The 260,807-nt window shown below is 44.2% G+C and overlaps 2 protein-coding genes across 2 annotated transcripts; both read right to left on the bottom strand.

Annotated features, from left to right (window-relative positions):
* Positions 1 to 57,191: 57,191 nt before the first annotated feature.
* CHRNA1 (cholinergic receptor nicotinic alpha 1 subunit) lies at positions 57,192 to 75,519 on the bottom strand. The gene is made up of 9 exons (XM_056861062.1): positions 75,477 to 75,519; positions 71,723 to 71,868; positions 71,406 to 71,450; positions 70,358 to 70,467; positions 68,647 to 68,842; positions 66,901 to 67,138; positions 63,045 to 63,268; positions 61,022 to 61,261; positions 57,192 to 57,323 (listed from the first exon to the last, which is right to left on the bottom strand). Exons 1-9 carry the CDS (start codon positions 75,517 to 75,519, stop codon positions 57,192 to 57,194), a joined length of 1,374 nt encoding a protein of 457 aa, XP_056717040.1.
* Positions 75,520 to 93,312: 17,793 nt separating this feature from the next.
* On the bottom strand, positions 93,313 to 236,778 carry CHN1 (chimerin 1). Its single transcript, XM_056861362.1, has 13 exons — positions 236,756 to 236,778; positions 205,021 to 205,059; positions 195,230 to 195,285; positions 187,661 to 187,692; positions 183,222 to 183,335; positions 161,863 to 162,151; positions 144,428 to 144,505; positions 119,278 to 119,362; positions 103,353 to 103,526; positions 102,542 to 102,619; positions 100,891 to 101,028; positions 100,180 to 100,285; positions 93,313 to 94,237 (listed from the first exon to the last, which is right to left on the bottom strand). The coding sequence occupies exons 1-13, from the start codon at positions 236,772 to 236,774 to the stop codon at positions 94,066 to 94,068; spliced, it is 1,380 nt and encodes a 459-aa protein (XP_056717340.1). The 5' UTR covers positions 236,775 to 236,778; the 3' UTR covers positions 93,313 to 94,065.
* Between the last annotated feature and the right edge of the window lie 24,029 nt (positions 236,779 to 260,807).

Raw genomic sequence — 260,807 nt, forward strand, 5'->3', positions numbered from 1 at the left:
AACAGCTACACTTAAAAAAAAATTATTCAGAGTTCATCCAAACATGAAGGATAACTGTTATGAAAAAAATGCATAAGAGAACTATCAACCAAGTGGTGAATCTGCTTCTAGCAGCTTATGAAAGATTTTGAGTGTCAAGCTGTGTCCTCAGCTGACCCTAAAGTTTTTGCAGACTTTTGGCAGGAAGGGCATTATCCAAGTTTCAGTACTCAATTAAAAAAATATATATAAATACTAAATGGGAGAAGTAAAGGAGTCAAATTTCACCTTCAGTGTCCATCTCTCGACAGGAGTTCTGGAAATACATATAACTGAAACACATTTTTTTTCCATTTTGGATACATTTCCCCCCCACCTGCAACAACAGGCAATGAGACATTCAAGTCTTATTCTCAGCAATGTTAAAAAGCTTTGTGGCAGCAAAAAACATTTTCCTGTGAGTTTTCACATCTAAAAATGTTGGATTTGCCTCTTTTCCCTCTCCCTCACTTACTAAAACTTCCACCTAAGCAATATGTGTTGGGGAGTTTTTTAAAATAGATTTAAAAGGTGGTGGTGGGGGAGAAAACAGTGATATAATTGGAATGCAGTTGATTGTTATTTCCAAAACTAGGTAGATTTACCATACCCTTTAAAGTAAACACCTGACCAAACCATCTCAACAAATACTAGGAGAATTTGGGAGAAATCCTAAGCAGGTCTACTCAAAAGTAAGTCTAATTTTATTCAATGGAGCTTACTCCCAAGAAAACTTTTGTAGGATTGAAGCCTTCAATTTTTTTTAAAGGGGGGGAAGGGCGTGTTCTAAGCAAAGATTTGTGTTAAAAACAGAGAAAACGTAATTTAACGAGACACTTTAGAGTGGAAAATCAGCTGTAAGCCTCCAATACATGGCTTCCTAACACAGGAGTGGACCAATGTAACACTCAATATTCTCTTATGGAGAGTTCTATGAATGAAGCTGTCTCAGTGAAGAGCCTGGGAACAGCTTCTAGGACCAAAAGATCATAGTTCCTCCTCCACACACACATATGTGTGGTGAAGTGATGTGTGTTTTCTAAAATATACATTGTCACTTTTATTTTTTTTTAAATAATGTTTTGCACATGGAATGGTTAGCAGCTAGGGCGATCAGCAGACAAATGCCAAACACAAAAGTCATGTTATGCTTTAGCTTATCCTAATAAAGGGCATCACAGAACAACATGCAAACTTTCAAGTTCTCCGGAACTCTTCCTCAGGCTGCATCCAGTACCACCCAGGACTGTATCTTCCAATAGTACATTCTTTTTTCCATTTGTAAGACTATAACTTCACATCTGGGCTTTGCCACAAGTGCTTAAAACAGCTTATTTCTCTCTCTCTGCCCCCCATCTTTTCCTTTCATCCACTCTGATGAAAGAGTTTCTAGGGAACCTGAAAGCTTTCACACTATTTGAAATTTCTGTTGGTCCTAATAAAAGGCATGGCATGACTTTTATTTTCTTGTTTGGTATTTGAACAAGCAATTTATGGACGGTTTTGCTCCAATTCTTCTCTTTCTAGGTCCAGGGCTGATTATCTGGCCACGCCTCCGCCTTGTTTAGAGCATTTAGACAAGGATCTGGGAAATCCAAGTTCAAATCCCTACTCTGCCGTGAAAGCATTTTAGGTGTCCCTGGGCAAGTCACACACTTACCCTAACTTGCCTCGCAGGGTTGTTGTGAGAATAAAATGGAGGAGGGGAGGAAGATGGAAACCGCTTTGGGTCTCCCCTGACGAGAAAGGCAGGGTAGCAATGAATAAGTAAATAAAATTATTCCTAAGGGTAGCGCATGAGGATTTGTTCTCTCCTGGCCATTGGCACCATAGGTATCAACAAGCATCAGTCTCTTGGACCTGTGCCTTCGGTGATACCCTGACGTACAACCAGAAGGGCTCAGCTCAAAATGGGTGCTGGAAGCTTCAAAGGAAGCAAGGGGTTTACCTTGCTTGTGGCAATAAGGCAGGTTGAACAGATTCCCTCCTCCCCAAAAAGTAGGCTCTCTGTTGTTATGGTGACAATCATCCCTTTCACAATAAGGATAAAAAAACCATAATCAACGTTTTTTTTCAATCTGGCAGGTCTATATGACTTGTGCAGAAACTTGCTCACCCATCAAGGACAATAGAACAAGCCCTGTTTAGATACGCTAGGGTGGTCAGGTTGGTGGATAGCGGAAAAACAAAGCCTTTCTGTATTAAGACCCACCCCATACCCTTTATTAAGGCCCACCTTACTACCGGAGCAATGCTGCAGTAGAGCTTTCCTGTAAACAGCAGAAAGACGTTTTAAAGATCTTTAAGGGTTCCCAAGTTGCTTAGTTAGTGAGTATTACCCGTTTATGGGATATTTTGGATTTTATAGGGCTTGACTGATTTTGTGTGACTTTTGGCAAGTGTTTTAGTCATTTAATCCCAAACTGTGTGTCAGGCCACCTTAGTATTACAAGACATACGCCAAAGGCTCCTTTGAGCCCCCTAAGTTCATACCCCACAGAGCTTTTGACTCTACAAGAGGTATGACTCTGTTCAGCCAGCCTCCACAGTGGTGACTCACACTAACCTTCCACAAACAACATTATGAGCACTGAAATCAACATGTGTAAAGGGAACACAAAAGAACCCCCCCCACACACACACACACAAAATCTGGCTTATGAGCATGGAGTCTATGTGCACACAAAGTGTACGGACAGAGACACTGTGATCAGAAATGCTGCTATTTCAAACCAGCAGTCTGGCAACCAGCAGCAGACGGGGTGGGGGGGAGACATGGGGAGACATAGCCATCAGCAATCGCATGACATCACTTCTGGGCCTCTCTAGGAATCTCTGGAAAGTTTCTGGCAATTCCTAGAGTGATGTAATTTCCAGGTTTTCCCCGGAAGTTATGTTACACCATTGGGCACCAGCATGGTGTAGTGGTTAAAAGGGGTGGACTCTAATCTGGAGAACCGGGTTCGATTCCTCACTCCTCCACATGAAGCCTGCTGGGTGACCTTAAGCTAGTCACATTTCTCTCAGAACTCTCCCAGTCCACGCAGAAGCAGGCAATGGCAAACCAGGCTAGCCTGATCTTTTCAGATCTCAGAAGCTAAGCAGGGTCAACCCTGGCAAGTATTTGGATGGGAGACCTCCAAGGAATACCAGGGTCATGACACAGAGGTAGGCAATGGCAAACCACCTCTGAACATCTCTTGCCTACAAGGTTATCATAAATCAGCTGTGACTTGACGACACACAAACACGTTACACCATAGGCCCAATATTTAAACACATGAAGTTGCCTTATACTGAATCAAACCCTTGGTCCATCAAAGTCAGTATTGTCTACTCAGACCAGCAGCGGCTCTCCAGGGCCTCAGGCAGGGGTCTTTCACATTACCTACTTGCTTAGTCCCTTTAACTGGAGATGCCAGGGACTGAACCTGGGACCTTCTGCATGCCAAGCAGATGCTCTACCACTGAGCCACAGCCACAAAATTTCCCACACTACAGCTCCGAGCAGAAGCAGGAAATGAGAGGCAGGGTCAGAGGATCCCCCTGAGTCTGTGGGAGACCGGCAACTCTAGGGAGAGATCCTACGCCTGTAGCCTCCATGCTTATGAGCTGGCAAGCGCATGGAGGTGGGAGTCAGCGATGCTGCTGCTTCTGCTTGCTCCCGTCTCCCCTACACATGTGTTGATTTCATCACATGTCACACCTGTAGGGGGCTGCTCTCTGCACTGATGTGATCCTATCCATTGCCGGTGCAGAGAAACAGGAAGATTTCTTGCCCGTTGGGGGTGGCATGCCTAAAAACAGCAAACAGGTGCAGGCAAATGACCATCATCATAATGGCGATAAGAGTCAGTTTAGCACCATACGAGAACAAGGGAAATAACGGTTAACAACAACTACTGCCATTGTGAATTATCTTCGCATCGTCTTTGTTATCTTCACATTTTACATAATTACAGTTTACTTCCTTTATTTTGCAGCCCCTTGATCCCGCTGTTTAGAACTTCTACCTTCATTACCTTCTCTCCTTCCCACCCCCCTCCTAGAGGATCAAAAAACCCACTACAGGCATCAGAAAAAGCGAGTGGATTCCAGTCCACAAAAGCTTATGCTTGTTATGTTAAGATACTTGATATCTGTGGTGATTAAGAAATACATCAACTCTGTTAAAAGTTCTGGTTAACCTGGTTATACCTACTCCTAAATTTTAATTCGGCAACTGCTCACTATATAGGGTTGCCAACCTCAAGGGGGTGGCTGGAGATCTCCTGCTATTACAACTGATCTCCAGCCAATAGAGATCTGTTCACCTGGAGAAAATGGCCACTTTGGCAATTGGACTCTATGGTTTTGAAGACCCTCCCCTCTTCAAAGCCCACCCTCTTCAGGCTCCACCCCCAAAAGGCATTTCCCAACCCTATCACTGAGGTCTCTCCTAGAAGTTACTTTGCTGAAGAATGGTGGCCGTTCACGTTGCTCTGAAACGTTCTGCTCACAATGTTCCCCTCCCCTTTGTGTGTATGTACAGACTATCTATTGACTACAGATTCACTTCACACATCTGAAGCCTATGAAAACTTTTGCAAGTTTTCAAAGGTGCCCCAAAGTCTCCTTGTTATTATTATTATTATTTGTTACAATGGACTAACCCAGTACCTTTGGGGGTGTAAAAGACAAGAGTGCCTCCAATTTCAATTCAGAAAATAGAAAGACATACCTTTGCTATCTGACGTTTTTGGCAAGTCTGGCTTAGTGCCTTGCAAAATAAGTTATACAGAAATATTTTAATAAGAACAACCGTTTAACCTGTTTCCTGTTTAACTTAAGCACCTGCTAAAACCACAAGCACACTATATCGAAAGGTCTCCCTTCCCTACAGAGTTTTAAAAGTTTTATTTAAAGCGTCAGAGAATCCGCTTGCTCTTGTTATACGGCTGTGCGATGCTGCCAGTAGGGATAAATATTTTGCCTGTACCAGGAAAGGAAGAAACGGTTTAAGTTTTGTCTCTGCATACTTTATTGAGGTTCAGCCCTCAATAAATGGAAAGTTGATTTTCCAAAGATCTTGGAAAAAGCCCTCTCCTGCCAGTATAAAACAAAGTCAATTGGAGTTTCTGATTCTCTGTAAGCCTTGTGCCCGTACATCTGTGCAAGGTTTGTGTATTCAGTTTCAGATTTATTTGCTCAGGACAATATTTCATAAGCAGGGCAATCTCAAGATTAGTGCCATTGTTTGGTTTGCATATTATCCATCATCACTATTAGTTATGCATTACATGGCAGAGATTTCTGAACTCCTGTAGACTGATGGGGAGGGGCCCTACAAAAATTTGGAAAACATGTTGCTATAGTTTGCAGACAGCTGAGAAAATGAATGGGTAATAAATGTACACAGAACAAGTCAAAATTTGAGCCAAGGATTTATGAGATTTCCATTATCTAACTCCATACAGAAACTCCTTTTGAAGGGGACACTACATTTTTGTAGCAAAAACCTCTCAGAGATCAGCAAAAGCAAGAAAGAGAAGGCAGAAGGAGATAAGATAGGTTTCCAATAAAGCAACTTAGAACTCTTTTTTAGGAAACGGTGTATGGTAAGGATCAAACTCATACAACAACGGATAAGTGGTTCTGGAGACTTCTGCTTGGCATGCAAAAGGTCCCAGGTTCAATCCCCGGCATCTCCAGTTAAAGGGACTAGGCAAGTAGGTGATGTGAAAGACCTCTGCCTGAGACCCTGGAGAGCTGCTGCCGGTCTGAGTAGACAATGCTGACTTGGATGGACAGAGGGTCTGATTCAGTATAAGGCAGCTTCATGTGTTCACATGTGTGTAGGGCTTGATCCAGCAAGAGAAGAAGAGTTGGTTTTTATATGCTGACTTTCTCTACCACTTAAAGAAGACTCAAACCAGTTTACAATCACCTTCCCTTCCCCTCCCCACAACAGACACCCTGTGAGGTAGGTGGGGCTGAGAGAGCTCTAAGAGAGCTGTGACTAGCCCAAAGTCACCCTGCTGGCTTCATGTGTAGGAGTAGGGAAACAAATCCAGTGCACCAGATTAGCGTCCGCCACTCATGTGGAGGAGTGGGGAAATCAAACCCGGTTGTCCAAATCAGAGTCAACCGCTCTAAACCATCACTCTAACCACTACACCACGCTGGCTCTCAAGAGCCAAGAGTGATCAGCATATTTTGTTTCTAGAAGTCTTTTACAAGTTGTTGAAATGTGATAAGAAACCATCGACCCACACAGTAGCCCCACATGGTGGAGAGAGCTGATAGTGGTGAACCGGGTTGGCTTCCCCACTCCTACACACAAAGCCAGCTGGGTGACCTTGGGCCAGTCAACAGTTCTCTTAGAGCTCTCTCAGCCTCACCTACCTCACAGGGTGTCTGTTGTGGGGAGGGGAAGGGAAAGTGATTGTAAACTGGCTTGATTCTTCCTTAAGTGGCAGAGAAAGTCGGCATATAAAAACTAATTCTTCCTCCTCTGCTCCTCCTCCTCTTCTTCTTCTTCTTCATCTTCATCTAAGTACAGGACTGCCACCTTGGTCTCCATTGAAGTGTGATTCTCTTCCCCCCCATTCAATTCAGTTTCTCTTTCATTTAGCCTGCATGATTTATCCATTCTTGTATGTTTACAGAATTATGTTGATGTATATTCTTGCTCTTCCTCCTCCTCTCAGCTCAGCAGGAAAATTAACTTCCCCACTTCCTGTCCCCCCCCAAAAAAATCAACTTACCCAGTATGCCTCTTACACAATCCTCATATTATCTCTCTCTTTGTCTCTGCCTCAGCACTTGGACTCCCCCACTTCCTCTTATTTAACTTCTCTCAGATTCTCTCATCAAGCAAAATTATTCACTTATATAAATACCTTATAAAACGGAGGATAGCATTTTCTGCTCTGTTTTTCTGCACACAAATAAAAAGGTTTTCTGTTCCTTTTGCAGTCCGTACAAGCTCCGATATGTAACATGCTAGAAGCCTACAGCCAAAAGAACCTCAATTCAATACATATGAAATTCAGCCCTCTTTCACACAACGCACTACTTCTTGGCCTTTGCTTCTTCTTTGGGGTGACAGCAGAAGCCACAGTTAAGTTCCTCTCCTACGCAACAGCCTGCCCACATATCATGCATCCCCTCCTGCTGTAAAATGGCTTCTGTACCACCTTGCTTATGAGCCTCTTTTCCATTTCAGTTCCCTGTCTCCTCTGCTGCTTGCTACTCCATCTACTCCTTCCTCATTCTCAGTCCGACTATTCTGTGTCCTCTGTTCAGCCACATGTTCCCTGGACATCCTGCTTCTTGGGACCACTTCCCAGTCTTCAGTCTGCCTAATAAGCTCTCGTGAGGGTCTGGAGGTTAGTTTTACATCCAGCCAAACCAACAGCTTTCTTTTCCCTCATAGAAGTTGGGCTGAATATATCCTAAGAGTGCTGTTCTCCATGAAGTTGGAATGTTTGCAAACATTCAGCACCATTTCACTAACTCAAACCAATCTGTATCGGACACCTTCACCACCAAGAGCAGCGCAATATAGCTATCTGTATTCTTCCTGCACGCGTTCAGCATTTTATAGGTCTGCAAGTCCCATGAAACAACTCACATAACTGTTACACTATACCTATCCGGGCTGCTGCGATTTCGTATCAGAGCAGAAAATTCTGATATGAATTTCTGGTTTTTTACGTATGCGAAAACTCTGATAGAGCGTGCCGGGCTTTTAAAGGGTGGTGGTATTAGTTTCTTCTACCAGTTTGGATAAAGCTATGAAAGCAGAGAGGGGATTAGTCAAGTTTTAATGCCAAGAAATGGATCTTCAATATTCTGAAGCCAAACAGTTTTCACATATGGGGTAGACCCCTATGCATTCCAATTCCTCAACAAACCAGTGTGTGTGTGTGTGTGTGTGTGTGTGTGTGTGTGTGTGTGTGTGTGTAAAGTGCCGTCAAGTCGCAGTCGATTTATGGCGACCCCTTTTTGGGGTTTTCATGGCAAGAGACCAACAGAGGTGGTTTGTCAGTGCCTTCCTCTGCACAGCAACCCTGGTATTCCTTGGTGGTCTCCCATCCAAATACTAACCAGGGCAGACCCTTATGCTTTTTATATTAGGTGCTGTGGAACACAGGCAGGATAATGCTAATGCAGTTGTCTTGCTTGTGGGCTTCCTAGAGACACCTAGTTGGCCACTGTGTGAACAGACTGCTGGATTTGATGGACCTTGGTCTGATCCAGCAGGGCCTTTCTTATGTTCTTATGACCCTGCTTAGCTTCTGAGATCTGACGAGATCAGGCTAGCCTGGGCCATCCAGGTGAGGGGCCAACAAACCAGACAACCATCCAATTCTAAAAGCTCTTTGTCGGTGCTTCAACTCCGACAGACTTATCACAGACTTGGAAGAGCCAACGTGGTGTAGTGGTTCAGAGCGGTGGACTTTAATCTGGAGAACTGAATTTGATCCCCCACTCCTCCACATGAAGCCAGCTGGGTGACCCTGGCCTAGTCACAGTTCTCTCAGAACTCTCTCAGCCTCACCTACCTTACAGGGTGTCTGTTGTGAGGAGAGGAAGGGAAGGCGATTGTAAGCTGGTTTGATTCTCCTTAAAGGTAGAAAAAATCAGCATATAAAAACCAACTTTTCTTCTTCTTTTGCAGATCTCCTTGGTACTAGTTTAGGCTACACCACTACATTTGCAGAAGAGCATGTGGGTTATTTAGAGTTCAGAATCCAAAGAAGCATGCATCTAGCCCTGTAAGTCCAAACAAGCTTTAAACATGCTCCCCTGAAATATCATCACTTCCTCCCTCCCCACCCCCACACACAGAGCATGGCAAACAGTGGAGGCACTGGTGTGGGTACACATGCATGCCCGCACCACTTCAAATAAAAAGAAATCAAACTTCACTGGTCATGCTGAACCCTTCTTGGGTCTCTAAGCTGTTGTTAAGAAATCTGGTCAGGATTCACTTGTACACTAGGGATGACGTTCTTTTGAATAAAAGGCAGCCCAGGAAAAGATGAAAGGGAAGGAGAAAGGGAAATATTAGATGCATGTTGGGGAACAAAGAACATCAGAGAGGGGAAAGAGAGAGGACTGAGAATGATCCAAAGAAATAACTCAATTTATTCTCTTACATTAGCCAGTCACTCTGACGGTGTAGGTGTTTACCTCCAGCACAGCACTGAGAATCGTTGCTAGCAATGCTTTCCTCGTGAATGAGTAAAGTTCTTCATCTTTTACACTGGGCAACGATAAAACATCACACCAAACTGGAAAGCTAATTCTACTGTAAAAGACCTGCATGCATATCTATTTTCTCCTAATGCACTTGGGTTCAGAAGCCCTGTGCAAACCACCGCTGTACCGTGCGAGTCTCACGCTACAGTCTTTCCACCTGAAAGTAACATCCTCATAAATGCACCAAGCTCATCCTGAGAAAAGATAAAAGAATTTCTGCAGAAGCACAGACCTGCCTTGTCTTCATCGGCAGGGGCTCTGTCAGCTCTGAAGTCCCTTTCACCTTAGAGGCTCGTTTCCTGAGAAAGCAGCATGTGACACCACACTTCCGCAAAGGCACCTTGGTAAACCCGCCACACTACTTTGCTTCACTTAGTCTGTGTGGGCGTGGGGGGAGTCTACACATTACGCTGCGTCCCACTTCTCTGCATAGTATCATCCACTACGGTTTGTGGACTGAGCCTCCTTTGGGTTCACTGGAGTAACATAGAAATAGTTTGTGGGTCGTTATATCAGGCATGGGGGGTGTACGTGAGATGCCAAACCCTTTTCCCCACGCTGCTGACTCGTACCACCATGCTGTCCCCTTGGCCAACGTTAAGACACAAAGAGGACCACACACACAAATGCATTCGTTTCTCCTATTCACTCCACCAGGGAAGCCCCTGAAGCTTCCCTACAGCAGAAAATGAACTTCTGCTCCTTCGTGCTGATTAGGCTAACCATCTAAAGATTTGCCTATTACGGTACAAGTACAACCACTGCTCCCTTGTGATTTGGAAACATCGCGTGTGGAGTGAGCTACAGGAAGTCTGAGAAGGCCAAAGCAACGGGCTCAGCAAGTTTTTCAAACGGGATCACTTCTACATCAAGAAGGTCCCTTGCCCATGGCTGACAAAGCAGAACCATTAATCCAGTTTTGGATATTTGAAAGAAAGAGCTTAGGCAGGGATGAAGTGTTGGAGTGAACGACTCAGCTTGCCTGAACAGTGGGGGCGCTACATCAGTCTAAGTGTGTATAAGTGTTAACTCCTTGAATTAGATGTCTCTCTCTTTGTTTTAATCTGGGAGCTGACCCCTGCTCTCTCTGTCTGTTCTTTCCATTCTCCAAATGGGTTTTCACAGAGCCCCACATCTCTACGGGTCTCTCCTGTAGAAACAATGTCTTCATACTTCCATATGCATGATGCTAGATTTAGCTGGCCACTTCTGATAGGGAAACTTTTCAGATTAGGCTTCTCTGTCTCTTTTCCACTGCAGCCTGAATGGGAACTGAATCTACTTGAATAAATTTAAGTTTTACTTTTTGCAATATACTTCTTGGGAGATTTATTTACTGCACTCAATATCGCACTTCTATGACGGGGCAAACATTGCTATATTTACCAAATATCCCAATATAAAGTAATTTTTTTCATGGCAGATGGAGGTAGAATGGAGATTCTCATTTTACTGTAGCCAATGCTATTCTTTTTGTGTTCAAAACTTGTGCAATAAGGGCCTCCAGTCCACCAGCATTGTCTTGGCAAACTGAATTTGCAATAATATCATCATTCAAAATCCCATCTGTAGGTAGTGCCGTGATTTACACACAAAGCCACCGAATTTCAAGAAGAATTACAAATCACCACGGAAATGTGAAACTAAGGGACCACATGACCCTTTAAAGATGGGCCCAGTATGACTACTGAGCACAGGTTTGCATTAACTAGTTTGTTTCTATTAACATGAAAGCTCTGTTCAGAACTCATCAGCGTGGGATTCCTGGCCTCGCCTTCTTTTTTTCAATGCTTTTTTGCAACCACACAAAATTGGTTGTCCCAATCTTTCCTAATAAAAATAAACAGAGAGAGAGGCAGGAGATGGAATGAAGGGATACATTGTCAATTAACTTCAGCTCTTGGTTCTTTGGTCCTATAGGTGTGCAAATTTTGCTTATGTTATTAGTACATATTTGTATGCAACCAGCTGTAGCTTGGGAAATTCTGGGGTATCTGGAGGGGGAGCTTGGGGGAGGTGGACTTTGGAGGAAGGGAGGGAGTTCTGTGTGGATATGATTCCACAGAGTCTACCTACTGAAGCTGCCATTTCCTCCAGGGGAACTGACCTCTGTTGTCCAGAGATCAGTTGTAATTCGGGGAGATCTCCAGGCCCCACTTGGCAACCAGCAACACTATATGCAACAATGCTTTTTGGAGGTTCCCACTGGTTTCAACTGGAACAGCAACACACTCCCGTTTCCTTTCCCTAACCATCCCTCACAGATTATTGTGCTATGGGTGCCTGCTGCCAAGGTGCTGGTTTGCAGTGGTCAGATAATCTCTCCCCAAACTCAGCACCCTCGACATCAACTCAGATGCCTCTGAGGCACCCCACCCCACCCCACTGCACCCTGGGAAGTTTAGTCATGAAGATGCCCGACGTGTTAATCTCAGCAGCTGCCCAAAGCACAGTAAATATAGTTAAAAGGGCGGACTGCTACCCCTACTTCTACAGGATAAGTTCCAGTTAACATGGCTAAAGACGGTCCTTAATAAAATGGCCTGCCTGGGCCTTTCTCCACCTACCCTGTTAGCCATGGGCATAGACCAAGCATCAAGTCTCTTGAAGCAAAGGGTGGAAGACATTGAACGCCAGACAGACCTTGAAAAATCACCATTTTTCCTAGTACCTGATAAATCTAGATACTTAGTCTCACCTGTGGCTTATTTTTATCATCTTGAATTATAGGAAGGCCTTTACCATTGCCAGATGCCAGGCCCTACCATCGGCTGTTTTAGAAGGGAAATATAAGAAGATCCCTAGACCAGAGAGGTTATGTCCATGTGGAACAGGGGACATTGAAACCATTGAACATGCACTGATATGTTGCCCATTCTATCACGAAGTTAGATCAAAGCTTATTTCCCCCCTACTTGGCAAATTCCCTGAAGAGTCAGTTGAGCTTTTGGCAAAGAAGCTCCTAATAGGAGAAGACGCACAGCTTACGCTCCAAACTGCCATGTTCTGCGCCGTTGCTATTAAAATACGCAGAACTTTATTAGAAAATGATTGTTAGAATATTTTACATTTTCATCAATTTTAAGATATAATTTTAACCAGGGGTTGCTTTTAGTGATCTTATACCTTTATGTGTATGGGCAGTATGTGATTCTGCGGTGCAAAACTATTGAGTCTAGAATTTTTGATGTGTTGGCACGTGATTGGTCAGTCGACCGTATTAATAAATTTACTTTACTAGTTAAAAAGGCGAAGGGGATGGCAGAAGGGAAAGTATTATTGACTCCCTGTAATCTACTTGAGCTCTGCCAGGCTTGAAATCAATGAATGGCATTAGTTAATTTCTTGTTTTTCCCATTCATTTCTATTATCCGTGGGACCTTTTCTTTTGAAAAATAGGAAATAGTGCATCCCTGGTTGGTCCTTACTCTAGAATGGCCAACTCCACCTTTGTAATTCTAAAGCAGTAAGGTGAGAGATTTCATTCATCTCCTCTCAATCACCATTTCCTTAATTCTAAAAGATATTTTGTAACCCAAATTAGTTTGGATTTAACACTTCCTTAGGACCCAACAAATGCATAGGGTTGCCAGCCTTCAGGCAGTAGCTGGAGATCTCCCATTATAATAACATCTCCAGCCAATAGAGATCAGTTCATCAGGAGAAAATAGCTGCTTTGGCATTTGGACTCGCATTGAAGTTCCTCCCCTCCACAAAACCTGCCCTCCTCAGGTGCCACCCCCCAAAAAAATCTCCAGGTATTTTCCAGCCCGTAGGTGGCAATCCTACAAATGCTACAGGAAGCACTACTCCAAAAGACTTGAAGAATCAGATCTGGGCAGGAATGCAGAGAAAACTGTCCGCAGAAGTTAGATGAGGTTTGTAACAGTCCATGTAATGACATAAAAATTTGCACACCTGCAGGACAAAAGGGATCCAGGCTAAAATTAACAGAGCAGGGGTCCCCCAATCTTTTTGACCCTGCAGGCACCTCTGGAATTCTGACACAGCATGGTGGGTGCAGCCACAAAGTGGCCACCACAAAATAGCTGCTGCAGGAGATGTAGCCAGCCATAAAATGGCTGCCAGAGCTTACCTTTACTCACACAGTGAAGACCCTCGTGCTTTGGTGACAGTTGCTTCATTCGTGTGCAGATCAAAGATCTGCACAGCCAATCAAATCACATGAAGCTGCCTTATACTGGATCAGACCCTTGGTCCATCAAAGTCAGTATTGCCTACTCAGACTGGCACTGGTTCTCCAGGGTCTTTCACGTCACCTACTTGCCCAGTCCCTTTAACTGGAGATGCGGGGGATTGAACCTGGGACCTTCTGCATGCCAAGCAAATGCTCTACCGCTGAGCCACGGCCCCTCCCCAATGGCCAATCAGAAAGTTTGCTGGGCAAAACTCCCACTTGGCCTTACACAGTTTCTAAAAACATATGACAAGTGCCAGGAAAGGTGTTGGCAGTTGCCATGGCATCCATAGGCACCACGTCGGGGACCCCAGGGACAGAGCATCCCTTCTCTCCCATCCAACTCCTGCCCCTCTATATTTATTTTTATGAGAAGCGTATTGAGCAGCCACTGTCTGTACTTGCAAAGAGAAGGGGAAATCCTAGGCTGATGAGTTCTGCATAAAAATTGTTAGTGATTAAACTTGGGACTTGGCCATGCAAATTTTGCACACTGGATTATACTTCCTTCCCTGCAACTCCGCCGGATGGGCACTTCTTCGTAAACCTCTGAGATATCTCATACAATCACATATATAAAAATGTGAGGAGATGTGGCCGTAGCAAAGCACATAAACGTCCGGACGCATCTTCCTTGGAAAGGTGTTCCCACATGCTGAGCATGCAAACGGCAGCTATTGACATTGGAAACCATTTTTGCCCATGTCGTTAAAAGCGATCTCTTTTGGTCAGCGAGAAAAAGGCTTTCTGCGGTAGACCCCCTGAGCATGAGAGAAGCTGGAGGGAAGTTGAAGAGTTCAAGAAGTTGCTTGATGTTTGCTCATAACACACTGCTTCATTGTCTTCACATTCAGCTCAAGCTTGATCTAATTTTAAAAAACTGAGTCAGAAAAAAACACCAGTGGCCTTTGCCGACAACAGCAGGCCTCTTCAAATCAGGCGTCAACGGACCCATTTACAGGGGGACAGATGGAACAGCTTTGCGCACTCAACTCCACACCAAAAACAGAGTTCTCAGACATTCCCCTCCACAGTGAAATGTATAAGAAATCCTACGCCAGCAGCATTGCAGGCAGGAACAGCTGAGAACTTCTATGCTGAAGGCAACGAGGAAGAGGAAGCACATTTGTCCTTCCTGTCCCTTCCCCACGTTCTACAGCATCCAAAGCTTGTCCTAGCTAGCTAGCAAAATGAGACATAGGGTTAGATTCTCAGACAGACGGTTAACTGGTTAACAAGAAGGTAACAAAGGAAGAGGTATTAAACTGCCCAGCGGAGGTTGCCAATGAATTCAGAACATCCACCATTTTGAAAGCTCTTGCATGTCTCCCTTTTCCCATCAGTAACCTCCCTGCCCTTTCATAACCCTTACCTGCACCTCTCCTCTACCCCCCAACTTCTTTGTAATGTGTCACTCTCTCAAAGGACCTGTGAAAGCAGCACTAATCCACTAAAAGAAAAAATAGGGAGTACATAGCATTCATCCTCCTAGAATGTCAACCTGATGCAAAATATTACCCAGAATAATACCCAGAATAGAAGCAGCCAATCGGATGAGGCAGTCTGAGAGTCCTACACTCTGAGAGCAAAGCATTCTAGAGACACGCAGTGTCAGGGTTGGAAGATATGAAGCGCAAACATAGCGGATAGCTAGAGCAACCATGACAGCATGGAACCCAATAGTGGTATTTATCATTAGGTGACCGCCGCAAGGGTGCAATGGACAACTCTAAACTTTCCTGGATGAGGCAAATTGTTTAGATCCCTTCCAGTCTGGTTTCAGGCCTGGTTATGGGGTTGAAACAACCTTGGTTACCCTAGTGGATGACTTGCACCAGGAGAAAGAGGCAGATTCTCCTGGACCTCTCGGCCGCTTTTGATACCATTGATTATGGTTCACTGCTGGACCGCCTATATCAGGGGTGGGGAACATCAGGCCTGAGGGCCATTTAAGGCCCTCGAAATCATTTGGTCTGGCCCTTCATGGGTCCTGGCAGATCTCTAGCTCAGAAGTATCTGAGACTGGCGATCCGCCCCTTCCCGCGGACAGGAATAGCCTCTATTCAAGGCAGTCGGGAGTTTATTTTGCTGAGAAAAGGAACCCTTTTTCCCCCTTGCAGAAGAGTCGTTAGCTATGGAGCTGCTAGGACCGCCCAAGAAACTATTAACCCTTTCCCACCTGGGTCAGCACTGGGGTGTGAGTGCTGTCATCAGGGGCAGCTGCCTGCTTGGGGCTTGATCCGCTAATTTTTAAGTTGATAATTTTGTATGGCCCGCGAATGATGTTGTAAATATCCAAATGGCCCTTGGCGGAAAAAAGGTTCCCCACCCCTGGCCTATATAGACTGGGATTGGGAGACACTGTTCTGTGGTGGTTCCAATCATACCTGGAGGGTAGGTTTCAGAAGATGGTGCAGGACTGTCCAGCCTCTTGTATTAGCAGTCGGATCCCTCACCCTTTCCTAAATGCTGTCCAACCTCTTCCCTTTTCTCTAGTTAGTTCTTGTTGCTTATATTTGCAACCCATTTATTTTACCTTCCTTTATTAATAAATCCTGTTTCACTTCAATCATTGCTTGTTCTCACCCGGGACAATCCTGGTATACACAGGTTATCGATCCCAGTTACCCCCTCTCGCTCTGTCTCCAGCTAATTCCCCCAAACTTAAGTGGAGACTGCTTACCCAGGGTAACACTTGGCCTTTGGGGTTCCACAGACACTTGTATATAAAAAAATATAGCCCATAGTCTCTTGGCTTCACCAACAGCGTGGTGCTGAAACTCCTCAACTGTTCTGACTCGTAAAAGGGATTAGAAAATTGAAACGAGAACTGAAACTGCTGGAGAATTTAAACACACACATGCGTTAGTGCTCTAATTAAACATTCCCTTTAAAAAGGTCAAAGCAATGCTAAAAAGCGCAAAATAGTCACTGAAAATCAAAAGACTCCAAACAGTTCTTCAGTACTGAGCTATCTGTAGCCACTAGTCTGTGGGTATCTAATTCATGAAGAGGACTTTTGGTCATTTTCTCTTAAAACCCATGTTGCCTTTTGTCATATATATATGACAAAAATATATATCATATGTTATGCAATATTAAGGCAGATAGATAGACGCTAGACGACAGAGGACAGACGATAGACAGACGCTAGACGACAGACGATAGACAGACGATAGACGACAGACGATAGACAGACGATAGACAGACAATAGACAGACAATAAAAAAGACAATAGATAGATAGATATGAAAGCCTTAATATTGCATAACAGTTTTACATCCTGAGGAAAATTAAAGCCTTAATATTGCATAGCAGTTTTACATCCTGAGGAAAATGACATTAACCAGCATAGTTTTTAAGATAGCAGACAAATCCACAGAAATGTCAACATGCTGAACGAAGGGACTTTTAAGGTACAGCAGCAAGATGAATTCTGCCTCAGAACTGCTGCTGCTGCTATCCTAATGGCCCCCGCTGCTCTTTCTATTTCCTTTTGTTAATTATCAGCACCAAAGGCTGCTGCAAATTAGTAAACAGTGGGTGTTAGTTACTGGGATGAACTAGAGCATGCAAGGCACAGGCCAAGTCTCCTGTCGGTATGAGTATTTAACACATATCTAAAACAAACTGCCTCACAAAAAAAAGTCTTGAACAAGTCCGTGTCACCAGGAAGCAGAAAAGTTAGATTTCACTTCCCATCACACAAAACTGCCTTATAGCCAGTTACATCACTGGTCTATCAACCTCAGTCTTTCTCATCACCTGCTCACTTCAGGGGTGCCCAACCCTTTTGAGCCTGCGGGCGCATTTGAAACTCTTGTGTGCTTTATGTGCTTATGCTTATGGTTGCAACCCACGGCATGGCGGACGCAGCAACAAAACGCCTGCCACAAAATGGCTGCCTCAGGAGGCAGAGCTGGCCGCAATATGACTGCCACAGCTTAACATCAGTAACACAGTGCAGATCCTTGTGCTGTGGTAGCAGCTGCTGCCAAAGCAATTTAAAAAAAAAATCTGCACATCCAATCAAATCTCCAATTGTCAATCAGAAGCCATCCTGGGGAAAAGCCCTACTTGGCCCTGGCCACTTCCTAAAAAACACTTGGTGGGTACCAGAAAAGGGGCACTTTCACACAGCCCAAATAATGCACTTTCAATCCACTTCCAATGCACTTTGAAGGTGGATTTTAGTGCGTGAACTGGCAGAATCGTTAAGGTGCAGTGAAAGTGGATTGAAAGTGCATTATTTGGGCTGTGTGAAAGCGCCCAAGGTGTCGGCGGGTGCCAAGTGAGTGACCCCTGTACTACTTGATGGGCAAGCCCCACCATGGCCACTACCAAAAGCCAGAAGCACATCCACTTTGCCGACAAACAATACAATTCCCGAAGGCTTTCACAGTCAGAGTTCATTGGTTCTTGTAGGTTATCCGGGCTGTGTAACCGTGGTCTTGGAATTTTCTTTCCTGACGTTTCGCCAGCAATGTGGCAGGCATCTTCAGAGGATTAAGACTGAGAGACACTGTCCTTCAGTGTTACTCCTCTGAAGATGCCGGCCACAGCTGCTGGCGAAACGTCAGGAAAGAAAATTCCAAGACCACGGTTACACAGCCCGGATAACCTACAAGAACCAATACAATTTCCTTTTGAAAGGATCGTAACCACCACCACAGTGGATTTTGCCGAACATCAATGTGAATTTTGCAGGATTTTAGTTTTACCCACAAAGACAAGATGGGAAAAGATTAAAATTACCATGACAAATCACTTCCTCGGCATTAAGAAAATGTATTTTCTAGAACGTCTGCTATGCAGCCTACGTTTACTAGGCAGACTTTGTTTGCGGTGTGGTTTGCCGGTGCCTTCCCCAGTCATCTTCCCTTTACCCCCAGCAAGCTGCGTACTCATTTTACCGACCTCGGAAGGATGGAAGGCTGAGTCAACCTTGAGCCAGCTCCCTGAAACCAACTTCCATTAGGATCAAACTCAGGTCGTGAGCAGAGCTTGGACTGCAGTACTGCAGCTTACCACTCTGCGCCACGTGGCGCCTATGTTAGGCAACACAAGACCAGGTGAGTCAACAGAAACACATACTGGGAGGTAGAAACTGCAAGTAGCCATGTTATTTCTTTGGAACAAGAACTGAAAACACAACTGGGAGAATATCTTTCTTATTAAAACAACACAAAATAACAAGCAAGCTTTCAAGTTCTCCAGAACTCTTTTTTTTTCAGGCTGGATGTTAAGAAAGCATTTATTTAGAGCATCGGTTCCCAACCGGGGGTCCGTGGACCCCCAGGGGTCCGCGAGAACTAAATTAAGGTCCGCGAAACAAAGTTATAAACCCATAATAAATTAATATTTTCAATTAAAAGTTCTCTATTATAAATATATATATTCAAATATTATTCTAAGTTTAATGTTTAACTAACAGTTATGATTAAAGTTTATTTTCAATTTCTCAGAATTTTTATTTTGAACCTTGGGGTCCCTGCACCGAACAAAAAAGTCCTAGTGGTCCCTGGTCAAAAAAAGGTTGGGAACCACTGATTTAGAATGTCTCGAAAGGTAAAGTCTGCAGATTTTAAGAATTTACAACCGTTACAAACTGCAGACTTTCTACTACGTCCAAAGTATTTTTTCCCCTCCCTGTCCCTTTTTTTTTTTTTTAACATCTTGACAAAAGAGAACCCCAAAGCTTGCTCAGGACGTTATGTTTTAACTGGTATTGCCAGAAGTTATTTCCCTTCTGCTCTTTTGGGGCCAAAGACCACTTTCTTCCTGCTCCTACTCACAATTCCCTCTCTCCCGCGCAGCCCCAACCTTCGCCTTCACAGCTGAGGCAGCAGCATCTGCTTACCTCGGAGAGTCAGCCTCAACCTCCCTTCTGCAAAACTGGGATAGGAACCGTGAATATGCCAAAACACAAACAGGAAGGAAGAGCAGAGTAGGACCTTAATACAACCAGCCAAACTGAGAAGCTGGATCTCAACTGAGCACCCCCAGGGGACTGGCCTGCTCCTGGCTGCTTAGAGGGCCACTGGGAACGTTCACGGTTAATGCAAAGCGCCAGTCTCCCCTGAACACTATATAAATGCTAAGTACTCTTATGGATTGTTGTTATTCTACTAGCTTCGATAAAGCCATGATCACAAGATTTCAAGTCAATTCCTATTCCCGGTCAATGGGTAAAGATTAAAAGCAGAAGCATGCAATATGGTTGGTTTCTATTTCAAACAGACCGGCATCTGGGAACGTGGAATCTGCAAGAAGACATTCTGTGGAATACTGTAGCTGTGTTTACCAGCCAATAAGTATCCAAGAACTTGGATTCAGGGGGGGAAATTAGCAAGATGCTCAGTGGGGAATTTAAGATGAAGTTAACATAAGATGCAGAGCCATCTGGCTATGTTTGGACAGTGGAAATTCTCGATCGCAGATTATTGTTTGAAGCTAAGCAGTCTTCAGACCTCTTTTGAGAAGCCTTTACAACAAACTGACACTCGCATTAATCATATTTAACTCTTGTTACTTTTCGGGCAGTGTCCAGGAGATTCCAGAGCACAAATTAAGACGACAGAAACCATTTTCCCTCCAGGAAGTTTTCCACGTAGCTGGTGCCTCATTTCAGAATGCTATGTCCAGTTTTTCCCCCAACACTGGCTAACTAGTATAGACTATTGCATAAAAGACAGTGAATTTCCCAAACAAGTTCCATTGCACTTAGTTCTAAAAGGGAAGGAATTACAATTAGGAGCCATGCAGGCCACACATTGGCCCAAACTGGTCACAGGACAAGTTTCACCCTCTCTAAGCTCTTCAAAGTCAGGCTTATTTCTGAGCAAATCAGGCTACCAGTCCAAGACACACTTAGAAGTAAGCCACACTGAACCTGGCTGGATTTGCTTCTGACCGGGCTGGTCTGAGGTTTGGGGGCCCTCAGCAAAGACATTGGGCCATTCTGCATGTGCGGTTTTTGTCGGTTTGGGCCTCGAATTTCGCCTCCCCCCCCCTTTCTGCACGCATCTTGCTCCCTAAAGAAGTAGCTTCAATTTTCCACAGCTTTTCTCCAGGATTTTTTTACTTATGTATAGATTACTGAGAAAACCAGGAGTAATCTGTGCACGAGAAATAGCCCACTGGCTAGCAAGCCCCACTCCAGGACAAGTTCACATGAAGTCACACATAAAGCTGCCTTATACTGAATCAGATCATTGGTCAATCAAGGCCAGTATTGTCTACTCAGACTGGCAGCGGCTCTCCAGGGTCTCAGGCAGAGGTCTTTCACATCATCTACTTGCCTAGTTCCTTTAACTGGAGATGCCAGAGATTGAACCTGGGACCTTCTGCATATCAAGCAGATGCTCTACCACTCAGACACAGCCCCTCCCCTAAAGTTACTTTATACTGAATCAGACCATCGGCCCATCAAAGTCAATATTGTCTACTCAGACTGGGAGTGTCTCTACAGTGTCTCAGGGTGAGGTCCTTTTATCTGGAGATGCTGCGGATTGAATCTGGGACCTTCTGCATGCCAAGCAGATATTCTACCACTGAGCCATGGTCCCTCCAAGCATGGGATCAGGTGGCAGAGGACTCCGCTTATTGCTGGCCTCCCTCTTGTTTCTCACACCTCACACGGGGCCTTATTGCCAGATCCGTCTTCACGTTGCAGGAGCCCAGCATGGTACATTCATCTATTGAAAGGCTCAGAGGTATTTCACTCAGGAAGATCAGCAATTTTCAACAAGACATCTCCTCAACAAGGCGTCCTTCGATCACTTCCTCTGAGGCCAGGAGTTCCGTTCTCTGAAGATCTGCCAAGACTAGAAGCCGATCCCTCTCCCAGGTGAAATTTAAGACCTTTTTAATGGGATAAAGCACAGGCTTACTTTAATGACAGTGAGTATAAAGCACTATTTTTGATCTTTTAAGATCTTGCTGACTGTTTAATAAGGCTGCTACCGTCCTTGACCCTACGGGGACGGGCCCATCATAAATCCAAATAAAAACCAAGCACAAAAAGTACCCTTCGAGGAAAAACAACCAAAAACAAATCCCTTCTTTTTATTTGGTGTTGGGTCACAGAGATTCCTTTAAGGCTGGTCACAAGCACTGGGAATCTTGCTCTGATTCTATTTAGAGGCTTACTGGTTCAGCAGAGCTCACGTGACGTTGCCGAATAAAAAGCTAGGCTCAACAGTGTTGTTATTGTACACAGCAAAAGCCAGAGTTTCTTGGGAAATTCTGTCCACTTAAAAAACAAAATCAGATCAGGACTGCAAACCCCAGAACTTCACTGCAGAGGGAAGTCTGCAAACGGAATGGCATGAATTTATCAAAACCACATTCCAAACATTTGTCTTCAAATAAATACACTTCTTTTTTAAAAAAAAATCACATAGCCCTTATCTTGTGGGAATAGAAATACTAACAGTAATGAATAAGAGCTGCCATCACAAATACTGCACATAATATGAGACAGCAGAGGGGATAACATCTGCTTAACATCTGCTTCGGGAGCCCCAGAAATGATGGCGATTTCTCTGTATCCTACTGAATTCCCCCCCCCCCCGCACTGTGCTCTATTATTTATTTAGATCTTTATAACCAGGGGACCTACAAGGACCCATAAACATCTCATTTCCCCCTATATCCCCTCCCCCACTACTTCCTCTTTCTCTTCCCTGGCAGCCCCCCATCTTCTTCCCCTTTCCTGCTTCCTTCACCCACCTTTACCTGCCTCCCTGTCTCCCTGTCTCTCTCCTTCCCTTTCCCTAATACGCTCTTCTCAGGAAAAATCAGGCCAAGTTGTGCAGTGGACAACAGTGTTGGGCCGAGATGCATAGTGGACACCAGGCCAAGTTGTGTGGGTAGCAAGTATACAGTGGTCACCACCAGGTCTGTCCTTGGAGCATCCTTCTCCATCACAGGATGGGACAGGGAAGGGGGACAGGACTATTCCCAAGATTTTTGGCAGACCTAGTCCCCCCCGCCACCAGTTTTGCTTTATAGAAACCAACACTTGGAAGGCTGGACAACATTATTGTAGTTGCCTAGCAAAGTCTAAGATGGCCCTGAGATCGCAGAACATAGTCTCAATGGGCATTCTTTTCTTAAAGGTACAGGTATTGTTTCTACTAGTTTGGGGTGCTTTAATTCCCCAATCTGTAAGATTTCAGATTTTTCTGAAAACCAGGGGCTTCCTTCAGGTTTGTAGAGAAATCTCCTGTCTGTCCTTGACTCCCTTTAGTGGATTTTTTTGATCCACACTCTATGGCCTATTTCTGAATTAGAACTGAATTCATTTATACCCCACCTTTCTCCCTAATGGAGACTTGAGGCAGTTTACATCATTCTCCCCTCCTCCATTTTATTCTCACAACAATACTGTGAGGTAGGTTAGGCTGAGAGAGAGTGGGATCACTCAAGGTCACTCAGGTAGCTTCCATGGAAGAGTGGGGATTCGAACCTGGGTTTCCCAGATCCTAGTTGGACACTCTAACCACTACACCATACTCAAGAATAACTGACCCAAATAGTTCTGCAACAGTTTTGCAGCACTGACGGCCATCAAGATACACAGTGCTTTTCAGGGGTAGCCAGTTGCTGTTTTTTCATTTAAAGAGCACAGGAGCAACCTCCCATGATGGGTACATCTTTGAGCTTCTAAAGTCACAAGACATTGCAGACCCATTTATATTCCTTCTAATCACTGCTCGATTCTGAAAGAAGGCTTTAACTGCTTTTAGTATCCAAAATGGCTGCAAACATACAAATAATTGTACTAGAGGCACACTGTTTCAAATCGGGGTCTTCCAAGGTTCCAGTGGAGCAAACAGTAAGCCAAGTGACCAACCTAGATATTGTATTGTACTCTGATGCAAGAACAAGCCATACCGGAATCATGATATAACTGCAGGGCTTGATGTTTTTTGCTAAATTTATGGCTGGGCTAATCAGAGGAGAGGAAGCTGCATCTTCACAAGAACTTCCCATTTCAGAAGCCACATTATTCTGATTTCAAGCTTGAAGGTTGCTTTTCTCATGAGAGTAAAGACTATGCAAATTCAGCCAGACTTAGAGATAATCAATGCAAATATATATGTATATAAAATATATATAAAATTTGTGGCAAGACAGAACCATTAAGAGAACTTTGAGTAGCTTTCTACTTTTCTGAAGAAGCAAAGACAACTGTTACGCCTCCCCAACGGCTAAGAGGACTATTTATGGGACCAGAGGGTATTTTCCCAGACAAATCAACTTTGCACAAACTCCGGCCTTGCTTTGCTGAGCAGCTTCTTGTTTTTATCAATCATGTTAGTTGCAGTGGTTTTGTATTTATTTAATCTTTTCTTATTGTTTTTTTTTTAAAACTGAAGGTGTTTAATTTTAACCTTGATGGTGAAGAAACAAGGATAAAACCATTCAGAAAGCAGAATCGGTACTCTGAGCAGCTCTGAAGCTCTTGGAACTAGTTTGTAAAGGAAATGCTTCTGTTTTAAGAGCAACATTTTGCTTTGAGAGATATTGACACATACTAGTTTAAAGCAGCAAAGCCAGTAATCTTACATAGACACAACCAGGAAAAACACAGATAAAAGTGGGGCCCCACAAGGACTTACGGGGAGCATCTCATTTTCCCTTCCTCTTTTTTTCCTTCCCTGAAAGCCCCCATAGCATCCCCCATTTTCCTGCTTCCTTCTCTCCTACCTACCAGACAACCTACCATTAACTGCCCCCATCCTCAGTTCTCCCTCCTCCCCCCCTTGGCAGCCAGTTATCAGGAAAAATAGTTGTGCAGTGCCAGCCATCAGGCCAGGCCCGTTGGTAGTGCAGATCTGCAAGGATTAGAGTAGGGCACCTCATTTCCTCTCCACACTATTTCTTCTTTCCCTCCTCCGGGCAACCACCATATCCTCACCTTTCCCTGCTTCCTTCTCTCCTTCCCACCCACCCACCAACCTAACTTTTATCTGCGTCCCCCCCCCCAACTCCAGCTAAATTTATTATTTATTTACTTCTCCTATACCCTGCCTTTGTCTATAACGGCAGCCCACAGCAGCTTACGTCATTCTTCTTTCCTCCACTGTATCCTCACAATAACCCCGTGAGGCAGGTTAGGCAGAGACTGCCTGAATGGATCAAGGTCACCCTGTAAGCTTCCACAGCAGAATGGGGATTTGAACCTGGGTCTCCCAGACCCTAGTCTGAAACTCTGACCACTACACCATACCAACTTTTTAAAGTAGCTGTTGTTGAACTGTACCAAGCAGCCATGCCTGAGTGAGTCATGGAAGTCACATGCTAGCTAATCGCCTGGTGGTTGGCACCAATATGTCCTCCCTTAAAGGCCAAAACAGCTATGGAAAGGACCCTGCCCTCTGCACCTGCCTTTTACTTACAGAAATCAAAAGCTTGAAGGCTGGCAATATTGTTGTGGTTGCCAGCAACAGTCCATAAGGAAATTTGTTTCTTAAAGCTACAGGTGCTGCTTCTATTATTCCAGTGGATTAACCCCCCAATAAATTTTCTGTTTTGCTTTTTAGGTTTTAGATTTTTCCACAAATCTGGGCTTTTTTCCAGGTTTGTAGAAGGGTTATGCACAAGATCCTGAACAGCTGCTGCAAATCAGAGGACATTGTATTGGGTCTCCATCAACCTAGAACACCTATGACCAAACTATACTAACAGTGCATTCCTAAGGAGAGTTACTACATTGAAATGAATGGGCTTAGTCTGGAGTAACTCTCCTTAGGAATGCACTGTTAGTGTAGGGATCTATGGGTGGATCTCCAGATCTATCACTGACGTGCGCTAACAGATTTATCACTGACGTGCGCTAACAGTTCTGAGGGGTCTGGGGGGCCAGAGCACCAAGGAGAAATGGGGGATTAAGTTTTCCTCCCTTCCTACTGTTTAACCCCACTCCCCCAGCATCACAGCTCTGATTCATATTGCTGTCTCACCCACAGCTTTTTTTCCTTTTGCAGCTACATTACATATCTAGAGATCCGAACACAGATCCCTGTATGACATAACTTAAACACAGGGCTTTCTAGATGCGCAGGCGATGCCGCGACATGAACAGATGCACCCATTGAGCTCCAAAGGATCTCTATGGCGTCTTCCCCTACCCATGCTTATCAAATATGTTTTGTGCAATATTGTGTCATTGGTCTGATCTAAAAGGAAGTGTTTCAGAGAAGCAATGTTTTCCCTTTGTTGCAAAAGACAGTAGTTGGCATGTGGTCCCGAGCTGTCTCCCAAGCCAAGTGAACCAGACAATTGGGCCTTATGCTGGATACACAGCTGTTGGAGAGCTTTATTCAGGCTTACAACCCTCCTTATAGTCCAACACTACAATGTGTTTTCTGATGCCTGCAACAGTTGTGCTCTTTCATTGTTGTATCTGATTTCTAGGATTTGAAGGATTCCACTGTTTCCCGTTTGCAGTTTCTGCCCACTTCCCGTTTTCCTCTCCATATGAGCTCAGGGTGCTTGGAGTTTTTGTTTTCTCCCTCTCCCTAAATCAACCTTTCAAGCACTAGCATATACTCAGCAATGAAAGCGTTTAGAGGCTTTTGCCTGTGCTTATGAGACCCACCAGGCTGAATTCTACAGCTGTTAGCAATTAGGAGATGACTTGCATAAGCATTAGACAAATAATTTTGCAAATATTACCACAAAAAAAAAGGAATGTCACATGCAAAAGACAGGCAAACTGGATCAAAAGTGCTCAAGTTAAACCTCATTTGGAATTCATAATGTCTGTGGATCAGGCATCTAAGTCTCTAGATTTCAGCAGGCAAGAGCGGTGGATTCTGATCTGGAGAAATGGGTTTGATTCCCCACTCCTCCACTTGAGCAGCAGATGCTAATCTGGGGAACCGGGTTGGAACATCCAGATGGGGCCTGGAGATCTCCCAGAATTAATTTTATCTCCAGACTCCAGAGATCAGTTCCCCTGGAGAAAATGGCTGCTTTGGAGAGTGGACTCTGTGGCAATATACCCTGCTGAGGTCACTCCCTTCCCAACCCTCCAGTCCCCCCACCACACATCTTCAGGAATTCCCCAGTCCAGAATTGGCAACCCTAAAATCAATTGCACCACTCCCTTCACATGAACACATGAATCTGCCTTATACTGAATCAGACCCTTGGTCCATCAAATGCAGCTTTGTCTACTCAGACTGGCAGCCGCTCTCCAGGGTCTCAGGCAGAGGTCTTTCACATCACCTACCTGCCTAGTCCCTTTAACCAGAGATGCCAGGGATTGAACCTGGGACCTTCTGCATGCCAAGCAGATGCTCTACCATTGAGCCACAGCCTTCACACTGGTTCAGCCTCTACTTCTCCTACATCATCAGAGCCATCTTTCCATGGACTACAGTGGAGGGTGCTCTCTTAAGGCAAAGAAAAACAGTCCAGACCTCTAGGAATATGTGTTCCCTCTCCCCCAGGGAACTATAACTTATTGGCTTCCATACCTGTGCAACTTCCTGTTTTGCAATACAGCTTTTAAAGCCGCTCAGCTGTGGCTTGCCTCTGCAGCGATAAAGAGAGGTTTCCATTATTGAATTACCTAACCCATAACACAACAGCACTTTAGTCCACGCATGCATTCCAGTGTTTAAGTTCCTGGAAGAAGCATGCTACCATAAAGCAGGCAAGCACTCGACAACAATACAACACTGCTAAAATTTTCTGTTCCAGCCCCCACCACGTGCAAAACAAAAACAACAAACCTACCACAAAAAGAGTATTGCACCATTTCGTTGAGCAATGTGTTTAGCAATCTTAATGGAATTTAATTTTTTTTGAAGCTAGGAAGCTGTACTTTGTGATCAGTTTAGCAGCTTTCATGGACAAAGTTTAAGAAAAAAGCTTCAGAAAGAGAATGAAGAGGCTGTTTAAAAAAAACATACATTCATTCAAAAGTGAGCACTTCTTAAATCTCACTGATGTCAATGGGGCACTGCTGACCTGCCTTTAAGGACGCTTTCAACACATGCCGAATAATGCACTTTCAATGCACTTTGCTGCTGGATTTTACTATGTGAAGGTGGACTCTATGACATTGAAGTCCCTCCCTTCTCCAAACCCTGCTTTTCTCAGGATCCACCCCCAAAATCTCCAGGTATTTCCCAACCCGGAACTGGCAACCCTATGTAAAACTGTCAAGGGGAGAGTGTGTGTGTGTGTGTGTGTGTGTGTGTGTGTGTGTGTGTGTGTGTGGAGGTCCTCCTTGTTTCTTCTGGCAAAGGACGCCAGAGTTCCAGAGCTGCTGCTAAACAGGAGCAAGCCCAGATAGTGGCCAAACCAATAACACATAGTTAAATTGTGGAACTCCCTGCCCCAGGACGTGGTGATGGCTGCCAATTTGGAAGGCTTTAAGCGTGGAGTGGACACTTTCATGGAGGATAGAGCTTTCCCTAGCTACTAGTCAAAATGAATACCTATTCTCTCCAGGATCAGAGGAGCATGCCTATTATATGAGGTGCTGTGGAACACAGGCAGGACAATGCTGCTGCAGTCATCTTGTTTGTGGGCTTCCTAGAGGCACCTGGTTGGCCACTGTGTGAACAGACTGCTGGACTTGATGGGCCTTGGTCTGATCCAGCATGGCTTTTCTTATGCTCTTATGACTCGATCCTCCTATACCAGATTTACTTGCTATGTATTTGAAATCATACACGGGATTATCATTTTCAAGCCACAAAAATCAAGTGAAAAGAACACGGATGCCACTAATTCAAATTCAACTGATACACTGTTTTCTTAACAGCTCCTTTCCAGTACAGATAACTTTGCATTTTCTGCTTTATAAGCATGTAAGCATCCTCTCTTTGTTAATATTTTTGTTAGTCTTTAAGGTGCTACTGGACTCTTGCTCTTTTCTACTACTGCAGACAGACTAACACAGCTACCCACTATGAATTATCTCTTTGTTAATGGCCTGTGGTTTTTGCTACTATTCCTAAATTTCCGGGAAAAAGAATGATCTTTTCCTTTCCATCCTGCAACGTTTTGTTATTCTCTAAAAACCTTATGCAATTCTGACAGAGAGAGGAGGAGGTGAAGTACAAACAGCAGCACTGTTCATTACAATCACAAAGGTTACAACTGGAGAGAAACAGTGCTTTTCATAGCTATTGCAACGGAAATACAAACTAAAGATCGCTGTGACGGGGGCGGGGGGAAGGGTATTGAGCAGCTTGAGGCTTGCAGCTGTACCTGCGTCTGCGCTTGAACTTTGGCACTAGCAGGAGGGATGTGGTCAGCATACCTCTGCCCCATGTAAAATACCTGCCTTCGCTTCCAGGGTGAGATTCAAATGCAGACTACCTCGCAGTTTGCAATGCAAAACGTCCCTCCTTGGGTGGGCTAACGAAACAGTAAACCCTTTCAGGGCAATGTTGCTACACTTAACACAACTTCTGTAATTCTGTAGGAACAAAAAGCGATGTGCTGCTCGAGTCTGGGCGCAAGACAGCGAAGATACAAAACCTAAGTACAGTACCCTTGTTTTCTCAGCCTCATTTCCAGACGCATCAAGTTGAAAAGTGGAACATACAACATGAAGGGCTGGACAGGTCTTGGCTTGGAATCGGGACCTGTACTTTTGGGTAGATGAAGGCTGCAACCTGGGGTTGCCAACCTCCGAGTGAGGCTTGGAGATCTCCCAAAATCACAACTGATCTCACATGAACACATGAAGCTGCCTTATACTTAATCAGATCTTTGGTCCATCAACGTCAGTATTGTCTACTCAGCCTGGCAGCTGCTCTCCAGGGTCTCAGCAAGAGGTCTTTCACATCACCTACTTGCCTTACTTAACTGGAGATGCCTGGGATAGAACCTGGGACCTTCTGCATGCCAAGCAGATGCTGTACCACTGAGCCATGGCCCCTCTCCACACTACAGAATCATAGAATCATTTTTCTAAATGCCAGGAACTTTTTCATATATGGGGTTGCCCAAATAAAGGACATATCCTCTCCATTTGGAGTCAGAAAACAGACCTGGTGTGAGACAGCTGATTAGAGTGTCGGACAAGTATCCTGGGAGACCAGGGTTTGAGTCCCCACTTCTATTACAAAAGCTCACTGGGTGACCTTGGGCCTGTCACATTCTCTCAGCCTAACCTACCTCACAGGGTTGTTGTAAGAGAATGTAGGGGGGACTGTGATGTAAGAGAATGTAGGGGGGACAGTGATGTTCTAACTTGCTTCGAGTCCCAACTGGGGAAGAAAGCAGGATATAAATAAATGCATGCAAATACATACATTCCAGAACTTATTTACTTTATTTATACCTTGCTTTCTCCCCAATGGTGACCCCAAAGCAGCTTACGTCATTTTCCTCTCCTTCATTTTATCCCCACAAAAATCCTGTGAGGTAGGTTAGGCAGAGTGTGTAACTGGCTTGAGGCCACCTAGCCAGCTTCCATGGCAGAGAGGGATTCAAACCAGAGATCCTCAGGTCCTAGTGTTACACTAACCACGACACCACCCTGCACCCAGAGATTCTTTTTAACAAAATAGCTCAGTTTGACATTTTGGCATATAGGTCTAGAGAAAGGTGCAGCAACCTTTCTTTAGGCAGCGTGGTGGCTAAGAGCGGTGGTTTGGAGCAGTGGGCTCTAATCTGGAGAACCGGGTTTGATCCCCCACTCCTCCACATGAGCAGCAGATGCTAATCTGGTGAACTGGGTTGGTTTCCTCACTCCTACACATGAAGCCAGCTGGGTGACCTTGGGCTAGTCACAGCTCTCTTAGAGCTCTCTCAGTCCCACCTACCTCACAGGGTGTGTGGAGGGGTAGACAGATATAAATAGGGGTTGTGCAGCACCTAACGATGAGCCAGCTCTTATTCCAACACAAACTTTCCTGGACTAGAGTTCTTGAAAACGTGTTAGTACAAAACCTTAATGATCTTTAAGTCTTTTAGGTGCCACATGACTTTTCCTCTGGGAAAGGATCTGACACCCCTAGCAAGCTAAGAGATTTGGGACCTGGGGTATGTTAAATTTAGCAGATGGGTCGGGTGGTTTCCCCATATTACTGAGCAGTTCGAACTGGCATCTTTTAAAAGCTGCTGGAAAAAACGCTACAGCCCTAGTTACTGCTTAACAATTCAGTCAACCTAGATAAACGGAAACATTTGCTTTTGAACAGCTTATAGCCCAATCCTATTATGCGGCCAGTATTACATAAGAGGACACCTCGCACACTTTGCTTTAGGCTCAGCCCTGAAACTTTTATGAGAGAGGAAATGCTTCCACCAGGCTCTTTGCACAGCATCCTAAAGACTGTCTGAGCAGCAATAAGTTGTAACTAGGAGGTTTTTAAAGGAACCATTCCAGATTGCCAGGATTTGGTGTGTTATTTGAGATGTGAACTCATCAGCCACTAGATGGCGGTGTGCAAGGAGGCTTTCCTGTGTCTGACCAAGAAAATGTTTCAACACATCATGGATTCCAGACTGGCTTGCTATTTTTTTTAGCTGATGTCTTTTATACATGTATTAATAGGTAATCAATATATGCACATTACTGTTCTCTTCAGTGAACCCAAACTGAAACCAAACTAAATGCAGTGCTTCACCTGACAGAAGTAAATGACGATCAGGCTGCTGCAGTTTAAACATGCTGTAATGGTTATTGTATTCCCAAGAAGAGAGGCCTGCAATAAAACAAGGAAGAAGCCAAGACAAGCACTCTTTGCAGAGCAAGACTTTGGCTGCTCCTGACCTGTTGATCAGACTACTACTGGAATATGGCCTCTTCCATTCCTATCCATAGTGCAAGAATATTTAACACTGCAGGAAGAATTCTTCCTCCATTAGCGTGAAGGAGAATTCTGAGAATATCCTTCCGTGCCAGAAAGCAAAGTGGGTGGTATAATCCCCTACTCTCAGCAAAAATAACTCACTGAGAGTCAGCGTGGTGTAGTGGTTAAGAGCAGTGGATTGGAGCGGTGGACTCTGATCTGGAGAACCGGGTTTGATTCCCCACTCCTCCACAAGAGCGGCGGAGGCTAATCTGGTGGACTGGATTTGTTTCCCCACTCCTACCCACTAAGCCAGCTGGGTGATCTTGGGCTAGTCACACTCTCTCAGCCCCACCTACCTCACAGGGTGTCTGTTGTGAGGAGGGGAAGGGAAGGTGATTGTAAGCCGGTTTGCGTCTCCCTTAAGAGAAAGTCGGCATATAAAAACCAACCCTTTTTCTTCTACTCCTCAAAAATGTCCTAAATATGTCCATAGTGGCCTTTAGCCACCTCCCCCACTTCCAATCTGTGCTTTTATGTTTATTCCTAGGAACACAATCTGAACTTCTAAATTACTTGTGGGTGAAGCTAGACTAGTGATCCCCAAAATGGTATCTGCTGGTACCATGATGCCCACCAGGGTATTCCCTGGTGCCTCTTCTTCTCCAAAGCAACAAGCCAATCCCAAACTTCTTCTGACCCTTAAGCAAAGTTGCTTCAAAAGAGCCCAGGAAGTATCCCCTTTGGATCTTCAAGGAACACACACTGGAAAACAGCTATCTCTATTGTAGGAGGATGCTTGGCTTGGAACCTCCCAACAATTTGGGATTGACCCACCACAGGACAGCCATTTCATGGTGGTGTCAACTCGCTGTTTTGAAAGATCCAAAAGTGTTCAGAACCTCACACACTTTGGGGACCCCACACCACAGGGTAAAAAGCTACTCATGAAAATTAGAAACAGCAGCAGCAAAGACAGGAAGGGAGCAGACTGAAAAGACTGCAGGAAAACAGAAGAGACCAAGCGGAAATTGCAATCCCAGTTGCCGAATGAGCCAGCTTACCGAATACCAAACTACCTTACCAAAATAATTACATCATTTCCCCTTCTGGCTTCCTTTCCCCACCCAGCCATTCTCTGTTGCCTTTTTAAAAAACTCATGCTTTGTTACCTTTACCTTATTATTGTTCGCTAACATTACTCTTCCATTGGGTTTGTTCCCACTGTACCGGAAGCATAATTGTTCAGCCTGCTTACTGATCTCTCCCTCTGCAACTCACTGCAACAGACAACAATTTCTGCTATTTAGTTCAAGTTGTAGAACTCTGCTTCTCTCTCATCCACTGAGAGGAGCTGCCAATACTCTGCCCTGCCCTTTGCATTTCACAGCCCTTCCCCATCTGTTACAAAGGAGAAAATACAAACACAGTTGGGGGATTTTTATTATATACTGTAGTTCATCCACCTAATCCAGTATTTGTACACATGCCCAAGCATTAAGAAAGAAGGTGCTTAGCTTATTATTTGTAAATAAAGGCACTATGGTGTGGTGGTTAGAGAATGCCTTGGGATCCCCATTCATTGTGAAACATGATGGTGTAACCTTTTTGAGTCATACAATCTAGCCTAACACGTGTGGAAGAGGCAAAAACCATGTACGTCACCCTGAGTTCCTTGGAGGAACAATATGTGTATGTGTGTGTATAAAATGCTGTCAAGTCACAACCAACTTATGACGGCCCCATATGGTTTTCAAGGCAGGAGACAACAGCGGTGGTTTGCCATTGCCTGCCACTGTGTAGTGACCCTGGTATTCCTTGGTGGTCTCCCATCTAAAATGACTAAACTGAAGCTATCGTATTTTGGTCACATTATGAGAAGACAAGAGTCACTGGAAAAGACAGTCATGCTAAGAAATGTTGAGGGCAGCAGGAAAAGAGGAAGACCCAGCAAGAGATGGATTGACTCAATAAAGGAAGCCACGGCCCTCAGTTTGCAAGATCTGAGCAAGGCTGTCAAAGATAGGACATTTTGGAGGACTTTGATTCATAAGGTCGCCATGAGTCAGAAGCGATTTGACGGCATTTAACACACACACACACACTCACATCCAACCACTAACCAGGGTTGACCCTCCTTAGCGTCTGAGATCTGACAAGATCAGGCTAGCCTGGGCCATTCAGGTAATGTAATAAATGTAATAAAAGGAAGTGAAATCTATTCAGTGGCCATCTCTGACTTCTAACATCTCATGACAGGAAAGCACTCAGGTAGTAGCAAGTAGCAAGTACTTGAGTAAGGCAACGTGTGAAAAGCTTGTACATCCTAGCCTTCATTTGTAATACTTTCTGCCTAAAGAATGGTTATGATTTTTAAAAAATACCACTCCAAACTCAGGAAGTTAACAAACAAAATTAGAGCCCCAGAAGTATGCCTTCCTCTAAAAGAAAACGAGGCCAACCAAGCTGAAAAGTTCCAGCTCAGTGGTTTTATGGCAACTTGGCCAGCTGATGGACTTGTTTTCATAAGTTACCATTTCACATTAAGCAATTTGCATCTCAACACACAGGACGTGCAGCAAGAATGAGGAGATACTGAAGCTCTGAGCTTGGGATCAAACACACAAGCTGCCTTCTACTGAATCAGACCTTCGGTCCATCCAAGTCAGTATTGTCTACTCAGACCAGCAGCGGCTCTCCAGGGTCTCAGGCAGAGGCCTTTCACATCACCTACCTGCCTAGTCCCTTTACTTTAACTGGAGATGCTGGGGATTGAACCTGGGACCTTCTGCATGCCAAGCAGATGCTCTACCACTGAGCCAGGGCCCCTGGCCTATTCACACACACAAGCAAGCATCATGTGCCAGAACAGCCACAAGTGAGGAACAACTTCTGCCAGGAACTCTCTTGCACTTCCTATTCATCCTCTTCCCTTGTATTTTTTTGGATACAGAACCCTTCTTCCGAGGGAGGGGGAATAAAGGCAGAATCTTTACAGGCAAGCAAAAAAACCTGTTTAAATATATTTCTAACAGCGCGATAATCCCGGGCAGAGAGACCTCCAGTCTGCGCCCACTGACGTCAAGGGGTTTAGACTGGAGGAGCTGTGCACGGCGAGAGGCGCTTGGTTGACAAGCGGCGCAACCCTACAGTGGTCTCCTCCTAAGTAAGGCCCGCTAGGCTCAACGGCGCTTACTCCCGGGGAAGCGGCGCGCTGAAGGTGACAAGCGGAGTCGGAGAGCGCCGGGAGCCCCGAGAGTGACAACCGATTTGAGTTGCAGAGCTGCCAAGCGGATTCGCGTCGCCCTCTTTTTGCATTTCGCTGTGCCCAGATTGAAAAGCCTCGTCTGGCTGGCACGCCCCGGGGGCGCCTCCGTGTAAATGGGCTCGGGAACTCGTGGGGTGGGGTGGGGTGGGGTAGGGTGGGGGGAAAGAGAGAGGCCGGCGTGCAAAACCAGGGACTTTTCATACTTTTTTGCATCGGATTGTAAATCTTGGGCCATTGACGCCTGGGAGGTTTCGCCTTGGATGTGCCGCTCTCCCGATGCCCACTTCCCCCATCCGAAACCTCAAAACTCTGCAGGGGGGCTTATTGTTGAGTTTGGGAGAATTTGGATGGGGGGGGAGGGTGCATCGAGAGAGCAGCAAACCCAAGGCGAAACCTCCCAGGCAGAATTGGCCTCCCGCGCCCGTTTTGCTTTCCGGAGCAGCCCAGGCAGAAGCCGGCCGCAGGCGGGTAACGGAGCAGTAGCGAAGCGGCCCAGGATCCGCCGGGGGAAAGGCGGGGGAGGGGAGGCGATCGCGAGCTCAGAAACCCCCCCTCCAAAAAAAGCAGACTTTTCACTTGGGGTGGGGGGGGGACTGAAGCAAGGAGGGGGCGAAGAGAAGCGCACGTTGGAGAACCAGCGCGCACCGCTCCGGCAAAACTAAGTAGCAAACCAGGTTTCCTCCCGAGTTTCCTCCCCGTTTCCTTGGTCCGCATCAAGGGGAAGAAGCGCAATACCGACCTAGCCGTCCACTTTCGCCCGGCGCCTTCCCGCAGCCATTCAGCGCTTGCCAGTGAGCCGGAGCCCACCCACCCCTCTCTCTCTCTCCGGAGCCCCCTCCCCGCCTGCTCCAGATGTTGAGGGCGCAGCCAGCGCGGCTCAGCTGCCGACGTTGTCAGAGCTTAACCCTTTCGGCCCGGAGGGAGGGGAGGCGGGAGAAGGCCCAGCCGGCCCCACCCAGCGGCGGGCCCCTCCTCTTCCCCAAGCCGGGGTCAACCCAGGAAAGAGGGCGGGGGAAAGGAAGAGACCCGCTGGCGCGCCCCCTCCCCCAGCAAAGCTCCGGGGGAAGAGGGAGCAGGAGTTGCTGGGGGCATTTCAACAGGGGGGGGTCTGTTTATAGGGTGCGCCTGCAGATCTCCCTTCTGCAAGTGCGACGGGAGGAGGAGGAGGAGGAATTCCGCCCCGGGCGACCGACGCTCGGCCCTTTACTTTAGCCCCCCACCCATCCACTTGTCCACCCATCCGTTCCCCTTTGGCAGATGCCCCCAGCGAGCATGCGCCCCACGTGCAAGCAACACGAAGCCCCCCCCCCCACGACGCGCTCGCCCTCCTCTCTCCAAAGGTTGTTGCCCTTTGCACCGGCCTGTGCTCAGATCTGCAAAAGAAATACCTCGAATTCTTTTGGCACTTTACGCAGGGGAGGTTTTGCCTTGGGTTTGCCGCTCTCTAGACGCACGTTTTCCCCATCCTAATTCTCAGAACTCTGCATGGGGGGCTTATTATCCAGCGTTGAGGATTTGAATGGGGAAAACGGGCATCTAGAGAGCGGCAAATCCAAGGCAAAATCTCTCGTGCATAAAATACAATAGGAGATAATGATCAGAGCCAGCATGGTATAGTGATTAAGAGTGGTGGTTTGGACGGGTGGAGTCTGATCTGGAGAACCGGGTTTGAGTCCCCACTCCACGTGAGCGGCGGACTCTAATCTGGTGAACCGGATTTGTTTCCCCACTCCTGCACACGAAGCCAGCTGGGTGACCTTGGGCAAGTCCCATTCTCTCAGTCTCACCTACCTCACAGGGTGTCTGTTGTGGGGAAGGGAAGGTTTGAGTCTCCCTTAAGTGGCAGAGAAAGTCGGCATATAAATACCTTCTTCTTTATGCAGGGGAAGTTTGTGTTTGGTCTGCTGTGGCTTCTAAAGGTTGGCAAAATCACGAATAATGCAAAGAAAGCCTCGAAGCGGTCCGGCCGGGATCGCAAGCTAAATACCCCTGCATAAATGGCCAAGAGGCGCTGGGCTTGTTTTGCATGAGTCTCAATGGGGTTAGCTGAGTATAGGATTGCAGGCATGCACCCGCTCCTGAGCATGTTTCCGCGGAAGCCCCGTAGAGTTCTTTACAGATAAATTAACAGGTCTCAGCATTGCTATGCAATCAAGAGAGCAAACCCTCTCCTAAATCTCTGTTGTGTTCTCATCACTCTATACAGACCTCCTAATTAATTAAATGTACCTCGCCCTTCCTAATCTCCATTTTTACAAAAATATCCAGATGTCAAATTGGCACAAATCTACATATAAAAATCTATTAATAACAAATTAATATAAGATAACAAATTACACCAGCGTTAAGAGTGGTGGTTTGGAGCGGTGGACTCTGATCTGGAGAACTGGGTTTGAGTCCCCAAACCTCTACCTGAGGGGGAGGGCATTAATCTGGTGAACTGGATTTGTTTCCCACTCCTACACATGAAGCCAGCTGGGTGACCTTGGGCTAGGCACAGCTCTCTCAGCCCTACCTACCTCACAGGGTGTCTGTTGTAGGGAGGGGATGGGAAGGTGATTGTAAATCAGTTTGTTTCTTCCTTAAGTTGAAGAGAAAGTTGGCATATAAAAACCAACTCTTCTTCAAATTCAAATTAAATTTAGGTCCAATAATGCCAAGAGTCACTGGAAAAGACAATCATGCTAGGAAAAGCTGAAGGCAGCAGGAAAAGAGAAAGACCCAACAAGAGATGGATTGACTCTATAAAGGAAGCCACAGCCCTCAGTTTGCAAGATCTGAGCAAGGCTGTTAAGGATAGGCCACTTTGGAGGACATTGATTCATAGGGTCGCCATGAGTTGGAAACGACTGGACGGCACTTAACACACACACACACAAAATGCCTTAAAGTCCAACAAAATTTTCCAGTGTTTGTAAGTCAAAGCTCACTTGGGGCGAAATCGCATGGTCGCTTTAGCCTCCTTTATTCCGTTTCAGCCAGGATCGAATGCATGCGTTTCACTGAACTTGCTTTCAATCCTGGTTGAATCCTGGCTGAAACAGGGAATAGAGGCGGCTAAAGTGACCATGCGTTTTCGCCCTTGGTCTCAAACGTTTATACACTAGGGGGGAAATTTTGGGTCTTAAAGGTGCTACTGTTCTACTACTACAGACTAACTTGGCTACCACCTGAAACTAATGTGTATGTTCATCTGTTGTTTTCTTTCAGTGTTGTCAACACTGATGACTTAACAATTGAGTTGCCAGCTCATTCTAGCAAGGCCTTTCAGTCTTGCAACAGCTGCACCCCATGCAGAAATTCAACAGCTGCAGCTTTTGGGGTGTGGTAAAAAGTGTCACCTGTGGAATTTTTTCCACAGACATACAGCTGTTAAATGGGACATGGTGGGGGGAGAGAAGAGAAAGGGTGACCATGTTTCACAAGCTGCCTTCTCAAGCTGACAAAGGCCTAGTCATTTATAAGGAAAGCTCATCCATGTGATTTGAAACTATGATCTTATTTATCTCTGACGGAAGTATGACTCTTTGTGCTCATATTCGTTAACCTAGGGAAATTACTGGTGCTCCGTGTTGATTAAACTAGGGAAATTATCAGTCAGTTTCAAATCCAGAGTCATTAATGAGACCCAGCGTGGTGTAGAGGTTAAGAGCGGTGGTTTGGAGCAGTGGACTCTGATTTGGAGAACCGGGTTTGATTCCCCACTCCTCCACATGAGCGGCGAAGGCTAATCTGGTGAACTGGATTTGTTTCCCCACTCCTACACATGAAGCCAGCTGGGTGACCTTGGGCAAGTTACAGCTCTCTCAGAGTTCTCTCAGCCCCACCTACCTCACAGGATGTCTGTTGTGGGGAGGGGAAGGTGATTGTAAACCGGTTTGATTCTTAAGTGGTAGAGAAAGTTGGAGTATAAAAACCAACGCTTCAGCTGTGTTATGGGACCTTTGAATATGCTGTCCAAGTGGCATTTCGAACGGGTCAGTCTGTTGCTTTGCCCTACCTACATTCATAAATTGTGGTCTGAATTCCAGAAGCTCATGTATAAAACGGTGACGGTTATGTCTTCCAGCCTTAGGTTGGATTACATGGGTTGTTCTTTGCCGACTCGCTGATTTGCTGGGTTCTGTCTTGAAACCAGCAAAAGCATTCCTTTCCATGAGCAATTAAACCCACTGTACACCACTGTCTTTCTTTCTCCCTCCGGCGCATTTCCTTGATCCTCCATTAAGGAATCTTAAACCTTTGCGGCTAGGGGGGATATCACATTTGTCACAATGAGACTTTTAACTTCCACAAAAGCGCTTTGGAACATGGTTGTTAGTATTAATGTTTCCAGATGAGGTGCTGTGCGTCGGACTTCCCACCAGAGTCCACTGACCTCCCAAGAGTTTATTGTCCTTAGCCTGCTTCCGATGGCCTTGATTTGAGTCATCAGGAGGAGAACGGCGATGCTCTGGGAACACAGATGCTGGAGGCACAGGGGCAGGCAGCCGAACAAGAAGGCTATTAAACAGTAGGGAAGAGATGCTGTCACTCGCTCTGCGCCTTCAAGTTTTAGTCTGCGCAGAGGAGTGGAAAGGTCAATTACTCCTCCAAATTATGCCCATAAGCATCTTATCCTGATTCAAATGAAAATGAGGAAGAAGAGATGGTTTTTATAGGCTGACTTTCTCTACCTTTTAAGGAGAATCGAACAGGCTTACAATCTCCTTCCCTTCCTCTCCCCACAACAGACACCCTGTGAGGTAGGTGGGGCTGAGAGAGTTTAGAGAGAACTGTGACTAGCCCAAGGTCACCCAGCTGGCTTCATGTGTAGAAGCGGGGAAACCAACCCGGTTCACCAGATTAGAGTCCACCGCTCATGTGGAGGAGTGGGGAATCAAACCCGGTTCTCCAGATTAGAGTCCACTGCTCTTAGCCACTACACCACACTGGCTCTCCATGAGGTTATTAGGCAAACCACGCAGGTTTCTGGGAATTTTTTTGCCTTCCACCTATACTTCCGCTGTTCTATTTCAGTTTTGCTTCTTTTTTTAAAGACTTTAGCATTTTTAATATTAGGGTTACCAAGCTCCAGATAAGGCCTAGAGCTCCCCTGGAATTAAAATTGATCTATAGAATACACAGATCAGTTCCCCTGGAGAAAATGGCTGCTGTAGATTGTGGTCTCTATGGCATTATACCTCGCTAAGTTCCCTCCCCTCCCCAAACCCCACCCTCCCCAGGTTCCACCTCCAAATGTCCAAGAATTTCCCAACCGAGAATCGGCAACCCCAATTACAATGCAATAATAACAGAAAAGAGCAGGAGTCCAGTAGCACCTTAAAGACTAACAAAATTTCTGGTGGGGTATGAGCTTTATCTGAAGAAGTGAGCTGTGGCTCATGAAAGATCACCTCCTGCTAGATATTTTGTTAGTTTTTAAGGTGCTACTGGACTCTTGCTCTTTTCTACTGCTATTAACACTGCTATCCATCGTAATGCAATAATGAGTTCTGTTTTTTTTTTTTTTTTAAGTACCTGTAAAGGGCAAATAAAATTTTTTAAGGGGTATCTATTACAAGGGCACAGTTGTACCCTTCTAAGCCCATTGCTTTCAATGGAGTTGTAAGGGGTAAAGCCCCTGTCCTATAGATCTACCTGCAAGGGTTGCCAGGTCCCGTCCCCCCCGAGCCACCAGCAGGGGATGGGGATGTAGGATTGCCAGATCCAGGTTGGAAAACTGGGGATTTGAGGATGGAGCCTGGGGAGGACAGGGACCTCACTGGGGTACAATGCCATAGAGTCCACCCTCCAAACCATCCACTTTCTCCAGGGAACTGATCTCTGTAGTCTGGAGATGAGCTGTAATTCCAGGGGATCCCCAGGTCCCACCTGGAGGCTGGCATCCCTGATCTGCTATTTCTGACAAGGTGAGTTTACAAAGCAGGGCACCATCAGCTGATTTCAGGTCCTGGGCAAACCGGTATGGGTGGGGATGGCATTGTAGGTACCCAGGTCCCAACTGTCAACATCAAAGCCATAATTTAGCATTAGCCCCAGAAGCAAATAGGAAGCCCATGTAGTTAGAGTGCCAGACTAGGATCTGGGATTGGGAGACCCAGGTTAAAAAACCTACTTTCCCATGGAAGTCTGCTAGGTGACCTTGGGCCAGTCTCTCTCACAGACTAACCTGCCTCACAGGGTTGTGAGGTTGAAGTTTTTTGGGGCGGAGCCTGAGGACGAGAGGGTTTGGGGAGGGGAGGGACTTCAATGCCATGGAGTCCAATTGCCAAAGTGGCCATTTTTCTCCAGGTGAACTGATCTCTAACAGCTGGAGATCAGTTGTAATAGCAGGAGATCTCTGCTGCCACCTGGAGGTTGTCTATCAAAAAAGAAAACACAGCACGGTGGCCAAGTTGATTAAATGTACTATTCTAATATAAAGTGATATACATGTGTAAGACTAACAAAAGGTACGAGTAGCAGCGTGCAAATGCAGCTGTTGTATAAATTCAAATCCCACAAATTAACAAGAAGCCAAATGTAATGGCACTGAGGGGACAAATATTAAATAGAAAAAGTGCAGCACATACAAGAAAGAGCGTGCAATTCCAGCTATCATATAAGTCCAACGAAATTAACAAGGCACCAAATGTAATGGCGCTTAAAGGGACAGATACAAATTAGAACAATGCAGAACATTCAAAATAACCTAGGCAATTAGCCAAGGGCACAGAAGGATGAAAGTCCATTAAAGACGCAAAAGGGTAAGGCCGGCTTCTAAGTCCCTTTCGAGCCACCAAGCTCCTTTCTTCAGTTGCTTGAGAAAAAAACTGCCATACACGCCTTGCGCATGCTCTTATTCATAAGAACAATGTTCATAAGTTGCCACCTGGAGATTAGAATCATAGAGTTGGAAGGGACCACCAGGGCCATCAAGTCCAACCCCCTGCACAATGCAGGAAATTCACAACTACCTCCCCCCTCCACACCCCTAGTGACCAGAAGATGGCCAAGATGCCCTCCCTCTCATCATCTGCCTAAGGTCACAGAATCAGCATTGCTGACAGATGGCCATCTAACCTCTTCTTAAAAACCTCCAGGGAAGGAGAGCTTACCACCTCCGGAAGAAGCCTGTCCCGCTGAGGAACCGCTCTAACAGTTAGAAAATTTTTCCTAATGTCTAGACGGAAACTCTTCTGATTTAATTTCAACCCGTTGGTTCTGGTCCGACCTTCTTGAGCAACAGAAAACAACTCGGCACACTCCTCTATATGACAGCCCTTCAAGTACTTGAACATGGTTATCATATCCCCTCTCAGTCTTCTCCTCTTCTGGCTAAACATACCCAGCTCCTTCAACCTTTCCTCATAGGACTTGGTCTCCAGGTTGGCTACCCTAAGCCCAAAATTGCCCAGCAAACTTCCGTGGCAGACTGGGGACACAATCCTGGGCCACTCTGACCACTACACCACACTGAACCCCCAAATAACCCAACTAGTTTTAAAATTCATTGAGGGTAATAGGGTTCATCATTTTGGGTTGATCTCCAGTTCTACTTGAATCCACATCCTGTGCCCACACATTTTGAAAAATTACTGTCGTCTAAGATCCAGAGCTACATAAAGAGCATTTGGACTGGAAAGATGAGTACTAAAGCCACAAAGCCCAGTATTCACAGGCCACCAGAATAGGAAGCAAATTGTTTTAATGTTGAAATCTGCCCTTATGCAAGACAGCTTTGCAGTGGTAGTTTGCTCACAAAACTATGGCAATATTCTTTCACGGGGTTCGTGCCGGGCACCACTTGTCCCAGGATGGTTTTTAGCTTGTGACAACATAAAAAAAAGCAGAATGTTCCAGAGTGCTAGTCGGCTGAGAATTTAGTTGAAGGAAATTTCCAACGGCATTATCCGAGCTCAGTCTTTTCGCATCAGCTTGTTACAGCAACTTCTTATAAATGTGGAAACAGGAACTGCTTCGTCAGCTTCATCATGAGGATTCATATCGCCTCTGGGAGTGCGGAAACCGCAGCAAAGAGGGCAAAGATAAACCTCAGGTTTGTGGAACAGTAGAGAAGTTTGAAAAATTAAGCACTGACAACACAACAAACATCCTGGGGGAGTTGTAAGACGTGCTTATTATTATCTTAAATTTTTCCTTTGAACATTATTACCCCAAACTTGCAACTAAATAGTTTTCAGTGTGGTTTACAGTGCGGGATGATATTCAATGAAGCAAATAAAATAAAATAAAATAAAATGAAGCAAATAAAATAACATAAACATTCAGCTTATAACATCAATTGTTAATATTTGCCAGGGGTAGATGTAACAATTCTTACCGATACTGTCTCTCTTGGGGAACTTGAACCAGTATCACTTTGGCCACTTCTGTACTGATCATCCATACCAGCCTGTACTATCTTACTTTTCATAAGAACAGTAAAACAGTACTAAACCATACAGCAGCAGCAAGAGTAAAAGTGGGTAAGTAGGCACCAGCAGCAGCAGCAGAAGAGTTGGTTTTTATATGCCAACTTTCTCTCCCACTTAAGGAAGAATCAAACCAGCTTACAATCACCTTCCCTCCCCCTCCCCACAACAGACACCCTGTGAGATAGGTGGGGCTGAGAGAGCTGTAAGAGAGCTGTGACTAGCCCAAGGTCACCCAGCTGGCTTCATGTGGAGAAGTGGGGAATCAAACCCAGTTCTCCAGGTTAGAGTCCTCTGCTCCAAACCACCCCAGCAATAATGTTAAGCTAATTGCCTGCTTACATCCCACAGAGGATGCACGCAGGATCAGACCTTAGTATCATGGCCCGAAGCATCTGCTTTTTGCCATTCTTTTAAGATTTCCTAATCTCCAGCCCGATTAAGAGTTTTGGTGAGCTCAAAAGCTTGCAGGTTGTTTTGTGTCCATTTGGTTGTTCCTAACAAAAGGTATTACACAGATTTCATTCGTCTGTTCAGACACTGCCCTGTCTGAACAATAAAGAATTAAATGGACTCAGGAAGGAAGGACCCAGATATCTTAGAAAGAAGAGATATCTGGGTCCTTGCATGCCAACTGTACAGATTCACATGATTAAAGAGCGTGCCTTTTTAAAGGTATTGCGAGATATCTGGGTCCTTGCTGATATCTCCTCATAGAAAATGAATTTTACAGAATTGTCTGCTGTTGTTTTTTGCTTTAGTTGTGCTGCTGTTTCTTGGGTCTGAGATACACCTGACCGAACATAACAAAGGAGGCTATCAAATTAAGCTCTTTCTGTCGCCATGCGTATGAACCTCAACAAGTGGGCACCGAAGGCAGCTCTTTGACTCACACAAAGAGGGAATCATCCCTCTGGAACTTTTTATGAGGATAATGGACCTCTTAAAATGCAGACTTAATGTCTTTACCCCCTGGAGGTTAGCAGGTCAAGTCCCTCCGGTTGCGCTAATTGCTAATGAGACACAGCGATGCAACATAGTGGAGTGTTTCCAAGTCTAGAATATTCAAAACCTAAGATTAAATGCCCAGAACTGCAGAGAGCGAGCGAGCAAGAGAAAGAGAGAATAAAGAAAAAGGTCAATGTGGTTTAAAGAGCTTTGCGCAAGGGGGCAAGGGGGGAGAAGATACCATAAAATGCTCAGGCATCCAAGGTGCAGACAAATTCTGCATTAGTGGCAATTAAAAACACATTCCAGGATGTTTTTTAAAGATTATAAAAGGAACCAAAAAGAGAGCTAAGGGCTGAGGAGGAGGATTTCTCGCTCCAAAAAGTGGCAACCCTTACACAGCAGAGCGGCTTCCTGTGCAAAACCGCAACCAGCCGAAGCCGCTGGAGGTACAATTACAACTCCTCGACTTTTATCACTGGAGCAGGACATGGAGGCCGCAATCCCAGGCACGCTAACCGGGGTGTCAGTTTCATTGAACTCAGCAGGGACTCGGGATCAGGATGGTTGCCATGCGTGTGTGCGAGCAGGAAGCTGTTTCTCACCGACACACCAACACAAATGTTAAAAACCACCGAGAAAAGATGTCGGTTGGAACTAAGCCATAAGAGTGAATGAACAGAAGTCTCTGGAGGCAGATCTGAGGAGCAGCTCTCATCCTGCTTAACTTGGAAGAACTAGTAAAGAACTAGTATCTAATAAAGAAGCAGGAATGTAACAGTCTCACTTGCATTCAAAAATGAAGGTCAGCTTTGCCTCCCTGGTTGTTTATGCATGGGTATTTTCACTTATGTTTGCCCCCGGTCTGTCTCAGTTGTTCCTTGGAGTTATGCATGAGTTTTCCGTCCATTAGAGATGACCTTGTGCCAGCCCTCACAAATCCCGGGACTTCCCATTCCTCTGTTAACCCGACCCGATTCTTCCCTCTCCCCTGAGCTGAGCCCGGGTGAAATCACCATGCATAAGGCAAAGCACGGGACATGGTTTATCTCACAACCAATTACAAACCAGTGTACAAAGAGGCAGGGGTTCAAATGCTTCCTGGGTGCTCTTTCTGAGCAGAAGAAAGGCTTTTTAAAACCGAGGCTTGGATTTCTCCCCCCTCCTTTCAGACTGTTTTTTGTCCTTAAATGCCTTTTTATGTAGCAATTGGGTTGGGGGGGATTTTCTCTCACAGCAAGCTCTACAAAGTAAGCCAATTACAAAGCAGCATTTAAAGGGGTAGGGACTTGATTTGAGCTTGGAGACTGCTGGTGCGTAGATTCCCAACAGGAAAGTGTGGGTCCAGCTAGCAACGAACCTCAGGTAAAACTCTCATGCATAAACGACCCCTGTTTCTGACCCTTTAAAAGCAGATAAATCTGCAGCCGTTCATAGGTAATAATGCTGATGTCCATATACCACACATACTTACATGGTGATTTCTGTAGGGCAGGCTGTGGTTCAAGGTAGAAACAAGTTTTTGTTGTTGCTGTTGTTTTCTGGTCAGTTGTCATTGTTAAAGCAGAAACAGGATTAGGGCTGATTTGCTGAGCACAATCCTGCAAAGGAACTTCAAAGATGGTTGAACTGGAAGCCAAAATTTCAACTGGCCTTTTTCAAAATATAAATTTCTGTGCTGAGGGGGTGATAATGAAATGTCTTCCCACTGTACAGTCTTATTGCATTTATAAAACATTTCACAGATAGATTGCCAGTGTGTAGATTCCAGAGCATTAGAACTATACTATTGAGATGGTTCCTCTGAACCACATTTCAAAGGAATCTATTTTCTTTCTATCAGCTTTCTTCACTGTCCAGCTTTCACACCCATACATAATAATAGGGAATACGATGGCATGAATTAATCTAGTCTTGGTGGCCAGTGACACATCCTTACACTTCAAAATATTTTCTTGTTCCTTCATGGCTGCCCTTCCCAGTCTCAGTCTCCTTCTGATTTCCCCCATACCTATAGTGAATGCTTTTAATAGCTGCCACCACTAGAGGTCAGAAGCGAGACACTGATGAAATCCCTTTATTTGCAAGGAAAGGAGGGCGCGCTCCAAATTTCTGCCTTTACTTCTTATTGCATTTCTCCCTTTGTGTAAAGTCAGGCAAAGCTGTATTTGCAAATAAAAATCCACGAAGGAGGGCCTTTCCCACCTCCTCCTTGTCCCTTGGTTAGTGTGGTCCAAGCTAGTCTTTTATCAGGGGAGCACAGTGACCACAAGATGGCACCAATTGCATTAAAAAGGACATTTAAATTGTTCTTGTAATTAAAAGCCACTGATTACAACACAGAAAGAGAGAGAAATTAGTTGGAAAATAAGAGCTAGTCAAGCACATTCACGGTTAGCAGAATCCAGTTTTCTTTTCCCCATGTCTAGAAGAGAGTTACTTCAGTCATATTTTCCCCCAGAGTGACCATGTTTTCGCTCCTCCTGCTTCTTTTCCAACTGACAATAAAAAACCCCAACGAAAGAAATCCATCCCTATCCTGCCCCTACCCCTCCACCTGATAATTCCAGTTTTCCACTTGTTCTGAAATCTTAGAGGTTTGATTGTTGTTATTTTTTAATTCAGGGCAATGGAATGGTATATCTAATTCACTGAGAAAACAACTACAGTATATCTTTTTTAGTATCCAAAGTTTTATTAGAATATGTGAGAATATTATCTACATTCAAATCCTGTCTCAGCCATCAACTCACTGCATAGCCTCTGGCAGATCACATTCTCTCTCCCCATTATTTCAGAGCTCCTAATCCTATTGTCAGCGAGGGCATGCAATCGGACCCTGGATAGCGAGGTGACTTTCGTTTCATCTCTCCTTCCCGTGGGAAGGAAGAGGCAACAGCCAAAAGGCTCGAGAGATCTCCACTTCAAAGTGACTTCCTGATTGTAATCCTGCTCTGATCTTAAGGTGTGAATTCTCTCTCTTGGTATTGGGGAACCTCTGATGTTTTGCATTTCAAAGATGTTACTTGTAAACATGCTAGCTTGTGCACACTATAAGAATACCCTCCAAATGATTTGGCGCCATTGTAACGTTGTGTTTCATAGGTTACTGTACCCTTCCTTTCAAATAAATTCTACTTTAAACTCTCTGCTAACGTCTGGAGTAAAGTGGATGATTCCTGAGAGGCAACGGAGTCCTAGAACCTGACAGTACGTTACAATCCCAACCTTTTTTGTTTTCGGGTTAGAAGTAGTATTAGGATGTCGGCACCACCCTCGGTCCCGCTCAACGCGGGAGAGGAGCTTCGGCAGACTCCCGCTGATATTGAGGTTGGTCAAGGAGCAGCGACCCCGGAGCAGCGCCCACCCGGGCCTACCGATGTCCCTGGGAGGCCGACGTGGACCCCCCGATTCTCGGAGACCGGGCAGCGGCAGAGAGCAGCGTCAGAACCAGGAGGCGACTTCTACCGGGGACCGCTGGCCGCTTGGTATGGAGAAGGGGAAGGGTGGAAGGACCCCGCGCTCGCTCACACCCCGACCCTCACTGCAGAAGCGGCCACTCTGATACGCGGACAGAATCAGATGCTCGTTCTGCAGAATCGGGACCTGCAGACTCAGCTAGATACCTTGCAGCGAGACCTGGCAGCCGTTCTAGGGGCAGTGAGGGGGCTTGGACAGCCCGTGCAACAATCCCAAACGGGTTCACGGCCGACTACAGGACCGCTCGTTGTTGGGGAGGCTCCCACGCCCAGACGCCCTACGGCCAGAGACCTGAAGGTATCTTTCGACGGGTCCAGCTCACAGTTGTCTCACTTCTTACTCCAAATCTCCGGCTTTATGAAGGACCAGGGGGAGACCTTTGCCTCGGAAGAAGCTTGGGTCAGGTATGTGATCAGCCTGCTGGAGAAGGAGGCAGTGGAGTGGGCAGTGACAGCGGCAGAAACTATGCCCCGAGTTTTGGCATCCCTGGATGAGTTCTTGTGCGCTCTACGACGCCGGTTCGAAGACCCCCACCGGGGGGAAAAAGCAAAGATTGCCATGCGTCGTTTGAAGCAGGGAGCCCGCTCAGTAAGTGAGTATGCACAGGACTTTTTATCTTTGTCGTGCAAGATAAGGGAGTGGAGTGAGGCCACAAAGGTCCAGCATTTCCGCGAAGGGTTGCGGTGGGAAGTGCTGGATGGCTGTTTGACTTTGGGAGATCCAGAGTCAGTGGAAGAGTGGGTAAATTTGGCAGCTCTAGTGGAGAACCGCAAGCTTACCCTCCAGTTCTCCAAGGATCGTCCTTCGAAGACGATCCCTATCCCGCCCACGAGAGGGGACAGCGCAGCAGGTCCCCGGCGAGAGGGAAGACATCGAGGAGTCTACAGTCTCGACAGGGCACGTCGGTTCAGGGAGGGAGCTTGCCTTCAGTGTGGGAAGATGGGTCATTTTGCAGCAAGATGTACCAACACGCCGTCAGAAGGGACGAGCAACAGGGCGACACAAGAGCGGGAGGCGACACCACCTCGGAACCTGGAGCACAGGAGAGCGGAGGGGACGAACGGTCGCCGGGGGGCGGCGGCCCTGCAAGCGGAAACCTCATCGGATCTCCACAACCGTGGCACCCGAGATAGCTTCCGAAGCCCCTCACCGGCAAAAAACGAGGACGGCCTTCTGTGAGGGAACCGGCACAGAGGGCACCCTTGGAAGAAACCAAACCGGCTCCATGTAGGGTGAGTGACCAGGGAGAGACATTGCTGATACCTGTTGTATTACGAAATCCCCAAGGGGGGGAACCGGTGGCCGTTGTGGCTATCGTGGACTCCGGGTGCTCCCGGACCCTAATTGATCAGGCGGTGGTAGAACGTCTGAAAATTGGGACTCGAGAACTGGATCAACCCTTACATTTCCATCAAATGGATGGGAGTGACCTGCGGGGGGGGCCGGTTCATTTGCACACTCGCAAGATGTGGCTGGGGGTGGGAAACCACTGGGAACAGATCCACTTCACGGTAGTGCCTAAGATTTCCTACCCGGTGGTCCTCGGCGTTAATTGGTTGGCGGGACATAACCCGAGCATTGACTGGGAACAAAGGCGGGTGGTGTTTGGAGCTCCTCAGTGCGAAAAACACAGCCGGGATGATTTACCCGGGGGCGAAGGGGGAAGCGCCGCTGCCTTGGAGGAACCCACGTTGCCCCCAGAATATAGTGATTTCGCAGATGTATTTGAGGGGACGGACTGTGACTTATTGCCTCCTCATCGCACTACGGATTGTGCCATCGAACTGATTAAGGACGTTAAACCGTCCAAGGCCCGAGTTTATGCCATGAGTCCTCAAGAGAAAGCAGTGCTGCGAGAATTTCTGGACAAGAACTTGGAGCGGGGCTTCATACGACCGTCCAAAGCTGCATTTTCTTCTCCCTGCTTCTTTGTGAAGAAGAAAGGTACATCTGATCTCAGACTGTGTGTAGACTATAGGGGGCTTAACGCGATTACTGAAACTAATGCCTACCCCCTTCCCTTAATCCCAGATCTCCTGAGTGTGTTACAGGAGGGTTGTATTTTCTCGAAAATTGACCTGGCGGAAGCCTACTACCGGGTCCGGATCAAGGAGGGGGATGAAGCTAAGACAGCCTTTTCTTGTTGTTATGGGTTGTTTGAATTTTTAGTCATGCCGTTTGGTCTGTCTGGGGGGCCCTCGTGCTTCATGCAATTAATTAATGAGATTCTACACGACCTCCTATTTAAAGGTGTGGTAGTCTTTTTAGACGATTTGCTCATTTACTCCAAGGATCCCGCAGAGCACAGGGAATTGGTGCGGGAGGTGTTGCGTCGTCTAAGGGACAATCATTTGTATGCTAAGTTATCAAAATGTGCATTCAACCAGGACCAATTGTCGTTTTTGGGTTATGTGATCTCGCCACAAGGGTTAAGCATGGATCCGGAGAAGGTGAGGGCAGTGTTAGAATGGGAACCTCCCAGAACTCGCAAACAGGTTCAGCAGTTTTTGGGGTTTGCGAACTTTTATAGAAATTTTATTCAGGATTTCGCTCAAATAGCTTTGCCTATTACTGATTTGCTTAAAACCAAAGGGAAGGGGCAAGGGGCCACTTTTGCACAATACCAGGTACCTTGGACCGCCAGGTGTCAGGCGGCTTTTGAAACTCTTAAGGAGCGCTTTACCTCTGAACCCATTCTGGCGCACCCAGATTGCTCCAGGCCATTCACTTTACAGGTAGATGCCTCGGACAAGGCGATGGGAGGCGCACTCCTTCAGAGGGATGATCAAGGGAGGCTTAGACCCTGCGCATATTTTTCTAAGAAGTTCTCTGGTCCTGAACTAAACTGGCCGATTGGGGAAAAGGAAGCCATGGCAATTAAACATGCGCTCATGGTTTGGCGACAGTTCCTGGAGGGAGCGGCCGAGCCCTTTGTGGTTTGTACAGATCATCGGAATCTCGAATCGATTTTGGGTCAGCGGAAGCTGTCCGCCAAACAAGTACGTTGGTCGAGTTTTTTCTCTAAGTTTAACTTTACCATCAAACATATGCCGGGGAAAGAAAATTGCTTAGCAGACGGACTGTCTCGCATGCCGCAATATGAGTGTCAGGTTGAGCGGCCGGTGGGTTCTCTCTTCACACGGGAACACCTGGGTTTGACTCCAGAGGGGAATAGTGCAGGAGTTCTGACCAGAGCACAAAGCCGCGCGGCGGCACAAGACTCGAGTTCGAGTCTCCCTCGAGATGTGGTCGCTCCCACCTCCTCATCCCCAGCAGTCCCCGGAGAACTTTCAACCACAACCGCTGGGGAGGGGGGGGAAAGCTCCCAAATAGAGCGAAGGGACCAGGCTGAAGGGCCGATACCCATCTCCTTGCCGGGGTCGGATGTTGCCATTCCCCGCCTCTGGGCAGTTCCAGAAAGCCTCCCGGAGGCAGTCAAGAAAAGGTGGGGGGAGGCTCTTCAACGGGAGCGGGAGGAAGAATCTATCCCATCCCAGGTGACGGACCAAAACGGTATCTGTAAGAACAAACATTACGTGCCCAGGGAACTGAGGCGGGAGATATTGGAACGGAGCCACAGTTCAACAATAGGGGGACATTTTGGGTTTGCTAAATCCTTACACCTAATAAGAAGACAGTTTTGGTGGCCTGGGATGCGCCAAGACATCGAAGTATTTATCAAATCCTGCCCTGTGTGCGCAACTAGTAAACGTTTGATGGGAAAACCCCCGGGATTATTAAAGCCCCTAGAAACTCCCGAGGCACCCTGGCAAGTGATTGGGATGGATTTCATAACAGACCTCCCATCCAGTCAGGGGAAGACTGTCCTGTGGGTAATCACGGATCTTTTCTCTAAGCAAGTTCATCTCGTGCCGTGTGAAGGGATGCCATCTGCACATAAACTGGCTCGCTTGTTTGTGCACTGCATATTCAAATTGCACGGATTTCCACGGAAGGTCCTGAGTGACAGGGGCTCCGTGTTTGTGTCCAAGTTCTGGAAAGCGTTCTTAGGAATTGTAGGTGTGCAGTTGGGTTTGTCATCTGCCTATCACCCCCAGACGGATGGGCAGACCGAAAGGGTTAATGCGGTGATGGAATGTTATTTGCGTTGTTTTGTTAATTATCACCAAGACAATTGGGTTGATCTGCTGCCACTGGCAGAATATGCCTACAATAACTCGGTGCACTCTGCAACCGGGGTGAGCCCATTCAAAGCAGTTTATGGAATGGATTTTGGACCATTAGGGGCTGTACCTACCCCACCAGAAGGCGATCCCCCCGAGGTGTCTAAATGGGCTCACACAGTGAGGAACACTTGGCCCTGGCTTGTAAAAAACCTGGAACAGGCTAAAGACAGGTACAAACTACAAGCAGACAAACACAGAACACCTCAGTGGGAATTGAGGGTCGGAGAAAAGGTGTATCTTTCCACTAAGAACCTCAGGTCTTTACGCCCGTGTAAAAAATTGAGCCAACGGTTTGTGGGCCCATTTTCTATCTCCAGAGTTATCAATGAGGTTACGGTAGAGCTGGAGCTACCCAAATCCTTACAAGGGGTGCACCCGGTGTTTCACGTGAGTCTACTAAAGCCCTTTCTACAAGCACCAGAATGGCACCCCGAACCCGAAGCGGCAACTCCCATCATGGTACAGGGCGAACGGCACTTTGAAATCTCCAAGGTGCTCGATTCTCGGAGGCGCAGGGGCCGACTGGAATATCTTGTGCGTTGGAAACATTTAAATTCCAGTCACGATGAGTGGGTGTCCGCTGTTCACGTACAGGCTCCAACCCTTGTAGCGGATTTCCATCGCCATTACCCGGACAAACCAGGAAATCTGGAGGGGGGGCCTTTGGGGAGGCGGAGTGTCAGCGAGGGCATGCAATCGGACCCTGGATAGCGAGGTGACTTTCGTTTCATCTCTCCTTCCCGTGGGAAGGAAGAGGCAACAGCCAAAAGGCTCGAGAGATCTCCACTTCAAAGTGACTTCCTGATTGTAATCCTGCTCTGATCTTAAGGTGTGAATTCTCTCTCTTGGTATTGGGGAACCTCTGATGTTTTGCATTTCAAAGATGTTACTTGTAAACATGCTAGCTTGTGCACACTATAAGAATACCCTCCAAATGATTTGGCGCCATTGTAACGTTGTGTTTCATAGGTTACTGTACCCTTCCTTTCAAATAAATTCTACTTTAAACTCTCTGCTAACGTCTGGAGTAAAGTGGATGATTCCTGAGAGGCAACGGAGTCCTAGAACCTGACACCTATGCAGTAAAATGAGTACCCAGTTTGCTGGGGGTAAAGTGTAGACAACCGGGGAAGGCAATGGCAAACCACCCCGTAAATATAGTCTGCCTAGAAAACGTTGGGATGTGAACGTCACCCCATGGGTCAGGAATGACCTGGTGCTTGCATAGGGGACTACCTTTAAATCCTGTGCAGAGACACTGCAATCCTATGTAGAGCTAATACAACAGGCTTAGACTGCAGTAACTCTGTGTAGGATTGCAGTGCAAGAAGATTAAAAGCGCTTTGCGTGTTCATAGCAGCACCATGTGCAGGATTCAGGAAAGCACATTAATGTCCATGCTGCATGTAGGGAGTATAACGTTCCATTTTCCAGCTTTGTTGCCTGCCCCCTCTGCCCACAAGCACTGCCGGCTGGTATTTCTGCCATGCAGATACTGTATGCGCTGTGGTCTGAGAATGCTGGAAGGAGTTGCCAAGGGTCTTGGCATGAGCGTTTCCCTCCTGGGCTGCATGCAGAATAAAGAGCGTCTCAATGGTCTCCATATGTATATCAACAATAATAAAGATAATAATGACTGTGGTTACTGTTTAGAGCACAATGAAGCTGATGGCTTCATTTTGTTGGTGTCTGCGGTCACTTTAAAGGAGGAGTTGTGGCTCAGTGGTAGAGCCTCGGCTTTGCATGCAGAAGATCCCTGGTTCGATCCCCGGCATCTCCAGTTTAAAAAGGCCAGGCAGTAGGTGATTGGAAAAACCTCGACCTGAGATGCTGGAGAGCAGCTGCCAGCCTGAGTAGTCAAGACTGACCTGGATGGACTGATGATCTGGTTCAGTATCAAGTAGCTTCATGTGTGTTCATGTGTGTGTGACTCAGGGTCAACCTACATGTTATGTAATCACTGAGTTCACCAATGCAGCCAGATGTTAGTTTTAAGTTCCCCATGGGAACTCCTAGTTAGAAGCTGTGCAGGGCTGCCTATTCTGGTGGGGACCACAGTGTAGGGGGAGGAGGGGTTCCTGCCCCACCTATGGGGAATTCCTACGGGGAACTTGCAGTTGAAGTCCCTGTGGCGAACTCAGTGACGAAGTAAGGTGTAGTTTGGCCCACAGACTAATTCACTATGGGCAGAAACTTCCACTAAGCCTGCTCGCCCCACATGAAGGAACTTTGTGATGACACGCAAAAGTTTAAGTGTTCCTTCTAGGGGGCAAATGAAGTGAAAATCAGCAGCTGCAATGGGCCTGAATGTCAGTACCATCTTGAGTAGGATGTCTTGCGCATTGGGCACACAGCGTGGTGTAGTGATTAAGAGCGGTGGTTTGGAGTGGTGGACTCTGATCTGGAGAACCAGGTTTGATTCCCTGAAGGAAAGACAGACAATTCTGTATCTTTTCTCCTTGGAGAATGCTCTCTTCTTCTCTGAGCATCCAAGGTTTTTATTAGGGAATATTACAATGGATAGCCAAAGGTCAGTTAGTGATTACAATGGAACTAAAACAAGGCATACCAAGATTAATGATTAATGAGGTAAAAAGAGAAAGAAAGACAATGGTACATTCCTTCCTTGTAGCCAGAATCCTTTGAGTAAACATTGGCTGTCTGTCACATAGAATGATGAGATTAAAAGAAGCTAATCTCTTTAATCCCTTTAAGGTTGCTGCACTGAGGTCATTAGGTCACTATACAGTCAGTAGACTTTTAGTCAGGAGCATTTCCATAGACCTAGAATTTATTGTGAACCAATGTTTTAATATGGCAGAATCAGGGATATGTGAAACCAATATTAATATGGCTAGGGTGTGCCCAGCGGCCAATTAATAATTAGCTTCAAAAACCTCTACAATTCCCCACTCCTCCACATGAGCGGCAGAGGCTAATTTGGTGAACTGGATTTGTTTCCCCACTCCTACAAACAAAGCCAGCTGGGTGACCTTAGGCAAGTTACAGCTCTGATAGAGCTCTTTCAGCCCCACTTACCTCACAGGGTGTCTGTTGTGGGGAAGGGAAGGGAAGGTGATTGTAAGGTATTTGGGTCTCCCTTAAGTGGTAGAGAAAGTTGGCATATAAAAAACAACTCTTCTTCTCCTTCTTCTTCTTCACCACATGATTGATTCCAGCTTAAGCCTTGTCTCCTTGGTCAATTTAGTCCCAACCTTTCACTCTTGAGCCTGCTTTTTGAGGTGTGTTAGGATGCTGGCATAGGCAGCACCACCCAGAGCCTTTCAACGCACATCACTAATCAATGTAACACTGTTGCTTTCATCACAACCATGTTGATTACAGAGTGCATCTCCTCTACCACCCAGAAGAACAAGGACTTCTGCTGAAATACTCCATCTCAGCCACAAGAGGGCGCTCATCACTCACACATTTAACAATTTACTGGGGGGGGAATGAACATTTCTGTTTTTTTAAGTGAATGGTTTCAATTTTTAAATTTTTGAACCATTTATTTCCCTTTTATATAATACTTGAAAATGGGTGTTTAGATGCTCTCTCTCAATATGTATTTCTCAAGAATGCCAGCAAATAAATAACCATTTTGATAACCTGGCTTTAGTGTGTAAGAAACTACCTCACAGCCTTGGGATGACAGTCAACTGGGGCCATTTATGCAGAGCTGTTTCCCCACGGTCACCCCTGCTGACAGCTCCGGCGCTTCATTTTGTCTATGCATGCCTTTCCCAATCATCAGAGGTCGCCTCGCTCTTTCTGCGCACTTCCATGCATTTTTCCCGTGTTTGCCATAGGGTTGCCACCGGCAGGAGGTTTTTGGGGTGGAGCCTGAGGAGGGCGTGGTTTGGGGAGGGGAGGACTTTAATGCCATAGAGTCCAATTGCCAATGTGGCCATTTTCTCCTGTGGGCACCTTTGGAATACTGACAGGTTGGTGGGTACGACCCCAAAAGGGCTGCTGCAGGAGCCAAAACCACAAAGGCCTTTTATGCAGGGACATTTCCCTCATTTTGCCTACATTTTCCAGATTCTGGCTAAAACAGCATCTGGAAAAAATGGGCAAAATGCGCAGAGAGAGCGAGGCGACCTCTGACAGGCAGAAAAGGCATGCATAATCAAAAGGAAGACCCGAAGCAGTCGGCGGGGGTGACCGTGGGGAAACGTCCCTGCATAAAAGGCCAAAGACAGAAAAAGCCCAAGTGCTGGGGAGAAGAGGGGCAACGAAAAAATACACTGGGAAAGAGGGGTGAGGGAGAATAAAACAAACAGTATGGTGGCAGCTGTCACTGAAACAATGCTGTTTTAATCTGCATAGCTGATCAGACCTTCAGTGACCAATCAGAAGCCCTGCTGGCCAAGAGCCTCACTTGGCCCCACCCACTTTCTAAAAACAGTGGTGGGCACCAAGAAATTTGTCAACAGGTGCCACGGTGCCCATGGGCACTGCGTATAAGACCCCTACTATAAAGCATACAGGGAAGGGAAAGGGGTTTGACCCTTTAACCTCCACTCAGTTTTGCTACTCAGAACTGGGCTCCTCACTTTGTCACTAGAAGAAAAGACGTGCCCTTTAAAAGTATTATTTTTTTAATGCTGGTAACAAAGCCGGATTAAAGAAAGGCCCAGTGGTACCTTTAAAACTAACAAAATGTATGTGGAGCAACAGCTTCTGTGAACTTTATCAGACACACAAAGTATACATTTCTCGCATCTGATAACATGAGCTCTGACTCAGGAAAGCTTATGCTGAAATAAATTTTGTTAGTCTTTAAGGTGCTACGGGACTTCTGATTACTCTTTCTGCAACATACCAGCACAGCTATCCTCTGGAATCAAAAACGAAAGCAGTGAGCCTGGTTTTGAGTAGCAAAACCAAGCAGAGATTAAGGATTAAACCTTCATCTCTCTTCCTCTCACATCCCCAAGGCAAACTGAGGCTGCACAAAATGAGATGTATGACTTTTGTCTCATCTGTTCAAGTTATGACACAACTTGTTCTAGTCTTTTTTCTAATGTCAGGGTCGAAAGAGTGACCCGGTATACAAATTGTTATGCACACATAGGTGGGCTGCATACAAACAGCAGTATGCGAGGATTTTGGGTGCTAACTTGCGGATGAGAGGACTGCCAACTTTTTGGTGGTTTCATAAGGGCAAAAACACAGTACGTAAGCTTTGAGAAGCACTCGGCTATAGGATTCGTATGCCCTACAGTTCTGGAAAACCGAGATAAAATTAATAATGCTAATGGGCACCTTTCAAACACCTGGAACAGCCTGGTGTTCCAGGTTCTTCACTTAGCCAAGGGAAGCTCTTATTTAGTCCTACAGCAAGCTGCACAGGTGAAACTAAAACCATGCTCTCCAACCTTAGGCATGCTATTTATACAATTAAAACCTTTTGCAGAAAGATAGAGTCAGAAATGCATCCCTAGCCTTTTTACCTCTTTTCATGGGGCACAGTCACTCCTACCCGAAAGGAGCTCAGAAAACAACCTTACACATTCATTCCCATTGATTCTTTTTGTTTTGAAACAGACTCATGGGGAATGAGGGCCGAGTGAAGAATGACCGTATGAAGACACCCAGCGAAGGGGAGGGATGCCGACGCATGTCGACCGCTAAATTTCCTGTTCACCCCTGCTGATGTAATTCAATGAGGCGACCAGCGAAAACAGCCAGTGTTCCAATGATGCAAACCAACATGAAGATGCCGAGGAGAAGGTGATCCACCACCATGGCAACGAATTTCCATTCTTCCGCAGCCTGGGAGGAGGAAAAAAAGGAAGCAATCATTATACTCATGTCTAGTCACTCGTCATATCAGAGGACTGGCACATTGGACATTATTTTTGGAGGAAAAAAATATCCTTTGTCATGTTCATGGAATCATAGAATCATAGAGTTGGAAGGGACCACCAGGGTCATCTAGTCCAACCCCCTGCACAATGCAGGAAAGTCACAACTACCTCCCCCCCACACCCCCAGTGACCCCTACTCCATGCCCATAAGATGGCCAAGGGTTCCCTCCCTCTCATCATCTGCCTAAGGTCATAGAATCAGCATTGCTGACAGATGGCCGTCTAGCCTCTGCTTAAAAACCTCCAGGGAAAGAGAGCTTACCACCTCCTGAGGAAGCCTGTTGCAATGAGGAACCGCTCCAACTGTTAGAAAATTCTTCCTAATGTCTAGATGGAAACTCTTTTGATTTAATTTCAACCCGTTTGTTCTGGTCTGACCTTCTGGGGCAACAGAAAACAACTCAGCATCATCCTCTATATGACAGCCCTTCAAGCACTTGAAGATGGTTATCATATCCCCTCTCAGTCTTCTCCTCTTCAGGCTAAACATACCCAGCTCCTTCAACCTTTCCTCATAGGATTTGGTCTCCAGTCCCCTCACCATCTTTGTGGCCCTCCTCTGGACACATTCCAGCTTTTTCTTTCTCACATTAGCAATTTTGAAAGTGTGATGTGTTCCAACTTCAACAAGCTCCAAGGCAATAGCAGCTTATCCTTTTTGGTGAGCCTGTCAGCATCTTAACTACTACAGCACACTGACTGTCATAGGAAATCACTGAAGGGCAGAGAGAAACAGATGCTGAAATGTGAACCCAACACAGTGGCTAGTATAGGTGGACTCTTCAGCGACAGCAAAAGTGGGAGAGCAGAGCAATGTCACACAGCATTGTGACACTCCTTCTGGCTGTACCCAGAAGTGACATCACAACTCTACAGGAGTTCCCTGATCTTTATGGTAAAAACCATGCAGATTCAGGGAATTCCTAGAGCGTCATGACATCACTCCTGGGTACAACTGGAAGTGATGTCATGTGACATTGCTACCCACCTCTGGATTAAACAGTGGTAGCAGGGGCCAAGATCCGGGGCCAGTAGATTACTAGGGTTGCCAACCTCCAGGTACTGTGGTATGAACTACTCACTCAAACTGTACAGTTAAGCTGCAGAAATAAACAGTAGTTTGCTCTGCAAACTGTGATATATTGTAATAAAACATCAAACAATCATTTAAACAATGACTGACGATGTCAATGTTGTATACAAAAATGGGTCTGAACAAGCAACAAGTACAAGACCAATGAAATGGCGCAAGCAAACAAACGCAACAGTGAAGAGTCGCAATAATTTCACAATTATATTGTGGCAGAGTTTTGTTTGACTTTTGCCCACCAGGAGGAGCCAAATATTGCATTGCAGCAAAGCGTGAAGAGAAACTGGAAAGAAGAAAGGTTTCCACAGAGGTACGGAAGTGCGTTTTGGTTGAATAACAGCAGTAAGTGAAACATGGAACATTTTAAATCCTTGCTGCCTAACTATAGGGTTCAATTCAATAAAAAGTATGCTGAAAGAGCTTGACTACCCAGAGCATCACTTCAAATTAATCAGTATTGTAAATACAATAATTAGGACTTTCCCTCTGCTCTTGACCTTGTTCTGTTTGGTGTCAGAGAGGGATCATCTACTGGTTTTTCTATTTTCAACTAGAAGAAGCAGCGTTGGCTTTTATATGCCGACTTTCTCTACCACTTAAGGAAGAATCAAACTGGCTTACAATCACCTTCCTTTCCCCTCCCCACAGTGTGAGGTAGGTGGGGCTGAGAGAGTGTGATTAGCCCAAGGTCACCAGCTGGTTTCATGTGGAAGAGTGGTGAAACAAATCCAATTCACCAAATTAGCCTCCACAGCTCATTTGGAGGGTCCTTTAGAAAGAAGTGTGCTTAGTTAACCAAAACTAAATGTTTATTTGTAGCAGCCTTTACTGAAGCTACAACCCCCACCCCCGCATTTATGGAGTAAGCATGGATCCAAAACACAGGCTGGGGTAAAAGCAACTGGGGGGAAATTTCTAGGAAAACTTACTGGCAAGGGAAGCATTAAACAATGCCTTAGATACCCTAAGACAAATTTTATTACCCTCTCATTTTTTGCAAAAAGGCCTCAGAGCCTCCTTACTTGCACCTGTATTGTTGTTTGCCCCTCAGAGATGCTAACATTGAAAAATAATAATTGATGCCCTAAGAAACAAGTACCGGGGATCGTTCATTCAGCTAACAAGTTATATTTTGTTTTCCAGAGAGGGGCAATAAAAAAAGTGTTGCTATCATGTCCATCCAAAGGTTTTCGATCAGACAGAGTGATTTGTGGGAAATGGGCTTGTTTCACTGGCAGTTTTGAAAAGGCCTAGGCAGCTGATTATTCCCGCACCTGTTTGTTAGTTTAAGGCTCAATGCAGGCCCTCAGTGGCCCCCACATGATCACTTGTGATCCTGGAAGAGCCGGCCCCAAAGACTTCGATGCCCTAGGCAAATTGTGACTCGGTACCCCCACCCCCAATTAAATATCTGATACTTTCATTTATAAGAAATAATACATTCATATAGTTTAATACAGAAAAGACATTCATTTTCATCTAATTTGGCACCCCCCTAAAGCTCGGCACCCTAGGCAACCGCCCAGTTCACCCGTATGGTTGGGCTGGCAGGATCAAAATCCAACATGAAGGATCTAATTGTGTGAAACAGAGCCTCCATGAATCAGAGGTATACACACAGCCTCTGTGACTCTAGCTCTTGCGGGGACGCCAATAAAGGATTGCGGTAACTGGTGCTGTACAGGACTATTGCTTTGTATGGAATCGGTGGTTCATACATTCCACATCTCAATGTGAGTCTCCTTGGTTTGTAAAGCTCCTGGCAAATCCGTGTGCTCCCAGAGGCAAATTGTGTATGTCTTCCAAGCATGGGAACTGTGCCCTACTTGGGTTACTGGTATTTATCCAGGTTATCCCAAGAGAAAGAATTACATTGGCCTTTTATGCACGGCTGTTTCCCTCACTGTCACCCTTCCGACAACTTTGGGTCTTGATGATAAATGCCGTTTCTGATCGTCAGAGGTCGTCTCGCTCTCCCCCTGTATTTTGCCCTTGTTTTCAGGGACTTTTTTTACCTCGAATTTGGAAATGCAGGGGGAGAGCAAGGCAACCTCTGACGGTCAGAAACGGCATGCACAATCAAAACAGACCCGAAGTTGTCAGAGGGGTGACGGCAAGGGAAACAGCCATGCATAAAAGGCCTCTGTCTGTATTAATACCGAAGATGGTTCTTCAAAGTTTGAATTCTTTTAAGACAGTACTGCTAAATGTATTAGCAAGAAGCGTTTCGAATACCAATACCAGTGTTACCCAAATCTTTTTACCTAACCCTGTATTCTTTCTTCTTGTATAAATTCTGCATATGGAAAAAACGTATCAGTTCCGCTTCAGTTTAGCAAAAGCTCATGTGTCATTTGTAATAATTAGTTATTGTCCTTTACAAACTACATTAAAAGCAGAACAGGAATATGGAAGGTACATTGGCACTGTACAACAGAGGAGATTAGTCTTGTTCTAAGTAAAGAGGCTCGTTTGAAAAGGGGAGGTGGTTCACTTAAGGAAAACGTCCTTACGTTGTTCGATTCTTGGTCGGACTTCATGGTTTCAGCAATGTATTTGATACCCTCAATAGCACTTTTGACATCTGGGTTTTTGGTAAGGGAAGACTGGAAATTCATCGCTGCTGGACCTTGCTTGCCAGAGATCTCAGAAATATCAATGTCTTCGGTAAAAATGCTTTTTTCAGGTTTATTTCTGGAAGGCCGCTTCATCGTTGAGAAAAACATCAGGTTTGGAATTGTGTTGATGAAAATCTGGAAGAAATTAATATTTAGCTCACAAAACAATGGCTTCGTCAGGAAGAAAGCACGGAGCAATAGATGCTATCGTTCTATAATCTCGGACTAAAATATTTCTGTTTGACTGTCGGGCTTCCTTACACATGCAGTGACCAAGGTGGCTGAGGACGCATCCATACGACAGCCACATTTTTCACAGCATTTAGGGCTTTTCCTCACTGAGTATTTGCTGCAGCTCAGCTTCTTATCTTCACTGTTTTTTCTCCTCTCTTACACACAGTATTGTTTGCCAGTCATTGCTCTCCCAGTTTTTCTTCGATTTTTCCCTGTGTGTGTGTTTTTTTTCAAACCACCTTTGCAGTAGGCTGAAAAAAAATGGGGGAAACGCTAGGAAAAATGGAGAGAACAATGACCTGTATCGCTCATCTGCTAAAATTACAGACCCATATAAGGTCTGTACCAACTTTCAACTTGTAATACTGGAACTCTGTTGAAAATAGAAAATAAAAAAGGTGGCATAATGTGGTAGGTGTGGCAGGCCACAGTTCATGGTGTGCACGGTAAGCCTGCACTGTAGCGCACAGGGTTGCCAAGTCCCTCTTCGCTACCAGCAGGATATTTTGGGGGCGAAGCCTGAGGAGGGCAAGGTTTGGAAAGAGGAGGGACTTCAATGCCATAGAGTCCAATTGCCAAAGCGGCCATTTTCTCCAGGTGAATTGACCTCTATCGGCTGGAGATCAGTTGTAATAGCAGGAGATCTCCAGCTAGTACCTGGAGGGTGGCAACCCTAGTAGCTCAAGGATACCATTGACACAATGCTCATGATTTTAGAGGAGAAATTACAAAGGATCTTGCTGCAGAGCCTATTCTTTTAATTTTATTTGCTGTACTAATATAGATGGTCTGTTCTTCTGTCCCTAAGGGAGGGCAGTAATTGGTTCTACTTCGCTGTGTGATGGTGAAATTATCGAGGGCCTTCTCAGTGGATGAAGATTAGTAACTCTTCCTGGACTGTGCATATGAGAAAAAAAATCTAATCCCATGCTCCCTCTTGCTCCTTTCTCCCCTTATAGTGTCAACAGCTACTAAAAGCACATAAGGGAATATTAAAAGGGTCATGCACACTATCATGCCTGCCTTAGAGATGCAGAGCTATGGGTCTTTTATGCATGGCTGTTTCCCTCATGGTCACCCCAGAGGTCGCCTCGTTCTTCCCCTGCGTTTCCCCGTGTTTCGCCTGCATTTTCAGGAATATGCATAATCAAAACAAAGACCCGAAGTCACAGGAGGGGTGACCACAAGGGAAACAGCCTTGCGTAAAAGGTGTTGGCTAACATTTGAATCCAGATCAAGTATTATTCATCTTCAGAGCCCTTTGAAATGTCCTATGAAGGGTTCTAACATCGTCAGCTTCAAGATAAAAAGGTAAAGGTCCCCTGTGCAAGCACCGGGTCATTCTTGACCCATGGGGTGATGTCACATCCCGACATTTCCTAGGCAGACTTTGTTTACGTGGTGGTTTGCCAGTGCCTTCCCTTTACCCCCAGCAAGCTGGGTACTCATTTTACAGACCTCAGAAGGATGGATGGCTGAGTCAACCTTGAGCCGGCTACCTGAAACCAACTTCCATTGGGATCGAACTCAGGTCGTGAGCAGAGTTTTGGACTGCAATACTGCAACTTACCACTCTGCACCACAGGACTCCTACAGCTTCAAGATACCATAATACTAAGTGACTGGGGTGGGGGGGAACGACCTGTAAAATTGATTTATGGCTCTGCTAAGGAGACCATCTCACCTTCCTCACCCACTGGGGCATCGTATGGGTACTTGGAGAGCGGTGGTGAGTGTTGATCACAATGACGGTGATGATGATAGAGGTTATAACAAATACCATTGTGAACAACATGTATTTGCCAATCAGTGGCACAGCACTGGAGGTAGAAGGAATGAGCTCCACAATGACCAGAAGGAATACTGTCAAAGACAGCAGCACAGAAATACTCAAGGTCATCTTCTCACCTGCAACAGGAAGTTAAAAAAAAACCAAGGTGAACTAGCGGGAAGGCAGAAGAGGCCGAGATGTTCAGAGTGAGGCACAAATTCCGTAGTCAAGTAAAGAGGAGGCTACCACGGGGACAGGGCTTTCTTGGGGGTGGCACCACAACAGGTATCCCCATTTTATTGCTTGTCTTTTATGACAGTGAACCTGGGGTGCTTTTTGGTGTTGGAATGCAGGATAACAAATTTTAGAACACATTCCTGAATTTTCACCATTCTCATTAGAAGTGGAAAAAAGTATCTTTAAAAAAGGAGTTAAATTTTCACATCTGATGATACAGAAACATACGGCCTGGAAGAAAACTCAACTACAATTTACCAATAATATACTTTGGGATCTACAAAACTTGGAACAAAAACTTGTTATGGCACTACAGGAAGTAGAGAAAAATGAAATACAAATGAAGATTTCTGTATCCAAACATCAATTAAATTTGGTAATAATGGAGGAAATGAATAAAAATTTAAAATTTGCCAAACAAAAATATTTTGAACATGCTAATAAACCTGGAAAATTCTTAGCAACACAATTGAAAGATTCATTTCAAAAGAAGATTATAACAAAAATCCAATCTGCTAAAGGACCAGTTTATTCGACTTTGGAAATACAAAAGGAATTTGTTTCATTCTATACTAAACTATATCAGAAAGAAAATATTTCAAAACAGAAAATGGACAATTTCTTAAATTCAATACAGATGAATATCCTTTCAACAACCCAACGAGAATGGATAGATGCTCCAATTACAAGGGAAGAATTACAAGAAGCAATAATGAAACAGAAACCGGACAAGACACCTGGACCAGATGGAATCACTGCACTATTTTATAGAACATTTAGTGATAATTTAGTAGATTTCTTTGTATTACTTTGTAATACAATTTTGGATAAGGGAGTATCCCCAGAGACTTGGTCACATGCATTTATATCGTTGATACCTAAGGAAGGAAGAGATCCAGAAAAAACATCAAATTATAGACCTATTTCGCTGTTAAATGTGGATTATAAGATTTATGCCTCGGTCTTATCGAATAGGATGAAACATTACATTAAGAACCTTGTACATGAAGACCAAGCAGGCTTTGTTCCAGGAAGGCAAATTAAAGACAATATAAGAATCCTACTAGATTCAATGGAATATTATGACCAGAATATTCAACATACGGCGGCCTTTGTATTCTTGGATGCAGAGAAAGCTTTTGATATGGTCTTCTGGGATTTTATAAAAAAGATACTGGAGAAATTAAATTTTGGAGACCGTTTTTTGAGAGGTATATCGGCCATATATACATCCCAACAGGCAAAAATTTTGGTGAATGAATCAATGTCTGATAATTGTTCAATCAAGAAAGGAACTAGACAAGGTTGTCCTCTATCTCTGCTATTATTTCTGTTGGTGTTGGAATCATTATGTTGTAAGTTAAGGAATATGGAGGACATTCGCGGATTAAAAATTAAAAAACATGAATTCAAATTGAGAGCATTTGCGGATGACCTCTTGTTAATTTTAGAAAACCCAACACAATCAATGAAGATATTATTGGAGACTCTGGACAACTTTGGAAGAATATCGGGATTTAAAGTCAATCATGAAAAGACAAAGACAATATTCAAGAATCTACCAGAAACACAACAGCAGGAATTTACTTCATATACAGGTTGGGAGAAAGTTAACAAAGTCAAATATTTGGGAATCTGGATCTCTGCGAAGAATAAAGAATTGATAAACAACAATTACCTTAAACTATGGAGTAAAATAAAAACTGATATCATTTGGTCAAATAAAAAGTTGTCATTATTGGGACGTATATCAACAGTCCAAATGAACATTTTACCAAGGATACTCTTCTTATTCCAAAATTTACCTATAATATCACATGTTAAATACTTTGATACCTGGAGAAAAGACATATTAAATTTCATCTGGCAAGGGAAAAAACTGAGGATTGCTTATAAATATCTGGCGGATCTTAAAGTTAGAGGAGGTTTAGCGCTACCTAATTTTCAACTCTACGCTGAAGCGGCAGCTTTAACATGGCTAAAAGACTGGATGGACTTATCTAATGTGCGTTTGTTAGATCTTGAAGGTTTCAACAATATAAGTGGATGGCATGGCTATTTATGGTACGATAAAATCAAGATACATGCATCATTTCATAACCATATAATCAGGTCCGCTTTACTTCGTACTTGGATGAGATATAAACATATTTTTGAACCAGCAACACCGATGTGGATATCACCCCAAGAAATGTTGACATTACGCCCATTTAGACCGGATAAATTTATTACTTACCAGGATTTAATTAACTGGGAAGGGAAAAAATGCTCACTAAAAGACTTTCAGTTACTTAAAGAAGATTTGCAATGGCTTCAATATTGTCAGATTAAATCAGTCTTTACACAAGATTTGAAAAATGGATTCTCTAAAGAAAAATCGCTTTTTCATAAGATGTTACTAGACAATGATACTCAACTGATATCTAAAATGTATAATCTTCTTTTAACAATATATTGTGAGCAGGAGACAATTAAACCAACAATGATTGATTGGGCTCAAAATGTGGGACATGATATTGTTTTAAATAAATGGGAAAGATTATGGTCAAAAGACCTGAAAGGAATAAATGCCCAGTCAGTTCGAGAAAATATCTATAAAATGATGTATAGATGGCATTTAACACCTAAGAAGATTGCAAGGATTTACAAAATGACGTCCCCTAAATGTTGGAAATGTAACAAGGAAGTTGGTTCTTTTTACCATATGTGGTGGACCTGTGACAAAGCCAAGGATTTTTGGGATATGATTTATAATGAACTAAGACTGATACTACAAAAAAATATACCCAAAATACCAGAAATGATGCTATTAAGTATGATACCTGATGACCTGTCAACACAAAGAAACTTTTTGATTTATGCTACAACAGCTGCAAGACTGCTTTATGCAGCAAAATGGAAAGGGGCAGATATTCCCGGGGAAAAAGACTGGATTATGAAAATGTTTGAACTGGTGGAAATGGCAAAACTCACAGCTACTTTAAATCAAAAAGACAATGTTCGATTTATGGGGGAATGGGAGGCTTGGATGAAATATTGTGAATATGAATTAAAACTGGGGAAAATGGAAGAATACCTTTTAATCTGATCTAGATGACACTTTTAATATTAAGAATTATAACCATTTATATCAACAGAGTATGTTATATGAAAGTTAAATGAAATTCAAATGAGTTTAAGAACAATTAAGATCAGACCATAGTACGTGGGATAAAAATACTTTATTAAGAGGCGGACAGAGGTGATGGGGAAGTCAAAAAAATTTCCTTTATCTTTTCTTTCTCTTTGTAATGTTTATATGTTCTTAGTTATTATGGAAAATTTATATTATAAAAACCAATAAAATTAAAAAAAAAAATTCACATCTGTACCAAGAATTCAGATACTCCAAGCGTGTCTCCCCACTTTTAAATTGCTGTCACATAACCTCATAAAACACAAAATAGATGACCAGGGACAACCAGAAAGGGTGAGATTGCTTGTTTCTGCCTATCAGTCACTTACAAGAAGGTATAACTAAAAATGCACGTACCCGAATCCGTTGGCAGGTAAAACACTAGTCCGGTTAAGAATGAGAAGAGGAGGCAAGGAATTATGACATTTACAATGAAGTAGAGGGGCAAACGCTGCATTAGGAAGTGGTAGGTGATATCCAGGTATGGAGTGTCTGGGCAGCAGGCATAGTCCACCCAGTGCTTCCATCCCCGAAAATCTTTCATGATCCATTCTCCACTTTCCATGAAGTTACTCATGTCTGGACGATCACTTTCCTGTGAAGAAAAATAAACACATCCATGCTACCCCATTATACTGAATTTGGCTAAAAACCAATACTGAATATATTTGGTTTGTTAGCAAACCTATGCCTTAATTTTGTTGCTGTAATACTTCACTGTTCCTGTGCAGAGTATTTAACCCAGTGATCCCCAAAATGACGACTATGGGAGTTATGGTGCCCATCTGCTTCTTCTCCAAGCAAAGAGTTAGTCCTGGTCGTCCTCTACCTCACTGGAGCAGAAGGTGCTTCAGAAGACCCCTTGGTCTGCAAGGAGTACCTATTAGAAATTAGCTGCTCCAATCATAGGAAGGTGCCTGGCTTGGAACCTCCTGATATTTTGTAATCCCCCACTGGCAGCCATTCTGTGATTGGTCCCATTTCCCATGGCAGCCATTTTGTGATTTGTCCCCTCTCCCATGGCAGCCATTTTGTGAAATTATGGAAATGTCTCCCTAGGAATGTTTGTTGTTCTTCCTGGCTGCTAACATTTAGGAAGCAAGTAAAAAGTAGGTGTATAGAACTGGTTGTTTTTTAAGGGATTGGGGCTCACTGGTGAGGTTTCTTTTTCTGGTTGATTTTTGCTGTTGTAGAATTGATTTTGATGCGTTTTTTGAGAGCGGGAGAAGGGTGATGCTTTTATTTTACTGTATTGCGATTTTGATGTTGGCCACATTGTGGCCAAAGCAGGGTATATAAATATTTTAAATGCACATAGAAAACTAGAACCTGCTGAAACTATCCAAAAGAAAAAGGTGAAGACAAAAAACCCATATAGGCTAATGAAAGCATTTGTGTACAAACTATCTAGCTAGATGTCAACAGATTAACTCTGCAAATTCTTCCTGTCATCTGACAGGAATTTTAGTCTGTGATACTTGAATAGGCACCCACAAAACAATTTGACCTTCGGTGGATAGGGTTTCCAGCTCCAGGTTGGGAAATACCTGGAGATTTGGGGGATGGAGCCTGAGGAGGGTGGGGTTTGGAGGGGAGAGGGACTTTAATGCCATAAAGTCAAATTGCCAAAGCAGCCATTTTCTCCAAGGGAACTGATTTCTATTGCCTGGAGATCAGTTGAAATAGTGGAAGATCTCCAGTCACTATCTGAAGGTTGGCAACCCTATCCGTGGAAGATGATTCTTACATGAAGATCTCCTGTCTACAATATGACAGCGTAAACTCACCCACATGAACATAGGAAGCTGCCTTGTACTGAGTCAGACCATTGATCTGTCAAGGTCAGCATGTCTACTCTGACCAGCAGCTCTCCAGGGTCTTAGGTAAAAGTCAGTATGTCTACTCTGACTGGCAGTGACTGTCCAGGGTCTCAGGCAGAGGTCTTCCACATCACCTAATACCTGATCCTTTATCTGAAAGGACCAGGGATTGAAGCTGGGACCTTCTTCATGCAAAGCAGATGCTCTACCACTGAGCCACAGCTCTTCTTCTTTTGCTCATGGCCTCTGACTCATATACCGAAATTGTCAAGTTGATACCTACCGGGTAGATGGCAACCTTGGTGCCATCGTAGGTCCAGGTGCCCAACTTCATAGAACAGTTCTGCTCGTCGAAGGGAAAGTGGGTGACTATGATCTCACAGTAGCTTTTAAATATGGCAGGAGGATTCCATGTGATATAGCCCGTATGATCCAGGAGTACTTTGGTAAACTGGACAATTGCAAACTCTCCATCTGCACTGTAAATGGGAAGAAACAAGATGGACATCAGTACTGTGAAAAATATACATTTTAATATAGACGTGTGGCCGGTTCTGACATTCCCTGTTCCCGTGTCAGGAATGCAGGAAACAGTAATGCTGAGCAAGGGTCAGTGGTAGGCAGAGGAAGACAGAATGTAAGTCCAGTTTCAGGTTCAAAGACAGGGAAATTCACCCTGTGAAAGTAAATGATGCCTAAGGAGAGGATAAAGGTCAAAATGAACCCTTCCAAATGCTAATATATCCGTTAAGGCCTCACACAGCCTTAACTTAAAGGGGGAAATTTCAGAGCTCAGAATGTGAAAAATCTCTGTAAACTTCATAAATCTTTAAAACTATAAAATCCCCCTCCCCAAACTCTATACCATTTTCTGAAAATGAAATTAACCCTTAGGTTATTATAGAAATTTATTCATTTAGAGTCTGCCCTTCTCACTGAGGCCACTATATTGTGAAGAAGCAACAGAGGGATATTGGCATCTCCCCCAAGTATAAGAAGAATAAGAGTTGGTTTTTATATGCCGACTTTCTCTACCACTTAAGGGAGATTCAAACTGGCTTACAATCACCTTCCCTTCCCTTCCCCTCCCCACAACAGACACCCTGTGAGGTAGGCAGGGCTGAGAGAGCTCTAACAGAGCTGTAACTTGCCTGTATAACAGCTGTATAACAGCTGTGCTAGCCTTACACATGTGTTCCTGCAGCTCCATCTGAGGCTCAAAGGGGGCATGGTCGATGTTGGAATAGGCGTCTCGTGCAGGGATCCCCGACATGATGCCCATAGGTGCCGCGGTGCCTGTCGACACCTTTCCTGGTGCCCAGCAAGCGTTTTTTAGAAAGTGGATGGGGCCAGGTGGGGCTTTTGCCCAGAAAGGTTTCTGATTGGCTATTGGAGATTTGATTTATTGGGCAGATTTTTAAAAATGTTGTTTCCACTGCAGCTGCCACAATAGCACCAAGGATCTCCACTGTGTAACTGAATGTAAGCTGCGGTAACCATTGTATGGCTGGCTCCACCTCCTGGGGCAGCCATTTTGTGGCTGCGCCCACTGCACTATATCAGAAATCCAAAGATGCCCACAGGGTTGAGGACCCCTATCCTAATGTTCAAGAGCAGAAGCTCCTACAAGGGCAAAATTGTGAGAACCAGTGTGGTATAGTAGTTAGAGTGTTTTTTTTAATTGTTGTAGCAATTATCAATTTTTAAGGCCTCAAAGAACATACTAAGAATGGGGAAAACCTGGAAAGAGGATATTTAGAGCACAGTGTCATGTGGATGCTCCCCCTTACCCAAAGCACTTTAGGAATCAGGAGGCACCTGATCATTCTATCTACCTCCCCACTTGTTCCAATCATGAGTTGAAGCAGCTCAAAGCTGCTAGAGGGGAAAAAACACCCAAATCATGATTAGGTATTTGCATACTTGGATTGATCCCCTCCCTTGTTATGTGGGTTGGGTCTAGAAATAATGTGTTAATCAACAGCCCAACTTACTTGTTATACAAAACAAGGTCCGGACGCCAGATTTTTTCCGATGGGATGCGGATTTGTTTCACGCCGCCGTAATCTTCTGGGTTCCATTTCAAATTTACATCAGTCCATTGCTAACAAAGGAATTGCAGAGAGTCAAAACCTATTTACGTACATTGCTGAATGCAGCCCTAACGCAGAACAATTGTTTTATACTGCGAGAGCATCCTTGTGGACTTGTTCTGCCCAGTGTGTTAAAAGTATAATAAGCGGAATCCAATTAATATGGCCATTTCCATTTGGAGAACTAGTGCCAATTTCTGGTCCATTGTAAGCAACTATCCAGAAGAAGTATAAATAGTATAAAAGGAATACATCGCTATTTTTATAATTACCCTTCACCCCTGGGCTGGAGACAGCCTCTCTCTGGTAGGGCTGCCACGTTTCCTGATGGGCTTCGAAGTAATTAGTGGAAAATCCATTTATTACCTCATCACCAACATGAATGTCTGCAACTCTGTGGCCAAACCCAATATTCTGTGGCCAAACCCAAGCGCCGGCGTGCCTTTTAATTTATGTGATTAGCTCGCATCAGAAGCCATATGCTGAATATGAATAATATTTTTTTTAAGTTCAGAAGCTTTCACCTATTTATAGTGAGCAAATAATATTTCTATAAATTACCTTTTATCCCCTTTAACCACTTTGCTGCAGTTATAGGGTTGCCAACCTCCAGGTACTAGCTGGAGATCTCCTGCTATTACAATTGATCTCCAGCCAATAGAGATCAGTTCACCTGGAGAAAATAGCCGGTGTGGCACTTGGAATGTATGGCATTGAAGTCCCTCCCCTCCCCAAACCCTGCCCTCCTCAGGCTCCGCCCCCAAAACCTCCCACCGGTTGTGAAGAGGGACCTGGCAATCCTACTGTAGTAGATACCTTTTGGTACCTCAAAAATAGCATGGGATATAGCACCGGGGGGGGGGGGTACATCACAAGAGGGCAACTTGAGTTCAATCTAATACATTTGCTTATAGTAAAATGTGTAATGCTAAGGATAGCAAGGAATTACCTGTTTCAGACGGACGTTGGTTGTTACTATTTGATTTACTTCATCCTTAAGAGAAAACACCAGAAGGAATAGAGTTTATTTAGGACATAGGTGGCTGAGATCATGTGGATATTTTTGGAAAAACCCTTGCCAGTATTGCTTTTCCCTCCCTTTGTGGTCTCCTCCACTACCAAAATTGTTGCAAGCTCCCTCTGGGTAGGGAATCTGTTTTCACATTATAAAGCACCATGTACCATACTCCAATGGCACCGTACCAATTAATATTACTCCTGTGGCTACTATTAAGACTAGTGGAATCATTAACATTTCTACTGTACCACGTTGATCAACTGGATAAGCTGCAGTCCAACCTTCACTTGAACAGCATCTCGATGATTGTTGACTGGGCGGACGACTTTGTTGTAGTTTGTGAACAAGTTTTCAACCAGACGAGTTTCATGTTCTGAACACAGGACCAGAACAGCTGCAGGGGAAATACATAGCGACACTTGTCACTGCAACAGAATATATTGCAGTATAAAAACATGGTTTCTATTCCAATTAAATGAAGGACTACCTAATCCAGATATATTTAATACCTTTCCCCATGGGCAACGGATTTCTCTTCCCCCCTCCCCCAAGTATCTTGTGCCTGAATCAGGAACATGAATGTATTGGAGGCAAACTGAGGTATTAATTCAGATACCTTGCAGAACAAGCTATCGTTTTCAATTTTTATGTTTATTTGTTGAGTAATAGCTTCTTCTGTCCAAGGCAGGGAGAGCCCAAGGGGTTGTTTCTTGATTTACAGTGCAAGCCTAAACAGTAATAATCCTAAACAGTCCTAAACAGTTACTCCCTTCTAAGCCCACTGACTTCATAAGAACATAAGAAAGGCCATGCCGGATGAGACCAAGGCCCATCTATTCCAGAAGTCTGTTCACACAGTGGCCAACCAGGTGTTTCTAGGAAGCCCACAAACAAGTCGACTGCAGCAGCATTATCCTGCCTGTGTTCCACAGCACCTAATATAATAGGCATGCTCCTCTGGTACTGAATAGGAATGCATCATGACTAGTATCCATTTTTACTAGTAGCCATGAAAAGCCCTCTCCTTCATGAACATGTCCACTCCCCTCTTAAAGCCTTCCAAGTTGGCAGCCATTACCACATCCTGGGGCAGGGAGCTCCACCATTTAATTATGCATTGTGTGAAGAAATACTTCCTTTAATCTGTTTTGAACCTCTCACCCTCCAGCTTCAGCAGATGACCCCTTGTTCTAGTATTATGAGAGAGGGAGAAAAGCTTCTCCCTGTCATTTGACTTGGTCCAAGGTCACCAGCAAGCTTCCATGGCAGAGTGAGGGATTGAACTTGATTGTCCCAGATACTAGTCCAGCATGCTGTCTTACCTCTTGCACCTTTCTGGTTTCTTGCTTGCCTGCTGCTTGTTTGTGTGGCATGATGCTGTGTACAAAACTGTAATAATTTACTCTAGTCCTGCATATGACCCACCATCTAAAGCAGGGATAGCCAAGCCAACTAGCAGCCAATGGGCTGGACCTTTCCCCGAAGCATGCCAAAGTTATCTAGACCACCAGATCGACCCTGCTGACTTTATTCTGGGGCCCGCCTGTCCAAACAATTTCAGATGCAGTTTGTACCCCGGAAAAAACAACTCCTTCTCTCTGGACCAGTGTTTAGCAAAGAATGTACCACCCTGACAATACAAAACCTGACAATCCTAATCTGGAGGCTGTGTCTTGGTTCCAGTTCTATTTTGGATGGATTTGGGTTTGTTTCTGTGTTTCATTGAAAGAACAAAGAACAGAGCACATGGATGGGATACAGTTTCCCGGAGAATGTGCTGTAACTTAACAACCCAGCAACAAACTTATTTGCCTGCTTGCGCCTCAGAGAGCAGGCGTGCAAGATCAGACCTTAACATCATGGCCTGATTAATCTGCTTTCCATGCTTCTATCTTTTTAAATATTGGAACATCCAGTAGTCTGATGAAGAGTTCTGGTGACCTCAAAAGCGTGCACAATGTTTTGTGTAAATTTGTTAGGTCTTAATAGGTGTTACACGGATTTCATTTCGTATTCTTGGATTTTGCATCGACCAATATGGCTATTCAACTTTTCCCCGTTCTAGAAGCCACCTCTGAAATCCTGACTTTGGAAAATGCATCCTATGGCAGGTTCTCTTTGAAAATTACACCTTTCATTCATATTAATTAATAACTTCTTGTATTGTGTTTTTTAAAAACTACTTGAATAATTCTGAGTAACAATTAGAAACAAAACAACCAAATACATTATGTCTTTCCCTCAGGTACATCTTATTGATCTTTTATTTTTGTACACAGATTTACAATGAACATCACTGTAGCTACTATGGATGGCTAGGGTTGTCAACCTCCAGGTAGCAGCTGGAGATCTCCCACTATTAAAACTGATCTTCAGCCTATAGAGATCAGTTCACCTGGAGAAAATGGCCACTTTGGTAACTGGACTCTGTGGCATTAGTCCCTCCCCTCCCCAAACCCCGCCTTCCTCAGGTTCCATCCCAAAAACCTCCAGCTATTTCCCAACCTGGAGCTGGCAACCCTATGGATGGTGGGAAAGCTCAGTCATTATTTACTTATTTAGATATTTATTCCCTGCTTTTCTTCTCAGTGTGGACACAGGGTGGCTTACAGCATTATTCCCTCCTCATCTATTTTATCTTCACAACAACAACCCTATGAGGTAGGATAGGCCCAAGAAGAGTGACAAGCCCAGGGCCCCCAGCGAGTTACCAACCAGGGTGGGGATTTGAACGCAGATCTCTGAGATCCTAGTCTGATACTCTAACCACATACCATGTATACAAAGTTGAATAAACAAATAAATGAATATCCTCAATAACTAGGAGGAAGAATCAACAATTAAGAGACACCTCTGTGAAGGGACAATACAAGCATAAGTTCTTGTAAGACCTTAGGGGGAACTTTAACATAGGGTTGCCAGGTCCCTCTTGGCCACCGGCGGGAGGTTTTTGAGGTAGAGCCTGAGGAGGGCGGGCTTTGGGGAGGGGAGGGACTCCAATGCCATAGAGTCCAATTGCGGCCGTTTTCTCCAGGTGATCTGATCTCTATCGGCTGGAGATCAGTTGTAATAGCAGAAGATCTCCAGCTATTACATGGAGGTTGGCAACCCTACTTTAACAACACCTTGAGTTTTCCAAGCCTTTTGTATGGACTAATATTCTGAGGAGGTTCAACTTCCCCCATTCATAAATTGCTGGTGCTATTTAAAATGCTTTGCACCAGACAGGGGATCATATTCAATGAATCACAACTGCCAGTACTGGTCTGAAAACATACCCATGAGGCTCTCACAAGAAAAAAAAAATTGTCTCCTATTTCTTCTGCAGACCGGAAAGGTGTCCTATTTCGGAAGGTCTACGATGACCCTGCGTTCATTTCTAGGTCAGCTTACATTGGCTTTCACGAATATACTGATGAAATTTGTCAAGACACTACATTTGTCAGACAACTCACCCTTGTTCTGTTCAGCTAGGGCACAAATTTATGTATTTTCATTTGGGGAAAAGAGAACTAAAATTGCAAAATACTCATAATCTCTTATGAGCGATTTAACTGGAATGATTAACAAGCCCTTCCAAAACATATGTTGCTGTCAGTCATTTTGACTTCCTTATCAGAGTTCCATATAAATAAATGAAAATATTCACCCAATTACCTTGCACCTAAAAAAACTGAATGCATTTCAGGTCCCCAGATTTTTACACCATCCCATCCTTGATTGAAAAACAAGAGATAAGAACGGCAATCTTTAATTTCGCTCTTAATTCTGACTGTTGTTTATTGTTAAGAGTACGCTTCACTATCACACTTCGCTGGCTATTGTTAGGGGGGGAAATGTTCCATGCATACACTTCTGAAGTATCTTGTATTCAGCAGAAAGTTCATACAACTACACTCAGAATCTCACCAAAGTAAAGAGATTACTCTGCCTTCAAGAAGTTATACTGTGCGATAAGTAATAAGCCAAACTAAAACCATGCCAACAGTTGAAATGGTTTACCCGATCCAAGGAGCAGAAGGATAGCTAGCCGGTGGACTTCCATCCCTTTTCCTCAACAGTAAAAATCCTTGCACTTCTCAAGAGTTCACAATCCGTTGCTGACAAACGTTTTGCTGTTTAGAGCTTGGGTGCTGTGGAACTGTGACCCCGGAGCGATGGTTTTACGCCACCTGTTTAGGGGAATGGCAGCTGAAAGACGCCCGTCCCCTTTGGAGACAGGAACAGTCTATTTTTGCCAAAGTCTCTCTGGCTTACAGTTGGAATTCTTTTTGTCTAAGTTACAGATTCCAGGATGTGGACTAACTGGGTCTTCGGAAGAGTAGGTTGGGGGAAAGTCGGGAGTAATCTAGCCCCTGGCAGCATGTTCACAAGTCTTTCCACTTTAACCACATCAACAAGGCATGGCTCAGTTCTCCAAAGTGGATTGAAGGAGCGTATAATATTATGTTTATTTTGTCGACAACCATGGTTCAAGTCATTCTCAGCTGCATATAATGCCATCTGGTTATTTTGCAATCGGCATGCCATTCCATGAGTAAATCCCAAGCCGCTACCTCCTTCATCTGCTGGCTGTGCTACAGACTGTAGCTTCTGGGCTACAGTCTTTCCCAAATTGCTTGAAGTCTTAATTTGCAAGCCATTTAGACTGTTTGAGGCAGGGGTGGGGAACGTCAGGCCCTGGGGCTGATTAAGGCCCACGAAACCATTTGGTCTGACCCTTTGTGGGTCCTGGCAGATCTCTAGCTCAGAAGGATCTAAGACTGGCGATCCGCCTCCTCCCGCGGACAGGAATAGCCTCTATTGAAGGCGCATGTGAGTTTGTTTTGCTGAGAAAAGGAACCTTTTTTCCCTCTTGCAGAAGAGTCGTTAGCTATGGAGCTGCTAGGACTGCCCAAAAAACTGTGTTAACCCTTTCCCACCCGGGCCATGGAGAAATGTATTCCCTCTGTACTACAAGAGGGCTGGGGGTAGAAGTGGCGTCAATGGAGGGGTCAAAGGGGGCAGGGCCAGAATGCGTGCGCGCGGGGGGGGGTTCTTAGCCAGTGTGTCCTCATTTCATCCCTGCAGGCGGAGGTAGCAGGAGCCGGCTGTACAATCTGGCCCCAACCATGAATGGCTACGCCCGGCTAGTGCAACAGACCATCCTGTGCCACCAGGTGGGCGAATGCGCCACCGGTTGGATGCCTGCCTGCTTGCCCATGCGGGGGAGGTCATCTGGGGCAGCTGCCTGCTTGGGGCTTGGTCGGCTAATTTTTAAGTTGATAATTTTGTATGGCCCGCAAATGATGTTATAAATATCCAAATGGCCCTTGGCGGAAAAAAGGTTCCCCACCCCTGGTTTGAGGGGACAGAATTCATAGCCTCCTCAGTAAAGGCTCTGAAGTCATGACCAAATTGTTTAAACTGAGCAGAAATGGGATTTAATTGCTAGGAAATCTCGATAACTGTTTCGAAGCGAGTAAGCAATGATCTCCAATGAAGTCAGTAAAAGACCTTCCAAGTGATCTACATTCATAGCACATCTGCATTTTATACCATCACAAGGTCGTGTTGGCTTGTCTACTCCAAATAAATTAGGAGAGTTGGAGGAATCCCATGAACAATTATCTAGCAGAGGCTAGGACTGTAAGTCTTGTTCGGTTACTAAATCTTGCTCAATCTCCGAATCGTGTTCTGTTTCAAGTGCCTTGTATCCATCTGAAGAACAGAAAGCCAATACTACTTACATTGTCCTTAGTGGAAAAAAAGTGGTCAATTTTCAATTGTTTTGTAGATTTTGTTGGAGTAGGCTGATCTGAGTTCAACCCACCGACCTATGTTTTTTCCTCTTGGCTCTTACAAGGGCTCTTAGTTTACAACCACTATCTAAAACAAAGATAAGCTGTCCAGCTGGAGTACGGGGAATTTACTCGCAATGCTATTAATGCTATTAATTACCAAGGACTGCTAAAAGTAAACCACAGCCTCTCCAATTAAAATGAAATTAAAATGAAATAAAATACTAAATCTCTAAAACTCCAGCAGGAAAACATAACACAGAAAAACGTGGGCCAAATTTCAGTCAAACACTAGAGCATCATCTCCTTGAAGTGCTGACGTTATTTCCGGTTGTTCTGGAAGTGATGTCATTATGTTGCCAGCAAGGGCTGCCCCACAGCAGTGAGTGTCCAGCTGGTTGCCAGTGTAATGTATTTAGTTGATGCAAGGACTATGCTGAGCTATTGAACTGTTGAACTCAGCTGTGCTGAACTGTGTTGAGCTTGAGGCTCTGCTCCAGGCTCCGTCGTCTGTTTCTCCTATTGGGCGGTGGACTTTGGCTGTCCAACCATGGACTAGGGGTGGTGGTTCCGGGTGGTTGGGAACTGTATATAAGTTGGGGTGTTTTTCAGTTAAGTTACTTCTCTCTTCCCTGTTAACTGAATAAAGTGGTTGCTGTTGGAACTCTGTCTCCTGCCTCATGTGTAACCTACGCAGACATAATAGCCAGCATTGTGAGGGCAACCCTAACTAGGTGGGGCCTGGAGATCTTCTGGAATTATAACTGATTTCAGGACCACAGAGATCAGCTCCCCTGGAGGAAATGGCTACTTGGGAAGATGGAATGCAGTATCCATCTTTTTTAATCACAGCTGTGAGATGGAGGGAATTTAACCCAGGACATGGTGCTGGAGGAGGAGGCAACATGAATTCATTCCCCCAGGCCCCTTTCATTGGTGTAAGTTGCTTCCACCAAGCTGCTATTTTGTGTAGCGAGGGGAAAAAAAGAAGAAGAAGAGTATGTCTGCTTCTATACAGAAGCACTGTTAGCTCGGATGATCACATTTGCCTCCCCTGTAATTTTGCTCCATCCCCGCTGCTAAAGTCGCTTGCCAAAAATATAATGGATTCCCTTCTTACATGGCCTGCTTTGTAATCATGTTAAACTGCAACACGATGTCCTATCATTCATTTCCCTTCTATTACATAAGCATTCTAGCCATGATTAGTCCTTCCTAAGTTGTAATTACACACAAAATCCATAGCGCCACAAATTGCTAGGTTCACTAAAGGATTTTTCATCGTGAGGAACAATTATATGTATTTTTTTTAAAAAGAAATCCAGAATGTTCTTCCCCGCCATGCAAAAGCTAGCTCAGCAATATGAAGGAATTAAGCGGTTTCGGAGATTTATTTCTTTGCTGTGCTGTTTAATGAACCGCAAAGTTAAATGTTCTTTCTCACCGATAGCACTGCTGTCTCAGGCCCAAAAGCCTTGACGGTGCAGCGTTCTGTCTCCAGGAGCAACCAGCCAGCCAGGTACTTTGAGATGCTCAGTCGCATAGAAAGGCAATGGCCACTGACTGCTGTTTTACCAAAGCTGCTGCTAATTGGAGTTCCACAGCCTTTAAACAACAAAGACGTCTAAAGATGACGGTTTCCTTTTTTCAGTTAATAGCCATTGGAGTTCATTTCTGAGTTCTGTGGTGTAATGGTTAGGGGAGGGGCTGTGGCTCAGTGGTAGAGCATCTGCTTGGCATGCGGAAGGTGCCAGGTTCAATCCCCGGCATCTCCAGTTAAAGGGACTAGGCAAGTTGGTGATGTGAAAGACCTCAGCCTGAGACCCTGGAGAGCCACTGCCGGTCAGAGTAGACAATTCTGACTTTGATGGACCAAGGGTCTGATTCAGTATAAGGCAGCTTCATGCATTCATGTGTTGCCACTTTGTTTTGCAACTTAGGTGCATCATATTTTATCATTTTAAATTTTTATCGTGGCTAGGGTTCTCAAAAAGCACTGAAAGTTGCCTGGGCCTTTCCGGATTTCTGAGAGGGCCTGATCAGGGCCGACCATAGGGTTGGCAGGTCCCTCTTCACCACCGGCGGGAGGTTTTTGGGGTGGACCTGAGGAGGGTGGGGTTTGGGGAGGGGAGGGACTTCAATGCCATAAGAGTCCAATTGCCAAAGTGGCCATTTTCTCCAGGTGAACGGATCTCTATCGGCTGGGGATCAGTTGTAATAGCAGGAGATCTCCAGATAGTACCTGGAGGTTGGCAACTCTAGAAACAGGGGAGGAGAGAGCTGGTGAAACCAGCCCAGGGGTGGGGAGGGGCAGAAGGCAGAGGAGCTCTCAGGTGCTGTTGGACCCCCGCCCTCTGAAAGGGACTACAAAAAGACTGGGGACAGTCCTAGACTCAAGGGGGGAGGGAATGAAACACCAGATGGAGGCAACCAGCCCTAACCCACAGGGATTTTTTTCATGCTTGATGTCTCTTTCATTTACAGTAATGCTTTGTTACCAGTGGGCGAGACATAAGAGAAAGGGTCATTAGACATATGTTTCTTACAGTTGACACCTAGAATTTCAGAGGTTAGCAGGCAACAGTTCACTCTGCCTACTTGCTAATTGTGAAGGGGGGTTTACATGAGAATGCAGGGGGGAAACCTTCTTTGGGAGAATCTTGCCAACCAGCTTCCCCACCACCACCACCACCACCGAAACTGCTTGCCTGCCTGATCCACTTCAATGCTACTGATGGGTCTAAGAGCTTGCCACAGCCGTGGGTGGCTCTCTCTGTCTTTCTTAAGGTCACCCGCGGTGCCTGTGGGTGGTTCTGACCGCAGAATGTAAAGACTGAACACCGAACAATCACGGCCCTTCTTTTCATACACAGTAGGACTGCACCGCCAGCTGTTCACAAGCGAGAGGAAAAAATACAACACATTCCTAGGGCAAAAAGACAGATTTGATTGCTAGTTGGCATTATTTTTTTTTTAAGTTTTATTGTTAGAAAGTGCAAAAGACAACAACACAGGAACATATGAAATTAAGGGAAAAAACACTGCATAGATACAAAGACCGAAACAAAAAAATATCACAAAAATTACATAGACCAAAGAAAAAGACCATTCTTGAACTTCATCTGCAAACCCCAATGGGAGCAACAATACATTCCACTAATTCTCTGCTCATTTAGACATAAAATATTGGTTTACCTAATTAAATTACTTATATTACAGTCAGAGGTTTTTCCGAAATAAAGTAACAAATTACCCCACACCTTATTAAATTCTTCCCCCACCTTATATCCTTGAATTACTCTGGTATTAAAAGTAATTTTTTCCAAAATCATGAACTTTTTTATTTTCTGTCGCCAGCTGTCCAACGTAATAATTTCTGCCTTTTTCCAATTCGCGGCGATTACCAACCTTGCTGCTATAATTTAAAAAATGTACTAATGTTTTCTGTGTACAATTCCCGTTTTCGTTCAAAAATAGATTCAGGAGAACTATCTGCACTGAGGGTTCTATTTTTTCTTTGGTAATTGCCTCAATTTCCTTACAAAATTCCTTCCAAAGTTTTGTATAACTGGACAGTCCCACCACATGTGAATAAATGTACCAATTTCCCCACATCCTCTCCAACAATGTCTATCTACTACCTTATTTATAAGATGTAATTTTTGTGGGGTAAAGTACCATTTCTGCAATACTTTTATACCATGTTCCTGAATTTTCATGGATATCGATTTGAATGGGGGCCTTTTAAATATTTCCTTCCACTCCTCCTCACTCAAATTCACTTTTAACCTCCCTTCCCATATCCTCTTTAATGATGTTGCAGTTTTATATTCCTGATCAATTAATATCTTGTATATTCTTGAAATCAATTTGCTTTCCTTTTCATCAATCTTGTCAACTAATTCCTCAAAGTCATTCAAAGGCTTTTTCATTTGTCATTGTATTTCCTTCTTACTCAAAAAGACATTATTTGGTTTTTCCATAGCCAATGACTTTGTTTACGGAGGAAAGCCTCAAAGCCCATTAATTCCCCCTCCTCTTCTATCGTTTTCTTAACATTCTTTAAAAACATCCTTTTATCAAGAATCCTTTCAAATTCCATTCCATAACCTGTTAACACCTCAAAATTTGGATGGTAGACAAGAAGTATTAATGGGGAATAAGCCGGGTATATTTTCTTTTTCCATTTGTTCCAACACATAATCAGGCTATATAACATAGACCAAGGAGTTGCATTTAAATTCTTTCCTCTCTTATTTTGAAACAGCGCTTGAAGGCCACCTACTTTCTCTAAGTAATACAGGTCCATATTTAACTTATTTCTTTCTTTAGATAAAGAGACCAGTGGAATAATCTGTCTTAATTGATATGCTGTATAATATAATGTAATATTTGGTATACCCCAACCCCCCTTACCAGGTGTGCTGTATCTCATAAACTTGGCAGATCTTAGATTTTTAGCCTGAAAAATATACTGATCTATTTGTTTTTGCCAATTCCTCAATTTTTTTCCCATCTGTATGACATGGCAGCACATAAAATAAATATGGTAACTTTGGGATGATAAACATTTTAACCCATGTAATGCATGTGAAAATACTACTATTTTTCTTTTTCCCTTCCTTCAAAGCTTGATTTATTTGACTCCAGAGTGCCTTATAATTATAATTATATACTTTATTCAATTTTTCTGGGATAGTATTAGTAATCCCTAAATATTTAAAACTTTTCTGCACCAGTTGTATTTTTAAACTATGAGACGCCTCTAATTGGACTTTCGGAATAATATTTAAACACATTAGACTAGATTTGGCAAAGTTTATTTTTTGACCTGAGATAAGGGCAAAGGTTCTAAACTCCTTCTTCAAGGGGTCAATTGCCAATTTTAAATCAGTTATTGATAATAACATATAATCTGCATACATAGTTACCGGATTTTCCTCTTCACCACATTTCACGCCTTTAATCTCCTGGTTCTCTCTGAGCTTAATTGCTAATGGTTCTATAGCCATAATAAAAAGTAATGGTGAGAGGGAACATCCTTGTTTGGAGCCACAATTTATTATTACTTTCCCAGAGACATTATTATTAATTGTTATGCTTGCCCAGGATTTTGTGTAAATTGCTTCTATTGCATTATTAAATCTTTGGCCAAACCCATACTGTTGTGTAACCTTTTTTAAATATCTCCAGTTTATTGAATCAAATGCTTTGTATATATCTAGTGATAATAAGGCCAATTTTGCTCCCTCTTGTTTAGCATAATATAATAGTCCCATCACTCTCCTCACCGCATCCATAATATATCGCTTCACTATGAAGCCATACTGATCTTGTGTACTTACCGAGGCAATGCATGATTTTAGCCTGCTTGCTAGAATTTTAGTAAATATTTTATAATCCGTATTCATTAATGTTATCGGACTATATGATTCCCTGGAGGTAGGATCTTTATTCGGTTTAGGGATTAGGACCAATTTAGACTCTAATCAAGAAGATGGTAAAGGAGTCCCTTCCATTATTTCATTAAATAACTTCGCTAAATAAGGAGCCAATATTCCCTTAAAATGCTTATAAAATACAGTTGTGAAACCATCACTCCCAGGAGCAGCTCTATCGTTCAAAGAATTAATTGCTCTTTCCACCTCTTCTAATGATATCTATCTAACATTTCCTGGCTTTCAGGTTTTAGTTGTGGGATATTTATTGATTGACAAAATTGGTTAACCTCCTCTTCCCTTATCTCTTTGCTGGCATATGATTTGTCATAAAATTCCAAAAAGGAATTGAGGACTTCTTTTGGTTTATTTATTAATTTTCCATCTGAATTTCTTAATGTTGAGATCCATTTCTTCTTTTGAGCTCCTTTAATTTCATTAGCCAATAATTTTGTGGCTTTACCATCCCATTCGTAATTTTTTGTTTCATATACAATAAATTTAATGTTGTTTTATTTACTTCCAATATATTTAATTCTTCCATCTTCTTCTCTAGGATGAACTTATCTGCACGATCCCCAGAGTTTTTAAACTTCTCTATACATTTACTAATTTCTCTTTCCATAGCCTTGATTTGTCTGTTTTTGTGTTTTGTTAATATTGACCAACTTTGTATACATTCCCCTCTTAAAACTGCCTTCATTGCTTCCCATCTCAGTGTGTTTGTTATTTGGTTATCACTATTTTCCTGAAAATAATTCTCTAGTGCTATTTTCAATTTATTTTTATGCTACTATCCATAACCAGCATAGGATTAAATCTCCATGTATTATTATATTCCCCCTTCGTAGTATTAAATCTTGCTAAAATAGGTGCATGGTTCGTAATCTTTATCATCCCAATAGAAATATCATTAATCCATTGTATTACTTTCTTAGAGATCATTATTGTATCTAATCTAGAGAAGGAGCCATATCTGAATGAGTAAAAAGTATGTGTTTTGCCTTGGATAACCATTCAGACCAAACTTCTATCATGCCCTGTGTCTCCAATATTCATTTCAACTTAATAAGTTTCTTTTGGGCTAAAGTGTCCATCTGTTTTATGTCTTTCCTCTTGTCAATTTCTGAAATATATTGTAAATTAATATTAATATCACCACCTTTTATCTTAATTGAGGAGGGTGAGAACTTCTTCAATTTCCTAAAAAAATATTTGCAAACTGAATTTGGTTTGTTTGGGAAATAGACTGAGACCAAGGTAACTAACTGTGCCCCTCCCAAGGTCCCTTCCACAAAAATGAATCTACCATTTGGGTCAGATAGTTCTCTTTGGGGTGTAAAGTCGACTATGGAGTTAATTAATATTGCAACACCTCTACTTTTAGAAGATCCTGGAGCTACAAATTTATTGGACCAACTTACCGCTGGAATTATTACATCCTGTTTAGTGCATTTATGTGTTTCTTGTAGACATAATATTCCTGATTGTAAATCTCTAACATATGCCCCCATTCTTGATCTTTTAATAGGGTTGCCCAATCCTCTTACATTTAATGATGAGACAGAGATAGGTATTATTCCTTCATTTCTTTCTTTTTGCCCTATGACTGTTAATATTTTCACTTTTTATTACATACTGAAGTTCAAGACAGTACCGACACCTAACATTTAGACCCCACACCCTTCCTACACATGTGTGACCTTTTATTATGGTGCCTGGATCTGGCTATGTGCACCCAGGTCCCCACTGGTCACTGTTTAAAATCCCAAAAAAACCCACAGACCCCAGACTACCCACCACCTGAAAGAGGGAAAAAAGAGGAAAGGCAAAAGCACAAATAAAAAAGAAACCACTTCTGGACTTGCGGGGGGGGGGGGGGGGAGAACCTTGCCTTTCTTATTAAAAACACACCACCCCTCAGAGCTCCGAGAACCATAGTTAGCCCCTTTCCTACTGCTTATAGTATTGCTAAGCAGAACGTAATAAAGAGAAAGAAAGAAGGAGAGAGGGAAAAAATATAAGCTCCTGGGGTATTCCTTTTATCCCCCTAATATTTACACTTAATTATACTCCCAGAAGTCTCAGAGCCAACTCCTTCATTCTAATTAGGTTATTTGTTTAAATAACTGCGAAGCTGTCTGATGCTTTGTCTTCTTTCTTCTTCTTCTTCTTAATGGCCTGCCATCCACTGTCAGTCTCTTCTGCTGCCTTCTCTGCATGTCTGTTGTTGCCGCTACCTTGTCCCGCCTTCTCCAGCCTTTCCTTCATAGGTTCCTGTAGTTGGCATTATTGAGAGCTGGAGATACCCACACTCTTTGGATAAGGAACTCTGAACAGCTGCTGGTGTTGTTGGAGAAGTATAATGCTAACAGCTGTTCTTAGAAGAGAACAAGACTATCCCAACTGAAACCACAAAGCTGTTAAAACACTAGACCCTACTAAAAATGATTCTTTTGAACAGAGAGTCCAGCTCTGGTAACACATCCAATAATCCTAATTAGTCCTAATTCACAATGCACCATTTACTGAGTATGTGCAGTTAGAAATTAATCAATCAAGATCCAACCCAAACAATGGCTATGAATAAATCTAGTAACTAGTCTTCCTCGACTTTTGTTGGCCTTTGGAAAGCTGAGCTGTTGGTTATTCTGGGCTCTCACTTTCTGGTTACATTTCCCCAGGCAATAGGAGGGGCAGCACTGGGAAAGTCACTCAGCAATTTTTGCACCCGATGTCATCCAACCAGAAGAGTTAGCTCTTTCTTTCTGTACACAGAATTTCTGTACATAGTGTTTCTTTCTTTTTCTTTTTTTAAAAATAAAATATTATTTATTAAACAACAACAAAAAAGAAATACAAATGGTTAACTGCGAAACTATTTGGGGCAAGTAAATGCATAATCTAAATAAAGGGGTCTTATATGCCAATAAATACAGGAAGAAATGAGCTATCTGAGTCGAGACGGAGTTCCAACAACAACGCTTTATTGTAGTGAAGAACAGAACTGGAGAACTGTGAAAACCGGCCCCGCTTATATGCCCCCCTGGTCGCCTGCGGACACTTCCCCCCGATCCGTGATAGGGGGGGACAACCCCCGGTTTGCCAATGGCGCGTCCCGACTTAGGGCCAATGGGGTGCGTTGGCTAGGGCCAATAGTGCGTGCAGGGTTTAGGAGCCTTTGTTGGGGACTCAAGCTCCTAGGTTTTCCCCCTGCTTACTTGTCTACTAATTACATACCCAACTGTCTAAAAAAGTCTAATGGCAATATTGAACTTCAGAGCAAAACAGGAACCAATACAACAACAAGCCACATAAAACTAATCACAACAACCTAAGAAATAAATGATGGTACACAAATCAAAACAGTGAGTACAAAATGTGAAAATCAACAGCTAAAGTAACAAAGGATCCAATAATTTCTACATGAATTTCTGTACATAGTGTTTCTGTGCACAAAATTCCCATCTGCTAACCATTGCACTTTCTCGCAGGTTTGGGTGAACTTTCTGATTCTGAATAAGCATAGGTTTCTTTGAGCCATGTTATTCTCAGGGACTGTGACTATCACCTGCTAGAGAGCCAGAATAGCGTAGTGGTTAAGAGTGGTGATTTAGAGCTGTGGACTCTGATCTGGAGAATTGGGTTTGATGCCCCACCCCTCCACATGAGCGGCGGACGCTAATCTGGTGAACCTGGTTGGTTTCCCCACTCCTCCACATGAAGCCAGCTGGTGACCTTGGGCTAGTCACAGTTCTATTAAGAGCTCTCTCAGCCCCACGTATCTTACAGGGTATCTGTTGTGGGGAAGGGAAGGTGATTGTAAGCCTGTTTGATTCTGCCTTAAGTGGTAGAGAAAGTCGGCATATAAAAGCCAACTCTTCTTCTCCTCCTCCTCCTTCTCTTCCTCTTCCTCCTCCTCTTCTTCTAGGAAGGAGCAGGGTTTTGCTTGCACACAGAGGAGGAAAGGCATCGAGATAGATGCCTAACCTCAGGCTACATTTGTCCCTTCATCCCTCTGTAATAGGAAACCAGTCTGAAACAGGAAAGAGGCAACTTTGATCATTCATGCTGGTAGGCAGGCAGAGTTGCACAGACAGGAAAATGAAGGCAGAAGCTGAAGGCTGCCCCCACCCGCTAGTAAACAGCAAACATGTACACAGGAGAGAGAAATCAGTGATGATAAAGGATCAGATCATCCCTGTAAGAGAGAACCTTTAATTTAGAATCTGAGGCCTCTTGGACATCTTTATAGCATTTAAAAGCAGCAGGGGGACTCACACATGAAGCTGCCTTATACTGAATCAGACTCTTGGTCCATCAAAGTCAGTATTGTCTACTCAGACTGGCAGTGGCTCTCCAGGGTCTCAGGCAGGGGTCTTTCACATCACCTACTTGCCTCATCCCTTTAACTGGAGATGCTGGGGACTAAATCTGGGACCTCCTGCATGCCAAGCAGATGCTCTGCCACTGAGCCATGGCCTCTCTCCAAAAAGCATAGCAAGCATCAACTCTTCTTCTGACGAAGGGTTAAAGAAAACCGGAAGGTCACAAGCCAAAAACAAGGGATGAATATGAAGCGCATCTGTAAGCCTCCTGGCCCTATTGTGAGAATGTGTAGGGAAAAGTGTGTTCTCTGGAGATAGAATCATAGAGTTGGAAGGGACCACCAGGGTCATCTAGTCCAACCCCCTGAACAATGCAGGAAACTCACAATGTGTAACTCCACTCTGCCAACATTAGGATAGGTAACGGGTGACCCTAGGATCCAGCCTGGCCCCAGCAAACCCCACTGCCCTCTTATTTCACCACCCAGTTTCTGATACAAAGGAGGCCAAGAGCCACTGTGTGTCCTCCAGGTGCTAACATCAGAGAGTTCCCCCGGACATGTGTAAAGTATATGTACAGGGTATATTTTTTAAAACATCATGTGTGGGCAAGGGGGCTAATCCTGCTTTCCTCCAGGGGATGAGTGGAAATAGCTGGTGTGGGGTACTTGAGGAAAATGACATTGATGTGGGCAGGAGCGACACAAATGCACACAGCACGCGAAGGCACTTTGACAGTGATCTTTCCCAAAAAGATATCAAATCAGGTTTGAAAAGACTGCAACAAAGCAGTGGAGACCACAGGTGCAGGACAAATAGAGGACGGCATCATGTTGTGGCTACCGAAATCACGTGTGGGCCTGGGATCTCCAGGTGATTCCCACAAGCGGTAACATCACTGTTCAATAATGGTAATTCAGCTGTAACAGCCTTAAGAAGCAGCCATGACGATCAATAAAAGCAACATGGAAGGTGCTGAATGTTGTTAAGTTGACAAGCTCTTAAGGCAGCTAGTCTGAAGTACTGAGCACCACGCTGGAGGGATAACACCTCCTTGCCTTGCTTGGTGACCTTGGGCTAGTTGCAGTTCTCTCAGAACTCTCTCAGCCTCACCCACCTCATGAGGTGCCTGTTTGTGTGTGTGTGTGGGGGCAATTGGAAGGCTCTTTGAGACTCTTTAAGGTAGAGAAAAGTGGGGTATAAAAACTAACTCTTCTCTTCTTCTTGCAAACACATAATGTATTTTTACTAGAGCATTCCTACAGCCATCTTCTAGATATATGCCACATGCCCTATTAAACACACTTTCAAGACACTCCCATTTCTTCTGGTGTTTTCTTTCTGTGCTGCTGCTGTCCATACCTTTTTATCTGGTACTTCCTTTGCCAGTCTGGTCTTTCATTGCCGGTTCCTTGCCCAACCATGGAGCTTTGAACAGCCCATTTCCTGGTAACATATAAACACTCTCCAGTTCTCCTTCACTTCAGCTGCTTCCTTATGCTCCTGATTCCAGATCGGGAACAGGATGTGCCAACTGTACAGCGCAATATGTTCCTGTCAGCTATAGACATTTCTTTAGCATCATCCAGAATAGCAATAGCTTCTTAGAAGGCTGGCTGCATGATTTGGTGTTAAATGGAATTGCGAAACTTGCCTGCAAGAAAAACAACGATTCTGTATAATGATCCTGACACAATCTGCGTTTTGGACTTAACCAGGGAGTGTAACTTCCTGGCCTTTTGAATTCATGTAGCTGATGGTGAAAGGGAAGATTCCACATGTATTTATGCATATGGGGACCTTCATGGTTGCGGCATCAAAACTTTGGAACTCCTTGCCCCAGTGATTTGTCTTGTTTCTGTCCGTCATTGTCTTCAGCCAGCAGGTGAAGACTTTTTTGATTTGGTTTCCTCACTTTTATTAGCCCTCTTTCCCCTTTTCTGTGTTTTTGTTTTAAATATTTTATATATATCTTTGTATTTTGCATGCAGTTATGTTTGAAATGTTCCCTGCCTCAGGAACTCTGAACTTGGTGAAAAGGTGGCATAGAAATGTTTTAAATTAATTAAATTTCTGTGCTGCTGCTGTCCATACTTGCCCCAGTCACATGTAAAGTGAAACTGGGGGAACTTTTCCACAGAAAACTACCTGGAATTAAACCCTCTCCTTCATCTTCTGTACCTCTTACATCAGGGAAATCTTTAATCTTTCCATTTTTATTCCACTCTGGGATCGATACTCAAAGTGAGTCAGAATCATGGATTTCCCTGCAGTCTCTAGTTTGGCGTTGACTTTGGGACTACTGAGTTCAACCAGTGCACCTCATACCTGTAATATTACCCAATGAGTGACACAATGTTTTCACATTTGTTTGTTTCTCCACAGTGGGTATGTGGGCCACATGCCCCAAAAGAGAAAAACCAGAGAATGACCATTTATACAAAATCTCATAATACACATGAATACACAAGAAGCTGCAGCTATGGACAAGTTTACATCGGGACCACAAAACGCAGCATACAAACAAGGATAAAAGAACATGAAAGATACTGCAGACTTGGCCAACCTGAGAAATCAGCAGTGGCTGAACATGGACTGACACAAACAGGACACAGGGTCTTATTCCAAGACACTGAAAGCCTGGACAATTCTACCAACTATTTTGTCAGATTGCACAGAGAAGCCATTGAAATTCATAAACATCAGCACAACTTTAACAGAAGAGAGTTTAAGAATGAATAAGGCTTGGCTTCCTGTCCTGAAAACCTCCAGACTAACAAAGACTACAGTCAACAATAGCCATGCAGATTAGCTTTGGATTGCACACATTATCAGATCACTTCAGGATACAATGGTTCCATATTAACATACCACACCCTCATTAGCACATTATCTTGATACTTACAGGACAATGATTAGCACATTACCTTGGATACTTTTTGCAGGACAATGATTCAGCTCAACCCAACCCCTTTCTGACTATATATTACTCTTCCTACACACTTGACACTGAGAGACACTGTCCTTCAGTGTTACTCCTCTGAAGATGCTTGCCACAACTGCTGGCGAAACGTCAGGAAAGAAAATACCAAGACCATGGTTACACAGCCCGGATAACCCACAAGAACCAACACAAGAAACTGTGTGTGTGTGTGTGTGTGTGTGTGTTAAGTGCCGTCAAGTCACTTCCGACTCATGGCGACCCTATGAATGAAATTCCTCCAAAATGTCCTATCTTTGACAGCCTTGCTCAGATCTTGCAAATTGAGGGCTGTGGCTTCCTTTATTGAGTCTGTCCATCTCTTGTTGGGTCTTCCTCTTTTCCTGCTGCCCTCAGCTTTGCCTAGCATGACTGTCTTTTCCAGTGACTCTTGTCGTCTCATGATGTGACCAAAATACGATAGCCTGTTTAGTCATTTTAGCTTCTAGGGTCAGTTCAGGCTTGATTTGATCTACAACCCACTAATTTTTTTGGCAGTCCATGGTATCCGTAACACTCTCCTCCAAGCTGCCCTATACCAAATCAGACCATTGGTCCATCAAGATCAGTGCTGCCTACTTAGACTGGCAGAAGCTGTCTGGGGTTTCAGGCAGAGGTCTTTCATGTCACCTACTACCTGATCCTTAACTAGAGATGCCAGGTAGTAGGTGACATGAAAGACCTCTGCCTGAAACCCCAGATCTCAGGGCAACAGACATGGTTCTACCCCTCTTCCATTTCACCCTCACGATGACCCTGTGAAATAATCAATAGGTTAGAAAGGCAGAGTATAAATGAATAAAATAAATAGGTAGAAAGCTGTGCAAGAACTTGATCTCCTCCCCAATAGATTTTGTCTCACATCCTTACACACAACTCCTTGGGAAATGGAGAAAGTGGGACCGTTTTTGAAATACTTAATCAAACTCTATCCACTTGACTGTGAAATTTGTCAAAGCTTGTCAGTGATAATTTCTACATGAGGTTACATCTATATATCTAATTCCCAACTGTGCTCCCTAACTGTGGATACTTAAATCCACACGTACCCCAAATAGATGTTTCTTCAAACTTGGGATATTCCCCAAGCTTGCAGAAAAATCTGAAAACTAAAATTAAATAAATGGGGGGGGGGTAAATTCTGCCCAAGACAAAATAGAGTTCCCTGTGCATGCGCCAAGAACGCACCTACCTTTTGCAGTTGCCTCCAACCCCCACTGACCCGGCAGGGCATGGAGTGCCTGCCTCTGATCCCTGCTGGCCTGGCACGCCTGCTTCCGACTCCCACTGGCCCAGCCTTGTGTGGGATGTGCAGCTGCTGCACCGGCAGAGCCAGGTTCCGCTCCAGGCCCATCTGCAGTGGTGCCAGGGAGCCACGTCCGCGGTGGGGGTGGAGCTCTGCTGCAGCTGAGCTGGAAGGTGAGTGGGGGTGGGGGTGGGGAGATGGGATCCCCCCACGAATTTTGCGGGGGCCCACTTGTGGAACTGTAAAAGGCTGTTATACCAAGGGATTGTGGAAAAACTGACAGCAACTAATTTGCCTAATTTGCTAAATCACTCATAACAAAAATGAAAAATGCATCACTGCAGGTAATTTGCCCATGATATGAAGAGTGGAGAGGGAACTTGCTGGGGTCACCACTGAACTATTCAAAGTCTAAACAACAATTTGGATTAATTTTTCCAAGAAATCTCTGCATGGCACTGAGAACATGGTGGTAAGCACAGGAACACTCTGGAACAAGAATGGACAGTTTGCCTGTCAGGATCCTGGCAAGGTGCTGGTGCAGATAGAAGCTCCATGTTAAAGAAGAAGAAGAGTTGGTTTTTATACGCCGACTTTCTCTACCACTTAAGAGAGACTCAAACCGGCTTACAATCACCTCCCTTCCCCTCCCCACAACAGACACCCTGTGAGGTAGGTGGGGCTGAGAGAGTACAAATAGCCCAAGGTCACCCAGCTGGCTTCATGTGCAGGAGTGGGGAAACAAATCCAGTTCACCAGATTAGCGTCCGCCACTCATGTGGAGGAGTGGGGAATCAAACCCGGTTCTCCAGATTAGATTCTTCTGCTCTACGTTGGTGGCTTTAGCTAGGTATCAGCAAAAGCAGGAGACTAGGCTGTCCCCGTTAAATTGGTACTGAATGCAAGGCAACTGGAGAAAATTCATGAAGCTCAGCCACATTTTGCCAACCCACTAAAATTTACCTTATTGTTTGGCTTGGTTAGTATTATGATGTGCCAGATCAATGGCAGGAGATCACCCCCAGGTGACAGAGGATTTAACTGAATGCTACTGAATGTTACATCCAGGGAAAGGGACTAGGATGCAATCTCCCATTGTGCTGGACCTTATGCAAAGGATGGACAAGGCTGATAAAGGCCTGACCAGGCTGATCCTATAAAAATTAGATGTACTTAAAATCACCAGGGAAGGGAAGGCAGCATTGTACAGCCTGACTTCATCAGATCTCATAAGCTAAGCAAGGGTTGATACTTGGAAGGGAGACCACCAAAGAAGTCTTTTCAGAAGAAGGCACTAGCAAATGACCTCTGCTTCTCACTTGCCTTGAAAGCCCCTTGCTGGGGTTGCTATAAATCAGTTGTCACCCAAGATCACTGGCTTGGATCTTGCAGAAAACTGCTGCTGTGCATGATGTTCCCCAGTTCTCCCCTTCTGCTGCAGACCTCCCTTATGCTGATCTTGGGCATCCCTTGTCCCGCAGAAATAGCACTTTAGGGGGCATTTATGGGAGCAGGGAAGCGAGGAAGTCTCATTTCACTGATGGAAATCCCTTCCATCACTAGAGATTTAATGTGAGATCCAAGCCATTAATGGGTTTAGGCATGTATAACTCTATAGCTGCAGATCTATGAACTTATCTGGGAGTCAGCCTCAAAGCAAATTACTGCCCAAGTAAACATGTACAGGATTGAGATGTTAATCTCAAAATTATAATATGAGGGTATGCTGGAAAAAATGAAGAGCCCCGTGGCGCAGAGTGGTAAGCTGCAGTACTGCAGTCCAAGCTCTGCTCACGACCTGAGTTCGATCCCAACAGAAGTTGGGTTCAGGTAGCTGGCTCAAGGTTGACTCAGCCTTCCATCCTTCCGAGGTCGGTAAAATGAGTACCCAGCTTGCTGGGGGTAAAGGGAAGATGACTGGGGAAGCCACTGGCAAACCACCCCGTAAACAAAGTCTGCCTAGTAAACGTCGGGATGTGACGTCACCCCATGGGTCAGGAATGACCCGGTTTGCACAAGGGACCTTTACCTTTTTTACCTTTACGCTGGAAAAAAACGTAGCAAGATTTCATAAGGTTCTAAGGTAAAACTTTAATAAATTAATATGCATGCCCAATAAAAATACAAAACGACAGTTTAAAAACAACAACAAATCCATCTTCACTCATTCAATGTTGCCCTCTTCAACTGGAGCCATAAGAACAGGCATTACTTAAAAGTGGCACTCGAAATCATTTTTGGCACAAGAAAATGTACTACCAAAACCCCCAAAAAGTTATAGAACCTAAGATGAAATTATCCTGCAAAGCAGGAAAGAGAATAACACAGTGAATTAACATCTAGAGGCTCTGTTTCACCCACAGTCGGATTTCCTCTCTGAAACCTATACAAAACATAAAAACGAACCCACAACAGAGTTACACTGTGAAACATGCCAAAAGTACAACCACAGACTACTCCAGAACACAGATGCAGTGCTGTTCGTTTGTTGTATCCTTTGTAGCACAAGCCGCGCAAAAGCGGGACAGCAGGGAGCAGATCATATAAGCTCGAGGTTTCCTGTATCCTGAAGAAACACTGAAATTACTAGGACAGGAAAGTAGAGAATGTCTTAAATTTTCCCCAGCATTGTCTGGAATGGAGCCACAGAAGCAACGCAATTAAGCATCTTTCATACAACAACACCTCACATTAAGGAATTCAGCTAGGGCAGCTGGCTCAATTACTTCCAAATATTCCTTCATCATCCGCGGAATTTTCGCCAATGTCCATTTTTTAAAAAACACTCTCGTGCGCACACCACCTCGCAGGCCAGAAGTTCAAAATAAAATATCTTCATTCTTTATAAGCATCTCCACCACAAGTCTCTGGTAACGGATGTCGTTCAAGGCGGCCATGGCGTCCAGCTCTGGCGATCGCATAAGCGTTGGTCCAAAAACGATGCCAAGGTTTTCTGCGTTCATGAGATTCTCCTTTTCATGAAGCGTTACCCTGTAACGAAGGTGGCGACGGTTATAATGGAGGATATGGTTAACAACTCCCTGGATCCCGTGATCACAAAAATGAAAACTCAAGGCGCTGGAAATTAATGCCAGCTTCGAACAAACGAACTGTTGTGGCTTCCTGCAAATAGTCCCGCAAGATCTTGTTCGGTGAGGCTGCTGAGAAGATAGCGTTAGAGTTCCCCAACCCCAAGTTACAATTCCCAGGGTTGTTTAGATGGGAATGGGGGCCTCCAAGACTTGAGGAAAGGCTGCACTGCAAAACGGTAGCCATAAGGTGGACTGAGGGGGAAGCTGAGGTTGTCATTAAGGTAGTTAAACCGCACCTTGTCCTCTTACAAAGTTCTTTTACACTTGAACCTTTGAACCATAGCTCTATTCAGGCATTCAGAACTCTTTGTTACAAGTTGACTTTCTTCCAGTTAGCTTTAGGCTCCTGTTCTGCGTTTTGAGCTTACAGCTCCTTTACTCAGCAGGTCGAACTGTCACTGAACAGAACTAAGGGTTTTCAACCATCAGCCTCTCACCAACAGTCTGTCAGCTCCCACTGGTGTAGTGGAAACTGCGGAAGACTACTGTAATCACGAGGAGGTAGTTGGTGATCAGTGCAGCCCTTCTCCATGTGAGAGCAATCTCAGGGCATCAGGGGGTTAACTTCCCCACAGCACTGTAAATAATGAGCACCTGGTGATGGGAAAATAAATCTGCTTTCGCTCTCCGCTGAAAGAGGGAGGGCTCCAGACAAGAGTGAAGCTCGGGTCTCCAGTGAGAAGAATCACCTGAGGAGGAGGAAGAGCTGCCCGACAGAAGGTGTGACTTCACGGAGCAGAGACGACTTCCCATCTTACTAAGGTCATTGGAATGGGTAAAGGGTTGTTCTCTGCTAATAAAGCTGCATGCCTTTTTGTCACTAATAATTGCCTGTTGGAATTCGTTCTTGGACCATGGTCACTCTCAGAGAGAGGTGGAACCTAAGCCGTCCAACACAGAGTGAGAGAGCAAAACAGGAGGTGGTGGCTGGAGACCCGTTACAAGGAAACATAGAATTAAAGCTAAACTCACATTAATTTTGTGAGAGATTGTGGCTGAGTGATGGTTAAATTCCATTTTCAGTCCCTAATACCTCCAAATTCAGAGGTAGCGCACTTCTGAATCCCAGTGTTAGGAGGCAGCATCAGAGACAGGCCTAGGCCTCTATGCCTCCAGAGCAACTGATTGGCCTAGGGTTGCCAACCTCCAGCTACTAGCTGGAGATCTGTTATTACAACTGATCTCCAGCCGATAGAGATCAGTTCACCTGGAGAAAATGGCCGCTTTGGCCATTGGTCTCTATGGCATTGAAGTCTCTCCTCTCCCCACACCCCACCCTCCTCAGGCTCCGCCCCAAAAAACCTCCCACCGGTGGCAAAGAGGGACCTGGCAACCCTACATTGGCCACTGTGTGAAACAGAATGCTGGGCTAGATGGACCACTAAATTTAATCCTGCAGGGCTCTTCTTATGGTCATCTCCAATTAAAGATTCCCAGTGTTGGGACAGATCTCTCCCTGCCCGAGTACTTTAGAGCAGCTGTCAGAGTAGACAATACTGATTTATGGAGACCAACAGTCTTTAGGATAATGTCGCTTCTTGTGTCCATATAGTCCACCATATTTATTTTTGTTTACATTGTAAGAACTATTTAAAATATTTGATATCACCAACAAGTGCTAGGATAAATAGCTGTCTCCCTTTAGGGGGTTATGTGCACCAGCCTTTAGTTAATTATGTGCTGAGTCAGTGTTGTGTAGTGGTTGGAGTGCTAGACTAGGATATGAGGACCTAACTTGAAATCCCCTTTCTGCCATGGAATCTCACTGAATGACCTTGGTCCAGTCACTCTCAGTCTACTCTCAGTCTAACCAACCACACAGGTTTGTTGTTGTGAGGATAAAACGTAAAAACAATGTATGCTGCTTTGAGTGACACAGAGGAAGGACAGGATAAAAGTGTACTAAATTAAATACATATTATTAGTTACCTTGGCACATCATTTATTGCTTAGTCTAAGCCAACCCACAGGGTTGTTGAGAGGCTATATGTCATTACAGATACATTAAGGTGTAGACTGAAAGTCCATAAGTGATTGTGGACTTGTGTCTCTAGAAGAAGAATAGAAGAAGAGTTGGTTTTTATATGCTGACTTTCTCTACCACTTAAGGAAGACTCAAACCAGCTTCCCCTCCCCACAACAGACACCCTGTGAGGTAGGTAGGGCTGAGAGAGCTGTGATATCAAGATCACCCAGCTGGCTTTATGTAGGAGTGGGGAAACAAATCCAGTTCACCAGATTAACCTCCGCCACTCATGTGGAGGAGTGGGGAATCAAACCAGGTTCTCCAGATCAGACTCCACCGCTCCAAACTACCGCTCTTAACCACTACACCACGCTGGCTCTCTACTCTTCTTAATTCTCCCTACTCATCAGATAAATAGCAAAATGTAATGTGATGGGTCTAGATAGCATATAATTGTGTCCCTAAAGAAACCACAGTTAAAAATACCACATACAGTTTAGAATTTTTTACCATAAACAACAGATGTACACATTTAAGCAGATCTATACACACATGCTGTGTGTAGCTAAGTGATATCAATTTGCAACTGACTTAGGGCGACACCAGCTTGGGGATTTCAATACAAGTGAGAAGCAGAGGTGGTTTGCCACTGCCTTCCTCTGCAGTCTTCCTTGGCAGTGCCCCAATCCAAGTACCGACACGGCTTAGCTTCTAAGATCTAATGAGATCGGGCTATGCCATACCATGCCACCTCCTGTATTTAACTAGTTATACATTAAGAAGGACTCCCTCCTTTCTCCAGCTGCTGTTTCAAGGGAATAAGCTACAAACTACTGTCTTGAGAAGCTTTGGTTTCCTTTAAGGCAATTAATTATTTCTCTCATTAAAACAGATTTCCATTTGTAAATTAGTTTGTGAGCAGATTAGAAAAACAGCTCTAACATGCATTACTGATTCATAACTGAAAATAAATCTCTTTCTGCATACTGATAATGGTCTAAATATCCACTGCTAGGTAACTGATGAATTATAAAAACAAAACATGAAAATTATTTTCCCCCCATTAAGGCACTATTCCAGTCTCCTGCGTGAAATAAAACCCTTTCAGATATTTGCGATGCAGTCAAGAGCGGCTAGTCAGTGGAAGTTGTCTGGAAGTTGTCCAAGGCTCAGCAGCTTCTATTTATAGAGCCTCCAGATATATTAATTTGCTGGCTTACCATCCAAACTCAAAAACAAGAACTCCATTAACACCCTCACCACAACACTGATAAAAAGCTTGCCGATAAAAAGATAAAAGGCGCTACTGGACTTGAATTTAGCTGAAGCACATAAGGTTGACTTCTTGCATGCAGGTATGCCTGAGAAAATTCTGTGTTCCTCTCATTAGAAAGCTGGTTGCCCTCCCAGAATTCCTGGAAGCACAACAAAACTGGCACATTCAGCTTCCCATCCTGTAGCTTTTTCATCCCCCCCCCTTTCTTTTGTTTTCAGCAGTGTTGTTTGCATTTCTATCATTTTTGCGGTAGGCTCTTTCCTATATATTTAAAAAATAGAACTCATTTCTAAATCATAAAATCTAGTAGAAATGATGTCTGTGATGACCAGTTCCTCACCTATCAATAGGGCCCAAGTGTTTCATTGTCTTTTGATGAAGAAACAGAAAGAAGCATCAAAGAGAACTAAGGTAGGCCTGATCATAGAATCATAGAGTTGGAAGGGAACACCAAGGTCATCTAGTCCAACCCCCTGCACAATGCAGGAAAGTCACAACTACCTCCCCCACACACACCCAGTGCCCAGAAGATGGCCAAGATGCCCCCCTCCCATCAACTGCCCAAGTTCATAGAATCAGCATTGCTGACAGATGGCCATCTAGCCTCTGCTTAAAAACCTCCAGGGAAGTAGAGTTTATCACCTCCCGAGGAAGCCTGTTCCACCGAGGAACCACTCTAACTGTTAGACAATGCTTCCTAATGTCTAGATGGAAACTCTTCTGATTTAATTTTAACCCGTTGGTTCTGGTCCGACCTTCTGGGGCAACAGAAAACAACTCGGCACCATCCTCTATATGACAGCCCTTCAAGTATTTGAAGATGGTTATCATATCCCCTCTCAGTCTTCTCCTTCTTCTCTGATGATACATCCTAAGTTTTAAAAAACTTTTTTTTCAAGTTGTAATGATTTTATCAGGAAACAGCAAAGCACAAGCTTAACTCTCTCATGGGATGTAAAGGTGCTTGACTTTTAGATTGGGAGAATGGTACACAGGGAAGGCTTAACTGCCCACTTCCCATGCTGTGTTTCCATTCTGAACTGGGCCCCAATGAAATTTACACAAACACTGGGATCTCGGTCCACAGAAGCTGAACCCTCAAGCTTCAGATCTTCCTGTAGCTGGATAAATGTACTTGGTAGAAATGAGGAGGCTCTGTGTTTTTTGGGTCCCCCAAATCTCCAGAGAATGCCGCTAACAAGCCTGTTCAGGATGTTGTATACCTTCAACCTCTGTCTTTATGCAATATCACCTTTAGGCCATCTGGACAGCCTAATAGCACCTGAAAAGTACAGTGAAGTAGAGAAATACATCAAATAGATTAAGCAAGCTTCGAGGATAGTCCTAAAGCCTTGAGTGTCCAGGCAAAAAATAGATTATTATAGATTTACTGAGAAATGACCAATTCTAGGCAAATACACATAAATCAACATTAAAACAAAAAAAATATTAACTGACTAAATGAGTCCTAAACCAGACAGAATTCACTAAGAAGGACAATCGTTGGTTCTTAGGTGGAATATAACACACAGGCCCATGTGAAATAGCTGATCCCAAGGGCTCCCCTGCTCAGAAATCAAAAGGGATAAGCTTCAGTTGTTCTCCAGAGGGTGGTGGAACGTACATACAGATGCTCATTTTGAAAAGCAAGTAAGAACTAGGGGTATACATATTGGTTTCCAGAAATGTAAAAAACACCTGACATAAACAAAAGTCAGCCATAAAGGGAACCAAAAGTCAGCATTATTTAGGCCGCTTCGATCCTGCTGCCATCGCCCCCCACTTCTCTTGGAGAAGTGGTATGGGGTGGATTGGTGTCAGATCATCCCCACTGGCCTTCTCCAGACTCCAGAGAAGACTGGGGGGATGGATCTGACACCAATCCAGCCCGCGCCAAGGCTCTGGAGAAGCGGTGGAGGGGGGGTAGATTGCTTTCAGATCCACCCCCCGGCCTTCTCCGGATCCCAGAGAAGGCCGACGGGGCAGATCTGAAAGATTTGGGAGGTTTGGTATTTTTTGGCTTCGGGTTTATTAACCTGAAATTTCCATGTTTGATAAACCCGAAGTCGAAAAATACTGAAAAAAATGCTGCACAGCCCTAGTAAGAACCTCCCTCCCAGAGACGTCTTCCCCAGTCCTTATTTCAGTGTCCAGAAGGGACAGAGAGAGGACATGCATCTAGCCAGTGATCCAGCATATTCTACACAGCCCTATCACAATTATAGGCCAACAGTCTGACTCAAATAGGCCTTCTTCCTGTAATGATGATGATGTGATTGCAAACCACAGGATTTACTGGTGCCAGACATTAAGTGTCCCTCTACTATATGCCCAGTGAAGATGGTGATAAGCCATTTCTTCTGGCTTAGCTTGCATCAACAAGTATCATCTACCCAAGTCAAACAAAATCTGTCTTAAGCTGATGTAAAAGTTGGTTGATAAATGTGAATTTACACACACATCTTCTGGCTTAGCTTGCATCAACAGGTATCATCTACCCAAGTCAAACAAAATCTATCTTAAGGTGATGTAAAAAGTGGTTGATAAATATGAATTTACACACACACACGAGTCAGTTTGATGTTTCTAAGTCCCATACCTTTTTAAATGCGCCATGAGATACCGTAATGTTTCACAGTGCGCTGGTGGCAGCAGTTTCAGTGCCTCATGAAGTATTTCCAGCTGTTCATCAGGATCCATAGTTTCTGAAACAGAAATCATCACATTTAAGCTTAAATTAACAAATGACTCAGGTGACTCTTCTGAAGTGCAAGAGACTGCGTGGCATTTTTGTCAATGGGAGGTAGACCCCAATGTTTATTTATTTGTTTATTTAAAACGTTTATAATGTTCCGCTCTATAATGTACCACTGTACCTACTTTGTATCCATCTCCTGCTTTAAACCACATGGTGTTTAGAAATGTGTAGACAGCTTTGTTTTGTTTTTAATTTTGAGGCTACAATTCTACAGTCATTTCAGTGCCACTGATATGGAATCCTGCAACATGACTATCTGTCCTACGCATGTTGTTTTCAAGCACTGGTAGTAATAGCTTCTCCGACAGAGACATGTATTTATATGGAATGGAACTCGGCATACCGAATTCCTTTACTGAAAAGTTGTTTTCTGCAGACTTCAAAAGCGACAACAGGCAAACCCCTTTGCATATCAGCTGTTTATCCCCTTAAGTTAATGAAATGAAACGCAGGAGAAAATCAAGGCAACTTGGTTCTTGAATAAGACAACTTAAACCACTAATAGCAAAAACAAAAACTTCATGTGGAAAAAAGATGTTATCTCAAACTTACTTGCAGATTCTATAAACTTTGGGTAGGCATCATATGTGATGAGTGGAATTGGCAAATCCCTGAAGTATAGTTTAAGTGCACCTGTGATAATATTGATATCTTCATACATATTCACAGAAATGTCTGCTTTTTCCCCATCTGTGTGGTAAAAGAGGGTGGGGAGGGAGAAAGAATGCAGAAGGATATGCTATTAGCAAATGTGAAAGGTTAAACCACCATATATTAAGATTCAATAAAGCCATAGTTTGTACATATGATACATATAGAGATCACATAGTGGCTAGCATGAGGTTGCAGCTGGCACACTGCCACATTCTCCTCTCCATCCTACATCATGCGGTTTTCCCTCAAAAAGCACAACATGCTAATGTCACAGTAAGCTTATTGATCAAAACTGAGAATAACAGAGAAGGCTGAAAGAAGAGTTGGTTTTTATACCCTGCTTTTCTGTACCGTAAGGAGTCTCCCTTCCCCTCCCCACAACAGGCACCTTGTGAGGTAGGTGGGGCTAAGAAAGTTCTGTGACTGGCCCGAGATCACCCAGGAGGCTACACGTGGAAGAGTGGGGAATCAAACCCGGTTCTCCAGATTAGAGTCTGCCACTCTTAACCACCACACCACACTGGCTCTCAAGGAGAGGGGAGTGTCACCATTGTCCTCAAGGGCCAACTTAACTCCTAAAAGATCACTGGCTTAGGCAGTTAGGTTTTGCCCCTTATAAACCTCCCGATCCTCCCAAGGTCAGCAGGAAGTAATAACTAAAAATATCCTCATATATGTTCTTCATAACCCTGTAATGAGAATTTCTGATATGCTAAAATGATATTCAAGTAGGGTTGCCAGGTCCCTCTTCGCCACCGGTGGGAGATTTGTGGGGCAGAGCCTGAGGAGGGCGGGGTTTGGGAAGGGACTTCAATGCCATAGAGTCCAATTGCCAAAGCGGCCATTTTTTCCAGGTGAACTGATCTCTATCGGCTGAAGATCAGTTATAATAGTAGGAGATCTCCAGCCATCATCTGGAGGTTGGCAACCCTATATTCAAGGCAAAGATCCCATGCTGACATTGATGAAACATGTCTCCATCTTTTTTTCCTGAAGGAAAAGTTGAAAGGCTCTGAATTTTTTCATGTTATAAAGGCTTCCTTCAAACTCAAAAACTGCAACTTTTCCCAGTCAAGGCCAGTTCACTCTATGTACTGACCACCTTTGCAATAATTGGACTCTGGAAAACTAGTTTAGGCCTGCATGTCCCCCTTTGAACAGCAGGCTGCCTCCCACACCCCAGTTCCATATTGTAAATTGCTTCTGAAAAGGTTCTCAGGTCCATAAGTGACTTGTGTGAAATTGGGCCTGCTGTTCTGGAAACACATGCAATTCCCACTTGGATGTTGGATTCCAGCCAAAATACTGAACACAAGTTGCCTTATACTGAATCAGACCCTTGGTCCATCCAAGTCAGTATTGTCTATTCAGACCGGCAGTGGCTCTCCAGGGTCTCAGGCAGAGGTTCTTCACATCACCTACTTCCCTAGTCCCTTTAACAGGAGATGCTGGGGATTGAATCTGGGACCTTCTGCATGCCAAGCAGATGCTCTACCACTGAGCCACGGCCCCTCCAACTGAATGTAACATTCGTAGCAAAGCAACACACCTCGGTCAAAAGCCATTTTGACATCTTCAATTAGTTCGCTGAATCCAGACACTCTGTAGAGTCCTTCAGAATTGAGTCCTATTCAGTGAAGAAACAACAGCAACAATGTTAGATTAAACAATATTTATCTTTCTGACCACTAGGATCTTTGCCCATAGCTACGCATATAAATCTGAGCAGGGTTTTTAAAACCTCATTTCTCATTCTAAACAAGGTTTAACAGCAAGCCCTCATTCTTGAATATACAACATTGTTATGACCAGTACCCAGACATTTTGTATAAGCATATTTATGATAATGGGCCTTGGAACATAGAAATTGTCACCAAATTGCAATAGAATTTAAAAACAAGCCACTCAAATCAGTATAGTCAAATTGATTCGCGTGTATTTAAATATCATAAGAGCAATATTCTCGCAAAGAGTCATTATTACAGAGAGGGAAACAGAGGAGGAAATGCATAATTACTGGGGAGCCCAGATATAAATGCCTATTTTACTGCCTGTTTTTCACAAAAAAATATAAGGGGAAGAGGAACATCTGTACAAATTAACACAGGAAGATCTTCAGTAGCAGGAAAAATATTATCCAAAAGCACTGCAAATAATATTTTTGCATGCAGCAGCACCAATATGGGGGCACAGATGTAACGTTTTTTGTATCAATACAATGTTACATATCAGTGGCTCAAGGAAAACCGGCCCTTGCAAACAAAACTACTTTGACTTTCCATTCAGTTCAAACCTCAGTGGATCCAGGTTCATTAAGCGGATTACAAGCAAGGCAACCAAACACAGGAAACATGCCTTACCTCTAGATTCAAGCTCCCTAATGCACATATCTACAACCATTGGCCTCTTTGTGAAGTGTGCTTTCACTAGCGTGGTCAGATCGCAGCTGTACACTTTTTTGACATGCTTCAGGTCTGGCTTGCAGTCATTGGGGACCATCTTGGAACACTGCTTGTGAACGTTTAAGCCACAATCTGGTGGAAACAAGTAAAAAACAAACAAGCAAACAAGGTTGTTATCTCAGAGAGCTCTACGCTCTATGAACAACTATTTACTGGTGGTCCCCGGCCCAAAGTGTGGATGTCCTTGACAAGGACCAGGTCTTTTCAGCCCTGGCCCCAGCCTGGTGGAATAGTCTTCCAAGTGACATCAGGGCCCTGCGGGACATTAAGGAGTTCCACAGGGCCTGTAAAATGGAGCTATTCCGCCAGACCTATAACTGAGGGCAGCCACAAGTTTCCATCATTGCTGGCCTCCCTATCTCCCCTCACAACTGTCATCGGTGGGGGTTCATCTGCTTGTAGGGTTGCCAGGTCCCTCTTCGCCACCGGCAGGAGATTTTGGGGGTGGAGCCTGAAGAGGGTGGGGTTTGGGGAGGGGAGGGACTTCAATGCCATAGAGTTCAATTGCCAAAGTGGCCATTTTTCTCCAGGCGATCTGATCTCTATCGGCTGGAGATCAGTTGAATTAGCAGATCTCCTGCTAGTACCTGGAGGTTGGCAACCCTAATTGTTATGCATCTTGGGATCCAGTTGGCAACCCTATCTGCTTGTCCAGCCCACAGTGGCTACTATGTTCTTAATTTAATGCCATCTTGTTTTATAGATGTTATAATTGTTGGATTTTAATTGCTGTTTTATGATTTTATGTGATTTTAAAGGTTACCCACCCTGAGCCTGGTTGGACTGGGAATGAGGGCGGGCTATAAATATGAAAAACAAACAAACAAACAAACAAGAACATAAGAAAAGCAATACGGGATCAGACCAAGGCCCATCACGTCCAGCAGTCTGTTCACACAGTGGCCAACCAGGTGCCTCTAGGAAGCCCACAAACAGCAGCACTGCAGCAGCACCATCCTGCCTGTGTTCTACTGCACCCCAAACAATAGGCATGCTCCTCTGATACTAGAGAGCATAGGCATGCAGCATGACTAGTATCCATTTTGACTAGTAGCCATTAATAGCCCTCTCCTTCATGAACATGTCCACTCCCCTCTTAAAGCCTTCCAAGTTAGCAACCATCACCACATCCTGGGGCAGGGAGCTCCACAATTTAACTATGCATTGTGTGAAGAATCTAGATTTAGTGCTATGAAATGGTCATTGTATAAGTACCTGTTGTTCACGAAGAGCCTGATTCTGTGAAGATTCAAGCCCTATGCAGAGTTGTCTGTGCACTGACTCCCCATACGGGGAGGGAGAATAGGCACAAGTGTGTCGGCCCTTTGGGCACAGTGCAAACATACAGAGGAAATGCCTGTATGTACACCCCCATCCCAGTGATCCTCCCCTTCCCACAGTGAGTTGATGTGTAGATGGGTCACCTGCTCACAGCTCAGAGGATTCTGTGTAGGATTTGTTTGTACCAGCACATTTGTTTCCAGATTATTATACTTTAGTGAAATACTTTGGAAAAATAGATTGCTGAGTATCTATCTTGCTGAGTATCTAAGTACATAAATGTTGGAGTAAACTGGGCTTCCAAAGTTTTTTGTATGAATTTCCCATTCAAAGGTAAGGTTCTTTGGATTTTGTCTTAACAGCCAGTTCACAAAATGATTAAACAGGGGGAGTTTCTAAAACAATACATGTATACATCATTGCAAACTAATTTTATAAAGATAACCATTAGATAGTCTAAGCAGCAGCAGTAATTGCTGGGAGACATTATTAATCTGTCCCTGGTTTCAGGGATCTTCCCAGGAACACGGAAGGAGGCAGTGGTGAAACCAATCTTATAAAACCCATATTTGGATCCACTTGATCCTGCCAACTACCGCTGGGTATCGAACTTATCATTCCTGGGCAAAGTAGTTGAGAGAATGGCGACAGAATAGCTACAGCGTTTCCTGGAGGACACGTCGGCCTTGGACCCATTTCAGTCCAGCTTCCGGCCTGGCCTTGGGACGGAGGCTGTGCTGGTCGCCCTCATGGACAATCTACGGAGATTGGGGATCGGGGCGGGGCAGCAGCATATGGATCGGGGCGGGGCAGCACTGTTGCTTGACCTCTCAGAAGTGTTTGACATGGTCAGCCATGAGTTTTTAACCCACTGTCTTGCCGGTGCTGTAATATGTGGGACAGTTTTACAGTGCTTGATCTCATTTCTTCAAGGCCGGGGACAGAGGGTGGCAATTGTGGAGGTTTTGCCATGTAACTCCTTGGTATGTGGGGTTCTACAGGAGGCGATCCTCTCCCCTATGCTTTTTAACATTTATATGCCCCCCCCCCTGCCCAGCTAGTCAGGAGGCTTGGGCTGGGTTGTCATCAGTATGCAGATGACACCTAGATATATCCATTGATGGATGGCTGGACAGTGTCCTGGAAAATCTGGCTATGTGCTTAGAGGCCGTGGCAAGATGGTTGAAGCAGAGTCTATTGAAGTTGCCTCTATTATGCTTGGAACCTATATATGTGCGTGGGTAAAGTGCTGCCAAGTCAACGCTGACTTATGGCAACCCTAGCAAGGGGCTTTCAAGGCATGTAAGAAGCAGAGTCTGCAAAGTCTTTCTTGGTGGTCTCTTTTCCTAGTACCAACCCTGCTTAGCTTCTGAGATCTGCCTAGATTGAGCTATATCCCTTGGAACCTACATACAATAGAAGAATTCAAGAACAATAGGAAATGCTTACACAAATTCTTGGAGAATGTGTCTAGAATAGACAGATTAATTGAGGCGATAGTACAAGCCATGATAGCAAAATGGAATCGCCATACTCAGGTCTTTGAGTTAGGGGCTTATCGCACCCAAGCTGGGAAATGTATGGAAAACATCTTAAAAGCAATCGTGCTGGATGTGATTTCCTATTTCCCCCCTGCACTTCTGCTCATTCTAACCTCTCTGAAACGTTTGCTTTCAGAGCGCACCTCCAATGAAACAGCGCACAAAAGAGAGAAGGGGGCGTGGAGGGAGCACCACGTAACTTGCTTGCGTTCCCCTCCACCTCCCTCGGCATTTTGGTGTGCTTGTGTGGGATCGTCAGTGCATCAGGAAGATAGGATAGGCTCATGTTTCCCCTGTTGCTTCTAGTTCTTGCGGGAATGCAAAGGGACAAAAAGCAGGAAATCATTCAGATCTTTCCTTGGGGATATTGCACCAGGAGGAAAACGGGTGGGGGGGGGGAGAAAAGAAAGAAGAAACTCAGAAACAATCATTCTCCTGCAGCTCTCAAGGGAAGGGGGGATCAGAAGAACAAAAGCAACAAATTTCCTTTACAGCCTTGTCCGAGCCTCGTCTGTAACACAGAAACAAAGGAGACCTGGTGGAGAATGGGTCGCTTCTTTGCTGGCTTTAAATTACTTGCCTGATCCCTTTTTTTAAGAAGAAGACATAACGATCCAATGTTACTCCAAGTGCATTTGTTTTAAAACAAAAAACCACATGGCCACCGGAGGGAAAGAGGGCTACACAGTGGGTGTGGACAACAGAGGGGTGGAGAAAGAAACAGCATCTCAATCTTATCTGCACTTTGGGGGAAGCCGTCTGGAAAACGGAGAAAGGAAAAACATCGCTCTATAAGTGTTTTTGGAAACCACGGGGATTACACGACTGCAAAACGGTTCCACCCCCAAAGGGAGGGGGGAAGTGCGATCATGAATGAATAAAACGTCTCAATAAACGTTTCAAACAGTAAGCGCGTTAGCCCTTTTAGTCTCTGAGGGACAAATAGTGTGAAAGAACTGTCTTATGATCTGCTTGTACGTTTTCCAGGGGTATCTGGTTTGCCATTTCTAGAAACAGTATGCTGGACTAAATGGGTCTGACTGACGAGGGCTTCTTTTATTATATTCAAGCGCCACCGCTCCTAGAGAATTCATCTCAGCTTGTAACTTTGTCTCAGGCTACATACACTAAAGTTTCCCAACACTATGCGATCAGACAAGCATTACCTTCCTTCGAGGAGCTTAGAAGTGTCTTCCTCCCAGGTTGACTCTATGCTAGTGGCCATAAATAGACTGAACACCACAGTGTAGTGGTAAGAATGGCAGAGCAGAGTCTGGGAGACCCAGATTCAAATCCCCATTCTGCCACGGAAACTTGCTGGGTGACTCGGACCACCCACTCTCTCTCTCTCAGCCTCACAGAGCTTTTGTGATGTTAAAACGGAAAGGGGGAGGGGGAGATGGACCCCACCCTGAGCTCCCTGGAGGAAGGGCAGGATAAAATGTCTTAAATAAATAATAAACAAAGTTTACATGTGGAAAGTATTAATGTCTGATTAGCCTCTCGGTGGAGCTGTTTTCCATCCCTGTTACCTAAGATCCTCTTAATTGGAGATGACGAGGACTGAACCTTCTGCATACAAAGCATGCTGAATAGATGATACAAATGTTGTACTGGCATATGCCCTTCCAATAAATCTGATTCTGATTCTACAAAGCATGCTCTCTCCCATCCAACTAAGGCCCCTCCCCTATTTTTCAAACGCCCTTGAATGCAAGAGCATAGCAGAAAACGAATTATCTGCATTCAACATCTGCCTCCAAAACTAAGCACGTCTCCATTTAATTTTTTGATGTTCCGGAATTTCACAAAGCACGGAGGTTGGCGGAGATGACACTTTATTTGATCTTATTAACAGATGGCACTCCTTTTCTGCACATTACATGGCAAGAAAGCTTCGGAATGTCACAAAATAGATTTTCAGATAAGCCTGAGTCGAAATGTCTCAGATAAGCTGTTCTTTCTCTGTGCTAGGAAATCACGGGAAAGACTTAATATCTGAGACCAAGAAAATATCGATTCTCGCACATGCCGATGAAAGCTGAAATAATGAGCTTTCATTAATGCATGAGCAAACACAAAAACTGTAAGCACTGTATATTAAAGGCGCCCCAAGAGGACCCATTTCAAATATTTGCTGAGAGTACAGTAAGCAGAGCTGTCACTTTCCCGTCTATTCCTGATTTGATTTTAGTCAGATCTAACCTTCATCTTGCTTCTAATTCAATGAAAAATATAGCCGCAGAGCCTGCTCTGTAGAAGCAACATCATGTGTTAAATAGCACTCTTTTTAAATAAGTAACGCAAGGAAAGGATATGCATTTTGTCACTTTTGAGAAACAGAAGAAATAAAAAATAGATTTATATGTTGCTTAAAAAAACCAATACTTAAAAAATCCTAGGTTTACAGCAGCTGTAACACCAGAAATGGGAAACATGGGCAGGGCAAGTATACCTGGCACAAGATAAGCTTCACGTTTGACCCACTTGGATCCAATTCAGGGCAATTTTGGATTTGTGATGAAAACTCTAGGCACGCCAGTCCTCAGTGTTCTGATCTCATCAGATCTCAGAAACTAAGCAGGATCAGCCCTGGTTAGTATTTGGATGGACAACCTTCAAGGAACATCAGGGGTGTGATGTGGAGGCAGGCAATGGCAAGCCACCTCTGGACGTCTCTTGCCTTGAAATCCCTACGGGGTTGCCATAAGTCAGCTGTCACTAGACAGCACACACACAAAATAATCAAAACACAGAGCTATAATAAGAGACAAGTAGAGATTTATTTATTTACTTCATTTATACCCCTTACTTTCTCCACAATGGAGGACGTAAAGCTGCTTTGCCCATTCTCCTGTCCACTTCATCCTCGCAACAAACCTGTGAGGTAATTTAGACTGAGAGTGTGTGACTGGCCCAGTCACCCGGCAAGCCTCCAAGGCAGAGTGGGGATTCAGACCTGGATCTCCCAGATCCTAGTCTGACAATCTAACCACTAAACCATATCGGCTCTTCTTAAAATTCTCTTGACAAAGAATTTTTGCAAGGAAGAATCTATAGAGCCTGCACGGCACAGTGGTTAAGAGCAGTGGTTTGGAGCAGTGGACTCTGCTCTGGAGAACGGGGTTTGATTCCCCACGCCTCCACTTGAGTGGCGGAGGCTAATCTGGTGAACTGGATTTGTTTCCCCACTCCTACACACAAAGCCAGCTGGGTGACCTTGGGCTAGTCAGCTCCACCTACCTCACAGGAAGTCTGTTGTGGGGAGGGGGAGGGAAGGAGATTGTAAGCCGGTTTGATTCTTCCTTAAGTGGTAGAGAAAGTCGCCATATAAAAACCAACTCTTCTTCTATAGCTGGGGTAGGTAGTTTGTGTTATGTGTGCCATACATTAGCATTTTGCTTAGCATATTTGGCTGGTTCTCTCTGCAAACAACGAAGGTGAGCCCCTGAGGCCTGGCAGAAGGCAATGGGCATGGTTTATGCCTGTTATTGCATCACAAGATCTGCCACTGCGCTGAGGCAAGCAAGCCTGGGGCTCAGGTAGTGCCGATGGAGCTTGGCTTGTTCTCATTGTGCCTGGCCAAACATGACTCTTATCTCCCCTGACACACACTTGTGTTTGGCAGTGCACCAGCATTTTCACAGATAGGTATTACACTTTTTTTGGCACTCTGACCAAAAAGGTTGTCTTCCCTTTGTCTATATTTGTTTACAGAGATGAGAGCAGGCAATTTTGGATTAAATACGTGTACTTACATAACGCTTTCCTAGGGTTGCCAACCTCCAGGTACTAGCTGGAGATCTCCCGCTATTACAACTGATCTCCAGCTGATAGAGATCAGTTCACCTGGAGAAAATGGCCGCTTTGGCAATTGGACTCTATGGCACTTAAGTCCCTCCCCAAACCCCGCTCTCATCAGGCTCCACCACAAAAACCACCTGCTGGTAGTGAAGAGGGACCTGGCAACCCTACACTTTCCTCTTCCAGCTCAAAGTGGTTGAGGAGGAAATGGATGTGTGTGCTCGCACACCGCGGTAGTAAAGGTCCCCATCCACCCTTGCAGAACACTGCCCTTGCAGAAGACTACACTGGCCTTTGCATCCCTCCATACTCAAGGGGGCCATAGCAAGCACATGCTTTGTAGCTACAGTTTACTTGCCGTACATACCTTGCAAGCAACTACTAGCCTCGGGCTTGCCTGGGAAGGAGTTGGCAATATATGGGCAAATTCATAGAATCATAGAGTTGGAAGGGACCACCAGGGTCAATTAGTCCAACCCCCTGCACAATGCAGGAATTTCACAACTACCTCCCACACACACACACCAAGCGACTTCTACTCCATGCCCAGAAGATGGCCAAGATGCCCTCCCTCTCATCATCTGCCTAAGGTCATAGAATCAGCATTGCTGACAGATGGCCATCTAGCCTCTGCTTAAAAACCTTCTGGGAAGGAGCGCTTACCACCTCCCGAGGAAGCCTGTTCCATTGAGGAACCGCTCTGTTAGAAAATTCTTCCTAATGTCTAGATGGAAACTCTTCTGATTTAATTTTAACCCATTGGTTCTGGTCTGACCTTCTGGGGCAACAGAAAACAACTCGGCACCATCCTCTATATGACAGCCCTTCAAGTACTTGAAGATGGTTATCATGTCCCCTCTCAGTCTTCTCCTCTTCAGGCTAAACATACCCAGCTCCTGCAGCCTTTCCTCATAGGACGTGGTCTCCAGACCCCTCACCATCTTTGTTGCCTCCTCTGGACATTGAGCAGAGCAATTCCCCTGTTAAATTCTCCCATTGCTTCTCTTTTTTCTCTGTACCAGGGAACCAGTGTTCTTGAAGGCTCCCAGGAGCACAGCAGCAATGACTGATAGGTCTTCCTGTCTCCCCCGTCCCCCCTTGGCATAAGGGACTTGGATTCATCTTGTGTTGAACATGTAGTGCAGTGGGCATGGCTACTGAGCAAAGGGACTTAAGGGGATGATGTAATCACAATTGGAGCCCTTGGGGATGGCTCTCAACAGCTCATTGCGTCTCATCAAATATTAGTGCTACAGCTCCAGTTCCTAAGACTTAGATTCTCAGGAACCTTACCTCATGTTTGCAGGAGACTCAAAAGCATATCAGCAGCCCTCCTCGCCATTGTTTCACCATGGTGGTATCCTGGTCCCTTTGCCCGATGCTGTAGGCTGATTTTCCAGCAAGGTTGCCCTTAGGCTTGGTCTGATTAAAGGTTTCCACCATTAACTGTCTCACTTTTAGGTAAAGGTAGTCTCCTGTGCAAGCACCTGGTCATCAGTGACCCATGGGGTGACGTCACATCCCGACATTTACTAGGCAGACTATGTTTACGGGATGGTTTGCCATTGCCTTCCCCAGCAAGCTGGGTACTCAATTTACCAACCTCGGAAAGATGTACTGGATGTACTGGAGCACAATCTTTTGTAGAGCTCATTTCACCAGATGCATCTGCCAAAGTGGGCTCCATGTTGCATAAATCCGTTCAGTCTTTAAGGTGTCACAAGGCTCCTTTTGCATGGTCCTGATAATCTGCTAAGCCCCAAAGAATCTTGCCCTGCCCAAGTGCAGTAAAAAGTACTCTTGCCTTCTAGCAGTAAAAACCCCCCAAATGTACCGTTTGAGTCACTTAGAAGGAGAGAGAATCCTTTAAGAGAGAATGAATGTCTACAAAGTATGAGCTGGTTCTTAAGAACCACAAGCCAAATTCTTCTTGTGGAACAGATCTTTTCCACCTCCCATCTCCTGCCCCCTGAAAAGCTGCTCTCAACATGGGGAGTAAAGCAGGAGGCTGCAGGGAAGGGGAGAATCAGAAGAAATCAGGACCCAACCCCCCAAGAGCAGAAGTATCTTCTGCTAGCGCAAGAATCCCCTTTGAATCCCAGAAGCTGCCTTTCAACCAACCTTCTCTATTCCTCCAAAATCTCTTTGATTATTCAAACTAGACGCACCGTCTTGGAAGTGCTGTTTTGCTTCATCCATCATGCTGATGTCAATGCAACCGAAACAGAGCTGTGCATTTATATATCCCATTTTCATCCAAGGAACTTAAGGGCATTCTTCCATGGGTTTACCTTGCTGTGCAACTGACTAAGGATGGGAGATAGCTATTTGTCAAAACTACCAATGATAATTGTGGCAGAGAAGAAACTTGACCCAGGGTTTCTCTTCTTCATACCCCACACTGTAGCCCTACACCAGTCGGGATCTGGAATCTAGCATCTGCTTTATGAAAAGCTGAGTAATGCAACTATTACTGTAGTCTCATTCTGCCCAAGAGGACCAAGGTGGATGACAGAAGAACCATGGCTTGTTATTTGCATTCCCACTAACAAGGAAAGATTACCTCAACAACTAGAGCACCACGTAGGGTTGCCAACCTCCAGGTGGTGGCAAGAGATCTCCCGCTATTACAACTGATCTCCAGCTGATAGAGATCAGTTCACCTGGAGGAAATGGCCACTTTGACAATTGGACTCTATGGCATTGAAGTCCCTCCCTCTCCAAACCACGCCCTCCTCAGGCTCTGCCCCATAAACCTCCCGCCGGTGGCAAAGAGGGACCTGGCAACTCTAGCACCACCGAAAACAGCTTTTTTGTAGCTCAATCAAATCAACTTCTGGAACATATCAGGTATAGTATTTTTAACGCCTCAAGTAACAATTTTGAAAGAAAAAGGGTCAAGGGGTTAATGCTACAAAGTACATTAACAATACACTTTGGTTTGGACAGCCCAGATAGCCCAGCTTAGCTGGAGTTTGGGAGCTTAAAAGGGTCAATACTTGGATGGAAGACCACCAAGGAAGACTTGCTATGCAGAGGAAGGCGATGGCAAATCACCTCTGCTGCACTCTTGCCTGGAAAGCTCCGTGGATGGGGTCGCCACAAGTCTGTTGTGACTCGGTGGCATGTTTTCCTTCTTGGGTTGGACCTGACTATTTCATTCCATGAGCACTGGGGTGCTGTTCCAGCACAAGGCGCCTTCCACTGACAACCAAACAGAGCGAAATGGATGAACTCAACCCTTCAATGTTACTGCTGTTGCAGTATAGTCTACCCTCTCAGTAAAATGCAATCCTTATAACTGCTGGTGAGCATCACAAAAATTTTGCAAGAGAAGTAATGTGGTATTTATGAAAAAACCTGGTTTTGAACTGAATATTAAGATCACTAATGAAATCTGGGTTTTAATAACTGGAATTTTAATAACTTTATTGAAATGCAGAATGTTAGGAATGCTTCTAATATTTTTTTCTTATATAATCATCACCTCTGTATAGGAAAACATCATGTGTATATCCTGTTATCCTCAAGTACTTGGGAAACATAGGCCTTTTATGCATGACTGTTTACCTTGCTGTCACCTCTCCAACAGCTTTGGGTCTTTGTTTTGATCATGCATGCCGTTTCTGACCGTCATAGGTCGCCTCGCTCTCCCCCTGCATTTTGCCTGTGTTTTCAGGGACCTGTTTAATCTTGAATTTGAAAACGCGGGGAAATGCAAGGGGAGAGAAGGTGACCTCTGATGGTCGGAAACAGCATGCATGATCAAAACAGACCCGAAGTTGTTGGAGGGGCGAGGGAAACGGCCATGTATAAAAGACCATACTGAAAATGTAATGAAAAAGCTTTGTCATCTCCCCTGTCCTCACAATTGAATAAAGGACAGCCAAACTTACACGTTAACACCAAATATGCAGTTGCTATTGAAAACAACCTCGCTCCTGTGTCACCCATATGTTCTTCTATAATGTCTAGAAGAGTACTTCATACTGACATTAGATTATTCAGCATTCTCCTGTCAACACGTTAGATCATTGGCAGCCAGCGCTGAAGAAAAGTGATAATTCAGGATATTATGAAATCATGGCAAGAGGAAAGTTCTCCACAGGCATTATGGAAGATAGAAAATCTAAACACACAGCTATTATTTAGGTTATCCTCTAGCCTAGCTCTGAAATGCTGCACCCACAGAAAGAAAGGCACAGAGTAGTCTATGGATCTGGAAAATCTGTAGCGTGGTCTTCATAAAAGAGATTGCTGAAACAATTTTGCATAATTAGATTATGGCCAATTGTGGATATATTCACCAGCAGTTCTAAAGAAATGAATGTGTTGTGAAGAAGAGGGAAAAAAACTTCAGAAACAATTTAGCAGGAAAATAGGGGCTCTATCAATCCTCTAGGACTGGGCCCAATATTTGCATTAAAGGTATATCATTTACCATATGGCTAATGCACTATGAATAGTGTAAAACTGTTTGCAGTCATTGTAGTTAATGAACATATATTTATCACACTCACTGGATTATTCATAAGCATGATTTGTAAAACCTTAAATACACTTGGTTACAGGTCTGTCTTATACTACATTGTCTCATGTCAGTTGTAACAAACTCACCTTTTATAAACTAATTTTAAAAAATCCAATTTGATTATCCAGAATAACCAATAAAGGTCTTCCAGAAATATTACCTCCACCGCATGAAGAAAAGGCATAAACTGATGCACATTCTATTTCTATTCTATTTAACATATTTATATCCTGTGTGTTCCAGTATCCTGAGGTATCTAGGGGGTATGTGTTAACCTAAGTAGTTCTGTATCGTAAAGGGAATCAGTGTACAGAGTGGTGGATGCTGACAAGGAGGACCTGTGTTAAACTCCGGCCAATCACAACCATTCATTTTTAACTATCACAGAGTCAATGTGGGGATAAAGTACAAATTCTGTTTTCTTGTGGGCTCTTTAGTGGGATAACAATATGATAATGATACAGTTAAGAATGTTTACCCCCCCTCCCCGCCCAAGACATAAAATGTAAACTAACACAGACGGACATAATTGTTCTAGTCCTGGGTTTTTTTAAGGATTGTGTTGTAAAGGGAACAGTAAGCTAGTAGTACTGCCTATTTGTTTCTGGGCACAATTCAAAGTGCTGGTGTATTGATTAAGAGCAGTGGTTTGGAGCGGTGGACTCTGATCTGGAGAACCGGGTTTGATTCCCCACTCCTCCACATGAGAGGCAGAGGCTAATCTGGTGAACTGGATTTGTTTCCCCACTCCTACACAGGAAGCCAGTTGGGTGTCCTTGGGCTAGTCACACTCTCTCAGCCCCACCTACCTCACAGGGTGTCTGTTGTGGGGAGGGGAAGGTGTTTGTAAGCCGGTTTGAGTCTCCCTTAAGTGGGTAGAGAACGTTGGCATATAAAAACCAACTCCTCCTCCATTTCTTCTGGTTCTTACCTTTAAAGACCTAAATTGCTTGGGGCCAAGGTACTTGAAGGACCCCCTCCTCCCATATTGTCCAGCCCACCAGTTCAGACCTGCCTCATTAGCCTTGCTCTCTGCCCCTGCCTTCAAAGGTAGGGCTGGTGGCAACCTCAGACTGCGCTTTTTCAGGAATGGCACCTCACCTATGGGATGCCCTTTCCCTTGAGGCTTGCCTGGTGCCTACAGTGCCTTCTTTTAGTAGCCAGGCCAAAATGTTTCTGTTCACCAAGGCTTTATTGAAGGGGTTGGTCTTGTAATGCTATTTTAGTCAGGAAACCACTATTTTAAGATGTCAGTGGTCTGTTTTTTATGGTCTTATGTTTTTATGCTGGGCTGAATTTTATCAGTTTTGTTTTGTTTGTATTTTTTTAATATTATGTAAGCCGCGTCTGGCGGGTTCCCAAAGAGGTGGCATAAAGAGTTTCTAAATGAATATATAATTACAGGTTGGGTATCCCTTATCCGGCCATCCGATATCCAGACTCATCCAAAAACCGGACCTGTTGAGCTGGCATGCAGGCATTACTCACAGGCCCTCAGCAGTGCCAATGATGGTTCAATCTACACAAAATTATTAAAAATATTGTTTACAATTATATTCAGACTATGTGTATAAAGTACATATAAAACACATATGAATTTTGTGTTTAGACTTGGGTCCCATAGCCAAGGTATCATTATCTATATGCAAAACTTCCAAAATACGGAAAAATCCAAAATACGGACCACTTCTGGTCCCAAGAGATCCGGATAAGGGATACTCAACCTATAGTAGCACAACATCTGGCCCTCTGTTCCTAGATCAGCATGGGCACTTGTGTGAAACTACCAAGAGCAAAACATCCTTTTTCAGAAGGGCCCAAAACTGCCAACTCTGGGTTGCAAAATTTCTGGAGATTTGGGGGCAGAAACTAGGGATGGTGGCGTTTAGGGAGCTGAGGGAGCACAGCAGGGATGTGATGCCATAGAGTCCACCCTCTGAAGCTGCAATTTCTTTCAGGGGAACTGATCTCTGCAATCTGGAGATAAATTGTTATTCGGGGAGAATTCCAGGGCCCATATTGAATCTGGCAGCCCTAAAAGGGCACATGACACAAGGCCTTGGAATCATCAATACGTCGCTGTCAGAAGAAGAAGAAGAGGAAGAAGAGTTGATTTCTCTACCGTTTAAGGGAGACTCAAACTGACTTACAATCACCTTCCCTTCCCCACAACAGACATCCTGTGAGGTAGGTGGGGCTGAGAGAGCTCTAAGAGAGCTGTAACTTGCCCAAGGTCACCCAGCTGGCTTCATGTGTAGGAGTGAGGAAACAAATCCAGTTCACTAGATTAGCCTCCGCCGCTCAAGTGGAGGAGAGGGGAATCAAACCCAGTACTCCAGATCAGACTGAACCGCTCCAAACCACTGCTCTTAACCACTACACCACGCTTAGGGTCGCTTGGTCCTTCCCTAGCTCTGCCCCACTTTCAATGAGATAATGCAGTTTTAACTTTAGCAGTCATTTCAAGCAATTTTGAAGAACCGTGGAAATAAGAAAGGAAGCTTTCAAAAGCCTTTCTCTGGATTTTGCTCAGAAGGATACAGGTAGCCACTCCCCCCTCTTCTCCCTCCCACTCAAGGCTCGGGGGGGGGGGGAATATGACCCTAAGGGACTGTTTTAATGTAGGTGGCTATGTATGGTGTGTGAAAGAACATGAAAATTATATAAGCCACATCCATGCAGGAGACAAGCCACCCACTTGTACCAGCACAGAGAGAAGGGACAGTCTAGTTGCCATGGTATGTCATGCGCTGCTGAAAAGATTATAAATTTACCCTGAAAAAAAAAGGCTCGCCTTGAACTTTACTCCCATAAATTAATCTACCTGCTCATTGGGAAAATCTCCACATTGTATTTATCTGCCTACTTTTTTCCACTGGCATGAGACATTGCAAAAGGAATCCTGGAATGCTCTGCAATTTGATCAAGATGACTTCAAAACAATTTTGCAGGGTGCAAAGTATGCACAAAGTAATTTGCCTAACATTGCTTGCTTGCACTAAACATTTTAAAGAAAACAATTAAACTCAGCTTTCGAGATTCCTCAAAGTAAAGGTATGCTGAAAAATCAATTGTTATTTTCAAAAATGCACAGTTCCAGCCAAAGCTAGAGTTTCTGGGAGCAACCCTAAGCAGGTCTACTCAGAAGTAGGTCCCGTTTTATTCAATGGGGGTTACTCCCAGTACAGTGTTCTCAGGACTTCAGCTTTCACCTGTCATCTAAAAGCTATGACTCCTAATTCCAGGTTGTACAGGCAAACTGTGGGTGGAATGTGTACTCTGTGCATGCTCAGAGGCACCCTTCTCTATTAAATGTTCTTGGCTTTCAGGGCACCTGGGCTCTTTCCTGACTCTCCTTTCAACTCTTAAATGGGTACTTGTCATCTGAGAAATGACTGAGTCACCAGTTCTGAACAAGCAGCCAAAGCTAAAACACTTAGAGTTACATAGATAGTTATAGATAGATCACAGGGGTTAGCGGTGGTAATTCTCTTTGTGGCTCTCATATCCATATACGTGTCAATATGCCACCACTAAAACTGCAGTGCCCTTTATTCAAAGCTCAGCAGTCGTGTGGACACCCCGTGGGTGGAACCAAATGCTACCTCCATGTGAACGATATAGCTGTGTACTTTTTAATGCTTTTTAACATCCTCCGTCCTTCTCAGCATAAATGTCAGAATTATATTTACATTGAGACCTCACCTCTGTGAGAGAGATTTAAGTTTTGTGCCAGTGAGAAGGCTCACCATTTTTCATATGTGGAGGACCTGACTTTGGGCCTCAAAATTTTGGGATACAGTTGTCACTGTATTATCAAACTCCAGAGCCTCTTCCCCTTCATTGTGTGGTTTCTTCACTGTGGGATAAACACGTTGTTAGTTTAAGAGGATGCCTCTTTATAAAAAGGAAAAGAATTGTTGTGTATACCAAGCAGGGGTGCCAGAGGTCATCCTCCCAGGCATTCCCTCCATTGGTCAGTAGAGCCTCAAATGCTTGCACAGGAATAGGGAGCAGTGTGCCGGCATGCAATGGCACTTCTGGCGAAAACCTGAAGTGAAGTCATGACATTGGGAGCACTCTATGATTTGTCAAAAATTTTATGGTTTAACCACAGAGTTTTGCCAAATCCTAGAGCCTCATTCCCAAAGTCACGATATCCTTTCCATTTTTCTCCAGAAGTGAAGTTCTATCCTGGCATGCCTGTCCCCACCCCCAATTCATTCCAGGAAACCATTTAAGCTACGTTGGGAGAAGGGAGAAAGGCAAAGCATAAATAAAGTGAATAAAAATAAAATAAAATTAGGTGAAGACATGCTTTCAAATCACCAGTATATACTGACTGAGGTAAGAGGCCATTCTATTTATACTATGCGAATCTTTCCATTGTCTATAGCTGGAGTCACCAGGATTTCAAATCTGGTTTAATCCTTGCTCACAAAGTATAGTTCACTGGTTTGAATGTTATGGCAAGAAGTGGAAGTATCAAAACAGATGGCCAAATGTAACAGGAGGAGGGAGTGTGTGAACCCAATGACTTTCTAGGTTTGCTCATGTGATACAAACACAAACATGTCTGAAACATACCAAAGAATCAAACAGCGCATTTTTTATTATTTATTTTCAGATCGCTGCAACATAAGAGAATAAAGATTAAATTAGTTACCTGCACATTTCACTCCCTGAGCAATGAGGCCCCACATAAAGTTGGCACAATATTCACACCAGTGCGGCCCCCTGAATGTGTGAACCTGGAAAAAAGCAAAAACAAACAAAAGCTTGGACAAGTGAGCAAAAAATGATTGGCAGGTATATTATTCAAAAGGGATACTGAGCAGGGGTTTCTCTCCCAAAAGATGCCGATTATCCTTGATTTGACAATGTGCACACTGGAATAAAAAGTCAGAAACAACAAATTCCAACAGATTTAAACTGGAAAGATTGATTCAGCTCCAAAGACAATAACCTTCTTTTCAGCCAGTGGGCAATTCTGAACAGTGGAACAAGATTGCCTCAAAAGGATTTTACTCTACTTCTGTGTAGATCCTTGGGATTGGATGCAGCAGAAAAGTTCATGGAAGGAGTAGGTGGAGCAGACATTTCCCTGCCTTCCCCAATCAGCCTGCCATTTGTCTTGAAACTCCTCTCTGAGGATCGGGAGAATCTCATAAGCAAAATGTGCCATAGGATAGGACACAAATGCTGCAACAAGATGAAAATTGGGGGAAAACAGTCTCCTTCTTGCCTTGGCCTGGATGGCCCAGGCTAGCCCAATCTCAGAAGCCAAGCAGAATAGGCCCTGGTTAGTACTTGGATGGGAGACCACCAGGGAAGTCCAGGGTTGCTACACGGAGCTAGGCAATGGCAAACCACCTCTGAACGTCTCGCCTTGAAAACCGTATGGGGCCGCCATAAGTCGGTTGCAACTTAAGGGCAGTTTCTACCACCACAGTCTCTTTTTTTAAATTTTATATAAAAGGGATGCAGAAACGAAAAAGAGGGAAGGGGGAAATAAGATAAAACATATTTCATCCTCCAAGCCTCAACATAGTTTAAATTTAAAAGGCAAAATATTGCCAGATATTCTATCATTCATCCTAAACACTGCAACATCTTAAGATTCACTAAAAAAAGAGATATAATTCATCCCCTAAGCCGCCACATAAACTTAACTTAAGAAAATCTAATACCATAACTTCTATCAAATGCCTTAAACATGTGTACATCTTGTATATCACTGTAAATTCTCTTATAAATAACTTTATAATTTATTGAATTGTTTATTTACCACCTGAATAATAATCATAAAAAGGCTGCCATTTCAACACAAACTCATCTGTTGGATTCAAATTAACAAGTTGCGTTAATTTGGCCATCAATGCAAAACCAGAGAGTTTCCACTCTATGATGTCAGGAATTGTATTAGATTTCCAGTATTTAGCATAGACAATTCTGGCGGATGAAATTGCAGTCTCTTTTTCATTGTTCTGTTTGTAGACTGCACTAGTGGAGGAGGCAGCGGAAGCAGCTGATGCTGTACCTGCCTCTACCTAAACTAGCCACAGTGATACGTGCAATGGTCACCTCCAGGCTAGACTACTGTAACTCGCTCTACGCAGGGCTGCCCTTGAGACTGCTCTGGAAGCTCCAGCTGGTCCAGAATGCAGCGGCGAGGGTCCTTACAGGGACCCCACTGAGAACACATATCCAACCAGTGCTCCGTCAGCTGCACTGGCTCCAGGTGGAGTACCGGACCAGGTTCAAGTCGTTGGTATTAACCTTCAAAGCCCTGAACAGTCTGGGGCCATCTCCAAGTATGCCCCCCAAAGAGCATTACACTCAGCGAACAACTTGCTGGTAGTCCCCGGCCCGAACAGTATCCGGCCTGCCCCAAACCAGGGCCAGGGCTTTTTCAGCTCTGGTCCCGGCCTGGTGGAACTCTCTGTCTAGTGAGACCCGGGCCCTGCGTGATCTGGCACAGTTCTGCAGGGACTGTAAAACAGAGATGTTCCGCCAGGCCTACAGTTGAGGGCAGCAACAGTTTTCCATCATGGCTGGCCTCTCCCCTTTATTTACTTAATTCTCTGATTGGCATAGGTGCTTCTGAATACCTCTCCTCTATGCTGGCTGCTCACCTTTGTGTCAATGGAATGGACGCCATTGGATTTTAGCACTAGTTTTTGACTTATGGGTTTTAAGTTTATCATGTATTAGTAGAATTAGGAATTTTAATATAATATAGTGTTTTTATGATGTAAGACACTCTGAGCCTGGCTTTGGCTGGGATAGAGAGGGGATATAAATCCAAAAATATATAAAAATAAATAAAGGTGATTTTATCTGATTCCGCCATGTTGCGGGAGCACCCAGTCCCATGATATATTTTGCTTGCAAAGCTCTCTGGACCCTCACGTGTAGGATTCTGGGAACAAACAGCAGGCTGCTTGGGGAAAGGGAAGGCTAGGAAAGAGCCAGCTTGGCAACACCTTCCATAAACTTTTCTACTGGACGGAAGAGCAGGGGAGAGGGAGAGAGAAAGCTTCTATGGAGCTAAGACATTTTAGGAAAAAACTGCACGGAGGAAGAGGAAGAAGAAGAACAGTTGGTTTTTATATGCCAACTTTCTCTACCACTAAAGGGAGACTCAAACCGGCTTACAATCACCTTCCCCTCCCCACAACAGACACCCTGTGAGGTAGGTGGGGCTGAGAGAGCTCTAAGAGAGCTGTGACTTGCCCAAGGTCACTCAGCTGGCTTCGTGTGTAGGAGTGGGGAAACAAATCCAGTTCACCAGGTTAGCCTCCGCCACTCATGTGGAGGAGTGGAGAATCAAACCTGGTTCTCCAGATCCGACTCCACTGCTCCAAACCACCGCTCTTAACCACTACACCACGCCGACTGGACAAAACATAATATGTCATGGAGTGTTTTCTTCCCAGCAAAATTTAAACCTTGCATTATGAGTACGGTTGCAAGCTCCAGGTTGGGAAATATCTGGAGATTTTTGGAGTGGAGCTTGAGGAGGGTGGGGTTTGGGGAGACTTCAATGTCACAGAGTCCAATTGACAAAGCGGCTACTTTCTCCCGGTGAACTGATCTCTATCGGCTGGAGATCAGTTGTAACAGCAGGAGATCTCCAGCTACTACCTGGAGGTTGGCAACCCTAATGAGCTTGGCAGGAGAGTTACATAACAGACAACGTGCATGCCTTACCACTGTCCGCAATTTTTGTCCATTGAGTGACGCAGGCATGACATGCAGAATCTGAACTGTGAACTCAACTGAGGCTCCACCCATATTATGGAGTATTAATTGTTTTTTTTTAAAAAAATATACCACATTTCTTTGATTTATTACACAACGCAGATTAAGATGACGGGTACACTGACAGAATAAGAGATTACAGCTACAAATCAGCATTGCAGAGAGAAGAAAACAGAAGTTCTCTCAAGGGGATTACAAATTGTGTGAACAACTTCAGTGTTCTGACCTAATGCACCAGACGGCTGCTACTCCCTACACAAAGGACTGTGAAGAAAGTGTGGATTGCATTCCTAGCAGTATGGCTCTGGGTTGCTTTTCTATTCTCTGGTATAATGAGAAAACATATTCCATATGCTGTGTTTTCCTGAACATCTATGCAGAGAGGCTATGGGATTAGGGCCTACGACCAGAAAAGATTCCAGTTGGGCATAATATCCTCGCTCAGAGCAAAATTTTTGAATATGCAATTAGAGCATTTCTTGGTTCAGGATGAGTGTTGAAGAAAAGGCAGCTTTTCCTACAGTCTGATGTGCTTTAGAAGCATTATCTGCAGGACTACAGTAGGTAAAAAAATAATAATAAATAGGAACCTACCTATGCAAAAAGAAAATCTAGGCTGAGGATGAAAGGGATCAAAATCTCGTTAAATCTCTTGCTGTAAGCACCATGAGCTAACTCTGGCTTTATTATGATAGGCTTCCTGCTGAACCACAACATTCTTTGCACAGAAAATCATTACTTCTGCAGACCGATGCTCTGTAACCAAAGCTGAGTCTGAATTTCCGTTCTCTGCAGCTGAAGCAAAGCTAAATAAATCTAACCGCTAATTAATTCCTCAGCAGTATCCCCCATTAAATTTGTTGCCGCAGACACGGCAAAGAGTCGTGTGGCACCTTAAAGGCTAACAAAGGACGCTCTCCAACCAAGGCTTAGCCATTTTAAATTCTGTCGATTTCAGTGGTAATTTTTTTTAAATATGAGCATAACTCTCCCAATTCATATCAGCAGACCTTCATAGAATCACAGAGTTGGAAGGGACCACCAGGGTCATCTAGTCCAGCCCCCTGCACAATGCAGGAATTTCACAACTACCTCCCACCCTCCGTGACCTCTACTCCATGCCCAGAAGATGGCCAAGATGCCCTCCTTCTCATGATCTGCCTAAGGTCATAGAATCAGCATTGCTGACAGATGGCCATCCAGCCTCTGCTTAAAAAACTCCAGGGAAGGAGCACTTACCACCTCCCGAGGAAGCCTGTTCCACTGAGGAACCGTTCTAACTGTAATTCTTCCTAATGTCTAGATGGAAACTCTTTGGATTTAATTTCAACCCGCTGGTTCTGGTCCAACCTTCTGGGGCAACAGAAAACAACTTGGCATCATCCTCTATATGACAGCCCTTCAAGTACTTGAAGATGGTTATCATATCCCCTCTTCAGGCTAAACATACTCAGCACCTTACTGTGCTTCAGTTTGGTTATTGGCACCCACACCAGATTATGGTAAGAGCTTTCAAAAACGAGAACCTAGAAAAGGGACCAACCAGGGTAGAGATAGCTACAGGCCAATTTTGATGAAATGGTGCAAGATCTATGTCTGAATTTCCTGGGTTTCTTAATGTTAAAAGAAACCATGGAGGTACTCCTAAAGTGGATCATGGCTACGGCATTTGGGGAGAAGGTTTTAACTGGTCCCTCTCCATCATTTCCCTCATACAATCACTTTCCTGAGCTGATATATTTTTTCCAAGGTGTGCATTGGGGAGGGCATACAAATACTATATGGGCCAATATAAATCAGGAAGCTGACAGAAAGGGAAAGGGTTAACCTCTCCCCATGTACGAACTGTGGAAATAATTTGATTTGCCTCACAGCTATTTTTAAAAATGGGGGCGGTGGACGACCCTGATCTGAACAACACTGCTCCCCCGTCATCTCAGAACTGGGCTATGCGATACACTTATCACATGCCTGCAGTCCCACAGTGACAAAAGAACCATCGAATTACATCCTTCATCTCCCCACATCTCTTTCAGCCTTAAATTCTCTCATGACTCCTATGGAAAACTAGTCATTAAGAACAGAAGACAGGCAACCACCGTCTGGCTCCTCCTCCACTCTGTGCTATTTCAACTCTGCTCATTCCAGCCTTCTTTATCTACTGGTGGCAGAGTCTTCAGCACTTTTGACAGGGAGGGCTCTTGCTGCTCTCATGTGGTAAGTGTTAAGTACAGCCATATTCTCCTATTGAGAATGCTTCGACTAGGGGTCAGGTCTTGAGAGGAGAAGATACTACACACATGCTATGAAATCACCACAAGTTTTAACAAATCAAAAATGTGTACCCTTCCACCATTTGGGGCACTAGGAAATAAGGACTGAGATAAAATGTGTGAAACAAGGACAGAGGCAGGAAGGAAGGGTGGCTTTTAGAATCAAGTGTATGTTCTGTTTTCTTCTTGTGGAACACAAGACGGTGGACCAGAAACTTGCTCATTCTCCCATTTCCAAGTAGGGTTGCCAACCTCCAGGTACTAGCTGGACATCTCCTGCTATTACAACTGATCTCCAGCTGATAGAGATCAGTTCACCTGGAGAAAATGGCTGCTTTGGCAATTGGACTTTATGGCATTGAAGTCCCTCCCCTCCCCAAACCCCTCCCTCCTTAGGCTCCGCCCCCAAACTTCCCGCTGGTTGCCAAGAGGGACCTGACAACCCTATTTTCAAGGCTACACAGTTGAAAAGTTTAGGGATTAGCCCCCACCCTCCACCCAACCAACTAATTTGGCTCTTCTGAAAAGGATAGTTGCCATTCCTTTTGCCATATACCTGAACATTCCTGTGGAACATGACAATTGATTTCCTTATTTCCCCCCCTTAAAATTCAGTATTCATTGTAATGTCATATAAGATGTGAGAGCACAACTGTTTCAGTAATCGCCCACAGACAAAAATCCCATTCGAAATTTCCAAAGTAGAGTAGCATTTCTAAATTATACATTATGAAAACCTTATTGCTGTGTTATTAAATACTTTAAAATAAAAGATGCACTTCTATTCTCTCTGTGAAACAGACTGTTTCTTAGCAGCAATTTTTAAGTACATAGCAAACAATGTATTTATTTCAATCTAGTATTAATGTATAAATCATATTTAATGATCAACACCTAATGCATAAATGTGAAGGCAAAATGCTAAACTTTGAAAAGGGCAGAATACAGCTTCAAAACCCTTGGCCCACAAATCACTTGTGGAATAGTCCCACTGAACCCAATCAGACTTCTCTGGAGTAAATACTTATCATACCCCTGTCAGAAACCAGAAGATATATGGGCCCTTATCACATTCTCCCTTGTAGTAAGATAGGAAGCTTTTTTTATTAACATATGTCAATACTACCAGCCTTAAGAGACACCCATGCCTTTATTTCTGTGTTCTTCCTATTTGACTGTGGGGCTTTGGAAATTAATAATGTGGTTGCTAGGGAGGGCAGCCTGGTTTATTCAGAGCCAGGCAAGGATGTAACTTCCACATGGTTTCTCTCTTCCCTGCCTGGGTATGTGGCCATGTTTATAATGGAGAACCAACCTAATGACACGCCATAGTTCACTAAGATGGGGGAATACAGAAGATGCTTGAGGCTCATTTGTGGGAATCTAATTAGAGGAGAGAGATCGCTCAGAAGAGCAAGGGGATGTGTAGATTGCAGAAGGAAAGAAAGCAAGTAGAAGAAGGTGAACCCAGCAGATAAATTAAAAATGAGCGATTGTTGGGTTCAAGCCTATCTGGAACCTATGCCCTACAAAAGCTCCCCCCACCCCTTTCCACTGAGCCTAAATTTATGGTCACTCAGTGGAGAGGCATTGCACAAATGCTTGGTCTCACTATTATTACTCTGCATGTTACCTTGCTAATCCTTGGCAATGAAAACCCCATTGCAAATGTGGCAGAAAGTACCATCAAGTCACAACTGACTTATGGCGACCCCATAAGGCAAAGGTGTCAAACTCATTTGTTACAAGGGCCGGATATGACATAAATGTCACTTAGTCGAGCGGGCCATGCCTCGCCAGCCCAGAATTGGGACTGGGGAGGGGTGGCTGCCTTGGCTGGCTTAAGGGCCAGATAGGGGCTCTCAAGGGGCCGGATCCAGTCCTTGGGCTGTATGTTTGACAGCCCTAGTGTAGGGTTTTCAAGGCAGGAGACATTTGGAGGTGGTTTGTCATCACCTGCCTCCGCTTGGGCTGAGAGAACTGTGACTGGCCCAAGGTCGCCCAGCAGGCTTCATGTGGAGGAGTGGGGAATCGAACCCGGTTCTCCAGATTAGAGTGCGTCACTCTTAACCACTGTACCATGCTGGCCATTTCAAACAGGGGCTGTATTATTCACACCCCTGCTAAGGCAGCAGTTGCAAGAGGGGTAGGAATCAGCAAGAATGGGGTCCGCTCAATGGGTTCTCGCTCCGTTTGCTGCCGGCCCCCCACACCTCCCCTTTTCTCCATTGCATACCCACAAAAGAACAGCGGGCCAATGACTGCACTGACATCTCCATCCACACCCCATTCTCCCTTCCCTTGCTCAGCCCAGCTGCACAGTAAGGGGAGAGTCTCTGGGCTGGGAAAGGGGAAGTGCCCTTGAGATGGCTGAAGGGGAGAGGGAGATGAGGGGGAGATGCTCATAGAATCATTGGGACCATCAGAGTAATCTAATCCAATCCCCTGCACAATGCAAGAAATTCACAACTACCTCCCTCTGCAGTTCCTACTTAGAACCAGCTCAGATTTGGTTCTTAGTGAGAAACCCCAGGAAACCCATTCTTGTGAGTTTCTGTTGTGGACGTTCCATTTTAATTTGGGGGCTTTCTTGCATTGCACGTAGGGAAAAATCTAGGCAGGTATGGAAGCAGCCCAAGTCTAGAGTCAGCAAAAAGACAGGAATATGATGGGCAGGGGAGACTGCTAGGTTCCTCTCACCCCTGCACACACCCTTTGAGATTTGCATAGAAGTTTTTAATCAGGCCATCTTGAATTTGTGTTTGGATTTTAATCAGATAAATGTTTCCAACAGTTACCGACATATACAGATTGAATGCAGTACAATCTCCTCCGAAGTAGCAAGAAAAGCCTTGATAGGGCCGCTGATCAAACGACTGTATGCACAGAGGCGATAAGCATAACTGCCCAATATGCCCGAGAGGCAAACAAAAGCAGTCTCCTAGTGGTAGACACTCTTGAGATTTTTTTTAAAAGCCTCTTTTTTATGAGCACCGCCAGGCATGAGTTCCTCCTTCAGCCGCTCAGATAAAATCGTCTCCTTTACCAATTTAAGCACCCTTCATGCAGGGCATATTGTAAACAAAACAAAAACAAAAACCAGACAAGAGTTGACACATTTTGCTTCTATACCCACGACAGAACGAGTGGCATCAGTGCTGCACTTCCTACAACCACAACTTTGTCAGATTCTCCGGTTGGTACAGGACTAAAACTGGACCTGGTTAATGTCACAAGAGAAAGGCAAAGGGCTGCGTCAGAGTGGAGACTCTGAATAAGAACGGAACATTCCTTGGATCACTAAGGAACCAGTGACCTTGCTTGGGGGGTGGGCTCTGGGCTAGCCTGTCTCAGCAAACCACTATGGTGCAGTGGATAAGAGCGGTGGTTAGTAGCGGTGGACTCTAATCTGGAGAAGAAGAGGAGTTGGTTTTTATATGTTGACTTTCTCTACTGCTCAAGGCAGAATCAAACCAGCTTACAATCACCTTCCCTTCCTCTCCCCACAACAGACACCCTGTGAGATAGGTGGGGCTGAGAGAGCTCTTAACAGAACTGTGACTAGCCCTAGGTCACCCAGTTGGCTTCATGTGGAGGAGTGGGGAAACCAGCCTGGTTCTCCAGATCAGAGTCCACCGCTCCAAACCACCACTCTTAGCCACTATACCACGCTGGCTTCAGGTTTGATACCCCTCCTCCACATGAGTGGCGGACGCTAATCTGGAGAATTGATTGGTTTCCCTACTCCTCCACATGAAGCCAGCTGGGTGACCTTGGGCTAGTCATAGTTCTATTAAGAGCTCTCTCAGCCCCACCTACCTCACAGGGTGTCTGTTGTGGGGAGGGGAAGGTGATTGTAAGCCGGTTTAAGTGGCAGAGAAAGTGAGCATATAAAAACCAACTATTTTTCTTCTTCAGGTAGGGCGGCTGTGGCACAAATCCAGCAGCAGTGTGGAGCAGAAGTTGGGTGGGCTGAGATTCCTTCCAGCCTGTTCAAAGCATATTAAACATGCCGGGAGGCCATCCAGGTTCTCTTTTCACTCTGCAGCGGGTCAGCTGTTTGGTGGGAAGCTCAACTTCCTGCCAAATGTACCCCTCCCTTTCATCTGTGGCTTACTGAAGCTGCAAATAATTGGAAGGTTAATTAACTAAGGTTCTGTTTATATTTGAATCACACATTTGTTAATGATTATTGTTTTACAAGATTTCCCCCCCCAACGCTTAAAACACGAACAGAATACGTTTCTGTAGTTCTGAAGGCAAATATTATTTCCATTTCATAGATGAGGAGGGGAAATTGAGAAGGGGGGAAAATGAAAAGAACACTTAGGAAACTGTTGACATTAATGGGATTAGCATATTCATAGCAGAGATTGTGGTACCCGAATAGCTTAAGGGGACAGCAAGTTTATTTGAATAGCCTCCAGAAGACATCCGAAAGATTTGGATAAATGCAGATAAGTGGGAGCTATAGTCACATAGAAAAGGAGTAATAAGAGGGGAATTGAAAATCTGGTCATCCAGGAGATCTGAGCAAAGGTTTAAAACAACAGAGGTTCTGTGATAGCTGCTTTCTTTCATCTGATTTAACAAAGCTCAATTCAAAGAAAGGAGAGTTAATTTGTGATGGGTTTGAGGCTGGTCAACTGCAGGGCTCATATAATCTCTCCTGTCCTCACACAGCATGCCAAGACTAAAGTCTTCAATTAACTCCGATTTGTCATGATGTCAGAATATGGGCACCCTAACAAACTGAGGGGAGTTTCGATGGCAGTAATTGGGATTCTGTACTGAGATGTTACTGTGGTTCAAAATCCCAGTTACTGGGAAATAAACACACCCTGGAAATAAACACACTCAGTGGAACAGGCTTCCTCGGGAGGTGGTAAGCTCTCCTTCCACAGAGGTTTTTAAGCAGAGGCTAGATGGCCATCTGTCAGCAATGCTGATTCTGTGACCTTAGGTAGATGATGAGAGGGAGGGCATCTTGGCCATCTTCTGGTCACTGGGGGTGTGGGGGGGAGGTAGTTGTGAATTTCCTGCATTGTGCAGGGGGTTGGACTAGATGACCCTGGTGGTCCCTTCCAACTCTATGATTCTATGTTCCTTAAGGCGCCCTGACCTGGATAGCCCAGGCGAGCCTGATCTTGTTAGATCTCCAGCTGAGAAGGGTTGACTCTGGCAAGAATTTGGCAATCTCCAAAGAATACCAGGGTTGTGACACGGAGGCAGGCAATGGCAAACCACCTCTGAATGTCTCTTGCATTGAAAACCCACCGGGGTCACCTTGTCAGATGTGACTTGACAGCAAAGAAATGTTTTCTCTTAAGGCACCCTGATCAGGATGGCTCACAATAGCCTGATTTCATCAGATCTTGGAAGCTAAGCAGGGTTGGCCCTGGTTAGTATTTGGATGAAACACTACTGAGGAAGTCTAGGGTTGCCATGCAGAGGCAGGCAATGGCAAACCACCTCCGAACATCTCTTGCCTTGAAGACCCTGTGGGGTTGCCGTATATCGGCTACTACTTGACGGCACTTTACCCACGCCTTTCTTAAGGCATTCATATTGGGACATCACACATGTCCGGAGTTAAAGACTGCCATCTTCAGTTTGGCGTGCTACATAAAAGAAGGAGGGAGGAAGCGTGTGAGGGTTATGATTCTCCACAAACTCCAGTTTGCTTGTGACATCTGAACCAAGCTCAACAGACATCCACGCTCCGCTCCTGACCACAAGGCTGAGCTTGTACAAAACACCAAGTCTGCCTTGAATCGAGGCCAACAACTTTGTTTAGGACTTCAGAGGACGCTGGGGACATTTGCCACTGTGCACTCCAGCATCCTTCACCCCTGGATATAAATAGCACATTTATCAGCAAAGGGCAGCCCGAGTAGCTCAACATTCTTCTCCCTCTTCCCTTGTTTTGGCCTGTTCGGCCACGTCTTGTTTACTTCCCCATTTAGTGTATTAGTCTGTCAGCAGGAATGCGAACAAGTGGAAGTTGTGTTCCGGTGCGGCCACAGCCAAATCAGCACAGGAAGCGGAAGACAAAGGAACGGTGCCTCGAGGCTGTGTGTATATGCACATTTTTTAAACATGTACAACAGGCCCTGTCTACTTTAGTAAAGGCTATAAAGCATGCTTAGAAGTCCGGCGTTGCAAAGCTAAGCAGACTCACACCCTTCTAAATCCACTGAAGTTGTAACTCTACTGAGGACTGCACTATAAAGATGTATCCCAAACATATGCTGTTAGGAATGCTCCCCTCACAAACTCCACGCACAAAGAGCTCTATCTATCAATATGCATCCTCAGCTGCCAGAATTGTGTATGCCAAACACTGGAAATCCAACACCATTCCAGACATCACAGAGTGGACTAATAAACCCTTTGACTTTGCTTTGATGGCTAAATTAACACAATTGGTGAATCAGAAGTCAACAGAAGAATTTGAGTTGAAATGGCAACCTTTTTATGATTACTATTTAAATAATACGTAAATATTTTAGAATATCAGAAAGTACTTGTAATGAGAATTTGCATTGAAGTAATATGAGTATGGTATGTTTAGGTATTCGAAAGAGTTTTAAAACGTTCTAAGTTTTAGACTAAGGACTGAATTTTTGACAAAACTTTCATTTTTTCTTTCGAATAAAGATTTTGTTAAGGTTCTTGTAGGTTATCCGGGCTGTGTAACCGTGGTCTTGGAATTTTCTTTCCTGACGTTTCGCCAGCAACTGTGGCAGGCATCTTCAGAGTAGTAACACTGAAGGACAGTGTCTCTCAGTGTCAAGGGTGTAGGAAGAGTAATATATAGTCAGAAAGGGGTTGGGTTTGAGCTGAGTATTGTCCTGCAAAAGTATTGTCCTGTAAGTATCAAGATAATGTGCTAATGAGGGTATGGTATGTTAATATGGAACCATTGTATCCTGAAGTGATCTGTTAATGTGTGTAATCCAAAACTAATCTGTATGGCTATTGTTGAATGTTGTCTTTGTCTGGAGGTTTTTCAGGGCAGGAAGCCAAGCCTTATTCATTCTTAAACTCTCCTCTTTTCTGTTAAAGTTGTGCTGATGTTTATGAATTTCAATGGCTTCTCTGTGCAATCTGACAAAATAGTTGGTAGAATTGTCCAGTCTTTCAGTGTCTTGGAATAAGATCCTGTGTCCTGTTTGTGTCAGTCCATGTTCAGCCACTGCTGATTTCTCAGGTTGGCCAAGTCTGCAGTATCTTTCATGTTCTTTTATCCTTGTTTGTATGCTGCGTTTTGTGGTCCCGATGTAAACTTCTCCACAGCTGCAAGGTATACGATATACTCCTGCAGAGGTGAGGGGGTCTCTTTTGTCTTTTGCTGATCGTAGCATTTGTTGTATTTTCTTGGTGGGTTTAAACACTGTTTGTAGGCTATGTTTTTTCAAAAGTTTCTCCATCCTATCAGTGACTCCTTTAATAAATGGCAAGAATACCTTTCCTATGGGAGACTGTTTTTCTTGAGTTTTCTGATTTTTGTTTGGTTCAATGGCCCTTCTGATTTCATTCTTGGAGTAGCCGTTTGCTAGCAGTGCGTGATTTAGATGGTTAGTTTCTTTCCTCTAAACCATCTTAATAATATCCATCCAAACATTCAGTTTACCATGGAAAAGGAAATTGAGGGTAAACTCCCATTTCTTGATACCCTTGTCATCCGTAAATCAAACCTTCAGTTAGGTCACAAGGTCTACCGGAAACCAACTCACACAGATCGCTACTTACACAAAAACTCCAACCACCACCCCCGACAGAAAAGAGGAATAATCAAAACATTAATGGACCGTGCAAGAGGGATCTGTGAACCACAGTTTCTCAAGGAAGAAACTAACCATCTAAATCACGCACTGCTAGCAAACGGCTACTCCAAGAATGAAATCAGAAGGGCCATTGAACCAAACAAAAATCAGAAAACTCAAGAAAAACAGTCTCCCATAGGAAAGGTATTCTTGCCATTTATTAAAGGAGTCACTGATAGGATGGAGAAACTTTTGAAAAAACATAGCCTACAAACAGTGTTTAAACCCACCAAGAAAATACAACAAATGCTACGATCAGCAAAAGACAAAAGAGACCCCCTCACCTCTGCAGGAGTATATCGTATACCTTGCAGCTGTGGAGAAGTTTACATCGGGACCACAAAACGCAGCATACAAACAAGGATAAAAGAACATGAAAGATACTGCAGACTTGGCCAACCTGAGAAATCAGCAGTGGCTGAACATGGACTGACACAAACAGGACACAGGGTCTTATTCCAAGACACTGAAAGACTGGACAATTCTACCAACTATTTTGTCAGATTGCACAGAGAAGCCATTGAAATTCATAAACATCAGCACAACTTTAACAGAAAAGAGGAGAGTTTAAGAATGAATAAGGCTTGGCTTCCTGCCCTGAAAAACCTCCAGACAAAGACAACATTCAACAATAGCCATACAGATTAGTTTTGGATTACACACATTAACAGATCACTTCAGGATACAATGGTTCCATATTAACATACCATACCCTCATTAGCACATTATCTTGATACTTACAGGACAATACTTTTGCAGGACAATACTCAGCTCAAACCCAACCCCTTTCTGACTATATATTACTCTTCCTACACCCTTGACACTGAGAGACACTGTCCTTCAGTGTTACTACTCTGAAGATGCCTGCCACAGTTGCTGGCGAAACGTCAGGAAAGAAAATTCCAAGACCACGGTTACACAGCCCGGATAACCTACAAGAACCAATGAACTCTGACCGTGAAAGCCTTCGACAATATTTTGTTAAGGCTTGGAGGACAAAGTATGTTCTATTCTGCTCCTTCCCTTCCCCTCCTCTCTTTTTTCTGTACCCTTAATTTACAAAATAAAAATAAAATATAAAGCTGTAACTCTAGTGAGGGCTGCATAGTAAATCACAAATCCTACAAAATGGCAGGCTTGTTAGAAGGGCAGCTGCACCCAGATATGTAAAGAGAATACCACAAGAAGTGGACAATGAAAGGAACGCATTTGGCTATGATGCTCTAGCTAATCTTTTTTTTAAGGGGTGGGAGCTGCTGACGATAAGACACTGTGACACGCCATATCAAGTCCTTGAGGCAAGTGCCTCGGCTGCCTCATTAGAGCCCTTCTACACTTCATCACACAGCGAGCGTCTCAGCTCCTCAGGCCACGCACGTGTAAAGGCAGCGCACTCACCAGCAGCAATGTGTCAACATGAGATTTGTCTCGAAATAATATACGGAGGCCCCTGTTAATTGGGGGGAAAGGCCTGTTTTAATAGCTTTAAACATTCTGAAACACAGAGAAACCAATGTTACTTTTACATTGTGCATACACTAATTAAATGCATAAAGGAAAATGCATAGCGCTTAAGCCTACATGGAAATAAGATTTTTTTTCCAGATAGTTCCCCAGATTAATTAAAGTATGAACACACACACACAAACTGGGGCTGAGACAGATGAGACTTTGCATAGTAATCGTCTGTAGAAACAAATCACTGTAACAATTAAGTAGGCAAATAGGTTGAATTCTGTGGGTTGTTTTTTTTTTTTTAACAGGTAAGACTGCAATACAGTACTGTGCAATGCTGTAGTGTGTGTGTTAAATCCCATCAAGTCGCTTCCGACTCATGGCAACCCTATGGATCAATGTCCTCCAAAATGTCCTATCTTTGACAGCCTTGCTCAGATCTTGCAAACTGAGGGCTGTGGCTTCCTTTATTGAGTCCAGCAATGCTGTAGGGACACTTCTAAAATTATTTTTCAAGTGCAATGTTTAATGGTGCCCTGACCTGGATAGTCCCAGGCTATCCTGATCTTGTCAGATCTCAGAAGCTAAGCAGGATCAGCCCTGGCTAGTATTTGGAAGGGAGACCTCCATGGAATACCAGGGTCATAACGCAGAGGCAGGCAATGGCAAACCACCTCCTAACATCTCTTGCATTGAAAAACCTACGGGGTTGCCATAAGTCAGCTGTGACTTGGGGGGGAAAACTTAATGAATGTATTCATTTTGCTTCCACAGGGTGGCCTTCCAGCGCTAGTCACTTTCCCCTTATGTAATACGCAAATGCTTTCATGAGCAGAATGTGCCAGAGGTCTTTGTTCCACAATAAGAACATAAGAAAAGCCATGCTGGATCAGACCAAGGTCCATCAAGTCCAGCAGTCTGTTCACACAGTGTCCAACCAGGTGCCTCGAGAAAGCCCACAAACAAGATGAATGCAGCACCTTCCTGCCTGTGTTCCAAAGCACCTAATATGATAGGCATGCTCCTCTGATCCTAGAGAGAATAGGTATGCGTCATGACTAGTATTCATTTTGACTAGTAGCCATGGATAACCCTATCCTCCATGAACATGTCTACACCCCTCTTAAAGCCTTCCAAGTTGGCAGCCATCACCATGTCCTGGGGCAGGGAGTTCCACAATTCAACTATGAGTTGTGTGAAGAAATACTTCCTTTTGTCTGTTTTGAATCTCTCACCTAACAGCTTCAGCAGATGACCCTGTGTTCTGGTATTATGAGAGAGGGAGAAAAGCTTCTGCTTGTCCACTCTCTCCATACCATGGATAATTTTATATGCAATGGAGGACCATGCTGCACAAATGGGAAGGAAAGTATGGGACCCAAGCCTCTATCTGCAGACTTGGTCACATGAAGACATGAAGCTGCCTTAAAGTGAATCAGACCCCTTGGTCCATCAAAGTCAGTACTGTCTACTCAGACCAGCAGCGGCTCTCCAGGGACTCAGGCAGAGGTCTTTCACATCACCAACTTGCCTAGTCCCTCTAACTGGAGATGCCGGGGATTGAACCTGGGACCTTCTGCATGCCAAGCAGATGCTCTACCACTGAGCCACAGCTCTTGTTCCTCTGATTACTGCTGCTGTCAAGATCAAGTGGGTCAAAGTAACTCGAGTTATCGAAATAGGAGATAACTCTCTGTTGGCCTCCTGAAGGAAGTAAAATTTGGGGTGAAGCAAGAACGTGTACCCTTACCAGTGCTAGCACTGAAAGAAATTCCAAACTCACATTACTGAGAACAACTGGTCCTGATAAATGCTATCCTGCACTGCATCAGCTCAAGAGTGGTGGACCAAGAAGATCTGCTACTTCCTGCTTTTCAGGAGTTGCCCAGGCCCACATGGACCCAGTTTTCTTCGGCCTCAAAGTTAGTATTCAAATGCTGGAAAGGATAGAGGTGTAGCCAAGTAAAACCTGCAAGGGCGAGCAAGTGCTAAGAAAATGTTACATAACTTAATTTTAAAAACAATTCTAAAAGTAGTACATGACCTTGAGGCATAACCTGTGCCTAGGCTGTTTCCTTGGCAAGCACTACCTTTGCTTTCTACGTGTTATCAGCATTGTGATTTTCAGAATATTTACAGGTAACTTAAAAACAAACAAACCACAAACACTAACTAATCAGGTTCCGCTCTAGGGTTACCAGTTCCCTGTTGGCCACCGGCGGGGGATGGGATTAGGGTTGCCAGATCCAGGTTGGGAAACTCCTGCGGATTTGGAGATGGAGCCTGGGGAGGACAGGGACCTCACTGGGGTACAATGCCATAGAGTCCACCCTCTGAAGCATCCATTTTCTCCAGGGGAACTGATCTCTGTAGTCTGGAGATGATCTGAAATTCCAGGTAGGCAGGGTTGCCAACCTCCAGGTACTAGCTGGAGATCTCCTGCTATTACAACTTATCTCCAGCCAATAGAGATCAGTTCGCCTGGAGAAAATGGCTGCTTTGGCAATTGGACTCTATGGCATTGCAGTCCCTCCTCCCCGCCCTCCTCAGGCTCCGCCCCAAAAATCTCCCACTGGTGGCAAAGAGGGAACTGGCAACCCTACAGGTAGGGTTGCCAGCTCCAGGTTGGCAAATACCTGGATATTTTGGGGGTGGCGCCTGAGGAGGGGGTTTGAGGAGGGGAGGGACTTCAATGGGTGATAATGCCATAGAGTCCACCTTCCAAAGTGGCCATTTTCTCCAGGTGAACTGATCTCTGTCACCTGGAGTTGTAATAGCGGGAGGCATCCAGCCACCATCTGGTGGTTGGCAACCCTAATTCCAGGGGATCCTCAGGTCCCACCTGGAGGCTGGCATCCCTATTCCCCTCCCCAGTTGGATTCACTTTCCACGCAGTTTCAGCAAGGCTATAGGCCTCATCTCCCAACCCAAGAATTCTGGGAATTGTAGTTCTACAAGAGGAAACTTTCTGAATGACAGTTCCTATGGTTCTTCATGGAGAACGACGGACTACCGTTTAAACCAATTTCAGACCAGTTTTAATTTGCTGTGTAGATATGCCTACTACACTTAAGCCTGGATCCTGCTCTGCAGCTATACTGGGAATACCACCCAGTTAGATTACCATTAAGTCCTTTGCAGCATTAAGTCCCTAAAACATAAAATCAAATCATTTTGTTTAAAACCATCCTATCCGGGAGTCTAATTTAATGTAAACAAGGCTTGTATTGTGAGAGCAAGTAATGGAAAATTTGCATTATTTAATGGGGTGGCTCCTGCTTTATTTATGTTCAGATTCTTCTGTTTGCTTTTAATTTTCTGGCTGTTCTTATTTTTTTACACTTTGGGGAACACCTGGTTTCAGTGCTTCTCAAGGTACGGTAATAGCTCCCTAAACGTTTTATGTATCAGGGACAGCTCTTTCCACTATGAGTTATTATAATATTACAGGTAACTTAGGACAGACTCTTGATAGCGTCTTTTGTGTGTCAGGTATGATGAAAGTTTATTCTTGTTTCCTGTCTCTGAATTTACCTCTTGCCCCCCCAAATCTCTGCCAACAGCTATCGCCTAAGCATCATTCAAACTGATGTATTTTTTTAAATAAAGAAACAAAAACTGAGCAGAGTTTTTGGTTTCCAGGGATACACATATGTGCATTTTTAGCTGCAGAATTCTTTCTTATTTTTAGTAATTTTAAGCATTTTAAAGCATCATTCCAAAATATTTGAAGCTGTTCCCAAGAAGTTACTGGAGAAGGAAGGATGTCCATTTCAATCTATTAAAATGGTACAAGACTTGACAGAGGCATTAGCAACCTTTTTTTTTTTGGATGTTTTACAGGGACCCAGAAAGAATAAATTACCGTACTGAAAAGGACATTTCAGCAAAGCAAAAAAAAAAAAAAAAGGTTACTTCTGGTGTTTTATGTCCCAGTGTGGTGTGAATGGTGTAATGGTTAACGGGCTGAACCTGGATCTAGGAGACCTGGGATCAAAGTCTCCCCTCTGCCATAACCCTCACTAGGAACACATGAAGCTGCCTTATACTGAATCAGACCATCAAGGTCCATCAAAGTCAGTACTGTCTACTCAGACCAGCAGCGGCTCTCCAGGGTCTCAGGCAGAGGTCTTTCACATCACCTACTTGCTAGTAGGAGCCCCATGGCGCAGAGTGGTAAGCTGAACTACTGCAGTACAAGCTCTGCTCACGATCTGAGTCCGATCCTAACGGAAGTTGGTTTCAGGTAGCCGCCTCAAGGTTGACTCAGCCTTCCATCCTTCCAAGGTCGGTAAAATGAGTACCCAGCTTGCTGGGAGTAAAGGGAAGATGACTGGGGAAGGCACTGGCAAACCACCCCGTAAACAAAGTCTGCCTAGTAAACGTCGGGATGTGATGTCACCCCATGGGTCAGGAATGACCCGATGCTTGCACAGGGGACCTTTACCTTTACTTGCCTAGTCCTTTTAACTGGAGATGCTGGGGAATGAACCTGGGACCTTCTGCATGCCAAGCAGAGGCTCTACCACTAAGCCACCGCCCCTCCCATCTGGGTTGATCACTCTCTCCCAGCCTAACCTACCTCACAGTGTTGTCAGGAAGGTAAAATGGAGGAACAGAAACCAACATACATCACCCTGAGCTCCTTGGACAAAGGGCAGAATAAAAACGTACTAAACAAAATAATAAAAACAGACAAATATGTAAATGAAAATGGGCTCTATTGACACATTAGCCCATGCCCTTTTGGAATGCCGCTTTTACGAGGAACTTCGATCGCACTATATTTCCCCCCTTTTAATATACAAATCCAATGCCTCTGTGACTGACATAATGCCTTTTTTACTAAGCGACAGGGACCCCAAGACTACATTGTCAGTGGCAAGATTTGTTTCAGTCCTTATATCCCTCCAACACTAGATATATGCTGCTCAAGATCAATTGATCAAGGAGCTTCTAAGGGATAAAAGGAAAGGAAGGAGTAAATGAAAATGGAGCCTTGATTACTTACCGTGAAGGCTCCTTCTCTCCTGAGGCGAAGGCGTCTTGATTAGTGGGTTATTTCCTTCCATCATCAGGGTAGGCAGGACCAATTTTTTATGACTTCCTGTCTGCCCTTGGCGGGTAATAGCCTGCAAAAACTCAGTTACAGTCTTGCCTAGCTACCGTGACAGGAGTCAACCAACTTACTCGATATCAGAAACATGTAGGAAAAAACATTAGGAACATCAACAATGGAACAGTGAATAACCAGAGGATTTACATGTAAACTTTCTAAGGGACATGTGCATTGGCACCCCTGGAACTAGCCCATGAACAGGCCTGGAAACTGCAAGTGAGACCTGAAATAAGCTCCCCGATCCCTAACTGGGGCGATAGAGGACAGATGGAGAAGGTTCAAACTGTTAGATGCCCATGGTGGGCAAGACGCCTTTGCCTCAGGAGAGAAGGAGCCTTCACGGTAAGTAATCAAGGCTCCATTCTCCTCTGAGGCTCTGGCGTCTTGATTAGTGGGACTTATAAGAGCTCCCATATGGGTGGGCTATGAACCTTCCTCCGTGACCTGCTGCAACACTCTGCGACCAAAAGCCGCTTGAGCAGAGGCCCACGTATTCACTCTGTAATGCTTAATGAAAGTCGAAACCGATGCCCATGTGGCAGCATGGCAAATCTCCTCCACCGGGGTCTGTCTGTCAAAGGCAGCGGTGGTGGCTGCGCTGCGTAGTGAATGGGCCGTGATGCCCTTGGGATACAGGGCACCCGTTGTCTTGTAGGCCTCAATGATACAGGGTTTTAAGGTGCGACTGATTGCTGCGGCTGACATTCTCTTACCCGTTGTAGGATTACTGATCCCTATAAACATGAAATCTGACTGCCTAAAGACAGTGTTTCTATCTATGAAGATGCGGATAGATCCCATTCATCCCAGTAGGGAAAAGGGGGGGACCCATATCTCTGGACCCCCTGATCCCATCTTTACAAAACTTGGGGGTTCTTGCAAGAAGCCTCATCTGAAGCTATGCTGAAAGTTTGGGGACTGCACCCCCAAAAATGCGCCCCCTGCAGCCACGGAAAGGAGCGAATGTGCACACGCACCCCCCCCCACGGGGATTTCTCTCTCACACAAACAGATACTCTCTCTTTCTCTCCCCAGGCCACGCAGCAGCTGGGCTCACGTGCTCAATCACAACTGATTGTCCAGAAGAAGACCCTGCTTGGCCACCGATTGGCCGCGGGAGAATGCTGCTTATTAACTGACGGTTATGCTGCTGTGCCGAACCCCGAATTTGCCGAATTTATTTGCCGAACACCCCGAACTCGCCGAACTCGGCTCCCAGGTTTCCAGCCTTTTTTGAGTTCGGTTCCATCCGAACTAAAAACCGCCGAATCGGGGGAAATTTGGCTATTTTTCGGTTTGGGCCGAACCAAATCGACAGCCCTACCCTAGATGCCTTTCGAGGGTGGGAACGTGTTCTATGGCCTTGATGGATATTAAGTGTTGTACAGCAGAGTGTCCTGGTGCGCTTTACTATTTTGTTTGGGGTAGGAGACCGAAGAAAGCGGTCTCTCGGGAGGGAGGTGAATTCCCAGAGATAGCCTGTGGCTAGAATTTGTTTGACCCAGTGATCAGGGTTTGAGGGTGCCCACTTGGAAGTGTAGGAGCCTCCCCCCCACTGGTAACGGGTCGGCGTCACTGGGGGTTGTTTTTTGGGAACTTATCCCCTTTCTCAGGACGGGCTTGGCGACCCTGAGATCGTGAGAATCTGCCTCCCCTCCGAAAGGCCCGGGAGGAATTCCACGAACCCTTTCTGGAATCTGCACGGTATTGAAAGGGTGTGTGTGAAGGACGAAAGGACTGATCCGAAGCAGCCCGTGGTTCTTTTTTAAATTGCTTTGGAAGGGCCTGCATTTTATCCTTTGTTTCGTCCTTCACACACACTAGGATTTTATCCAATTTTTCGCCAAACAGTCTACCCTCCTGAATGGGGTAAGACATTAGCGTGGTTTTTGCCCTGAAGTCTGCAGGCCATGCTCTTAACCAGAGTGCCCTTCTAACTGCAGTCACTGAGGCCATAGATCGAGCCAGAAAAGACATAGTGTCTAACGAGGCGTCGGCCATTAAGGTAATGGCGCTTAACACTCTCTTGAGGCTCCCGGTTACCCTATGGTTCTCGGGAGGAACCAGCTGGATGAGCTTTTTAACCCACAGGTAAGAAGCTTTGGTGAAAATGGAGGTGTTTGCACTGGCCTGAATGGCCAGCGCTGAGCTCTCATGCGCCTTTCTGGTCAATGATTCGGATTTGCGATCTAGTTGACCCTTCAGGGAACCCAATCCATCCTCAGGGATGAGACCCGAGGTTTGTAGGTCCATCACGGGTGCATCCACCAAGGGCACCTTGAGCAAATTCATTGCATGAGGTGCGAGTTGGTACAGCTTTTTAACATTACAGGAGCCTGTCTACTAGAGGCGGGATTGTCCCATTCCTCTTGCACAGCCCTTAAGAAGAATTCAGGAAATGGTACTAGATTGTTATGTGCCTGTTTCCTGGGAAAACATTCCGTGACCCCTTGTTTTAGTTTGGGTTTCTGAGTCTCTGAGGAAACAGAATCTTCATTCAAGTTAAGAGCCAGAATGACCTTGGCTAATAATTCCTGATAATGTTTCCCAGGAAAAAGACAGTTCTGATGCTCCTCAGGGGCAGGGGACTCCTCATCAGAGTCAAACTCCCCTTCTTCTCTTTCCTTGTCAGTATCGAGGGAACAGGCATAGGACTCGGGCCTAGGGGTCTGTTGAGTCCCCGAATCAGCTTTAAGGGCTGCCTTCGTGGGCCATTGGACACTGGTGGATGGCCCCTGGGCGGCCTGCACAGCTTCCTCCGTCCCGGTGTTATGGGACTGAGTTATTGAGGACTGGGTCGTTGAGGAGGAAGGCGACTCACAGGGACCCGGCCAGGGAAAGGTTGGCAGCCTCATTTGAAAAGCCTGAAAGGCCTGCCACTGCCTCTGGAGGGCAAGGTTAAGCCAGTCATCAGCCTCCTCCCTGGTGATAAAACTGCTGCCCGCAGCCGAGGGGGGGGGGAGTTACCAGCTCCCGAATGGAGAGATGAAGCTGTTGGTCCGCCGCCAAGGAACGAACTGCGGGGGCAGTGAGGAATCTCATCGAGAAGGTGGGCATCCTTATCCCGGCTCTCATTCCTGCGGTGCTCCTGCTGCCGCACTTTCTTTTCCTGACGCCTTCCAGCAGCGGCGCGGCTTTTCGCGCCTTTTTTACTTTGGGTTGTGTGGAAGCCGTTTCCTCGTTCTGCGAGGAGCCCTCCGGCTCTCTGCCCCCCAAGGGATCGCAGCCGCGACCGTTGGGTGTTTCGGTCTCTTTTGGGGCGGATTGGACCAGCCCGACCTGGTAATCGACGACTGAAAGGAGATAGTCCTCCCTATCTAAAAATGGCATCCGCCATTTTGAAGCCTCCGGAGTGAAGAAACTCCGGGGGACAAAGAGACAGGGACGAGTGGGAGGGAGGACAGGAACGAATACACAGGTTAGAAAAAACACTTACAGACGAGGGGAGACAAACACACTAAACGATCCGAGAAGATCTAAGCTAAATTAGCAATCAAGCACGGAGAAGTGCTTGCAACCTGCTTCCCCTTTCCGAGGCAGGACGGGACTGGGTTTTTGCAGGCTATTTCCCGCCAAGGGCAGACAGGAAGTCATAAAAAATTGGTCCTGCCTACCCTGATGATGGAAGGAAATAACCCACTAATCAAGACGCCAGAGCCTCAGAGGAGAACAGCTTCTTTCTGAAAACATTTATGTGTCAGGAGGTTGCTCGGATGATTGAAGTCTAAAAACAGTGTCAATCTGGGTGCGACTGAGTGCTCAGATAGGCATGCTTTAGGCTGCAATCCTATGCGCACTTCTAAATTCTTTTGAAATGAGTGGGACACACTTCTAAGTAATGCACAAGGCTGGGATGCACGTTCACTGCAAATCGACACAGCGTGAACCTAAGCATAGCATTGCAGCTGAAAGTGTAGAAAGAGAGAACTGAACAGCAAAAAAGACATAAATGGATGAAGCCAATTGAATAGCATTAGAGGACTATCCAAAAGATACAGGGCATCTTTGCAAGTTACGTCCCCTCCCTCCCCTCAACACTAGGAGAATGAGCTAAGTTTCAACTAGTTCCAAAGAGAGCCAGTGTGGTGTAGTGGTTTGGAGCAGTGGACTCTGATCTGGAGAACTGGGTTTGATTCCCCACTCCTCCACATGAGTGGTGGACGCTAATCTGGTGAACTGGATTTGTTTCCTACACACCAAGCCAGCTGGGTGACCTTGGGCAAGTTACAGCTCTCTTACAGCTCTCTCAGCCCTACCTACCTCTCAGGGTGTCTGTTGTGGGGAGGGGAAGGTGATTGTAAGCTGGTTTGAGTCTCCCTTAAGTGGTAGAGAAAGTCGGCATATAAAAACCAACTCTTCTTCTTATCTAGGATCCAGAGGCGATACCACAATAAAACAACAGGTAATTTGAAAGTGGATTTCACACATCTCTGGTCTACAGCCCCATGTACATTCCGGTGTGTTTATACACAGCGAGTCTCAAGACATTTCAGTGGGAAAAGATCAGGTGCATATGCCCATTTCATCCCTGGAGGTGGAGCTCCGTATGTGTCCTGTGCCTAGAAGGCACTCCTGGATCAGAGCACTTAAATAGAAAAGTGGGCAATATTTTTGACCACGGCAGTAGCAACTTTTTAGAACATAAACTCATGGCTCCCGTGTGCCAATTTCTCTTTTTTGTGTGCATTAAGCGATTATTCTGTTTACAAAACCTTAATTCAACATTTTAATTAGATGAGAGGAAGAAACCGTCTACAAACAGTATTGAATTAACACACACAACACAAGTATATAATTTAAACATAGTTCCCCCCCAAGAGATAGTGAGTGAGAAAGAGGGTTTTGTTTTTAAAAATTAATCAGGTAATAATTAGAGGTTACATAAAAATGGGAAAAAAACACCAAATGAATAAAGAGATGCAGATGCAACTTTAAGAACTTCATGGGAAGACTCGTTCTTTTCATCACGGTCAATTCATTAATGGAGCAAAGGAAAAACTAGAAAGCAAGAAAAATGTGGACCATCTGCTCTATCCAGATGCAACAGAGCATGCTGCTGGCATTTGCTACTATTTAATACCAATAAACAGGGATAAGATTTTTAATGGGTGAGAGGGAATCTTTAAGTACAATAATTCAGCTAAAATAACCCCTCTGACAATTTCACTTACACATAGTGCTGGCTGTTTCAACTCATCTTCAATTGTAACTTTTCAAATAGTTTAAATTAATTGAACCATGCAAAGTATGACTTTACTCAAATTAAGCTCATTGGATTCTCTCCCCCCACCCCCACTTTTCAACTAATATAGGATGTGCCTCAAACAAACCTCGAGCATCTAGCAATAAGTCTAACCAAGCAGATAACCATCTTACCTTGAAACTGTGAACCTTCTCATACTTTGGAACGTGTTCATTTTCCTTCAGAGTTGCTCTTCGGACAAGCGACGTCAGCTGCGAATAAGCAAAGAGTTTAAGAGGTTGCCAGATTGTCGTAGATGACTTTTGAAAGCCCAGTCGCATTCCTAAGGCTGCCATCAATAAATCTCTTTGACGGCTCTCCTGTTTTGAGTTGTGAATGGCAGATCTATTAGCTTTTTGCCCTGACCAAGACTCTTTGGATGGCATTTTGGAGAGAGAGAAAGAGAGAGACAAGCACTGCACTTATATGAAATTGCTTTTTAAAGAAAGAAAAGGAACGGCACTACTCCAAAAGCCTAAACTGAGCTGAAGAAAGCATCGCTGTGAAGTTGTCGTTGTTACTATTACGCAGGAGTGGCTACACAGCTTCTTTCCACTTTAGTTTCTTTTTAAAAGCCTCTCTGGGTTAAGCTTGAAAACTTATGGGTCTGAATGTGAACAAGAATGGAATCACTGCTGAGGAAAAAAAAAATCCCAGGGTGTCTTCGTCCATTTAGAAACCCACGAAGTAGATGTCGAGGAAGCAGTTCTCTAGGCTCTTTTCTCTCCCCTGTTCCCAACCATATTGATGAACGCTTTGTATCAAAAGACGCTCACATACTGAAATATAATCAGTTCCCAGTTAATAGGTACCCTGCTAACCTCAGTCTAGCAAGAAGAGAAAGGAGGGGTGGGATTTAGCAGGCAGCGAGGAATCAGACTGCTTACATTAAGAGGGCATGCAACCAATGGAAAACCAGCACTAGAATTTAAGTACCCTGCTGTTCGATTCACTCATCCCTCCCACCCCACCTCCCACGTGAGACTTTCTTGCTGGCTCAAGAGAAAAAAAATATATCAGCAGGAAGATAATGAGCGATGAATGAGTCATGCATCACTGCAAAATGGCTTCTCTGCCATTTAGAAAGCTTAAGGAAATTGCAATACATTTTCTAGCACCGAAACTGAAGAGCAAAACAGGAAAACCTACTATTATACTGATGATTCGCATGAAAACTGGTTTCATTGCTTAGGGCTTTTCATAACAGTGAGGCCCCCTCCAATATGCTTCTGCCAATTCTGTGGCTGTAGATAATACTGGTAAGGTAACAGAATAGCCTTTCCTAGTCTTTCTGTATAGATCAACACGCAGTTCAAAGGTGTACATTATTTTCGCAATCCATTTTGTCCACGCTGCCATCTTACATTTTTTGCACCCATCCCAGTTGCGTCAAAATGAATCACTGAGAAGGGATAATGCTATCAAATTAGAGTGCTTTCTTCTTATTCCTACTATTTATGCAGAAATTACAATATACTGGTTAACAAGAGATAATTTGTTCAATCTATCAGTCTTGGGTTGCCAACCACCAGGTGGAGCCTGGAGATTTCCCAGAATTCCAACGGATCTCCAGATAAGGTTGCCAACTTCCAGGTACTATAATAAGATACACCTGTGCCGTATTTAACGTCGTTGAAGAAATTGGCGGCACGAGAGGCTAAAAATATAAACCACACTGGAGTTTCAACAAATAACCATGTAATCCATACAACGCATTACTCCATGCATAAACAAAATTAAATTACAGTCATACTCGACTCTGACATAAAGCAGCGAACCGAAGAGCGAATGCTTTCAAGAGGGGGCAGGGAACTCCCGTCCCAAAATGTCCATACAATCCCGGAAGTTCCAGAAGTCCGTAGTATGATAATAATAAACAAAGTCCAACGGTATATATACAATGAAAAACAAAGGAAGGAGAAGGAGAACGTGTGGCTAGTCGTTGGTGCACGTTTCAAAGGCTTTCTTCAGTTCCAAAAGAAACATGTGGCAACCTCGGCTTTTAAATCCATTTGGTGATAAGCCGGTTGTCTATTTGACCGTCAGCTGTAAAATGAAAAGGGTTAATTACATTGTCACAATTATATATGCATAAATAAATCATGTGGACAGTCCAAAATGGCTGAGGATAACTAGCTTACCTAGAATGTGTCTTTATGGAATTCAATAGCCCATTGTCTTTAGAATCAGCAGTAAAGGCAAGCAGGAAGAAGAGTTTTTATATGGTATCCAATCAGCACAAAGAAGTCTTTAAAGGGACATGGTGTTAAAAAACTGTGTGTACATGAGAACAGGATCATTGAATAATTACTATATCAGACAAAACATGACAGATCGAACTCATTGTTCAAACCATTAGGAATGAGAGTTTGAAAGGCATAAATTAGGCGAGATTCTTGCTGGAGTAATATTTTCTTAGCATCTTGTATGTGAAAAGGTTTTGGTTTGAACTGCCAAAGAACGAAAAATAATAAATCTGTATCAGAATGGCGTGCTTGGATGTAATGTTGCACAAGTGGCACCTCTAAATTCCATGCGCATATGCGCGCCTTGTGTTCAGCAATCCTAAGTCGAACTGGGCGGGATGAACATCCAATGTACATCAGACGACACGGGCAGAGGACCGCGTACACGGTCATGGGGGTGCCACAATTGCTAAATTGTCGCAAAGTATAAGAAAACTTAGAAGTGCTGGAATGGACATCTCTGATAGGCAGACTATAGGGACACATGGAGCAATGACCACATTTATGATGGCCCGTGATCTGAGATGGTTCTTTAGATTGAAGCACATCCGTTTTGATAAGCATGTCCCTTATGGAAGAGGTCTTTCTCATGCCTAAAATTGGTAACTGATTACAGCCACGGATATTTTGAAGTAAGTGCCAATGGCGAGCCAAGATCTTTTTGATGTCATGAGTCAGATGTGAAAATTGCAAAGAAGCCACAACCCTTGAATTAGATTGTGAGGAATTCGTGTGGTGGAGGGAGAGGTCAAATCTTTATCAAGTAATTGAGCTCGAGATCTTGAGAGAGTTTTATCATAAAACCGTTGAATAATCTCAAGAGGATATCCTTGCTGCCACAGACACATTGGCCTCGAAGTTTCAAAGAAGAGGATATCCTTTGTAAGGGATCCTTTGTAAGGGATGGAATGAAGAAAAATGGAGATTGAAACCGGAATCTGTCGGTTTGGTGAATGGTTTTACTGCCAATGTGTTATTCTGAAGGCGAAAGATCGTGACATCCAGAAATGCAATCTCTTGAGTGTCGGTACAACCAGAAAAGGTTAAAGAATCATGTAAAGAATTAAGCCATGAAGAAAAATTTTGGAAGTGCTCACCATTGGTAAGTATGGTACAGACATCATCAATATAATGTCTGTACCAAAGCACTTGGCTGGTGAAAATAGTAGAAGAAAAAAGGTGGGTCTTTTCAAAATTTGCCATGAAAATATTGGCGATGGAAGGGGCGCACGCCGCCCCCATCGAGACTCCACTGATTTGCAAAAAGAAAGTATCCTGGTACCGAAAAAAGTTGTTCTCAAAGAGAATATCCAAAAGACTCATGAGGAAATGAGTGGGAGGTGATTGATCCGGTCTAGAATCAAACAGGTCTTCAATAATGCAGCAAACTTCATCGAAGAGAATATCCAAAAGACTCATGAGGAAATGAGTGGGAGGTGATTGATCCGGTCTAGAATCAAACAGGTCTTCAATAATGCAGCGAACTTCATCTAGTGGGATATTCGTGTAAAGTGCCGCCACATCAAAGGTGGTAAGCGCTGCCTCTGGAGAAATAGAAAGGCCTTCAATATCTCGAATGAGATGTCGGGTATCTGAGAGAAAAGAAGGGGTATCTGTGGCATAAATCTGAAGGAAAGAATCTAGATACTTGGAAATAGGTTCAAGAAGCGATCCCACAAGGCTGATGATGGGTCTCCCGGGAGGTTGGGATAGAGATTTATGGATCTTCGGGAGCGTATAAAAAATGGGAACACGGGGATGATCAATCACCAAAAAATCAGAAGTGTTCTTGTCTATGTAGTTAAGTGAAGATGCTTCAAAAATGGTGGTCCTTATGATGTTTTGTACTCGTTTAGTAGGATCAGCCAAAAGTTTTTTATAGTAAGAAGCATTATTCAGTTGTCTCCAATTCTCCCGATCATAGTCTTCTCGATTTTGAATTACCAAACTGCCACAGTGGACTGCTTTGTCCTATTATACCCAGCTCCTTCCCACTGCATTTTAGTCAAGGATTCTTTTCCCATCATCCTAAACTCTGTTCCCATTTATCCCTCAGCAACTTCTGGTCCCATTTCAGGCAGCCCAACACCTATCTCTTCTCTCTGGGGTGGTTTGCACAAAGAACATAATTTGGATCCTAAAAGATAACTTTAATTGGGACCTTACCATAAAGAAACACAACTATACAATAGGGACTGGGTAATTTTTATTTGATTATTTTTATTTAGTTTCTGTAGTACAACTGCCTACTACCTCAGTTTTCCTCACTGATTCTCTATTTCTAATCTGTATCATTTTAGGACAATAATATTACTTTGCAGATTAAGTGCTGTGTTTCCCTTTGTCTCATTGGTCTTGGAATTGCTGTGTTAGAAACGGGATTCGTGCATACAAAAGATAGAAATGAGTGCAATTTAGCCCCAGACCTTGTGTGTAGGCTGTACATAACTATACACACGTAAGGGATACTCTGATGTGCTGGGCTAATAATAGGGACTCATTTAGGCAACACTCCTGCACACCTGAGAATCTAGCTCGAACAGACCTGGGATGTACTTGGCAAAAATCTATTATATAGTTTGGTTGCAGGAAAACAAGCAAGCAGACTGAGGAGTCTGCCTCCAGGCTACCAGGAGTCAATGACAGAACATACGCAGAGGTTTGTTTGTTTGCCTTTTTTTGGATCTCCCCACTTTGGGGAGTTAAGTTGGGAATCCCATAATTTTCTGCATATCAGTAGATTCCCTTGGATATGCAGAAATGTCCCTCTTGCTTGTAAGTGGCCCCATTTTGATACTTGAGTGACTGGTATGGAAGCACACATTTTGCTATTGGAGAAGGGGTCCTCAGTGTGGGGCCATGGCACCCACCATAACCTTTCTTAGCACCTGCAAAATGTTTTGAGAAATTGGCAGGGTGAGGGGGCACTTTTGCTTCTGATTGGCTACTGGGGAGTTGACTGGCTGTGCGGATTTTTCAAAACATTGCTTTAGCAGCAGCTGCCACCACAGAATATGGATCTTTACTGTGTGGTTGAAAGTAAGCTGTGGCCGCCATTTTGCTCTGCCTCTTGCAACAGCCATTTTTTGGCAGCCATTTTGTGGCTGCACCTGAAACAGAAATGTCAGAAATCCAAAGGTGCCCACAGGCTCAAAAAGGTAGGGGACCCCTCTACTAGAGGAAATGATAGTTTTGACATTGGGCCCCACCAAAGTTTAGGTCTTTGAGAAATTAGAGGCACTACACATATGGACTGAGATTGAAAAGATTGACTCTCTGTGTACAAGAGTGTTTTTCTCCCTATTGTTATTGATTTCAGGGAGGCAAACACAGCCTTAATTTCTTTGCAATTTGCAATGGCCATACACTTTTTATTTAGGCCTGTAGCAATCGAAGTAGACAGGACTGGTTAAAACAAAGTATAGCCGCTGACCTGCTTTTTGCCCAACAGCCACAGAATTAACTAGGCCTCTGCACTCATTCCAGAACTTTAAAACAGGAAACAGGACAAATTTCTATTCTTGTACAACAATTGATTGGGGACCAATTTTTATAGTTCAACGTTCACTGCAAAATGGAATGGAACCTACTGAGAGAAATATGACAATTATAATCCTGCAGATAGTTTTCAAAGGAGAGGTGGCAATGAACTAATCTCTTAACATCTAGAAAAGTGAAACTGTTAGGGGAACAAGGTTGCAGTCAGAGATGACAGGGAACTATCATGGTGTAGTGGTTAGAGTGCCAGGCTAGATAAAACTAGGAAAGGAAAATTATGTATGCTGTGTTGAACTCACTGAAGAAAGGAAAGTGGGATAAAAATGCTCTAACCAGGGGTCTAGAAGAAGACCCAACAAGAGGTGGATTGACTCAATAAAGGAAGCCACAGCCTTCTATTTGCAAGATCTGAGCAAGGCTGTCAAAGATAGGACATTTTGGAGGACTTTCATTCATAGGGTCGCCATGAGTCGTAAGTGACTTGATGGCACTTAACAAACACACAGGGGTGTCAAACATAAGGCCTGCGGGCCAGATCTGGCCCTTTGAGAGCTCTTATCTGGCCCGTGAGCCAACTGAGGCAGCCACCACCACCCCACTCTTGATCTGGGCTGGTGAGGCCTGGCCTGGCCTGACCAAGTGACATTTATGTCATATCTGGCCCTCTAACAATTGAGTTCGATACCCCTTCTCTAGACAGACAAACTGGGATTTGTCCATAGCGGGCACAAACACAGCATGTGGCTTTGCCTCTCGGAAACTTATACCCTGGAAAGCTAGTTGGCCTTCAAGGTGCTAATGGACGTGAATCTTGCTGTTGTACTGCAGGCCAACATGACTACCCACCTGAAACTATCTTTGCATTGCGCAATTTGAAAATGTCTGGTTTGATGAAGAAGAAGAGTTGGTTTTTATATGTCGACTTTCTCGACCACTTAAGGGAGAATCAAATCGGCTTACAATCACCTTCCCCTCCCCACAACAGACACCCTGTGAGGTAGGTGAGGCTGAGACTGTGTGACTAGCCCAAGGCCATCCAGTTGGCTTCATGTGGAGGAGTGGGGAATCAAACCTGGTTCTCCAGATCAGACTCCAACATACCTCCATGTCCTAATACAGCTGCCTCAGTGAATTGGGATTAGAGTCCCAATTGTGTGAAGTAAACAAACCCCACTGGCTGAAGCGACTACATTCTGATATTGCAGCAAGTTGGTGCTTGATCAAAGCAGGGAGTTTTGAATCAAGCTCTGTGTACGGAAAGGTGAGTCAGCAGAATGTGGAATACAGCAACATGCTGTGTTTGTGCCCATCAAAGACAAACCTTTACTGAATCTCAGTTTGTCACCTATGTATATGAACAGACTTGAGATAGAACAAAGAAAAAAGGAAAAAAAGGATTTGAGAGAGAATTATGCTACCAACTGTACAAGCAACGAACACAACACATACAACAATGCAATTGAGCTGCTTTTAAAAGACGTCCCATAATGAGCTAAGTCATATTAATCAAGCACGTGTCATACGCAACAACCCAGTTCAGCCAAATGCTGCTACTGCGCAGAAGCAAAACTTATGATATTATCTGTGAGCAAATCTCCAAGGTGACCGGGGGAAAAAATTCAGACCAGGTAAGTGTGAATGTTGATCGCAGCGTTTGCAATGTTCTCAGCATTCTTGCTTTCAAATTTGGGAAACTCTTTTTAAGGCCAATTCAAAGAGCTGCTGCTGCTCACTTTATATTTTGTACTCAAGTATCAGGTACCGGTACCTGAGTACAAAATGCATGTTGCTCTCAGTCACGTGAGAATGGCACATTTAAGCCTTGCTTCTGTCCCACCCAGCAAGCTTAATGCTTCTATGTCTTTCTCTAAGGAAAAATAAATAAATCTGCATGCCTCATTCTTTCTCAACTAGTGTGATGAGCATGTATTTTGTTCAATAACTTACTGTACACCAGCGGGACAGGAATGTGTGGCCACAGGTAAGAACAGCTGAAAATTTATTTATTAAAAAAACAGGTGTGAAGGAAGGCAGCTTTCCTGAAATGCTAAAATCTTTCTTGCAATTTTGCTGCAAACATCTCAAACAGTTATGCCACCACAGTGCCAGTCCTAAGGACTGTACAAGTCACTAATGAATAAAGTATGGATTTTATTTGCAATGGTAAATGGGTAACTGCGTTTTGAACTGACTACCAACTCAGCAAAACTGATTTAGAAACAAATCGGAGAGGGCGGAGAACTGTCTGCCTGAGTCTCTCTTGTGCACCAGTTCAGCCCTTCAGGGCAAACCCAGAAATATTCTGAAATTTGAATGCCTAGATATTTATTTCAGACTAGACACACCTGGGGGCTAACAGTGCAATTCTAAGGAGAGTTACTCCGGTCTAAACCCATTCATTTCAATTGGCTTAGACTGGAGTAAGTCTACATAGGACTGTGCTGTAAATTGCTTTGTCCACATAGTATAGCATCCTTGCCAGGGTAGAAAAGTCTTGTCCCCAGTCCTCTTTCCCTTCAGGCTAACAGTCTACTTGCTGGAGGGCAGGAAACAGTCCCATGTGGTAAATCTCTCTTGCTATTGAGGGGAGCAACTCCTTCCACTACTCCTTTAGCCCACAGGTTTGGAGCTGCTAAAATGTACTTCCAGCTGGCCAAGGACTGGAAAGAAAAGCTATATATGTTGCCTCATTTTTAGCGTATCTCCTTACAATCTCATATTTCCTCCTGGGTAAAACCATTTCTTAACACTACCGGAGGGTGCTTTCCTTCCAATGGCAAACCTTTCTGTTCTTTTCAATGGTAAGCTCTCCTTCCCTAGAGGTTTTTAAGCAGAGGCTAGATGGCCATCTGTCAGCAATGCTGATTCTATGACCTTAGGCAGATCATGAGAGGGAGGGCACCTTGGCCATCTTCTGGGCATGGAGTATGGGTGTGGGGGAAGGTAGTTTGGAATTTCCTGCATTGTGCAGGGGGTTGAACTAGATGACCCTGGTAGTCCTTTCCAACTCTGTGAGTCTACATGGTTGCAGAGCACATAGAAACTGTACAGCAGTGTTGATTTCCAATATGCACTTGGAAGTTAGCTGAAGGAAGGATAAGACAATGCAAGGGACAAAGAATACACAGACTCTCTCCAAGGCTCCACACCTGGATTGGAAACATCTCTTACTGCTTGGCAAGCCCACAACAATACCACTGGGCCATCCTTTTACAATGTACCTCCATAGTTTTTGTAAAAAGAAAAACATCAGTACAAAAAATTACCAATCTAATTATATTAGAAAATGGGTTGGATCCAGCACATAATCTCCCCTTGTTCTAGAGCTCTTGTGCAAATATGAACACAAGGACGGCAGCAGTTCTTACTTGGGTAAGATCTTGCACAAGCAATTTCTAGACACTGTAATATAAGAACATAAGGAAGACCATGCTGGATCAGACCAACAACCATCAAGTTCAGCAGTCTGTTCACACAGTGGCCAATTAGGTGCCTCTAGGAAGCCCACAAACAAGACGGCTGCAGCAGCACTATCCTGCCTGTGTTCCACAGCACCTAATATAAGAGGCATGCTCCTCTGATCCTGGAAAGAATAGGTATATATCATGAATGTGCTAGGTGTCCCAAAAGATCTTGCACTAACAGAACTGCACCACCTCCACTGGTTTCTGCTTGAGCATCACTGGATTAGAGCACTAAGTGAATGAGTTTCTATGCATGAAGAAGGTGTCCAGGATGGCTCCTGCTTTCCCTATCCCTGCCTTTTATTCAGCGACTTATCAGTGCACAAGGTCATATGCATACACACCCTGGTCCGATGCATGTAGATTCTGAATGTGTGGTCTATACCCTCTCCATTTTTTTGCAGTTTACAAATAATGCATTCAGAGCCTATTCATGACAGCTTTTATTCAGAAATTCTCATAACAGGTAAGAAGCAGGTGAGATTCCAATCCAATTCCAGTTTGATCATCTGCACAAGTTTCCCTAGAGATTCATTGAACCGCCAGGAAAATATTTTGAACTTCCAATTACCAATTGAAATAAACCAGTCACTAACTTTGCACTTATATAATGCATCTAATTAGACTGCACCCTGTTAGTTCATTGAATCATCATAAATAATATTAAGTATTAACATAAATCATTTTGATTTCCCCCCTTTTCTCCCCAGGCAAGCAGCGTGTTTATATTTCTCAGTTGTCAGTTTCTTTTCCCCCTCTATTTTGTGAAACTTGATTTATTTTCAATTACACTTTAGGGTCACATTAGCAGAAAATGACTTCTGGATCCTAGAAAATTAAATCTAGAGAATGCCAATAAAAAGCTGAACAAAACTACTTGACAGGGAAAGGTCATACTTCTACCGCTATAATTATTATTTTTAAAAGTATTTTAATCTGAAAAAAGAGTTTTATAAGCTAATAAATCTCCACTTGTGCATGACTTTGGGTTATAGCAACTTATGGGGCACTGGTTATAAATCTTACACAGATGAGTGACAAATCTTACATACATTAGTATGTAATTAGAGGAAGGCTTTTTAAAAAATGACACTGCAGATTTCAAAATGGCAAATACATTTATACAACTAAAAGCATAATCCTCCAAGTGGTTTAGGATGGTGACTAAGCCCTATGCTGGCATATTTTGGGGTGCATCAACAGAGGCATAACATCCAAATCACAAGATGTCATAGTTCTGCTGTACTAGGGTTGCCAACCTCTAGGGAGTAGCTGGAGATATTACAACTGATCTTCAGCCAATAGAGATCAGTTCACCTGGAGAAACGGCCACTTTGGCAATTGGAATCTATGGCATTGAAGTTCCTCCCATCCCCAAACCCCACCCTCCTTAGGCTCCATCCCCAAAAACCTCCCATCAGTGGTGAAGAGGGACCTGGCAACACAACATTGTTCACAGCATTGGTCAGGCCGCCCCTGGAGTATTGTGTGAAGTTCTAGAGGCCTCACTTCAAAAAGGATGTGGACAGAACGGAGCGGGTGCAGAGGAGAGTGACGAGGATGATCAGGGGTCTGGAGACCAAGCCCTACAAGGAAAGGCTGTGGGAGTTGGGAATGTTTAGTCTGGAGAAGAGGAGGTTGAGGGGGGACATGATTGCTCTCTTTAAGTTTTTGAAGGGCTGTCACTTAGAGGAGCACAGGGAGCTGTTCCTGCAGAGGATAGAACTCAAAATAATGGGTTCAAATTGTGAGCAGAAGGGTACCAGCTGGATATTAGGAAAAAGTTTTTTACAGTAAGAGTTGTTCAATAGTGGAATCAGCTACCAAGGGAGGTGGTGAGCTCCCCCTCACAGGCAGTCTTTAAGCAGAGGCTGGACAAACACTTGTCAGGAATGCTCTAGGCTGATCCTTCATTGAGTAGGGGGTTGGACTAGATGTCCTGTATGGTCCCTTCCAACTCTATGTTTCTATGATTCATATCTTGAAGATACTCTGGCACCAAGAATTGGGTGATGTCAGCAGTGTGTTGTAGGTGGAGCAGGGTTTCAGTGTTTTATTAATCCTCTTGAGCCTACGGTATTTTCCCAATGCCGGCGTAACATTATGTCACCAGAAACACTGACATATTTTACAGCACCCCAGACAGAACAATACAAATTTTAAAAAAACCAAGTCCTCCACCTCTATCCAGTCATTTCTTTCAGCGTTTCCAAAGGTATGTGAATAGGCTTAACCAGACCCTCATAGATGTTCAAGCTAAAAATCTTATCTGACACATTAATTTTGTAGCTATTCAGTTCATTTGGCTGATTCAGCTCTGGGGGAGTCTGGTGTATTTTGCTACTACAAACATCTTTGTTACAGATTTAATTAGATGTAAATTATCAAAACTAGCTGCTGAGAAATAGCAAGTGAAAACTGCAAACTGGCCAAAGCGTTTCATAGTGACCATTCATTCATCACTAACTTGCATCTCTGTCAAAATAATTTAACACTTTCACCTCTCTCCCCCCCAGGAAATATGATTCATGATTACATAAACTAAGCAAAAAGTTAAAAGTCAATGGGCAAGGGATTGACCTGTGTTTCCATTAAAATTGTACCAATTGCATTTGGACCACGCCATCCGACCCTCCATAGCATATAAATCCCTGCACCTTCTGCATGAACAAATTTAAGAGCAGTTCCTCAGTGGAACAGACTTCCTCGAGAGGTGGTAAGCTCACCTTCCCGGGAGGTTTTTAAGCAGAGGCTAGATGGCCATCTGTCAGCAATGCTGATTCTATGACCTTAGGCAGATCATGAAAGGGAGGGTATCTTGGCCATCTTCTGGGCATGGAGTAGGGGTCACTGGGGTTGTGGTGAGGAGGTAGTTGTGAATTTCCTGCATTGTGAAGGTGGTTGAACTAGATGACCCTGGTGGTTCCTTCAAACTCTATGATTCTAGGACCACTGTAAAACTGATGCTGTGCTGCTTGCAGGGATTGGGTCCGTGGAGAGAATGCATTCACGACCCATAAAAGCCCTTGTGTGGACATGTACGAAGTGAAAGCTACACAGGTCAGAGCATTCCTCTCCTCCAAAGATAATTAAGCTAATCTTATAAATATTGGTATTTAGTGACTGACAATTCACTTATGTATTTAATGTGCTCACAAAAGCTTGCATTTCAATTAATCTGCTAAACTTTAAGTCTCCTTTTTGTTTAATGAAACATAAGAAAGTTCCAGTCCCACAAAAATATAACCTGCTGTACTCATCTAAAAATGGGAGGGGGGAAGGCTCCAAGTGATAAGGTATATTATGTAAATTTCTATCTATTTTTTTTGGTAAATTTCTATCTAACTAAATTTGCTGAGCAATAATACATCCACATTTAAACAAAGCTGGCTGTCAGTTCAGATGGCTGTTTCTCAGAGGCAACTATTAATCACAAGCTTTTGAAGCTTGAAAATTAATTAAAAAATGTCATTTAGAATTTGAAAACCTTCCACTCTGAGAAAGGCACAACCCTGTTTGTTGCCTCTTCCAATTTTCATGCATTTGAATTACACACATCACTACTATCACTCATATCTGAGTCACGGCGATGTATGAAATGTAAATATTTCTGCTTTGTCAACTCTGATTATTTATTTATGCTCTATCCAATGATATTGGGAGGATGTGTCCTGCAGGTCATATACTGCAAGCGGCATGACATGTGTCACATATGAAGAAGCTCTTAGTTAAAATTAATTTGATTAAATGAAACAAATGATAACCAGGATGTATACTACATTTTCTAGACCGGAAATTTATACGCACAGGAAGACTAGAAATTTGTAGCTCTTGCGTATCAAGATATGAAAACTACCTTACATCTGTTCCCAGGACAATATTTATTTTATTTATTCATTCCCGACCTTTCTCAACAATGGGGACCAAAGTGGCTTACATTAGTCTCAAGTATTTGATTGGGGAAAAAACAACATAAATATGATATGAATCAAGGATTTAGATTAGCAACTCTTTTTTTACTGGATAGCTATATTGTGGAGTTGTGGATAGTGGGGTTAGATCACCAACCAAATGCCCCACAGTGGACTGTCAACTACAGCCCATTCCTGAGGGGAGGAGCTGTGCTGGTGGCTGGAGGCAGTGCAGCCGCGCCGCCTCCAAAGGAGGATTCACCCCCCACCCCGAAGGCAGAAGGCTGCCTTTACTTGCAAGCCCTGTGGAACCGCCCCCTAGCGTTCCACAGGGCTACGCCACCTACAAAGGTGTTGTAAGTGCAAGTAACGGCAAAGGGGGCGTTCCCGGCCTGAAAGGGGGTTAGGAAGCTGCCTAAAGGTGGTTCTGCCCCTGGAATGCCCCCTGGGATGCTGGTGCACAGATGCCAGTGGGAGGCTGAGCCGGCATCCCAGGGCGTGCAGCCACGGCAGCACTGGGAGGCCAGCATCTGTGCCCAAACGAAGGCATCCATGCGGGTTGCGGAGGCTTTGGTTCTCCTCCTTCTATTTTCCAATACTGTCAACCATTGCTTAGCTTTTATCTCTTTTAAATCAAACTGAGAACAGTAATAGAATATTCTTAAAAAATCTAACTCATACAGGTTGGATTCCATCTAAAAGTGTGACTTCCCTCTCCCGCTACAGCCTGAAATGCCCCTCATGGTGATCTTGGGGAACAGGGTACTCCTCTAGGAGTAGCATGAGGGGAGAAATGGAGGGCTGCCATGGAAGGGGGGACTCAGCAAGGGGGAAGGGGGGACTGCTCCTTCACGTGGGGATCTTTCCCTCAGCATACGACCCTATATATTATCACTTAATGTTCAAACTACCGGTATCCTATTTCTTAAAGAACCATTATGTTTCATGTGTGGCTAAATAAGCATTACATGTGTTGCCACCAGGGATATGAACCTCTACTGCCTTAGAGAGGCAATGTGAATGAAAATATGCTTCATGCTTAGCTAAACAGATGGGGAATCCAGAGGCTAAACTTGAATAGACTTAGACCTTGTGTGGTGTACCCCCAGGCTGCCTGGACTGGCTGGTTATAAATAAGAATTCTAGTAGTGACAGAACAACCTCACAGTCACATCAAAAGATTCAGACTCTGCAGTACATTTCCCCCCAGAAGAACAGGGTTTTAAAAACAGTCTTTGATCACAATATATAATTACCAATATATATTTAGAAAATGAACGTATCATCTAACAACGTCTAGTTTTGTGCTGCTAAGAAATTACAAGCGGCAGCACAGCATCTCTTCTTGAGCTGATTTATGATTAGATTGGCTACCAACATTTACCTAAACTTGTTGATGAGGAACTTTGAAGGGAAACGAGAGCATTTCCATAGAGGGAGTCTATAAGATGAGCAAACTGTTTATATATATGATGGCAACCTTCTAGTGCAACTCATAGGAGTTTGATTTTATTTTTACATTAACTTTTACATAGCCGCATATAGTTCTTTGCTTTGTACTGGCAACCAAAATCTTATCTCAATAGTATATGGGAGTAGAAGATGAGCATTTGGCAGAGACCCACGACTGCAATTATTATAATAAAAGAACAAGGACTTGAGGGGTTAATTGGAATCAACTGCAATGACATTCTTTTTCTGTATATCCCCCTTAATTAAGTGTGGGAACTAAGATTGGACAGATGAGTGGTTAGGCTGATCTAACAAGAAAAGAACAAACAATGACTGAGCACAAGAAATTAACTCTGAAAGTAGGCTTTGGTGCTTGGGAAACAAGGGTTGTCCTTGTTGAAGATTCTTTAGAAAGTGTTCCTGATTGAACTCATTATTTTTGAATGAGAGCAACAGCAGAATTAGAAGGCACAGTACCTTGTATAGAGTTCAGATTATATTTTTCCATTTTATATGATCAAGGATCTAAAAATTAAAATCTGTGTAAGCACTTTTCAGATGCATTGTATGTTAAAACCACCGTACGGTAAGACAAGACCAATTGAAATGAAAACTGGGTTTGAAATGGGGAAACCACAATGCTTTTAAACAATATTTTAAACCATCTTCTCCACAGTCCCTTTATCTCATGAATGCTTCTGCCTTTCTCAGGCATCAGAACTCAAAACTGCATGGCTGCTCCATTAAATGAGTTGTTATTCTGTATAACCAGGAAACACATTCCGTATTTTCAGAAATAATTCATTTTTGCCTCTAAATGCAAGACAATGGACCCCTGGGATTCCAGCTAGGGCAAGATCGCAAGCCAGCCACTTGCTTACCAATTTATATCTTGACAAACTGTCAATTATTCCATTAAATGTCCCCTTGGCAGGATTTCCCCCCAAAGTTGCATTTAAAGAGAGAATTGCTAGGAAAAGATGAAGGCAACAGGAAAAGAGGAAGACCCAACATGAGATGGATTGACTCTATGATGGAAGCCACAGCCCTCAGTTTGTAAGACCTGAGCAAGGCTGTTCAGGATAGGACGTTTTGAGCGACACTGATTCACAGGGTCGCCATGACTCAGAAGCTACTTGAAGACACTTAACACACACACGTAAGAGAGACATAAATATTATAATTGCTGCCAGTTTCTAATCAGCATCATCGTAAGTATTATTGGGTTTACTTTCTAGAAATTACAATGCTATTCCAAAAATAAATGCCATCTTGCGCCACCTTACAGCCCAACAAAATCTATTCAAGCATCAACATTTACAGCCTAGCCCTAGACTAGTTTACTTCTTCAGGTGCTATAAACGAATCCTCACCACAAAGTCACTTTATGTACAACATTTGTTTTTTAATTGCAGGGCCAAGGAGCCATGGAATGCATGAAATACAAAGTGAAATGTCATTAGGGAAAATTCAAATCTAATGAGGAAGAGTTGGTTTTTATATGCCGACTTCCTCTACCTTTTAAGAAGAATCAAACCAGCTTACAATCAATCGCCTGCCTTTCCTCTCCCCACAACAGACACCTTGTGAGGTAGGTGGGGCTGAGAGAGCTCTAAGGTCACCCAGCTGGCTTCATGTGGAGGAGTGGGGAAAACAACCCGGTTCACCAGATTAGAGTCCACCGCTCATGTGAAGGAGTGCTGACTCAAACCCAGTTCTCTAGACACCAAGCTGTCTTTTTGTATTTTGGAAGGGTAGCATTTTTTCCTGGCATTTGAAGGACCGTCTACTCCCATACAAACCTGCCTGCCAGTCACAACCTTCCAGAGAAGCTCTGTCCTGTTCCCCACATACAACAAGTTATACACTTACTAGCAAATTATACGGTATCCCAGTTATTAAAAGGAGAAATTTGTTTTCAGCATTATACACACATACAACAAATGTGTGTTACTTTCTACATGGACAGTATGCCATAAACTCACTTCTTGCCATATAAATGTAGTGTAGAATGCTTCTAACAAAATACCACATTGCCAACAGAACAGCAAAACCCAGGGATTCAAAAGGGCTAAACAACTTATTGGTGATCTATGATATATAAACACAAAGCATCTCATGCTCAATCTACTTAACACTTATGACATACTTATGATACTGATTGCTATGTTAGCGTTCCACTAACCATGAATGTGGCTCATAGGCTGTAACAATCAAAACACTGCCCCGTTAGTCCCTCCATCCCCCTTTTGTGATCCTTGTTAAAATTTCAAACCAGTGCAAACGCTACAAGATCGAATGTCTTAGTCAACTCTTACAATAAATGTCACACTCCCTGCTTTCTACTCTTTGCTAACTCATAGTTTGATCACTTGAGTATTTCAGGGGGGGGGGGAAATTGTGACTATGCTGATATGGCAAGATTAACCAACTTGTTGCGAAAGAAAATGCTGGAGGAACATGAACACAGATGGCCATCTTTCCACGATAGAAATGCTTTAAACTTGTAGTATGTATGTAATCAGAGAAGTAAATATAAAGTTAGATAAAAGAAAGGATACTAGTGACATTTATTGAATGTGTTAGAATAAAATCATTTGTATTAGTGCGAGATAGGCTTTGTAAATGAGAATATAATCACTAATTTTGATAAATGCCAAGGCTAATTGTTAAAGCTGATGAGGGCTCAGCCTGGATACCGACCCAACAAAAAAGTTCCCAATTTAGTTGCTTCCCTTCTTTTTTCTGTATCCCAAAAAAACCTAATAAAATATTTTTTAAAGAAAAAAAATACTTAATATGCATTTGGAAGGTGGGCAAATAGTTTGTTTTCCTAATATACTGCATACAATAAAGTTTCTCAGATTTTTACAGTCAAAATATTATTCTTAAATACTCAGAAGCTTGCAGAGCAATTCCTTGTCATTCAATATGGAGGCATTAAAATTATGAACCAGTGTAAATCTTAGAAAAAAGAAAGTTTGCCTGAATAACTTACCCTTTTTTCAACAATTTCATTATCTCCTGTTGGCTCTTTCCCATCAAGCGTATCTCTCACAGCCACTGTATGTTTCTTGTTCGTTGGCTCTCGGTTTAAAGTTGTATATCCTATGTGTTCATAAATTGGATTTATGGTCATCTTGGCAATGTATTCTGCTGCCTTGGTTTCAATATAAAGGGTGATCAATCCGTCTGTCACCAGGTCATGGATGGACTCGAAACGTTTCTCTCCCACAAAGTGTTTTCCATCATAGTAGAGTCTGAAGTTTCTGGTTTGATTTCCAAACCTGCCTCGATAGAACAAGAAAAGAAATATGTTTGCCTTTAGTAAAGAAGACTTTGCACATAATAAACAGTCTCTGAGAACTGAGTCTATTATGTTCTCTGTTCACGCAATGTAGACTGGTCAGTCTTTGGCTACTGTTCCTTGCTTCAGCTACTATGCACAAATCAAAACAAAATAATAAAAACCAACTATGGACATAAAGCCAAAGTTGTGGTTGGCTTGAAAGGCATTATTTGTCCTCTAGTTTCTTAATTACATTTTGGACAAGCCAAAATTTACTTTTTAAATGTTGCTCAGTTGCTCCCCTGTGCGAGAAAAGTTCATAATAGAGGATCCACTGTTGAAGATGATCAGCACTAAGATTGGATACAGAACTGCATCGATATATCCTGTTGTCTTTCTGTAGGAAGAGGTCATTCTAGGTCTGGTTGTGCTTAAGTGCCAACAATTACACTGGGGAGAACCATTGCCAGAACGGCTGCGATGGGGAACAGAATAAGCACGAGGACGCACATTCTTTGTTTGTGGCCAAAGACCAAGGACTAACTCTTCAAGCTTTTTACAAAGGTTGCACTGTGCTAAGCATATTAAATGTGTAGTTCAAGGAACTGTAACATTCTGGACATGTAAGTTCTCTTCCCATTGATTCTGTACTTGGAACTGGAATACTTTATTGCAAGGAAAAGATTTAAATTTTGCACCTATGAAACTTCCTACCCTGACCAGATAGCCCAAGCTAGATTGATCTTGTCAGATATTGGAAGCCAAGCAGGGTCGGCCCTGGTTAGTATTTGGATGGGATACCAACAAAGAACACCAAGTTTGCTACAAAGAGGCAGGCAATGGCAAACCACCTCTGAATGTCTCTTGCCTTGAAAGCCCTATGCGGTCGCCATAAGTCAGCTGAGACTCGACGGCAAAAGAAAAGAAAAGAAAGAAACAGCCTATTAAAAGACGTTAACGCTAGGATGTCTGCATGTGGGTGAGCATGTTCCAGTAATTGCACTCGTGAGGAAGAAGAAGAAGAGTTGGTTTTTATATGCCGACTTTCTCTACCACTTAAGGGAGACTCAAACTGGCTTACAATCACCTTCTCTCCCCTCCCCATGACAGAGTCACCCTATGAGGTAGGTAGAGCTGAGAGAGTGTGACTAGTCCAAGGTCACCAAGCTGGCTTCATATGCAGGAGTGGGGAAACAAATCCAGCTAACCAGATTAGCCTCCGCTGTTCATGTGGAGGAGTGGGGAATCAAATCCGGTTCTCCAGATCAGAGTCCACAGATCCAAACCACCACTCTTAACCACTACATCACACTGGCTCTCAATGTACAGTCAATGTTCATTTTTGTCTCTTCAACGTTAGAGGTAAAACAGCCATCTCAAATATCCATCACTGACAAAATGGCCATAGGTTCCATTAGTATGAATTGTGCTTTCTGAACTGTTCAGACTTCAGGTTGAGGTCTACATTTTTAATGCTCCTTCACCTACCCACAATGTTCACTCAAAATTTGCATGTCTTTGGTTACTTAACTGGACTGATGTGCTAGAGATCCACTATAGTATAGAATTCTAGATTAATGACTGGCGATACCTAGGATCAAACCCCTACTTAGCTATACAGCTATGCATTGGACTGAGACGGAAATGGTTTGCGGGGAATGAAGGCCGGGCTTTTCTTGTGGCAATACTCACCAGTATTGAGTGCTTGCACTTTTTTTGGGGGGGGGGGGCTCTCCCTAGTCCTGAGGGAGAAATTAGTGGCAACCAGTGAAACCTTAAGTAGGAGTACTGGCACTTCGTTCAGCTGAATGAAGGGATGGGGGTTGCCATATTCCTCAACTCCAATTTACTGAGGCCCTGGTGGGATTATAATTGAACGACTAAAATATATATTGTTATCACAAAGGGACGGAAGACGTTTCAATTGGGGCTTAAGTCTCACCCAACAAAGACTGCATCCATGTGGCACCAATTAGAAGATGGACATTTAGTACAGAAGAATTCTGGTAGTATAGACACTGAACATGTTTCTCCCTGCAAACTGGTAAGATTGGCAATTACCGCCTCACACACATTCTCTGTGGGGGTTCCTAAGTGGAATAGCCTGCCTTAGGAGGTCAGGAAGGCTCCCATAGTACTATAATTCTACAAACTGTGCAAAACAGAAATGATCAGGGAGGCACTCTTGAAATGGAACTGATCTGTAGAAGAACAGAATGGTCCTGAAAGGTACCTTCACATAGGAGTGGGGAGGGAGGTACTGCATTGCCTAAACCTTTGTAATCCCACATTCTGCACTGTTCACACTATGCAGCCTGGGCAGTTGGCTGCTCACATTATCATTTAATTTTTGTATTGCTAGTCCTATTGCATTGTTTACTAGAGGTCTTATTCTGTATGGCTGCACTGTCATACACACTGGCATTCAATTTTGTATTCCTTGTGCTATTGTTTCATTCACTGGATGACCTATACTGTATAGACATTTCCTCCCTTCTATCTTTTCCACCTAATTCCAAGGATGCTGTTGATGTTCAGAACTAGTGCTAGGCGTCATAATGGGCAGGATGAACATGAACAAGCTGAAACTTAATCCCAACAAAACAGAGGTTCTCTGGGTTAGTAGAAAGGTGGACCAGGGACTTCAGATCTCTACTAACTTGGAGGGAATTACACTTCTCTTGAAAAGCCAGGTTCGCAGCTTGGGAGTGCTGCTTAACACATGGTCACCTAAGAAAACCAGGTGGCTGCAGTGGCTCAGAGTGCTTTTGCTCAGCTTCAGTTGGTTCATCAGCTGCGCCTGTTCCTGGTTCAGCCAGATTTAGCCACAGTGATCCATGCTACAGTTACATCTAGATTGGACAACTGCAATGTGGTCTACTTGGAGCAAACCCTTGAAAAGGGTTTGGAAGCTGCAGCTAGTGTAGAATGCTGTGGCTAGACCACTGGTCAGCTACCAAGTGCATATGACCCTAATACTACAGTGATTACAGTGGCTATTGATCCACTCCTGAGCCCAATTCAAGGTGCTGGTTTAATCCTTTAAAGCCCTACATGGCTTGGAACCAGGATATCTGAATGACCATCTTCTCCCATACTGGGCAAAATCAACTGTACCTCCTTCTTCCAGCAGCAGAGAAAGCAAACTTTTGTTTGCACAAAAAGGAGAGGGGCTGATTTTACTCAGTTTTTTTCCTACCTAGAGCCCCTGCCAGGTCTTAGGGCATTTTGTTTATGAAGCTTCCTCAACCTTCAGCATCAGATGTTCGGGGCCCTTAACAAAACATTCACCTCCACTCACAGTTCGTAGGATGCAACAGGGCAGAAGGCAAAGGCAGAGAGAAATTCAAGATCTTGAGAGAAACAGCCTTACAACTGATTAAACAAGAAAGGGTTGACTTTTAAAAAAAGAAGAATACACCTTGATGACATTGAGAGTTGTCCAAATCCATGACAAATAGTGCACTGGGCCATGAAAAAAATGTGTGTGGGAGGATTTCTACAAGTTGAAGGTCACTTATCAATCTTCTTGACTTGTTAGCAATAGAAAATTAGAACAATCTAATCAAGACTGAAGATAAAAAACACAGACAGACCTTGAGAAACTAAATACATCCAAAGATTGGCAATGATCCTCACATTTCAAAGGAAAATTCTGATGAATAAGACATGAGAACGCAGAGTAAGGCTGGAAGGATTTCAGAGCAAACCATGCTATTAGAAAACAAAATCCTCATCCAAATATTTTAAAAAAATCACCTATAATCACTGACCCAAAACCTTTGGACCTGTGGGCAGTTCCAAAATAGATAAATCAAATCAGCTTTGCTGATACCACCTCCAACATATCTAGTAAACTAGAATAAATCTTCAAGAAGTGGTTAGGTATAAGGGTACCAGTGAAAACATATTTTAACAACACTTACTTAAGATTCAAAGATATTAATCTTGGCCACACTTTCCTCAAGTCCAATCCTATTCTTCTTGCTCAATATCTTTCCCTTATTTACTCATAAAACCATTAACAGAACATTCTAAATTTAACAATATTAAGTACACAATTGATACTCTCTTGTAAGACAGACCCAACTCCATTATCCTTTCAAACTCTTGAGTTCTCAGTACAAAGAGATCCATAACATGACAGGTTATTTATTGCCCCTGAAACCTAAAGAAATATTATTTGAATGGGATTCTTAGTCCGCTAACAATAGCTAAACTTTGTACAGCAGTTAAGTGCGGAAAACCAAAGCCGCCATCGGTTGAAGAATGGTACCAAATAGTACGGAAAACTGTTTTAATGATACAATTGACATATTATGGGAGATTTTAAGAACAGATTAATAACACTCCTGATAGATCAGTTACATGTTTTACGATGGACTTAGTCCTGGTAATAAAATGGAAGTAGATTGTTACCTACCTAATATGTGTTACTACAGTGCCCAGATTGTGTTCTAACAGAAGGCGTACTGGGAGAAATTGCACAAGAGTAGCTGTGTTAGTCTGTTGTAGCAAAATAAAACAGGAGCCCAGCGGCACCTTAAAGACTAACAATATTAATTCCAAACTCTCCAATGGACTCGAGAGATATCCCAGTATGCATGCCAACCTGACCCCTTTTATATGTGTCTTATGTTACTGGTATATAACTATAGATTGCCTACAGCTATCTGGCAAGTTGAGGCAATCTATCCTCTCTGCCTCATCTCTGTCCCATTTGATATATGGGGATGATAATACTAGCTTACTCTTACAGGATGGTTGTAAGAATTATTGGGAAAATGTATGTGCTCTGAACACTTGAAATGCATTATATAAATGCGATTATCATCAACTTGGAAGCATTCATCATTATTAAAATATTGCTTTTCAGTCCTGAGTGTCGTATTTTACCTGAATTTGTTTAACTTTTTGCCACTGGGAAATGTAATTCTTCATGTGTTGCGAATCTTACTATTTTATACAGAAACGAAATAGCTGAACCTTCCTTGACAGCTGCTTTTTTGTTTATTAAACAGGAAATTGCATGTATATAAATGCATACCCTTATTTCTTAACAGCTCGACAGAAATGTTATTCCAGGAGTATACAAAACGGACTCTGACAATGTCATCAGGACGCTCTTAATGGATCCATCCTACATTTTATTTGAAAGAAGCAATAAATAATTTGGCTCCACTAAAAGGTGTTTAGAATTGCTGTGCCTGGTCTAACTGGAGAGATGGAATTCCAGATAGAAGCTTGGAGAGGGAGTTAATCAGAAAGGACAGCGCTGTCCCCCCCAAAAAATACACAACATTTGGCTTTGTGACAGAACAGTGGGAGGTCAGGAGGGGTTTTGAAAGCCCACTTCTCTTGATCACCTGACTGAGGGCTTCCTTTCCTCTCCAGTATAGTTCAGCAAGGAAACCTGGGTCTCCCAAATCCTAGACTACACCACATTGATTTTTAGGGGGCGGGTGCTGTTGAAAAGTAGCAAGCAGCTGGGCCTGAGTGAGTCATACAACGGCCACTGAAAGGGAATTGGTTTCTTAAATCTACAGGTGCTGCTTCCAACTGTATTTTTTAAGGTTTCAGATTTTCCTCCAAACCTTGGACCATATTTGTAGAAAGATCTGTCTTGTTTGTTCATGGCCCCAGTCTCTGGATTTAAGTATACACAGATTTGGCAATGTTGCGAATTAGACATATTTCTTGCATCTGAGGACCTTAAACTCTGCAACTCAAATTATCATGTACCAATGGAGGGAAGAACAAACTAGGTACAAGCACCGGTGAATGTTTGTTGAAACTGTTTCTCCTATGATCCTTCCCATTTAATGTGAAAAATTATAGGTTCCTCTGGGGGGAAAAGGGGGCATGTACAAATGAACAAATAACTTTATGCTACTAACAGCTGATTTGAACAGCTATCAGAGTTCATGTGGGAAGGAGATACTGTTGAATGCTGTGTAGTTATTTCTGCATGCCGCAAAACCATAAACTGGCAGAAACTTGCTATAATTTTGTTGGGGGGATGCTTTACTTTAGGTGTCCTTGATTTTTCTTCGTCTTCTGTCACATCTGCATAATGTATTTTCCTCACTGTACATTAAAAGATCTAAACGAATCATGGTGTCTCTCAAACAATTGCCCCTAATTACTAACATATTTCATTGGACTTAAAATTAAACTCCTGCAGTGGCTTAAAATTATTAGTATTTGTGAACCATTGTTTTATATCTACTTTAAATTGCTACAAATCCATTGATAGTGTGAGAATCATACACAGCATAATCTGGGAGACACCAAGCAGTGGAATGCTACAGATCCATTACACAGTGTATGTATCTTTAGAACTGTACATATTTGTACAGGCGTGAGATAAGCCTCGGGAGTTGTGCTAATATTTTATTTTTTACTTTTTATCAGGATTACAAAAAGCCATTTAGTCAATTATTTTATTCCTTGGCCTTGAGAGCTTCAGAGTCAAACACTCAGAAGCATATGAACTACAAAGACACCAAGGGGAGTCTGAGGTTATGAGCAGCTCAGATTTATGAACTTCCACCGGAACAATCCAGCCCTCCCATGTAAACTGGAAGCAGAAGATATTTAGCCCACTTCACGCAAACATATGGAGATTAGATGTGGGCAAATCCCCACCTGCCCATTTTGAATAGGCCTGATTAAGGTTGATTATTCTTAAACCGTTTAAACCTTACTCTAAAATAAAAATTTCTTTAATTGTTTACAGGCTACATTTCAAACTGGGGCTTGTCGCTCTCCTATTAACATCACTAGGCTGTGATTAGTCTTGGAGATCTCCAGCAATATCCACTGCCCATCTATCTACTTTCCCCCAAACTCACCTGTGACTACAGCACTGAGAAGTCCAGGGGGTGGGGTGGGGTTATTGCCCGTTGTCACAAGGATGTTTGGAAGTCCCCCAGGGCCATCAGGAATCATGGGAAATATAGCTCCCATGGTTCTTGACCAGAATTATATTTCCCATGGTTTGTTACATGTTTAGGGTTGCCAACCTCCAGATCATACTTACCTATTTTGGACGTTTGGACTATTGCCTATGCATCTATTTATATGAATATTTATTCTTGTGATTTTACTGTATTGCATATGCATTTATTTATACCAAGACTTACCTTTGGGATATTGTAATTGTGAACTTCGGTCTGTTGTTGCTCTCCGTTCTGTTGTAATGAGCACGTATTCATTCTTGCACATAGAGGTCGTTCTTTTGAATAGACCGTTTTGCAATTCTGCTTGAGTTAGTGCTTTTATTATTAGCTCTGCAAGTGCATAATTTTGATTCCAAACCTCCAGATACTAGCTGGAGATCTCCCGCTATTACAACTGATCTCCAGCCGACAGAGATCAGTTCACTTGGAGAAAATGGCCACTTTGGCAATTGGACTCTATGGCACTGAAGTTCCTCCCTTCCCCAACCCCCTCCCTCCTCAGGATCCGCCCCAAAAACCTCCCGCCAGGGGCGAAGAGGGACCTGGCAACCCTATACATGTTGAGGCAGCATCCAGAGCCTAACCAAGGCCAATCTGGCAGGCTTCACTCTTGCTGAGGAAAATTTTAGGGCATGAGTGATGGCAGTATGTCAGGGTTAAGCAAGTTGTGGGGAAAAGATTAGCTTTTATTAATCATACCCAATTTGGAAGGAGCTGGGTGGGGAGGGTTGAACTTAGGGATGGTTGGATTCCTGGAGATTTTGAGGTGGAGCCTGGGGAGGGTGGAGTATGGGGAGCGAAGGGTGCTCAGCTGAATTTAATGCCATATAGTCTGCTTTCCAGCACTGCCATTTCCTCCAAGGGAACTGGTCTATGTGGTCTGGATATCAGCTCTAATTCCAGGAGATCTCCAGGCCCCACCTGGAGGCTGGCAAACCTAGTTGAACTCCGCAAATCCATATTTTGAAGCTTATAAATTTGGGCATGTACTTCTGTAATTAGTAGAGATGTCAGATTCCTCTGAGAAGGCTTTTGGGTGTGGAAAATCCAAATGTAGAAACTTGCTTCCTTTGTTGAATGGCTTCTTTTGCATTCACACATACACTCTGCTTTCTCCCAAAATAAAGTGGATCCCAAGGTGCATAACAATTAGGGTTGCCAGCCTCCAGGTACTAGCTGGAGATCTCCTGCTATTACAACTGATCTCCAGCTGATAGAAATCATTTCACCTGGAAAAAATGGCTGCTTTGGCTATTGGACTCTATGGCACTGAAGTCCCTCCCCTCCCCAAACCCCGCTCTCCTCAGGCTCCTCCCCAGAAACCTCCTGCCGGTGGCGAAGAGGGACCTGGGAACCCTAATAACAATAAAGTCATCAGTGTGGTGTTATGGTTAGAGTGTTGAGCTAGGATCTGGGAGACTTAGGTTTGAATCCCCCCTCTGCCACCGATGCTCGCTGGGTGACCTTGAATCAGTCACACGCATGCAGCTTAACCTGCCTCACAGGGTTGTTGTGAGGGTGAAATGGAGGAGAGGAAAATGATGTAACCTTATGGTTGCCAGCCTCCAGGTACTAGCTGGAGATATCCTGCTATTACAACTGATCTCCAGCCGATAGAGATCAGTTCACCTGGAGAAAATGGCTGCTTTGGGAATTGGGCTCTATGGCATCGAAGACCCTCCCCTCCTCAAACCCCGCCCTCCTCAGGCTCCACCCCAAAAACCTCTTGACGGTGGCGAAGAGGAACCTGGCAACCCTATGTAACCTGGTTTGGAACCCCACTGAGGAGAAAGGTGGGGCCTATATATTTGAATAAATACTATGAGAATAATTATTGAACAACTAAAACCAAGCTATAAAGAAAATGAAAATGAAAAAGTATTATCTGTTTTTGATTTATTCTCACTTTTTATGTTTCACTTAAACCACCAAAGATAAAAAGAGCTAAACTTGGTTGAGTTTATTTATCCTATTACTTTCTTGACCGGAGTTACATAAACAAGATATACATGGAGAAGGTTTCAATTACAGTGGTAAGTTGAATTAAAATATATTTCTGAGTATCATACAACTACATGCCATAAAAGTTTGAATTTATATGGAAAGAAAAGATAATAAACACTGATTGTAAAAGTAATGTACCAGCTAAAATTGCCTGTCCATTCCATATTTTTCTTTTAAACAGCACTATACAAAACATAAAAAGTAGGTGGATTTTACTTTTATGTGTGAGAGAGAAAGAGGGGAGAGCAGGAGGAGGAGAGAGAGAGACAGAGTCTCTTAACGGGAATGCAAAGTTAGGTTGGAACCACATACTGAAGTTACCTTAGAGATACTTACCATATGATTTAATACACATTTTCCTACTTCTTCATGGCCAGGTTGCTCGCCTTAGGAATCTTTTGTCTGTTTTTTGCAACTTTGTAGTGGCTATACTGGGAGTTCCTTGTCAAGCCATGCAATTCTATGGATTATGGGCTGAAGTACGTAAAGGCATGTCAAACTATAATATGATTGTACAGAACAAGTCCTAAATTTCACTGTGAAGCAGTAGGAATCAAGGTAACTGAAATCATTTTGTAGCGTTGCCTACCTCCCGGTACTAGCTGGAGATCTCTTGCTATTACAACTGATCTCCAGCTGATAGAGATCAGTTCACCAGGAGAAAATGGCCGCTTTGGCAATTGGACTCTATGGCATTGAAGTCCCTCCCCTCCCCAAACCCCATCCCCCACAGGCTCCTCCTGCTGGTGGCGAAGAGGGACCTGGCAACCCTATGTCTGAATCCCCCCAATTGGTGTGATCTGTGAATAGTGCAGGTTAAATATATGTTACAGGTCCCACGATGTGGCAGTGACAACGAGGATTCCCATTGACTTCTTTTGCAATACTCATTTGGACATAAGTAGGAGAGGTATGATCAATCTCTGGACCATTACAATACATTACTCAGTCCCTCCATATCTCACTAATAATTACTGCAGAGATAGAAGCTGGTAGAAGGCTGTTGCTAACAGAACAGCTAAGGATAATCTAGGCGTTCTTAGTGAAAAGATGACAGAACTGACAATAAAAGACAGATTGGAGTGGGAGGCGGCAGTGGTGGAAAGGAGAACAGGGACGCAGTGAGAACTATACGGCAAGAAAGAAGATGCCAGCCCCGAGGAAGACCAAAAGGCCAGGTAATTCAATTCGGTCCAGAAGTCTATTATGAATATAGCCTAGACCACCAGCCATGACCGCTACCAAAATAGTGGGGAGAAATTGCACCCTATCGATAGGCCAAAGGGCCTTTTCCTTTCTCACAGATCTTTCACATACTCTAAAACAGGAAATCTGGGCTTTTCATCCAGTGCTCAGTCACCAGGGAGCTCCAGCCAACTATTTGACGAGTTGACTTGTATTTATTAATTTTTTTTTGTTTTTACTTTGCTTCATTTATATCTCACCTTTCTCCCCAGTGGGGACCTAAAGCAGCTCACATCATTCTCCTCTTCTCCACATAATCCTGACATCAACCCTATAAGGTAGGTTAGGCTGAGAGTATGTCACTGGCCCAAGGTCTCCCAACAAACCTTCTTGGCAGAGTGGGGATTTGAACCTGGGTCTCCTAGGTCCTAGTATGACACTCTACCCTCTACATCACGCTGGCTCACAAACATGTTGACCGCTTTTCAGTGCCAGATGTACATTTCAAACATCTTTAGATGCACACTAATGAGTTTAACTTTTGGTAGCGGCTGCCTGGGCCATCTTAATGCACATATCCTTGTTGCTCAGGAATTGTACGACAGCTTGGTACTAGAGCAGTGATACTAACTCAGTGGCTCGGATAGGGTTGCCAGCTCTGGATTGGGAAATACCTGGATATTTTTGGGGCGGAGCCTGAGGAGGGCAGGGTTTGGGGAGGGGAGAGACTTCAATGCCAGAGTCCAATTGCCAAAGCAGCCATTTTCTCCAGGTGAACTGTTTTCTATTGGCTGGAGATCAGTTGTAATAGCAGGAGATCTCCAGCTAGTACCTGGAGGTTGGCAACCCTAAACAGACACCTTGTGAGTGGGGCTGAGAGAGTTCGAAGAGACCTGTGACTTGCCCAAGGGTACCCAGCTGGCTTTGTGTGTAGGATAGGGTTGCTAGGTTCCTCTTTACCACTGGCGGGTAGCCCGGGTTACTTTAATGTGCAATGAACCCAGGTCCAAGCAGGGAGATCCAGCCCATGCATAAAAGACCTACATCTCCTAGCAGCCCTGGCTCTGAAGAGGCTGGCCTCAAGCAGGAGCAGGCCGACGAGAAGAAATAGGCTGGTGGAAAGCTGGAAAAGGGAACCAAGGACTGGAGCAGAGAACTTCAGGGATTCTGTCTGCAGGACTGAAACTGCAGGTGGAGACTTTGTTGTTGGATGGTGTCAGGAGAGCCCTGGGAAGATGGGCCTGGAACCAGTGAACTCATATTAGTTGACTGGCAAGCACCAAAAGGCCTTGCCAGATCCCACTTACTATTCTACCTCCCCCTTTGGATTTGCCTCTACATTAAAGTTCATGTTCTGTATAGCTAAGTGTTAGTGCAATTTCTGGAACCCACCGGGGTTGGGAAGAGGTTGCCGGCCCTGAAAATGCCTTCAGCACTTGCCTCAAGTGTGTGTTGCACAGGTATGCTACTGACTTTCGCAATTATTGCACACTCTCAGCAGTACCTCTGCTGCTCCCTCACCAACCCAATGACACACAGGGTTGGATCCAACCAGCTTTTCTGCAGGTGAAAAAGGGAGGAGAGAGTCCCCTTTGACTCCCAAGGCTGGGGAACAAAGGCCCTGGGGGATGGGGACTGTAGTGAGGAGGTGAACTGGGCAAGACTGAGTGAAAAGGCTGGCAGGATCCAACCCACTGTTTCTGGACTGTGAGAAAGGGATCCCCTTTCCTAGCTGAAATGACCTTATCACACCAATAAGTAGGATGTAGGGTTGCCAATTTCCAGGTACTAGCTGGAGATCTCCTGCTATTACAACTGATCCCCAGCCGATAAGAGATCAGTTCACCTCGAGAAAATGGCCACTTTGGCAATTGGACTCTATGGCATTGAAGTCCCTCCCCTCCCCAAACCCCGCCCCAAGCTCCGCCTCAAAAATCTCCAGGTATTTCCCAACCCGGAGCTGGCAACCCTAGTAGCACCACATGACTACTGCCTCTCTTCCTACTCTGCTTGCGAGTATTCGGTGCCTGAAATGAAAATTACCCCAAACGAGAAAGTCTTTCCACTCTGCAGTCCTGGTCTTCGCAGCAAACTGCTTTAAAAAATGGTCTCCATAATTTTCACATTAAGTTCTTTGCCGTTTCATGTTGCAGCGCCTTATTTTCCTGTACGTCTGATAATGCGACAATAGGTTTCGCAGGAAAGGCAGCCATGGCAATGACTTAAAACACACGGTGCGTGGCAGCTTTCGTCTCAACAGCACATGGTGCTCCTGTACTTCGAGGCCTACCACCAGTACAATTTCTCCTTGCTTTTCTTTTAATCTTCGTCCTAATTAAACAAGTTTCCAGCCACAAAAAAACTGACACCAGGGATGAGGTCTTGTTGTCATCCTCTGTTATAGGCCTTGGCATGAAGCACAGCCTACTGTTTAGCTGACTTTAAAAGGCAGATTTAATACCCTCTGGAGTTAATTAGGAATTTCCTGTTCCTTTCGGCTATAAGGAATTTCTCATTTACATTACAATGTTTTTATAATACTTTTAAATCTCACTTATGTTTTTAGTCTAACTTTTTGGGATCCCTTATGGGATGTAATGAATTAACAAGCAACTCTCCTGTTTAATATTAATAAACAATGCTTATTTGCGGGACATATTTGCTACTATTATGTGTTTTTTTTCAACACATGAAGCTACATTTACAATCAAGTAAATAACTTTTTTTGGGGAAAGTACTGAATTATTTTCAATGACAAAAATCTGTTCTCTTTGATATTTTAACATGGTATTATGCATTTCGAAGCTCATAATCAAAACTACTAACCCTGTGAACCATGCAGTAAGTGCCAGTGACCTCTTTAACAAGCACAGGGATTATAATAAAACGACACCCAAATTTCTGAGGTTCAGCAAATTGACATCATTCTCTTCCAGACTAAGGCCCCCAAATCTCTCCCTTCACCCTCTAAACAGTTTGTCTTCTGAAATGTATGTTAGCAGTGGAAGAATCTTACACAAGTAGCCAGATACTGGCTCTGCTCCCTCACACAGATAGGCAAAAGAAAAAGAAGAGTTGGTTTTTATATGGTGACTTTCTCTACCACTTAAGGAAGAATCAAACCGGCTTGTAATCACTTCCCTTCCCCTCCCCACAACAGACACCCTGTGAGGTAAGTGGGGCTGAGAGAGTGTGACTAGCCCAAGGTCACCCAGCTGGCTTCATGTAGGGCTGTCGATTCGGTTCGTCCCGAACTGAAAAACAGCCGAATTTCCCCTGATTAGGTGGTTTTTAGTTCGGATGGAACCGCCATCCGAACTAAAACGGGGAGCCGAATTCAGTGAATTCGTTGTGTTCGGTTAATAAATTCGGCAAATCCGGGGTTTGGCGCAGCAGCAGAACCGTCAGTTAGTAAGCAGCATTCTCCTGCAGCCAATCGGTGGCCAAGCTGGGTCTTCTGGCCAATCAGTTTGAGCGATTGAGTGCATGAGCCCAGCTGCTGCGCGGCCTGGGAAAAGAAAGAGAGGGTATCTGTTTGTGTGTGTGAGAGAGAAATCCCCGTGGGGGGGGGTGCTTGTGCACATTTGCTCCTTTCCGTGGCTGCAGGGGACGCATTTTTTGGGGTAGAGACCCCAAACTTTCAGCGGAGCTTCAAAGGACCCTTCTTGCGAGACCCCCCAAGTTTTGTAAACATTGGGTCAGGGGGTCCCGAGATATGGGGCCCGAAAGGAGTCCTCCCCTTAATGTGCATTTTTATTCCATTTAAAGCACACATTCGCTCCTTTTCGTGGCTGCAGGGGGCGCATTTTTGGGGGTAGAGACCCCAAACTTTCAGCGGAGCTTCAAAGGACCCTTCTTGCGAGACTCCCCAAGTTTTGTAAATATTGGGTCAGGAGGTCCCAAGATATGGCCCCTCATTTTCCCTATTGGGATTAATGGGATCAGCCAATCCTGTGTGCATCTCGAGAGCGGGAAATCCAAGGCAAAACCTCCCGTGCTTAAATGGATTATCCAGTCCTCCCAGTCCCTCCTGATGGAACAGAAGACATCCACAGTAAGACCCCTTTTTGGGCTTTAATCTATAATTTTTCTCCTGCGTGTGTGTGTGGGAAGCAGAGTCTGTGTGTGTGTGTGTGTGGGGAGGGAGCAGTTTCTATGGGTGGGGGGGAAGCCAAAGGGGGCTTTCACCCGTTCTGTCTGGGGTGTGTGTGCCCCCTCCAGTCTCTCTCTCCCTGGTTTGAGGGAGGGGGGCTTCAGTTGTGTATCCTCAGGTTTTCCCTCATTCATAAGATCGGTTAGGTCTATTTTGATGCTTGCTCAAAAATTGTTTTCAAATTGTGACTTAAAGAATGCATTTTCCTGGTCCTGAGTCCGATGCAAAAGGGGAAATTCCACCCCCTCCTGCTCCTGATGCTTAGCTAGCATGCCTCTGTCCCTTTCCATGGTTTGCAAACTCCCAGGCGTCAGGTGTTGCTTTGCATGGTTGCAAAGGTGTTGCTTTGCAAGGTTGTGTTGCTTTGCATGGTTTGCAAACTTCTTCTGTCCCTTTCCATGGTTTGTGAACTCCCAGGCGTCAGGTGTTGCTTTGCATGGTTGCAAACGTGATGGTTTGCATGGTTGTGTTGCTTTTCATGGTTTTCAAACTTCTTCGCACCTGCCCCGCCCTTGCTCCCCGCAGCTCAGCTGTTTGTCGGGGCTGGGAGCTTTGAGTGGGCGGCAAGCTCTGCTAATTGCAAATGCATATTAAGGAGGGGGGACCCCTTTCGGGGCCCATATCTCAGCCCCCACTGATCCAATCTTTACAAAACTTGGGGGTTATTGCAAGAAGGGTCCTTTGAAGCTACGCTGAAAGTTTGGGACCTCTACCCCCAAAAATGCCCCCGGAGCCGCGGAAAGGTGTGGTTGTGATTTTAATGGCTGTATTCGGCCGAATTTTTCCCCGAACTCCGGACCTCATGCCGAATTGCACAGACCCGAAGCGGGGGAGTTCGGACTTCGGCATTTCCCGAATAAAAACAGGCCGAATTTTGCCGAATCTGAATTTTACCGAATTTTTTTCCCAACAGCCCTAGCTTTATGTGCAGGAGTGGGGAAACCAACCCAGTTCACCAGATTAGCCTCCTACGCTCACGTGGAGGAGTGGGGAATTGAACCTGGTTCTCCAGATCAGAGTTCACCAGATCAGAAACCACTTGCCTGCAACTGAAGACCTTATTTGCCTGCTCTTTGGCAATCGGGCAATTCTTCGTCTTCTCTCCCATTGACTAAGGAGGCCTCTATCCCAGTCTGGATGGGTAAGTTTTAAAACTCCAAAGCAAGATTCAAACAGGATTCCCTTGACAAATGCAAGATAAATGGATAGCTGAAACTTACTCCTGCTTTATCTTCATTCCTTAACAGGGATGCAATAGTAGGCCACCACGCATCACCCCTTAACATGGCTTCCCTCCCAATGACTTACAAATTAAAGAACTTATTTAGGATTTGAGGACCCTACTGGAAACAAGAAAGGATTCTTGTCGGATTGACACCACATAAGTCATTGTGTATGAAAATTCATTTATGATTACCAGCATTCTGATATTACAGACAAATGCTGAGGATACAAGGGACGTTCTGAGAGAGGATCCAGATGTCATAAATATATGTCCTTCAGGGTAGCTGAAGAAATATTGAAACAGGCAAAGATACCGGAATCCTGTTCTACCCAACTGGACTCAAGGACATTTATGGACAATATATGCATAATTCATGAAAGAAAGACACCACAAGTCAATTGCTAATTTCTGTTGAATTTGATTTTTTATGAATTTTGCCTTGTTGTATATATAATACTGTACATTTAATTTTGTTGATTGAAAAGGTGCTATGAAGCAATAGTGCAATCTGAGGAAATTATATTTATAAATATTGATATAAGTGAATCATTAGCCTACATCTGTGATTTTTGAGTACTACCAATTTACAATTGAATTTACATTTTTTTGAATAAAACCTCCAGGTACTGGCTGGAGCTCTCCCCCTATTACAACTGATCTCCAGCCGATAAGAGATCAGTTCACCTGGAGAAAATGGCCGCTTTTGGCAATTGGACTCTGTGGCACAGAAGTCCCTCCCCTCCCCAAACCCCGCTTTCCTCAGACTCTGCCCCAAAAATCTCCAGGTATTTCCCAACCCAGAGCTGGCAACCCTAGCTCCACATGATATTTAAGGCCTGGCACTGCAGTAACAGGGAACCACATACTTGAATATTTGGGGCGGGGGATTTTTCAGTGCTAGAAATATGTACCTCCTTTTATGTTTCAGAAGTTTGTTAGATATTAAACACAGCAAAGAGTGCATTCAGACTTCACATTTACCCATGGTTAAGTAAAAATGTGTGCAAATCCACTTTGCTTATGCTTCTCGCCGCTCCCTTCTTATGCGGAGAACCCTGGTTAATAAGGAACACCATGCCAGATGAATGCATCCGCGCAGCATGCATTCATTCGTACATCATGGGGCTCCAGAACTGGTCTTTAACCACAATTCTCTATGCAAAAAGGGAGAAAGGAGGTGTGAGCCCTGCAACAAGCCTAGGTTGTGCATATTTTTAGTTAACCGCAGTTAAGTGTAACATCTGAATGCACCTAAAAATAAATCTCCAGATATCAGACCCGAGGAAGCAGTTTCTTTGCTAACTTTCATGAATGATGATGGGGAGAGACAGGTACCAAGAACCAATGAGAAGTTTTGTGTTGTCTGGCATAACTGAATTTCACTTTTGACATTCAAGCTGTAATTGGTAGAGAACTACAGTAGGTTCCATTTAAAAATCTGACAAGAGCAATTTAGAGATACCAACAGATCTGCTTCTGTGCTAGAGTAGTAGAATAGCGTTATCACTTACAATGATGTTGAAAGGAGTTGTAATAATGCTGCCAATGGTTGAAGAAACTGTTTATTTCTTAACAGCGAGCACAGGAAAAGGATAGAGAATACTTGAAAGAAGCAAGCAAAACTAATGGCATAATTAATGTAAACACAAGACTTCAAACTTGGACAGGGAGTGAAGAAATGAGCGGGGGAAGGGGAGAGATGCTCAGCCAAAGCTGAAAGAAAGCAGATGCTTACTGTTTTCTTCCTACTGGGAAGGAAAGGTACATTAGAAAAATTGGACGTTCCAGCTGCAGGAAACAATGATGCTCAAAGATAAAAAATATTTATAATCCAACCAACGCATGAAAGAATAAACTAAAGAGAGAAAAAGCAGGGGGGGCCCAAGAACGTTGACACACAAGTCAATGCACAATGGTACAGGTAGCTAGTATTTGGCGTGTGTATTTTGGCTTGCATCCCACTGTCATTGCCACCAACGGTAGTGGCCTAGTGTTGGCAGAGAAAATTTGTGCTGGTTCCCCCTCCTACTGCAAATTGTCACTTTGCTTCCTGTGCTTTTTATGAGGGTCCAGGAGCAGAAATTTTCCCTGACCTGGATGCTCCAGGCCAGCCTGATCTTGTCAGATCTCAGAAGCTAAGCAGGGTCAACCCTGGCAAGTCTTTGGATGGGAGACCACAAAGGAATACCAGCGGCATGATGTGGAGGCAGGCAATGGCAAACTACCTCTGGACGTCTCTTGCCTTGAAAATCTCACCAGGGGATGTGACTTGATAGCAAAAAAGGTGCAGAATTTTTTTTGTGGGGGAGCTCAAAGGGATGTATGGGTGGGAGGGGAAAGTTCTTCTGCTTGACCTTCTGCCTGTGTTTCATTGGATACAAGCCAATGAGTTGGATCTAAATTGGCAATTCTCTTCCCTCTCATACTACTCTTCAGGGTCCCTTCTATCCTCCAGGCACAGTGTTTCATGGGGATAAGTGAGATGCAGTGGGACGGGGGAGGCAGAAATATTCTATTCTGCCATTGGAAAATGTAGTCTTGGCCCAACCCATTATTTCCAGCCCAACATATATCTGACAAAATAATCTGTAGCGTGTGAAAACTCTCACCACAAACAGCCACTTCTTGTGCATTACAAAAGAAGCCTTCAGATGACTGAAATGAGTCATTAGGTTGGTACCCAAGTTTGTGAATAATTTATTCAGGGCAAGTATGGTGAGATTATGGACAGATGGCGAGCAGGAAATGAAGTTCCTGCTGAGAAAATCCAGAACGACCTTTACCAACCACATTCACCCTCTGTTTGGTGTTCTGAAGTTGCTTACATACACATGAACATTATAAAGACAGCAACTCTGTTTTTTCCTGTTTTCATTTTTTTAATAAAAGAGAAATGGTTCTATTTGTCCGCCTTTGAAAGACACTTGTGAAATAAAAAGAACATAAATGTGTGTCATTTAACTTTGGAAAAGTTAAAAAAGAGGTTATTTTAAAAGCTGCCACACTAAGATGAACCCTAATTTCTGCAGAATATGATCAGTACTCAATAGTCTTGGTAGGGCTGGGGACCTACATCCTCTACAGCAGTGGTTCCCACCCTTTTTGGTATGGTGACCCACAAGTCCAAATGTACTTCGTACAGTGACCCATCCAGGGCTGGCCCAAGGTATTTGGTGCCCTGGGCAAACTACAACTTTGGTGCCCATCAGTTCCAGCATTCCATTTTCCATAGTGCCCAACCAAATGTTTTTGAGAAACCAAAAAGGATGCAGCTGCTCCCACTGTGAACCCCAAGCAAATGGGGGTTCGTCTCCTCCTCCTCTGCCAGCTGTGCCAGAGCTGTAGTTAGAGGAGGTGAGCTTGGGGAGCAAACGGGTTGACGAGATATTCGAAGATGGTAGATGGTGGTGGAGAGGTTGGTGGTTTCCAGCTAAACATTAGGAAGAACTTTCTGACAGAGCGGTTCCTCAGTAGAACAGGCTTCCTTGGGAGGTGGTGTGCTCTCCTTCTTTGGAGGTTTTTAAGCAGAGGCTAGATGGCCATCTGTCAGCAATGCTGATTTTGTGAACTCAGGCAGATTCTGTGAACTCAGAGCCAGCGTGTAGTGGTTAAAAGTGGTGGTTTGGAGCGGTGGACTCTGATCTGGAGAACCAGGTGTGATTCCCCACTCTTCCACATGAGTGGCGGAGGCTAATCTGGTGAACTTGATTTGTTTCCCCATTCCTACACATGAAGCCAGCTGGGTGATCTTGGGCTACTCACACTCTCTCAGCTCTACCTACCTCACAGGATGACTCTGTTGTGGGGAGGGGAAGGTGATTGTAAGCTGGTTTGATTCTTCCTAGAGAAAGTCGGCATATCAAAACCAACTCTTCTTCTTCATCATCATGCAAGGGAGGGCAAAAAGGGTTGCATCAGTGTTTGGCTCTCATGATCCCTTCTTACATGCCCAGGGTAATGCTGATCGCCACTTTGGGATTAGGAAGCAATTTTCCTCCAGGCCAGATTGGCCAGGGATCCTGGAGGGTTTTTGTTGCCATCTTCTGGGCATGGAGTAGGGGTCGCTGAGGGTGTGTGTGGGGGTAGCTGTGAATTTCCTGCACTGTCCAGGGGATTGGACTAGATGACCCTAATGGTACCTCAAAATGCTATGATTCTAGATGACCCTGGTGGTCCCTCCCAATTTATTTTAAATAAATAACGTTAAATCAAAATAATGAATTCTAGGAACCCACCTGTGCATACCTCAAAGAGGCTAAACCCGTCAGCCTCCTCTAGCCATGTCTGAGTGACACATATTACACTGGTCTCTTAGATGAGGAATATTTTACTGCAACATGGTAGTTAGTTGACAGCTGGGGATAGCGCAGCCATGCCACCTCCTGAGAGGCTTCCCAGGCTGTAAATAAAGATAAAAAATGGAATTTTAAAAAAGCCCTGTGAAACTCTCCCATTGAGTTTCACGGGACTACGCCAGCTATGCCCTGGACACCGGCGTGGAAAAATGCTGCCAGGGAGGTAGCACCCATGCACGAGCCTTGGGATGCCACATCGCTCGCCCGAGCCAGTGTAAGTTGCCCTGGCCCAGCATTGGTGCCACTTTGGATGGCGCAAGTGGCACAGACGCCGGCGCTGAGGTCATGCCAGCTCCTAAGTGGCTCCGCCCCCCCATAAGATTGCTCAGTTAGATACAGAACATGAAATGGATGTTAGTTGAGTAACTCCTCCTTATCTTGTTTGTCTGACTCTCACCACATTCCTGCCCAGTTCCTTCCTTACTGTAAACTGCCAAAGCAAAGGAAGAAGGTAGATTCCTTTGAAATGTGGTGTTGGAGGAGAGTGTTACGGATACAGTGGACTGCCAAAAAACAAACATATTAGTGGGTTATAGATCAAATCAAGCCTGAACTGAACCTAGAAGTTAAAATGACTAAACTGAGGCTATTGTACTTTGGTCACATTACGAAAAGACAAGAGTCCCTGGAAAAGACAATCTTGCTAGGAAAAGTTGCGGGCATCAGGAAAAGAGGAAGACCCAACAAGAGACAGACTCAATAAAGGAAGCCACTCAATTTGCAAGATCTCAGCAAGGCTGTTAAAGATAGGACGTTTTGAAGGACACTGATTTTTAAGGGTCGCCATGAGTCAGAGGTGACTTGACGGCACTTAACACACACACACACACACATACACACACACCCCAAAGCATATATTAATAACAATAGCAGCAACAAAGGACAATCCATTCCAACAAAGGCCACTTTCTATCAATGCTTTGGCTCTTTCACCCTGTATTTCTTAGTTCCTAAACCAAACAATTTACTTGCATGTGCAGTGATGTTTCAGAACTACCTGCTAAATTAATAACTTTGAAGGTATTAGAGCCATCATCTAGGCACAAAAAAATATACTTTGGTTAAATGCTGACCGTTTCAAAAATTTCACAAAGAAAATCAGAAAATAGCTAATCTTAATACCACCTCCAAGAACATTCATAAATATTCAAATAGTCTAAAAAAATGAATTATTAATTGCCAACCTTAAAGCCAAAGTGTATGTTCCAGGCTGCCGTTGGCTTTCACGAATGAGATAACTTCCCTCTGCTACGCTCAATAATTGATCTGCTTCCTCTCTTGATATCATCCCATGAAACCTGAAAAACAAAGTCAATTTTTATCAGTACAATTAACAGCTGTTTCAAAAGAATCGCACGTGCTAAAAACATATAAACCCTCGCCTTTTCAGTTTTTTAAATACAAAAGTAGCATCTTTTGTTTTCAAGAAACACATAGCAAACTATAGTCAGTCTGGAATACAATTATGTTAATTTCTCTACTAGCATGCGGCTGACTTTATTATTTTTTGGCTGGTACACTTTAGTTGTCAAACTCATTATACATATACAGCCTAAGGATACTCCCTCCATGAATAGAAATCTTGTTTATAAGAGGCACTTCTTATTGGCTTGACTTAGAGAAGAGTCCATCTTATCTTACGTTGCTTCTTAGAGCTGCACACTCTTCAAAACAATTAAGACAAGTCAGGCAACTTGCCAAGAGCCGCTGGGCAGGGCTTAAATTTGAATAATCTCTATATTAATCTGCAAAACATTTACATACATTAGTGCCAACAGACACAACCTATCCAATAGTTTTTCTGCAGGAGAGCCACGCTAGTTCAGCAGAATTTAAGACAAAACATAAACAGCAACATTCTATTAGCATCATCACAAATTTCTGAGTATGTGAGCCAAAACAGAACTGGTTTATTGGTAATAGGGTTGCTTGGTACTCTATCAATGCAATCCTAAACAGAGTTTACTCTCTTCTAAAGCCTTTCAAATCAATGGGCTTAGAAGGATGCACCTCTCATAGAATCATAGAGTTGGAAGGAGCCATCCAGGCCATCTAGTCCAACCCCTTGCTTAATGCAGGATCAGCCTAGAGCAGGGGTGTCAAACATACGGCCCGCAGGCTGGATCCGGCCCCTGGAGAGCTTTTGTCCGGCCCGGGGACCGAGGAAGCCAGTCCCCCCTTGCCCCCCTCCCCAGAGCTTTTCTGGGCTTCCTGGCCACATGCACCCAGCCTCCCTCCCGCCCCAGTCACCCCTTCCCTGCTCCCTCCCCGGCCCATAACCCCTTTTCTGGGCGCACAAGTCGTCTTGCCGCCTCACGCGTCGCCCGGTCGCCCCCTTCACCCTCTCCTGCCCCCCCTCCCCTCCCCTCCCTGGCCCATAACCCCTTTCCTGGGTGCACGAGGTGGCAAGACGCCTTGTGCGCTGCCCGGTCACCCCCTTCCCCCTCTCCCTCCCCGGCCAAAACCCCTTTCTTGGGTGCGTGAGGCGGCAAGACGCTTGCGTGCTGCCCGGTCGCCCCTTCCTCCTCTCCCTCCCACCTTCCCCAGCCAAAACCCCTTTCCTGGGCCCAGTCGCCCCCTTCTCTTCCACAGCCTGCCCCACCGGGAGACTTCTCCCATTGCCTAGCTGTAACTTGCCCAAGATCAGCCAGCTAGCTTCGTGTGTAGAGGTGGGGAAACCAACCAGGTTCACCAGATTAGCCTCCGTTGCTCACGTGGAGGAGTGGGGAATCAAACCCGGTTCTCTAGATCAGAGTCCCTGCTCCAAACTGCCGCTCTTAACCACTACACCACACTGGCTGGAAATCTGTTTAGCTGGCAATCCTACACACACTTACCTGGGAGTCAGACCCTATGAACTCAATATTATTTATTTCTGAGGAGAACTGGCTAAGATTAGACTGTAAATCTCCCAGCATGGTGTGTTTTATTCCATGCACAGTTGTCTGGACAGTTATTAGGGGTGGGGAGGTGATGGTGATTCCTAGGGGACCTGTGTGATTGCTCTGGATAAACAGCCATAGTAATTGCTGGATTTCTGATTTTTTTGATGTTGTCAGTGTTTTGCTTTGCTGCAGGGGGATGCATTGGGTGCAGAATCCTGTATGAAAAACCCATTTCTAAAGCATATAATTAGATTGTCTCAGCCACCCCACCCCCTGGTCCCGATTTGGACTGGCAAGTCCATAGCAGGCTTGCAAGCCAAGGCAGGCACCTTCCACCACCACCCCCGGCACCTGCCATTACATTATGGGATTTATTTATTTAATTTGGTACACATTGCCAGGCCCAACCCAGTGACATTTAAGTAATATCTGGCCCTCCTAACAAATGAGTTCGATACCCCTGTCCTAGAGCATCCCTGACAAGTGCTTGTCCAGCCTCTGCTTAAAGACTGCCAGTGAGGGGACTCGGTTTTGGACTGCATTGTATATTACTTAAAATGTGGTGAGATTGTATTCTGTGTGCACCAATGCACACAGGGTCTTTATCGTGTTGTAAGTCTTCCTCATATCTCCTACATGGGCAGATGGTCATTATAAATCCATGGCTGGTGACGTTGATCGGGAACATTATTATTCAGAGCTGTAAAGATTTTCAGCTAGTTTTCTTCTAAAGAATTCGTCTTCCCTGCTTTTTTCTCCATAGATTTCATATTTCAAAATACTAAGTGATGTTTATGTACTCTGAAACATTTAAATAATGTTCATGAATTATTTTAAATTTAGTTTTCATGTATGTATTCAAGGTTTTTTCCTTAACTGTAAAACCATACTCTGAAAACCCTGAAGCCAAATTTGTTTGTACGATAAAAAGGTTGGGGTGCGTATGAACGTATACGCTAAATTTTGAATTTATTTAATGTATTTCTGAGGCATGTAGCAACAACAAAAATAGAAGGAAAATATAAACTCAAACAACAAAACATCAATTACAAAAAATGCTTTTGGTGCCATCAAGTCTTATGGCAACCGCAGAGTATTCAAGGCAAGAGACGTCTGGAGATGGTTTGCTATTGCCTGCCTCCGTATTGCGACCCTGGTGTTCCTTGGGGATTGCCCATCCAAATACTAACCAGGGCTGATCCTGCTTAGCTTCTGAGATTTAGACGAGATCAGGCTAGCCTGCAGCTATCGAATCAGGGATACAAACTAAGTTTGCTCAGGAGCAGGAGATAAAGTACACTGATAAACACATCAAAATTAAAACAAAGGCATTCCTAAATGATGCCATGTACTTCTTCAGGCAGCCATTTGTAGGCTACCCCAACACTCTGAGTGAGCTGTCTGTCATTGACTAGAGCCCAGGCCTTTTCCATTGTGGCTCCTGCTCTGTGGAATGGGCTCCCTAAACAGATGAGGGGAGCCCCCTCCTTGGAGATCTTCAGGAGGCGCTGCAAAGCCTGCCGGTTTCCCAGGGGTTTTGAGGGGGTTTCAACAGCAGGCATCTTTCAAGGGGAGGAGGGAAGAAAAGATTTGGGGTTTGTTATTTTATTTTGGTTTTAATTGGAAATGTTTTTTAACCATTATTGTAAACCACCTTGAATCATGAGAAAAGGTGGAGCATAAATGTTTAAACAAACAAATCAATCAAAATATATTTACACAACCCACATTAATCCAGGCCAAATATTCTGTTTACTTGGTACCCAAAACTCATTAAACTAGGCCCTGGGTGAATAGCTGTGGAAACAGAGTTCCAAAGTCCAGTGCTGCCTTCACACATCATTAGATACTGCATTTGTATAGCTATCATGTGGGACTGGATTTTCATGTGTGGACAAGACAATATATTTGCAAAAGACTAAAATAGCATGCTAATAGAGCAATATCAGGTGTTGCAATGATGCTGCATAGATTAGTCCAGAAAAGGACCCATTTCTGGTAATCCCCCACTTCACCTTTAATGCGGGGGAAACATGTATGCAAAGTAACTGGATCTTGGCAAGTCTTTAATTTTATTTTAAAACAGGAGTGGTTCTGCTCAAATTGACTTGGTGCAGAGGTGCTGGAGGAGGCAGAGTTAACCCTCCCGCTCACTACTTCCACAATTTATTTCCCTGCTCTGACCTGGATAGCTCCAGGCTAGCCTGATCTCATTAGATCTCAGAACCTAAGCAGGGTTGGCCCAGATTAGTATTTGGATGGGAGACCTTCAAGGAATACCAGGGTCATGATGCAGAGACAGGCAATGGCAAACCACCTCCAAACCTCTCTTGCCTTGAAAACTCTATGGGGTCACCATAAGTTAGCTGTGACTTGGTGACACACACACACCAGCCAGAGGTACTACTAGTCCTGCGTAAGAAGAACAACCTCTTGACCTGGATGGCCCAGGCTAGCCCAATCGCATCAGACCTTGGAAGCTAAGCAGGGTCAACCCTGGTTAGTATTTGGATGGGAGACAATCAAGGAATGCAAGAGTCGGGACAGAGAGGCAGGAAATGGCAAACCACCTCTGAACGTCTATTGCCTTGAAAACCCCACGGTGGTTGCCATAAGTTATTTGCGACTTGATGGGACTTTCCACCACCAAGAAAAACAATAGGCACAATGACCTCCTAGAACAGTTCTGGTAATTTTATTCTACCCATATCTTCCCTTTACTCAAAGCAGTTACTTACTCTCGTCCATAGTATTTTGGTCTGTTCTCCACCTGTTGAAAAAGGAAACAGGAACAACATTAAACTTATGTGTGTGTAAATCAAAAACTATTTTCATTTTTATGCAGTCTGTCTTCTAATTATCTGGAAAGGAATTTAGAAACTTTCCAGTGGTTAACGTGACACTGGATCATTCAGTTGTATTTTATATCAGACCTGCCCGCCAATCCACAATATATCACTTTTTACTCAAACTGCCATATCTTAGGATAGTTTTACAGATCTTTCTAGTTATTTTGTATTCAGGTCCTGCATGGTAATATCAGATTGTAAAAGTTAAGGCAGATATCATAACTATATTCAGAGAAGCCTCTTATAGTAATATAAGATTTATACCTAAAATTTTCTAAGGACGTTTCTTGCATATGGGAAATTGGGTAATGTCTACATGCAGGCAAGAATGGAAGTATCTGCATTTTATTTATGGTTGCCAGACAAGCACTGGCAATTGGAGCGAGTCTGGGGGGTGGAGACTGTCATGGACTCAGATATGTAAGCTGCTTTGAAACTCAGCAGGGGGTTCCTGGGGCTATGGATAGGGTAAGAAAATTCCAGCCAATTAGGGTAGGGTCAAAAGGTTTGAACAACCTGTTAACTGGGTTCAAAAGCAAGAGATCGGATTTCCCCTGCATGGAGCAATTAAGGAGTCAGAGTCAGCCTTTACCCCACAAGCATCAGGGGAGGGGAAATGCTGAGGTAACTTCTGTATTGTTAAGTTTAGCGTAGGGATATGATTTTTCTAGCTATTTTCCTAGATGCGTTGTAGCTAGGGTAGCCAGATTCCTCTTCACCTCCAGAGGGTTTTTGGGGGGCGGAGCCTGAGGAGGGAGGGGTTTGGGGAAGGGAGAGACTTCATTGCCATAGAGTCCAATTGCCAAAGCGGCCATTTTCTCCAGGTGAAATGATCTCTGTTGGCAGGCAGTGGCTCAAGACCTTCAATGCATATAAGGCAGCCTTTTCTGTGGGCCTCAGGCTTTGCAGACCTGAAATGACTGATCTGCAGGGAGCTGCTACATCTTGGCATTTCTGTCAACCAGTTGACAGGAGTGGAGAATGTTTCTGGAGGGAAAAACCTTAGTGGGCTGGAAAGAGCATGTCAGCCTTATGTTGCCTAACACCAGAGTAGAGACCAGAATTCAGAGGAGTGCACCTGTAACATTCTGGAGATTAAGCATGAGAGTTTAAATTATTATCACCCGCCAGCACCATTCCCTCTTTGAATACATGAACACATGAAGCTGCCTTATACTGAATTAGATCCTTGGTCTATCAAAGTCAGTATTGTCTACTCAGACTGGCAGTGGCTCTCCAGGGTCTCAGGCAGAGGTCTTTCACATCACCTACTTGCCTAGTCCCTTAACTAGAGATGCCAGGAATTGAACCTAGGACCTTCTGCATGACAAGCAGATGCTCCACCACTGAGCCACAGCCCCTCATCCCTCTAATACTTGGAACTTCTGGCTCATCAATCAAGATTCAACCAGATAAGGTACAAGGGATCCAGGATCCTGTGTGATCTTTTTTTTTTTAAAGTTAAGTCTCTGTTCTGGTTTTGCCCTAAGGGGCAAACAGCAGTGTATTGGAGGTGGGTAAGATGAACAGGAAAACAGCATGAACAGCAAGTGTTAACCTTCTCTCCCATGTGCACAAGAGACTGGATCCTATCTGGGATCCCCTGTGGCTGTTTAGAATTTTTTTAAAGCACGTGAGATCCTGATTACAGATCTCCCTCACTTTGTTTTGTTGCACTTCCCCTGTATATAACAGGAATCTGCATAACCAATGTCCAACAAAAAAGTTGTGAAGATGAATATTTACCTGAAATGTCTCAGCCATTAGAAGGTGCTAAATTATAATAACCCAATAGACGGGAAAGTTAGATTGTGGTACTGATAACACACAATATCCTATTTTGCAGCAAACAACTTGGTTGTGAGATAAAAAGCAACCGCTATGCAAGTTTGGATGTCTGGGCATCATTGGCTGCAAACAACGCCTCAAACTAGGACGCTATCACAGAAAGATCATTTGACACCGCTTTGACACTTGAAGAGTCACACCAGGCAATGGTTGTACATATGAGCCTCTTTCTCCAGGCTTCAATTTAACAGACAGCACACATCCCATTGCTTCTTGGCCTTCTCCAAACAGGCCACCTTGGACAAGACTGTTTGCAGATACTGCTCACTCAGGCTTGATGGCCATTAATGCCACATTAAGAAGAATTTTCATCATGGTCAGAAGGGGGGCTTGCTGTGTTAATTAATTCAATCACTTGGTTCGCTTGATCTCTTTTCACTTAAGATTATTTCAAATCCATGGTGAGATGCCCAGCTATGACAGCAAAGGTCAACCTATATATGCATATGTCATGAAAACAAACAAATGATGCGAGCAAGTAAAATGGATGCAAAATTTAGGAGAAGTTATAGATATGAGTCAGTGGGAGAACCTATAGTTAAAAGAAATTAAATTTACAAAATGTCAAATGCTTGAAGAAAACTGGTATAAAATGTACTTTAGATGGTATATAACACCTAAAGATATTGCAAAGGCAAGTAAGGGATTTGATGGAAAGTGTTGGAAACGTCAAAGCATACAAGCAACATTGTCGAAGGCTTTCACGGTCAGAGTTCATCGGTTCTTGTAGGTTATCCGGGTTGTGTGACCGTGGTCTTGGTATTTTCTTTCCTGACGTTTCGCCCACAGCTGTGGCAGGCATCTTCAGAGGAGTAACACTGAAGGACAGTGTCTCAGGAAAGAAAATACCAGGAAATAATAAATATAAATATAAGAAAAATATCAGGAAAGAAAATACCAAGACCACGGTCACACAACCCGGATAACCTACAAGAACCACAGATGCAACATTCTATCATATGTGGTGGTCTTGCAAAAAAGCAAGAACACATTTGGAAATGATACACGATGAAACGCAAAGAATATTGAAAATCAAATTTGTCTTAGATCCAAAAAGTATGTTGTTAAATATTTTGCCAGACAATATGCCAAAAATATACAATGAACTGTTTAAGTATATGGTGACAGCGGCAAGAGTGGAGTATACAAGAAAGTGGAAGACTTTCCAGATGTAACTGCATGCACAAATAAAGTAGCGGAATATGCAACTATGGCTAAGTTAAAGTCTTTAGTAAATAATGTATCAGCCTCTGATTGCTATAAAAAATGGAAAGTATTTCTAGAAAATATAGCTGTTAACTAATAAAAATAATAGAATGTTAAAATTTAAGTAAGAAACACGTCATTGAATATGCAATTATAATATTCAAAGAAGGTACAATAGAAGTTATAGAGTAAGTTCCATTACAATATAAGAATTTGATGTGTATGTTTGTATGTTTTGTAATATCTGTTTGGAAAATAAAAAAATAACAAAAAAGGGGGAAGGGGTAGCAAAAGTTCATATTACAACCTGGGTGTTAACAGTGCAATTCTAGGCTGAGTTATACTTTTCTAAGCCCCATTGACTAGAATATCCGTATTTAGGATTTCACTGTACATAACTTTCTTTGTTTTTAAAAAAAACATTTTAAAGCCACCTTTCGACTCAACTTAGGATCCCCAAGACAGCAAACCATAAAAAAATTACAGTAAGATTAAAACACATATAAATATACAAATAAATTTGAAACTGAAATGGGAGGGGTCACTGAAAATCAGTGAGGAATGGCTGCCAGAACAGAAAACTCTTCATCCTGTGGCAGAATCAGTAAGAAAAGGGGGCAGATGATAACACTATTTTATTTTCATGGGACCAGAAGGCAGATCAAAAAGTAAAGCATTATGAATAAGCAGACTTAGAAGACTACCAATCTCACCAAAGTATGAATTAGTGTTTCCTGATGAGTCCGTACAGTTGCTTAAAGATGCATGCACGTACCCCATACTTTATATGCTTACCAATAGAATCACTACAATACATGCAGCAAGCAGGTTTACTGTACAAAAAGTGTAGAGCTGCCCCGATTTGCAATGCAACACATTGGCCAGCGTCCTCACTCTGATTCTGTTACACACAACTCTCTTTCGCATTAATGCTCACATGAAAAGAACAGCAATTTAAGCCTCACATATGAAAGTGCCTACATCAGGAAACTATTGTCTGAAACTGGTCTTTTCCCACAATTAAAACCTCCATCAGTGTGTGCACTACCCGCTATTCTAATTCAAATTTAAATTAAAACAAAAAACTGGCTGAAATTAAGCTATATTGTTAAAACGGCAGTCTTCACTTTTCATATTCTTGACAACATACACAAATGACACAGAGTTTTTTTAAAAAGCACTTTAAGTGCCATTTGTGAAACACCCTAATATTATAGACAGAATGGCTACATAAGCAACTCAAATGGTACCTTGATCAAATTTGCTTTGCTAAGCTTCTCAGAACCTTTCAGTGGTTCCCATGGCAAATACATACATAAATCCAATTTCTGAATAAGCATGAATTTAATTGCTTTCCTGATCTCGGGCCTCAATTGCTATGAAATTCCTCACAAAGGATAAAATAAAGCCCTGCTTCCCCAAGCTTTTCTGATTTGCATCTTCTTCTACAGGGATGGACTTCAATTTCAGGTTCTTGGGGTTGGATCCATATTAAATTTTCCATCAGAGGGATGGAACTTTCCTTCCCTCCCACGGCAGCCTTTCTGATCTCCACAAAATGCTGCTCCTGGTAGATCAGGGACCTGAGGAGCAATATCAATGGGGTCTGCAGCAGAAAGGGGGAAATAGGTAGAAATTACCCATTTCAATTTGGATTCAACCCTTGATGTGTAGTTTTATACTAACCTTGGCAACATATGCTGCAGTTATACTGTTGCAAGCTGGATGTTTGAAAACTTTATTGGTTTTTTGAAATTTACAGTAAAGTGGTGGTGAACTCCAGCTTGTGAACAGCAATTTGCCTGATTGCCTGTGCCTATTAAGAACAGCCTCTAGGCAACCCGGCATGGATACTTTTCAAAGTTCTTTAATTTTTTTATTGTCCCCAAATGATGCATATACATAACGGATTGGGTCCTGCCAAACGTTTCCACTGGCAGAAGGATTTCTATCAGCACTGTTTAGCTTCCTCATCTCCCCCATCTCTTGGTGCTGCTCAAAACTGTTGCAATATGCAATGCCTAATGTACAAGAGATAGGATTGCCAGGTACCTCTGGGGTGGCAACTGGCAGGAGGTGGATGGGGGAGTCTTACCAGGCTTAAAATGAGGCCTAGGCCTCAACACTGCCAGCATGATGACGTCACTTCCATAAGTGACATCATCACGTCACTGATAGGGTTGCCAACCTCTAGGTACTAGCTGGAGATCTCCTGCTATTACAACTGATCCCCAGCTGATAGAGATCAGTTCACCTGGAGAAAATGACAACTTTGGCAATTGGACTCTATGGCATTGAAGCCCCTCCCTTCCCCAAACCCCTCCCTCCTCAGGCTCCGCCCCCAACACTTCCCACTGGTGGCGAAGAAAGACCTGGAAACCCTAGCCAGAAGTGACATTGCTGCATTGCTGGTGATGCAGGCCTAGCATCTTTTGCTGCTGGTAAATCCCCTGCCAGCCAGCTGATCAGTGCTGGGGGAAGGCCCCAGAGTAGGGGTTCCCCCACCCCTGGTTGGGGACCTGGCAAGCCTACCCCCCAGGAGTTGGGTTTACGCATGTGCAGCCCTAGACACATAACAACAGAACAGAGCTAGTGACTATCAAGCAGAAAGGAGAGATCGATTCAATTCTCCTATTTTCATCCAAGCAAATAATTAGCACCACTACTGATGATATGGTTGGGGCTAGTTTGGGCTTTCTCAGCCTGGTGAAATGCTCATGTGTTATCCATTTCTGCATGTTTCCTTCTCCAGTTAGGGCTGTGCACAAAAAAGCCTGTTTCTGTATTTCGATGCACGTTTAGATGGATCAGGTCAATTGTGTATCATTTGGGTCAGTCTAATAAAGGGAAGTGTTTACATTTATTAAAATCTGAAATATCAGTGCTACATTGAATAAAGGGGGGCATTTTCTTTTGTATGTGATATGACCGTCATGAAATAGAAAACCTAATTAGGATATTCATAATAGTCTGGAAGCAAAACTAGAAATTATTCCAGATTAATTTTTATCTTCATGCCCAGGAATCAAAGTTAGCTAGATAACTATTAAAATGCTTGCCAAATCAAAATTGGCAAAGACCAGGCTTTTCTATAAAAAATATGAACTGTTTGCTCCTGTTGGTACTTTATTTTTCGTGCTAGAGGTTTATGGCAATATTTGGAAGAATTGCAGCTGGCATTTGAAAGACTTCTGCACAAAGAAATTCCTATTTCATTCAGTAAATTAATCCTGTTTGTGATCTAAGCGGGATGAACTATTAAGGCCATGACAGTAATATGCTCCCTGGTATTTAAGGCTATGTCAAAATGACAAACACACTCGGAAGATTAATTTCCTCTTCCCTTGGGTGCACGACGAAAGTGTTGCAATAAAATTTAAAACTTTAATCATTTTCAATGCCTGTTTAGCATGAACAGTGGTTTGTTAGCAGCATTATAACCAGTCAAACCCAGCGCTGTAGTGTATTCAACACTGCAACTGATGTTTCTACACGATCCAGCAACTTGCTGTAGTATAGATAAAAGCAGTCGCCTTAAAAATGATCCAACTATTAGATTTTTAAATCTGAATTTTTAAAAGGCTTTAGGTTTTGTCCAGTAGGATGCAAGAAATAAACAGATCAAAATATCATTCTTCCTCTTCTCTGAAACATTGATTTAGTCAGGGAATTTTTATGCCACCTCTCCAGGGAACCTGCCTGAGGTGGTTTACAAAAAAAGCAAAACACCATTATCAAAACATTAAAAAGTTCTTAATTAAAACCCAGCATAAAACAATCAACCAGACAATAAAAACATGGATAATTTAAGCAGTTTAAAATGAATACCAGTTACTGGACTCAAACATTATTAAAATGGTGGCAAAATATCAACCTAGGGTTGCCAGGTCCCTCTGTGCCACCAGCGGGAGGTTTTTGGGGTGGAGCCTGGGGAGGGCGGAATTTGGGGAGGGGAGTAACTAGACATGTTTTCAAGACAGCAAATGGACTGCTGGAGAGCTTGAGGCCCACTCAGAAGGAAGCAGCCTAGTTGCCATGATTCTATCCCCCACAACAATAGGAACAGCTGTATGCAGGAAACACAGGAAAAGAGGAAGCTCTGGTCATTCCCATTCCACAATCACCCTCCTGTAAAAATGTACCTGGTTTTAATGCTGTCCTTTCTTCCTTGTTCGGAATAAAACTATTCAGTTATGAATTTAGGAGGAAACAACTGCAGAAGCCCACAAAAGCCAGACAACGAGTAAACCAATGTAAAGTAGATGAATGGTGCATGTAAATTGAAAAAAATAATACAGAAAGAAAGTACGTTCTAGTTTAACCTCTCTGGCGATGAAGGATCAGCTTGGGAAACAAGCAAAAATAATAGATTCTGCATTCCTTTTTAGGTTTCACGGTACTCACCTCAGATGTACAAGTAATTCTTCTTGGATGAGGAGCTTCCTGTTGCAACTGGTACACTAGGAGAAGACACAAATAATTCATTTTTTTGTTTTACTTTCTAGGTATTTGAAAGGTAGGCAATTTTCTGTATTGTTTGACATATGTCTGATCCTTTTTTGTGTTGTTTCTAATTTTTTAAATCCTGGTCCTATTGTAAAGCTCGTTAGGTCTCTCGTGCTATTTGATTACTTTGTTTTGCACTACGTAATCTGCCTTGAGTCTCAGTGAGAAAGGCAGATTATAAAGTTAACCTCAGTTAATGACGGCACTCTCGGTGGGACATCAGGTGTAGCAGACGTTAATTTAGGACCAGGAAAAGTAGGAGCCCTACTTTTAACCAGATTTGTGCCCTTTGCAAACAGAGTTGTGAGTTCTGAATGCAGCCTGTATTTTACAGCAGATGACACAAGCGGCATTCCAGATGAAACCAATAAAAAAGCACTGTAGGCCTTAAGTTAAAATTTGGGAATTCAGCGATAACACTGAGTCCAAAGTTACTTCCTGGGCCTACAGAGAGAGGACAATTTGGCTTGAGCCTCAACACTCAAAGGATGCCTCAAATTTAGGGACCGGTTAATATTTTGACATAAATGTGGCAACTTTTTTTTTTACATAAGTGGGTGTCAACATTTTTTATTTTTATAATGACTAGATGACTTAAAAGCTGGATCTGGCACAGGCCTGTTTGAATCTCTGCACAGTTGATCTTTTAGGCAGAGTATGACCCTATCCGAGACAAGTTGGAAGGAGGAGGATGCAAAGTTCTATTTTAACATCACCAGAATTTGGGAAGAAGTTCCAAATTGTCAAGCAAGAATCAGGGAGTGAGGTGTACATGTCTCTCTACACATAAATACTGCCATTTTGCTTTACAGTTCCTGACAGTGTTGGCTACACCTCTATTGGGTTAGGATTTGGGATATGTGAAGGGCTTTGACTCATCAGTCCTACATACTACAGTTCATACAGGGATGGTACTGATCCCTTCTAGTCCAAATGGCCAGAACTGCTGAGGGCCACCACAGGCAGCTGGACAAAGGTTCCTCCCTCCCTCCTTCATCTTCTCACATATTAAAAGAAATAAAATTTACTCAGAAAAGAAAAGAGAGGGAGACAAAAGGAGTTCAGCTTGAGAAAAGTAAAATAACCCCCCATAGAACTCAATGAGATTTACTTCCTTTCCTCAGAGAGATTTACTCAGTATAGCTGTCACTTAGAGAGAGAAAGAGATACAGAGGTATGCTGTGGAAGAGAAAGAATGAACTCACCCTTGCTTGAGGGTGCAGGGCTGGAAAATCTCTCTTTGCTTAACTGGAAAACATAACAAGCGATTTAGGAGAGAACTTGCTATGATTTCAAGCCAAACAAAGGCTGAAGTAAGGGATTATGGATTCCTGAAGAGGCTTCTAGTGATTGCTGAAGATGCACTATTTAAGGTATCGGCCTAGCTGCCAACAAGCCTTTTGTGGGCTGCTTTTGTAAAACTTTGTAAAATTTTGTAAAACTCCCAGCAGCCTTCCAACTGGCCTACTTATTTGGATGAACAGGTCACCACAGACATCACAGTTCAAAACAAAGTTATGACAAGGGAGTGTAAAACCATCACCTAAATCTGAGTATCTTCTTGAGCTACTGCTTCCCCTCCCCCTCAGACTAGTTGTATACGTCAAAAAATATTTACTAGCATTTACTTACTATACATGTTATTTGAGGTTTTAAAGGAGAAGCTTTATCATATTTTGGTCACATTATGAGAAGGCAAGAGTCACTAGAAAAGACAGTCATAATAGGAAAAGTTGAGGGCAGAAGGAAAAGAGGAAGACTGAACAAGAGATGGATTGACTCAATAAAGGAAGCCACAGCCCTCAGTTTGCAAGACCTGAGCAAGGCTGTCAAAGATAGGACATTTTGAAGGACAGTGAGTCATAGGGTCGCCATGAGTCGGAAGCGACTTGACGGCACTTAACACACACACACACAGGAGAAGCTAGGAGAGGGTGATTCTGTTGCAGTATATTTGGAGTGTATCCAAATCTTTGAGAATCTTGGGCTCATTATCTCCTTCTAGAATAATTGAATTGTACTCAGAGCTATCCAGCAATTAAAGGATTTGGGGTGATTATTTTATCAATAACATTTAATTGATTTGTACATACCAAAACTCAATATAGACATCTTGTACTGAATAAAGTATACACTTGGAATTCAGAAAAAGCAACCTCTTTAGAAAGAAAAGCCATTTTAAATCTGCGAGCATCTGAAGGACAACTTGGTGATCCAGGGAAGCCAGCCCAGATTGGTTCTGAACAGAGTGATGAATTTACTGGATTGTGGGAATGCTGTTGATGCTGTTTAGCTGGATTTCAGTAAAACTTTTTTTGACAGGGTCCCACACGATGTTCTGATTGGTAAAGCTGAAGAACTGCAGACTAGACTCTAGAGGTGGGCCACCTAAAATGGTCAGGAGAGAAAATTCAGTTCTAAAATTCAAGTTCTCTGGTGGTAGAGCAATTTTCTTTGAATACAAAGCCACCAATATGTATCATCTTGATCAGATCTGAAGCATGATTGAGGATGGAGTCCCAAATTAAAGAAACTGTTCCATTATTTGTGTGAGGGAACAAGCATGCTATCTTGTGCCACCTCTGTTTTCATTAGCAGGGCTCTATATTGGTCCAAAGAGCTTGTATCGCTTCCCCTTGCCATCTGATGGTTTAAAAAACAAAACATTCTGGACTGAGTTAATCCAAAATTTGTACTAAACTAGAGAAAAGAGTGAATAGGCAAATAGAAACGGTTGGAAGATTGTGAAAATAAAAATTTGGTTGCTTATTGTTTGATTTCCTTTCACTGACAAGTTTATTTATTGTATAGCATGCCTTTCTCACGGAGATGCAAGCTAGATTATGGCAAATGAAACAGACAACAGAATAGAATAGAAATCGTATAGCATAAAACAACCAACAAAGTAGGTCTGGGGTGGTGGAATGTGCTCTGGGGGTGGTGGAAAGCGCAACCAATATAAGGAGGACCTGTAGGGTTTTCAAGGCAAAAGATGTTCAGAGGTGGTTTGCCACTGCCTGCCTCTGTGTAGTGACCTAGACTTCCTTGGGGGAGGTGTCTCTCATTCAAGTACTAACCAAGGCCAACCCTGCTTAGCTTCCAAGATCTGATGAGACTGTGCCAGCCTGGGCCATCCAGGTCAAAGCGCAATAGATCTAGGAATACAGAATTAGAAAACAGGGCAAACAACAAACTGCATAAGGCTGGGTATAAAAAAATTCAGGAACTGCTACACCATACTAGCTGTCATAGGGTGGCTGATGTCGAAGAGTAGCAAGCAGCCAGGCCTAGGTAAATCATGCAAGTCAGGTGGTATCAATCATCCAGAAGCTGCTGTCAGGCCTGGCTTCAACGAGTCTTCCCTCAAAGGCCAAAACAGCCCTGGAAAGGATCTTGCCCTCTCCCCCAAGCTCTTACTCACAGAAACCAAGCCTTGGAATGCCATGGTAGCCTAGCAATGACCACTGAAGGAATCCATTTGTTAAAGCTACAGGCACTCCTTTTATCATTTTGGGTTTTTAATCCCGCTCCCAATGTATTGTTTTTAGATTTCAGATTTTTCTGCAAACCTGAGGTGTTGTTCAGGTTTGTAGAAAGATCTGTGTTGCTTGTTCACAGCTCCAGTTACTGGATTTAAGTATCCTCAGATTTGGCTGACTACACTATTAGAAGATAAAGGTACCGTTCTGGACTGTTCCATTCTTTTTTTACATTTTCATTGTAATTTAAAATCAATTTAAGATAGATGGTCTTCTTTTGGTGGGGAGGAAGCAGGAAAATATGATGCATCTAGCAATGTTTTCCCTTGTCTCCTGGCAAACTGCCAGCAAGACCTCACTATGAGAAAGACGGAGGTCCTTTAATATTACAGGTTGTGACATATCTGCTAAAGTGAACAAAAAAGAGAGACAAAACCCCACTTTCTCTGCAAAAGGTTATATTCCAGCAATTTATTATTTTTATTTGCAACTTGAAGCAACATAGCCCCTTGTCTTTGCTGACAAGTGCTGTATGTATGGCTGTTATGATTAATGATGTTTAATATAAGCGACACTATGTCCCGGGTCGCCCTCCCGCCCGGGCTCCCGGGCCGTCCTGACCACCCCAGACCCCAGCAACAGCCCCCGAGGGGGGGGAGGGCCCATGAAACCCCACTCACCGGGGAAGGAGTCGGGAGGGGCGGCAAGCAGAGGCAGGCCCGAGCCTCCTCCCCGTGCCCAGCCGAACGGGCCGGAAGCCCCCGCAACCGCCGACGGCCCCGCTCGTCAGTTGGCGACTGGGGAAGAGGCGTGGGCGGACCCCGCCCAGCAATCGGGGCGTAGCAACAGCCGCAGTGCTGCGAGGCCCCCGGGCCGGTCGGTGAGCTGGGGGCCCAGGAAGGCTCCAGAAACCCCGCCCATCAGCTGGCAGGCGGGGGGGAGAGCAACAGGGGAAGAAGGCCCCAGGGCGGCAACCGGGCCAACGCGGCTCCCGCCCCAGCGGCCGAGGGGAGGCAATGGATGGGACGGGGGATGGATTGGGCACGGAGGAAAGGCGCCTGAAGGGAAGACCCGCCCAGAGCACGACCGGCTCAGGGCAGGCGGAAGAGCCAGGGCCGGGCAGAGATGGGGGCTGTGCCCTCTGGAAGGACTCTCCGGGCAGGGGAAGGAAGAGGAAGGAGGGAGGGGTCATTTGTAGCCTCGGGTCGAGGCAAACGGTGCGGAGCACAGGTGGCGGGGTATAAAGCAGCATGTGTGGAGGCCAATGAGGATGGCTGGTGAATTACGCTCCCTGCTTCTAGAGAGCTAGCAAGCTGGCCTGCTCAGGGGAGGAAGGTTCGTCCTCCTCCTCTGAGTGGTCTGAGGCCGAGGAAACCCTACCTGCAAGGGGTTGAGCTCAGCCAGGTGGTGCCTCGACAGGGGAAGTCTCGCTTGAAGGTGCAGCGGCACCAGCAGGGGCGCGACACACTATGAGCACTGATTTTATCCTTTAATCATCAGCTCGAAGACAAAAGCCTGCTCCAAGTCAGTTTTGTGTGTTAATGGTTTTATATTAAGTGACTAGCTTGGCATATGACAAGCAACTGATATAATAAGTTATGACTCAAAAGCTGCACAGTGGGAAACTTTAAGAGCCTCTGAAACAGACAAAGGTTCTGACAATAGTGATTCTGTGATATCAGCAATGTGGGCAGGCGATTCTAAAGGTGGGGCAGTTCCTGAGAGAGGGTCTGGACACAAATGAAAACAAAGAGTGAGCGCTTACATTAATTTCAGGACAGAACAGACTAAAAATATCACAGAACACCATGATGAATCACTGCTAATGACAGGTAAGACCTGTGGCCCAGCTACTCCACACGAAGGACAACATAAAATATATACCAGTTCCTTACCAGTTGGTGCAATTTTTCCTAATTCTCTCCATTGATCGGTTGAACTTGCTGTACAATTCAACTGAATGCAAAAAAACTAGGAAAACTTCCTTGAATGATAATTTGGGGCAAATTTAAAAGGTTGATCGGTACTATTTGTTCCTGATTAAAAAAAAAATTGATGTCTTGAATTTGGATGTCTTGAATATGGGGAAAGTGTTGTGTGTGTGTGTGTGTGTGTTAAGTGCCGTCAAGTCACTTCAGACTCATGGCAACCCTATGAATCGATGTCCTCCAAAACGTCCCGTTGTTAACATATGGGAAAATTAGGAAGCAAATATAAAGGCTGGATAAAGAATATTTATTTTTATTTATTTAGCTTATTTATAGTCTTCCTTTCTCAGTGAGACTCAAGGTGGATTACAGAGGGGCGAGGGAGAGAGGGAGATGTAATCATACAGTATAACACATTAAATAGTTAATGCAACTAGGAGTATGAAATTGAACAAAGCAATCAATGTCCATACAGTATAAGATATATAATAAACAATGCAAATGAATAATGCAATAGGACTAAGAATACAACATTAAATGACAATGGTGAATACCCAACTTCCCAGGCCAGCAGTGTGAGTAATGCAGAATATGGGATTGCAAAAAAATAGGCTATGCAGTACCCCCTCCCCACTCCCCTAAGAAAGGGCCCTTCAGGGCCATTCTGTACCACTACAGATCAGTTCCCTTATAAGAATGTGCTCCTGAACACTGCTGTTTTGCACATTTTGCAGAAGGATAGTACTGTGGGAGCCTTCCTGACCTCTTCAGGGAGGCTGTTTTATATACAGTGGGAGGCATCACAAAGAATGTGCATGAATGGGCAGCTGCCAAGAAAGGGTGGGGGAAAGAATATCAGACTTACTCATATGGGCACTAACAGTTCTAAAGACCTAGGGTTGGATCCAGTCAGGTTTTCTGCTGATGAAAGGGGAAGGAGGGAACCCTTCCAACCATCCAGAACAGCTATGGTGGAAAACCATGCAGAATGGGGGAGGGGAGGAGGGGGGGAGGAGGAGAAGAAGAGTTGGTTTTTATACCCCGCGAAGAAGAAAAAGAAGAGTTGGTTTTTATACCCTTCTTTTCTCTATCGAAAGGAGTCTCAATTGCCTTGCCCCCCCCCCCCACACACACAAAGACACCTTGTGGGGCTGGGAAGTTTTGAGAGAACTGTGACTAGCTCAAGGTCACCCAGCAGGCTTCATGTATAAGAGTGGGAATCGAACCTGGTTCTCCAGATTAGAGTCCACCACTCTTAGCCACTACACCATGCTGGTGTAAGGAAAACTGGGGAAGAGTAAGCAAAAAAGGTGACTGAACTGAACTTCCAGACATACCGTAAGAGCCAAACTGCACGTTACAATTTTTACAGCGTTTGGGTTCTCAACTCTTGTTTACCACAGCCAGACAGCAGTTGTGAGGAACAACTTCTTGGGTGGGGGGAGAGAGTGAGAAAGAGGTGAAGTGGGCTCAGAAAAGTGCCATGGGGGGAGGAAAGGGTCCTGCTTCTCCCACAAGCCATTTATTTTGTTGATTTTGCTGCTCCGCATGGAGTATCTGTGCACATGGAACAGCAAAAATGCCAAGTAACTCCCCCCAGAATGATTTTCACTTGGGAAACCTGTTTTGGGGGTCTGAGAACTTTGGGGCCAGTCTGAGAACTTCTGGGTTCTCCTTTTTTTCTTCTTAAAAGCTATTTCCCGCAGCTGCTGTGTGGCTAGAGGGAATGTGAGTTGGGTTCAGGGAAACAATAACACATAGTTTGTCCCTGTCACAGTTTTCTTTGATATACAAAAGACACACTTAATTCTGACATTTAGTGCTCCATCTTCTGCTTACGAAGGAATATGCAAGACCTGGAAAACTCTTAGTTTCATACATAGTCAGTTGTGCTCTGTTCATAAGTGTTGAACTCAGGGCATTAGGAAAGATGGTTCTTCAGCTTAATATCCGGGTTTCTGTTGGATTCTGTCTTATTTTACCTGCTCCCCAGTGTGTATATAAGACTCTGTGTAGCTACAGGGCAGCCAGTATAATGAAGATAGGCAGCTTCCCTTCTTTCTAATCTGGCCTTGCCCAAATCACTCTTATTCATTCTCTAGAAAGTTTCCTTGCCTGCCACACCACCCAGAAAGACCATACAAAGCACAGTGTCGTGCTTCTCCCTCCTCACATAGCAACTAAATATGTAGTAACTATGGGGGAGATCTGTTGTCTTCATGTCAAGCTTCAACACTTCCTGGAAGCATCTAGATGACTACTGTTAGCAACCCCCACAGTGGTTATGTATGTCATGTATTAAAGCACAGACATTACAGAATACGACCTCTACGATACTAGGAAAAATAGTCATTTATATTCCTGAAACACTGTTGGTATCATTGATACATGATTAAGCATCTTCTCTTTTTTTGCGGTCAAGTCACAGCTGACTTATGGCGATCCCGTAGGGTTTCCAAGGCAAGAGATTTCAGAGGTGGTTTGCCATTGCCTGCCTCCACGTCACGCTTCGGATATTTCTTGGAGGGCTCCCGTTCAAATACTAGCCAGGGTCAGGGCTGAGAGTGTGTAGTGTGTGACTGGCCCAAGGTCACCCAGCAAGCTTTCATAGAGCGAGTGGGGATTTGAACCTGGGTTTCCCAGATCCTAGTCCGACACCTTAACCACTACACCACGTTGGCTCCATTATCAATGATACCTAAAGAACTGCAAATAATTAATTACTGTTGCTAGACTAGTTTTTCGTGTAGAAGCAGAAACAACAAGAATCACCAAAGAAATGAGACTGGCTCGTTAAATGTTGAGAAATTTTTATGTTACTATAACCTCCTACAAATGATGAAGTCTAATGAAGATGCAGAATGACTGGAATATTTATGGAATAATATATTAATGCACATGGAAATGGTTTCTGCAAACTATATAAGAGGGAAGGCTTATTTTGATTGAGTTTATTACAGATATCTTATTGTTTCTGTGTTTTATATTTAAATTCTTATATGTGTACATTTAACTTTGTGATTTAGCAATTTGAAAAAACTTGACTACTGCTAGGGATAGGATAATAGATTGGATGGGTATTTGGCCTGATCCAGGAGGGCTCTTCTTATGGTTCTTATGCTGTGACTGTAGTCTCTAGGGTTTCAGTTCAATGTTTCACACACATAATGACCGTATGAATCTGGCCTGCTAGAAATTGAAATATACGGTTGGATCCAGACTAAGAGAAGGGGTGGGGTAATTTTTACCAATTCCCTCTTGCTGTTGCAGACCCCTGATTTGTCTCTCATGCTGTGCTGAGCAGGGCCGTAACTGGGGGCAAGGAGGGAAGCTGCCGCACCTGTGGCATGCAGAGGGCGGCAGAACTGCCTCTCTTGTAGGCGCCTCTGTGCTGGGAAGGAGAGGCAGTTCTGCTGCCCTCTCTGCATGCCACAGGGGCAGCGGATGCCCTCCTTGCCCTATCCCCCAGTTATGGCCCTAGTGCTGAGGGTCCCCTATCCCCAAGGAGCAGCATTTTGGGGAGATCAGTGAGCTATGGGGAGAGGGGGAGAAGGATTGTTCTGCTCTGTTGACAAAAGTGCTTTGCGCAAGCGGGGAAACTTAGTCTGCATCCAAGTCATACTTCCGTGGGTTAATGGGTTTTACTGGAAGGGTACTTAAACGTTTCCCCAAATCAACAGATTATTGGTGCAGTAAAGTTCAGAGTTCTGAAAAGCTCAGGCTAACCCAATCTCATCAGATTTCAGAAGCTAAGCAGGTTCAGCGCTGGTTAGTACTTCGAGGGAGGACCACCAAGGAAGTCCAGGGTTGCTATGCAGAGGCAGGCAATGGCAAATCACCTCTGTTAGTCTCTTGCCTTGAAAACCCCATAAGGGGTCGCCATAAGTTGGCTGCGACTTGACGGCACTTTATACACACACAAAGTTCAGAGTTCTGGAGAACCCAAACTATCCAAATTTCATCAGATCTCAGAAGCTAAGCAGGGTCAGCCCTGCTTAGTACTTGAAGGGGAGACAAGCAAGGAAGTCCAGGGTTGCTATGCAGAGGCAAGCAATGGCAAATTACCTCTGAATGTCTCTTGCCTTGAAAACCCCAGGGGGTCAGCATAGGTCGGCTGTGACTTGACAGTGCTGTCCACCACCAAAGTTCAGGGCATCTAGCCTAACAACATGCATGCTGTGGACACTGTGGCGTTGTTTATGGATTTAAAAAAATTAAAGAGGATGGATTTTAAAATATTAACAGTAGGGGGCATAGTAATAAAACATAACGGTGTACTCACAGTAAGACTTCCATACTGGTGGCCTGTATTCATCAGTATCTGAAAGAACAAGGACATTCAAATAAGTACCACAGTAGAAAAGCAACTAGCCAATCTGTAAAAGAAACTTGACCGATGCATTCACAAGATTCATCCATTTCTGCACACAGAAATATTTAGTTTCAGCTCAACGTTTCATTTTTTTCAAACTGCATTTTCCAAGAACAGATCTTGAAAAAAAACAAAAAAATCCTTTTGTCCAATTTATTCCAAAACCCCAAAAGTAACAACTAACATTGTCAAATGCATAAAACTATGACAGATTTGCAGTGAGCTGCTACCTTTTAACTGCAGGCTGAATTAATGAAATGCAAGAGTACTGAAAGGTTTCACCCTATAAAAACAGCATTGGCAATGTATTTTGAAACTCTACAGAAATCTTTTGTTCATCTGTTCAAGGGATATTTGAGCGGTTGCTTCTCAGGCCCAGCTCTATAAAACAGCTTCACAGTGCCCCCAAGTGACATCATTTACTGATGCCCGCATCCCTAGCTGGGACCTGGGAATTCTTACCCCAGAGCCACCTGATCAGTCATACCCACTTACCAGTTCTTAGATGGGGCTTGGGTTTTTAATCTCATTATCCCGGGGTCTTTCCAGCAATTATTTACTTTTAATTTGGGTTTGTTTGCACAATCTTAAAAGGGACTTTGCTAATAACTTATAGATGCACAGCTATTGAGATGCTATACACGTGTGCTTTCTTGGCGTTTCTTTTCCAGGTAGAAGGAGCTGGGTATGTTTAGTCTGAAGAGAAGACTGAGAGGGGATATGATAACCATCTTCAAGTACTTGAAGGGCTGTCATATAGAGGATGGAGTCGAGTTGTTTTCTGTTGCCCCAGAAGGTCAGACCAGAACCAACGGGTTGCAATTAAATCTAGAGAGTTTCCGTCTAGACATTAGGAAGAATTTTCTAACAGTTAGAGTGGTTTCTCAGTGGAACAGGCTTCTTCGGGAGGTGGTTAGCTCTTTCTCCCTGGAGGTTTTTAAGCAGAGGCTAGATGGCCATTTGTCAGCAATGCTGATTCTATGACCTTAGGCAGATCATGAGAGGGAGGGCACCTTGGCCATCTTCTGGCCATGGAGTAGGGGTCACTGGGGGTGTGGGGGGAAGGTAGTTGTGAATTTCCTACATTGTGCAGGGGGTTGGACTAGATGACCCTGGTGGTCCCTTCCAACTCTATGATTCTACCTTCGCAGATTCCGTGTGCATACGGGATCCTGCTCCCCATCTCTGTGCCTGTTTGCCCATCCACCCTCAGGCTAGGTTTACCAACTCTGGCTTGGGAGATTCCTGGAGTAGAGATTTTTACCAATTCCCTCTTGCTGCTGCAGACCCCTGATTTGTCTCTCATGCTGTGCTGAGGGTCTCCTGTCCTCAAGGAGCAGCATTTTGGGGAGATTAGTGGGCTGGGGGAGGGGGTTGAAGGGTGATTCTTTTCTGCCAACAAAAGTGCCTTTCATGAGCAGGGAAACTTAGTCTGTATACAAACTATACATCCAACCATACAAGCAGGGACGTAATGCCATACAGCACCGTTTCCCAGACTGCGGGCCCCCAACCAAAAGTGGGTCGCGAATAGGGTTGGCAGCTCTGGGTTGGGAAATACCTGGAGATTTTGGGGGAACGTCTAAGGAGAGGAGGAGGGTTCTTTCACATCACCTACCTGCCTTGAACCTGGGACCTTCTGCATGCCAAGCAGATGCTCAACCACTGAGCCACGGCCCCTTCCCTAAGCCTCCTCATCCTGCTAGTGGCTTTCGTGTGCATAGCCTTGGCTGGATGGGGAATCTTGCATATGGTTTCCCAACCCAATACATCAGTCAGGGTTGTATATGCACAGTGAAGTGAAAAACAACGGAGAACTGGATTCCAACCTAGCAGCTAGATTTAGTCCTCTTCTCTTTCGCTGAGCGGTTGATTCCAGCTTCTTTTTTACACAGCTGCACATGTACAAGCCTAAGCTATGTTCTAATCTATGGGATCAGGGCCCATGTGTACTGCAGTGGGCACAAGGCTCAGGATTAATGTGATGGTTTTTCACTGGCTGCAGGATGAAATGGTAATATGGATGTATGAATGAGCATCATATATTGAGAATCACAGACGGGAGTATTCATTTCACTTGGTATCAGCTCAAACACAACACTTTTCAAGAGAAGGTACAGACAAAATCATCAGTTGATGTACACTCATCTGTGAACTACCCCTTGGTGAAACTCAAGTGACATTTTAATAAGTGTCTACAGATTATTGTTTTGGCACAGCTGGAACATTTCAATTTTCCCAGAAACATGTGTGTTTGAATTCACTTCACAAGTAAATCTTTAGTTAAGGAACCAAGTATTCAGCTATGCAAACACACAACGAGAGCAACAAATGTCTTTTGGCAGGAATAGCAGCTCTGCAGATATATATCTTCAGCCCCAGGAAGGAGAAACATGATCATCAACTGAAAAGCAAGAGTATTTTTTTAACCCAAAGCAAAACATCTTGATTAAACCCAACCAAGAAGCGGGAAACGTTTTCCCCCCCACATACACTAGTATTTACAATTCAAATACTGGAAGGGAATGATTTATGTCATGCAGGTGTGCAGCAATATTTTGTTTTTAAAATCCTGTCTACATGCTTTACAGTCTTAGTGTTGTTTGCACAACCTTAAGCCATCTGCATTACTGAACAAAAACACAAATATTATCTGATGAAAATACATCTGTGACACTTAAAAATTGTATAGTGTTTTCATTAACATGATATATATTAGCGTTGTATTTGTCAAGAGGACTTTGAAGGATCACAAAGAAAAGAGGTTCTGCTTCCCCTCACAGCAGGAAATGACATTTGGTCCAAGAAGTCCCTGCAATATAATAAGGGTAATCTATTTCCTGTATGAGGAGAACCCTGAAAAGAGCAGGACACTTTCAAGTTCCACTTAGCACCAACAAAACATAATGGAGCATGAAGGAGACACATTCTGTTCCTTCTTCCTCCTCCTCCTCTCTCATTTTGTATAGGGTGAACCACTGGAAACACTCTTTCCTTCAGGGCATACCGTATATACCCGTGTATAAGCCGACCCGCATATAAGCCGAGGTGCCTAATTTCTCCCCCAAAATGGGGAAAAATTAGGCACCCTCGTATAAGCTGAGGGTCGGCTTATAACCCCTCCCACCCCCCGCAGGCTTACCTCAATCCAGGTGCGCCGGCCGGCGCCGGCCGGCAGGGTCCACGCTGCGCCCGGCAGGGGCGGCGACGGGGCCTCCAGAGGCCTCTGGAGGCGCTCCCAGGCCGGCGCCGGCCGGCAGGAGCCTCGCTGCGCCCGGCAGGGGCGGCGCCGGGGCCTCCAGAGGCCTCTGGAGGCGCTCCCAGGTCGGCGCCGGCCGGCAGGAGCCTCGCTGCGCCCGGCAGGGGCGGCGACGGGGCCTCCAGAGGCTTCTGGAGGCGCTCCCAGGGCGCTCCTGGCCGGGGGAAGCCACGCGGGCATGGCAGCAATGGCGGCGGAGGCGGCGATGGCGGCAGCGGTAAGTTCCCCCCTCCCTCCTCCCTCCTCCCTCCCTCCCCCCTCCCCTACCGTATTGACCCGCGTATAAGCCGAGGCCGGCTTTTTCAGCCCTTTTTTTGGGCTGAAAAACTCGGCTTATACGCGAGTATATACGGTACCCAGATGCCAGGAGCTAATCCAGCCCTACAATGAGGCAGCAATCATCACCGTCACAACTGATACAGTGGCACCGAAGAAACGTTCCATCTGGTTCTTGTCGGGTAGGGGAGTGAAGCTATCAAAAATAGAAAGGACCAGCCACCCACTCGCCTTAGATACCAATGGGAGGAGAATAACCACAACATCAGCAAACACTTGTCAAGATGCTCATATAGACATCATAACCAGATTGAGTGCTTCGAGTAATTTAATCTTTCCTTTTATTTCAAGCTCATCCGACCAAAGATCTGGAGCGCAACATACATAGACAAGTAATTTAATCTGGAATGATCAAATAGAGCAGATTGGTGGTGGGATGTTTGTCTTCATCTATGATTTCAAAGAATGACAAGAGGCAACAGGAGTGAAGGGCTGTGTTCATAGATATAAAAGATTCATAGGTACTGTGCATGTATGCTTCCCTTGCGTGAGGCCTTGAGAACAACTTTTACCAACCAATATAGTTTGCTTAGAACAAATAGCAACAGTACTTTGATGCACAAAATTAACAGTATTTACAAGGTACCGTAACCAAATTTATCTTTCTACTATGCACAGTGGCTTGCAAAACCCATAAAGATACAGGAGAGAGAGAGAGAGAGAGAGAGAGAGAGAGAGAGAGAGAGAGAGAGAGAGAGAGAGAGAGAGAGAGAGAGAGAGAGAGAGAGAGAGAGAATTCATTTATATACAGATACAGTAGGACAAAGCAATAAAACCAACAAAGCACAACTAAACTCCATAATAAACAGAGCCCTGCCACACTTCTCAACCACACAGAACCACACAGAACCCACACAGAAATAAACCACACAACCTTTAAGACCAATTAATTATCCGACAAGTAGACAAACAAATTAGTTTTGGAGCAAACCTCCATATAGTGTCAGAGATTCAGCAGAAACAAGAGCTCAATAATAGTAAGATTTAATTATTACCTTGAGCCTGACTTCAGTTAGGAAAGGGTGGGGTAAAAGCAAATGAACAAACACATATATACATACCAAATGCTCACTGGAATAAAGCTACCCTGCACAATGTCCAAAATCCAGCCAGAGAAGGCAGCTGATCTTACGAAGGCCAAATGCACCTCCCGAAATGAAGAAAACTCTAGGGGGTGGTCTGGACAGGCTTAAACTAATAAGCAAGCCCAGAGGTGGTCCACCAGGGAGCGAATCTTTCTATAGCCCCACATTCTAGACCACCACCATGGACTTAGAGGCACTACCGAGACACCGAAAATGCCTTAGGGCATTATAGAAACGAACAGGCCCCATAAGTCTCAGGGGGAGGGGTAGAGCCAGTGTGGTATGTGGTTAAGAGCGGTGGTATGGCGCGGTGGAGTCTGATCTGGAGAACCAGGTTTGATTCCCCACTCCTACACATGAAGCCAGCTGGGTGACCTTGGGCTAGTCACACTTCTCTCAGCCCCACCTACCTCACAGGGTGTCTGTTGTGGGGAAGGGAAGGTGATTGTAAGCTAGTTTGATTCTTCCTTAAGTGGTAGAGAAAGTCGGCATATACAAACCAACTCTTCTTCTAGAACCTTGCCAGGGGGGCTAACACCAGTTGAGACTTCAGAAGATAATGATCCAATGATGATCCTTAACCAGTTCATGAAAAACTTGCTCAGTGCAGAACACTAGATCCAATGTACGCCTTTTTTTCATGTGCTAGCCCTAGACAATCTAGAACATTTGCACAGTTGCCATGGAGACTGAGAAAAGCCACACAGGGTGGACTCAACACAGATGTTGAAATCGCCTAGAATGATCTTTCAGAAAGCCTCTACCAGAGCATTCAGTGCACACATCAGTGGATAATGCACCAGTATGATCCCTAACTTGGCTCTGAATGCCAAGGAACATATGCGGTTCTTTGCCAAAACAGAAAACAAAAAAAAGTTTAAAATATTCTGGTGATCGACATTTAAAATCTTTGATTAAGAAAAGTAAAAGCCAACCGATGCTTTATCCACACATGAAACAAAGAAATCTCGAAAATTCCTCATGCCTACTTCAGTCTTTCCACGATGTATATCCAAAGGAGAAGTTAATTTTAATAAGGGATGTTTTACTCACATTTTAAAGAAGATATCCTTTGTACAATTTTTTAAAACATGGAGGTGTTTGAATACTCTGTAAGGTGAACATAAACCTTTGTCCCTTATACAAATTAATTTGCTTTCCCCTTTTATCTGGGAGGCTGTTTTATGGTTTTGTTAATATATATAAAAAAATCTCCTTTCATTTAGGATTTTCTAATACATTAAAAACTAGAAATATTCATGCAGTGTTAACAATGGGTTTTAATCCATAGCAGCAATGAAATTAAATATTACAGTCCCAAGGATGCAATAACCCCTGATTACATGTATTGCTGCAAAGGGAATAATTAAAAACTTAAAAATATCTCACAAGGAGATTTTCATTGGGGGACTTATTGCCATAGACATCTGTAGAACACAATGAAAAGTATTAGGTGTTCTCACACTATATCAACATGTAAAGTCTTGTAGAATACTGTTCATTCAGAAGCCACATAAGGTGCACACCCGTAATTTAGCTATTATCTCTTATTGGTACATAAACAGCATTCAAACATTATGATAAACCACAGTTATAAGTCACAATCCCTTTAAAGTCCAGCTTAGTTTGACATCTGAATGTAGGCCACTTAAACAGGTTTATTGGTGGGCACAAAACTGGGATTTTAAACCATGGTTTGTCCCTGGTTTGTTAAACCGTGGTTTGTTGTGACACCTGAATCCCAACCTTTTCAGTAGCACCTCCCCTTCAAACACCTACAGAAGCATAGACCCAACAGAAAAAACTGCCACTCCACTAGCTTCCAGCTATTAAAAGCGCTTTAATTTGACAGATTTGTGGAAGAGAGGTCCATCAATGGCTGCTAGCCATGATGACTAAAGAAATCCTTTATTAATCTCCCTTTATTGATGAGAAGTTAATTTTTGACACATAAAAACGTTTCAAGACATTTTGTCCTCTAAACCAGTTTCTCTTAAACAAGTATTCTTCCTCGGATATGTCAGATGGAAGCTCTCATATATTAACAGAGATTATCTGTTTTAAGCCACTCATAATCATTTTACTGAAGATTAAAAGTTATTGTATTCAAAGGCAAGACTGAGCCTGGGAGAGGGTTAGAGAGTGTTATTTGTCTACTTAAAACCATCCTATCGAAAAGGATTTTACTACCAATAGGGGAAAGATATGGGTACTCTATCTCCTTCCCTCGTATAGCAGCCTTTGAAGGCTGCTTTTTAAAAAAATCCCACATTTCACTATTTAAAAATCCCAGTTCACACAACTCCTCTTAATTATCTAGCTAGACCCTGTGATGTGACATTCTAGTTTTCTCAATTGTGGGGGGAAACGAAAGTAAGACAAATATTTAATAAATACATCAATGAACTGAGAGAGGGATTCTAAAAGCAAACCAAAGACATAGATTTTATTAGCAGGAAAAAAACACAAACTTGTGGATTATTGGTACTATATACAGTATTGGAGTTCCAGGATTCGCATTCATCAAACAAAAGAAAAAAGGAAGTGCCGCATCAGTATGCATACCTTCCAGGACCTATTCTACAGAAACTTTAATTATCTTCATGATAGACTATGTAGGATCTCCAATTATTATTATTATAAGAAGCGTTGGTTTTTATACGCCGACTTTCTACCACTTAAGGAAGAATCAACCCGGCTTATAATCACCTTCCCTTCCCCACAGCAGACACCCTTTGAGGCAGGTGGGGCTGAGAGAGCGCTAAGAGAACTGTGACTAGCCCAAGGTAAGGTTGTCAGATCCTTCACCACTGGTGGGAGGTGTTTGGGGTGGGGCCTTAGGAGGGCAGGGTTTGGGGAGGGGAGGGACTTCAATGCCATAGAGTCCAATTGTCAAAGTGGCCATTTTCTCCATCTGATCTCTATCGGCTGGAGATCAGTTGTAATAGCAGGAGATCTCCTGGAGGTTGGCAACCCTAAAACAGGGCAATGCTTGGATTACAAAATTATTAAAATGCACTAATAAAAAAGTGTAGGACATGACAGATCATAAACAGTGCAGATTACAGAAATTAGAAAGAGCTGCACTAAGAAGAGAATGCATACAATAAAGAGTGCCATAAACACCACAGCCCTATTCTCAGTTGTAATAGCAGTTCAGTTAAGATCAGTTGTAATAGCAGGAGATCTCTAGCTAGTGCCTGGAGGTTGGCAACCCTACCTCTGTACCTCACAATATTCTTTTTACAGTTTGCTGATCTGACTCCTACCAGAGGAATTCATCTGTTGTGATAGAAACATTTCTGAAGCTTGGAAGAGGAAAAGCGCCATCTTGTGGAAATAAAATCTACAGTAATGGAAGTCTTTTTTTTTACTTCCCAGCATTTATCCTCAAATTTTCTTGTGTTCCTTGTCTCCCAAGGAAACATTTGTGACTCCACAGCATTAAAGATGACAAAGGGAAGAGGCATGCTTGGGTTCAGCTCAGAAATCAGGAAAAGTTCTCTAAAGGGGGGGGGGTTAGAGGGCCACGCCACAATCCTAAACAGAGTTACATCCTTATTGTATCTGACAAAGTGAATTTTGACTGACGAAAGCTTATACCCTGGAAAATGCTGCTGGTGTCAAATTTTGTTCTGCTACTACTAACACAGCTACCCACCTGAAACCCTTTTAAGCCCATTGACTTCAGACTCAGGAGGGGGTAATCCTGTTTAGGGGTCACAGTGCCAGATGTTTCCACACTGCAAGTGTGCGTACATGAAATGTATGCGCCTCTTGCTTCCTTCCACCCTTTGTTTTTTCTTCTTCTCATATACGCTAGCATTTTCGTTAAATAGACTTTTGGTGCAGCCACACACAAAATCTGGTTCAAAATTACTGCTATAGAACACTATCCAAAGATGCATGGATGCAACCTCAGTAGACAGGCCTTCGGCTACCAATGCTGCTTAACTGTGACTGGACGTGTTTGGATTCAAATCCCTAGAAAGGTCACTCGACAGCCTTGTATGAATTTTCATTAAGGATTCAATGCCATCAAGCTCCTTGGAGAAAAGAAAAGGGATACTGTTGTCGTACCCTCTTCGTGCACAAGCTGTTGTCTATCAAAGCATTATTTTTGTTCATGATGAAATGTAATAGTTCTCACACACAGCTAATGTATGATTTTCAACACTGTTGTGTGGAATGCAAGTTTAACAGATGTCAAACTGCAGGTATTGTTTGTGCTGTTATTATTAATGAACAACAGAGAGCCAGTGTGGTATAGTGGTTAAGAGCAGTGGTTTGGGGCGGTGGAGTCTGATCTGGAGAACCGGGTTTGATTCCCTACTCCTCTACATGAGCGGCGGACACTAATCTGGTGAACTGGATTTGTTTCCCCACTCCTACACATGAAGCCAGCTGGGTGACCTTGGACAAGACACATTCTCTCAGCCTCACCTACCTCACAGGGTGTCTGTTGTGGGGAGGGAAGGTGATTGTGAGCAGGTCTGAGTCTCCCTTAAGTGGTAGAGAAAGTCGGCATATAAAAACCAACTCTTCTTCTTCTCCCATCCCCATGTCTCACACCTCCTTCTAGAAAGGCTTTTTAAGCTTTTGGAAGCTGTACACTGCAGAATTGTACAACTCTAGTGCAACCGCCATCATCTAGTCAGTTGTTTGATAGAGGCAAATATAAGCAAGGCTATCTTCTCTTCTTCTCATAAATCCTTGCTGTTGTGAATCTGTCTTTTACTTTGAAGTCTTTGGAAAATATACTCCATCCCTGTCCTGTGGTTGGTAAATAAGTGCATCCAGGCAGATTTTTAAAAAAACAGTAAACATTAATAGCCTGAATAGCCCTGATTAGCCCAAGCACGTCAGACCTTGGAAGCTAAGCAGGGCCAGCCATGGTTAGTTCTTGGATGGGAGACCACCAACGAAGACCTAGGGTCACTATGAGGAAGGACATGGCAAACCACCTCTCTTCATCTCTTGCCTTGAGAACCCTACGGGGCTGCCACAAACTGGCCATGATTTGAAGCCACTTTTTAAAAATTAGATGCACGTTCCCTTGTTTAAGGTTGCTTCCTCATCAACGCTATCCTACCTATCTGTTGCAGGTGGATGGGATTCAAAGGCAAAGACAGAAATACCCATTTTTTTATTCAGTTGTGATTTGTATTCTTCTACAAGATCTTCTTTGATTGCTCCATTGATTTCACACTTTCCCGTACGTTCTCATGATTACCACTTAATTTATCTGCTGTCTGGTAATGATAAGGCTGTTACTCTATCAGTAGTAAGATAACGTCAGAAGATAACGCCAAAAGTTATAATCAAGCTAACGCCTAAATGCTCATTTGCATCCAGGTGCTCTTTTTGCACTGGAACTGGATGGGATTCAGTGGGTTAAAATGAGGAGAACTTGTTGCAAGAAAAGGAAGCAATAGTTTCTGGGAAAGAAATGTAATCGTTGTTCATGGTGCATCAAGGCAGACAGGGGATTGTATTCCAGCATTCCACTTGAAGCGGGACAGTGCCTTTCAAGAGATTAGGCTCTTAGAATTGACCCCTTCCTGAAAAGGGATATGTTATCTTATTAAGCCAGTCACCTACTAAGCAGGACTCAACTACTTTACCTACTTTTAAAAAGCAAGTCTTTTTATTGATATACTTCCAGTAAATATGTGTAAATGCAAGTTATAAAGTATTTATGTTCAATAATAATGTATTTAACAATGTTTGTATATGCAGCAACAATGTATGTAACAATGTATACTGTTAAGCAAGCAAATTCTACATACTATTCAAAATCTTAATCCAATATTTCAAATATAACATTAAAAAACCACTGATTTAGGTTAAAGTATCTAATTCAAATTCTAGAATAATATTAGTAAAGCCATACATACCAATCAGCCTTTTCTGAGACTCTCTAAGAGAGAAGTCTGAAGTACCAGTCTTTCTGGGTCTATATTTATACTATTTCAGTTACCTTGAGGCTGTGCGTTACTGCTCTATTTTAAGCAGCCTTCAATATTTCAAGTCACCTATTCCCTAAACATGCTGGAATTTCTCAAGGCAGGAGACTGTATTGCTAACTATAAACAATCAGTTTTAAGCTTTATCATTACTCTATACATTCATATTTAGTATCACTCTCATCTATAGAAAAATAGCTTTCATTTGAGCCTATGCATTAATTTCTAGAAGCCTAGTATCCATATATAAATCATAAAACATAATATAGTTCACATTACAATATTTGTATAATTTGGACAGTGCACTTGTACACCTATGTCATAACATTCAACATCTGTGACCCTGCTGGAATTCTAGCAGTATGCTATTAATGGATATTCCAGTAGCCAGTACTGATTCTGATGTCCAAGCTGGAATTTCTCCAGTAGGCCATTGGTAATGATAGACTGGAAGTTCTCCAGTAGGCAGTGAATGTTACTTGATAAGTTATTTGAACTTATTAAGGTGTCTGTAAGAATGTGAACAGTGAAATGAAATGTAAGAGACAGAAAGCCTTTTGCATAAGAGTATTCTTCTTCCTTTTAAAAGGAAATACAATTTAAGTATTTTAAAAGGAAATATATTTTCTGTATGATGTGTTTGTGGTGCTATATTCTGAATAATTCTACATATGTACAACACCAATACCATGTTCATGTGTTCTATATGTCAAAGCCTGTGACACACTCATCAAAATCTGAATCCTTTCTCCCCCTAAGGAGTCTTCCCCCGACAGAAGTAGCCCTTTTTACTGGCAGAAGACTTCAAGATTTGCTAAGCAGAGTGGAAGGTTGCAAGCCATTGATGAGTCCATACTGAAGACAGAACAGAACATTTCTGCTGCATGGCAGTATTTATTCAATAAGGTTATTGCCTTAAAGACAAATCTTAACATGGTGTAGTGGTTAAGAGCAGTGAACTCTAATCTGGTGAACTGGGTTGGTTTCCCCACTCCTACACATGAAGCTAGTTGGGTGACCTTGGATTAGTCACAGTTTTCTTAGAGCTCTCTCAGCCCCACCTACCTCACAAGGTGCCTGTTGTGGGGACAGGAAGAGAAGGAGACTGTAAAATGGTGTGATCTACTTAAAAGGTAGAGAAAATCAGCACATAAAAACCAACTCTTCTTCTTCGCCTTGTTCCTGATAATAGCCAAGCTGTGATATTCTGTACCAACTGTCTCCGAGTTGACTTCAAGGGCAGACCCACGTAGAGTGCACTATAACAGTCTAATATTTGTATTACTATGGCATGGATTCAGATTGGCTGAGTCAAGATAGGGAGCCACTTTCCAGGCTAAACTAAGTTGGAAGAAAGCATTTTTTTTGCAGCTGCATCAACTTGTTTCTCCAGCAGTAATGCTGGGTCCAGTTAACCAATAGGCTCTTAACACAAGTGGCGGACACTCATCCGGTGAACCGGGACTGTTTCCCCACTCCTATACATAAGGCCAGCTGGGTGAACTTGGGCTAGTCCCAGTTCTCTTCGAACTCTCTCAGCCTCACCTACCTCACAGGGTGTCTGTTGTGGGGAGAGGAAGGGAAGTAGATTGTAAGCCGGTTTGATTCTTCTTTTTAAAAGGTAGAGAAAATCGTCATATAAAAACCAACTCTTCTTCCGCAGACTTTTTCAATACCGTTTCTAGATTAAAATCCCCTTTTTGATAATTATATGGCTACAACTTTATTTTTGGCAGTGCCATTAATACTAAAGAACAGCAGTGCCTGGATTCTTCCTTACTTAGGTAACCTCAATATCATGCTGGGAAGGAAAGCTTCAGAGGAGGGCCCAGAATGTGTGCTCATTAGCCTAGACAAGGCTGAATGCGCTGTAGTAGGTACTTTCTGAGCCTAAGGGCAAAAAGGTACAGGCTGTCATTGTTTCAATATCTTCTCCCCCTTCCCAGCTGCTTTTAAATCAACACGCAAGCCGATTTCATACAACACGATTATACACAAAGGAGTTTTACCATGTGCAAAATTCCAAAAAGGCCAAATGGAAAAGAAAGCTAATTTAATACCGCAAGGCCTTTTGGACCCTTCTAGTGTGATGAAATCCTAATGGTATTTTTCAGGAATTCCTATTAAAAAGCTTTATTTAAAAAACCATCACAATACACCTTTCTGGTTTTATAGTCCAACACCACATGGCCTTGTTTGCCTGCGGCGTCCCCATATTTAAACAAACGTAGCACTCGACAACTTGACTGTCCTCTCATTCTTCAAATATGCACGGACGCTGATTCCATAATGTTGGCCCATCTCCAAGGCAGACTTGCATGTGCTCAATAGCATACATGGTCTGCATGTAAGGAGTGCTGAATCTTAAAAATCAAGAGCTTTTAAGTGCTGGACCAAACAAGGGACTTTATCCTTATAAAGCAACAAAGCTCCCCACGGCTTTCATGAAACCTTTATTCCAACCCCCATGGTATTAGCAAACAATTAACACAAACAAATGCATCTGAGGGGCCATTCAAGAGTCTCACTTAAGAACCAGCAGCAGCCGATTTTTTATAGAGACTCTGTATACACACCCCACTACGAAGACCAACTTCAGAACGGGCGGTTTGGGATATTAACACAGCCCTGAGCAGGCAAGTCTATAACCTTTGTTATTGACACTGCAGTCCAAGTTAAGCAGAGTGACTCCTGCGATTAGCTCAGCTGACTCCTGACCACCAGTGGCACTCCAGGGGACTTTCTCCATAAGTTAAAGGGCCACTCCACCCCTGATGTTCAGATAAATCATATTTGGGTATCTTGGCATTCTCTGCTGTGAAAAACATAAAACTAGAGCGGTGGACTCTAGTCTGGAGAGCCAAGTTTGATTCCCCACTCCTCCAACATGAAGCCTGCTGGGTGACCTTGGGCCAGTCACAGTTCTCTCAGAACTCTCTCAGCCCATGTGGAGACATGCAATGGCAAATCACCTCCAAATGTCTCTTGCCTCGAAAACCCTATGGGGTCAGCAGTGACTTGACGAGACACATACACAAGATGGCTAAAGCTCAGTTCTGATGACAACAGACAAATCCTAATGATTATGGGTATCCCTCCTTCCCATCACGCACAACCTGCTAACAAATTATTGTCATTTTTGCAGCATAGTTTAACTTATACCTATATTGGCATAAACTATGGTTTGCATTCTTCAAGAAAACCACAAATAAACTACTGTTTGGAATCTTAGCTTGCAAGGAAATCTGTTTAGGATATAGTGGGGTACTACAATTTTCCCTGAAAACTATAAATCATTAACCAATTGTGCGCAAGGAGAGAAAGTAGATAAGGTGGGTGAAGAAACCTGTAAGCCAGAGAGTCCCCTAGGCATGATCATACATGTAGCAGCACGTCACAACATTCAACTGCCTTTGCAAATTGCATAAGAACAGAATATAGCATATTGTTTTTAAAATGTAGTGCAACATTCAAGAGCTGCATCCTCAGGGCGTACTGGCTTCAACTCCCCAATAATTCATTTAGTAGAATTCACCGTATAATCCAGCCACTGTAGAGTCTTTGGCCACAAGGTGGAGCAGCTGCCTAATTATATGAATTTTATCATTATATATTAAACCAGCAATACTATACAAGTTTTAGAAGATACGTGGTTGGATCAAGATTAACATTTCTGCAGGCACAAGGTATTCTGCCTGTGGGGCACTACTTATCCCCCCTTCTACTCTGCCATGGTAGCCTAAATTCCCCCTCAAAATTCAGTTCCTGAGGGTCGCCTCTCCCCCATGAACTGGATTGGGGGGGCATTTGGGGCTGCTGCAATAGGGGGGAGGCAGGAAATTTTCACTCCACAGGTGGAAGTCCTTGCACATGTGGAAACGTTAGTGTGGATCCAAGCAATTATTTTAGTTACTTGCTTAACAGGAAGTATTTTAAAACAAGTTATATGCCACAAAAGGGATTTTATTTACCTCTATTTTCAGATTTCAGAAAGTGGTGGTGTTTTGTTAAGTCTGATGGCGGTGTTTTGAGATTTTGTTAAAGGTATTTTTAATATTAAAGGCTATGTTAATTATATCAACAGAGGAATTTTTATTTTAATGGTGCTTCGTTGGTTTTCACTACTAACAATATTATTGGCTTGATAAATGATAAAACAGTATGATTAAATGTTAACTTCTTCCCTTCTAAAGAGTAAATTGAGGTGAGCCAAACCTAATGGTGGAAAGGGTAACAGACAGTAATAATTTTTTCTTGACTTTTTAAAAAAAATAATGGGTTGAATTGTACCTTGTGCAATTCTGGGTGAGCAAGCAATAGTGGAAGGACGGCAGCAACAGATAGTTATTTCGTTAAAAATTATAATAGAGCTATGTGCATGTGGAGCAACAGGATACATAACAGTTTTATAATCAAATGCAATAAAATAATGCAAAGCATCTGTTATCAGAAGAAATAACTTCCACTATGTCTTGTGTGATGTATGCAAAGGCCTGTGGGGGGAAAAACTAGGATTATGGGGAGGGGGGATTTCCCCCCCCCCAAAATGTTTTTGGGAAATGTTAGGAAGCACTGGGAACAAGTTCCTATGAAAGATTTTCTCAGTTGAAATGAGCAACCCCCTTTTTAAGACCAGGTTTTACTCACTTAAAATGTGTAGCATGAAAACTGTTATATATGACAATCCACAGCAGTGGTTCCCAAAGTGGGTAGTACCACCCCCTGGGGGGCGGTGGGATTACCTAGGGGGGCACTAAGAGGCAAGGGGGCAGCAGGGGGGCACTAGAGGTGGGCCCCCTTCAACTGTGTTGTTGGATAGGGTAGGGGGCGCTGGAGTTGAGTTTGTGGAACCAAGGGGGCGGTGGCTCGAAAAGTTTGGGAACCACTGATCTACAGCATTGAAGAATGACAAGCAAGGGACACACAAGGACTTGCAGGTGATGGATGTTGCAGTTTTGCAAATAAACAATGAGTCCAAGCTGAAGATTATTTCAAGAAATAAAACCTTTACTTAACTTTGAGACACACAGAACAGGTAACTTGATAGGTACAGTGCTAGGGCTGCCAGGAGATACCTGGCAACCATAGCACTGTACCTATCAAGTTATCTGATGGGGGGTGGGAACTTACAAGCAGCAAACTGAGGCCTAGGTCTCTGTTGTTGGCGACGTGTCAACATCACTTCCAGTGTGTAGCAGAAATAACATCATCACTTTGCTGTCAACATCGGGAGGCTCCGGTATTTGGGCATAAACTCTATGGTAGAAGCCATTTTTACCATAGAGTTTTTGCCCAAATACCAGAGCATCCCCACATCGCCAGCAACGAGATAACGTCACTTCCGGTGAGCGCCAGAAGTGACGTTGCTATGACAGAGAAGCGACAGAGGCCTAGGCCTCAGTTTGCCAGGGGGAGGGGCCCCAAAGGAGGGTATCCCCCACCCCCATGGGGTCTGGCAACCCTATACATTGTAGACCTCTCCCCTGGTCAGCAGCAGATCCAGCAAGCACCAAAAGGAAGAAACAGACAAAACAAAAACTACCCAGTTAGTTAGTAGGCAACACAAGCTCTTCTATGTAGTGGATAACTTTGCAAGTAAATTTACCCTCTAATTACTTCTTCACTTCTGCATTGCTATTATAACAGCAAGGGGCCATCTCATTTCCCCCCACTATTTCTTCTTTCCTTTCCCTGGCAGCCCCCATAGCCCTGTCTTCCTTCACCTGCTTCCTTCTTTTCTTACCACCTACCAGCCAAGCTACTTTTAAGGGCTCTCCTGTCTTCAGCTGTCCCTCCCTTCTTCCCCCTAGTAGCCTCTTCCCAGGCAAAGCCTGGCCCAGCTGAGTGGTGGCAGTAGGGTTCTCCCACTATTACAACTGATCTCCAGCCAACAGAGATCAGTTCCGCTGGAGAAAATGGCCACTTTTGCAATTGACTCTATGGCATTGAAGTCCCTCCCCTCCCCAAACCCTGCCCTCCTAAGGCTCTGCCCCAAAAATCTCCCGCTGGTGGCAAAGAGGGACCTGGCAACCCTAGGTGGCAGGCTGGGCTCAGTGGCACAGTAGCCACTGGGAGACTCAGGCCTATCATTTGTATTTCTGCCTTACAAACAACCATGTGAGGTGAGAGAAAAAGAAGTACAGAATCATATACAATCACCCTGAACTATGAATAATAAATTCTGGGAAAACTGGCATGAATCCTAACACCCTGTGCACCAAACAGAGTTCTTCTGCATTCCTTTCTGTTCTTATAGCCCCTTCTGACCCCTGAAAGATCATTCTTAGGGTCATGGAATCTCCATGGAAGAACAGATGTGAAAGATGGGGGGGTATAAGTGAAGAAGTACAAGGAGGTGAAATCATTCTTCCTTCCTCTTCCGCAAGCACAACTCCACTGAGGAAAGTGTTTCATTTAACCCCCTTCACTCCAGCCCCCTTACCTGCATGACTGTCTCTCTACACAAATCCTCAAACACCATGATCTTCACAGAGCTTGGAAGGGCCTGCAGGAATGGAATTCAGGGGGGGAAACTGCTTGCCTTCCATGCACAGATGGTTGGATATGAGCCACTACTATTCCCCTCCCTCAAACTTCAGGTATTCATACTTAACAATTTTGTATAATGTCTAAGAATCAGATCGGCCTCCCAAAATCTCTGCAAGCGAACTAAAAGTAATCACCACACTCAGTGTGTTCTCCAATATTCTTGTTGCTAGATTACCCTGACCTTAGCAACTGTATTTACTAATCTTGCAAGGCTCAGAATTGATCAGCCATTAATGACATTTTTCATCATCAAGCGTGAACTTCAGCTTCCAGGGCCCCACATTATTTTATCTGTTGAAACCAATTTACCATCTAAGAGGTCCATTTTGTTTTCTGTGCTTCCAAAACAGGCTCCCTCTTCAATTTTAGTCAAATGAATGCGCTGCTCAGCAAAAAGGGGGGGGATTCTTTCAAGGTTACTGTCCTTACTTGCTTCATTAGATTTTCTGTTTTAAATTAGATGAGTGTTTCATGGCAGGAGGTGAAGAGAGCCAACAAATGCGCAAGGCTAGATACACTTTTCAGATGATTCAAGTGTGAATGCCTCAAATCCTAATTTTGGGACAAAATGGAGGACAGGAGAATAAAAGAAGTTCGGCGTCCCCTCTGGGGAGAACGTCAGGGCATAAATGAAGTAAATAAATAAATACATTTGTTAGAGCATCTGCTTGGCATGCAGAAGGTCCCAGGTTCAATCCCCAGCATCTCCCGTTAAAGGGACTAGGCAAGTAGATGATGTGAAAGACCTCTGCCTGAGACCATGCAGAGCTGCTGCCTATCTGAGCATACAATACTGACTTCGATGGACCAAGGGTCTGATTCAGTATAAGGCAGCTTCATGTGTTCATATGCAAGAGGCCTGTCCAAATTTGTACTGGTTTCTTCCCCGCAACCTGGGATTAGGGGCAGTGAAGCCATGTAGGGGCTCCAGTCGATTCAAACTTTCTTCTTGGCAGTTCCTTCACTTTACAGCTGGCTCATGTCACTGCTGCATACTGAAAAGCCCTCTTCTTTGTCAACTCCCACCCTGTGTCATTCCTGAAACCCTTTGGTTTTTGAGAAGTGGTGAGCAAGGTGCTACCTATTCCAGTCTTTAGGGAGTCATCTTCTTTAGGAGATAGGCACTTTGAGGCAACATAGACGTCAGAGGTCGTTGTTCTGCAAGCAACTTTCTCAGTTTCTTTGCCCACTGATGATTTTATGGGATTGTTAGCTTTGTGTGTGTGGTAAGTGCCATTAAGTAGCTTCTGACTCATGAGAACTCTATGAATCAATGTCCTCCAAAACATTCTATTGTTAACAGACTTGCCCAGGTCTTGCAGACTGAGGGCCATGACGTCCCTTATAGAGTCAAGCCATCCCATGTTGTGTCTTCCTCTTTTCCTGCTGCCTTCAACTTTTCCTAGCATTATTGTCTTTTCCGGTGAGTCTTGTTTTCTCATACTGTGACCAAAGCACAATAGCCTGTTTAGTCATTTTAGCTTCTAGGGACAGCTCAGGCTTGATTTCATGTAGAACCCACGGATCTGTCTTTTTGGCAGTAAAACTCCTCCAACACCATATTTCAAAGGAATCTACTTTCTTCCTGTCAGCCTTCTTTGTTGTCCAACTTTCACACCCATATAAAGTAATAGGGAATACTATGACATGAATTAACTTGATCTTGGTTGCCAGTGACACATCCTTACATTTAAGAATCTTTTCTAGCTACTTCATGGCTACCCTTCCCAGTCTCAATCTCCTTCTGATTTTTTGGTTGCAATCTCCTGTTTGGTTGATGATGGAGCCAAGGAATAGTAAGTCTTGAACAATTTCAGTTCCCTCGTTGTCAACCTTTAAAGCTGAGTAATTCCCCAGTAGTCATTACTTTTGTCTTCCTGATGTTCAGCTGAGGCAAGGGTTGGTCAGAGGTGGTTTACCATTGCCTTCTTCTGCACAGTAGTACTAACTAGGGTTAGCTGAAGTGGCACAGCCATTTGTCCTCCACCCGTGTCACCTTCCACTCCTGCTGCTACCCAATAGCTACCCTTCAAAGATTCCTCCATTCCCATCACCATTGGAACTCTGTTCTCTTCTGTTGATGTGGCCGCTGATCCCTGAACAGGGTGGACGCATCTTAGTCTGGTGTCTCAGCTGTGACCATTCCACCTTGAGCGACTCTGCTAGGAGTTCAGCCTCTTGACAGGGTGAACCCCTTAGGGTGTGCGTTCAAAAGGGGATTGTTAACTTACTGTGCTAATATTTGTTTTGTTATTGTAAGCTGCCCTGCACCATGGGTAGAACAGGGCAGAACCTTTTAAACAAAGTGAATAGAACAGAACCTCGATCCTATTGTTGGTTTTTGGTTGGGTTTTTTTTACATGCCGACTTTCTATACCACTTAAGGCAGAATCAAACTGGCTTACAATCACCTTCCTTTCCCCTCCCCACAACAGACACCCTGTGAGGTAGGTGAGGCTGAGAGAGCTCTAACAGAGCTATGACTAGCCCAAGATCATCCATCTGGCTTCATGTGAAGTGGGGAAACTAACCCGGTTCTCCAAATTACAGTCCACTGCTCTAAACCACTGTTAACCACTACACCACACTAGCTCTTCATCATGCTGCAAAAGCAGAAGAGCAGGGAGGGACTTCTGCCACAGAGATATTGCAGGCACCATTCAATAGACAGCCACACCACACTCACAAATACAATTGCTGGGTTTGCAGGAAGAGTAGTGGGAGATTACCCTGATCTCTGTCGCCTGGAGATCAGTTGTAATAGCAGATCTCCAGCAACTACCTGGAGGTTGGCAACCCTATTTATACCCTATTTATACAGGGGAGGGGCTGTGGCACAGTGGTAGAGCATCTGCTTGGCATGCAGAAGGTCCCAGGTTCAATCCCTGGCAACTCCAATTAAAGGGACTAGGTGAGTAGGTGATGTAAAACACCTCTGCCTGAGACGCTGGAGAGCCGCTGCCAGTCTGAGTAGACAATACTGACTTTGATGGACTTTGATGAATCTTCTGATTCAGTATAAGGCACCTTCATGTGTTCATGTGTACCCCATCTACTCCCAATGAGGACCCAAAGTGGCTTACATCTTTATCCCCGCCTGTTTATCCTCACAACAACCCTGTGAGGCAGAGTTACCGTATATACTCGCGTATAAGCCGAGTTTTTCAGCCCAAAAAAAGGGCTGAAAAAGCCAAACTCGGCTTATACGCGGGTCAATACGGTAGAGGGGGGAGGAGGGGGGAGGGAGAGGAGGGAGAGGAGGGAGGGGGGAACTTACCATTCTCACCGCTGCCGCCGGGCCCGCAAGGGTTCTGTCAGCGAGGGCATGCAATCGGACCCTGGATAGCGAGGTGACTTTCGTTTCATCTCTCCTTCCCGTGGGAAGGAAGAGGCAACAGCCAAAAGGCTCGAGAGATCTCCACTTCAAAGTGACTTCCTGATTGTAATCCTGCTCTGATCTTAAGGTGTGAATTCTCTCTCTTGGTATTGGGGAACCTCTGATGTTTTGCATTTCAAAGATGTTACTTGTAAACATGCTAGCTTGTGTACACTATAAGAATACCCTCCAAATGATTTGGCGCCATTGTAACGTTGTGTTTCATAGGTTACTGTACCCTTCCTTTCAAATAAATTCTACTTTAAACTCTCTGCTAACGTCTGGAGTAAAGTGGATGATTCCTGAGAGGCAACGGAGTCCTAGAACCTGACAGTACGTTACAATCCCAACCTTTTTTGTTTTCGGGTTAGAAGTAGTATTAGGATGTCGGCACCACCCTCGGTCCCGCTCAACGCGGGAGAGGAGCTTCGGCAGACTCCCGCTGATATTGAGGTTGGTCAAGGAGCAGCGACCCCGGAGCAGCGCCCACCCGGGCCTACCGATGTCCCTGGGAGGCCGACGTGGACCCCCCGATTCTCGGAGACCGGGCAGCGGCAGAGAGCAGCGTCAGAACCAGGAGGCGACTTCTACCGGGGACCGCTGGCCGCTTGGTATGGAGAAGGGGAAGGGTGGAAGGACCCCACGCTCGCTCACACCCCGACCCTCACTGCAGAAGCGGCCACTCTGATACGCGGACAGAATCAGATGCTCGTTCTGCAGAATCGGGACCTGCAGACTCAGCTAGATACCTTGCAGCGAGACCTGGCAGCCGTTCTAGGGGCAGTGAGGGGGCTTGGACAGCCCGTGCAACAATCCCAAACGGGTTCACGGCCGACTACAGGACCGCTCGTTGTTGGGGAGGCTCCCACGCCCAGACGCCCTACGGCCAGAGACCTGAAGGTATCTTTCGACGGGTCCAGCTCACAGTTGTCTCACTTCTTACTCCAAATCTCCGGCTTTATGAAGGACCAGGGGGAGACCTTTGCCTCGGAAGAAGCTCGGGTCAGGTATGTGATCAGCCTGCTGGAGAAGGAGGCAGTGGAGTGGGCAGTGACAGCGGCAGAAACTATGCCCCGAGTTTTGGCATCCCTGGATGAGTTCTTGTGCGCTCTACGACGCCGGTTCGAAGACCCCCACCGGGGGGAAAAAGCAAAGATTGCCATGCGTCGTTTGAAGCAGGGAGCCCGCTCAGTAAGTGAGTATGCACAGGACTTTTTATCTTTGTCGTGCAAGATAAGGGAGTGGAGTGAGGCCACAAAGGTCCAGCATTTCCGCGAAGGGTTGCGGTGGGAAGTGCTGGATGGCTGTTTGACTTTGGGAGATCCAGAGTCAGTGGAAGAGTGGGTAAATTTGGCAGCTCTAGTGGAGAACCGCAAGCTTACCCTCCAGTTCTCCAAGGATCGTCCTTCGAAGACGATCCCTATCCCGCCCACGAGAGGGGACAGCGCAGCAGGTCCCCGGCGAGAGGGAAGACATCGAGGAGTCTACAGTCTCGACAGGGCACGTCGGTTCAGGGAGGGAGCTTGCCTTCAGTGTGGGAAGATGGGTCATTTTGCAGCAAGATGTACCAACACGCCGTCAGAAGGGACGAGCAACAGGGCGACACAAGAGCGGGAGGCGACACCACCTCGGAACCTGGAGCACAGGAGAGCGGAGGGGACGAACGGTCGCCGGGGGGCGGCGGCCCTGCAAGCGGAAACCTCATCGGATCTCCACAACCGTGGCACCCGAGATAGCTTCCGAAGCCCCTCACCGGCAAAAAACGAGGACGGCCTTCTGTGAGGGAACCGGCACAGAGGGCACCCTTGGAAGAAACCAAACCGGCTCCATGTAGGGTGAGTGACCAGGGAGAGACATTGCTGATACCTGTTGTATTACGAAATCCCCAAGGGGGGGAACCGGTGGCCGTTGTGGCTATCGTGGACTCCGGGTGCTCCCGGACCCTAATTGATCAGGCGGTGGTAGAACGTCTGAAAATTGGGACTCGAGAACTGGATCAACCCTTACATTTCCATCAAATGGATGGGAGTGACCTGCGGGGGGGGCCGGTTCATTTGCACACTCGCAAGATGTGGCTGGGGGTGGGAAACCACTGGGAACAGATCCACTTCACGGTAGTGCCTAAGATTTCCTACCCGGTGGTCCTCGGCGTTAATTGGTTGGCGGGACATAACCCGAGCATTGACTGGGAACAAAGGCGGGTGGTGTTTGGAGCTCCTCAGTGCGAAAAACACAGCCGGGATGATTTACCCGGGGGCGAAGGGGGAAGCGCCGCTGCCTTGGAGGAACCCACGTTGCCCCCAGAATATAGTGATTTCGCAGATGTATTTGAGGGGACGGACTGTGACTTATTGCCTCCTCATCGCACTACGGATTGTGCCATCGAACTGATTAAGGACGTTAAACCGTCCAAGGCCCGAGTTTATGCCATGAGTCCTCAAGAGAAAGCAGTGCTGCGAGAATTTCTGGACAAGAACTTGGAGCGGGGCTTCATACGACCGTCCAAAGCTGCATTTTCTTCTCCCTGCTTCTTTGTGAAGAAGAAAGGTACATCTGATCTCAGACTGTGTGTAGACTATAGGGGGCTTAACGCGATTACTGAAACTAATGCCTACCCCCTTCCCTTAATCCCAGACCTCCTGAGTGTGTTACAGGAGGGTTGTATTTTCTCGAAAATTGACCTGGCGGAAGCCTACTACCGGGTCCGGATCAAGGAGGGGGATGAAGCTAAGACAGCCTTTTCTTGTTGTTATGGGTTGTTTGAATTTTTAGTCATGCCGTTTGGTCTGTCTGGGGGGCCCTCGTGCTTCATGCAATTAATTAATGAGATTCTACACGACCTCCTATTTAAAGGTGTGGTAGTCTTTTTAGACGATTTGCTCATTTACTCCAAGGATCCCGCAGAGCACAGGGAATTGGTGCGGGAGGTGTTGCGTCGTCTAAGGGACAATCATTTGTATGCTAAGTTATCAAAATGTGCATTCAACCAGGACCAATTGTCGTTTTTGGGTTATGTGATCTCGCCACAAGGGTTAAGCATGGATCCGGAGAAGGTGAGGGCAGTGTTAGAATGGGAACCTCCCAGAACTCGCAAACAGGTTCAGCAGTTTTTGGGGTTTGCGAACTTTTATAGAAATTTTATTCAGGATTTCGCTCAAATAGCTTTGCCTATTACTGATTTGCTTAAAACCAAAGGGAAGGGGCAAGGGGCCACTTTTGCACAATACCAGGTACCTTGGACCGCCAGGTGTCAGGCGGCTTTTGAAACTCTTAAGGAGCGCTTTACCTCTGAACCCATTCTGGCGCACCCAGATTGCTCCAGGCCATTCACTTTACAGGTAGATGCCTCGGACAAGGCGATGGGAGGCGCACTCCTTCAGAGGGATGATCAAGGGAGGCTTAGACCCTGCGCATATTTTTCTAAGAAGTTCTCTGGTCCTGAACTAAACTGGCCGATTGGGGAAAAGGAAGCCATGGCAATTAAACATGCGCTCATGGTTTGGCGACAGTTCCTGGAGGGAGCGGCCGAGCCCTTTGTGGTTTGTACAGATCATCGGAATCTCGAATCTATTTTGGGTCAGCGGAAGCTGTCCGCCAAACAAGTACGTTGGTCGAGTTTTTTCTCTAAGTTTAACTTTACCATCAAACATATGCCGGGGAAAGAAAATTGCTTAGCAGACGGACTGTCTCGCATGCCGCAATATGAGTGTCAGGTTGAGCGGCCGGTGGGTTCTCTCTTCACACGGGAACACCTGGGTTTGACTCCAGAGGGGAATAGTGCAGGAGTTCTGACCAGAGCACAAAGCCGCGCGGCGGCACAAGACTCGAGTTCGAGTCTCCCTCGAGATGTGGTCGCTCCCACCTCCTCATCCCCAGCAGTCCCCGGAGAACTTTCAACCACAACCGCTGGGGAGGGGGGGGGAAAGCTCCCAAATAGAGCGAAGGGACCAGGCTGAAGGGCCGATACCCATCTCCTTGCCGGGGTCGGATGTTGCCATTCCCCGCCTCTGGGCAGTTCCAGAAAGCCTCCCGGAGGCAGTCAAGAAAAGGTGGGGGGAGGCTCTTCGACGGGAGCGGGAGGAAGAATCTATCCCATCCCAGGTGACGGACCAAAACGGTATCTGTAAGAACAAACATTACGTGCCCAGGGAACTGAGGCAGGAGATATTGGAACGGAGCCACAGTTCAACAATAGGGGGACATTTTGGGTTTGCTAAATCCTTACACCTAATAAGAAGACAGTTTTGGTGGCCTGGGATGCGCCAAGACATCGAAGTATTTATCAAATCCTGCACTGTGTGCGCAACTAGTAAACGTTTGATGGGAAAACCCCCGGGATTATTAAAGCCCCTAGAAACTCCCGAGGCACCCTGGCAAGTGATTGGGATGGATTTCATAACAGACCTCCCATCCAGTCAGGGGAAGACTGTCCTGTGGGTAATCACGGATCTTTTCTCTAAGCAAGTTCATCTCGTGCCGTGTGAAGGGATGCCATCTGCACATAAACTGGCTCGCTTGTTTGTGCACTGCATATTCAAATTGCACGGATTTCCACGGAAGGTCCTGAGTGACAGGGGCTCCGTGTTTGTGTCCAAGTTCTGGAAAGCGTTCTTAGGAATTGTAGGTGTGCAGTTGGGTTTGTCATCTGCCTATCACCCCCAGACGGATGGGCAGACCGAAAGGGTTAATGCGGTGATGGAATGTTATTTGCGTTGTTTTGTTAATTATCACCAAGACAATTGGGTTGATCTGCTGCCACTGGCAGAATATGCCTACAATAACTCGGTGCACTCTGCAACCGGGGTGAGCCCATTCAAAGCAGTTTATGGAATGGATTTTGGACCATTAGGGGCTGTACCTACCCCACCAGAAGGCGATCCCCCCGAGGTGTCTAAATGGGCTCACACAGTGAGGAACACTTGGCCCTGGCTTGTAAAAAACCTGGAACAGGCTAAAGACAGGTACAAACTACAAGCAGACAAACACAGAACACCTCAGTGGGAATTGAGGGTCGGAGAAAAGGTGTATCTTTCCACTAAGAACCTCAGGTCTTTACGCCCGTGTAAAAAATTGAGCCAACGGTTTGTGGGCCCATTTTCTATCTCCAGAGTTATCAATGAGGTTACGGTAGAGCTGGAGCTACCCAAATCCTTACAAGGGGTGCACCCGGTGTTTCACGTGAGTCTACTAAAGCCCTTTCTACAAGCACCAGAATGGCACCCCGAACCCGAAGCGGCAACTCCCATCATGGTACAGGGCGAACGGCACTTTGAAATCTCCAAGGTGCTCGATTCTCGGAGGCGCAGGGGCCGACTGGAATATCTTGTGCGTTGGAAACATTTAAATTCCAGTCATGATGAGTGGGTGTCCGCTGTTCACGTACAGGCTCCAACCCTTGTAGCGGATTTCCATCGCCATTACCCGGACAAACCAGGAAATCTGGAGGGGGGGCCTTTGGGGAGGCGGAGTGTCAGCGAGGGCATGCAATCGGACCCTGGATAGCGAGGTGACTTTCGTTTCATCTCTCCTTCCCGTGGGAAGGAAGAGGCAACAGCCAAAAGGCTCGAGAGATCTCCACTTCAAAGTGACTTCCTGATTGTAATCCTGCTCTGATCTTAAGGTGTGAATTCTCTCTCTTGGTATTGGGGAACCTCTGATGTTTTGCATTTCAAAGATGTTACTTGTAAACATGCTAGCTTGTGTACACTATAAGAATACCCTCCAAATGATTTGGCGCCATTGTAACGTTGTGTTTCATAGGTTACTGTACCCTTCCTTTCAAATAAATTCTACTTTAAACTCTCTGCTAACGTCTGGAGTAAAGTGGATGATTCCTGAGAGGCAACGGAGTCCTAGAACCTGACAGGTTCCTCCGGCCAGCAGCGGCCGGCAGGGGCCTTCTGCAGGGCCGGCAAGGCCGCACCGCCCCCGCCGCCCCGCGAGGGTTCCTCCGGCCGGCAGGGGCCTCTGCAGGGCCGGCAAGGCCGCGCCGCCCCCGCCGCCGGGCCCGCGAGGGTTCCTCCGGCCAGCAGCGGCCAGCAGGGGCCTCTGCAGGGCCGGCAAGGCCGCGCCGCCGCCCCCGCCGGCCCGCGAGGGTTCCTCCGGCCGGCAGCGGCCGGCAGGGGCCTTCTGCAGGGCCGGCAAGGCCGCGCCGCCGCCCCGCGAGGGTTCCTCCGGCCGGCAGCGGCCGGCAGGGGCCTTCTGCAGGGCCGGCAAGGCCGCGCCGCCCCCGCCGCCGGGCCCGCGAGGGTTCCTCCGGCCGGCAGGGGCCTTCTGCAGGGCCGGCAAGGCCGCGCCACCCCCGCCGCCGGGCCCGCGAGGGTTCCTCCGGCCGGCAGCGGCCGGCAGGGGCCTCCTGCAGGGCCGGCAAGGCCGCGCCGCCCCTGCCGCCGGGCCCGCGAGGGTTCCTCCGGCCAGCAGGGGCCTCTGCAGGGCCGGCAAGGCCGTGCCGCCGCCCCCGCGAGGGTTCTTCCGGCCGGCAGCGGCCTCCTGCAGGGCCGGGAAGGCTGCGCCGCTGCTGCCGCCGCCGCCTCTCCTGGTGAGTAGGGGGTTCAGGGGCTCTTCCCCCTTCCCCCCTTGAATGGCACTGGGGTCGGGATGGGTTGGGAGGTCCCGGGAGGCCGGTGGGAGGGCGACCTGGGGCAGGGGCAAGATCTTCCCTGCGCTCTAAAATGGCGGCCGCCATTTTAGAGCGCAGCTTTAACAGAAAAGGGAATTTCTTATTGACCCTCGGCTTATACGCGGGTCAATAAGAAATTCCCTTTTCTGGCCTCAAGTTTGGGGGGGTTGGCTTATACTCCGGTCGGCTTATACCCAAGTATATACGGTAGGCTGACAGAATGTGACTATCTTAAGATCACCCAATGAACTTCCATGGCGGAGTCAGGATTTAAACCTAACTCTTTGAGACCTTTGGCAAACAATCTAACCACTACACCACACTAGCTCTCAATAATGTATTCCCTTTTGAAAGTAAAACTACCAAGGCATTTAGATTAGTATTTAATGTGGATTTTTTTTCAAAGTGCTTCAAATGTTATTCCTATAAGGAAACATGCAGGTTAATTGTTTCTTCCCACCACAGCTAGTTTTGTGGGTTTTGTGCTCATCACTGGCAAAGACATAGTAATGTGTGATCTGACTAGCTAGATACTAAAGACTGAGTTTTTCCCAAATGGACATGTTTACCTAAAATTACAAAATGAGTCTTTATATTAGTAATTGCCTCTTTTTAATTTGTTTACTGCTGCCCACAGGGCTTATATACAACACAGCTAGCAGAACAGTAGATCTGTTTTTCTAATGATCTATAAAAGGACAAAAAGTTCTACGATTTTTTAAAAATCTGTAGAGGGAGACCAGAAAAGTACAGCTAAACGAACAAAAGTAATTTTACCATCTGCTCAGAGATGAGTTTTACAAGTAACAGTGGAACACCAAAGGCCCCAAGAAACAGAGATTAGTAAGATTTTGTAGCTCTGCCTCTCAAGGAGGGAGGGATTTTTTAATTAGAACAATTAAACAGATGGCTGCCAAGACTACTATCACTGCTTATTAAACATTAAGCTCTCCAGTGATAAGAAGCAGATAGTATTTTGCAAAAGCCATCCAGTCCTCTCTCAGTTCGGTGCTCCTTCCATATGTATTATTTATTTAAAGAATTTCAGCCACACTTCTCCATTTTTGTCCATTATGCTTATTTAGGATATTTTTTATTTATTTAGGATATTTCTGTGCTGCTGCTTCCAAGTCCTGCTTGAGGTGGCTTACTATTAAAACCACGGCACAATACTAAAAACAAGCCAATGGACATAAGCAGCACAAACACTATCCACAAAACAGAAACAAACCAATACAAAGATGTTAAGATAAAATCCCTCATTAAAAGCTGGGGTAAAAATGTGTTTTGGCCTGGCACCTGAAAGAAGGTAAAGCAGACGCCAGGCGAGCCTCAAGGGGGAGGGGGTTCCAAAGGTGAGGGGCCAACACAGAAAATGCCACGTCTCTATTTGTCACCTGCCTCACCTCTGAAGGTAGGGGGCACACAGAGACTCCCCAACTCTCCCACAGAAGCTTGCCAGGTGCCCTTGGAACAGCCACACACTTTTAGCCTAACCTACCTCACAGGGTTGTTGTCAGGATAAAACGGAGGCGGAGAGAAGGTTGTAAGACACTTTAAGTCCGCACTGGGGAGAAAAGTAGGGTATAAATTAAGTAAGTAAGTAAATATATTACTACTGGCCTTGTCTCTAAGGATGGTGCCTCTGAAGAAGATCTAAAACAATGGGAATGTTGACATGGAAGCAGAAAATCTTTCAGATTGGAGCTTTACAGGTTAAAACACAGGGAGCCAGTGAAAGTCTTCTGAGCACTGGTGAGATATCAAAAATAAGGAGGGGAGCTTTTACATTGTCCATCTTCTGGTCTCTGCAAAGTTGCAAAGGCTCAGTACCAGATCTAGATAAGCAAAGCATTCTATCCCACCCTTTCTTCTTTGGATTCCCCTTGCGGCAGGATCCAGGGGAGCTCAGGGAGCAACTGATATTTGCATGTCCCTTAGGTTCCTGGATCTAAAAGGAGCAACCACAAAACTGGAGGATGAAAAGGAGGTGAAGCAGAGAAAAGGATGGTGAGTAATCGCTCTCTCAGAAGCGGTGTGAGAGGTTCCTTGAGCCACAAGTAATCCCATTTCAATCAGTAACCAGCACAGCGGAATGGCTCAATGCACACTGCAAGATTGGATGACTGATGCATGATATAGGGTTGCCAACCTCCAGGTAGGACTTGGATGTCTCCCAGCATTACAACTGACCTCCAGGTGACAGAGACCAGTTTCCATGGGAAAATGTCTGCTTTGGGGGGGGGTGGAGTCTATGGCATTATACCCTGCTGAGGTCCATCCCCTCCCCAAGTGCTACCCCCAAATCTCTAGGAATTTCACACCCCAGAGCTGGCAACCCTAGGTATAAACAATCTGAATAGATCACTTCCACCAGGTTTTTTAAGAAGACGAACTCAATCTGAAAGCATAATTTCAAGAGGGAACACAGACGCTACATAAAGAATCCATCAAGCCTCATGTAAAAATCTCTTTGACCAAAATGTTTTCTAAATTCTAGAACTGGTCTCAAAAGTATGCACTTCTAGTAGGTAGGAAAACCTTGCCGAAATTTTAACACAAACAAACCCAAGGAAGTGTTTGTAATCTTCACAGGATTCAGCATAACACCAAGCGTCAGACCTCAGCAAAAATTCCAAACACAACCAGTAAACACCATCTCTACAATATTACGAGGAATCATATTATGCATAAATTATAATTATGTGAAATTACTCACTAGAAAGCACTCCTCAAGTTAAGATGCAGCCATGAGTTATTCATGCAGTGAAATTTGTTTCCACAAATGATGTGCTAATATTAAGACAGTTTTTGCTGCACGTTACTGTAACCGAGTGGCTTTTAATTGCAAAGTTGGGAATGAGTGCAATTAAGCTTAATAATCAGTTCAAATATATTAATATGCCAGCATTTAACTCCGCCGTTTTAATATTTTATTTACCAGAAACATTGCCTGCTGCTAAAAAACATATATAATCAAATACAAATGTTAAAAAAAAATAATCTCAGGGTTGTTGAGAGAATACTGTTGTTTAATCAGTGCGATGGAGCCCGTTTCAAAATACCAATAAAATGTAAGCTGGGAAAACCTAATTTCTTAGATTTATATTGGTTTTTAAAAAAATAAATAAATAATGGAATCCTACTTACAGTGTATATTTTACTAAACGATACACAGATCACCATCACCAAGGACTTTGCTCGCCTCGCTTTTCAAGATATTTTTGTAAGCAGAGCAAACCCAGGCATCCTTTGCCACATAGGTATGGAGAAGAACAGGTTTGATGTTTCCTCCTAATCAGTTTCCCATGCAAGAAGTTCAGCCTCTCTGCCAATGCAGGAGCGAGTAAACTTTCTTTTCGACTCCACGCAGAAAGAGTAAACACTGAGAAGGCATCTCAAGGCTTCTCTAAGAGCAGGAGAACTCACTATGCTAATGCACAAAAACAAAAGCAAACAGGAATGGCTATGTAAGTAAACGAAAGGGGGGGGAACATACAAGATGAGATGTAACATCTGGAAACGCAATAGTGCAGATGCCAACCTGCTCACCTTTCAACACAACCCCGCGATGGGCTTAAGAAACAGGCACACGCCCATCAGCTCTGCCTACGAGTGGAAACAATGGGAGAAAACAGGCAGCCTGATCTCGCCAGCCATCCTAACTGAAGGAGGGCTACTGAAAGCGCAGGAAAAGAGGAAGACCCAACAAGAGATAGATGGACTCAATAAAGGAAGCCACAGCCCTCAGTTTGCAAGATCTGAGCAAGGCTGTCAAAAATAGGACATTTTGGGAGGACTTGTATTCATAGGGTCGCCATGGCCACTTATGAATGGGAGGTTTTGCCTTGGATTTGCCACTCTCTAGATGCCCATTTTCCCCACCCGAACTCTCCAAACTCAAGAATAAGCCCACACGCAAAGTTTTGAGAATTCAGATGGGGGGGGGGGGAAATGCGCATCTAGAAGGCAGCAAACCCAAGGCAAAACCTCCCAGGCATCAATGGCCACCGCCATTGATTCATGGAAGGTTGTGCATGGATTTGTCACTCTATAGATGCACACACTCTATAGATGCACACATGGATTGGATTTGTCACTCTATAGATGCACATTTTCCCCATCTGAATTCTCAAAACTCTGCATGGGGAGGGGGGGTTTATTGTTGAGTTTTGAGAATATGGATGGGGGGAAAGTGCATCTAAAGAGCGGCAAATCCAATCCATGTGTGCATCTATAGAGTGTGTGCATCTAAAGAGTGGCAAATCCAAGGCAAAACCTTCCATGAAGCGACTTGACGGCACTTAACGCACACACGGAAAGCGCCCAGGGCGCGGGCGCACCCCCCCCCAAAAAACCCCTTCCTCCATTCATGCCATTATAGAGGGTTGTGGCTTTTTCTGGGTGGGGAAGGATAAAAGGGAGCCCTAAAGTGTCCCGAGAGCTTCTACTCACCGAACAAGGGAAGAGCCATTGCAAAGCGGGAGGGTGGCGGCGGGGCTGGCCAGGCGGGAAAGGCCGGACATGGGCGCCCCGACGCAGCCCGAACGGCGGCCAAGACAAAAGTGACCGTTGACACCTCGGAGGAGGAGGAAGGGAGGAGAGGCCGCTGGCTTGGAGCTGTGGGGAAATTCAAGCGGCCCGGGGGATGTTTGAATGGGGAAGGAGGGCGGGCTCAGCCGCGTCAGAAGCCGGGGAGGGAAAAGGCCAGCCCGGAGAAGGAGGGGGGGAAACCTGAGGCGCGGCGGACAGCTGTTGCCTCCCGGCTGCCCGCTTTCCCCCACCGACCGACCCTCCCGCTCACTCCTGCGGCAGCCTTCTGGCTCGGGTCGCCATCTTGCCTCGCCACATGACCAGGCTTCTCCTCCGCCCGGCCTGCGAAACCCGGCGCGGTTCCCATAGCAACGGGAATCCAAGTGCCCCCCCCCCAACGGCCTTTCCAGCCATCGCCCCTCAGAGGGGCTCACAGCGGGTCGCCGGGTGAATCTGTCTGCAGGAGTAGAAAAGGGGCAAGAGGCCAGGAGCACCTTAAACCCCTCAGAGGGGGGTTACCGCACTTTGTATCCCCCAGGGATGTATCAAGAGTTTGGAAATGTTATTAAAAACATCGCTTTAAAAGGGTTTTTGGATGCCACGGCTAAAAAAAATGGTTGGAAGACGTCTTCACAGCTAAAAGGGCCAAACAAAGTGCGAACAGTATTTTTTATAACTTTTCAAACTCTTAATGCATCAAAATATTGTCGAAGGCTTTCACGGTCAGAATTCATTGGTTCGTGTAGGTTATCCGGGCTGTGTGACCGTGGTACCACGGTCACACAGCACGGATAACCTACAAGAATCTTAATACATCGGTGGGAATATATAGTGCGGTAACAGCCAAAGTGCGAACAATATTTTTTATAATGTTTTCAAACTCTTAATACATCGGTGGGCATACATAGGCTCTGTTACCGCACTAGGTATTCCCAGAGATGTATTAAGAGTTTGAAAATGTTGTAAAAAAAAAATTGTAAAAGGGTTTTTGGATACCACGGCTTATAAATGGTTGGAAGACATCTTCACAGCTAAAGGGGCCAAACAAAGGCTGTTACCGCACTAGTTATTCCCAGCGATGTATTAAGAGTTTGGAAATGTTATAAAAACATCGCTTTAAAAGGGTTTTTGGATGCCACAGCTAAAAAATGGTTGGAAGACGTCTTCACAGCTAAAGGGGCCAAAGTGCGAACAGTATTTTTTATAACGTTTTCAAACTCTTAATACATCGGTGGGAACACCTAGTGCGGTAACAGCCAAAGTGCGAACGGTATTTTTTATAACGTTTTCAAACTCTTAATACATAGGCTGTTACCGTACTAGGTATCCCCAGAGATGTATTAAGAGTTTGAAAATGTAAAAAAAAAAATTGTAAAAGGGTTTTTGGATACCACGGCTTATAAATGGTTGGAAGACGTCTTCACAGCTAAAGGGGCCAAGCAGTGTGAACAGTATTTTTTATAACGTTTTCAAACTCTTAATACATAGGCTGTTACTGCACTAGGTATCCTCAGCGATGTATTAAGAGTTTGGAAATGTTATTAAAAATACTGTTCGCACTTTGTTTGGCTCCTTTAGCTGTGAAGACGTCTTCCAACCATTTTTTAGCCGTGGCATCCAAAAACCCTTTTAAAGCAATTTTTTTATAACATTTCCAAACTCTTGATACATCGCTGGGAATACCCCTGTGCGGTAACAACCATAGAAAGTGCAAACATTATTTTTTATACTGTTTCAGACAGTCCCTGGAGCCGGGAGAGACGCAATGTCAACACACGCCCAGGATTGGGATAGGTTTGCTTTGAGACAGAAGGGGCCCAGCTTTCCTCTAGCTAACTTTACTGTAGAGGTAGGGTTGCCAACCTCCATATAATAGCAGAAGATCTCCTGTTATTACAACTGATCTCCAGCCAATAAGAGATCAGTCCCCCTGGAGAAAATGGCCGCTTTGGCAATTGGACTCTATGGCATCGAAGTCCCTCCCCTCCCCAAACTCCACCCTCCTCAGGCTCCGCCACCAAAACCTCCCGTGAAGAGGAACCTGGCAACCCTATTCAAATGGTCATCCAGATTCTTTTCTCTGGCCAATAGTCTCACCTGCAGAAAGCCTCATGAAGTCCTGGAACAGGTTCAGGGACTGGTTGTTCTCACCCCACTACACAGCACCTTTAGCAATTGTTCTTTTCAGCAAGTCTTCTTTTGTAATGAAATTAAGTCGCTTCAAGATAATAGGCCCGGGTGGGGACGGGTACCAGCAATTCAGTTGGCCAGGGCAAGGGGAGCTTTATTTGCAGATCATAGCCTCTGGCAGATCAAAGAGCTCCCATAGGAGTGTGTCCAAAATGTCTGCCACATTCCTGCCCTCTGCAAGTAGTGTTGGCAACCTCCAAGCCCAGAATTACAACTGATCTCCAGACCACAGATATCTGTGCCCCTTAAGGGGGCAAGCTCTTCTGTATACCATCGATTCTATGTGAAATCCCTCTCCAAATTCCCTCCCTCTACAGGCACCACCCCCAAATCTCCAGGAATTTCCCATGCCAGGGTTGGCAACCCTAATCACATGACTGTTACTAAGACGGAGGCTGAACAGATCAAATCACATGTGAAACAAGGCTCTGGAAAGGAAACAAGCTTATGGTGAAAGGAACAACAAGGAAAGTACAAAGCTCCTATGACTTGAACTGAGCTGCAAGTTCAACATGTGAAGCTTTCCTCGGCCCAGAGATGCCAAGCTGATGCAGTAAGCATCTCCCTTGGGACTTCTGTTTCTGTTGGGACTTTCCTAAACAGGAAAGGGGCCTGGATAGGGTAGTGGGTGGGGGCAGGTGTGGTATCAAAAAATGATTTGGATGGGCATTCTTCAAAATCTAAAACAGAATTTGGGCAGGTTCAGACAGAAGGTCCTTTTGCTGTTGACAGAGTGCTATCAGCCAATTCTTGTTATCTTACCAACTATGAGTATGGGAGAGGGGAGATAGAATGGCAGAAGCACCTTGTTCCTTGTGCATACACACTAGAGGATCAAGGTAAAGAGACAGTACTTTGGCTCCTCCAAATAAAAGTCATGTTGGTCATTCCTGGGAGAGCGCTGGCCTAAACTGGTTGAGCTTGTTGCTGTGCATTCCAGTCTCGGAGACTGTAGTTGCATAAATCCATGATTTATTTATTCTTTCTTGACCTGTGTCCCCTCGCTTCTCACGTCACAATAAGAATGCAAGCAGTTAATACATTGTCGAAGGCTTTCACGGTCAGAGTTCATTGGTTCTTGTAGGTTATCCGGGCTGTGTAACCGTGGTCTTGGAATTTTCTTTCCTGACGTTTCGCCAGCAACTGTGGCAGGCATCTTCAGAGTAGTAACACTGAAGGACAGTGTCTCTCAGTGTCAAGGGTGTAGAAAGAGTAATATATAGTCAGAAAGGGGTTGGGTTTGAGCTGAGTATTGTCCTGCAAAAGTATTGTCCTGTAAGTATCAAGATAATGTGCTAATGAGGGTATGGTATGTTAATATGGAACCATTGTATCCTGAAGTGATCTGTTAATGTGTGTAATCCAAAACTAATCTGTATGGCTATTGTTGAATGTTGTCTTTGTCTGGAGGTGTTTCAGGGCAGGAAGCCAAGCCTTATTCATTCTTAAACTCTCCTCTTTTCTGTTAAAGTTGTGCTGATGTTTGTGAATTTCAATGGCTTCTCTGTGCAATCTGACAAAATAGTTGGTAGAATTGTCCAGTCTTTCAGTGTCTTGGAATAAGACCCTGTGTCCTGTTTGTGTCAGTCCATGTTCAGCCACTGCTGATTTCTCAGGTTGGCCAAGTCTGCAGTATCTTTCATGTTCTTTTATCCTTGTTTGTATGCTGCGTTTTGTGGTCCCGATGTAAACTTCTCCACAGCTGCAAGGTATACGATATACTCCTGCAGAGGTGAGGGGGTCTCTTTTGTCTTTTGCTGATCGTAGCATTTGTTGTATTTTCTTGGTGGGTTTAAACACTGTTTGTAGGTTATGTTTTTTCAAACGTTTCTCCATCCTATCAGTGACTCCTTTAATAAATGGCAAGAATACCTTTCCTATGGGAGACTGTTTTTCTTGAGTTTTCTGATTTTTGTTTGGTTCAATGGCCCTTCTGATTTCATTCTTGGAGTAGCCGTTTGCTAGCAGTGCGTGATTTAGATGGTTAGTTTCTTCCTTGAGAAACTGTGGTTCACAGATCCGTCTTGCACGGTCCATTAATGTTTTGATTATTAATAATCAAAACATTAATGGACCGTGCAAGACGGATCTGTGAACCACAGTTTCTCAAGGAAGAAACTAACCATCTAAATCACGCACTGCTAGCAAACGGCTACTCCAAGAATGAAATCAGAAGGGCCATTGAACCAAACAAAAATCAGAAAACTCAAGAAAAACAGTCTCCCATAGGAAAGGTATTCTTGCCATTTATTAAAGGAGTCACTGATAGGATGGAGAAACTTTTGAAAAAACATAACCTACAAACAGTGTTTAAACCCACCAAGAAAATACAACAAATGCTACGATCAGCAAAAGACAAAAGAGACCCCCTCACCTCTGCAGGAGTATATCGTATACCTTGCAGCTGTGGAGAAGTTTACATCGGGACCACAAAACGCAGCATACAAACAAGGATAAAAGAACATGAAAGATACTGCAGACTTGGCCAACCTGAGAAATCAGCAGTGGCTGAACATGGACTGACACAAACAGGACACAGGGTCTTATTCCAAGACACTGAAAGACTGGACAATTCTACCAACTATTTTGTCAGATTGCACAGAGAAGCCATTGAAATTCACAAACATCAGCACAACTTTAACAGAAAAGAGGAGAGTTTAAGAATGAATAAGGCTTGGCTTCCTGCCCTGAAACACCTCCAGACAAAGACAACATTCAACAATAGCCATACAGATTAGTTTTGGATTACACACATTAACAGATCACTTCAGGATACAATGGTTCCATATTAACATACCATACCCTCATTAGCACATTATCTTGATACTTACAGGACAATACTTTTGCAGGACAATACTCAGCTCAAACCCAACCCCTTTCTGACTATATATTACTCTTTCTACACCCTTGACACTGAGAGACACTGTCCTTCAGTGTTACTACTCTGAAGATGCCTGCCACAGTTGCTGGCGAAACGTCAGGAAAGAAAATTCCAAGACCACGGTTACACAGCCCGGATAACCTACAAGAACCAGTTAATACATTCCTTTCAAGAGATTTTACGATATTTCAGACCTTAGAGACAGCAAACTAGAAACACATACATAGAAGCGGCAATCCTTTCTCAGTCCAGAAACAACAATAGTGTAATACCTTACCAACAAAACTTTTCAAAGTACTTTGGATTGGATCCAAAGGTGATGTTCCAACAGAGTATCACTAGTTATGGTGGCATAACAACACTTCTGCTGACAAAGAAGGGAAAGGGTAATTTCTGTTTGACTTTCCTTCCCATTTCAGACCCCCACTTTACTGTCATACTGTCTGGAAACCTGGCAGATAAAAAGGGCCAGAGGCAGATAGCATAATCAGTAAACCAGTCCGAGGTCAGGCACTATGCTGTTCAAGTCCAGTTCCTAGGCATCAGTACAGGAGGGGTAATCTGAATACAAGGTCAGGATCAGTTCCGAGGTCAGGGTAACAGAAGTCCAGAGAATCACAGATGTCAAGAGGTGGCTGCAAACGAGTTTGCTCCCACAACGAGCCGGTCTCATTGCCTGCCTAAATAGGCCCTTATCTTAATGCAGACTAGCTGTTGCTCAATAGGCCGTTCAGACATTCCTAGCCTCATTACTGTTGGTGAGTGATCTTTGCTGGACCTGTAACCTCGAACTTTTTTGAGGGCTTTGTATCTCCACCCTGATCTTTCAGCATCTCTGTTTCAGTGGCCTTGGCGACCCTCCTGGTAATAACTGTGGCTGGGCCTTAGGCATAACCGGATCCCCTGAGCTGGCAGGCTGCAGACCCAGGTGAGACTTCCTTTGCCTGTGCCTGCTCTTCACTCCTTTCACTGCCTTCTGTCTGTTGCAGCTGCTCCTCTGTTCTCCCCCTGCCGTCTTCCTCTATTTCCTCTTCATTTGAGGAAGTTTTGGCAGGCTGACCCATGACACATACTGTCCCTGAAATCCCCCATTGCTAACTTCACTCTGTTGGCAGTCATTTGGATCCAACCTTTTAAAAAATCTGTGATATTTAAGTTGGTCTGAACAAGAGGCATCCTATTACTAGGTACTTAAGTGATGTCAAGTCACATCCAACTTATGGCAAACCCCAAGAAGGAGTTTTCGAGGCATGCGAAAAGCAGAGGTGGTTTGCCAGTGCCTTATCCTGCAGAGCCTTCCTTGGTGGTCTCCCATCCAAGTATCAATCCTGCTTAGCTTCTGAGATCCAACGAGATCGGACTATACCATGCCGCATTCACTCCCATTCCATTATTATCATATTAGAAAAATCTAGTCTGTTAGACCAGCAGGGCTACCTCCAGCTAATAGAGGGAGCCAGCGTGGTGTAGTGGTTAAGAGCAGTGGTTTGGAGCAGTGGAGTCTGATCTGGAGAACCGGGTTTGATTCCCCACTCCTACACATGAAACCAGCTGGGTGACCTTGGGCTAGTCACAGCTCTCTCAGCCTCACCTACCTCACAAGGTGTCTGTTGTGGGGAGGGGAAGGGAAGGTGATTGCAGTTGCATACATTAACCTTTATTGGCAAAGCGGGAAGGTGATTGTAAGCCGGTTTGATTCTTCCTTAAGTGGTAGAGAAAGTCAGCATATAAAAACCAACTCTTCTAATAATAATAATAATTTTTAAGGTTTTCTGCTCTTAGATAGTATTGTCTGTCTGTTCTTAGTAAGTCTGGCCAGTTCGTTAACGGCTTGATGCAATTTTTAAAAATTACTCAAGGGCCTATTAATTTATGGGGCCATGTTTGAAAGTCGGCATATAAAAACCAACTCTTCTAATAATAATAATAATACTTTTTAAGGTTTTCTGCTCTTAGATAGTATTGTCTATCTGTTATTAGTAGGTCTGGCCAGTTCGTTAATGACTTGATGCAATTTTTTTAATTACTCAAGGGCCTATTAATTTATGGGGCCGTGTTTGGAAAGCAGGGCTGTACCAGGCACCAGATATTTCCCAGCTGGCACAAGAACTGGTCTTTGGACCAGGATCCAGCATACACCCCCTGGGAGGACACAGTCCCCTGAATGTGAGGGGGTATGATATGTGGTGGTTCAAACTTTCTGTTGGGGTGCAGAGCTTTTAAATTGTCCTCAATATCATTCAGGGACTAGGAAATGTGAATAAGGAACTGGGAACCAACTTCAGCCTCCTAAAATCAAATGTGATTGAACAAGAGAAATCAGGGAACTGACTCTGTAGGTACAACCAATTCCTTAGAGCTACTTTCACCAAAAAAAGTGGAGCCTCTGTTTGTACAGCAAGTTATATTGGGACCAAGGACATATTTATAAGCCAGGTTCAGTCTAAATGTTCTTGGCAATGTTGTTGTTCTGGTCACCAGCTACAAGCCTCATAAATTAAACAGGCCCAGTTGAAAGCAGTAGGAAAAGAAGAAGACTCAACATGAGGTGGATTGATTCAATAAAAGAAGCCACCATCATCAGTTTGCAAGACCTGAGCAAGGCTGCAAGACCTCAGCAAGGCTGTTAACAATAGGGCATTTTGGATGTCATTAATTCATATCACACACATCATACTGCAGCACATCACACACACATCATACTGCAGCCTGCACAGTTATGTTGCCACAAACAACCCCCTTCTCTTTTAGCCTGACCTGCGTGGCCCAGACTAGCCTGATCTCGTCAGATTTCAGAAGCTAAGCAGGGTCAGCCCTGGTTAGTATTTGGATGGGAGACCACCAAGGAATACCAGGGTTGCTGTGCAGAGGAAGGCACTGGCAAACCACCTCTGTTAGTCTCTTGCCAGGAAAGTCCCAAAAGGGGTCGCCATAAGTTGGCTGCGACTTGAAGGCACTTTACGCACACACACAAGTCCAAGTTGCTTCCACAGAAGTTAATTAAGACTGTCTATTGTCTGCTTTTTGCATTTTGCATCTGAATGCTAGTATTTCAATATTTCTGTTTCCTTCATCTTCCCTCTTGCTTCGAGAACTAAAGTTGCACAACAGCTTTTGTTAGGACCAAGGAAAATGACACAAAAACCGTGTGCAAGCTTTCCAGTTCTCCAGAAGTCTTCAACAAATAGTACAGAATGCAGCAACAAGGCTGTTAAGTGGTTGGGTCAGACTGGACCATCTCCTGCCAGTTTGTAAAGAACTTAATTGGTTTCCTATGAATTTCCAGGCTCAATTAAAAGTGCTGGCTCTTACCTTTGATGTCCTAAATGGTTTGGTTCCGAGGCATATTTTTTTACCGGGGGGTGGGGGTGGGAATGGAATTGGGGTGATAAGAAAATGTGGATATTTGGATATCAACAAAATTTCATTTTGGGGTGAACAACAGGACTTAAGACCCTCAGCTGTTTCCACATTTGTACTAGAAGTCGACAAGATTGCTTTAGAAAGCAAATCACAGAGTTGCAGCCGCAGCGTGTGTTTTGAAGAAGGAGGCAGCAACACAGTACAGAAGAATCAAGTTTTCAGTTACTAAAGAGGAAGCAGAGTTCATTCGTGCCCATAGGATGGTTGTGTGGGATGATTGTGGGAGGCACACATATCCTTACCTAACTTTTTATCTGTGTATAGGGTAAAAGTGAAATTATACAGATAATTTACATGGAATGTCTGTAGATTTTTCGTCCCATGAGAAAGGTATTAGCATTTACAACTTGTCCACAATTTCCAGTTCTTATAGGTTGAGAATGCAAGTAGTATATGCTTCCAATATAAAACTCATTAAAAAAACAAAACCCAAAGCATCCTTTTAAGAGGTATTTTACCCTGCCGGGGACACACACACACACACACACACACATTATTTTCACATTAACACAGTAGCTGGGAAGTGATGATTTATCTATACCATTTACAGCCCATTCCTGACCTTGAGGGCTGAAAGTCCTTAGGAGGAGCGCAGGGGCCCATGCCGACGTCCGTGCCCCTTGTGCCAGTGCCCATACTCCTTGCGCCAGCAGGACTGGCACATACACCGGCATCAGGCCTCTAATGCCACCCTCCTTGCGCTAGGGTTGCCAACTGCCAGGTAGTAGCAGGAGATTTCCTGCTAATTCAACTGATCTCCAGCCAATAGAGATCAGATCACCTGGAGAAAAATGGCCGCTTTGGCAATTGACTCTATGGCATTGAAGTCCCTCCCCTCCCCAAACCCCGCCCTCCTCAGGCTCCACCCCAAAAATCTCTCGCCAGTGGCGAAGAGGGACCTGGCAACCCTACCTTGCGCTGCTGCGGCAGTGCGGCCCTGGGCCTGGGCAGTGCGGCCCTGGGATGCTGGCTCAGCTTCCCGCCGGCAACCTGATCCAGGGGGCATTCCCGGGGCGGTCCAGGGGAGGAGCCATCTTTAGGTAGCCTCCTAAGCCCTTTCAGGCCGTTAACGCCCCCTTTGCCCTCACCTTAAGGTTCTCCACCTTTTTAGGTGGTATATCCCCGTAGAACCCTATGGAGCGGTTCCATGGGGCTCGAGGGTAAGGGCAGCATTTTGGCTTCATGGCGGGGGGAGCTGAATTGTCCTTTCAGCCATTGGCTCAGCCCTTCCCCTCAGGAATGGGCTGTTACTCTCTGAAGCTCTGCCGATATAACCGATATACAGAATTATACAGAGGTTTAAGGTGATTCAAGATTGATCTTTGAAATACTGTTTCTCTAACTGGCATGACAGGAAATGTACTTGCTCTGATACAGTGGACCTGCAGGATAGGGTGCATCTGGAACCGCTGTCTCACACACCTGACCTCTTGAACAAGATCCCTCAGTGCTCAGAAAACAGCAGCAGATCCTATGCTTTGCCTTTGTGGCACAGAAACGGCGCCTCTCACTGTTGCACATGTGGAGACAGAAGACTGCTGTTGTGCCTACAGATAAGGCAGTCTTTCTCCCTATGCTGCTTGCATTTCATTGCAGAGGCAAGTGCACATGTGCATCTTAATGAAGATATGAATATACACAACACCATCCTTTCAAATGCCCAGACCACTTCTGGGTTCAAGCAAGTGTGCTCAAATTACCTTTTCTGAATTCCCCAATATTTGTGGTCACTGATCCAACTACCTACTCCAATAGGGTTGCCAACCTCCAGGTAGTGGAATCAAAATAAAGTTAGCCTGTTGTTACTTCTCTCATTCTGACGTGTGAACTAGCCACTGAGCAGTCCACGTCCTATTCGGAGGAAGATTAATCATCGAAGCAGGAAGATTACCGGATCCCTGTATACCTACACTCTTGATACAGGTCAAGGGAACTCTACAGCAGCTCTTTATGTCCAAGAATTCATGCTACATAGCAAACAAAGTGGATAGCCTTGCAGGCACCTTCATCAGGTTCACACTGTGAACTAAAAGGATTATATTTCTTGGACATTTTGTATTTTTGTACTTTTGTATTTCGTATATAATTGTATTTTGTATACAAGCTTTGTCTTGTTACATGTGTAACAAGCTTTGTCTTGTTACATGTGCACCTTGCTGCACTCTATTGATATATTTATAACTACACTCACCCTTGCATATTACTTGTTGTTTGGCTACTCTGTTGTTCTTTATCTACAACCTCCAGGTAGTAGCTGGAGATCTCCCACGACTACAACTGATCTCCAGCTGATAGAGATCAGTTCACCTGGAGAAAATGGCCGCTTTGGCAATTAATTGGACTCTATGGCATTGAAGTCCCTCTCCTCCCCAAACCCCGCCCTCATCAGGCTGCGCCCCAAAAACTTCCCACCTGTGGCAAAGAGGGATCTGGCAAACTTACTTTACCTCCATCCTTGGCATGTGGCCCATAGCTCAGGGAGGCTCACAGCTTACCTGTCCTTGAGTCCCTACAGCAGCGGCTATTTCAAAGTGGGAACCATTTGCCAACCACAATTGCTTTGCTTATTTTCCTGGAAATGGGGTGGATGCTGTCAAAGACTTATTAAAGTTCTTTAAGGGTGACAGCTTGGTCAAAAACAAAACCATAAAGTGCTGAGGTGTGAAGCCTCACAACCCCAGGGTAACACTACCACCAGTCCCCTTAACTAACCCGCCAGCCAGAGACCAAGGGACTCATCCCTTTTCAGACTCCACCCCAAGTACGTCGGTTATAAACGGAATGAGGCATTTGTTTTGAGCTGCGTGGAAAACAATTTGCAACAGTAATCCAGGGCTGTTTGATTATTAAAGCTTTATCCTTAGATTATGTGGGAAAGAATTATGACTACTGCGCTCTTGTGCTGTCAGATACAATAAAGGGAACTCTAAACTACCATTACTGTTTGGAAGTTCGATGAAGTTGATGAGGAATTTGGACTGATTTCACACATGGAAAATAATCCATGTCTGTTATTGTATGAGATCAAAGGCTATCCCGTTCGGTATCCTAGTCTCCAAGAACAGACGTGTGTGCACATTCTCCTTTCAGTACCAATCATTCTAAGGTTCCAAATATTCTATTGTTAACCAAAACACACACCATTTCAGGAAACAATCTGTGGTCTCTCAAAATCCCCTTTTGCAAGACAACATTGTCGCACAAAAATTTAGTGTGCCGGGTGCCGGAGCTGTAATGTGACATTATCAGTATAGTGCAGTATTAGAAGAGAGAATTGCCAAGGGTTAACCCTGTTAATCAATCACATTAAAACAAAGCAAAAGTCCAGTGACACCTTAAATTCTAGCAACATTTATTTCGATATGAGCCAGATATTCAACATAGTGCGCTGTGACTCACGAAAGCTCATATTGAAATAAATGCTGTTCGTCTTTAAGGTACCACCTGACCTTTCCCTTTCCCTAGATTTAACAGCCACTGGCTATCCATCAACCACTTCACACTTTAAAAAGGGGAGATGAAATTTAATTTTTCCTTGATACTATAAAGAGAAAAGTTGCCACATCTCTCACGCAACTGACCGATCTATTTGACAACAGATAACGCAGTATCCGCTTCTCAGAAAGCATCTTTAGCTGTTTTATCCAGGGAGTGATATAATTATGTCATGCAATATTACTTTGTGGACATGCTAAAACAATGTGGACTAGGGAGTCCATTTGATCCGGACAAATGGGCATTTTGTATTATTAGAATAGAGCAACCAGCTTCAGCCCTCCATTTAGCCCTGAAACTTACCAGATGGCTTTCAGCAAGTCAGCTTCTCAGTGTATCCTATCTAACAATGTTGTGTAGATGAAACAAGATACCACAAAAGATGTCAAAAGAGCTTGAAATATAACCATCACTGATCTCCCACGCAGAGAAATCTTCTCTCAGGCTCTGTGTGTTTCATCTAGTTCAGGCTTTATCCCTTCTCAAATCTGAATTAGGCCTTCCAGTGGGCACAAGCAAAATGTTTGCCTGTCTCCTCTGCAGGTGTGCCAATATAGAGGCCATGGTCTCTTTCTGTACCGTCCCTCCCAGTGTGAAATGCCTCCATTTCAGATGATACAAGCGGCCTGTTACTGAATGGAGGAATGCAGTCTGTCTCCCCCTTTCAGTCTGAAGTACCCAACATTCAACTATAGAAATGTCTTGCCTTTCTGTTAGCAGAGCTGAGAACAGAGCAGCCAGTGCACAGAATCTATTTCTGCTTATAAAGAATCAAAGAACAACATACCCCAGCCCTGAGGGGGACAGTACAGTGATTGGCAAAAGTGGAAACACTTTTCAGATATTTCCTTGCTCTCCAGGCTCTGAAAGGATGGTTGAATATGGTCATTGGAGCCCCATGGACAAGACATCATGGGGCATAACAGGTTGCTGTGAAGCAGGAAGAATCAGGTGACATCACACCTGCTGATGCAAGAGGATCTACTGATGAAAGAGGGAAGATCTGAGAATGTAAATACATCTTGGTTCGCAGGGCCCAGTCCTGTACACTGCCTATTGGAATGAAGCTTTTCAACTGGAATATCTGCTTTTCAGAATGGAAGATGTCCCTGTCAGATTATCTGGTGAGTTTCCCTCTTGCCTCCTGCACCTGTGAAAAGTAGTCTGTGAGGTGCTAGAATAATGGTCAGTGGCCAAAGTTTCAGTAGATTAATTCTGGCAATCAGATTTGATATATTAAAGAATATCTGTTAGGATTTTGACTAATTAACTTCTGAATACACACTCCTTGTTACTATAGCTAGGAAGATAATTCACAGTGGGTAGCCGTGTTAGTCTGTTTGCAGTAGTCAAAAAGGGCAAGAGTCCAGTAGCACCTTAAAGACTAACAAAAATATTTTCTGGTAGGGTATGAGCTTTCGTGAGCCACAGCTCACTTCTTCAGATACAGCTAGAATGTGAATCCATCGGTCTTTAAGTAGAGGAACAGTATGTAAATGTGAATAGCAGGCTTGATGGGATTAGGTGTGATATGCAGAAGAGTCTGTGAGGGGAGACTCTTCTGCATATCACACCTAATCCCATCAAGCCTGCTATTCACATTTACATACTGTTCCTCTACTTAAAGACCGATGGATTCACATTCTAGCTGTATCTGAAGAAGTGAGCTGTGGCTCACGAAAGCTCATACCCTACCAGAAAATATTTTTGTTAGTCTTTAAGGTGCTACTGGACTCTTGCCCTTTTTGACTATAGCTAGGAAATGTCAAAGACAAATTAAGTAGTGGTTGATAGAGAACTATGTTACAGATGTCTCAGGAACAATAGGAAACTAAGGACTTATTCATTACCTCATCAGTCATCAATGTATCATATTGATTATATATTTGCATTGAAGAATAATTCCTGCAGATATATCCTAAGCTTTTGTTAGGAATTTAAATATTGGGGGAGTAATGAGTTATGTTGCCAGTTAAATACTCTTTATCTCTTCATTCCCAATAATCTGAGATATTTAATGGGCTTTTAGAAAGACCATATCTTCTTGTTTTATGTACACAGGGGGGAAAAGAGAGAGGCTCAAGAAAGAACAATCAAAATTTGGAACAGGAACACAAATGTAAGGCCACTTATAACACTATATTGCTAGAAAACAGTCGAATTTATTATACTAGAAGATGGGTACCTATAGTGCAACCATCTGAGAACCTGACTACTGTACCAATGAAAATTCCATTTATTCACTTAAAATAGTTTTATGATGCTTTTCTACCCAATTTGGGCCCTCAAGTGGCAAATAGTTTAAAAAACATGAAAAGCCAGCAACGTATTAAAAACAATTAAAAACATGAACAGGAAAGGTGAACAACAAGGGAACACCAATGGAAAGAACAAGGTATTCACCTGCTTACAGAAGATAACAACAAAGGGGGACAGATGCATCTCCCTGGAGAAGGATTTCTAGTTTTGGCAGCACAACCAAGAAGGCCCTCTCTCAGGTGGTCACCTGTTGTACCTTAGGTGACTGAAGCTTCCAAAGATGATTGTAATGGTTGGGTATGTTCATATGGGAATAGGTGGTCCTTAATGCTGGTCCCAAGTTGTATAGGGTTTTAAAGGTCAACGCCAGCACCTTGTATTGGCCCTGGAAGCAAATTGGAAAGCTGTATAGATGGAACAAAACTGGCCTGATATGGTCCCTACAACCTACTCTATGCCTTACTTTGGTCAGTCAAAAAATTGGTCTTCTGTACTGCTGTTATCCAGAGCCTGGGAATTCTACTGTTCTTTATCCTGTCTCCTTTATTCTCTTCTCCCTAGATTACTGCATACTCTTGGTTCTTGTAGGTTATCCGGGCTGTGTGACCGTGGTCTTGGTATTTTCTTTCCTGACGTTTTGCCAGCAGCTGTGGCAGACATCTTCAGAGGAGTAACACTGAAGGACAGTGTCTCTCAGTGTCAAGTGTGTAGGAAGAGTAATATATAGTCAGAAAGGGGTAGGGTTTGAGCTGAATCATTGTCCTGCAAAAAGTATCAAAGGTAATGTGCTAATCATTGTCCTGTAAGTATCACGATAATGTGCTAATGAGGGTGTGGTATGGAACCATTGTATCCTGAAGTGATCTGTTAATGTGTGAATCCAAAACTAATCCGCGTGGCTATTGTGGACTGTAGTCTTTGTTAGTCTGGAGGTTTTCAGGACAGGAAGCCAAGCCTTATTCATTCTTAAACTCCTTTCTTTTCTGTTAAAGTTGTGCTTATGTTTATGAATTTCAATGGCTTCTCTGTGTAATCTGACAAAATAGATTACACAGATTACACAGAGTAATCTGACCGTGAAAGCCTTCGACAATATACTGCATACTCTGTTTCAATGGATGACTGCCCATTATGTTTAGCTTGACAAAAACCAATCCCCCCCTCATATTTTTCTTTACATCAAAGAAGGTCCAGAAATACTAACGGAAGAAGAATAAATGCCAAACGTACATGTAGTTTTACTTAGCCAGGAGAAGGTTGAGCTGGCTAGGAGGTAAAACGTTCCACAAGCTGGCCTGATTTTCTTGGGCCTTGAGTTTCAGTCACAGGCCCAGTTTTTGTTAGTTACCCTAAACTGGTGGGGGGAGAACTAGAATTATTTCTACTGGGTTGGGCAGTTTTGCCAATCCCTCCTCCCACTGCCCCATTTCGCCCCATTCCTGAGAATCTTCCCCAGGAGCAGGTTTTCAGAGGGCTCAGGGGGAAGGAGAAAACGGGACATTTTCATTCCATTAGCTCTGTAAGAACATTAGAAAGGCCATGCAGGACCAGACCAAGATTTATCAAGTCCAGCAGTCTGTTCACACAGTGGCCAACCTAGGAAGCCCACAAACGACTGCAGCAGCATTATCCTGCCTCTGTTCCAAAACACCTAATATATTAGGCATACTCCTCTGATCCTGGAGAGAATAGGGATGCATCATGACTTGTATCCATTTTGACTAGTAGCCATGAATAGCCCTCTCCTCCATGAACATGTCCACTCCCCTCTTAAAGCCTTCCAAGTTGGCAGCCATCACCACATCCTGGGGCAGGGAGTTCCACAATTTAACTATGCGTTGTGTGAAGAAATACTTCCTTTTATCTGTTTTGAATCTCTCACCCTCCAGCTTCAGCAGATGACCCCCGCGTTTTAGTATTATGAGAGAGGGAGAAAAGGTTCTCCCTGCCAACTCTCTCCACACTGCATAATTTTATAGATATTTTTATTTTGTAGATAGATATTTTGTAGATAGATATGTCGTTATCATTTGCATTATTTGTAAAAGCTGAATAAGGGTATTGAAGTTCCCTAGCTAAGAATACAGCTAATAATAATAATACAGTAAAACTTTTAATAAAATTAAATGCATTTTGACTGGCCACTAGATGGTGCTTTATTTCAGAGAAATGAAATGGGGGGAAAGCTGGGTTTGATTTGTAAGCACCCCTAAGGAAGATAAACAATGGGTAAAGAAGTAAGTTATCTAACTGATGCTGTGTAATTATGTTAAATGATTGACCAGTACCTATTTTGCAGCTCACGGCTCTTCGGTTTCATCGAAGTTCTCACTCACATTGTTGTTAGTGCATTTGAGTCTGTTTTCACTCTTTCAACATTAGAACAAGCAAGTTTCAAGTGGGTAGCCATGTTAGTCTGTAGCAGCAGAACAAAATCAAGAGTCTGCATCTGACAAGTTGAGCTTTGACTCATGAAAGCTTATATTTTAAAAAAAATTGTTGGTGAAATCCCACCCAGGCCGATTGACGGATGATAGCTCTTTCTCTGTTCTGTGGATAGTGGTGCACGGCCATTCTTAGTTGGTAGAGAGATTTGTCTGGTTAATACCAATAATAATCAAGGCTCTGGCACGTTAACAAGCTGAAACTTAAAGGTCTTTAAGGTGCTAATGGACTCGAATTTTTTTTTTTTTGCTCAGCAAGTTTGTCAGCATAATTTGGCCCGTCATTCACAGAAATCCGTCCTAGCACATGAATGAGCAATGCGTATTAAAATAAGAGCATTTTGATGTTGTGAACTGTCTGTCATTAACTCAAGAATTACCTGGCGCATTTGCCTAACTAAGGAAGTTATAATGAGAACTCATGAGTTTATCAACAGGTCCAGGAGAAGGGCAAGGAAGGAAATAAAAACATCAGTGAAAACAGGGTTGCATAAGAACATGGCTGTCCTTGATGAGAGCCAGGACCTTCTTAGCCTAATGGAATGTGACATCAATAGGGTTGCCAACCTCCAGGTACTAGCTGGAGATCTCCTGCTATTACAATTGATCTCCAGCCAAGAGATCAGTTCACCTGGAGAAAATGGCCCCTTTGGCAATTGGACTCTATGGTATTAAAGTCCTTCCCCTCCCCAAACCCCACCCTCCTCAGGCACCGCCCAAAAAACCTCCCGCCGGTGGCAAAGAGGTACCTGGCAACCCTGGACATCAGGGCCCTGCAGGACCTTAAAGAGTTCTGCAGGGCCTGCAAGACAGAGATTCTGCCGGGCCTACAGTTGAGGGCAGCCACAAACTGTCCATTGAATTGTCTTCTGTGCAGGCACACACTGGGACGGTGCTTGAGCAGGCCTACCATGGAGAGATTCATTCCATAGCTTAAAACTCACTTGGGGACGCCCCTCCGCCCCAGAGCCATTGAGACCTGAGAAGCTGATGGTGGGATCCAAAGACAATGAGGTCACTGAGAAGCAGGATTCATGCAACAAACAGGCGGGGCGTATTCACTCCACTCCAGCAGGTAAGCTGGCAACATAAAGTATGGGTATAGTTGCCATGGAACGGGAGGGAATACGGTTTTCTCCAGAGCCGATACTCCATGTCTGGGGGGAAAGGCTTCTGTCCACTTACAAAAAATAAAAAGTAGGTAGCTGCGTTAGTCCACAGCAAAACTCCAAAACAAAAACTATGCAATATCTTTTAGCGCCAACTAAAATGACACAACACAGTGTGAAAGCTTTTAAGTTCTCCAGAAATCTTCATCAGGGTGAATGTTAAATAGGAGAGGCGGAGAGATTTTCCAGGCCATGATATTACGGATTATTTTGTCAGCATCCTGTATAGAATGCTTTGCTGGCTTCAAGTGGGCACAGGGTGTGCGCTGGCTGGTATATGGTTGTGCCCTTGCTATGCCAGAAACAAGAAACAAACAAACAAAACAGAAACCATGGAAGTAGAACAACCAATAGTTGATCAAATCTGATGTCAAATGGAACGCACAATTCCCTTACAAGCTCTAGAACAAAGGGGAAAAAACGTAGTAGTAGTCCTTATGTTAACACTAATGGCAATTAATTTGAGTTGATCACTAAGAGTCAACATAAACCAAATTGTAGTAGTGTTACCTAGTGATATTTCCCAGGTTTTATTTCCTCCAGTTGAAGCGTCACTTCCTTTAGTGGCCACTTACAATAATAGGGCAAAAAAAGGATTTGCCCGTCTTCTACTGAGTATATCACTTCGGAGTATACTCAGACAATTTGCCATACAGACAAACCCGGTCGGGTGCAGATTCAAAGCCAGCAATGAGGGGTTTATGGGAGAAATCCTAATACAGCCTTTAGTATCTTCTGGCCCACAGTACAATCTAAAACATAAAACGTCCATTTAGACATAAACAAATTCAGTCCCATTTTCTTCAAGGGTACTAAGCTGACTTGTATCCAAGTACTTCTGCAGATAGTCGGGCTGGTAGTATTGATTCTTAACTCCAAATGAGAGCCATTTAGGAAATCTTATTAACAGCAAATTCACATACTGTTTCACTGTCTTTTCTTTAAAAGATAAGCTCTCAAAGGACAGATTATATTGCAGCAAATACCGTGTCAAGGAAGTATCCCGAGACATTCCTTTACGCTTTTTAACTTCCTGAGAGGGAAATCCTTATAGCTGCTATAAATACGTAGAACCTTTCTTAACAATCCTACCCTATGCCCTCACGGTTTACAAAAGATAATTTAATCCAGTCCTGGACTCCAAGAGTAGAGGCCGACTGTGCCAGAATAAAAACAGCCCAATACTGCTACTGCAGAAAAGAGTTGGGGGAGGCCAGGTGGTAGACAGAAAGGCAGGACTCATACCACAAAGTATGGGGGGGAGGCAAGAGGGCCTGAGGATAGCCATGTCTGACATGCTTTACAATAAAATGCCACTTTAGCTTTTGTTGGAAAAAATGAAGTGTGTGTTACTGCCACAATGGCAGTAACGCACAGGTTGATCCTGTCAGAGAGAATGGATTGATCCTAATTGATTGCTTCCTGTTACTGAGGAGGAGGAAAAGGAGAAGAAGAAGAGTTGGTTTTTAAATGCTGACTTTCTCTACCACTTAAGGAAGAATCAACACGGCTTACAATCACCTTCCCTTTTCCTCCCCACAACAGACCCCCTGTGAGGTAGGTGAGGCTGAGAGAGAGTGACTACTCCAAGGTCACCCAGCTGGCTTCATGTGTAGGAGTGGGGAAACAAATCCAGTTTACCAGATTAGCCTCCACCGCTCATGTGGAATCAACCCGGTTCTCCAGTTCAGAGTCCACTGCTCCAAACCACCGCTCTTAACTACTACACCATGCTGGCTCCTCTAATGACTGAGGAGTCATTGGGAGTTTCTCAGAGAGAAAGCAAAGTCTTCTTCTTGACATCTAATTTTCTAAAAAGAAATGCAAGGCAAGAGAAGAGAAGAGGTGGTTTGCCATTGCCTGCCTCTATGTAGTGACTCTGGTATTCCTTGGTGGTCTCCCATCCAAATACTAATCAGGGGCAACTCCACTTAGCTTCTGAGATCTGACGAGAGTCAGCTAGCCTGGGCCACCCGGGCCAGGAACTAGATTGGCAGAAGGCTGTTGCTCGTTCCCAGCTCCTGTTGTCCCAGAAAAGGTGATTTTTCCAGTTCAGGATGCTGTCCTGAGAAAAAAACACATGCTTGATTTTTTCACAAGCAACACAACTTTCCAGCTTTAACATTCATGACAGCCAACACAGAAAAACACATCTAACAAATGTTTCCATCATTCAATGACAAATACACAACATCTGTTGTTCATTTAGCTGGATTATCTATCCCTTTTCCTGCAGAAACCATTAGTCCTTCAGTACAATGTGGCTCAGTTTTTGGACGGAAATGGCAGAAGCTAGCACAAAGAAATCAGATCGTCAACCTCTTCCTTTTAGAAATAGATGTATAAAGTGCAGAAGATGCAAGTCAAATCATTTCAGAGCTTGTGACGGAGACAGCACCAATAGGAAAAAGTAGAGGGGCCAAACTCTGGAGGAAACACTCTTTGCCTCTCCTAGCAACCTCTTAGCACAAAGAAACACAGATGTAACTTGGAAAGCGCAAAACCAACAACACAAATCCAGTAAGCACTCAGGTTAAGACACGTGTGCCATATCATCAGGGGGAAATAATTCATTTTCATCATGACTTTCCTTTCCAAGTGCGCCCATGGTTGTCCCCGCCTCCTAGCAGATCTGTGTGTGAGAGAACAAATTACTGCCTCAAGGTCACCCAGTGAGTTTCACAGCACAGTAGGAATTTTAACCTAGGCTTTCCCTAATCCTGGTCCACCACAGCTCACTATACAACACTGGAAACCAAGAAGTCAAGGTACTGGTTGAAGATAGAGATCAGCTGGAGATCGGTTGTAATAGAAGGAGATCTGCTAGAACCTGGAGATTCAACAAATTACAGTCTTGTGGCAATTTAAAAACTATAAAACAACTTTTGCATAAGCAAGGCTTATATCTTATAATGCATTTATTTACAATCTTATATCTTCTTCAGTATGTTTCATGATTTTATAATGTTCTATACATTGGGGCATCTAGTATTTCATTTCTTGTACGCGAATGGTGTTCACCGGTTCATATCTTAAGTGGGCGTGTCGTCATTCCGATGTAAATATAATTACAGGGACAAATTAGGACGTAAATAATAAACAAATTGCAATTAGTAAAGGATTTTAATTCAAAATGAAAGCCCGTTCTTTGGCACGTAAAGCTTTTAACTGGTAAGGCATATTTGCAGAATACGCATGTGCCACAGCGATGGTGGCCAGCAGGTCGCCTGGTAGATTGCGTATCTCTACCAGCTGAATGCAATAATCTGTCCCTTAAAGAGACAGTTCATTTGTATCCAATTAAGGGTGGAGTTGAACATCCCGGAATCTCCTGGATTGCATGCCAATGTTTATGGATTATCTTTTTCCTTTTACTACTTAAATGTGTAAAGTCCAAGGAGGTAAAGAATTGAGCTTCTTGTCGTTTATGGGATTTGAATAAATAAAACAAAGCCCTATTGTCGGCTTTGTTTTTTGCTTCATTAATTATGTTATTAAGGTGGAATGGAGTTGCTCTTAAGGTGGAATGGAGTTGTTGGGCTGCTTCCTCATTGTCTTCAGGTTTGGAGGAATTTCGTTTTAATCTTAAATGTTGGGGATGGTGTGAATTGTAATGAAGCAGAGCACCCTTGTCAGTAGGTTTTTTTATATGGTTTGATTTCAATTTTTCCTAGTTCATTTTTGGTGACAAGGGTGTCAAGAATAAGTTTAATTTAAGAGATTGTAAATAAATACATTATAAGTTATAAGCCTTGCTTATGCAAAAGTTGTTTTATAGTTTAGTAATTGCCACAAGACTGTAATTTGTTGAATGTCACTATAGCAGTTGTATGCTATTTTTTCTCGACTTAGTACCTGGAGGTTGGCAACCCTAAGGACCAGATATGCCATAAATGTCACTTGGTCAGGCTGGGTGATGCCTTGCCAGCCCAGATTGTGGGGGTGGAGGCTGCCTTGGTTGGCTTACGGGCTGCATAAGAGCTCTCAAGGGGCCTGATCTAGCCCATGGGCCGCATGTTTGACACCCCTGGTTTAAGCTAGAGGCACAAAACCAACACTCATCAGGTACTTGTGGTGTCAAGTGCAGAACACACTGTAGTACTAGACACAAGCTTCCGCAAGTTTTACCAGTCTGATAAGCTTAGATACGTTTGCCATTTCCCAATAATTAACATTTTACTCCCAGGGGATTCATAACCATGGATATCAGCCCCTTCTAGAGTAACAGGTCAGCGAAATTTCAATTACATTATTTGGGTAGGCCTTAGTTTGGAAATGTGTAATAAGAGAGGATGAAAGAAAAGTTGAAAGATGCATTGAAAGACTCTGACATATCCATTATTAACTTTCTAACTGGTATTGAGGTAGGCTTGAGGAAGAAGAGAATCAAAATGACATTAGGAGCAAATATAAAGATCTTCAAAGTGTTTCTGAGATCTCCGTAATTTCTTCCTTTTGTGTCATCTGATAGGTTTCCAGATAATTCTCTTTAAAACAAACAAACAGAATCCTGCAATTTTCATTGCATTAATTTACTCAAGGATTGCTCTTGTGGGATGTTCGTATAATATATTCCAAAATTCTCCAGCAAGGCATTTCAGCCCCGCCCCTGGAGGGAGGGGCCAGGACGTGCACCATCAATTGCCAAGTACCGGAATGGGCGGCAGATCAACCGAAAAGCATCTCCAGGGGATTGGTATCAGTCATAAGCCAGACTCAAATTCATTTGCAGCTCTCCCCCTTTCTACATGAGAAAGAAAAAAGAAAATTAATCAATCAGAAGCAATTGCTCGTTTTTTTAAATGAAAGTGCTGCACTTTACAAATAAAATATTACTACACATCCTTGTTTTCTGTCTTCCCTGTGTCTTGTTGTCTGGTTTATACATAAGTTATGAGACGTTGGGCAGTGATTATTTTTTTTTAAATGCATAAGGAGCTTAAAGTGCTGCATAAAATCAACAAGAATAACAATTTGCTGTATTAGCTGCATCTTCAAAAAGAGAAACTGCAATTTATGCTTTTTAGTATGTTGTAATAACAACTTTTGCAGTTGAGGTAGACAAAAGCATTAACTGGAGTGCTGACTTTCTCCTAAAAGGTGAGGGGCTTTAAGACTTGACTGTGGTATTCCTCCCCATCCCTGTATGCATCTATAAAATCAATCGGTAAATGTGGAATTTTAATTTCCTCTTCTCTCGCACACATATAAAGATTGCTTACTTATAGCTAGCAATTAACAACGTACCCCTTCAGCTCACCTGAACTGACATCTTAACCACAGCAGTTAGCATCCTCTTTATCAAGTTGATTTTTTATGGCAGATTTTGTAATCCATCCCTAAATATGAAGGCCAGTGCAGTTAGCACTTCTTATATTTCTGGGGCTTTAATGGTGGTACTATCATTTTTTAAAAAAGATTTGAAACAACTTATCTCCTGGTATTTCAAGAAAACAGCCGTAGATAGATTCTGCTTCTCGCAGCAGCTGTAATGATGTAGAATAGGGGTCTCCAACATGGGCGCCGTGGTACCCAACACCTTTTCCTGGTGCCCCCAAGTGTTTTTAGAAAGTGGGCGGGGCCAGGTAGGGCTTTTGTCCAGCAAGGCTTCTGATTGCCCACTGGAGTTTTGATTGGCTGTGCTGATTTTTAAAAACGTTTTGGAGGGAGCTGCCGTCACAGCACATGGATCTTTACTGTGTGGCTGAAGGCAAGGTGCAGCAGCCATTTTGTGGCTGTGTCCACCACACTACATCAGAATTCCAAAGGTACCCACCAGCTCAAAAAGTTTGGGGATGTCTGATGCAGAAACGTATTGAGCAATACTATCTGGCACTTCCCTAGAGAGGAACTAGGAAGTGCTCCTGCTTGGAGAGGATATGCTTGTTCTAGGAGGGCCCGTCAGGACACGAAGTCTAAACTGTCCATCTGCGCCGGGCCCAGCAGCTGGTGCCATACCTCTCCTGCCCCGATCTAGCTATGGTAATCCATACGATGGTCATCTAGGGCTGGATAACTGTAACTCGCTTTATGTAGGGCTGCCCTTGAGACTGACCCAGTGGCTCCAGCTGGAGCAGAATGCGGTGGCGAGGCTCCTTATGAGAGCCTTGCCC

The sequence above is a fragment of the Euleptes europaea genome, chromosome 15, assembly GCF_029931775.1.
Source record: "Euleptes europaea isolate rEulEur1 chromosome 15, rEulEur1.hap1, whole genome shotgun sequence".
Classification (NCBI taxonomy): domain Eukaryota; kingdom Metazoa; phylum Chordata; class Lepidosauria; order Squamata; family Sphaerodactylidae; genus Euleptes; species Euleptes europaea.

Excerpts from the sequence above, each read along its gene's own strand:
- CHN1 (XM_056861362.1), bottom strand. Across the intron at positions 183,336-187,660 it reads CCAAAATACTATGGACGAGA|GTTTCATGGGATGATATCAA; the intron begins GTAAGTAACTGC and ends TTTGTTTTTCAG. Across the intron at positions 119,363-144,427 it reads AGAAGGTTCACAGTTTCAAG|GTTCACACATTCAGGGGGCC; the intron begins GTAAGATGGTTA and ends GCTTTTTTCCAG.
- CHRNA1 (XM_056861062.1), bottom strand. The coding sequence starts at position 75,519 with ATGGAAGTCCACCGGCTAGCTATCCTTCTGCTCCTTGGATCGG. Across the intron at positions 71,869-75,476 it reads CCTTCTGCTCCTTGGATCGG|CTGTTCTGGTCCTGTGTTCA; the intron begins GTAAACCATTTC and ends TTTCCCCTGCAG. Across the intron at positions 71,451-71,722 it reads TTATCCAGTTGATCAACGTG|GATGAAGTAAATCAAATAGT; the intron begins GTACAGTAGAAA and ends TTTTCTCTTAAG.